The following is a 288,358-nucleotide window of genomic DNA, read 5'->3' as shown; positions in this document are numbered from 1 at the left end:
GGAAGCCCCCGTATAAATTATTACAGCGCGTTCAGTAGACCTCCCTTGGTATATGGTTGGTCTTTTTGATTCATGTATTTAATATGTATTTCTAGACGTATGGTAACCCTAATCTTCATTTACCCATTCCTCCCAGCTTTCCTTTTACATAACCATAGTTTGTTTTCCAAGTCTGTGAGTGTCTTTCTCTGTGGAAATATGTTCATTTGTGTCAGTTGTTAGGTAACACCTAGAAGTGATATCACAGGATATTTGTCGTCTGCTTTCCGACTTACCTCATGTTCTGTGATTATCTCTAGGCTCATCTATGGTGCTGCAAAGAGCAGTGTTTCATTCTTTTCCATGCCGAATATTCCATTGTGTACATGGACCACTTCTTCTTTGTGCATTCATCTGTTGATGGACATTTTGGTTTCTTCCAACTCTTGGCTATGCTAAATATTGATGCAGTGCAGGATTGCCAGCCTGTGTCTTTTGGATTCTGGTCTTCTCAGGGGATAGGCCCAGCAGTGGGCCTACTAGATCATATGGTAGTCAATTTTTACCTTTAAAAGCACCTCCATTCTGTTCTCACTACTGGCTGTTACCAGTTGACATCCCACCAGCAACTAGAGGGTACACAGTTCTCTAAAACCCCTTCAGCATTTATTGTTTATAGACTTTTTACTGATGGCATTTGGAGTGTTGGGTGGCGATACCTTTGTGTAGTTTGGATTTGCATGCGTCTAATACTTCCGGTATTGAGCTTTTAATCCACGTCCGTTTTCTTTTTTCTTTTTCAGTTAAGCAGAAAAACTTACCTCTTCAAATTGTTTCCTTGAAAAATTTGCCGTGTTCTGAATTCCTGTGGCCATTACCTACACCAGGATATTTTTTGAGGGCAGGTGTCATTTACAACTCTGTAGTAATTGTGAATATTACGTGACCATTAGCACTGGGTTTAAAGCTGCTGTTGCAGGAAACGGCCACAAGGCGGCAGCATGTCTATATTCCCAACTCTGGTTACTAGGGCAACAGAGCCTTCCTGGAAGTCCTGTTTGTAGGTTGTAAGTTAGAGTGGAATGTGCCAGGACAAACCCCCCAAAACTTATGGCTACTTATTTGTTGTTGGTATTCTTAGTTTAATTTTCATTTTGATCAGAGCAAATTTGATCGCAATGTTGTGTTTGTTCTAGGTGTACAGAATCTGTTTCATTGATACATATACCTTTTAATGTTTGGATCCTGTCCCATCCAGGTAATTACAGAATGTTGTGTAGACCTCTCTTGGTATTCGATATGTGTTTGGTGATTCTATATTTTATAAGTATTAGCATATGTCTGTTAAAACCCAATATCCTCTGTTATACATTCGTCACTCCTTTCCGCTTGGTTAACCACAGATTTGTGTTCTGAATACGTGAGTGTCCTTCTCTGTGGAAATAAGTTGATTAATATCAACTTTTAGATAACACCTACACGTGATATCATAGGATATGTGTCTCTCGCTTTCTGACTTACTTCAAGATGTGTGATTATCTCTAGCCTCATCTATGGTGCTGCAAACGGCATTGTTTCATTCTTTTCTCTGCCTAACATTGCATTGTGTACATGGACCTCTTTTTCGTCCATTCATCTGATGATGGACATTTTTGTTGCTCCCATGTCTTGGCTATTGTAAATTCTGCTGCAATACACGATTTTCCATCCTGTGTCTTTTTGATTCTGGCCTTCACCGGTTACAGGCCCAATCGTGGGCCTTCCGGATCATATGGGAACTCAATTTTTACCTTCAAACGCACTGCCATTCTGTTCCTTTTATTGGCTGTTACCAGTTTACATCCCACTTAGACCTAGAGGTTATGCTATTCTCCACAACTTCTTCAACATCTACTGTTTGTTTGTAGACTTTTTGCTGATGGTCATTCTGACTGGTGTGAGGTGATACCTTTGCGTAGATTGGATTTGCATGTGTCTAATAATTCCCGAGGTCGAGCTTTTATCAACATCCTTTTTTTTTTTTTTAGGATTGAGTTAAACGTACAACTTCAAATTGCCTTGTTGAAAAATTTGCTGTGTTTGAATTTTTTTGGCCATTCCGTACCCCAGGACATTTTTTGAGGGCGTGTGTCATTTACACCCCTGCAGTCCTTGTCAATATTAGTGACCACTAGCAGTGGATTTAAAGCGGCTGTTTGAGGAAACGGCCTTAGGGTGGCAGCATTTCTGCGTTACCAACTCTGCTTGCTAGGGAAACAGACCCTTCCTGCAAGTTGTGCTTTTAGCTTGCAGATTAGAGTGGAATGTGCCAGGACAAGCCCCCATAAGTTTTAGCCTCCTTAATTCTTGTTTATGTCTTTAATTTTTAGTTTTGATCAGAGCAAATTGGATTTAAAAATGTCGTTTGTTCTAGGTGTGCAGAATCTTGTTCATTTACACCTATACATATATATATATATATGTATATATATATATATTGATCTTTGTGTCCTTTTCCATGTAGGTTATTACAGAGTGTTGAGTAGACCACTCTTGGTATTCCATAGGTCTTGGGTGATGATATATTTTATATGTATTAGTATATGTTTGTTAACCCCAATATCCGAATTTATGCATTCGTCACACCTTTTCATTGGCTTAACCATAAGTTTGTCTTCTCAATCTGAGATTGTCTTTCTCTATGGAAATATGTTCATTTTTATGAATTTTCAGATAACATAAGTGATATCATGGGACATTTGTCTTTCGCATTTTGACTTACTTCACGTTGTGTGATTATCTCTAGGCTCATCTGTGGTGCTGCAAATGGCACTGTTTTATTTTTTTCGTGGCTAATATTCCATTCTGTACATATAACACTTCTCCTTTGTCCATTCATCTGTTTATGGACCTTTTTTATGCTTCCATGTCTTGGCTATTTAAATATTGCTGCAGTGCACATTTGCCTGCCTCTGTCTTTCCGATTCTGGTGCTCTTAGGTTATAGGCCCAGAAGGTGCCCTGCCGGATCATATGGTAGCTCAATTTTTACCTTTTAAAGCACCTCCATTCTGTTTTCATTAGTGCTCTTACCACTTTCCATCCCACCAGTGGCTAGAAGGTACACAGTTCTCTAAAACCCCTTCAGCATTTAGAGTTTGTAGACTTTCTGCTGACGGTCATTTGACTGGTGTGAGGTGAAACCTTTTTGGAGGTTGGATTTGTATGCGTCTAATAATTCCTTATACTGAGCTTTAGGCATATCCTTTTTATTCTTTTTTTTCTGCTTTTTTAAAGAGTGAGTACAACTTCCCTCTTCATATTGACTTCTTGAAAAATTGGTCACGTGTTGAATTTTCTTGGCTATTCCCTAACCCAGGGCATTTTTTGAGGGCAGGTGTCATTTACAGCCCTGCAGTCCTTGTGAATATTAAGTGACCATTAGCACTGTGTTGAAAGCTGCTGCTGTGGGAAACAGCCACAAGGCGGCAGCACTATTATGTTCTCAACTCTTGTTACTAGGGCAACAGAGTCTTCCTGGACGTCGTGTTCCTCGGTGGTAAATTAGAGTGGAATGTGCTCGGACAAACCCCCAGAAGTTTATGTCTCCTTACTTATGCTTGTTTTTTAAATTGAAATTATATTTCTTACCGGGGTAATTTTGATTAGAGTGTTGTGATTGTCTGGCAGTACAGAATCTGGTCAAATATTCATACATATATCTGTTCATCTTCAGATCCTATTACCATGTATGTTATTACAGAGTGTTGAGTAGACCTCCCTTGGTATTCGGTAGGTGTTTGGTCATTATATACTTTATATGTATTGCTGATTATATAATTCATGTAGTTTATATGTTTATAGACATTTAACATACATTAGTATATGTATGTTACCCCCATAATCCTAATTTATTGATCCTCCCACCTTTCATTTTGGTTAACCATTAGTTTGTTTATAAGTCTGTGAGTGTCTTTCTCTGTGGAAATATGTTCAATGGTAGCAATCCTAGGATAACATCTATAAATGATATCATGGGATATTTGTCATTCCCTTTTGACTTACTTAACGTAATATGATTATTTCTAGGCTCATCTGTAGTCATGAAAATGGCATTGTTCATTTTGTTCCGAGGCTAATATTCCATTCGGTACATATACTACTTCTTCTTTGTCCATTTATCTGTTGACGGACATTTTGTTTGCTTGCATGTCTAGGCTATTGTAAATATTGCTGCAGTGCACGTTTGCCTGTCTGTGTCTTTCCGATTCTGGTCTTCTTAAGTTATAGGCCCATTAGGGGATCGGCCGCATCATATGGTAGGCTCCATTTTTACCTTTTAAATGCAGCTCCATTCTGTTCTCATGATTAGCTGTTACCAGTTTACATCCAACCAACAGCATAGTGGGTATGCATTTCTCCACAAACCCGTCAGCATTCATAGTTTGTAGACTTTTTACTGACGGCATTTTGAATATTGGGTGGCGACATCTTTTTGTAGTTTGCATTTGCATCCAACCAATAATGCCTGATATTGAGCTTTTATCCATGCTCCTCTTTTTTTTTTTTGGAAATAAAAGAGTGAGTAAAACTTACCTCTTCCAATTGTTTTCTTGAAAAATTCTCTGTGTTGTGAACTTTTTTGGCCATTACCTACCCAGGACATTTTTTGAGGACACGTGTCATTGACAGCCCTACAATTCCTGTGAATCTTAAGTGACCGTTAGCCCTGTGTTTAGAGCTGCTGTTGTGGGAAACGGCCACCAGGCGGCAGCATTCCTCCATTCCAAAATCTGGTTACTAGGGCAGTAGAGCCTTCCTGAAAGTGGTGTTCCTAGGTTGTAAATTAGAATGGAATGTGCCAGGGATAACCCCAATAAGTTTATGTCTCATTAATTGTTGTTCGTGGTTTTAATTTTTTAAATTGGGGTAATGATTAGAATAGTGTTTGTTCTAGGTGTGCACAATCAGGTTCAATTGAACATTACATATATCTATTCATGTGCAGATCCTCTTCCCATGTAAATTACTATTATTTTTTTAATAAATTTATTTTATTTCATTATTTATTTTTGGCTGAGTTGGATCTTCGTTGCTGCATGTGGGCTTTCTCTAGTTGCGGTGAGCGGGGGCTACTCTCCATGGCGGTGCACGGGCTTCTCACTGCAGTGGCTTCTCTTGTTGCGGAGCACGGTCTCTAGGCATGCGGGCTTCAGTAGTTGTGGTGTGTGGGCTCCGTAGTTGTGGCTCGTGGGCTCTAGAGCGCAGGCTCAGTAGTTGTGGTGCACGGGCTTAGTTGCTCTGCGGCATGTGGGATCTTCCTGGACCAGGGATCGAACCCGTGTCCCCTGCACTGGCAGGCGGATTCTTAACCACGGCGCCACCAGGGAAGCCCCCGTATAAATTATTACAGCGCGTTCAGTAGACCTCCCTTGGTATATGGTTGGTCTTTTTGATTCATGTATTTAATATGTATTTCTAGACGTATGGTAACCCTAATCTTCATTTACCCATTCCTCCCAGCTTTCCTTTTACATAACCATAGTTTGTTTTCCAAGTCTGTGAGTGTCTCTCTCTGTGGAAATATGTTCATTTGTGTCAGTTGTTAGGTAACACCTAGAAGTGATATCACAGGATATTTGTCGTCTGCTTTCCGACTTACCTCATGTTCTGTGATTATCTCTAGGCTCATCTATGGTGCTGCAAAGAGCAGTGTTTCATTCTTTTCCATGCCGAATATTCCATTGTGTACATGGACCACTTCTTCTTTGTGCATTCATCTGTTGATGGACATTTTGGTTTCTTCCAACTCTTGGCTATGCTAAATATTGATGCAGTGCAGGATTGCCAGCCTGTGTCTTTTGGATTCTGGTCTTCTCAGGGGATAGGCCCAGCAGTGGGCCTACTAGATCATATGGTAGTCAATTTTTACCTTTAAAAGCACCTCCATTCTGTTCTCACTACTGGCTGTTACCAGTTGACATCCCACCAGCAACTAGAGGGTACACAGTTCTCTAAAACCCCTTCAGCATTTATTGTTTATAGACTTTTTACTGATGGCATTTGGAGTGTTGGGTGGCGATACCTTTGTGTAGTTTGGATTTGCATGCGTCTAATACTTCCGGTATTGAGCTTTTAATCCACGTCCGTTTTCTTTTTTCTTTTTCAGTTAAGCAGAAAAACTTACCTCTTCAAATTGTTTCCTTGAAAAATTTGCCATGTTCTGAATTCCTGTGGCCATTACCTACACCAGGATATTTTTTGAGGGCAGGTGTCATTTACAACTCTGTAGTAATTGTGAATATTACGTGACCATTAGCACTGGGTTTAAAGCTGCTGTTGCAGGAAACGGCCACAAGGCGGCAGCATGTCTATATTCCCAACTCTGGTTACTAGGGCAACAGAGCCTTCCTGGAAGTCCTGTTTGTAGGTTGTAAGTTAGAGTGGAATGTGCCAGGACAAACCCCCCAAAACTTATGGCTACTTATTTGTTGTTGGTATTCTTAGTTTAATTTTCATTTTGATCAGAGCAAATTTGATCGCAATGTTGTGTTTGTTCTAGGTGTACAGAATCTGTTTCATTGATACATATACCTTTTAATGTTTGGATCCTGTCCCATCCAGGTAATTACAGAATGTTGTGTAGACCTCTCTTGGTATTCGATATGTGTTTGGTGATTCTATGTTTTATAAGTATTAGCATATGTCTGTTAAAACCCAATATCCTCTGTTATACATTCGTCACTCCTTTCCGCTTGGTTAACCACAGATTTGTGTTCTGAATATGTGAGTGTCCTTCTCTGTGGAAATATGTTCATTAATATCAATTTTTAGATAACACCTATACCTGATATCATAGGATATGTGTCTCTCGCTTTCTGACTTACTTCAAGATGTGTGATTATCTCTAGCCTCATCTATGGTGCTGCAAACGGCATTGTTTCATTCTTTTCTCTGCCTAACATTGCATTGTGTACATGGACCTCTTTTTCGTCCATTCATCTGATGATGGACATTTTTGTTGCTCCCATGTCTTGGCTATTGTAAATTCTGCTGCAATACACGATTTTCCATCCTGTGTCTTTTTGATTCTGGCCTTCACCGGTTACAGGCCCAATCGTGGGCCTTCCGGATCATATGGGAACTCAATTTTTACCTTCAAACGCACTGCCATTCTGTTCCTTTTATTGGCTGTTACCAGTTTACATCCCACTTAGACCTAGAGGTTATGCTATTCTCCACAACTTCTTCAACATCTACTGTTTGTTTGTAGACTTTTTGCTGATGGTCATTCTGACTGGTGTGAGGTGATACCTTTGCGTAGATTGGATTTGCATGTGTCTAATAATTCCCGAGGTCGAGCTTTTATCAACATTCTTTTTATTTTTTTTTTAGGATTGAGTTAAACGTACAACTTCAAATTGCCTTGTTGAAAAATTTGCTGTGTTTGAATTTTTTTGGCCATTCCGTACCCCAGGACATTTTTTGAGGGCGTGTGTCATTTACACCCCTGCAGTCCTTGTCAATATTAGTGACCACTAGCAGTGGATTTAAAGCGGCTGTTTGAGGAAACGGCCTTAGGGTGGCAGCATTTCTGCGTTACCAACTCTGCTTGCTAGGGAAACAGACCCTTCCTGCAAGTTGTGCTTTTAGGTTGCAGATTAGAGTGGAATGTGCCAGGACAAGCCCCCATAAGTTTTAGCCTCCTTAATTCTTGTTTATGTCTTTAATTTTTAGTTTTGATCAGAGCAAATTGGATTTAAAAATGTCGTTTGTTCTAGGTGTGCAGAATCTTGTTCATTTACACCTATACATATATATATATATATATATATATATATATATATATTGATCTTTGTGTCCTTTTCCATGTAGGTTATTACAGAGTGTTGAGTAGACCACTCTTGGTATTCCATAGGTCTTGGGTGATGATATATTTTATATGTATTAGTATATGTTTGTTAACCCCAATATCCGAATTTATGCATTCGTCACACCTTTTCATTGGCTTAACCATAAGTTTGTCTTCTCAATCTGAGATTGTCTTTCTCTATGGAAATATGTTCATTTTTATGAATTTTCAGATAACATAAGTGATATCATGGGACATTTGTCTTTCGCATTTGGGCTTACTTCACGTTGTGTGATTATCTCTAGGCTCATCTGTGGTGCTGCAAATGGCACTGTTTTATTTTTTTCGTGGCTAATATTCCATTCTGTACATATACCACTTCTTCTTTGTCCATTCATCTGTTTATGGACCTTTTTTATGCTTCCATGTCTTGGCTATTTAAATATTGCTGCAGTGCACATTTGCCTGCCTCTGTCTTTCCGATTCTGGTGCTCTTAGGTTATAGGCCCAGAAGGTGCCCTGCCGGATCATATGGTAGCTCAATTTTTACCTTTTAAAGCACCTCCATTCTGTTTTCATTAGTGCTCTTACCACTTTCCATCCCACCAGCGGCTAGAAGGTACACAGTTCTCTAAAACCCCTTCAGCATTTAGAGTTTGTAGACTTTTTGCTGACGGTCATTTGACTGGTGTGAGGTGAAAGCTTTTTGGAGGTTGGATTTGTATGCGTCTAATAATTCCTTATACTGAGCTTTAGGCATATCCTTTTTATTCTTTTTTTTTCTGCTTTTTTAAAGAGTGAGTACAACTTCCCTCTTCATATTGACTTCTTGAAAAATTGGTCATGTGTTGAATTTTCTTGGCTATTCCCTAACCCAGGGCATTTTTTGAGGGCAGGTGTCATTTACAGCCCTGCAGTCCTTGTGAATATTAAGTGACCATTAGCACTGTGTTGAAAGCTGCTGCTGTGGGAAACAGCCACAAGGCGGCAGCACTATTACGTTCTCAACTCTTGTTACTAGGGCAACAGAGTCTTCCTGGACGTCGTGTTCCTCGGTTGTAAATTAGAGTGGAATGTGCTCGGACAAACCCCCAGAAGTTTATGTCTCCTTACTTATGTTTGTTTTTTAAATTGAAATTATATTTCTTACCGGGGTAATTTTGATTAGAGTGTTGTGATTGTCTGGCAGTACAGAATCTGGTCAAATATTCATACATATATCTGTTCATCTTCAGATCCTATTACCACGTATGTTATTACAGAGTGTTGAGTAGACCTCCCTTGGTATTCGGTAGGTGTTTGGTCATTATATACTTTATATGTATTGCTGATTATATAATTCATGTAGTTTATATGTTTATAGACATTTAACATACATTAGTATATGTATGTTACCCCCATAATCCTAATTTATTGATCCTCCCACCTTTCATTTTGGTTAACCATTAGTTTGTTTATAAGTCTGTGAGTGTCTTTCTCTGTGGAAATATGTTCAATGGTAGCAATCCTAGGATAACATCTATAAATGATATCATGGGATATTTGTCATTCCCTTTTGACTTACTTAACGTAATATGATTATTTCTAGGCTCATCTGTAGTCATGAAAATGGCATTGTTCATTTTGTTCCGAGGCTAATATTCCATTCGGTACATATACTACTTCTTCTTTGTCCATTTATCTGTTGACGGACATTTTGTTTGCTTGCATGTCTAGGCTATTGTAAATATTGCTGCAGTGCACGTTTGCCTGTCTGTGTCTTTCCGATTCTGGTCTTCTTAAGTTATAGGCCCATTAGGGGATCGGCCGCATCATATGGTAGGCTCCATTTTTACCTTTTAAATGCAGCTCCATTCTGTTCTCATGATTAGCTGTTACCAGTTTACATCCAACCAACAGCATAGTGGGTATGCATTTCTCCACAAACCCGTCAGCATTCATAGTTTGTAGACGTTTTACTGACGGCATTTTGAATATTGGGTGGCGACATCTTTTTGTAGTTTGCATTTGCATCCAACCAATAATGCCTGATATTGAGCTTTTATCCATGCTCCTCTTTTTTTTTTTTTTTGTAAATAAAAGAGTGAGTAAAACTTACCTCTTCCAATTGTTTTCTTGAAAAATTCTCTGTGTTGTGAACATTTTTGGCCATTACCTAACCAGGACATTTTTTGAGGACACGTGTCATTGACAGCCCTACAATTCCTGTGAATCTTAAGTGACCGTTAGCCCTGTGTTTAGAGCTGCTGTTGTGGGAAACGGCCACCAGGCGGCAGCATTCCTCCATTCCCAAATCTGGTTACTAGGGCAGTAGAGCCTTCCTGAAAGTGGTGTTCCTAGGTTGTAAATTAGAATGGAATGTGCCAGGGATAACCCCAATAAGTTTATGTCTCATTAATTGTTGTTCGTGGTTTTAATTTTTTAAATTGGGGTAATGATTAGAATAGTGTTTGTTCTAGGTGTGCACAATCAGGTTCAATTGAACATTACATATATCTATTCATGTGCAGATCCTCTTCCCATGTAAATTACTATTATTTTTTTAATAAATTTATTTTATTTCATTATTTATTTTTGGCTGAGTTGGATCTTCGTTGCTGCATGTGGGCTTTCTCTAGTTGCGGTGAGCGGGGGCTACTCTCCATGGCGGTGCACGGGCTTCTCACTGCAGTGGCTTCTCTTGTTGCGGAGCACGGTCTCTAGGCATGCGGGCTTCAGTAGTTGTGGTGTGTGGGCTCCGTAGTTGTGGCTCGTGGGCTCTAGAGCGCAGGCTCAGTAGTTGTGGTGCACGGGCTTAGTTGCTCTGCGGCATGTGGGATCTTCCTGGACCAGGGATCGAACCCGTGTCCCCTGCACTGGCAGGCGGATTCTTAACCACGGCGCCACCAGGGAAGCCCCCGTATAAATTATTACAGCGCGTTCAGTAGACCTCCCTTGGTATATGGTTGGTCTTTTTGATTCATGTATTTAATATGTATTTCTAGACGTATGGTAACCCTAATCTTCATTTACCCATTCCTCCCAGCTTTCCTTTTACATAACCATAGTTTGTTTTCCAAGTCTGTGAGTGTCTTTCTCTGTGGAAATATGTTCATTTGTGTCAGCTGTTAGGTAACACCTAGAAGTGATATCACAGGATATTTGTCGTCTGCTTTCCGACTTACCTCATGTTCTGTGATTATCTCTAGGCTCATCTATGGTGCTGCAAAGAGCAGTGTTTCATTCTTTTCCATGCCGAATATTCCATTGTGTACATGGACCACTTCTTCTTTGTGCATTCATCTGTTGATGGACATTTTGGTTTCTTCCAACTCTTGGCTATGCTAAATATTGATGCAGTGCAGGATTGCCAGCCTGTGTCTTTTGGATTCTGGTCTTCTCAGGGGATAGGCCCAGCAGTGGGCCTACTAGATCATATGGTAGTCAATTTTTACCTTTAAAAGCACCTCCATTCTGTTCTCACTACTGGCTGTTACCAGTTGACATCCCACCAGCAACTAGAGGGTACACAGTTCTCTAAAACCCCTTCAGCATTTATTGTTTATAGACTTTTTACTGATGGCATTTGGAGTGTTGGGTGGCGATACCTTTGTGTAGTTTGGATTTGCATGCGTCTAATACTTCCGGTATTGAGCTTTTAATCCACGTCCGTTTTCTTTTTTCTTTTTCAGTTAAGCAGAAAAACTTACCTCTTCAAATTGTTTCCTTGAAAAATTTGCCGTGTTCTGAATTCCTGTGGCCATTACCTACACCAGGATATTTTTTGAGGGCAGGTGTCATTTACAACTCTGTAGTAATTGTGAATATTACGTGACCATTAGCACTGGGTTTAAAGCTGCTGTTGCAGGAAACGGCCACAAGGCGGCAGCATGTCTATATTCCCAACTCTGGTTACTAGGGCAACAGAGCCTTCCTGGAAGTCCTGTTTGTAGGTTGTAAGTTAGAGTGGAATGTGCCAGGACAAACCCCCCAAAACTTATGGCTACTTATTTGTTGTTGGTATTCTTAGTTTAATTTTCATTTTGATCAGAGCAAATTTGATCGCAATGTTGTGTTTGTTCTAGGTGTACAGAATCTGTTTCATTGATACATATACCTTTTAATGTTTGGATCCTGTCCCATCCAGGTAATTACAGAATGTTGTGTAGACCTCTCTTGGTATTCGATATGTGTTTGGTGATTCTATATTTTATAAGTATTAGCATATGTCTGTTAAAACCCAATATCCTCTGTTATACATTCGTCACTCCTTTCCGCTTGGTTAACCACAGATTTGTGTTCTGAATACGTGAGTGTCCTTCTCTGTGGAAATAAGTTGATTAATATCAACTTTTAGATAACACCTACACGTGATATCATAGGATATGTGTCTCTCGCTTTCTGACTTACTTCAAGATGTGTGATTATCTCTAGCCTCATCTATGGTGCTGCAAACGGCATTGTTTCATTCTTTTCTCTGCCTAACATTGCATTGTGTACATGGACCTCTTTTTCGTCCATTCATCTGATGATGGACATTTTTGTTGCTCCCATGTCTTGGCTATTGTAAATTCTGCTGCAATACACGATTTTCCATCCTGTGTCTTTTTGATTCTGGCCTTCACCGGTTACAGGCCCAATCGTGGGCCTTCCGGATCATATGGGAACTCAATTTTTACCTTCAAACGCACTGCCATTCTGTTCCTTTTATTGGCTGTTACCAGTTTACATCCCACTTAGACCTAGAGGTTATGCTATTCTCCACAACTTCTTCAACATCTACTGTTTGTTTGTAGACTTTTTGCTGATGGTCATTCTGACTGGTGTGAGGTGATACCTTTGCGTAGATTGGATTTGCATGTGTCTAATAATTCCCGAGGTCGAGCTTTTATCAACATCCTTTTTATTTTTTTTTAGGATTGAGTTAAACGTACAACTTCAAATTGCCTTGTTGAAAAATTTGCTGTGTTTGAATTTTTTTGGCCATTCCGTACCCCAGGACATTTTTTGAGGGCGTGTGTCATTTACACCCCTGCAGTCCTTGTCAATATTAGTGACCACTAGCAGTGGATTTAAAGCGGCTGTTTGAGGAAACGGCCTTAGGGTGGCAGCATTTCTGCGTTACCAACTCTGCTTGCTAGGGAAACAGACCCTTCCTGCAAGTTGTGCTTTTAGCTTGCAGATTAGAGTGGAATGTGCCAGGACAAGCCCCCATAAGTTTTAGCCTCCTTAATTCTTGTTTATGTCTTTAATTTTTAGTTTTGATCAGAGCAAATTGGATTTAAAAATGTCGTTTGTTCTAGGTGTGCAGAATCTTGTTCATTTACACCTATACATATATATATATATATGTATATATATATATATATTGATCTTTGTGTCCTTTTCCATGTAGGTTATTACAGAGTGTTGAGTAGACCACTCTTGGTATTCCATAGGTCTTGGGTGATGATATATTTTATATGTATTAGTATATGTTTGTTAACCCCAATATCCGAATTTATGCATTCGTCACACCTTTTCATTGGCTTAACCATAAGTTTGTCTTCTCAATCTGAGATTGTCTTTCTCTATGGAAATATGTTCATTTTTATGAATTTTCAGATAACATAAGTGATATCATGGGACATTTGTCTTTCGCATTTGGGCTTACTTCACGTTGTGTGATTATCTCTAGGCTCATCTGTGGTGCTGCAAATGGCACTGTTTTATTTTTTTCGTGGCTAATATTCCATTCTGTACATATAACACTTCTCCTTTGTCCATTCATCTGTTTATGGACCTTTTTTATGCTTCCATGTCTTGGCTATTTAAATATTGCTGCAGTGCACATTTGCCTGCCTCTGTCTTTCCGATTCTGGTGCTCTTAGGTTATAGGCCCAGAAGGTGCCCTGCCGGATCATATGGTAGCTCAATTTTTACCTTTTAAAGCACCTCCATTCTGTTTTCATTAGTGCTCTTACCACTTTCCATCCCACCAGTGGCTAGAAGGTACACAGTTCTCTAAAACCCCTTCAGCATTTAGAGTTTGTAGACTTTCTGCTGACGGTCATTTGACTGGTGTGAGGTGAAACCTTTTTGGAGGTTGGATTTGTATGCGTCTAATAATTCCTTATACTGAGCTTTAGGCATATCCTTTTTATTCTTTTTTTTCTGCTTTTTTAAAGAGTGAGTACAACTTCCCGCTTCATATTGACTTCTTGAAAAATTGGTCACGTGTTGAATTTTCTTGGCTATTCCCTAACCCAGGGCATTTTTTGAGGGCAGGTGTCATTTACAGCCCTGCAGTCCTTGTGAATATTAAGTGACCATTAGCACTGTGTTGAAAGCTGCTGCTGTGGGAAACAGCCACAAGGCGGCAGCACTATTATGTTCTCAACTCTTGTTACTAGGGCAACAGAGTCTTCCTGGACGTCGTGTTCCTCGGTGGTAAATTAGAGTGGAATGTGCTCGGACAAACCCCCAGAAGTTTATGTCTCCTTACTTATGCTTGTTTTTTAAATTGAAATTATATTTCTTACCGGGGTAATTTTGATTAGAGTGTTGTGATTGTCTGGCAGTACAGAATCTGGTCAAATATTCATACATATATCTGTTCATCTTCAGATCCTATTACCATGTATGTTATTACAGAGTGTTGAGTAGACCTCCCTTGGTATTCGGTAGGTGTTTGGTCATTATATACTTTATATGTATTGCTGATTATATAATTCATGTAGTTTATATGTTTATAGACATTTAACATACATTAGTATATGTATGTTACCCCCATAATCCTAATTTATTGATCCTCCCACCTTTCATTTTGGTTAACCATTAGTTTGTTTATAAGTCTGTGAGTGTCTTTCTCTGTGGAAATATGTTCAATGGTAGCAATCCTAGGATAACATCTATAAATGATATCATGGGATATTTGTCATTCCCTTTTGACTTACTTAACGTAATATGATTATTTCTAGGCTCATCTGTAGTCATGAAAATGGCATTGTTCATTTTGTTCCGAGGCTAATATTCCATTCGGTACATATACTACTTCTTCTTTGTCCATTTATCTGTTGACGGACATTTTGTTTGCTTGCATGTCTAGGCTATTGTAAATATTGCTGCAGTGCACGTTTGCCTGTCTGTGTCTTTCCGATTCTGGTCTTCTTAAGTTATAGGCCCATTAGGGGATCGGCCGCATCATATGGTAGGCTCCATTTTTACCTTTTAAATGCAGCTCCATTCTGTTCTCATGATTAGCTGTTACCAGTTTACATCCAACCAACAGCATAGTGGGTATGCATTTCTCCACAAACCCGTCAGCATTCATAGTTTGTAGACTTTTTACTGACGGCATTTTGAATATTGGGTGGCGACATCTTTTTGTAGTTTGCATTTGCATCCAACCAATAATGCCTGATATTGAGCTTTTATCCATGCTCCTCTTTTTTTTTTTTTGGAAATAAAAGAGTGAGTAAAACTTACCTCTTCCAATTGTTTTCTTGAAAAATTCTCTGTGTTGTGAACTTTTTTGGCCATTACCTACCCAGGACATTTTTTGAGGACACGTGTCATTGACAGCCCTACAATTCCTGTGAATCTTAAGTGACCGTTAGCCCTGTGTTTAGAGCTGCTGTTGTGGGAAACGGCCACCAGGCGGCAGCATTCCTCCATTCCCAAATCTGGTGACTAGGGCAGTAGAGCCTTCCTGAAAGTGGTGTTCCTAGGTTGTAAATTAGAATGGAATGTGCCAGGGATAACCCCAATAAGTTTATGTCTCATTAATTGTTGTTCGTGGTTTTAATTTTTTAAATTGGGGTAATGATTAGAATAGTGTTTGTTCTAGGTGTGCACAATCAGGTTCAATTGAACATTACATATATCTATTCATGTGCAGATCCTCTTCCCATGTAAATTACTATTATTTTTTTAATAAATTTATTTTATTTCATTATTTATTTTTGGCTGAGTTGGATCTTCGTTGCTGCATGTGTGCTTTCTCTAGTTGCGGTGAGCGGGGGCTACTCTCCATGGCGGTGCACGGGCTTCTCACTGCAGTGGCTTCTCTTGTTGCGGAGCACGGTCTCTAGGCATGCGGGCTTCAGTAGTTGTGGTGTGTGGGCTCCATAGTTGTGGCTCGTGGGCTCTAGAGCGCAGGCTCAGTAGTTGTGGTGCACGGGCTTAGTTGCTCTGCGGCATGTGGGATCTTCCTGGACCAGGGATCGAACCCGTGTCCCCTGCACTGGCAGGCGGATTCTTAACCACGGCGCCACCAGGGAAGCCCCCGTATAAATTATTACAGCGCGTTCAGTAGACCTCCCTTGGTATATGGTTGGTCTTTTTGATTCATGTATTTAATATGTATTTCTAGACGTATGGTAACCCTAATCTTCATTTACCCATTCCTCCCAGCTTTCCTTTTACATAACCATAGTTTGTTTTCCAAGTCTGTGAGTGTCTTTCTCTGTGGAAATATGTTCATTTGTGTCAGTTGTTAGGTAACACCTAGAAGTGATATCACAGGATATTTGTCGTCTGCTTTCCGACTTACCTCATGTTCTGTGATTATCTCTAGGCTCATCTGTGGTGCTGCAAAGAGCAGTGTTTCATTCTTTTCCATGCCGAATATTCCATTGTGTACATGGACCACTTCTTCTTTGTGCATTCATCTGTTGATGGACATTTTGGTTTCTTCCAACTCTTGGCTATGCTAAATATTGATGCAGTGCAGGATTGCCAGCCTGTGTCTTTTGGATTCTGGTCTTCTCAGGGGATAGGCCCAGCAGTGGGCCTACTAGATCATATGGTAGTCAATTTTTACCTTTAAAAGCACCTCCATTCTGTTCTCACTACTGGCTGTTACCAGTTGACATCCCACCAGCAACTAGAGGGTACACAGTTCTCTAAAACCCCTTCAGCATTTATTGTTTATAGACTTTTTACTGATGGCATTTGGAGTGTTGGGTGGCGATACCTTTGTGTAGTTTGGATTTGCATGCGTCTAATACTTCCGGTATTGAGCTTTTAATCCACGTCCGTTTTCTTTTTTCTTTTTCAGTTAAGCAGAAAAACTTACCTCTTCAAATTGTTTCCTTGAAAAATTTGCCGTGTTCTGAATTCCTGTGGCCATTACCTACACCAGGATATTTTTTGAGGGCAGGTGTCATTTACAACTCTGTAGTAATTGTGAATATTACGTGACCATTAGCACTGGGTTTAAAGCTGCTGTTGCAGGAAACGGCCACAAGGGGGCAGCATGTCTACATTCCCAACTCTGGTTACTAGGGCAACAGAGCCTTCCTGGAAGTCCTGTTTGTAGGTTGTAAGTTAGAGTGGAATGTGCCAGGACAAACCCCCCAAAACTTATGGCTACTTATTTGTTGTTGGTATTCTTAGTTTAATTTTCATTTTGATCAGAGCAAATTTGATCGCAATGTTGTGTTTGTTCTAGGTGTACAGAATCTGTTTCATTGATACATATACCTTTTAATGTTTGGATCCTGTCCCATCCAGGTAATTACAGAATGTTGTGTAGACCTCTCTTGGTATTCGATATGTGTTTGGTGATTCTATGTTTTATAAGTATTAGCATATGTCTGTTAAAACCCAATATCCTCTGTTATACATTCGTCACTCCTTTCCGCTTGGTTAACCACAGATTTGTGTTCTGAATACGTGAGTGTCCTTCTCTGTGGAAATAAGTTCATTAATATCAATTTTTAGATAACACCTATACCTGATATCATAGGATATGTGTCTCTCGCTTTCTGACTTACTTCAAGATGTGTGATTATCTCTAGCCTCATCTATGGTGCTGCAAACGGCATTGTTTCATTCTTTTCTCTGCCTAACATTGCATTGTGTACATGGACCTCTTTTTCGTCCATTCATCTGATGATGGACATTTTTGTTGCTCCCATGTCTTGGCTATTGTAAATTCTGCTGCAATACACGATTTTCCATCCTGTGTCTTTTTGATTCTGGCCTTCACCGGTTACAGGCCCAATCGTGGGCATTCCGGATCATATGGGAACTCAATTTTTACCTTCAAACGCACTGCCATTCTGTTCCTTTTATTGGCTGTTACCAGTTTACATCCCACTTAGACCTAGAGGTTATGCTATTCTCCACAACTTCTTCAACATCTACTGTTTGTTTGTAGACTTTTTGCTGATGGTCATTCTGACTGGTGTGAGGTGATACCTTTGCGTAGATTGGATTTGCATGTGTCTAATAATTCCCGAGGTCGAGCTTTTATCAACATCCTTTTTATTTTTTTTTTAGGATTGAGTTAAACGTACAACTTCAAATTGCCTTGTTGAAAAATTTGCTGTGTTTGAATTTTTTTGGCCATTCCGTACCCCAGGACATTTTTTGAGGGCGTGTGTCATTTACACCCCTGCAGTCCTTGTCAATATTAGTGACCACTAGCAGTGGATTTAAAGCGGCTGTTTGAGGAAACGGCCTTAGGGTGGCAGCATTTCTGCGTTACCAACTCTGCTTGCTAGGGAAACAGAACCTTCCTGCAAGTTGTGCTTTTAGCTTGCAGATTAGACTGGAATGTGCCAGGACAAGCCCCCATAAGTTTTAACCTCCTTAATTCTTGTTTATGTCTTTAATTTTTAGTTTTGATCAGAGCAAATTGGATTTAAAAATGTCGTTTGTTCTAGGTGTGCAGAATCTTGTTCATTTACACCTATACATATATATATATATATATATATATATATATTGATCTTTGTGTCCTTTTCCATGTAGGTTATTACAGAGTGTTGAGTAGACCACTCTTGGTATTCCATAGGTCTTGGGTGATGATATATTTTATATGTATTAGTATATGTTTGTTAACCCCAATATCCGAATTTATGCATTCGTCACACCTTTTCATTGGCTTAACCATAAGTTTGTCTTCTCAATCTGAGATTGTCTTTCTCTATGGAAATATGTTCATTTTTATGAATTTTCAGATAACATAAGTGATATCATGGGACATTTGTCTTTCGCATTTGGGCTTACTTCACGTTGTGTGATTATCTCTAGGCTCATCTGTGGTGCTGCAAATGGCACTGTTTTATTTTTTTCGTGGCTAATATTCCATTCTGTACATATACCACTTCTTCTTTGTCCATTCATCTGTTTATGGACCTTTTTTATGCTTCCATGTCTTGGCTATTTAAATATTGCTGCAGTGCACATTTGCCTGCCTCTGTCTTTCCGATTCTGGTGCTCTTAGGTTATAGGCCCAGAAGGTGCCCTGCCGGATCATATGGTAGCTCAATTTTTACCTTTTAAAGCACCTCCATTCTGTTTTCATTAGTGCTCTTACCACTTTCCATCCCACCAGCGGCTAGAAGGTACACAGTTCTCTAAAACCCCTTCAGCATTTAGAGTTTGTAGACTTTTTGCTGACGGTCATTTGACTGGTGTGAGGTGAAACCTTTTTGGAGGTTGGATTTGTATGCGTCTAATAATTCCTTATACTGAGCTTTAGGCATATCCTTTTTATTCTTTTATTTCTGCTTTTTTAAAGAGTGAGTACAACTTCCCTCTTCATATTGACTTCTTGAAAAATTGGTCATGTGTTGAATTTTCTTGGCTATTCCCTAACCCAGGGCATTTCTTGAGGGCAGGTGTCATTTACAGCCCTGCAGTCCTTGTGAATATTAAGTGACCATTAGCACTGTGTTGAAAGCTGCTGCTGTGGGAAACAGCCACAAGGCGGCAGCACTATTACGTTCTCAACTCTTGTTACTAGGGCAACAGAGTCTTCCTGGACGTCGTGTTCCTCGGTTGTAAATTAGAGTGGAATGTGCTCGGACAAACCCCCAGAAGTTTATGTCTCCTTACTTATGTTTGTTTTTTAAATTGAAATTATATTTCTTACCGGGGTAATTTTGATTAGAGTGTTGTGATTGTCTGGCAGTACAGAATCTGGTCAAATATTCATACATATATCTGTTCATCTTCAGATCCTATTACCATGTATGTTATTACAGAGTGTTGAGTAGACCTCCCTTGGTATTTGGTAGGTGTTTGGTCATTATATACTTTATATGTATTGCTGATTATATAATTCATGTAGTTTATATGTTTATAGACATTTAACATACATTAGTATATGTATGTTACCCCCATAATCCTAATTTATTGATCCTCCCACCTTTCATTTTGGTTAACCATTAGTTTGTTTATAAGTCTGTGAGTGTCTTTCTCTGTGGAAATATGTTCAATGGTAGCAATCCTAGGATAACATCTATAAATGATATCATGGGATATTTGTCATTCCCTTTTGACTTACTTAACGTACCATGATTATTTCTAGGCTCATCTGTAGTCATGAAAATGGCATTGTTCATTTTGTTCCGAGGCTAATATTCCATTCGGTACATATACTACTTCTTCTTTGTCCATTTATCTGTTGACGGACATGTTGTTTGCTTGCATGTCTAGGCTATTGTAAATATTGCTGCAGTGCACGTTTGCTTGTCTGTGTCTTTCCGATTCTGGTCTTCTTAAGTTATAGGCCCATTAGGGGATCGGCCGCATCATATGGTAGGCTCCATTTTTACCTTTTAAATGCAGCTCCATTCTGTTCTCATGATTAGCTGTTACCAGTTTACATCCAACCAACAGCATAGTGGGTATGCATTTCTCCACAAACCCGTCAGCATTCATAGTTTGCAGACTTTTTACTGACGGCATTTTGAATATTGGGTGGCGACATCTTTTTGTATTTTGCATTTGCATCCAACCAATAATGCCTGATATTGAGCTTTTATCCATGCTCCTCTTTTTTTTTTTTTTTGTAAATAAAAGAGTGAGTAAAACTTACCTCTTCCAATTGTTTTCTTGAAAAATTCTCTGTGTTGTGAACTTTTTTGGCCATTACCTACCCAGGACATTTTTTGAGGACACGTGTCATTGACAGCCCTACAATTCCTGTGAATCTTAAGTGACCGTTAGCCCTGTGTTTAGAGCTGCTGTTGTGGGAAACGGCCACCAGGCGGCAGCATTCCTCCATTCCCAAATCTGGTTACTAGGGCAGTAGAGCCTTCCTGAAAGTGGTGTTCCTAGGTTGTAAATTAGAATGGAATGTGCCAGGGATAACCCCAATAAGTTTATGTCTCATTAATTGTTGTTCGTGGTTTTAATTTTTTAAATTGGGGTAATGATTAGAATAGTGTTTGTTCTAGGTGTGCACAATCAGGTTCAATTGAACATTACATATATCTATTCATGTGCAGATCCTCTTCCCATGTAAATTACTATTATTTTTTTAATAAATTTATTTTATTTCATTATTTATTTTTGGCTGAGTTGGATCTTCGTTGCTGCATGTGTGCTTTCTCTAGTTGCGGTGAGCGGGGGCTACTCTCCATGGCGGTGCACGGGCTTCTCACTGCAGTGGCTTCTCTTGTTGCGGAGCACGGTCTCTAGGCATGCGGGCTTCAGTAGTTGTGGTGTGTGGGCTCCGTAGTTGTGGCTCGTGGGCTCTAGAGCGCAGGCTCAGTAGTTGTGGTGCACGGGCTTAGTTGCTCTGCAGCATGTGGGATCTTCCTGGACCAGGGATCGAACCCGTGTCCCCTGCACTGGCAGGCGGATTCTTAACCACGGCGCCACCAGGGAAGCCCCCGTATAAATTATTACAGCGCGTTCAGTAGACCTCCCTTGGTATATGGTTGGTCTTTTTGATTCATGTATTTAATATGTATTTCTAGACGTATGGTAACCCTAATCTTCATTTACCCATTCCTCCCAGCTTTCCTTTTACATAACCATAGTTTGTTTTCCAAGTCTGTGAGTGTCTCTCTCTGTGGAAATATGTTCATTTGTGTCAGTTGTTAGGTAACACCTAGAAGTGATATCACAGGATATTTGTCGTCTGCTTTCCGACTTACCTCATGTTCTGTGATTATCTCTAGGCTCATCTATGGTGCTGCAAAGAGCAGTGTTTCATTCTTTTCCATGCCGAATATTCCATTGTGTACATGGACCACTTCTTCTTTGTGCATTCATCTGTTGATGGACATTTTGGTTTCTTCCAACTCTTGGCTATGCGAAATATTGATGCAGTGCAGGATTGCCAGCCTGTGTCTTTTGGATTCTGGTCTTCTCAGGGGATAGGCCCAGCAGTGGGCCTACTAGATCATATGGTAGTCAATTTTTACCTTTAAAAGCACCTCCATTCTGTTCTCACTACTGGCTGTTACCAGTTGACATCCCACCAGCAACTAGAGGGTACACAGTTCTCTAAAACCCCTTCAGCATTTATTGTTTATAGACTTTTTACTGATGGCATTTGGAGTGTTGGGTGGTGATACCTTTGTGTAGTTTGGATTTGCATGCGTCTAATACTTCCGGTATTGAGCTTTTAATCCACGTCCGTTTTCTTTTTTCTTTTTCAGTTAAGCAGAAAAACTTACCTCTTCAAATTGTTTCCTTGAAAAATTTGCCGTGTTCTGAATTCCTGTGGCCATTACCTACACCAGGATATTTTTTGAGGGCAGGTGTCATTTACAACTCTGTAGTAATTGTGAATATTACGTGACCATTAGCACTGGGTTTAAAGCTGCTGTTGCAGGAAACGGCCACAAGGCGGCAGCATGTCTATATTCCCAACTCTGGTTACTAGGGCAACAGAGCCTTCCTGGAAGTCCTGTTTGTAGGTTGTAAGTTAGAGTGGAATGTGCCAGGACAAACCCCCCAAAACTTATGGCTACTTATTTGTTGTTGGTATTCTTAGTTTAATTTTCATTTTGATCAGAGCAAATTTGATCGCAATGTTGTGTTTGTTCTAGGTGTACAGAATCTGTTTCATTGATACATATACCTTTTAATGTTTGGATCCTGTCCCATCCAGGTAATTACAGAATGTTGTGTAGACCTCTCTTGGTATTCGATATGTGTTTGGTGATTCTATATTTTATAAGTATTAGCATATGTCTGTTAAAACCCAATATCCTCTGTTATACATTCGTCACTCCTTTCCGCTTGGTTAACCACAGATTTGTGTTCTGAATACGTGAGTGTCCTTCTCTGTGGAAATAAGTTCATTAATATCAACTTTTAGATAACACCTATACGTGATATCATAGGATATGTGTCTCTCGCTTTCTGACTTACTTCAAGATGTGTGATTATCTCTAGCCTCATCTATGGTGCTGCAAATGGCATTGTTTCATTCTTTTCTCTGCCTAATATTGCATTGTGTACATGGACCTCTTTTTCGTCCATTCATCTGATGATGGACATTTTTGTTGCTCCCATGTCTTGGCTATTGTGAATTCTGCTGCAATACACGATTTTCCATCCTGTGTCTTTTTGATTCTGGCCTTCACCGGTTACAGGCCCAATCGTGGGCCTTCCGGATCATATGGGAACTCAATTTTTACCTTGAAACGCACTGCCATTCTGTTCCTTTTATTGGCTGTTACCAGTTTACATCCCACTTAGACCTAGAGGTTATGCTATTCTCCACAACTTCTTCAACATCTACTGTTTGTTTGTAGACTTTTTGCTGATGGTCATTCTGACTGGTGTGAGGTGATACCTTTGCGTAGATTGGATTTGCGTGTGTCTAATAATTCCTGAGGTCAAGCTTTTATCAACATCCTTTTTATTTTTTTTTAAGATTGAGTTAAACGTACAACTTCAAATTGCCTTGTTGAAAAATTTGCTGTGTTTGAATTTTTTTGGCCATTCCGTACCCCAGGACATTTTTTGAGGGCGTGTGTCATTTACACCCCTGCAGTCCTTGTCAATATTAGTGACCACTAGCAGTGGATTTAAAGCGGCTGTTTGAGGAAACGGCCTTAGGGTGGCAGCATTTCTGCGTTACCAGCTCTGCTTGCTAGGGAAACAGAACCTTCCTGCAAGTTGTGCTTTTAGCTTGCAGATTAGAGTGGAATGTGCCAGGACAAGCCCCCATAAGTTTTAGCCTCCTTAATTCTTGTTTATGTCTTTAATTTTTAGTTTTGATCAGAGCAAATTGGATTTAAAAATGTCGTTTGTTCTAGGTGTGCAGAATCTTGTTCATTTACACCTATACATATATATATATATTGATCTTTGTGTCCTTTTCCATGTAGGTTATTACGGAGTGTTGAGTAGACCACTCTTGGTATTCCATAGGTCTTGGGTGATGATATATTTTATATGTATTAGTATATGTTTGTTAACCCCAATATCCGAATTTATGCATTCGTCACACCTTTTCATTGGCTTAACCATAAGTTTGTCTTCTCAATCTGAGATTGTCTTTCTCTATGGAAATATGTTCATTTTTATGAATTTTCAGATAACATAAGTGATATCATGGGACATTTATCTTTCGCATTTGGGCTTACTTCACGTTGTGTGATTATCTCTAGGCTCATCTGTGGTGCTGCAAATGGCACTGTTTTATTTTTTTCGTGGCTAATATTCCATTCTGTACATATACCACTTCTTCTTTGTCCATTCATCTGTTTATGGACCTTTTTTATGCTTCCATGTCTTGGCTATTTAAATATTGCTGCAGTGCACATTTGCCTGCCTCTGTCTTTCCGATTCTGGTGCTCTTAGGTTATAGGCCCAGAAGGTGCCCTGCCGGATCATATGGTAGCTCAATTTTTACCTTTTAAAGCACCTCCATTCTGTTTTCATTAGTGCTCTTACCACTTTCCATCCCACCAGCGGCTAGAAGGTACACAGTTCTCTAAAACCCCTTCAGCATTTAGAGTTTGTAGACTTTTTGCTGACGGTCATTTGACTGGTGTGAGGTGAAACCTTTTTGGAGGTTGGATTTGTATGCGTCTAATAATTCCTTATACTGAGCTTTAGGCATATCCTTTTTATTCTTTTTTTTCTGCTTTTTTAAAGAGTGAGTACAACTTCCCTCTTCATATTGACTTCTTGAAAAATTGGTCATGTGTTGAATTTTCTTGGCTATTCCCTAACCCAGGGCATTTTTTGAGGGCAGGTGTCATTTACAGCCCTGCAGTCCTTGTGAATATTAAGTGACCATTAGCACTGTGTTGAAAGCTGCTGCTGTGGGAAACAGCCACAAGGCGGCAGCACTATTACGTTCTCAACTCTTGTTACTAGGGCAACAGAGTCTTCCTGGACGTCGTGTTCCTCGGTTGTAAATTAGAGTGGAATGTGCTCGGACAAACCCCCAGAAGTTTATGTCTCCTTACTTATGTTTGTTTTTTAAATTGAAATTATATTTCTTACCGGGGTAATTTTGATTAGAGTGTTGTGATTGTCTGGCAGTACAGAATCTGGTCAAATATTCATACATATATCTGTTCATCTTCAGATCCTATTACCATGTATGTTATTACAGAGTGTTGAGTAGACCTCCCTTGGTATTTGGTAGGTGTTTGGTCATTATATACTTTATATGTATTGCTGATTATATAATTCATGTAGTTTATATGTTTATAGACATTTAACATACATTAGTATATGTATGTTACCCCCATAATCCTAATTTATTGATCCTCCCACCTTTCATTTTGGTTAACCATTAGTTTGTTTATAAGTCTGTGAGTGTCTTTCTCTGTGGAAATATGTTCAATGGTAGCAATCCTAGGATAACATCTATAAATGATATCATGGGATATTTGTCATTCCCTTTTGACTTACTTAACGTAATATGATTATTTCTAGGCTCATCTGTAGTCATGAAAATGGCATTGTTCATTTTGTTCCGAGGCTAATATTCCATTCGGTACATATACTACTTCTTCTTTGTCCATTTATCTGTTGACGGACATTTTGTTTGCTTGCATGTCTAGGCTATTGTAAATATTGCTGCAGTGCACGTTTGCCTGTCTGTGTCTTTCCGATTCTGGTCTTCTTAAGTTATAGGCCCATTAGGGGATCGGCCGCATCATATGGTAGGCTCCATTTTTACCTTTTAAATGCAGCTCCATTCTGTTCTCATGATTAGCTGTTACCAGTTTACATCCAACCAACAGCATAGTGGGTATGCATTTCTCCACAAACCCGTCAGCATTCATAGTTTGTAGACGTTTTACTGACGGCATTTTGAATATTGGGTGGCGACATCTTTTTGTAGTTTGCATTTGCATCCAACCAATAATGCCTGATATTGAGCTTTTATCCATGCTCCTCTTTTTTTTTTTTTTTTGTAAATAAAAGAGTGAGTAAAACTTACCTCTTCCAATTGTTTTCTTGAAAAATTCTCTGTGTTGTGAACTTTTTTGGCCATTACCTACCCAGGACATTTTTTGAGGACACGTGTCATTGACAGCCCTACAATTCCTGTGAATCTTAAGTGACCGTTAGCCCTGTGTTTAGAGCTGCTGTTGTGGGAAACGGCCACCAGGCGGCAGCATTCCTCCATTCCAAAATCTGGTTACTAGGGCAGTAGAGCCTTCCTGAAAGTGGTGTTCCTAGGTTGTAAATTAGAATGGAATGTGCCAGGGATAACCCCAATAAGTTTATGTCTCATTAATTGTTGTTCGTGGTTTTAATTTTTTAAATTGGGGTAATGATTAGAATAGTGTTTGTTCTAGGTGTGCACAATCAGGTTCAATTGAACATTACATATATCTATTCATGTGCAGATCCTCTTCCCATGTAAATTACTATTTTTTTTTAATAAATTAATTTTATTTCATTATTTATTTTTGGCTGAGTTGGATCTTCGTTGCTGCATGTGTGCTTTCTCTAGTTGCGGTGAGCGGGGGCTACTCTCCATGGCGGTGCACGGGCTTCTCACTGCAGTGGCTTCTCTTGTTGCGGAGCACGGTCTCTAGGCATGCGGGCTTCAGTAGTTGTGGTGTGTGGGCTCCGTAGTTGTGGCTCGTGGGCTCTAGAGCGCAGGCTCAGTAGTTGTGGTGCACGGGCTTAGTTGCTCTGCGGCATGTGGGATCTTCCTGGACCAGGGATCGAACCCGTGTCCCCTGCACTGGCAGGCGGATTCTTAACCACGGCGCCACCAGGGAAGCCCCCGTATAAATTATTACAGCGCGTTCAGTAGACCTCCCTTGGTATATGGTTGGTCTTTTTGATTCATGTATTTAATATGTATTTCTAGACGTATGGTAACCCTAATCTTCATTTACCCATTCCTCCCAGCTTTCCTTTTACATAACCATAGTTTGTTTTCCAAGTCTGTGAGTGTCTCTCTCTGTGGAAATATGTTCATTTGTGTCAGTTGTTAGGTAACACCTAGAAGTGATATCACAGGATATTTGTCGTCTGCTTTCCGACTTACCTCATGTTCTGTGATTATCTCTAGGCTCATCTATGGTGCTGCAAAGAGCAGTGTTTCATTCTTTTCCATGCCGAATATTCCATTGTGTACATGGACCACTTCTTCTTTGTGCATTCATCTGTTGATGGACATTTTGGTTTCTTCCAACTCTTGGCTATGCGAAATATTGATGCAGTGCAGGATTGCCAGCCTGTGTCTTTTGGATTCTGGTCTTCTCAGGGGATAGGCCCAGCAGTGGGCCTACTAGATCATATGGTAGTCAATTTTTACCTTTAAAAGCACCTCCATTCTGTTCTCACTACTGGCTGTTACCAGTTGACATCCCACCAGCAACTAGAGGGTACACAGTTCTCTAAAACCCCTTCAGCATTTATTGTTTATAGACTTTTTACTGATGGCATTTGGAGTGTTGGGTGGTGATACCTTTGTGTAGTTTGGATTTGCATGCGTCTAATACTTCCGGTATTGAGCTTTTAATCCACGTCCGTTTTCTTTTTTCTTTTTCAGTTAAGCAGAAAAACTTACCTCTTCAAATTGTTTCCTTGAAAAATTTGCCGTGTTCTGAATTCCTGTGGCCATTACCTACACCAGGATATTTTTTGAGGGCAGGTGTCATTTACAACTCTGTAGTAATTGTGAATATTACGTGACCATCAGCACTGGGTTTAAAGCTGCTGTTGCAGGAAACGGGCACAAGGCGGCAGCATGTCTATATTCCCAACTCTGGTTACTAGGGCAACAGAGCCTTCCTGGAAGTCCTGTTTGTAGGTTGTAAGTTAGAGTGGAATGTGCCAGGACAAACCCCCCAAAACTTATGGCTACTTATTTGTTGTTGGTATTCTTAGTTTAATTTTCATTCTGATCAGAGCAAATTTGATCGCAATGTTGTGTTTGTTCTAGGTGTACAGAATCTGTTTCATTGATACATATACCTTTTAATGTTTGGATCCTGTCCCATCCAGGTAATTACAGAATGTTGTGTAGACCTCTCTTGGTATTCGATATGTGTTTGGTGATTCTATATTTTATAAGTATTAGCATATGTCTGTTACAACCCAATATCCTCTGTTATACATTCGTCACTCCTTTCCGCTTGGTTAACCACAGATTTGTGTTCTGAATACGTGAGTGTCCTTCTCTGTGGAAATAAGTTCATTAATATCAACTTTTAGATAACACCTATACGTGATATCATAGGATATGTGTCTCTCGCTTTCTGACTTACTTCAAGATGTGTGATTATCTCTAGCCTCATCTATGGTGCTGCAAACGGCATTGTTTCATTCTTTTCTCTGCCTAACATTGCATTGTGTACATGGACCTCTTTTTCGTCCATTCATCTGATGATGGACATTTTTGTTGCTCCCATGTCTTGGCTATTGTGAATTCTGCTGCAATACACGATTTTCCTTCCTGTGTCTTTTTGATTCTGGCCTTCACCGGTTACAGGCCCAATCGTGGGCCTTCCGGATCATATGGGAACTCAATTTTTACCTTCAAACGCACTGCCATTCTGTTCCTTTTATTGGCTGTTACCAGTTTACATCCCACTTAGACCTAGAGGTTATGCTATTCTCCACAACTTCTTCAACATCTACTGTTTGTTTGTAGACTTTTTGCTGATGGTCATTCTGACTGGTGTGAGGTGATACCTTTGCGTAGATTGGATTTGCGTGTGTCTAATAATTCCTGAGGTCGAGCTTTTATCAACATGCTTTTTATTCTTTTTTAAGATTGAGTTAAACGTACAACTTCAAATTGCCTTGTTGAAAAATTTGCTGTGTTTGAATTTTTTTGGCCATTCCGTACCCCAGGACATTTTTTGAGGGCGTGTGTCATTTACACCCCTGCAGTCCTTGTCACTATTAGTGACCACTAGCAGTGGATTTAAAGCGGCTGTTTGAGGAAACGGCCTTAGGGTGGCAGCATTTCTGCGTTACCAGCTCTGCTTGCTAGGGAAACAGAACCTTCCTGCAAGTTGTGCTTTTAGGTTGCAGATTAGAGTGGAATGTGCCAGGACAAGCCCCCATAAGTTTTAGCCTCCTTAATTCTTGTTTATGTCTTTAATTTTTAGTTTTGATCAGAGCAAATTGGATTTAAAAATGTCGTTTGTTCTAGGTGTGCAGAATCTTGTTCATTTACACCTATATATATATATATATTGATCTTTGTGTCCTTTTCCATGTAGGTTATTACAGAGTGTTGAGTAGACCACTCTTGGTATTCCATAGGTCTTGGGTGATGATATATTTTATATGTATTAGTATATGTTTGTTAACCCCAATATCCGAATTTATGCATTCGTCACACCTTTTCATTGGCTTAACCATAAGTTTGTCTTCTCAATCTGAGATTGTCTTTCTCTATGGAAATATGTTCATTTTTATGAATTTTCAGATAACATAAGTGATATCATGGGACATTTGTCTTTCGCATTTGGGCTTACTTCACGTTGTGTGATTATCTCTAGGCTCATCTGTGGTGCTGCAAATGGCACTGTTTTATTTTTTTCGTGGCTAATATTCCATTCTGTACATATACCACTTCTTCTTTGTCCATTCATCTGTTTATGGACCTTTTTTATGCTTCCATGTCTTGGCTATTTAAATATTGCTGCAGTGCACATTTGCCTGCCTCTGTCTTTCCGATTCTGGTGCTCTTAGGTTATAGGCCCAGAAGGTGCCCTGCCGGATCATATGGTAGCTCAATTTTTACCTTTTAAAGCACCTCCATTCTGTTTTCATTAGTGCTCTTACCACTTTCCATCCCACCAGCGGCTAGAAGGTACACAGTTCTCTAAAACCCCTTCAGCATTTAGAGTTTGTAGACTTTTTGCTGACGGTCATTTGACTGGTGTGAGGTGAAACCTTTTTGGAGGTTGGATTTGTATGCGTCTAATAATTCCTTATACTGAGCTTTAGGCATATCCTTTTTATTCTTTTTTTTCTGCTTTTTTAAAGAGTGAGTACAACTTCCCTCTTCATATTGACTTCTTGAAAAATTGGTCATGTGTTGAATTTTCTTGGCTATTCCCTAACCCAGGGCAGTTTTGAGGGCAGGTGTCATTTACAGCCCTGCAGTCCTTGTGAATATTAAGTGACCATTAGCACTGTGTTGAAAGCTGCTGCTGTGGGAAACAGCCACAAGGCGGCAGCACTATTACGTTCTCAACTCTTGTTACTAGGGCAACAGAGTCTTCCTGGACGTCGTGTTCCTCGGTTGTAAATTAGAGTGGAATGTGCTCGGACAAACCCCCAGAAGTTTATGTCTCCTTACTTATGTTTGTTTTTTAAATTGAAATTATATTTCTTACCGGGGTAATTTTGATTAGAGTGTTGTGATTGTCTGGCAGTACAGAATCTGGTCAAATATTCATACATATATCTGTTCATCTTCAGATCCTATTACCATGTATGTTATTACAGAGTGTTGAGTAGACCTCCCTTGGTATTTGGTAGGTGTTTGGTCATTATATACTTTATATGTATTGCTGATTATATAATTCATGTAGTTTATATGTTTATAGACATTTAACATACATTAGTATATGTATGTTACCCCCATAATCCTAATTTATTGATCCTCCCACCTTTCATTTTGGTTAACCATTAGTTTGTTTATAAGTCTGTGAGTGTCTTTCTCTGTGGAAATATGTTCAATGGTAGCAATCCTAGGATAACATCTATAAATGATATCATGGGATATTTGTCATTCCCTTTTGACTTACTTAACGTAATATGATTATTTCTAGGCTCATCTGTAGTCATGAAAATGGCATTGTTCATTTTGTTCCGAGGCTAATATTCCATTCGGTACATATACTACTTCTTCTTTGTCCATTTATCTGTTGACGGACATTTTGTTTGCTTGCATGTCTAGGCTATTGTAAATATTGCTGCAGTGCACGTTTGCTTGTCTGTGTCTTTCCGATTCTGGTCTTCTTAAGTTATAGGCCCATTAGGGGATCGGCCGCATCATATGGTAGGCTCCATTTTTACCTTTTAAATGCAGCTCCATTCTGTTCTCATGATTAGCTGTTACCAGTTTACATCCAACCAACAGCATAGTGGGTATGCATTTCTCCACAAACCCGTCAGCATTCATAGTTTGTAGACTTTTTACTGACGGCATTTTGAATATTGGGTGGCGACATCTTTTTGTAGTTTGCATTTGCATCCAACAAATAATGCCTGATATTGAGCTTTTATCCATGCTCCTCTTTTTTTTTTTTTTTTGTAAATAAAAGAGTGAGTAAAACTTACCTCTTCCAATTGTTTTCTTGAAAAATTCTCTGTGTTGTGAACTTTTTTGGCCATTACCTACCCAGGACATTTTTTGAGGACACGTGTCATTGACAGCCCTACAATTCCTGTGAATCTTAAGTGACCGTTAGCCCTGTGTTTAGAGCTGCTGTTGTGGGAAACGGCCACCAGGCGGCAGCATTCCTCCATTCCCAAATCTGGTTACTAGGGCAGTAGAGCCTTCCTGAAAGTGGTGTTCCTAGGTTGTAAATTAGAATGGAATGTGCCAGGGATAACCTCAATAAGTTTATGTCTCATTAATTGTTGTTCGTGGTTTTAATTTTTTAAATTGGGGTAATGATTAGAATAGTGTTTGTTCTAGGTGTGCACAATCAGGTTCAATTGAACATTACATATATCTATTCATGTGCAGATCCTCTTCCCATGTAAATTACTATTATTTTTTTAATAAATTTATTTTATTTCATTATTTATTTTTGGCTGAGTTGGATCTTCGTTGCTGCATGTGTGCTTTCTCTAGTTGCGGTGAGAGGGGGCTACTCTCCATGGCGGTGCACGGGCTTCTCACTGCAGTGGCTTCTCTTGTTGCGGAGCACGGTCTCTAGGCATGCGGGCTTCAGTAGTTGTGGTGTGTGGGCTCCGTAGTTGTGGCTCGTGGGCTCTAGAGTGCAGGCTCAGTAGTTGTGGTGCACGGGCTTAGTTGCTCTGCGGCATGTGGGATCTTCCTGGACCAGGGATCGAACCCGTGTCCCCTGCACTGGCAGGCGGATTCTTAACCACGGCGCCACCAGGGAAGCCCCCGTATAAATTATTACAGCGCGTTCAGTAGACCTCCCTTGGTATATGGTTGGTCTTTTTGATTCATGTATTTAATATGTATTTCTAGACGTATGGTAACCCTAATCTTCATTTACCCATTCCTCCCAGCTTTCCTTTTACATAACCATAGTTTGTTTTCCAAGTCTGTGAGTGTCTCTCTCTGTGGAAATATGTTCATTTGTGTCAGTTGTTAGGTAACACCTAGAAGTGATATCACAGGATATTTGTCGTCTGCTTTCCGACTTACCTCATGTTCTGTGATTATCTCTAGGCTCATCTATGGTGCTGCAAAGAGCAGTGTTTCATTCTTTTCCATGCCGAATATTCCATTGTGTACATGGACCACTTCTTCTTTGTGCATTCATCTGTTGATGGACATTTTGGTTTCTTCCAACTCTTGGCTATGCTAAATATTGATGCAGTGCAGGATTGCCAGCCTGTGTCTTTTGGATTCTGGTCTTCTCAGGGGACAGGCCCAGCAGTGGGCCTACTAGATCATATGGTAGTCAATTTTTACCTTTAAAAGCACCTCCATTCTGTTCTCACTACTGGCTGTTACCAGTTGACATCCCACCAGCAACTAGAGGGTACACAGTTCTCTAAAACCCCTTCAGCATTTATTGTTTATAGACTTTTTACTGATGGCATTTGGAGTGTTGGGTGGTGATACCTTTGTGTAGTTTGGATTTGCATGCGTCTAATACTTCCGGTATTGAGCTTTTCTTTTTTCTTTTTCAGTTAAGCAGAAAAACTTACCTCTTCAAATTGTTTCCTTGAAAAATTTGCCGTGTTCTGAATTCCTGTGGCCATTACCTACACCAGGATATTTTTTGAGGGCAGGTGTCATTTACAACTCTGTAGTAATTGTGAATATTACGTGACCATCAGCACTGGGTTTAAAGCTGCTGTTGCAGGAAACGGGCACAAGGCGGCAGCATGTCTATATTCCCAACTCTGGTTACTAGGGCAACAGAGCCTTCCTGGAAGTCCTGTTTGTAGGTTGTAAGTTAGAGTGGAATGTGCCAGGACAAACCCCCCAAAACTTATGGCTACTTATTTGTTGTTGGTATTCTTAGTTTAATTTTCATTCTGATCAGAGCAAATTTGATCGCAATGTTGTGTTTGTTCTAGGTGTACAGAATCTGTTTCATTGATACATATACCTTTTAATGTTTGGATCCTGTCCCATCCAGGTAATTACAGAATGTTGTGTAGACCTCTCTTGGTATTCGATATGTGTTTGGTGATTCTATATTTTATAAGTATTAGCATATGTCTGTTAAAACCCAATATCCTCTGTTATACATTCGTCACTCCTTTCCGCTTGGTTAACCACAGATTTGTGTTCTGAATACGTGAGTGTCCTTCTCTGTGGAAATAAGTTCATTAATATCAACTTTTAGATAACACCTATACGTGATATCATAGGATATGTGTCTCTCGCTTTCTGACTTACTTCAAGATGTGTGATTATCTCTAGCCTCATCTATGGTGCTGCAAACGGCATTGTTTCATTCTTTTCTCTGCCTAACATTGCATTGTGTACATGGACCTCTTTTTCGTCCATTCATCTGATGATGGACATTTTTGTTGCTCCCATGTCTTGGCTATTGTGAATTCTGCTGCAATACACGATTTTCCTTCCTGTGTCTTTTTGATTCTGGCCTTCACCGGTTACAGGCCCAATCGTGGGCCTTCCGGATCATATGGGAACTCAATTTTTACCTTCAAACGCACTGCCATTCTGTTCCTTTTATTGGCTGTTACCAGTTTACATCCCACTTAGACCTAGAGGTTATGCTATTCTCCACAACTTCTTCAACATCTACTGTTTGTTTGTAGACTTTTTGCTGATGGTCATTCTGACTGGTGTGAGGTGATACCTTTGCGTAGATTGGATTTGCGTGTGTCTAATAATTCCTGAGGTCGAGCTTTTATCAACATGCTTTTTATTCTTTTTTAAGATTGAGTTAAACGTACAACTTCAAATTGCCTTGTTGAAAAATTTGCTGTGTTTGAATTTTTTTGGCCATTCCGTACCCCAGGACATTTTTTGAGGGCGTGTGTCATTTACACCCCTGCAGTCCTTGTCACTATTAGTGACCACTAGCAGTGGATTTAAAGCGGCTGTTTGAGGAAACGGCCTTAGGGTGGCAGCATTTCTGCGTTACCAGCTCTGCTTGCTAGGGAAACAGAACCTTCCTGCAAGTTGTGCTTTTAGGTTGCAGATTAGAGTGGAATGTGCCAGGACAAGCCCCCATAAGTTTTAGCCTCCTTAATTCTTGTTTATGTCTTTAATTTTTAGTTTTGATCAGAGCAAATTGGATTTAAAAATGTCGTTTGTTCTAGGTATGCAGAATCTTGTTCATTTACACCTATATATATATATATATTGATCTTTGTGTCCTTTTCCATGTAGGTTATTACAGAGTGTTGAGTAGACCACTCTTGGTATTCCATAGGTCTTGGGTGATGATATATTTTATATGTATTAGTATATGTTTGTTAACCCCAATATCCGAATTTATGCATTCGTCACACCTTTTCATTGGCTTAACCATAAGTTTGTCTTCTCAATCTGAGATTGTCTTTCTCTATGGAAATATGTTCATTTTTATGAATTTTCAGATAACATAAGTGATATCATGGGACATTTGTCTTTCGCATTTGGGCTTACTTCACGTTGTGTGATTATCTCTAGGCTCATCTGTGGTGCTGCAAATGGCACTGTTTTATTTTTTTCGTGGCTAATATTCCATTCTGTACATATACCACTTCTTCTTTGTCCATTCATCTGTTTATGGACCTTTTTTATGCTTCCATGTCTTGGCTATTTAAATATTGCTGCAGTGCACATTTGCCTGCCTCTGTCTTTCCGATTCTGGTGCTCTTAGGTTATAGGCCCAGAAGGTGCCCTGCCGGATCATATGGTAGCTCAATTTTTACCTTTTAAAGCACCTCCATTCTGTTTTCATTAGTGCTCTTACCACTTTCCATCCCACCAGCGGCTAGAAGGTACACAGTTCTCTAAAACCCCTTCAGCATTTAGAGTTTGTAGACTTTTTGCTGACGGTCATTTGACTGGTGTGAGGTGAAACCTTTTTGGAGGTTGGATTTGTATGCGTCTAATAATTCCTTATACTGAGCTTTAGGCATATCCTTTTTATTCTTTTTTTTCTGCTTTTTTAAAGAGTGAGTACAACTTCCCTCTTCATATTGACTTCTTGAAAAATTGGTCATGTGTTGAATTTTCTTGGCTATTCCCTAACCCAGGGCAGTTTTGAGGGCAGGTGTCATTTACAGCCCTGCAGTCCTTGTGAATATTAAGTGACCATTAGCACTGTGTTGAAAGCTGCTGCTGTGGGAAACAGCCACAAGGCGGCAGCACTATTACGTTCTCAACTCTTGTTACTAGGGCAACAGAGTCTTCCTGGACGTCGTGTTCCTCGGTTGTAAATTAGAGTGGAATGTGCTCGGACAAACCCCCAGAAGTTTATGTCTCCTTACTTATGTTTGTTTTTTAAATTGAAATTATATTTCTTACCGGGGTAATTTTGATTAGAGTGTTGTGATTGTCTGGCAGTACAGAATCTGGTCAAATATTCATACATATATCTGTTCATCTTCAGATCCTATTACCATGTATGTTATTACAGAGTGTTGAGTAGACCTCCCTTGGTATTTGGTAGGTGTTTGGTCATTATATACTTTATATGTATTGCTGATTATATAATTCATGTAGTTTATATGTTTATAGACATTTAACATACATTAGTATATGTATGTTACCCCCATAATCCTAATTTATTGATCCTCCCACCTTTCATTTTGGTTAACCATTAGTTTGTTTATAAGTCTGTGAGTGTCTTTCTCTGTGGAAATATGTTCAATGGTAGCAATCCTAGGATAACATCTATAAATGATATCATGGGATATTTGTCATTCCCTTTTGACTTACTTAACGTAATATGATTATTTCTAGGCTCATCTGTAGTCATGAAAATGGCATTGTTCATTTTGTTCCGAGGCTAATATTCCATTCGGTACATATACTACTTCTTCTTTGTCCATTTATCTGTTGACGGACATTTTGTTTGCTTGCATGTCTAGGCTATTGTAAATATTGCTGCAGTGCACGTTTGCTTGTCTGTGTCTTTCCGATTCTGGTCTTCTTAAGTTATAGGCCCATTAGGGGATCGGCCGCATCATATGGTAGGCTCCATTTTTACCTTTTAAATGCAGCTCCATTCTGTTCTCATGATTAGCTGTTACCAGTTTACATCCAACCAACAGCATAGTGGGTATGCATTTCTCCACAAACCCGTCAGCATTCATAGTTTGTAGACTTTTTACTGACGGCATTTTGAATATTGGGTGGCGACATCTTTTTGTAGTTTGCATTTGCATCCAACCAATAATGCCTGATATTGAGCTTTTATCCATGCTCCTCTTTTTTTTTTTTTTTTGTAAATAAAAGAGTGAGTAAAACTTACCTCTTCCAATTGTTTTCTTGAAAAATTCTCTGTGTTGTGAACTTTTTTGGCCATTACCTACCCAGGACATTTTTTGAGGACACGTGTCATTGACAGCCCTACAATTCCTGTGAATCTTAAGTGACCGTTAGCCCTGTGTTTAGAGCTGCTGTTGTGGGAAACGGCCACCAGGCGGCAGCATTCCTCCATTCCCAAATCTGGTTACTAGGGCAGTAGAGCCTTCCTGAAAGTGGTGTTCCTAGGTTGTAAATTAGAATGGAATGTGCCAGGGATAACCCCAATAAGTTTATGTCTCATTAATTGTTGTTCGTGGTTTTAATTTTTTAAATTGGGGTAATGATTAGAATAGTGTTTGTTCTAGGTGTGCACAATCAGGTTCAATTGAACATTACATATATCTATTCATGTGCAGATCCTCTTCCCATGTAAATTACTATTATTTTTTTAATAAATTTATTTTATTTCATTATTTATTTTTGGCTGAGTTGGATCTTCGTTGCTGCATGTGTGCTTTCTCTAGTTGCGGTGAGCGGGGGCTACTCTCCATGGCGGTGCACGGGCTTCTCACTGCAGTGGCTTCTCTTGTTGCGGAGCACGGTCTCTAGGCATGCGGGCTTCAGTAGTTGTGGTGTGTGGGCTCCGTAGTTGTGGCTCGTGGGCTCTAGAGCGCAGGCTCAGTAGTTGTGGTGCACGGGCTTAGTTGCTCTGCAGCATGTGGGATCTTCCTGGACCAGGGATCGAACCCGTGTCCCCTGCACTGGCAGGCGGATTCTTAACCACGGCGCCACCAGGGAAGCCCCCGTATAAATTATTACAGCGCGTTCAGTAGACCTCCCTTGGTATATGGTTGGTCTTTTTGATTCATGTATTTAATATGTATTTCTAGACGTATGGTAACCCTAATCTTCATTTACCCATTCCTCCCAGCTTTCCTTTTACATAACCATAGTTTGTTTTCCAAGTCTGTGAGTGTCTCTCTCTGTGGAAATATGTTCATTTGTGTCAGTTGTTAGGTAACACCTAGAAGTGATATCACAGGATATTTGTCGTCTGCTTTCCGACTTACCTCATGTTCTGTGATTATCTCTAGGCTCATCTATGGTGCTGCAAAGAGCAGTGTTTCATTCTTTTCCATGCCGAATATTCCATTGTGTACATGGACCACTTCTTCTTTGTGCATTCATCTGTTGATGGACATTTTGGTTTCTTCCAACTCTTGGCTATGCTAAATATTGATGCAGTGCAGGATTGCCAGCCTGTGTCTTTTGGATTCTGGTCTTCTCAGGGGATAGGCCCAGCAGTGGGCCTACTAGATCATATGGTAGTCAATTTTTACCTTTAAAAGCACCTCCATTCTGTTCTCACTACTGGCTGTTACCAGTTGACATCCCACCAGCAACTAGAGGGTACACAGTTCTCTAAAACCCCTTCAGCATTTATTGTTTATAGACTTTTTACTGATGGCATTTGGAGTGTTGGGTGGTGATACCTTTGTGTAGTTTGGATTTGCATGCGTCTAATACTTCCGGTATTGAGCTTTTAATCCACGTCCGTTTTCTTTTTTCTTTTTCAGTTAAGCAGAAAAACTTACCTCTTCAAATTGTTTCCTTGAAAAATTTGCCGTGTTCTGAATTCCTGTGGCCATTACCTACACCAGGATATTTTTTGAGGGCAGGTGTCATTTACAACTCTGTAGTAATTGTGAATATTACGTGACCATCAGCACTGGGTTTAAAGCTGCTGTTGCAGGAAACGGGCACAAGGCGGCAGCATGTCTATATTCCCAACTCTGGTTACTAGGGCAACAGAGCCTTCCTGGAAGTCCTGTTTGTAGGTTGTAAGTTAGAGTGGAATGTGCCAGGACAAACCCCCCAAAACTTATGGCTACTTATTTGTTGTTGGTATTCTTAGTTTAATTTTCATTCTGATCAGAGCAAATTTGATCGCAATGTTGTGTTTGTTCTAGGTGTACAGAATCTGTTTCATTGATACATATACCTTTTAATGTTTGGATCCTGTCCCATCCAGGTAATTACAGAATGTTGTGTAGACCTCTCTTGGTATTCGATATGTGTTTGGTGATTCTATATTTTATAAGTATTAGCATATGTCTGTTACAACCCAATATCCTCTGTTATACATTCGTCACTCCTTTCCGCTTGGTTAACCACAGATTTGTGTTCTGAATACGTGAGTGTCCTTCTCTGTGGAAATAAGTTCATTAATATCAACTTTTAGATAACACCTATACGTGATATCATAGGATATGTGTCTCTCGCTTTCTGACTTACTTCAAGATGTGTGATTATCTCTAGCCTCATCTATGGTGCTGCAAACGGCATTGTTTCATTCTTTTCTCTGCCTAACATTGCATTGTGTACATGGACCTCTTTTTCGTCCATTCATCTGATGATGGACATTTTTGTTGCTCCCATGTCTTGGCTATTGTGAATTCTGCTGCAATACACGATTTTCCTTCCTGTGTCTTTTTGATTCTGGCCTTCACCGGTTACAGGCCCAATCGTGGGCCTTCCGGATCATATGGGAACTCAATTTTTACCTTCAAACGCACTGCCATTCTGTTCCTTTTATTGGCTGTTACCAGTTTACATCCCACTTAGACCTAGAGGTTATGCTATTCTCCACAACTTCTTCAACATCTACTGTTTGTTTGTAGACTTTTTGCTGATGGTCATTCTGACTGGTGTGAGGTGATACCTTTGCGTAGATTGGATTTGCGTGTGTCTAATAATTCCTGAGGTCGAGCTTTTATCAACATGCTTTTTATTCTTTTTTAAGATTGAGTTAAACGTACAACTTCAAATTGCCTTGTTGAAAAATTTGCTGTGTTTGAATTTTTTTGGCCATTCCGTACCCCAGGACATTTTTTGAGGGCGTGTGTCATTTACACCCCTGCAGTCCTTGTCACTATTAGTGACCACTAGCAGTGGATTTAAAGCGGCTGTTTGAGGAAACGGCCTTAGGGTGGCAGCATTTCTGCGTTACCAGCTCTGCTTGCTAGGGAAACAGAACCTTCCTGCAAGTTGTGCTTTTAGGTTGCAGATTAGAGTGGAATGTGCCAGGACAAGCCCCCATAAGTTTTAGCCTCCTTAATTCTTGTTTATGTCTTTAATTTTTAGTTTTGATCAGAGCAAATTGGATTTAAAAATGTCGTTTGTTCTAGGTGTGCAGAATCTTGTTCATTTACACCTATATATATATATATATTGATCTTTGTGTCCTTTTCCATGTAGGTTATTACAGAGTGTTGAGTAGACCACTCTTGGTATTCCATAGGTCTTGGGTGATGATATATTTTATATGTATTAGTATATGTTTGTTAACCCCAATATCCGAATTTATGCATTCGTCACACCTTTTCATTGGCTTAACCATAAGTTTGTCTTCTCAATCTGAGATTGTCTTTCTCTATGGAAATATGTTCATTTTTATGAATTTTCAGATAACATAAGTGATATCATGGGACATTTGTCTTTCGCATTTGGGCTTACTTCACGTTGTGTGATTATCTCTAGGCTCATCTGTGGTGCTGCAAATGGCACTGTTTTATTTTTTTCGTGGCTAATATTCCATTCTGTACATATACCACTTCTTCTTTGTCCATTCATCTGTTTATGGACCTTTTTTATGCTTCCATGTCTTGGCTATTTAAATATTGCTGCAGTGCACATTTGCCTGCCTCTGTCTTTCCGATTCTGGTGCTCTTAGGTTATAGGCCCAGAAGGTGCCCTGCCGGATCATATGGTAGCTCAATTTTTACCTTTTAAAGCACCTCCATTCTGTTTTCATTAGTGCTCTTACCACTTTCCATCCCACCAGCGGCTAGAAGGTACACAGTTCTCTAAAACCCCTTCAGCATTTAGAGTTTGTAGACTTTTTGCTGACGGTCATTTGACTGGTGTGAGGTGAAACCTTTTTGGAGGTTGGATTTGTATGCGTCTAATAATTCCTTATACTGAGCTTTAGGCATATCCTTTTTATTCTTTTTTTTCTGCTTTTTTAAAGAGTGAGTACAACTTCCCTCTTCATATTGACTTCTTGAAAAATTGGTCATGTGTTGAATTTTCTTGGCTATTCCCTAACCCAGGGCAGTTTTGAGGGCAGGTGTCATTTACAGCCCTGCAGTCCTTGTGAATATTAAGTGACCATTAGCACTGTGTTGAAAGCTGCTGCTGTGGGAAACAGCCACAAGGCGGCAGCACTATTACGTTCTCAACTCTTGTTACTAGGGCAACAGAGTCTTCCTGGACGTCGTGTTCCTCGGTTGTAAATTAGAGTGGAATGTGCTCGGACAAACCCCCAGAAGTTTATGTCTCCTTACTTATGTTTGTTTTTTAAATTGAAATTATATTTCTTACCGGGGTAATTTTGATTAGAGTGTTGTGATTGTCTGGCAGTACAGAATCTGGTCAAATATTCATACATATATCTGTTCATCTTCAGATCCTATTACCATGTATGTTATTACAGAGTGTTGAGTAGACCTCCCTTGGTATTTGGTAGGTGTTTGGTCATTATATACTTTATATGTATTGCTGATTATATAATTCATGTAGTTTATATGTTTATAGACATTTAACATACATTAGTATATGTATGTTACCCCCATAATCCTAATTTATTGATCCTCCCACCTTTCATTTTGGTTAACCATTAGTTTGTTTATAAGTCTGTGAGTGTCTTTCTCTGTGGAAATATGTTCAATGGTAGCAATCCTAGGATAACATCTATAAATGATATCATGGGATATTTGTCATTCCCTTTTGACTTACTTAACGTAATATGATTATTTCTAGGCTCATCTGTAGTCATGAAAATGGCATTGTTCATTTTGTTCCGAGGCTAATATTCCATTCGGTACATATACTACTTCTTCTTTGTCCATTTATCTGTTGACGGACATTTTGTTTGCTTGCATGTCTAGGCTATTGTAAATATTGCTGCAGTGCACGTTTGCTTGTCTGTGTCTTTCCGATTCTGGTCTTCTTAAGTTATAGGCCCATTAGGGGATCGGCCGCATCATATGGTAGGCTCCATTTTTACCTTTTAAATGCAGCTCCATTCTGTTCTCATGATTAGCTGTTACCAGTTTACATCCAACCAACAGCATAGTGGGTATGCATTTCTCCACAAACCCGTCAGCATTCATAGTTTGTAGACTTTTTACTGACGGCATTTTGAATATTGGGTGGCGACATCTTTTTGTAGTTTGCATTTGCATCCAACCAATAATGCCTGATATTGAGCTTTTATCCATGCTCCTCTTTTTTTTTTTTTTTTGTAAATAAAAGAGTGAGTAAAACTTACCTCTTCCAATTGTTTTCTTGAAAAATTCTCTGTGTTGTGAACTTTTTTGGCCATTACCTACCCAGGACATTTTTTGAGGACACGTGTCATTGACAGCCCTACAATTCCTGTGAATCTTAAGTGACCGTTAGCCCTGTGTTTAGAGCTGCTGTTGTGGGAAACGGCCACCAGGCGGCAGCATTCCTCCATTCCCAAATCTGGTTACTAGGGCAGTAGAGCCTTCCTGAAAGTGGTGTTCCTAGGTTGTAAATTAGAATGGAATGTGCCAGGGATAACCCCAATAAGTTTATGTCTCATTAATTGTTGTTCGTGGTTTTAATTTTTTAAATTGGGGTAATGATTAGAATAGTGTTTGTTCTAGGTGTGCACAATCAGGTTCAATTGAACATTACATATATCTATTCATGTGCAGATCCTCTTCCCATGTAAATTACTATTATTTTTTTAATAAATTTATTTTATTTCATTATTTATTTTTGGCTGAGTTGGATCTTCGTTGCTGCATGTGTGCTTTCTCTAGTTGCGGTGAGCGGGGGCTACTCTCCATGGCGGTGCACGGGCTTCTCACTGCAGTGGCTTCTCTTGTTGCGGAGCACGGTCTCTAGGCATGCGGGCTTCAGTAGTTGTGGTGTGTGGGCTCCGTAGTTGTGGCTCGTGGGCTCTAGAGCGCAGGCTCAGTAGTTGTGGTGCACGGGCTTAGTTGCTCTGCAGCATGTGGGATCTTCCTGGACCAGGGATCGAACCCGTGTCCCCTGCACTGGCAGGCGGATTCTTAACCACGGCGCCACCAGGGAAGCCCCCGTATAAATTATTACAGCGCGTTCAGTAGACCTCCCTTGGTATATGGTTGGTCTTTTTGATTCATGTATTTAATATGTATTTCTAGACGTATGGTAACCCTAATCTTCATTTACCCATTCCTCCCAGCTTTCCTTTTACATAACCATAGTTTGTTTTCCAAGTCTGTGAGTGTCTCTCTCTGTGGAAATATGTTCATTTGTGTCAGTTGTTAGGTAACACCTAGAAGTGATATCACAGGATATTTGTCGTCTGCTTTCCGACTTACCTCATGTTCTGTGATTATCTCTAGGCTCATCTATGGTGCTGCAAAGAGCAGTGTTTCATTCTTTTCCATGCCGAATATTCCATTGTGTACATGGACCACTTCTTCTTTGTGCATTCATCTGTTGATGGACATTTTGGTTTCTTCCAACTCTTGGCTATGCTAAATATTGATGCAGTGCAGGATTGCCAGCCTGTGTCTTTTGGATTCTGGTCTTCTCAGGGGATAGGCCCAGCAGTGGGCCTACTAGATCATATGGTAGTCAATTTTTACCTTTAAAAGCACCTCCATTCTGTTCTCACTACTGGCTGTTACCAGTTGACATCCCACCAGCAACTAGAGGGTACACAGTTCTCTAAAACCCCTTCAGCATTTATTGTTTATAGACTTTTTACTGATGGCATTTGGAGTGTTGGGTGGTGATACCTTTGTGTAGTTTGGATTTGCATGCGTCTAATACTTCCGGTATTGAGCTTTTAATCCACGTCCGTTTTCTTTTTTCTTTTTCAGTTAAGCAGAAAAACTTACCTCTTCAAATTGTTTCCTTGAAAAATTTGCCGTGTTCTGAATTCCTGTGGCCATTACCTACACCAGGATATTTTTTGAGGGCAGGTGTCATTTACAACTCTGTAGTAATTGTGAATATTACGTGACCATCAGCACTGGGTTTAAAGCTGCTGTTGCAGGAAACGGGCACAAGGCGGCAGCATGTCTATATTCCCAACTCTGGTTACTAGGGCAACAGAGCCTTCCTGGAAGTCCTGTTTGTAGGTTGTAAGTTAGAGTGGAATGTGCCAGGACAAACCCCCCAAAACTTATGGCTACTTATTTGTTGTTGGTATTCTTAGTTTAATTTTCATTCTGATCAGAGCAAATTTGATCGCAATGTTGTGTTTGTTCTAGGTGTACAGAATCTGTTTCATTGATACATATACCTTTTAATGTTTGGATCCTGTCCCATCCAGGTAATTACAGAATGTTGTGTAGACCTCTCTTGGTATTCGATATGTGTTTGGTGATTCTATATTTTATAAGTATTAGCATATGTCTGTTACAACCCAATATCCTCTGTTATACATTCGTCACTCCTTTCCGCTTGGTTAACCACAGATTTGTGTTCTGAATACGTGAGTGTCCTTCTCTGTGGAAATAAGTTCATTAATATCAACTTTTAGATAACACCTATACGTGATATCATAGGATATGTGTCTCTCGCTTTCTGACTTACTTCAAGATGTGTGATTATCTCTAGCCTCATCTATGGTGCTGCAAACGGCATTGTTTCATTCTTTTCTCTGCCTAACATTGCATTGTGTACATGGACCTCTTTTTCGTCCATTCATCTGATGATGGACATTTTTGTTGCTCCCATGTCTTGGCTATTGTGAATTCTGCTGCAATACACGATTTTCCTTCCTGTGTCTTTTTGATTCTGGCCTTCACCGGTTACAGGCCCAATCGTGGGCCTTCCGGATCATATGGGAACTCAATTTTTACCTTCAAACGCACTGCCATTCTGTTCCTTTTATTGGCTGTTACCAGTTTACATCCCACTTAGACCTAGAGGTTATGCTATTCTCCACAACTTCTTCAACATCTACTGTTTGTTTGTAGACTTTTTGCTGATGGTCATTCTGACTGGTGTGAGGTGATACCTTTGCGTAGATTGGATTTGCGTGTGTCTAATAATTCCTGAGGTCGAGCTTTTATCAACATGCTTTTTATTCTTTTTTAAGATTGAGTTAAACGTACAACTTCAAATTGCCTTGTTGAAAAATTTGCTGTGTTTGAATTTTTTTGGCCATTCCGTACCCCAGGACATTTTTTGAGGGCGTGTGTCATTTACACCCCTGCAGTCCTTGTCACTATTAGTGACCACTAGCAGTGGATTTAAAGCGGCTGTTTGAGGAAACGGCCTTAGGGTGGCAGCATTTCTGCGTTACCAGCTCTGCTTGCTAGGGAAACAGAACCTTCCTGCAAGTTGTGCTTTTAGGTTGCAGATTAGAGTGGAATGTGCCAGGACAAGCCCCCATAAGTTTTAGCCTCCTTAATTCTTGTTTATGTCTTTAATTTTTAGTTTTGATCAGAGCAAATTGGATTTAAAAATGTCGTTTGTTCTAGGTGTGCAGAATCTTGTTCATTTACACCTATATATATATATATATTGATCTTTGTGTCCTTTTCCATGTAGGTTATTACAGAGTGTTGAGTAGACCACTCTTGGTATTCCATAGGTCTTGGGTGATGATATATTTTATATGTATTAGTATATGTTTGTTAACCCCAATATCCGAATTTATGCATTCGTCACACCTTTTCATTGGCTTAACCATAAGTTTGTCTTCTCAATCTGAGATTGTCTTTCTCTATGGAAATATGTTCATTTTTATGAATTTTCAGATAACATAAGTGATATCATGGGACATTTGTCTTTCGCATTTGGGCTTACTTCACGTTGTGTGATTATCTCTAGGCTCATCTGTGGTGCTGCAAATGGCACTGTTTTATTTTTTTCGTGGCTAATATTCCATTCTGTACATATACCACTTCTTCTTTGTCCATTCATCTGTTTATGGACCTTTTTTATGCTTCCATGTCTTGGCTATTTAAATATTGCTGCAGTGCACATTTGCCTGCCTCTGTCTTTCCGATTCTGGTGCTCTTAGGTTATAGGCCCAGAAGGTGCCCTGCCGGATCATATGGTAGCTCAATTTTTACCTTTTAAAGCACCTCCATTCTGTTTTCATTAGTGCTCTTACCACTTTCCATCCCACCAGCGGCTAGAAGGTACACAGTTCTCTAAAACCCCTTCAGCATTTAGAGTTTGTAGACTTTTTGCTGACGGTCATTTGACTGGTGTGAGGTGAAACCTTTTTGGAGGTTGGATTTGTATGCGTCTAATAATTCCTTATACTGAGCTTTAGGCATATCCTTTTTATTCTTTTTTTTCTGCTTTTTTAAAGAGTGAGTACAACTTCCCTCTTCATATTGACTTCTTGAAAAATTGGTCATGTGTTGAATTTTCTTGGCTATTCCCTAACCCAGGGCAGTTTTGAGGGCAGGTGTCATTTACAGCCCTGCAGTCCTTGTGAATATTAAGTGACCATTAGCACTGTGTTGAAAGCTGCTGCTGTGGGAAACAGCCACAAGGCGGCAGCACTATTACGTTCTCAACTCTTGTTACTAGGGCAACAGAGTCTTCCTGGACGTCGTGTTCCTCGGTTGTAAATTAGAGTGGAATGTGCTCGGACAAACCCCCAGAAGTTTATGTCTCCTTACTTATGTTTGTTTTTTAAATTGAAATTATATTTCTTACCGGGGTAATTTTGATTAGAGTGTTGTGATTGTCTGGCAGTACAGAATCTGGTCAAATATTCATACATATATCTGTTCATCTTCAGATCCTATTACCATGTATGTTATTACAGAGTGTTGAGTAGACCTCCCTTGGTATTTGGTAGGTGTTTGGTCATTATATACTTTATATGTATTGCTGATTATATAATTCATGTAGTTTATATGTTTATAGACATTTAACATACATTAGTATATGTATGTTACCCCCATAATCCTAATTTATTGATCCTCCCACCTTTCATTTTGGTTAACCATTAGTTTGTTTATAAGTCTGTGAGTGTCTTTCTCTGTGGAAATATGTTCAATGGTAGCAATCCTAGGATAACATCTATAAATGATATCATGGGATATTTGTCATTCCCTTTTGACTTACTTAACGTAATATGATTATTTCTAGGCTCATCTGTAGTCATGAAAATGGCATTGTTCATTTTGTTCCGAGGCTAATATTCCATTCGGTACATATACTACTTCTTCTTTGTCCATTTATCTGTTGACGGACATTTTGTTTGCTTGCATGTCTAGGCTATTGTAAATATTGCTGCAGTGCACGTTTGCTTGTCTGTGTCTTTCCGATTCTGGTCTTCTTAAGTTATAGGCCCATTAGGGGATCGGCCGCATCATATGGTAGGCTCCATTTTTACCTTTTAAATGCAGCTCCATTCTGTTCTCATGATTAGCTGTTACCAGTTTACATCCAACCAACAGCATAGTGGGTATGCATTTCTCCACAAACCCGTCAGCATTCATAGTTTGTAGACTTTTTACTGACGGCATTTTGAATATTGGGTGGCGACATCTTTTTGTAGTTTGCATTTGCATCCAACCAATAATGCCTGATATTGAGCTTTTATCCATGCTCCTCTTTTTTTTTCTGTAAATAAAAGAGTGAGTAAAACTTACCTCTTCCAATTGTTTTCTTGAAAAATTCTCTGTGTTGTGAACATTTTTGGCCATTACCTACCCAGGACATTTTTTGAGGACACGTGTCATTGACAGCCCTACAATTCCTGTGAATCTTAAGTGACCGTTAGCCCTGTGTTTAGAGCTGCTGTTGTGGGAAACGGCCACCAGGCGGCAGCATTCCTCCATTCCCAAATCTGGTTACTAGGGCAGTAGAGCCTTCCTGAAAGTGGTGTTCCTAGGTTGTAAATTAGAATGGAATGTGCCAGGGATAACCCCAATAAGTTTATGTCTCATTAATTGTTGTTCGTGGTTTTAATTTTTTAAATTGGGGTAATGATTAGAATAGTGTTTGTTCTAGGTGTGCACAATCAGGTTCAATTGAACATTACATATATCTATTCATGTGCAGATCCTCTTCCCATGTAAATTACTATTATTTTTTTAATAAATTTATTTTATTTCATTATTTATTTTTGGCTGAGTTGGATCTTCGTTGCTGCATGTGTGCTTTCTCTAGTTGCGGTGAGCGGGGGCTACTCTCCATGGCGGTGCACGGGCTTCTCACTGCAGTGGCTTCTCTTGTTGCGGAGCACGGTCTCTAGGCATGCGGGCTTCAGTAGTTGTGGTGTGTGGGCTCCGTAGTTGTGGCTCGTGGGCTCTAGAGCGCAGGCTCAGTAGTTGTGGTGCACGGGCTTAGTTGCTCTGCAGCATGTGGGATCTTCCTGGACCAGGGATCGAACCCGTGTCCCCTGCACTGGCAGGCGGATTCTTCACCACGGCGCCACCAGGGAAGCCCCCGTATAAATTATTACAGCGCGTTCAGTAGACCTCCCTTGGTATATGGTTGGTCTTTTTGATTCATGTATTTAATATGTATTTCTAGACGTATGGTAACCCTAATCTTCATTTACCCATTCCTCCCAGCTTTCCTTTTACATAACCATAGTTTGTTTTCCAAGTCTGTGAGTGTCTCTCTCTGTGGAAATATGTTCATTTGTGTCAGTTGTTAGGTAACACCTAGAAGTGATATCACAGGATATTTGTCGTCTGCTTTCCGACTTACCTCATGTTCTGTGATTATCTCTAGGCTCATCTATGGTGCTGCAAAGAGCAGTGTTTCATTCTTTTCCATGCCGAATATTCCATTGTGTACATGGACCACTTCTTCTTTGTGCATTCATCTGTTGATGGACATTTTGGTTTCTTCCAACTCTTGGCTATGCGAAATATTGATGCAGTGCAGGATTGCCAGCCTGTGTCTTTTGGATTCTGGTCTTCTCAGGGGATAGGCCCAGCAGTGGGCCTACTAGATCATATGGTAGTCAATTTTTACCTTTAAAAGCACCTCCATTCTGTTCTCACTACTGGCTGTTACCAGTTGACATCCCACCAGCAACTAGAGGGTACACAGTTCTCTAAAACCCCTTCAGCATTTATTGTTTATAGACTTTTTACTGATGGCATTTGGAGTGTTGGGTGGTGATACCTTTGTGTAGTTTGGATTTGCATGCGTCTAATACTTCCGGTATTGAGCTTTTAATCCACGTCCGTTTTCTTTTTTCTTTTTCAGTTAAGCAGAAAAACTTACCTCTTCAAATTGTTTCCTTGAAAAATTTGCCGTGTTCTGAATTCCTGTGGCCATTACCTACACCAGGATATTTTTTGAGGGCAGGTGTCATTTACAACTCTGTAGTAATTGTGAATATTACGTGACCATCAGCACTGGGTTTAAAGCTGCTGTTGCAGGAAACGGGCACAAGGCGGCAGCATGTCTATATTCCCAACTCTGGTTACTAGGGCAACAGAGCCTTCCTGGAAGTCCTGTTTGTAGGTTGTAAGTTAGAGTGGAATGTGCCAGGACAAACCCCCCAAAACTTATGGCTACTTATTTGTTGTTGGTATTCTTAGTTTAATTTTCATTCTGATCAGAGCAAATTTGATCGCAATGTTGTGTTTGTTCTAGGTGTACAGAATCTGTTTCATTGATACATATACCTTTTAATGTTTGGATCCTGTCCCATCCAGGTAATTACAGAATGTTGTGTAGACCTCTCTTGGTATTCGATATGTGTTTGGTGATTCTATATTTTATAAGTATTAGCATATGTCTGTTACAACCCAATATCCTCTGTTATACATTCGTCACTCCTTTCCGCTTGGTTAACCACAGATTTGTGTTCTGAATACGTGAGTGTCCTTCTCTGTGGAAATAAGTTCATTAATATCAACTTTTAGATAACACCTATACGTGATATCATAGGATATGTGTCTCTCGCTTTCTGACTTACTTCAAGATGTGTGATTATCTCTAGCCTCATCTATGGTGCTGCAAACGGCATTGTTTCATTCTTTTCTCTGCCTAACATTGCATTGTGTACATGGACCTCTTTTTCGTCCATTCATCTGATGATGGACATTTTTGTTGCTCCCATGTCTTGGCTATTGTGAATTCTGCTGCAATACACGATTTTCCTTCCTGTGTCTTTTTGATTCTGGCCTTCACCGGTTACAGGCCCAATCGTGGGCCTTCCGGATCATATGGGAACTCAATTTTTACCTTCAAACGCACTGCCATTCTGTTCCTTTTATTGGCTGTTACCAGTTTACATCCCACTTAGACCTAGAGGTTATGCTATTCTCCACAACTTCTTCAACATCTACTGTTTGTTTGTAGACTTTTTGCTGATGGTCATTCTGACTGGTGTGAGGTGATACCTTTGCGTAGATTGGATTTGCGTGTGTCTAATAATTCCTGAGGTCGAGCTTTTATCAACATGCTTTTTATTCTTTTTTAAGATTGAGTTAAACGTACAACTTCAAATTGCCTTGTTGAAAAATTTGCTGTGTTTGAATTTTTTTGGCCATTCCGTACCCCAGGACATATTTTGAGGGCGTGTGTCATTTACACCCCTGCAGTCCTTGTCACTATTAGTGACCACTAGCAGTGGATTTAAAGCGGCTGTTTGAGGAAACGGCCTTAGGGTGGCAGCATTTCTGCGTTACCAGCTCTGCTTGCTAGGGAAACAGAACCTTCCTGCAAGTTGTGCTTTTAGGTTGCAGATTAGAGTGGAATGTGCCAGGACAAGCCCCCATAAGTTTTAGCCTCCTTAATTCTTGTTTATGTCTTTAATGTTTAGTTTTGATCAGAGCAAATTGGATTTAAAAATGTCGTTTGTTCTAGGTGTGCAGAATCTTGTTCATTTACACCTATATATATATATATATTGATCTTTGTGTCCTTTTCCATGTAGGTTATTACGGAGTGTTGAGTAGACCACTCTTGGTATTCCATAGGTCTTGGGTGATGATATATTTTATATGTATTAGTATATGTTTGTTAACCCCAATATCCGAATTTATGCATTCGTCACACCTTTTCATTGGCTTAACCATAAGTTTGTCTTCTCAATCTGAGATTGTCTTTCTCTATGGAAATATGTTCATTTTTATGAATTTTCAGATAACATAAGTGATATCATGGGACATTTGTCTTTCGCATTTGGGCTTACTTCACGTTGTGTGATTATCTCTAGGCTCATCTGTGGTGCTGCAAATGGCACTGTTTTATTTTTTTCGTGGCTAATATTCCATTCTGTACATATACCACTTCTTCTTTGTCCATTCATCTGTTTATGGACCTTTTTTATGCTTCCATGTCTTGGCTATTTAAATATTGCTGCAGTGCACATTTGCCTGCCTCTGTCTTTCCGATTCTGGTGCTCTTAGGTTATAGGCCCAGAAGGTGCCCTGCCGGATCATATGGTAGCTCAATTTTTACCTTTTAAAGCACCTCCATTCTGTTTTCATTAGTGCTCTTACCACTTTCCATCCCACCAGCGGCTAGAAGGTACACAGTTCTCTAAAACCCCTTCAGCATTTAGAGTTTGTAGACTTTTTGCTGACGGTCATTTGACTGGTGTGAGGTGAAAGCTTTTTGGAGGTTGGATTTGTATGCGTCTAATAATTCCTTATACTGAGCTTTAGGCATATCCTTTTTATTCTTTTTTTTCTGCTTTTTTAAAGAGTGAGTACAACTTCCCTCTTCATATTGACTTCTTGAAAAATTGGTCATGTGTTGAATTTTCTTGGCTATTCCCTAACCCAGGGCATTTTTTGAGGGCAGGTGTCATTTACAGCCCTGCAGTCCTTGTGAATATTAAGTGACCATTAGCACTGTGTTGAAAGCTGCTGCTGTGGGAAACAGCCACAAGGCGGCAGCACTATTACGTTCTCAACTCTTGTTACTAGGGCAACAGAGTCTTCCTGGACGTCGTGTTCCTCGGTTGTAAATTAGAGTGGAATGTGCTCGGACAAACCCCCAGAAGTTTATGTCTCCTTACTTATGTTTGTTTTTTAAATTGAAATTATATTTCTTACCGGGGTAATTTTGATTAGAGTGTTGTGATTGTCTGGCAGTACAGAATCTGGTCAAATATTCATACATATATCTGTTCATCTTCAGATCCTATTACCATGTATGTTATTACAGAGTGTTGAGTAGACCTCCCTTGGTATTTGGTAGGTGTTTGGTCATTATATACTTTATATGTATTGCTGATTATATAATTCATGTAGTTTATATGTTTATAGACATTTAACATACATTAGTATATGTATGTTACCCCCATAATCCTAATTTATTGATCCTCCCACCTTTCATTTTGGTTAACCATTAGTTTGTTTATAAGTCTGTGAGTGTCTTTCTCTGTGGAAATATGTTCAATGGTAGCAATCCTAGGATAACATCTATAAATGATATCATGGGATATTTGTCATTCCCTTTTGACTTACTTAACGTAATATGATTATTTCTAGGCTCATCTGTAGTCATGAAAATGGCATTGTTCATTTTGTTCCGAGGCTAATATTCCATTCGGTACATATACTACTTCTTCTTTGTCCATTTATCTGTTGACGGACATTTTGTTTGCTTGCATGTCTAGGCTATTGTAAATATTGCTGCAGTGCACGTTTGCCTGTCTGTGTCTTTCCGATTCTGGTCTTCTTAAGTTATAGGCCCATTAGGGGATCGGCCGCATCATATGGTAGGCTCCATTTTTACCTTTTAAATGCAGCTCCATTCTGTTCTCATGATTAGCTGTTACCAGTTTACATCCAACCAACAGCATAGTGGGTATGCATTTCTCCACAAACCCGTCAGCATTCATAGTTTGTAGACTTTTGACTGACGGCATTTTGAATATTGGGTGGCGACATCTTTTTGTAGTTTGCATTTGCATCCAACCAATAATGCCTGATATTGAGCTTTTATCCATGCTCCTCTTTTTTTTTTTTGGAAATAAAAGAGTGAGTAAAACTTACCTCTTCCAATTGTTTTCTTGAAAAATTCTCTGTGTTGTGAACTTTTTTGGCCATTACCTACCCAGGACATTTTTTGAGGACACGTGTCATTGACAGCCCTACAATTCCTGTGAATCTTAAGTGACCGTTAGCCCTGTGTTTAGAGCTGCTGTTGTGGGAAACGGCCACCAGGCGGCAGCATTCCTCCATTCCCAAATCTGGTGACTAGGGCAGTAGAGCCTTCCTGAAAGTGGTGTTCCTAGGTTGTAAATTAGAATGGAATGTGCCAGGGATAACCCCAATAAGTTTATGTCTCATTAATTGTTGTTCGTGGTTTTAATTTTTTAAATTGGGGTAATGATTAGAATAGTGTTTGTTCTAGGTGTGCACAATCAGGTTCAATTGAACATTACATATATCTATTCATGTGCAGATCCTCTTCCCATGTAAATTACTATTATTTTTTTAATAAATTTATTTTATTTCATTATTTATTTTTGGCTGAGTTGGATCTTCGTTGCTGCATGTGTGCTTTCTCTAGTTGCGGTGAGCGGGGGCTACTCTCCATGGCGGTGCACGGGCTTCTCACTGCAGTGGCTTCTCTTGTTGCGGAGCACGGTCTCTAGGCATGCGGGCTTCAGTAGTTGTGGTGTGTGGGCTCCGTAGTTGTGGCTCGTGGGCTCTAGAGCGCAGGCTCAGTAGTTGTGGTGCACGGGCTTAGTTGCTCTGCAGCATGTGGGATCTTCCTGGACCAGGGATCGAACCCGTGTCCCCTGCACTGGCAGGCGGATTCTTAACCACGGCGCCACCAGGGAAGCCCCCGTATAAATTATTACAGCGCGTTCAGTAGACCTCCCTTGGTATATGGTTGGTCTTTTTGATTCATGTATTTAATATGTATTTCTAGACGTATGGTAACCCTAATCTTCATTTACCCATTCCTCCCAGCTTTCCTTTTACATAACCATAGTTTGTTTTCCAAGTCTGTGAGTGTCTCTCTCTGTGGAAATATGTTCATTTGTGTCAGTTGTTAGGTAACACCTAGAAGTGATATCACAGGATATTTGTCGTCTGCTTTCCGACTTACCTCATGTTCTGTGATTATCTCTAGGCTCATCTATGGTGCTGCAAAGAGCAGTGTTTCGTTCTTTTCCATGCCGAATATTCCATTGTGTACATGGACCACTTCTTCTTTGTGCATTCATCTGTTGATGGACATTTTGGTTTCTTCCAACTCTTGGCTATGCGAAATATTGATGCAGTGCAGGATTGCCAGCCTGTGTCTTTTGGATTCTGGTCTTCTCAGGGGATAGGCCCAGCAGTGGGCCTACTAGATCATATGGTAGTCAATTTTTACCTTTAAAAGCACCTCCATTCTGTTCTCACTACTGGCTGTTACCAGTTGACATCCCACCAGCAACTAGAGGGTACACAGTTCTCTAAAACCCCTTCAGCATTTATTGTTTATAGACTTTTTACTGATGGCATTTGGAGTGTTGGGTGGTGATACCTTTGTGTAGTTTGGATTTGCATGCGTCTAATACTTCCGGTATTGAGCTTTTAATCCACGTCCGTTTTCTTTTTTCTTTTTCAGTTAAGCAGAAAAACTTACCTCTTCAAATTGTTTCCTTGAAAAATTTGCCGTGTTCTGAATTCCTGTGGCCATTACCTACACCAGGATATTTTTTGAGGGCAGGTGTCATTTACAACTCTGTAGTAATTGTGAATATTACGTGACCATCAGCACTGGGTTTAAAGCTGCTGTTGCAGGAAACGGGCACAAGGCGGCAGCATGTCTATATTCCCAACTCTGGTTACTAGGGCAACAGAGCCTTCCTGGAAGTCCTGTTTGTAGGTTGTAAGTTAGAGTGGAATGTGCCAGGACAAACCCCCCAAAACTTATGGCTACTTATTTGTTGTTGGTATTCTTAGTTTAATTTTCATTCTGATCAGAGCAAATTTGATCGCAATGTTGTGTTTGTTCTAGGTGTACAGAATCTGTTTCATTGATACATATACCTTTTAATGTTTGGATCCTGTCCCATCCAGGTAATTACAGAATGTTGTGTAGACCTCTCTTGGTATTCGATATGTGTTTGGTGATTCTATATTTTATAAGTATTAGCATATGTCTGTTAAAACCCAATATCCTCTGTTATACATTCGTCACTCCTTTCCGCTTGGTTAACCACAGATTTGTGTTCTGAATACGTGAGTGTCCTTCTCTGTGGAAATAAGTTCATTAATATCAACTTTTAGATAACACCTATACGTGATATCATAGGATATGTGTCTCTCGCTTTCTGACTTACTTCAAGATGTGTGATTATCTCTAGCCTCATCTATGGTGCTGCAAACGGCATTGTTTCATTCTTTTCTCTGCCTAACATTGCATTGTGTACATGGACCTCTTTTTCGTCCATTCATCTGATGATGGACATTTTTGTTGCTCCCATGTCTTGGCTATTGTGAATTCTGCTGCAATACACGATTTTCCTTCCTGTGTCTTTTTGATTCTGGCCTTCACCGGTTACAGGCCCAATCGTGGGCCTTCCGGATCATATGGGAACTCAATTTTTACCTTCAAACGCACTGCCATTCTGTTCCTTTTATTGGCTGTTACCAGTTTACATCCCACTTAGACCTAGAGGTTATGCTATTCTCCACAACTTCTTCAACATCTACTGTTTGTTTGTAGACTTTTTGCTGATGGTCATTCTGACTGGTGTGAGGTGATACCTTTGCGTAGATTGGATTTGCGTGTGTCTAATAATTCCTGAGGTCGAGCTTTTATCAACATCCTTTTTATTTTTTTTTAAGATTGAGTTAAACGTACAACTTCAAATTGCCTTGTTGAAAAATTTGCTGTGTTTGAATTTTTTTGGCCATTCCGTACCCCAGGACATTTTTTGAGGGCGTGTGTCATTTACACCCCTGCAGTCCTTGTCACTATTAGTGACCACTAGCAGTGGATTTAAAGCGGCTGTTTGAGGAAACGGCCTTAGGGTGGCAGCATTTCTGCGTTACCAGCTCTGCTTGCTAGGGAAACAGAACCTTCCTGCAAGTTGTGCTTTTAGGTTGCAGATTAGAGTGGAATGTGCCAGGACAAGCCCCCATAAGTTTTAGCCTCCTTAATTCTTGTTTATGTCTTTAATTTTTAGTTTTGATCAGAGCAAATTGGATTTAAAAATGTCGTTTGTTCTAGGTGTGCAGAATCTTGTTCATTTACACCTATACATATATATATATATTGATCTTTGTGTCCTTTTCCATGTAGGTTATTACGGAGTGTTGAGTAGACCACTCTTGGTATTCCATAGGTCTTGGGTGATGATATATTTTATATGTATTAGTATATGTTTGTTAACCCCAATATCCGAATTTATGCATTCGTCACACCTTTTCATTGGCTTAACCATAAGTTTGTCTTCTCAATCTGAGATTGTCTTTCTCTATGGAAATATGTTCATTTTTATGAATTTTCAGATAACATAAGTGATATCATGGGATATTTGTCTTTCGCATTTGGGCTTACTTCACGTTGTGTGATTATCTCTAGGCTCATCTGTGGTGCTGCAAATGGCACTGTTTTATTTTTTTCGTGGCTAATATTCCATTCTGTACATATACCACTTCTTCTTTGTCCATTCATCTGTTTATGGACCTTTTTTATGCTTCCATGTCTTGGCTATTTAAATATTGCTGCAGTGCACATTTGCCTGCCTCTGTCTTTCCGATTCTGGTGCTCTTAGGTTATAGGCCCAGAAGGTGCCCTGCCGGATCATATGGTAGCTCAATTTTTACCTTTTAAAGCACCTCCATTCTGTTTTCATTAGTGCTCTTACCACTTTCCATCCCACCAGCGGCTAGAAGGTACACAGTTCTCTAAAACCCCTTCAGCATTTAGAGTTTGTAGACTTTTTGCTGACGGTCATTTGACTGGTGTGAGGTGAAAGCTTTTTGGAGGTTGGATTTGTATGCGTCTAATAATTCCTTATACTGAGCTTTAGGCATATCCTTTTTATTCTTTTTTTTCTGCTTTTTTAAAGAGTGAGTACAACTTCCCTCTTCATATTGACTTCTTGAAAAATTGGTCATGTGTTGAATTTTCTTGGCTATTCCCTAACCCAGGGCATTTTTTGAGGGCAGGTGTCATTTACAGCCCTGCAGTCCTTGTGAATATTAAGTGACCATTAGCACTGTGTTGAAAGCTGCTGCTGTGGGAAACAGCCACAAGGCGGCAGCACTATTACGTTCTCAACTCTTGTTACTAGGGCAACAGAGTCTTCCTGGACGTCGTGTTCCTCGGTTGTAAATTAGAGTGGAATGTGCTCGGACAAACCCCCAGAAGTTTATGTCTCCTTACTTATGTTTGTTTTTTAAATTGAAATTATATTTCTTACCGGGGTAATTTTGATTAGAGTGTTGTGATTGTCTGGCAGTACAGAATCTGGTCAAATATTCATACATATATCTGTTCATCTTCAGATCCTATTACCATGTATGTTATTACAGAGTGTTGAGTAGACCTCCCTTGGTATTTGGTAGGTGTTTGGTCATTATATACTTTATATGTATTGCTGATTATATAATTCATGTAGTTTATATGTTTATAGACATTTAACATACATTAGTATATGTATGTTACCCCCATAATCCTAATTTATTGATCCTCCCACCTTTCATTTTGGTTAACCATTAGTTTGTTTATAAGTCTGTGAGTGTCTTTCTCTGTGGAAATATGTTCAATGGTAGCAATCCTAGGATAACATCTATAAATGATATCATGGGATATTTGTCATTCCCTTTTGACTTACTTAACGTAATATGATTATTTCTAGGCTCATCTGTAGTCATGAAAATGGCATTGTTCATTTTGTTCCGAGGCTAATATTCCATTCGGTACATATACTACTTCTTCTTTGTCCATTTATCTGTTGACGGACATTTTGTTTGCTTGCATGTCTAGGCTATTGTAAATATTGCTGCAGTGCACGTTTGCCTGTCTGTGTCTTTCCGATTCTGGTCTTCTTAAGTTATAGGCCCATTAGGGGATCGGCCGCATCATATGGTAGGCTCCATTTTTACCTTTTAAATGCAGCTCCATTCTGTTCTCATGATTAGCTGTTACCAGTTTACATCCAACCAACAGCATAGTGGGTATGCATTTCTCCACAAACCCGTCAGCATTCATAGTTTGTAGACTTTTGACTGACGGCATTTTGAATATTGGGTGGCGACATCTTTTTGTAGTTTGCATTTGCATCCAACCAATAATGCCTGATATTGAGCTTTTATCCATGCTCCTCTTTTTTTTTTTTGGAAATAAAAGAGTGAGTAAAACTTACCTCTTCCAATTGTTTTCTTGAAAAATTCTCTGTGTTGTGAACTTTTTTGGCCATTACCTACCCAGGACATTTTTTGAGGACACGTGTCATTGACAGCCCTACAATTCCTGTGAATCTTAAGTGACCGTTAGCCCTGTGTTTAGAGCTGCTGTTGTGGGAAACGGCCACCAGGCGGCAGCATTCCTCCATTCCCAAATCTGGTGACTAGGGCAGTAGAGCCTTCCTGAAAGTGGTGTTCCTAGGTTGTAAATTAGAATGGAATGTGCCAGGGATAACCCCAATAAGTTTATGTCTCATTAATTGTTGTTCGTGGTTTTAATTTTTTAAATTGGGGTAATGATTAGAATAGTGTTTGTTCTAGGTGTGCACAATCAGGTTCAATTGAACATTACATATATCTATTCATGTGCAGATCCTCTTCCCATGTAAATTACTATTATTTTTTTAATAAATTTATTTTATTTCATTATTTATTTTTGGCTGAGTTGGATCTTCGTTGCTGCATGTGTGCTTTCTCTAGTTGCGGTGAGCGGGGGCTACTCTCCATGGCGGTGCACGGGCTTCTCACTGCAGTGGCTTCTCTTGTTGCGGAGCACGGTCTCTAGGCATGCGGGCTTCAGTAGTTGTGGTGTGTGGGCTCCGTAGTTGTGGCTCGTGGGCTCTAGAGCGCAGGCTCAGTAGTTGTGGTGCACGGGCTTAGTTGCTCTGCAGCATGTGGGATCTTCCTGGACCAGGGATCGAACCCGTGTCCCCTGCACTGGCAGGCGGATTCTTAACCACGGCGCCACCAGGGAAGCCCCCGTATAAATTATTACAGCGCGTTCAGTAGACCTCCCTTGGTATATGGTTGGTCTTTTTGATTCATGTATTTAATATGTATTTCTAGACGTATGGTAACCCTAATCTTCATTTACCCATTCCTCCCAGCTTTCCTTTTACATAACCATAGTTTGTTTTCCAAGTCTGTGAGTGTCTCTCTCTGTGGAAATATGTTCATTTGTGTCAGTTGTTAGGTAACACCTAGAAGTGATATCACAGGATATTTGTCGTCTGCTTTCCGACTTACCTCATGTTCTGTGATTATCTCTAGGCTCATCTATGGTGCTGCAAAGAGCAGTGTTTCGTTCTTTTCCATGCCGAATATTCCATTGTGTACATGGACCACTTCTTCTTTGTGCATTCATCTGTTGATGGACATTTTGGTTTCTTCCAACTCTTGGCTATGCGAAATATTGATGCAGTGCAGGATTGCCAGCCTGTGTCTTTTGGATTCTGGTCTTCTCAGGGGATAGGCCCAGCAGTGGGCCTACTAGATCATATGGTAGTCAATTTTTACCTTTAAAAGCACCTCCATTCTGTTCTCACTACTGGCTGTTACCAGTTGACATCCCACCAGCAACTAGAGGGTACACAGTTCTCTAAAACCCCTTCAGCATTTATTGTTTATAGACTTTTTACTGATGGCATTTGGAGTGTTGGGTGGTGATACCTTTGTGTAGTTTGGATTTGCATGCGTCTAATACTTCCGGTATTGAGCTTTTAATCCACGTCCGTTTTCTTTTTTCTTTTTCAGTTAAGCAGAAAAACTTACCTCTTCAAATTGTTTCCTTGAAAAATTTGCCGTGTTCTGAATTCCTGTGGCCATTACCTACACCAGGATATTTTTTGAGGGCAGGTGTCATTTACAACTCTGTAGTAATTGTGAATATTACGTGACCATCAGCACTGGGTTTAAAGCTGCTGTTGCAGGAAACGGGCACAAGGCGGCAGCATGTCTATATTCCCAACTCTGGTTACTAGGGCAACAGAGCCTTCCTGGAAGTCCTGTTTGTAGGTTGTAAGTTAGAGTGGAATGTGCCAGGACAAACCCCCCAAAACTTATGGCTACTTATTTGTTGTTGGTATTCTTAGTTTAATTTTCATTCTGATCAGAGCAAATTTGATCGCAATGTTGTGTTTGTTCTAGGTGTACAGAATCTGTTTCATTGATACATATACCTTTTAATGTTTGGATCCTGTCCCATCCAGGTAATTACAGAATGTTGTGTAGACCTCTCTTGGTATTCGATATGTGTTTGGTGATTCTATATTTTATAAGTATTAGCATATGTCTGTTAAAACCCAATATCCTCTGTTATACATTCGTCACTCCTTTCCGCTTGGTTAACCACAGATTTGTGTTCTGAATACGTGAGTGTCCTTCTCTGTGGAAATAAGTTCATTAATATCAACTTTTAGATAACACCTATACGTGATATCATAGGATATGTGTCTCTCGCTTTCTGACTTACTTCAAGATGTGTGATTATCTCTAGCCTCATCTATGGTGCTGCAAACGGCATTGTTTCATTCTTTTCTCTGCCTAACATTGCATTGTGTACATGGACCTCTTTTTCGTCCATTCATCTGATGATGGACATTTTTGTTGCTCCCATGTCTTGGCTATTGTGAATTCTGCTGCAATACACGATTTTCCTTCCTGTGTCTTTTTGATTCTGGCCTTCACCGGTTACAGGCCCAATCGTGGGCCTTCCGGATCATATGGGAACTCAATTTTTACCTTCAAACGCACTGCCATTCTGTTCCTTTTATTGGCTGTTACCAGTTTACATCCCACTTAGACCTAGAGGTTATGCTATTCTCCACAACTTCTTCAACATCTACTGTTTGTTTGTAGACTTTTTGCTGATGGTCATTCTGACTGGTGTGAGGTGATACCTTTGCGTAGATTGGATTTGCGTGTGTCTAATAATTCCTGAGGTCGAGCTTTTATCAACATCCTTTTTATTTTTTTTTAAGATTGAGTTAAACGTACAACTTCAAATTGCCTTGTTGAAAAATTTGCTGTGTTTGAATTTTTTTGGCCATTCCGTACCCCAGGACATTTTTTGAGGGCGTGTGTCATTTACACCCCTGCAGTCCTTGTCACTATTAGTGACCACTAGCAGTGGATTTAAAGCGGCTGTTTGAGGAAACGGCCTTAGGGTGGCAGCATTTCTGCGTTACCAGCTCTGCTTGCTAGGGAAACAGAACCTTCCTGCAAGTTGTGCTTTTAGCTTGCAGATTAGAGTGGAATGTGCCAGGACAAGCCCCCATAAGTTTTAGCCTCCTTAATTCTTGTTTATGTCTTTAATTTTTAGTTTTGATCAGAGCAAATTGGATTTAAAAATGTCGTTTGTTCTAGGTGTGCAGAATCTTGTTCATTTACACCTATACATATATATATATATTGATCTTTGTGTCCTTTTCCATGTAGGTTATTACGGAGTGTTGAGTAGACCACTCTTGGTATTCCATAGGTCTTGGGTGATGATATATTTTATATGTATTAGTATATGTTTGTTAACCCCAATATCCGAATTTATGCATTCGTCACACCTTTTCATTGGCTTAACCATAAGTTTGTCTTCTCAATCTGAGATTGTCTTTCTCTATGGAAATATGTTCATTTTTATGAATTTTCAGATAACATAAGTGATATCATGGGATATTTGTCTTTCGCATTTGGGCTTACTTCACGTTGTGTGATTATCTCTAGGCTCATCTGTGGTGCTGCAAATGGCACTGTTTTATTTTTTTCGTGGCTAATATTCCATTCTGTACATATACCACTTCTTCTTTGTCCATTCATCTGTTTATGGACCTTTTTTATGCTTCCATGTCTTGGCTATTTAAATATTGCTGCAGTGCACATTTGCCTGCCTCTGTCTTTCCGATTCTGGTGCTCTTAGGTTATAGGCCCAGAAGGTGCCCTGCCGGATCATATGGTAGCTCAATTTTTACCTTTTAAAGCACCTCCATTCTGTTTTCATTAGTGCTCTTACCACTTTCCATCCCACCAGCGGCTAGAAGGTACACAGTTCTCTAAAACCCCTTCAGCATTTAGAGTTTGTAGACTTTTTGCTGACGGTCATTTGACTGGTGTGAGGTGAAAGCTTTTTGGAGGTTGGATTTGTATGCGTCTAATAATTCCTTATACTGAGCTTTAGGCATATCCTTTTTATTCTTTTTTTTCTGCTTTTTTAAAGAGTGAGTACAACTTCCCTCTTCATATTGACTTCTTGAAAAATTGGTCATGTGTTGAATTTTCTTGGCTATTCCCTAACCCAGGGCATTTTTTGAGGGCAGGTGTCATTTACAGCCCTGCAGTCCTTGTGAATATTAAGTGACCATTAGCACTGTGTTGAAAGCTGCTGCTGTGGGAAACAGCCACAAGGCGGCAGCACTATTACGTTCTCAACTCTTGTTACTAGGGCAACAGAGTCTTCCTGGACGTCGTGTTCCTCGGTTGTAAATTAGAGTGGAATGTGCTCGGACAAACCCCCAGAAGTTTATGTCTCCTTACTTATGTTTGTTTTTTAAATTGAAATTATATTTCTTACCGGGGTAATTTTGATTAGAGTGTTGTGATTGTCTGGCAGTACAGAATCTGGTCAAATATTCATACATATATCTGTTCATCTTCAGATCCTATTACCATGTATGTTATTACAGAGTGTTGAGTAGACCTCCCTTGGTATTTGGTAGGTGTTTGGTCATTATATACTTTATATGTATTGCTGATTATATAATTCATGTAGTTTATATGTTTATAGACATTTAACATACATTAGTATATGTATGTTACCCCCATAATCCTAATTTATTGATCCTCCCACCTTTCATTTTGGTTAACCATTAGTTTGTTTATAAGTCTGTGAGTGTCTTTCTCTGTGGAAATATGTTCAATGGTAGCAATCCTAGGATAACATCTATAAATGATATCATGGGATATTTGTCATTCCCTTTTGACTTACTTAACGTAATATGATTATTTCTAGGCTCATCTGTAGTCATGAAAATGGCATTGTTCATTTTGTTCCGAGGCTAATATTCCATTCGGTACATATACTACTTCTTCTTTGTCCATTTATCTGTTGACGGACATTTTGTTTGCTTGCATGTCTAGGCTATTGTAAATATTGCTGCAGTGCACGTTTGCCTGTCTGTGTCTTTCCGATTCTGGTCTTCTTAAGTTATAGGCCCATTAGGGGATCGGCCGCATCATATGGTAGGCTCCATTTTTACCTTTTAAATGCAGCTCCATTCTGTTCTCATGATTAGCTGTTACCAGTTTACATCCAACCAACAGCATAGTGGGTATGCATTTCTCCACAAACCCGTCAGCATTCATAGTTTGTAGACTTTTTACTGACGGCATTTTGAATATTGGGTGGCGACATCTTTTTGTAGTTTGCATTTGCATCCAACCAATAATGCCTGATATTGAGCTTTTATCCATGCTCCTCTTTTTTTTTTTTTTTTGTAAATAAAAGAGTGAGTAAAACTTACCTCTTCCAATTGTTTTCTTGAAAAATTCTCTGTGTTGTGAACTTTTTTGGCCATTACCTACCCAGGACATTTTTTGAGGACACGTGTCATTGACAGCCCTACAATTCCTGTGAATCTTAAGTGACCGTTAGCCCTGTGTTTAGAGCTGCTGTTGTGGGAAACGGCCACCAGGCGGCAGCATTCCTCCATTCCCAAATCTGGTGACTAGGGCAGTAGAGCCTTCCTGAAAGTGGTGTTCCTAGGTTGTAAATTAGAATGGAATGTGCCAGGGATAACCCCAATAAGTTTATGTCTCATTAATTGTTGTTCGTGGTTTTAATTTTTTAAATTGGGGTAATGATTAGAATAGTGTTTGTTCTAGGTGTGCACAATCAGGTTCAATTGAACATTACATATATCTATTCATGTGCAGATCCTCTTCCCATGTAAATTACTATTATTTTTTTAATAAATTTATTTTATTTCATTATTTATTTTTGGCTGAGTTGGATCTTCGTTGCTGCATGTGTGCTTTCTCTAGTTGCGGTGAGCGGGGGCTACTCTCCATGGCGGTGCACGGGCTTCTCACTGCAGTGGCTTCTCTTGTTGCGGAGCACGGTCTCTAGGCATGCGGGCTTCAGTAGTTGTGGTGTGTGGGCTCCATAGTTGTGGCTCGTGGGCTCTAGAGCGCAGGCTCAGTAGTTGTGGTGCACGGGCTTAGTTGCTCTGCAGCATGTGGGATCATCCTGGACCAGGGATCGAACCCGTGTCCCTGCACTGGCAGGCGGATTCTTAACCACGGCGCCACCAGGGAAGCCCCCGTATAAATTATTATAGTGCGTTCAGTAGACCTCCCTTGGTATATGGTTGGTCTTTTTGATTCATGTATTTAATATGTATTTCTAGACGTATGGTAACCCTAATCTTCATTTACCCATTCCTCCCAGCTTTCCTTTTACATAACCATAGTTTGTTTTCCAAGTCTGTGAGTGTCTTTCTCTGTGGAAATATGTTCATTTGTGTCAGTTGTTAGGTAACACCTAGAAGTGATATCACAGGATATTTGTCGTCTGCTTTCCGACTTACCTCATGTTCTGTGATTATCTCTAGGCTCATCTATGGTGCTGCAAAGAGCAGTGTTTCGTTCTTTTCCATGCCGAATATTCCATTGTGTACATGGACCACTTCTTCTTTGTGCATTCATCTGTTGATGGACATTTTGGTTTCTTCCAACTCTTGGCTATGCGAAATATTGATGCAGTGCAGGATTGCCAGCCTGTGTCTTTTGGATTCTGGTCTTCTCAGGGGATAGGCCCAGCAGTGGGCCTACTAGATCATATGGTAGTCAATTTTTACCTTTAAAAGCACCTCCATTCTGTTCTCACTACTGGCTGTTACCAGTTGACATCCCACCAGCAACTAGAGGGTACACAGTTCTCTAAAACCCCTTCAGCATTTATTGTTTATAGACTTTTTACTGATGGCATTTGGAGTGTTGGGTGGTGATACCTTTGTGTAGTTTGGATTTGCATGCGTCTAATACTTCCGGTATTGAGCTTTTAATCCACGTCCGTTTTCTTTTTTCTTTTTCAGTTAAGCAGAAAAACTTACCTCTTCAAATTGTTTCCTTGAAAAATTTGCCGTGTTCTGAATTCCTGTGGCCATTACCTACACCAGGATATTTTTTGAGGGCAGGTGTCATTTACAACTCTGTAGTAATTGTGAATATTACGTGACCATCAGCACTGGGTTTAAAGCTGCTGTTGCAGGAAACGGGCACAAGGCGGCAGCATGTCTATATTCCCAACTCTGGTTACTAGGGCAACAGAGCCTTCCTGGAAGTCCTGTTTGTAGGTTGTAAGTTAGAGTGGAATGTGCCAGGACAAACCCCCCAAAACTTATGGCTACTTATTTGTTGTTGGTATTCTTAGTTTAATTTTCATTCTGATCAGAGCAAATTTGATCGCAATGTTGTGTTTGTTCTAGGTGTACAGAATCTGTTTCATTGATACATATACCTTTTAATGTTTGGATCCTGTCCCATCCAGGTAATTACAGAATGTTGTGTAGACCTCTCTTGGTATTCGATATGTGTTTGGTGATTCTATATTTTATAAGTATTAGCATATGTCTGTTAAAACCCAATATCCTCTGTTATACATTCGTCACTCCTTTCCGCTTGGTTAACCACAGATTTGTGTTCTGAATACGTGAGTGTCCTTCTCTGTGGAAATAAGTTCATTAATATCAACTTTTAGATAACACCTATACGTGATATCATAGGATATGTGTCTCTCGCTTTCTGACTTACTTCAAGATGTGTGATTATCTCTAGCCTCATCTATGGTGCTGCAAACGGCATTGTTTCATTCTTTTCTCTGCCTAACATTGCATTGTGTACATGGACCTCTTTTTCGTCCATTCATCTGATGATGGACATTTTTGTTGCTCCCATGTCTTGGCTATTGTGAATTCTGCTGCAATACACGATTTTCCTTCCTGTGTCTTTTTGATTCTGGCCTTCACCGGTTACAGGCCCAATCGTGGGCCTTCCAGATCATATGGGAACTCAATTTTTACCTTCAAACGCACTGCCATTCTGTTCCTTTTATTGGCTGTTACCAGTTTACATCCCACTTAGACCTAGAGGTTATGCTATTCTCCACAACTTCTTCAACATCTACTGTTTGTTTGTAGACTTTTTGCTGATGGTCATTCTGACTGGTGTGAGGTGATACCTTTGCGTAGATTGGATTTGCGTGTGTCTAATAATTCCTGAGGTCGAGCTTTTATCAACATCCTTTTTATTTTTTTTTAAGATTGAGTTAAACGTACAACTTCAAATTGCCTTGTTGAAAAATTTGCTGTGTTTGAATTTTTTTGGCCATTCCGTACCCCAGGACATTTTTTGAGGGCGTGTGTCATTTACACCCCTGCAGTCCTTGTCACTATTAGTGACCACTAGCAGTGGATTTAAAGCGGCTGTTTGAGGAAACGGCCTTAGGGTGGCAGCATTTCTGCGTTACCAGCTCTGCTTGCTAGGGAAACAGAACCTTCCTGCAAGTTGTGCTTTTAGCTTGCAGATTAGAGTGGAATGTGCCAGGACAAGCCCCCATAAGTTTTAGCCTCCTTAATTCTTGTTTATGTCTTTAATTTTTAGTTTTGATCAGAGCAAATTGGATTTAAAAATGTCGTTTGTTCTAGGTGTGCAGAATCTTGTTCATTTACACCTATACATATATATATATATTGATCTTTGTGTCCTTTTCCATGTAGGTTATTACGGAGTGTTGAGTAGACCACTCTTGGTATTCCATAGGTCTTGGGTGATGATATATTTTATATGTATTAGTATATGTTTGTTAACCCCAATATCCGAATTTATGCATTCGTCACACCTTTTCATTGGCTTAACCATAAGTTTGTCTTCTCAATCTGAGATTGTCTTTCTCTATGGAAATATGTTCATTTTTATGAATTTTCAGATAACATAAGTGATATCATGGGATATTTGTCTTTCGCATTTGGGCTTACTTCACGTTGTGTGATTATCTCTAGGCTCATCTGTGGTGCTGCAAATGGCACTGTTTTATTTTTTTCGTGGCTAATATTCCATTCTGTACATATACCACTTCTTCTTTGTCCATTCATCTGTTTATGGACCTTTTTTATGCTTCCATGTCTTGGCTATTTAAATATTGCTGCAGTGCACATTTGCCTGCCTCTGTCTTTCCGATTCTGGTGCTCTTAGGTTATAGGCCCAGAAGGTGCCCTGCCGGATCATATGGTAGCTCAATTTTTACCTTTTAAAGCACCTCCATTCTGTTTTCATTAGTGCTCTTACCACTTTCCATCCCACCAGCGGCTAGAAGGTACACAGTTCTCTAAAACCCCTTCAGCATTTAGAGTTTGTAGACTTTTTGCTGACGGTCATTTGACTGGTGTGAGGTGAAACCTTTTTGGAGGTTGGATTTGTATGCGTCTAATAATTCCTTATACTGAGCTTTAGGCATATCCTTTTTATTCTTTTTTTTCTGCTTTTTTAAAGAGTGAGTACAACTTCCCTCTTCATATTGACTTCTTGAAAAATTGGTCATGTGTTGAATTTTCTTGGCTATTCCCTAACCCAGGGCATTTTTTGAGGGCAGGTGTCATTTACAGCCCTGCAGTCCTTGTGAATATTAAGTGACCATTAGCACTGTGTTGAAAGCTGCTGCTGTGGGAAACAGCCACAAGGCGGCAGCACTATTACGTTCTCAACTCTTGTTACTAGGGCAACAGAGTCTTCCTGGACGTCGTGTTCCTCGGTTGTAAATTAGAGTGGAATGTGCTCGGACAAACCCCCAGAAGTTTATGTCTCCTTACTTATGTTTGTTTTTTAAATTGAAATTATATTTCTTACCGGGGTAATTTTGATTAGAGTGTTGTGATTGTCTGGCAGTACAGAATCTGGTCAAATATTCATACATATATCTGTTCATCTTCAGATCCTATTACCATGTATGTTATTACAGAGTGTTGAGTAGACCTCCCTTGGTATTTGGTAGGTGTTTGGTCATTATATACTTTATATGTATTGCTGATTATATAATTCATGTAGTTTATATGTTTATAGACATTTAACATACATTAGTATATGTATGTTACCCCCATAATCCTAATTTATTGATCCTCCCACCTTTCATTTTGGTTAACCATTAGTTTGTTTATAAGTCTGTGAGTGTCTTTCTCTGTGGAAATATGTTCAATGGTAGCAATCCTAGGATAACATCTATAAATGATATCATGGGATATTTGTCATTCCCTTTTGACTTACTTAACGTAATATGATTATTTCTAGGCTCATCTGTAGTCATGAAAATGGCATTGTTCATTTTGTTCCGAGGCTAATATTCCATTCGGTACATATACTACTTCTTCTTTGTCCATTTATCTGTTGACGGACATTTTGTTTGCTTGCATGTCTAGGCTATTGTAAATATTGCTGCAGTGCACGTTTGCCTGTCTGTGTCTTTCCGATTCTGGTCTTCTTAAGTTATAGGCCCATTAGGGGATCGGCCGCATCATATGGTAGGCTCCATTTTTACCTTTTAAATGCAGCTCCATTCTGTTCTCATGATTAGCTGTTACCAGTTTACATCCAACCAACAGCATAGTGGGTATGCATTTCTCCACAAACCCGTCAGCATTCATAGTTTGTAGACTTTTGACTGACGGCATTTTGAATATTGGGTGGCGACATCTTTTTGTAGTTTGCATTTGCATCCAACCAATAATGCCTGATATTGAGCTTTTATCCATGCTCCTCTTTTTTTTTTTTTGGAAATAAAAGAGTGAGTAAAACTTACCTCTTCCAATTGTTTTCTTGAAAAATTCTCTGTGTTGTGAACTTTTTTGGCCATTACCTACCCAGGACATTTTTTGAGGACACGTGTCATTGACAGCCCTACAATTCCTGTGAATCTTAAGTGACCGTTAGCCCTGTGTTTAGAGCTGCTGTTGTGGGAAACGGCCACCAGGCGGCAGCATTCCTCCATTCCCAAATCTGGTGACTAGGGCAGTAGAGCCTTCCTGAAAGTGGTGTTCCTAGGTTGTAAATTAGAATGGAATGTGCCAGGGATAACCCCAATAAGTTTATGTCTCATTAATTGTTGTTCGTGGTTTTAATTTTTTAAATTGGGGTAATGATTAGAATAGTGTTTGTTCTAGGTGTGCACAATCAGGTTCAATTGAACATTACATATATCTATTCATGTGCAGATCCTCTTCCCATGTAAATTACTATTATTTTTTTAATAAATTTATTTTATTTCATTATTTATTTTTGGCTGAGTTGGATCTTCGTTGCTGCATGTGTGCTTTCTCTAGTTGCGGTGAGCGGGGGCTACTCTCCATGGCGGTGCACGGGCTTCTCACTGCAGTGGCTTCTCTTGTTGCGGAGCACGGTCTCTAGGCATGCGGGCTTCAGTAGTTGTGGTGTGTGGGCTCCATAGTTGTGGCTCGTGGGCTCTAGAGCGCAGGCTCAGTAGTTGTGGTGCACGGGCTTAGTTGCTCTGCAGCATGTGGGATCATCCTGGACCAGGGATCGAACCCGTGTCCCCTGCACTGGCAGGCGGATTCTTAACCACGGCGCCACCAGGGAAGCCCCCGTATAAATTATTACAGTGCGTTCAGTAGACCTCCCTTGGTATATGGTTGGTCTTTTTGATTCATGTATTTAATATGTATTTCTAGACGTATGGTAACCCTAATCTTCATTTACCCATTCCTCCCAGCTTTCCTTTTACATAACCATAGTTTGTTTTCCAAGTCTGTGAGTGTCTTTCTCTGTGGAAATATGTTCATTTGTGTCAGTTGTTAGGTAACACCTAGAAGTGATATCACAGGATATTTGTCGTCTGCTTTCCGACTTACCTCATGTTCTGTGATTATCTCTAGGCTCATCTATGGTGCTGCAAAGAGCAGTGTTTCGTTCTTTTCCATGCCGAATATTCCATTGTGTACATGGACCACTTCTTCTTTGTGCATTCATCTGTTGATGGACATTTTGGTTTCTTCCAACTCTTGGCTATGCTAAATATTGATGCAGTGCAGGATTGCCAGCCTGTGTCTTTTGGATTCTGGTCTTCTCAGGGGATAGGCCCAGCAGTGGGCCTACTAGATCATATGGTAGCCAATTTTTACCTTTAAAAGCACCTCCATTCTGTTCTCACTACTGGCTGTTACCAGTTGACATCCCACCAGCAACTAGAGGGTACACAGTTCTCTAAAACCCCTTCAGCATTTATTGTTTATAGACTTTTTACTGATGGCATTTGGAGTGTTGGGTGGTGATACCTTTGTGTAGTTTGGATTTGCATGCGTCTAATACTTCCGGTATTGAGCTTTTAATCCACGTCCGTTTTCTTTTTTCTTTTTCAGTTAAGCAGAAAAACTTACCTCTTCAAATTGTTTCCTTGAAAAATTTGCCGTGTTCTGAATTCCTGTGGCCATTACCTACACCAGGATATTTTTTGAGGGCAGGTGTCATTTACAACTCTGTAGTAATTGTGAATATTACGTGACCATCAGCACTGGGTTTAAAGCTGCTGTTGCAGGAAACGGCCACAAGGCGGCAGCATGTCTATATTCCCAACTCTGGTTACTAGGGCAACAGAGCCTTCCTGGAAGTCCTGTTTGTAGGTTGTAAGTTAGAGTGGAATGTGCCAGGACAAACCCCCCAAAACTTATGGCTACTTATTTGTTGTTGGTATTCTTAGTTTAATTTTCATTCTGATCAGAGCAAATTTGATCGCAATGTTGTGTTTGTTCTAGGTGTACAGAATCTGTTTCATTGATACATATACCTTTTAATGTTTGGATCCTGTCCCATCCAGGTAATTACAGAATGTTGTGTAGACCTCTCTTGGTATTCGATATGTGTTTGGTGATTCTATATTTTATAAGTATTAGCATATGTCTGTTAAAACCCAATATCCTCTGTTATACATTCGTCACTCCTTTCCGCTTGGTTAACCACAGATTTGTGTTCTGAATACGTGAGTGTCCTTCTCTGTGGAAATAAGTTCATTAATATCAACTTTTAGATAACACCTATACGTGATATCATAGGATATGTGTCTCTCGCTTTCTGACTTACTTCAAGATGTGTGATTATCTCTAGCCTCATCTATGGTGCTGCAAACGGCATTGTTTCATTCTTTTCTCTGCCTAACATTGCATTGTGTACATGGACCTCTTTTTCGTCCATTCATCTGATGATGGACATTTTTGTTGCTCCCATGTCTTGGCTATTGTGAATTCTGCTGCAATACACGATTTTCCTTCCTGTGTCTTTTTGATTCTGGCCTTCACCGGTTACAGGCCCAATCGTGGGCCTTCCGGATCATATGGGAACTCAATTTTTACCTTCAAACGCACTGCCATTCTGTTCCTTTTATTGGCTGTTACCAGTTTACATCCCACTTAGACCTAGAGGTTATGCTATTCTCCACAACTTCTTCAACATCTACTGTTTGTTTGTAGACTTTTTGCTGATGGTCATTCTGACTGGTGTGAGGTGATACCTTTGCGTAGATTGGATTTGCGTGTGTCTAATAATTCCTGAGGTCGAGCTTTTATCAACATCCTTTTTATTTTTTTTTAAGATTGAGTTAAACGTACAACTTCAAATTGCCTTGTTGAAAAATTTGCTGTGTTTGAATTTTTTTGGCCATTCCGTACCCCAGGACATTTTTTGAGGGCGTGTGTCATTTACACCCCTGCAGTCCTTGTCACTATTAGTGACCACTAGCAGTGGATTTAAAGCGGCTGTTTGAGGAAACGGCCTTAGGGTGGCAGCATTTCTGCGTTACCAGCTCTGCTTGCTAGGGAAACAGAACCTTCCTGCAAGTTGTGCTTTTAGGTTGCAGATTAGAGTGGAATGTGCCAGGACAAGCCCCCATAAGTTTTAGCCTCCTTAATTCTTGTTTATGTCATTAAATTTTAGTTTTGATCAGAGCAAATTGGATTTTAAAATGTCGTTTGTTCTAGGTGTGCAGAATCTTGTTCATTTACACCTATATATATATATATATTGATCTTTGTGTCCTTTTCCATGTAGGTTATTACGGAGTGTTGAGTAGACCACTCTTGGTATTCCATAGGTCTTGGGTGATGATATATTTTATATGTATTAGTATATGTTTGTTAACCCCAATATCCGAATTTATGCATTCGTCACACCTTTTCATTGGCTTAACCATAAGTTTGTCTTCTCAATCTGAGATTGTCTTTCTCTATGGAAATATGTTCATTTTTATGAATTTTCAGATAACATAAGTGATATCATGGGACATTTGTCTTTCGCATTTGGGCTTACTTCACGTTGTGTGATTATCTCTAGGCTCATCTGTGGTGCTGCAAATGGCACTGTTTTATTTTTTTCGTGGCTAATATTCCATTCTGTACATATACCACTTCTTCTTTGTCCATTCATCTGTTTATGGACCTTTTTTTGCTTCCATGTCTTGGCTATTTAAATATTGCTGCAGTGCACATTTGCCTGCCTCTGTCTTTCCGATTCTGGTGCTCTTAGGTTATAGGCCCAGAAGGTGCCCTGCCGGATCATATGGTAGCTCAATTTTTACCTTTTAAAGCACCTCCATTCTGTTTTCATTAGTGCTCTTACCACTTTCCATCCCACCAGCAGCTAGAAGGTACACAGTTCTCTAAAACCCCTTCAGCATTTAGAGTTTGTAGACTTTTTGCTGACGGTCATTTGACTGGTGTGAGGTGAAACCTTTTTGGAGGTTGGATTTGTATGCGTCTAATAATTCCTTATACTGAGCTTTAGGCATATCCTTTTTATTCTTTTTTTTCTGCTTTTTTAAAGAGTGAGTACAACTTCCCTCTTCATATTGACTTCTTGAAAAATTGGTCATGTGTTGAATTTTCTTGGCTATTCCCTAACCCAGGGCATTTTTTGAGGGCAGGTGTCATTTACAGCCCTGCAGTCCTTGTGAATATTAAGTGACCATTAGCACTGTGTTGAAAGCTGCTGCTGTGGGAAACAGCCACAAGGCGGCAGCACTATTACGTTCTCAACTCTTGTTACTAGGGCAACAGAGTCTTCCTGGACGTCGTGTTCCTCGGTTGTAAATTAGAGTGGAATGTGCTCGGACAAACCCCCAGAAGTTTATGTCTCCTTACTTATGTTTGTTTTTTAAATTGAAATTATATTTCTTACCGGGGTAATTTTGATTAGAGTGTTGTGATTGTCTGGCAGTACAGAATCTGGTCAAATATTCATACATATATCTGTTCATCTTCAGATCCTATTACCATGTATGTTATTACAGAGTGTTGAGTAGACCTCCCTTGGTATTTGGTAGGTGTTTGGTCATTATATACTTTATATGTATTGCTGATTATATAATTCATGTAGTTTATATGTTTATAGACATTTAACATACATTAGTATATGTATGTTACCCCCATAATCCTAATTTATTGATCCTCCCACCTTTCATTTTGGTTAACCATTAGTTTGTTTATAAGTCTGTGAGTGTCTTTCTCTGTGGAAATATGTTCAATGGTAGCAATCCTAGGATAACATCTATAAATGATATCATGGGATATTTGTCATTCCCTTTTGACTTACTTAACGTCATATGATTATTTCTAGGCTCATCTGTAGTCATGAAAATGGCATTGTTCATTTTGTTCCGAGGCTAATATTCCATTCGGTACATATACTACTTCTTCTTTGTCCATTTATCTGTTGACGGACATTTTGTTTGCTTGCATGTCTAGGCTATTGTAAATATTGCTGCAGTGCACGTTTGCTTGTCTGTGTCTTTCCGATTCTGGTCTTCTTAAGTTATAGGCCCATTAGGGGATCAGCCGCATCATATGGTAGGCTCCATTTTTACCTTTTAAATGCAGCTCCATTCTGTTCTCATGATTAGCTGTTACCAGTTTACATCCAACCAACAGCATAGTGGGTATGCATTTCTCCACAAAACCGTCAGCATTCATAGTTTGTAGACTTTTTACTGACGGCATTTTGAATATTGGGTGGCGACATCTTTTTGTAGTTTGCATTTGCATCCAATCAATAATGCCTGATATTGAGCTTTTATCCATGCTCCTCTTTTTTTTTTTTTTGGAAATAAAAGAGTGAGTAAAACTTACCTCTTCCAATTGTTTTCTTGAAAAATTCTCTGTGTTGTGAACTTTTTTGGCCATTACCTACCCAGGACATTTTTTGAGGACACGTGTCATTGACAGCCCTACAATTCCTGTGAATCTTAAGTGACCGTTAGCCCTGTGTTTAGAGCTGCTGTTGTGGGAAACGGCCACCAGGCGGCAGCATTCCTGCATTCCCTAATCTGGTTACTAGGGCAGTAGAGCCTTCCTGAAAGTGGTGTTCCTAGGTTGTAAATTAGAATGGAATGTGCCAGGGATAACCCCAATAAGTTTATGTCTCATTAATTGTTGTTCGTGGTTTTAATTTTTTAAATTGGGGTAATGATTAGAATAGTGTTTGTTCTAGGTGTGCACAATCAGGTTCAATTGAACATTACATATATCTATTCATGTGCAGATCCTCTTCCCATGTAAATTACTATTATTTTTTTAATAAATTTATTTTATTTCATTATTTATTTTTGGCTGAGTTGGATCTTCGTTGCTGCATGTGGGCTTTCTCTAGTTGCGGTGAGCGGGGGCTACTCTCCATGGCGGTGCACGGGCTTCTCACTGCAGTGGCTTCTCTTGTTGCGGAGCACGGTCTCTAGGCATGCGGGCTTCAGTAGTTGTGGTGTGTGGGCTCCGTAATTGTGGCTCGTGGGCTCTAGAGCGCAGGCTCAGTAGTTGTGGTGCACGGGCTTAGATGCTCTGCAGCATGTGGGATCTTCCTGGACCAGGGATCGAACCCGTGTCCCCTGCACTGGCAGGCGGATTCTTCACCACGGCGCCACCAGGGAAGCCCCCGTATAAATTATTACAGCGCGTTCAGTAGACCTCCCTTGGTATATGGTTGGTCTTTTTGATTCATGTATTTAATATGTATTTCTAGACGTATGGTAACCCTAATCTTCATTTACCCATTCCTCCCAGCTTTCCTTTTACATAACCATAGTTTGTTTTCCAAGTCTGTGAGTGTCTCTCTCTGTGGAAATATGTTCATTTGTGTCAGTTGTTAGGTAACACCTAGAAGTGATATCACAGGATATTTGTCGTCTGCTTTCCGACTTACCTCATGTTCTGTGATTATCTCTAGGCTCATCTATGGTGCTGCAAAGAGCAGTGTTTCATTCTTTTCCATGCCGAATATTCCATTGTGTACATGGACCACTTCTTCTTTGTGCATTCATCTGTTGATGGACATTTTGGTTTCTTCCAACTCTTGGCTATGCTAAATATTGATGCAGTGCAGGATTGCCAGCCTGTGTCTTTTGGATTCTGGTCTTCTCAGGGGATAGGCCCAGCAGTGGGCCTACTAGATCATATGGTAGTCAATTTTTACCTTTAAAAGCACCTCCATTCTGTTCTCACTACTGGCTGTTACCAGTTGACATCCCACCAGCAACTAGAGGGTACACAGTTCTCTAAAACCCCTTCAGCATTTATTGTTTATAGACTTTTTACTGATGGCATTTGGAGTGTTGGGTGGTGATACCTTTGTGTAGTTTGGATTTGCATGCGTCTAATACTTCCGGTATTGAGCTTTTAATCCACGTCCGTTTTCTTTTTTCTTTTTCAGTTAAGCAGAAAAACTTACCTCTTCAAATTGTTTCCTTGAAAAATTTGCCGTGTTCTGAATTCCTGTGGCCATTACCTACACCAGGATATTTTTTGAGGGCAGGTGTCATTTACAACTCTGTAGTAATTGTGAATATTACGTGACCATCAGCACTGGGTTTAAAGCTGCTGTTGCAGGAAACGGCCACAAGGCGGCAGCATGTCTATATTCCCAACTCTGGTTACTAGGGCAACAGAGCCTTCCTGGAAGTCCTGTTTGTAGGTTGTAAGTTAGAGTGGAATGTGCCAGGACAAACCCCCCAAAACTTATGGCTACTTATTTGTTGTTGGTATTCTTAGTTTAATTTTCATTTTGATCAGAGCAAATTTGATCGCAATGTTGTGTTTGTTCTAGGTGTACAGAATCTGTTTCATTGATACATATGCGTTTTAATGTTTGGATCCTGTCCCATACAGGTAATTACAGAATGTTGTGTAGACCTCTCTTGGTATTCGATATGTGTTTGGTGATTCTATATTTTATAAGTATTAGCATATGTCTGTTACAACCCAATATCCTCTGTTATACATTCGTCACTCCTTTCCGCTTGGTTAACCACAGATTTGTGTTCTGAATACGTGAGTGTCCTTCTCTGTGGAAATAAGTTCATTAATATCAACTTTTAGATAACACCTATACGTGATATCATAGGATATGTGTCTCTCGCTTTCTGACTTACTTCAAGATGTGTGATTATCTCTAGCCTCATCTATGGTGCTGCAAACGGCATTGTTTCATTCTTTTCTCTGCCTAACATTGCATTGTGTACATGGACCTCTTTTTCGTCCATTCATCTGATGATGGACATTTTTGTTGCTCCCATGTCTTGGCTATTGTGAATTCTGCTGCAATACACGATTTTCCTTCCTGTGTCTTTTTGATTCTGGCCTTCACCGGTTACAGGCCCAATCGTGGGCCTTCCGGATCATATGGGAACTCAATTTTTACCTTCAAACGCACTGCCATTCTGTTCCTTTTATTGGCTGTTACCAGTTTACATCCCACTTAGACCTAGAGGTTATGCTATTCTCCACAACTTCTTCAACATCTACTGTTTGTTTGTAGACTTTTTGCTGATGGTCATTCTGACTGGTGTGAGGTGATACCTTTGCGTAGATTGGATTTGCGTGTGTCTAATAATTCCTGAGGTCGAGCTTTTATCAACATCCTTTTTATTTTTTTTTAAGATTGAGTTAAACGTACAACTTCAAATTGCCTTGTTGAAAAATTTGCTGTGTTTGAATTTTTTTGGCCATTCCGTACCCCAGGACATTTTTTGAGGGCGTGTGTCATTTACACCCCTGCAGTCCTTGTCACTATTAGTGACCACTAGCAGTGGATTTAAAGCGGCTGTTTGAGGAAACGGCCTTAGGGTGGCAGCATTTCTGCGTTACCAGCTCTGCTTGTTAGGGAAACAGAACCTTCCTGCAAGTTGTGCTTTTAGGTTGCAGATTAGAGTGGAATGTGCCAGGACAAGCCCCCATAAGTTTTAGCCTCCTTAATTCTTGTTTATGTCTTTAATTTTTAGTTTTGATCAGAGCAAATTGGATTTAAAAATGTCGTTTGTTCTAGGTGTGCAGAATCTTGTTCATTTACACCTATATATATATATATATATATATATATATATATACATATATATATATAGATCTTTGTGTCCTTTTCCATGTAGGTTATTACGGAGTGTTGAGTAGACCACTCTTGGTATTCCATAGGTCTTGGGTGATGATATATTTTATATGTATTAGTATATGTTTGTTAACCCCAATATCCGAATTTATGCATTCGTCACACCTTTTCATTGGCTTAACCATAAGTTTGTCTTCTCAATCTGAGATTGTCTTTCTCTATGGAAATATGTTCATTTTTATGAATTTTCAGATAACATAAGTGATATCATGGGATATTTGTCTTTCGCATTTGGGCTTACTTCACGTTGTGTGATTATCTCTAGGCTCATCTGTGGTGCTGCAAATGGCACTGTTTTATTTTTTTCGTGGCTAATATTCCATTCTGTACATATACCACTTCTTCTTTGTCCATTCATCTGTTTATGGACCTTTTTTATGCTTCCATGTCTTGGCTATTTAAATATTGCTGCAGTGCACATTTGCCTGCCTCTGTCTTTCCGATTCTGGTGCTCTTAGGTTATAGGCCCAGAAGGTGCCCTGCCGGATCATATGGTAGCTCAATTTTTACCTTTTAAAGCACCTCCATTCTGTTTTCATTAGTGCTCTTACCACTTTCCATCCCACCAGCGGCTAGAAGGTACACAGTTCTCTAAAACCCCTTCAGCATTTAGAGTTTGTAGACTTTTTGCTGACGGTCATTTGACTGGTGTGAGGTGAAAGCTTTTTGGAGGTTGGATTTGTATGCGTCTAATAATTCCTTATACTGAGCTTTAGGCATATCCTTTTTATTCTTTTTTTTCTGCTTTTTTAAAGAGTGAGTACAACTTCCCTCTTCATATTGACTTCTTGAAAAATTGGTCATGTGTTGAATTTTCTTGGCTATTCCCTAACCCAGGGCATTTTTTGAGGGCAGGTGTCATTTACAGCCCTGCAGTCCTTGTGAATATTAAGTGACCATTAGCACTGTGTTGAAAGCTGCTGCTGTGGGAAACAGCCACAAGGCGGCAGCACTATTACGTTCTCAACTCTTGTTACTAGGGCAACAGAGTCTTCCTGGACGTCGTGTTCCTCGGTTGTAAATTAGAGTGGAATGTGCTCGGACAAACCCCCAGAAGTTTAGGTCTTGCATGCAAATCCAACCTCCAGAAAGGTATCACCTCACACCAGTCAAATGACCGTCAGCAAAAAGTCTACAAACTCTAAATGCTGAAGGGGTTTTAGAGAACTGTGTACCTTCTAGCTGCTGGTGGGATGGAAAGTGGTAACAGCACTAATGAAAACAGAATGGTGGTGCTTTAAAAGGTAAAAACGGAGCTACCATATGATCCGGCAGGGCACCTTCTGGGCCTATAACCTAAGAGCACCAGAATCGGAAAGACAGAGGCAGGCAAATGTGCACTGCAGCAATATTTAAATAGCCAAGACATGGAAGCAAAAAAAGGTCCATGAACAGATGAATGGACAAAGAACAAGTGGTATATGCACAGAATGGAATATTAGCCACGAAAAAAATAAAACAATGCCATTTGCAGCACCACAGATGAGCCTAGAGATAATCACACAACGTGAAGTAAGCCCAAATGCGAAAGACAAATGTCCCATGATATCACTTATGTTATCTGAAAATGCATAAAAATGAACATATTTCCATAGAGAAAGACAATCTCAGATTGAGAAGACAAACTTATGGTTAAGCCAATGAAAAGGTGTGACGAATGCATAAATTCGGATATTGGGGTTAACAAACATATACTAATACATATAAAATATATCATCACCCAAGACCTATGGAATACCAAGAGTGGTCTACTCAACACTCTGTAATAACCTACATGGAAAAGAAAACAAAGATCTATATATATATATATATATATATATATATATATATATATGTATAGGTGTAAATGAACAAGATTGTGTACACCTAGAACAAACGACATTTTAAAATCCAATTTGCTCTGATCAAAACTAAAAATTAAAGACACAAACAAGAATTAAGGAGGCTAAAACTGATGGGCGTTTGTCCTGGCCCATTCCACTCTAAGCTGCAACCTAAAAGCACAACTTGCAGGAAGGTTCTGTTTCCCTAGCAAGCAGAGTTGCTAACGCAGAAATGCTGCCACCCTAAGGCCATTTCCTCAAACAGCAGCTTTAAATCCACTGCTAATGGTCACTAATATTGACAAGGACTGCAGGGGTGTAAATGACACATGCCCTCAAAAAATGTCCTGGGGTACGGAATGGCCAAAATAATTCAAACACGGCAAATTTTTCAACAAGGCAATTTGAAGTTGTAAGTTTAACTCAATCTTAAAAAAAAATAAAAAGGATATTGATAAAAGCTGGACATCAGGAATTATTAGACGCATGCAAATCCAATCTACCCAAAGGTATCACCTCACACCAGTCAGAATGACCATCAGCAAAAAGTCTACAAACAGTAGATGTTGAAGAAGTTGTGGAGAATAGCATAACCTCTATGTCTAAGGGGGATGTAAACTGGTAACAGCCAATAAAAGGAACAGAATGGCAGTGCGTTTGAAGGTAAAAATTGAGTTACCATATGATCCGGAAGGCCCACTATTGGGCCTGTAACCTGTGAAGGCCAGAATCAAAAAGACACAGGATGGAAAATCGTGTATTGCAGCAGAATTTACAATAGCCAAGACATGGGAGCAACAAAAATGTCCATCATCAGATGAATGGACGAAAATAGGTAAATGTACACAATGCAATATTCGACAGAGAAAAGAATGAAACAATGCCGTTTGCAGCACCATAGAAGAGGCTAGAGATAATCACACAACTTGAAGTAAGTCAGAAAGTGAGAGACACATATCCTATGATATCACGTATAGGTGTTACCTAAAAATTGATATTAATGAACTTATTTCCACAGAGAAGGACACTCACGTATTCAGAACACAAACTTGCGGTTAACCAAGAGGAAAGGTGTGACGAATGTGTAACGGAGGATATTGGGTTTTAACAGACATATGCTAATACTTATAAAATATAGAATCACCAAACACATACCGAATACCAAGAGAGGTCTACACAACATTCTGTAATTACCTGTATGGAACAGGATCCAAACATGAAAAGATATATGTATCAATGAAACAGATTCTGTACACCTAGAACAAACACAACATTGCGATCAAATTTGCTCTGATCAAAATGAAAATTAAACTAAGAATACCAACAACAAATAAGTAGCCATAAGTTTTGGGGGGTTTGTCCTGGCACATTCCACTCTAACTTACAACCTACAAACAGGACTTCCAGGAAGGCTCTGTTGCCCTAGTAACCAGAGTTGGGAATATAGACATGCTGCCGCCTTGTGGCCATTTCCTGCAACAGCAGCTTTAAACCCAGTGCTAATGGTCACTTAATATTCACAATTACTACGGAGTTGTAAATGACACCTGCCCTCAAAAAATATCCTGGCGTAGGTAATGGCCACAGGAATTCAGAACACAGCAAATTTTTCAAGGAAACAATTTGAAGAGGTAAGTTTTTCTGTTTTACTTTAAAAAAAAAAAAAGAAAACGGACGTGGATTAAAAGCTCAATATCGGGAAGAATTAGACGCATGCAAATCCAAACTACAAAAAGGTGTCACCACCCAACACTCCAAATGCCATCAGTAAAAAGTCCACAAACAATAAATGCTGATGGGGTTTTAGAGAACAGTGTACCCTCTAGTTGCTGGTGGGATGTCAACTGGTAACAGCCAGTAGTGAGAACAGAATGGAGGTGCGTTTAAAGGTAAAAATTGAACTACCATATGATCTAGTAGGCCCACTGCTGGGCCTATCCCCTGAGAAGACCAGAATCCAAAAGACACAGGCTGGCAATCCTGCACTGCATCAATACTTAGCAGAGCCAAGAGTTGGAAGAAACCAAAATGTCCATCAACAGATGAATGCCCAAAGAAGAAGTGGTCCATGTACACAATGGAATATTCGGCATGGAAAAGAATGAAACACTGCTCTCTGCAGCACCATAGATGAGCCTAGAGATAATCACAGAACATGAGGTAAGTCGGAAAGCAGACGACAAATATCCTGTGATATCACTTCTAGGTGTTACCTAACAGCTGACACAAATGAACATATTTCCACAGAGAGAGACACTCACAGACTTGGAAAACAAACTATGGTTATGTAAAAGGAAAGCTGGGAGGAATGGATAAATGAAGATTAGGGTTACCATACGTATACAAATACATATTAAATTCATATATCAAAAAGACCAACCATATACCAAGGGAGGTCTACTGAACGCGCTGTAATAATTTATACGGGGGCTTCCCTGGTGCCACCGTGCTTAAGAATCCGCCTGCCAGTGCAGGGGACACGGGTTCGATCCCTGGTCCAGGAAGATCCCACATGCTGCAGAGCAACTAAGCCCGTGCACCACAACTACTGAACCTGCATTCTAGAGCCCACGAGCCACAACTACGGAGCCCACACACCACAACTACTGAAGCCCGCATGCCTAGAGACCGTGCTCCGCAACAAGAGAAGCCACTGCAGTGAGGAACCCGTGCACCGCAATGGAGAGTAGCCCCCGCTCACTGCAACTAGAGAAAGCCCACATGCAGCAACGAAGATCCAACTCAGCCAAAAATAAATAATTAAATAAAACAAATTTATTTTAAAAATAATAGTACTTTACATGAAAAGAGTATCTGCACATGAATAGGTATATATAATGTTCATTTGAACCTGGTTGTGCACACCTAGAACAAACAGTATTCTAATCATTACCCCAATTTAAAAAATTAAAACCACGAACAACAATTAATGAGACATAAACTTACTGGGGTTATCCCTGGCACATTCCATTCTAATTTACAACCTAGGAACACGACTTTCAGGAAGGCTCTACTGCCCTAGTCACCAGATTTGGGAATGGAGCAATGCTGCCGCCTGGTGGCCGTTTCCCACAACAGCAGCTGTAAACACAGGGTTAACGGTCACTTAAGATTCACAGGAATTCTAGGGCTGTCAATGACACGTGTCCTCAAAAAATATCCTGGGTAGGTAATGGCCAAAAAAGTTCACAACACAGAGAATTTTTCAAGAAAACAATTGGAAGAGGTAAGTTTTACTCACTCTTTTATTTACCAAAAAAAAGAGGAACATGGATAAAAGCTCGATATCAGGCATTATTGGTTGGATGCAAATGCAAACTACAAAAAGATGTCGCCACCCAATATTCAAAATGCCGTCAGTCAAAAGTCTACAAACTATGAATGCTGACGGGTTTGTGGAGAAATGCATACCCACTATGCTGTTGGTTGGATGTAAACTGGTAACAGCTAATCATGAGAACAGAATGGAGCTGCATTTAAAAGGTAAAAATGGAGCTACCATATGATGCGGCCGATCCCCTAATGGGCCTATAACTTAAGAAGACCAGAATCGGAAAGACACAGACAGGCAAAAGTGCACTGCAGCAATATTTAAAATAGCCTAGACATGCAAGCAAACAAAATGTCCATCAACAGATAAATGGACAAAGAAGAAGTAGTATATGTACCGAATGGAATATTAGCCTCGGAAGAAAATGAACAATGCCATTTTCATGACTACAGATGAGCCTAGAAATAATCATGGTACGTTAAGTAAGTCAAAAGGGAATGACAAATATCCCATGATATCATTTATAGATGTTATCCTAGGATTGCTACCATTGAACATATTTCCACAGAGAAAGACACTCACAGACTTATAAACAAACTAATGGTTAACCAAAATGAAAGGTGGGAGGCTCGATAAATTAGGATTATGGGGGTAACATACATATAATAATGTATGTTAACATACATATACTGATGTATGTTAAATGTCTATAAACATATAAACTATATGAATTATATAAGCACCAAGACATATAAAGTATATAATGACCAAACACCTACCAAATACCAAGGGAGGTCTACTCAACACTCTGTAATAACATACACGGTAACAGGATCCGAAGATGAACAGATATATGTATGAATAATTGACCAGATTCTGTACTGCCAGACAATCACAACACTCTAATCAAAATTACTCCGATAAGAAATATAAATTCAATTTAAAAAACAAACATAAGTAAGGAGACCTAAACTTCTGGGGGTTTGTCCGAGCACATTCCACTCTAATTTACAAACGAGAAACACGATGCCCAGGAAGACTCTGTTGCCCTAGTAACAAGAGTTGAGAACGTAATAATGCTGCCGCCTTGTGGCTGTTTCCCACAGCAGCAGCTTTCAACACAGTGCTAATGGTCACTTAATATTCACAAGGACTGCAGGGCTGTAAATATCACCTGCCCTCAAAAAATGCCCTGGGGTAGGGAATAGCCAAGAAAATTCAACACATGACAAATTTTTCAAGAAGTCAATATGAAGAGGGAAGTTGTACTCACTCTTTAAAAAGAAAAGAAAACAAGAAAGAAAAGGACATGCCTAAAGCGCAGTATAAGGAATTATTAGACGCACGCAAATCCAACCTCCAGAAAGGTTTCACCTCACACCAGTCAAATGACCGTCAGCAAAAAGTCTACAAACTCTAAATGCTGAAGGGGTTTTAGAGAACTGTGTACCTTCTAGCTGCTGGTGGGATGGAAAGTGGTAACAGCACTAATGAAAACAGAATGGTGGTGCTTTAAAAGGTAAAAACGGAGCTACCATATGATCCGGCAGGGCACCTTCTGGGCCTATAACCTAAGAGCACCAGAATCGGAAAGACAGAGGCAGGCAAATGTGCACTGCAGCAATATTTAAATAGCCAAGACATGGAAGCAAAAAAAGGTCCATGAACAGATGAATGGACAAAGAACAAGTGGTATATGCACAGAATGGAATATTAGCCACGAAAAAAATAAAACAATGCCATTTGCAGCACCACAGATGAGCCTAGAGATAATCACACAACGTGAAGTAAGCCCAAATGCGAAAGACAAATGTCCCATGATATCACTTATGTTATCTGAAAATGCATAAAAATGAACATATTTCCATAGAGAAAGACAATCTCAGATTGAGAAGACAAACTTATGGTTAAGCCAATGAAAAGGTGTGACGAATGCATAAATTCGGATATTGGGGTTAACAAACATATACTAATACATATAAAATATATCATCACCCAAGACCTATGGAATACCAAGAGTGGTCTACTCAACACTCTGTAATAACCTACATGGAAAAGGAAACAAAGATCTATATATATATATATATATATATATATATATATATATATATATATATATGTATAGGTGTAAATGAACAAGATTGTGTACACCTAGAACAAACGACATTTTAAAATCCAATTTGCTCTGATCAAAACTAAAAATTAAAGACACAAACAAGAATTAAGGAGGCTAAAACTGATGGGCGTTTGTCCTGGCCCATTCCACTCTAAGCTGCAACCTAAAAGCACAACTTGCAGGAAGGTTCTGTTTCCCTAGCAAGCAGAGTTGCTAACGCAGAAATGCTGCCACCCTAAGGCCATTTCCTCAAACAGCAGCTTTAAATCCACTGCTAATGGTCACTAATATTGACAAGGACTGCAGGGGTGTAAATGACACATGCCCTCAAAAAATGTCCTGGGGTACGGAATGGCCAAAATAATTCAAACACGGCAAATTTTTCAACAAGGCAATTTGAAGTTGTAAGTTTAACTCAATCTTAAAAAAAAATAAAAAGGATATTGATAAAAGCTGGACATCAGGAATTATTAGACGCATGCAAATCCAATCTACCCAAAGGTATCACCTCACACCAGTCAGAATGACCATCAGCAAAAAGTCTACAAACAGTAGATGTTGAAGAAGTTGTGGAGAATAGCATAACCTCTATGTCTAAGGGGGATGTAAACTGGTAACAGCCAATAAAAGGAACAGAATGGCAGTGCGTTTGAAGGTAAAAATTGAGTTACCATATGATCCGGAAGGCCCACTATTGGGCCTGTAACCTGTGAAGGCCAGAATCAAAAAGACACAGGATGGAAAATCGTGTATTGCAGCAGAATTTACAATAGCCAAGACATGGGAGCAACAAAAATGTCCATCATCAGATGAATGGACGAAAATAGGTAAATGTACACAATGCAATATTCGACAGAGAAAAGAATGAAACAATGCCGTTTGCAGCACCATAGAAGAGGCTAGAGATAATCACACAACTTGAAGTAAGTCAGAAAGTGAGAGACACATATCCTATGATATCACGTATAGGTGTTACCTAAAAATTGATATTAATGAACTTATTTCCACAGAGAAGGACACTCACGTATTCAGAACACAAACTTGCGGTTAACCAAGAGGAAAGGTGTGACGAATGTGTAACGGAGGATATTGGGTTTTAACAGACATATGCTAATACTTATAAAATATAGAATCACCAAACACATACCGAATACCAAGAGAGGTCTACACAACATTCTGTAATTACCTGTATGGAACAGGATCCAAACATGAAAAGATATATGTATCAATGAAACAGATTCTGTACACCTAGAACAAACACAACATTGCGATCAAATTTGCTCTGATCAAAATGAAAATTAAACTAAGAATACCAACAACAAATAAGTAGCCATAAGTTTTGGGGGGTTTGTCCTGGCACATTCCACTCTAATTTACAACCTACAAACAGGACTTCCAGGAAGGCTCTGTTGCCCTAGTAACCAGAGTTGGGAATATAGACATGCTGCCGCCTTGTGGCCATTTCCTGCAACAGCAGCTTTAAACCCAGTGCTAATGGTCACTTAATATTCACAATTACTACGGAGTTGTAAATGACACCTGCCCTCAAAAAATATCCTGGCGTAGGTAATGGCCACAGGAATTCAGAACACAGCAAATTTTTCAAGGAAACAATTTGAAGAGGTAAGTTTTTCTGTTTTACTTTAAAAAAAAAAAAAAAGAAAACGGACGTGGATTAAAAGCTCAATATCGGGAAGAATTAGACGCATGCAAATCCAAACTACAAAAAGGTGTCACCACCCAACACTCCAAATGCCATCAGTAAAAAGTCCACAAACAATAAATGCTGATGGGGTTTTAGAGAACAGTGTACCCTCTAGTTGCTGGTGGGATGTCAACTGGTAACAGCCAGTAGTGAGAACAGAATGGAGGTGCGTTTAAAGGTAAAAATTGAACTACCATATGATCTAGTAGGCCCACTGCTGGGCCTATCCCCTGAGAAGACCAGAATCCAAAAGACACAGGCTGGCAATCCTGCACTGCATCAATACTTAGCAGAGCCAAGAGTTGGAAGAAACCAAAATGTCCATCAACAGATGAATGCCCAAAGAAGAAGTGGTCCATGTACACAATGGAATATTCGGCATGGAAAAGAATGAAACACTGCTCTCTGCAGCACCATAGATGAGCCTAGAGATAATCACAGAACATGAGGTAAGTCGGAAAGCAGACGACAAATATCCTGTGATATCACTTCTAGGTGTTACCTAACAGCTGACACAAATGAACATATTTCCACAGAGAGAGACACTCACAGACTTGGAAAACAAACTATGGTTATGTAAAAGGAAAGCTGGGAGGAATGGATAAATGAAGATTAGGGTTACCATACGTATACAAATACATATTAAATTCATATATCAAAAAGACCAACCATATACCAAGGGAGGTCTACTGAACGCGCTGTAATAATTTATACGGGGGCTTCCCTGGTGCCACCGTGCTTAAGAATCCGCCTGCCAGTGCAGGGGACACGGGTTCGATCCCTGGTCCAGGAAGATCCCACATGCTGCAGAGCAACTAAGCCCGTGCACCACAACTACTGAACCTGCATTCTAGAGCCCACGAGCCACAACTACGGAGCCCACACACCACAACTACTGAAGCCCGCATGCCTAGAGACCGTGCTCCGCAACAAGAGAAGCCACTGCAGTGAGGAGCCCGTGCACCGCAATGGAGAGTAGCCCCCGCTCACTGCAACTAGAGAAAGCCCACATGCAGCAACGAAGATCCAACTCAGCCAAAAATAAATAATTAAATAAAACAAATTTATTTTAAAAATAATAGTACTTTACATGAAAAGAGTATCTGCACATGAATAGGTATATATAATGTTCATTTGAACCTGGTTGTGCACACCTAGAACAAACAGTATTCTAATCATTACCCCAATTTAAAAAATTAAAACCACGAACAACAATTAATGAGACATAAACTTACTGGGGTTATCCCTGGCACATTCCATTCTAATTTACAACCTAGGAACACGACTTTCAGGAAGGCTCTACTGCCCTAGTCACCAGATTTGGGAATGGAGCAATGCTGCCGCCTGGTGGCCGTTTCCCACAACAGCAGCTGTAAACACAGGGCTAACGGTCACTTAAGATTCACAGGAATTCTAGGGCTGTCAATGACACGTGTCCTCAAAAAATATCCTGGGTAGGTAATGGCCAAAAAAGTTCACAACACAGAGAATTTTTCAAGAAAACAATTGGAAGAGGTAAGTTTTACTCACTCTTTTATTTACCAAAAAAAAGAGGAACATGGATAAAAGCTCAATATCAGGCATTATTGGTTGGATGCAAATGCAAACTACAAAAAGATGTCGCCACCCAATATTCAAAATGCCGTCAGTCAAAAGTCTACAAACTATGAATGCTGACGGGTTTGTGGAGAAATGCATACCCACTATGCTGTTGGTTGGATGTAAACTGGTAACAGCTAATCATGAGAACAGAATGGAGCTGCATTTAAAAGGTAAAAATGGAGCTACCATATGATGCGGCCGATCCCCTAATGGGCCTATAACTTAAGAAGACCAGAATCGGAAAGACACAGACAGGCAAACGTGCACTGCAGCAATATTTAAAATAGCCTAGACATGCAAGCAAACAAAATGTCCATCAACAGATAAATGGACAAAGAAGAAGTAGTATATGTACCGAATGGAATATTAGCCTCGGAAGAAAATGAACAATGCCATTTTCATGACTACAGATGAGCCTAGAAATAATCATGGTACGTTAAGTAAGTCAAAAGGGAATGACAAATATCCCATGATATCATTTATAGATGTTATCCTAGGATTGCTACCAATGAACATATTTCCACAGAGAAAGACACTCACAGACTTATAAACAAACTAATGGTTAACCAAAATGAAAGGTGGGAGGCTCGATAAATTAGGATTATGGGGGTAACATACATATAATAATGTATGTTAACATACATATACTGATGTATGTTAAATGTCTATAAACATATAAACTATATGAATTATATAAGCACCAAGACATATAAAGTATATAATGACCAAACACCTACCAAATACCAAGGGAGGTCTACTCAACACTCTGTAATAACATACACGGTAACAGGATCCGAAGATGAACAGATATATGTATGAATAATTGACCAGATTCTGTACTGCCAGACAATCACAACACTCTAATCAAAATTACTCCGATAAGAAATATAAATTCAATTTAAAAAACAAACATAAGTAAGGAGACCTAAACTTCTGGGGGTTTGTCCGAGCACATTCCACTCTAATTTACAAACGAGAAACACGATGCCCAGGAAGACTCTGTTGCCCTAGTAACAAGAGTTGAGAACGTAATAATGCTGCCGCCTTGTGGCTGTTTCCCACAGCAGCAGCTTTCAACACAGTGCTAATGGTCACTTAATATTCACAAGGACTGCAGGGCTGTAAATATCACCTGCCCTCAAAAAATGCCCTGGGGTAGGGAATAGCCAAGAAAATTCAACACATGACAAATTTTTCAAGAAGTCAATATGAAGAGGGAAGTTGTACTCACTCTTTAAAAAGAAAAGAAAACAAGAAAGAAAAGGACATGCCTAAAGCGCAGTATAAGGAATTATTAGACGCACGCAAATCCAACCTCCAGAAAGGTTTCACCTCACACCAGTCAAATGACCGTCAGCAAAAAGTCTACAAACTCTAAATGCTGAAGGGGTTTTAGAGAACTGTGTACCTTCTAGCTGCTGGTGGGATGGAAAGTGGTAACAGCACTAATGAAAACAGAATGGTGGTGCTTTAAAAGGTAAAAACGGAGCTACCATATGATCCGGCAGGGCACCTTCTGGGCCTATAACCTAAGAGCACCAGAATCGGAAAGACAGAGGCAGGCAAATGTGCACTGCAGCAATATTTAAATAGCCAAGACATGGAAGCAAAAAAAGGTCCATGAACAGATGAATGGACAAAGAACAAGTGGTATATGCACAGAATGGAATATTAGCCACGAAAAAAATAAAACAATGCCATTTGCAGCACCACAGATGAGCCTAGAGATAATCACACAACGTGAAGTAAGCCCAAATGCGAAAGACAAATGTCCCATGATATCACTTATGTTATCTGAAAATGCATAAAAATGAACATATTTCCATAGAGAAAGACAATCTCAGATTGAGAAGACAAACTTATGGTTAAGCCAATGAAAAGGTGTGACGAATGCATAAATTCGGATATTGGGGTTAACAAACATATACTAATACATATAAAATATATCATCACCCAAGACCTATGGAATACCAAGAGTGGTCTACTCAACACTCTGTAATAACCTACATGGAAAAGGAAACAAAGATCTATATATATATATATATATATATATATATGTATAGGTGTAAATGAACAAGATTGTGTACACCTAGAACAAACGACATTTTAAAATCCAATTTGCTCTGATCAAAACTAAAAATTAAAGACACAAACAAGAATTAAGGAGGCTAAAACTGATGGGCGTTTGTCCTGGCCCATTCCACTCTAAGCTGCAACCTAAAAGCACAACTTGCAGGAAGGTTCTGTTTCCCTAGCAAGCAGAGTTGCTAACGCAGAAATGCTGCCACCCTAAGGCCATTTCCTCAAACAGCAGCTTTAAATCCACTGCTAATGGTCACTAATATTGACAAGGACTGCAGGGGTGTAAATGACACATGCCCTCAAAAAATGTCCTGGGGTACGGAATGGCCAAAATAATTCAAACACGGCAAATTTTTCAACAAGGCAATTTGAAGTTGTAAGTTTAACTCAATCTTAAAAAAAAATAAAAAGGATATTGATAAAAGCTGGACATCAGGAATTATTAGACGCATGCAAATCCAATCTACCCAAAGGTATCACCTCACACCAGTCAGAATGACCATCAGCAAAAAGTCTACAAACAGTAGATGTTGAAGAAGTTGTGGAGAATAGCATAACCTCTATGTCTAAGGGGGATGTAAACTGGTAACAGCCAATAAAAGGAACAGAATGGCAGTGCGTTTGAAGGTAAAAATTGAGTTACCATATGATCCGGAAGGCCCACTATTGGGCCTGTAACCTGTGAAGGCCAGAATCAAAAAGACACAGGATGGAAAATCGTGTATTGCAGCAGAATTTACAATAGCCAAGACATGGGAGCAACAAAAATGTCCATCATCAGATGAATGGACGAAAATAGGTAAATGTACACAATGCAATATTCGACAGAGAAAAGAATGAAACAATGCCGTTTGCAGCACCATAGAAGAGGCTAGAGATAATCACACAACTTGAAGTAAGTCAGAAAGTGAGAGACACATATCCTATGATATCACGTATAGGTGTTACCTAAAAATTGATATTAATGAACTTATTTCCACAGAGAAGGACACTCACGTATTCAGAACACAAACTTGCGGTTAACCAAGAGGAAAGGTGTGACGAATGTGTAATGGAGGATATTGGGTTTTAACAGACATATGCTAATACTTATAAAATATAGAATCACCAAACACATACCGAATACCAAGAGAGGTCTACACAACATTCTGTAATTACCTGTATGGAACAGGATCCAAACATGAAAAGATATATGTATCAATGAAACAGATTCTGTACACCTAGAACAAACACAACATTGCGATCAAATTTGCTCTGATCAAAATGAAAATTAAACTAAGAATACCAACAACAAATAAGTAGCCATAAGTTTTGGGGGGTTTGTCCTGGCACATTCCACTCTAATTTACAACCTACAAACAGGACTTCCAGGAAGGCTCTGTTGCCCTAGTAACCAGAGTTGGGAATATAGACATGCTGCCGCCTTGTGGCCATTTCCTGCAACAGCAGCTTTAAACCCAGTGCTAATGGTCACTTAATATTCACAATTACTACGGAGTTGTAAATGACACCTGCCCTCAAAAAATATCCTGGCGTAGGTAATGGCCACAGGAATTCAGAACACAGCAAATTTTTCAAGGAAACAATTTGAAGAGGTAAGTTTTTCTGTTTTACTTTAAAAAAAAAAAAAAGAAAACGGACGTGGATTAAAAGCTCAATATCGGGAAGAATTAGACGCATGCAAATCCAAACTACAAAAAGGTGTCACCACCCAACACTCCAAATGCCATCAGTAAAAAGTCCACAAACAATAAATGCTGATGGGGTTTTAGAGAACAGTGTACCCTCTAGTTGCTGGTGGGATGTCAACTGGTAACAGCCAGTAGTGAGAACAGAATGGAGGTGCGTTTAAAGGTAAAAATTGAACTACCATATGATCTAGTAGGCCCACTGCTGGGCCTATCCCCTGAGAAGACCAGAATCCAAAAGACACAGGCTGGCAATCCTGCACTGCATCAATACTTAGCAGAGCCAAGAGTTGGAAGAAACCAAAATGTCCATCAACAGATGAATGCCCAAAGAAGAAGTGGTCCATGTACACAATGGAATATTCGGCATGGAAAAGAATGAAACACTGCTCTCTGCAGCACCATAGATGAGCCTAGAGATAATCACAGAACATGAGGTAAGTCGGAAAGCAGACGACAAATATCCTGTGATATCACTTCTAGGTGTTACCTAACAGCTGACACAAATGAACATATTTCCACAGAGAGAGACACTCACAGACTTGGAAAACAAACTATGGTTATGTAAAAGGAAAGCTGGGAGGAATGGATAAATGAAGATTAGGGTTACCATACGTATACAAATACATATTAAATTCATATATCAAAAAGACCAACCATATACCAAGGGAGGTCTACTGAACGCGCTGTAATAATTTATACGGGGGCTTCCCTGGTGCCACCGTGCTTAAGAATCCGCCTGCCAGTGCAGGGGACACGGGTTCGCTCCCTGGTCCAGGAAGATCCCACATGCTGCAGAGCAACTAAGCCCGTGCACCACAACTACTGAACCTGCATTCTAGAGCCCACGAGCCACAACTACGGAGCCCACACACCACAACTACTGAAGCCCGCATGCCTAGAGACCGTGCTCCGCAACAAGAGAAGCCACTGCAGTGAGGAGCCCGTGCACCGCAATGGAGAGTAGCCCCCGCTCACTGCAACTAGAGAAAGCCCACATGCAGCAACGAAGATCCAACTCAGCCAAAAATAAATAATTAAATAAAACAAATTTATTTTAAAAATAATAGTACTTTACATGAAAAGAGTATCTGCACATGAATAGGTATATATAATGTTCATTTGAACCTGGTTGTGCACACCTAGAACAAACAGTATTCTAATCATTACCCCAATTTAAAAAATTAAAACCACGAACAACAATTAATGAGACATAAACTTACTGGGGTTATCCCTGGCACATTCCATTCTAATTTACAACCTAGGAACACGACTTTCAGGAAGGCTCTACTGCCCTAGTCACCAGATTTGGGAATGGAGCAATGCTGCCGCCTGGTGGCCGTTTCCCACAACAGCAGCTGTAAACACAGGGCTAACGGTCACTTAAGATTCACAGGAATTCTAGGGCTGTCAATGACACGTGTCCTCAAAAAATATCCTGGGTAGGTAATGGCCAAAAAAGTTCACAACACAGAGAATTTTTCAAGAAAACAATTGGAAGAGGTAAGTTTTACTCACTCTTTTATTTACCAAAAAAAAGAGGAACATGGATAAAAGCTCGATATCAGGCATTATTGGTTGGATGCAAATGCAAACTACAAAAAGATGTCGCCACCCAATATTCAAAATGCCGTCAGTCAAAAGTCTACAAACTATGAATGCTGACGGGTTTGTGGAGAAATGCATACCCACTATGCTGTTGGTTGGATGTAAACTGGTAACAGCTAATCATGAGAACAGAATGGAGCTGCATTTAAAAGGTAAAAATGGAGCTACCATATGATGCGGCCGATCCCCTAATGGGCCTATAACTTAAGAAGACCAGAATCGGAAAGACACAGACAGGCAAACGTGCACTGCAGCAATATTTAAAATAGCCTAGACATGCAAGCAAACAAAATGTCCATCAACAGATAAATGGACAAAGAAGAAGTAGTATATGTACCGAATGGAATATTAGCCTCGGAAGAAAATGAACAATGCCATTTTCATGACTACAGATGAGCCTAGAAATAATCATGGTACGTTAAGTAAGTCAAAAGGGAATGACAAATATCCCATGATATCATTTATAGATGTTATCCTAGGATTGCTACCAATGAACATATTTCCACAGAGAAAGACACTCACAGACTTATAAACAAACTAATGGTTAACCAAAATGAAAGGTGGGAGGCTCGATAAATTAGGATTATGGGGGTAACATACATATAATAATGTATGTTAACATACATATACTGATGTATGTTAAATGTCTATAAACATATAAACTATATGAATTATATAAGCACCAAGACATATAAAGTATATAATGACCAAACACCTACCAAATACCAAGGGAGGTCTACTCAACACTCTGTAATAACATACACGGTAACAGGATCCGAAGATGAACAGATATATGTATGAATAATTGACCAGATTCTGTACTGCCAGACAATCACAACACTCTAATCAAAATTACTCCGATAAGAAATATAAATTCAATTTAAAAAACAAACATAAGTAAGGAGACCTAAACTTCTGGGGGTTTGTCCGAGCACATTCCACTCTAATTTACAAACGAGAAACACGATGCCCAGGAAGACTCTGTTGCCCTAGTAACAAGAGTTGAGAACGTAATAATGCTGCCGCCTTGTGGCTGTTTCCCACAGCAGCAGCTTTCAACACAGTGCTAATGGTCACTTAATATTCACAAGGACTGCAGGGCTGTAAATATCACCTGCCCTCAAAAAATGCCCTGGGGTAGGGAATAGCCAAGAAAATTCAACACATGACAAATTTTTCAAGAAGTCAATATGAAGAGGGAAGTTGTACTCACTCTTTAAAAAGAAAAGAAAACAAGAAAGAAAAGGACATGCCTAAAGCGCAGTATAAGGAATTATTAGACGCACGCAAATCCAACCTCCAAAAAGGTTTCACCTCACACCAGTCAAATGACCGTCAGCAAAAAGTCTACAAACTCTAAATGCTGAAGGGGTTTTAGAGAACTGTGTACCTTCTAGCTGCTGGTGGGATGGAAAGTGGTAACAGCACTAATGAAAACAGAATGGTGGTGCTTTAAAAGGTAAAAACGGAGCTACCATATGATCCGGCAGGGCACCTTCTGGGCCTATAACCTAAGAGCACCAGAATCGGAAAGACAGAGGCAGGCAAATGTGCACTGCAGCAATATTTAAATAGCCAAGACATGGAAGCAAAAAAAGGTCCATGAACAGATGAATGGACAAAGAACAAGTGGTATATGCACAGAATGGAATATTAGCCACGAAAAAAATAAAACAATGCCATTTGCAGCACCACAGATGAGCCTAGAGATAATCACACAACGTGAAGTAAGCCCAAATGCGAAAGACAAATGTCCCATGATATCACTTATGTTATCTGAAAATGCATAAAAATGAACATATTTCCATAGAGAAAGACAATCTCAGATTGAGAAGACAAACTTATGGTTAAGCCAATGAAAAGGTGTGACGAATGCATAAATTCGGATATTGGGGTTAACAAACATATACTAATACATATAAAATATATCATCACCCAAGACCTATGGAATACCAAGAGTGGTCTACTCAACACTCTGTAATAACCTACATGGAAAAGGAAACAAAGATCTATATATATATATATATATATATATATATATATATATATATATATATGTATAGGTGTAAATGAACAAGATTGTGTACACCTAGAACAAACGACATTTTAAAATCCAATTTGCTCTGATCAAAACTAAAAATTAAAGACACAAACAAGAATTAAGGAGGCTAAAACTGATGGGCGTTTGTCCTGGCCCATTCCACTCTAAGCTGCAACCTAAAAGCACAACTTGCAGGAAGGTTCTGTTTCCCTAGCAAGCAGAGTTGCTAACGCAGAAATGCTGCCACCCTAAGGCCATTTCCTCAAACAGCAGCTTTAAATCCACTGCTAATGGTCACTAATATTGACAAGGACTGCAGGGGTGTAAATGACACATGCCCTCAAAAAATGTCCTGGGGTACGGAATGGCCAAAATAATTCAAACACGGCAAATTTTTCAACAAGGCAATTTGAAGTTGTAAGTTTAACTCAATCTTAAAAAAAAATAAAAAGGATATTGATAAAAGCTGGACATCAGGAATTATTAGACGCATGCAAATCCAATCTACCCAAAGGTATCACCTCACACCAGTCAGAATGACCATCAGCAAAAAGTCTACAAACAGTAGATGTTGAAGAAGTTGTGGAGAATAGCATAACCTCTATGTCTAAGGGGGATGTAAACTGGTAACAGCCAATAAAAGGAACAGAATGGCAGTGCGTTTGAAGGTAAAAATTGAGTTACCATATGATCCGGAAGGCCCACTATTGGGCCTGTAACCTGTGAAGGCCAGAATCAAAAAGACACAGGATGGAAAATCGTGTATTGCAGCAGAATTTACAATAGCCAAGACATGGGAGCAACAAAAATGTCCATCATCAGATGAATGGACGAAAATAGGTAAATGTACACAATGCAATATTCGACAGAGAAAAGAATGAAACAATGCCGTTTGCAGCACCATAGAAGAGGCTAGAGATAATCACACAACTTGAAGTAAGTCAGAAAGTGAGAGACACATATCCTATGATATCACGTATAGGTGTTACCTAAAAATTGATATTAATGAACTTATTTCCACAGAGAAGGACACTCACGTATTCAGAACACAAACTTGCGGTTAACCAAGAGGAAAGGTGTGCCGAATGTGTAACGGAGGATATTGGGTTTTAACAGACATATGCTAATACTTATAAAATATAGAATCACCAAACACATACCGAATACCAAGAGAGGTCTACACAACATTCTGTAATTACCTGTATGGAACAGGATCCAAACATGAAAAGATATATGTATCAATGAAACAGATTCTGTACACCTAGAACAAACACAACATTGCGATCAAATTTGCTCTGATCAAAATGAAAATTAAACTAAGAATACCAACAACAAATAAGTAGCCATAAGTTTTGGGGGGTTTGTCCTGGCGCATTCCACTCTAATTTACAACCTACAAACAGGACTTCCAGGAAGGCTCTGTTGCCCTAGTAACCAGAGTTGGGAATATAGACATGCTGCCGCCTTGTGGACATTTCCTGCAACAGCAGCTTTAAACCCAGTGCTAATGGTCACTTAATATTCACAATTACTACGGAGTTGTAAATGACACCTGCCCTCAAAAAATATCCTGGCGTAGGTAATGGCCACAGGAATTCAGAACACAGCAAATTTTTCAAGGAAACAATTTGAAGAGGTAAGTTTTTCTGTTTTACTTTAAAAAAAAAAAAAAAAGAAAACGGACGTGGATTAAAAGCTCAATATCGGGAAGAATTAGACGCATGCAAATCCAAACTACAAAAAGGTGTCACCACCCAACACTCCAAATGCCATCAGTAAAAAGTCCACAAACAATAAATGCTGATGGGGTTTTAGAGAACAGTGTACCCTCTAGTTGCTGGTGGGATGTCAACTGGTAACAGCCAGTAGTGAGAACAGAATGGAGGTGCGTTTAAAGGTAAAAATTGAACTACCATATGATCTAGTAGGCCCACTGCTGGGCCTATCCCCTGAGAAGACCAGAATCCAAAAGACACAGGCTGGCAATCCTGCACTGCATCAATACTTAGCAGAGCCAAGAGTTGGAAGAAACCAAAATGTCCATCAACAGATGAATGCCCAAAGAAGAAGTGGTCCATGTACACAATGGAATATTCGGCATGGAAAAGAATGAAACACTGCTCTCTGCAGCACCATAGATGAGCCTAGAGATAATCACAGAACATGAGGTAAGTCGGAAAGCAGACGACAAATATCCTGTGATATCACTTCTAGGTGTTACCTAACAGCTGACACAAATGAACATATTTCCACAGAGAGAGACACTCACAGACTTGGAAAACAAACTATGGTTATGTAAAAGGAAAGCTGGGAGGAATGGATAAATGAAGATTAGGGTTACCATACGTATACAAATACATATTAAATTCATATATCAAAAAGACCAACCATATACCAAGGGAGGTCTACTGAACGCGCTGTAATAATTTATACGGGGGCTTCCCTGGTGCCACCGTGCTTAAGAATCCGCCTGCCAGTGCAGGGGACACGGGTTCGATCCCTGGTCCAGGAAGATCCCACATGCTGCAGAGCAACTAAGCCCGTGCACCACAACTACTGAACCTGCATTCTAGAGCCCACGAGCCACAACTACGGAGCCCACACACCACAACTACTGAAGCCCGCATGCCTAGAGACCGTGCTCCGCAACAAGAGAAGCCACTGCAGTGAGGAGCCCGTGCACCGCAATGGAGAGTAGCCCCCGCTCACTGCAACTAGAGAAAGCCCACATGCAGCAACGAAGATCCAACTCAGCCAAAAATAAATAATTAAATAAAACAAATTTATTTTAAAAATAATAGTACTTTACATGAAAAGAGTATCTGCACATGAATAGGTATATATAATGTTCATTTGAACCTGGTTGTGCACACCTAGAACAAACAGTATTCTAATCATTACCCCAATTTAAAAAATTAAAACCACGAACAACAATTAATGAGACATAAACTTACTGGGGTTATCCCTGGCACATTCCATTCTAATTTACAACCTAGGAACACGACTTTCAGGAAGGCTCTACTGCCCTAGTCACCAGATTTGGGAATGGAGCAATGCTGCCGCCTGGTGGCCGTTTCCCACAACAGCAGCTGTAAACACAGGGCTAACGGTCACTTAAGATTCACAGGAATTCTAGGGCTGTCAATGACACGTGTCCTCAAAAAATATCCTGGGTAGGTAATGGCCAAAAAAGTTCACAACACAGAGAATTTTTCAAGAAAACAATTGGAAGAGGTAAGTTTTACTCACTCTTTTATTTACCAAAAAAAAGAGGAACATGGATAAAAGCTCGATATCAGGCATTATTGGTTGGATGCAAATGCAAACTACAAAAAGATGTCGCCACCCAATATTCAAAATGCCGTCAGTCAAAAGTCTACAAACTATGAATGCTGACGGGTTTGTGGAGAAATGCATACCCACTATGCTGTTGGTTGGATGTAAACTGGTAACAGCTAATCATGAGAACAGAATGGAGCTGCATTTAAAAGGTAAAAATGGAGCTACCATATGATGCGGCCGATCCCCTAATGGGCCTATAACTTAAGAAGACCAGAATCGGAAAGACACAGACAGGCAAACGTGCACTGCAGCAATATTTAAAATAGCCTAGACATGCAAGCAAACAAAATGTCCATCAACAGATAAATGGACAAAGAAGAAGTAGTATATGTACCGAATGGAATATTAGCCTCGGAAGAAAATGAACAATGCCATTTTCATGACTACAGATGAGCCTAGAAATAATCATGGTACGTTAAGTAAGTCAAAAGGGAATGACAAATATCCCATGATATCATTTATAGATGTTATCCTAGGATTGCTACCAATGAACATATTTCCACAGAGAAAGACACTCACAGACTTATAAACAAACTAATGGTTAACCAAAATGAAAGGTGGGAGGCTCGATAAATTAGGATTATGGGGGTAACATACATATAATAATGTATGTTAACATACATATACTGATGTATGTTAAATGTCTATAAACATATAAACTATATGAATTATATAAGCACCAAGACATATAAAGTATATAATGACCAAACACCTACCAAATACCAAGGGAGGTCTACTCAACACTCTGTAATAACATACACGGTAACAGGATCCGAAGATGAACAGATATATGTATGAATAATTGACCAGATTCTGTACTGCCAGACAATCACAACACTCTAATCAAAATTACTCCGATAAGAAATATAAATTCAATTTAAAAAACAAACATAAGTAAGGAGACCTAAACTTCTGGGGGTTTGTCCGAGCACATTCCACTCTAATTTACAAACGAGAAACACGATGCCCAGGAAGACTCTGTTGCCCTAGTAACAAGAGTTGAGAACGTAATAATGCTGCCGCCTTGTGGCTGTTTCCCACAGCAGCAGCTTTCAACACAGTGCTAATGGTCACTTAATATTCACAAGGACTGCAGGGCTGTAAATATCACCTGCCCTCAAAAAATGCCCTGGGGTAGGGAATAGCCAAGAAAATTCAACACATGACAAATTTTTCAAGAAGTCAATATGAAGAGGGAAGTTGTACTCACTCTTTAAAAAGAAAAGAAAACAAGAAAGAAAAGGACATGCCTAAAGCGCAGTATAAGGAATTATTAGACGCACGCAAATCCAACCTCCAAAAAGGTTTCACCTCACACCAGTCAAATGACCGTCAGCAAAAAGTCTACAAACTCTAAATGCTGAAGGGGTTTTAGAGAACTGTGTACCTTCTAGCTGCTGGTGGGATGGAAAGTGGTAACAGCACTAATGAAAACAGAATGGTGGTGCTTTAAAAGGTAAAAACGGAGCTACCATATGATCCGGCAGGGCACCTTCTGGGCCTATAACCTAAGAGCACCAGAATCGGAAAGACAGAGGCAGGCAAATGTGCACTGCAGCAATATTTAAATAGCCAAGACATGGAAGCAAAAAAAGGTCCATGAACAGATGAATGGACAAAGAACAAGTGGTATATGCACAGAATGGAATATTAGCCACGAAAAAAATAAAACAATGCCATTTGCAGCACCACAGATGAGCCTAGAGATAATCACACAACGTGAAGTAAGCCCAAATGCGAAAGACAAATGTCCCATGATATCACTTATGTTATCTGAAAATGCATAAAAATGAACATATTTCCATAGAGAAAGACAATCTCAGATTGAGAAGACAAACTTATGGTTAAGCCAATGAAAAGGTGTGACGAATGCATAAATTCGGATATTGGGGTTAACAAACATATACTAATACATATAAAATATATCATCACCCAAGACCTATGGAATACCAAGAGTGGTCTACTCAACACTCTGTAATAACCTACATGGAAAAGGAAACAAAGATCTATATATATATATATATATATATATATATATATATATATATATATATATATGTATAGGTGTAAATGAACAAGATTGTGTACACCTAGAACAAACGACATTTTAAAATCCAATTTGCTCTGATCAAAACTAAAAATTAAAGACACAAACAAGAATTAAGGAGGCTAAAACTGATGGGCGTTTGTCCTGGCCCATTCCACTCTAAGCTGCAACCTAAAAGCACAACTTGCAGGAAGGTTCTGTTTCCCTAGCAAGCAGAGTTGCTAACGCAGAAATGCTGCCACCCTAAGGCCATTTCCTCAAACAGCAGCTTTAAATCCACTGCTAATGGTCACTAATATTGACAAGGACTGCAGGGGTGTAAATGACACATGCCCTCAAAAAATGTCCTGGGGTACGGAATGGCCAAAATAATTCAAACACGGCAAATTTTTCAACAAGGCAATTTGAAGTTGTAAGTTTAACTCAATCTTAAAAAAAAATAAAAAGGATATTGATAAAAGCTGGACATCAGGAATTATTAGACGCATGCAAATCCAATCTACCCAAAGGTATCACCTCACACCAGTCAGAATGACCATCAGCAAAAAGTCTACAAACAGTAGATGTTGAAGAAGTTGTGGAGAATAGCATAACCTCTATGTCTAAGGGGGATGTAAACTGGTAACAGCCAATAAAAGGAACAGAATGGCAGTGCGTTTGAAGGTAAAAATTGAGTTACCATATGATCCGGAAGGCCCACTATTGGGCCTGTAACCTGTGAAGGCCAGAATCAAAAAGACACAGGATGGAAAATCGTGTATTGCAGCAGAATTTACAATAGCCAAGACATGGGAGCAACAAAAATGTCCATCATCAGATGAATGGACGAAAATAGGTAAATGTACACAATGCAATATTCGACAGAGAAAAGAATGAAACAATGCCGTTTGCAGCACCATAGAAGAGGCTAGAGATAATCACACAACTTGAAGTAAGTCAGAAAGTGAGAGACACATATCCTATGATATCACGTATAGGTGTTACCTAAAAATTGATATTAATGAACTTATTTCCACAGAGAAGGACACTCACGTATTCAGAACACAAACTTGCGGTTAACCAAGAGGAAAGGTGTGACGAATGTGTAACGGAGGGTATTGGGTTTTAACAGACATATGCTAATACTTATAAAATATAGAATCACCAAACACATACCGAATACCAAGAGAGGTCTACACAACATTCTGTAATTACCTGTATGGAACAGGATCCAAACATGAAAAGATATATGTATCAATGAAACAGATTCTGTACACCTAGAACAAACACAACATTGCGATCAAATTTGCTCTGATCAAAATGAAAATTAAACTAAGAATACCAACAACAAATAAGTAGCCATAAGTTTTGGGGGGTTTGTCCTGGCACATTCCACTCTAATTTACAACCTACAAACAGGACTTCCAGGAAGGCTCTGTTGCCCTAGTAACCAGAGTTGGGAATATAGACATGCTGCCGCCTTGTGGCCATTTCCTGCAACAGCAGCTTTAAACCCAGTGCTAATGGTCACTTAATATTCACAATTACTACGGAGTTGTAAATGACACCTGCCCTCAAAAAATATCCTGGCGTAGGTAATGGCCACAGGAATTCAGAACACAGCAAATTTTTCAAGGAAACAATTTGAAGAGGTAAGTTTTTCTGTTTTACTTTAAAAAAAAAGAAAAGAAAACGGACGTGGATTAAAAGCTCAATATCGGGAAGAATTAGACGCATGCAAATCCAAACTACAAAAAGGTGTCACCACCCAACACTCCAAATGCCATCAGTAAAAAGTCCACAAACAATAAATGCTGATGGGGTTTTAGAGAACAGTGTACCCTCTAGTTGCTGGTGGGATGTCAACTGGTAACAGCCAGTAGTGAGAACAGAATGGAGGTGCGTTTAAAGGTAAAAATTGAACTACCATATGATCTAGTAGGCCCACTGCTGGGCCTATCCCCTGAGAAGACCAGAATCCAAAAGACACAGGCTGGCAATCCTGCACTGCATCAATACTTAGCAGAGCCAAGAGTTGGAAGAAACCAAAATGTCCATCAACAGATGAATGCCCAAAGAAGAAGTGGTCCATGTACACAATGGAATATTCGGCATGGAAAAGAATGAAACACTGCTCTCTGCAGCACCATAGATGAGCCTAGAGATAATCACAGAACATGAGGTAAGTCGGAAAGCAGACGACAAATATCCTGTGATATCACTTCTAGGTGTTACCTAACAGCTGACACAAATGAACATATTTCCACAGAGAGAGACACTCACAGACTTGGAAAACAAACTATGGTTATGTAAAAGGAAAGCTGGGAGGAATGGATAAATGAAGATTAGGGTTACCATACGTATACAAATACATATTAAATTCATATATCAAAAAGACCAACCATATACCAAGGGAGGTCTACTGAACGCGCTGTAATAATTTATACGGGGGCTTCCCTGGTGCCACCGTGCTTAAGAATCCGCCTGCCAGTGCAGGGGACACGGGTTCGATCCCTGGTCCAGGAAGATCCCACATGCTGCAGAGCAACTAAGCCCGTGCACCACAACTACTGAACCTGCATTCTAGAGCCCACGAGCCACAACTACGGAGCCCACACACCACAACTACTGAAGCCCGCATGCCTAGAGACCGTGCTCCGCAACAAGAGAAGCCACTGCAGTGAGGAGCCCGTGCACCGCAATGGAGAGTAGCCCCCGCTCACTGCAACTAGAGAAAGCCCACATGCAGCAACGAAGATCCAACTCAGCCAAAAATAAATAATTAAATAAAACAAATTTATTTTAAAAATAATAGTACTTTACATGAAAAGAGTATCTGCACATGAATAGGTATATATAATGTTCATTTGAACCTGGTTGTGCACACCTAGAACAAACAGTATTCTAATCATTACCCCAATTTAAAAAATTAAAACCACGAACAACAATTAATGAGACATAAACTTACTGGGGTTATCCCTGGCACATTCCATTCTAATTTACAACCTAGGAACACGACTTTCAGGAAGGCTCTACTGCCCTAGTCACCAGATTTGGGAATGGAGCAATGCTGCCGCCTGGTGGCCGTTTCCCACAACAGCAGCTGTAAACACAGGGCTAACGGTCACTTAAGATTCACAGGAATTCTAGGGCTGTCAATGACACGTGTCCTCAAAAAATATCCTGGGTAGGTAATGGCCAAAAAAGTTCACAACACAGAGAATTTTTCAAGAAAACAATTGGAAGAGGTAAGTTTTACTCACTCTTTTATTTACCAAAAAAAAGAGGAACATGGATAAAAGCTCGATATCAGGCATTATTGGTTGGATGCAAATGCAAACTACAAAAAGATGTCGCCACCCAATATTCAAAATGCCGTCAGTCAAAAGTCTACAAACTATGAATGCTGACGGGTTTGTGGAGAAATGCATACCCACTATGCTGTTGGTTGGATGTAAACTGGTAACAGCTAATCATGAGAACAGAATGGAGCTGCATTTAAAAGGTAAAAATGGAGCTACCATATGATGCGGCCGATCCCCTAATGGGCCTATAACTTAAGAAGACCAGAATCGGAAAGACACAGACAGGCAAACGTGCACTGCAGCAATATTTAAAATAGCCTAGACATGCAAGCAAACAAAATGTCCATCAACAGATAAATGGACAAAGAAGAAGTAGTATATGTACCGAATGGAATATTAGCCTCGGAAGAAAATGAACAATGCCATTTTCATGACTACAGATGAGCCTAGAAATAATCATGGTACGTTAAGTAAGTCAAAAGGGAATGACAAATATCCCATGATATCATTTATAGATGTTATCCTAGGATTGCTACCAATGAACATATTTCCACAGAGAAAGACACTCACAGACTTATAAACAAACTAATGGTTAACCAAAATGAAAGGTGGGAGGCTCGATAAATTAGGATTATGGGGGTAACATACATATAATAATGTATGTTAACATACATATACTGATGTATGTTAAATGTCTATAAACATATAAACTATATGAATTATATAAGCACCAAGACATATAAAGTATATAATGACCAAACACCTACCAAATACCAAGGGAGGTCTACTCAACACTCTGTAATAACATACACGGTAACAGGATCCGAAGATGAACAGATATATGTATGAATAATTGACCAGATTCTGTACTGCCAGACAATCACAACACTCTAATCAAAATTACTCCGATAAGAAATATAAATTCAATTTAAAAAACAAACATAAGTAAGGAGACCTAAACTTCTGGGGGTTTGTCCGAGCACATTCCACTCTAATTTACAAACGAGAAACACGATGCCCAGGAAGACTCTGTTGCCCTAGTAACAAGAGTTGAGAACGTAATAATGCTGCCGCCTTGTGGCTGTTTCCCACAGCAGCAGCTTTCAACACAGTGCTAATGGTCACTTAATATTCACAAGGACTGCAGGGCTGTAAATATCACCTGCCCTCAAAAAATGCCCTGGGGTAGGGAATAGCCAAGAAAATTCAACACATGACAAATTTTTCAAGAAGTCAATATGAAGAGGGAAGTTGTACTCACTCTTTAAAAAGAAAAGAAAACAAGAAAGAAAAGGACATGCCTAAAGCGCAGTATAAGGAATTATTAGACGCACGCAAATCCAACCTCCAAAAAGGTTTCACCTCACACCAGTCAAATGACCGTCAGCAAAAAGTCTACAAACTCTAAATGCTGAAGGGGTTTTAGAGAACTGTGTACCTTCTAGCTGCTGGTGGGATGGAAAGTGGTAACAGCACTAATGAAAACAGAATGGTGGTGCTTTAAAAGGTAAAAACGGAGCTACCATATGATCCGGCAGGGCACCTTCTGGGCCTATAACCTAAGAGCACCAGAATCGGAAAGACAGAGGCAGGCAAATGTGCACTGCAGCAATATTTAAATAGCCAAGACATGGAAGCAAAAAAAGGTCCATGAACAGATGAATGGACAAAGAACAAGTGGTATATGCACAGAATGGAATATTAGCCACGAAAAAAATAAAACAATGCCATTTGCAGCACCACAGATGAGCCTAGAGATAATCACACAACGTGAAGTAAGCCCAAATGCGAAAGACAAATGTCCCATGATATCACTTATGTTATCTGAAAATGCATAAAAATGAACATATTTCCATAGAGAAAGACAATCTCAGATTGAGAAGACAAACTTATGGTTAAGCCAATGAAAAGGTGTGACGAATGCATAAATTCGGATATTGGGGTTAACAAACATATACTAATACATATAAAATATATCATCACCCAAGACCTATGGAATACCAAGAGTGGTCTACTCAACACTCTGTAATAACCTACATGGAAAAGGAAACAAAGATCTATATATATATATATATATATATATATATGTATAGGTGTAAATGAACAAGATTGTGTACACCTAGAACAAACGACATTTTAAAATCCAATTTGCTCTGATCAAAACTAAAAATTAAAGACACAAACAAGAATTAAGGAGGCTAAAACTGATGGGCGTTTGTCCTGGCCCATTCCACTCTAAGCTGCAACCTAAAAGCACAACTTGCAGGAAGGTTCTGTTTCCCTAGCAAGCAGAGTTGCTAACGCAGAAATGCTGCCACCCTAAGGCCATTTCCTCAAACAGCAGCTTTAAATCCACTGCTAATGGTCACTAATATTGACAAGGACTGCAGGGGTGTAAATGACACATGCCCTCAAAAAATGTCCTGGGGTACGGAATGGCCAAAATAATTCAAACACGGCAAATTTTTCAACAAGGCAATTTGAAGTTGTAAGTTTAACTCAATCTTAAAAAAAAATAAAAAGGATATTGATAAAAGCTGGACATCAGGAATTATTAGACGCATGCAAATCCAATCTACCCAAAGGTATCACCTCACACCAGTCAGAATGACCATCAGCAAAAAGTCTACAAACAGTAGATGTTGAAGAAGTTGTGGAGAATAGCATAACCTCTATGTCTAAGGGGGATGTAAACTGGTAACAGCCAATAAAAGGAACAGAATGGCAGTGCGTTTGAAGGTAAAAATTGAGTTACCATATGATCCGGAAGGCCCACTATTGGGCCTGTAACCTGTGAAGGCCAGAATCAAAAAGACACAGGATGGAAAATCGTGTATTGCAGCAGAATTTACAATAGCCAAGACATGGGAGCAACAAAAATGTCCATCATCAGATGAATGGACGAAAATAGGTAAATGTACACAATGCAATATTCGACAGAGAAAAGAATGAAACAATGCCGTTTGCAGCACCATAGAAGAGGCTAGAGATAATCACACAACTTGAAGTAAGTCAGAAAGTGAGAGACACATATCCTATGATATCACGTATAGGTGTTACCTAAAAATTGATATTAATGAACTTATTTCCACAGAGAAGGACACTCACGTATTCAGAACACAAACTTGCGGTTAACCAAGAGGAAAGGTGTGACGAATGTGTAACGGAGGATATTGGGTTTTAACAGACATATGCTAATACTTATAAAATATAGAATCACCAAACACATACCGAATACCAAGAGAGGTCTACACAACATTCTGTAATTACCTGTATGGAACAGGATCCAAACATGAAAAGATATATGTATCAATGAAACAGATTCTGTACACCTAGAACAAACACAACATTGCGATCAAATTTGCTCTGATCAAAATGAAAATTAAACTAAGAATACCAACAACAAATAAGTAGCCATAAGTTTTGGGGGGTTTGTCCTGGCACATTCCACTCTAATTTACAACCTACAAACAGGACTTCCAGGAAGGCTCTGTTGCCCTAGTAACCAGAGTTGGGAATATAGACATGCTGCCGCCTTGTGGCCATTTCCTGCAACAGCAGCTTTAAACCCAGTGCTAATGGTCACTTAATATTCACAATTACTACGGAGTTGTAAATGACACCTGCCCTCAAAAAATATCCTGGCGTAGGTAATGGCCACAGGAATTCAGAACACAGCAAATTTTTCAAGGAAACAATTTGAAGAGGTAAGTTTTTCTGTTTTACTTTAAAAAAAAAAAAAAAGAAAACGGACGTGGATTAAAAGCTCAATATCGGGAAGAATTAGACGCATGCAAATCCAAACTACAAAAAGGTGTCACCACCCAACACTCCAAATGCCATCAGTAAAAAGTCCACAAACAATAAATGCTGATGGGGTTTTAGAGAACAGTGTACCCTCTAGTTGCTGGTGGGATGTCAACTGGTAACAGCCAGTAGTGAGAACAGAATGGAGGTGCGTTTAAAGGTAAAAATTGAACTACCATATGATCTAGTAGGCCCACTGCTGGGCCTATCCCCTGAGAAGACCAGAATCCAAAAGACACAGGCTGGCAATCCTGCACTGCATCAATACTTAGCAGAGCCAAGAGTTGGAAGAAACCAAAATGTCCATCAACAGATGAATGCCCAAAGAAGAAGTGGTCCATGTACACAATGGAATATTCGGCATGGAAAAGAATGAAACACTGCTCTCTGCAGCACCATAGATGAGCCTAGAGATAATCACAGAACATGAGGTAAGTCGGAAAGCAGACGACAAATATCCTGTGATATCACTTCTAGGTGTTACCTAACAGCTGACACAAATGAACATATTTCCACAGAGAGAGACACTCACAGACTTGGAAAACAAACTATGGTTATGTAAAAGGAAAGCTGGGAGGAATGGATAAATGAAGATTAGGGTTACCATACGTATACAAATACATATTAAATTCATATATCAAAAAGACCAACCATATACCAAGGGAGGTCTACTGAACGCGCTGTAATAATTTATACGGGGGCTTCCCTGGTGCCACCGTGCTTAAGAATCCGCCTGCCAGTGCAGGGGACACGGGTTCGCTCCCTGGTCCAGGAAGATCCCACATGCTGCAGAGCAACTAAGCCCGTGCACCACAACTACTGAACCTGCATTCTAGAGCCCACGAGCCACAACTACGGAGCCCACACACCACAACTACTGAAGCCCGCATGCCTAGAGACCGTGCTCCGCAACAAGAGAAGCCACTGCAGTGAGGAGCCCGTGCACCGCAATGGAGAGTAGCCCCCGCTCACTGCAACTAGAGAAAGCCCACATGCAGCAACGAAGATCCAACTCAGCCAAAAATAAATAATTAAATAAAACAAATTTATTTTAAAAATAATAGTACTTTACATGAAAAGAGTATCTGCACATGAATAGGTATATATAATGTTCATTTGAACCTGGTTGTGCACACCTAGAACAAACAGTATTCTAATCATTACCCCAATTTAAAAAATTAAAACCACGAACAACAATTAATGAGACATAAACTTACTGGGGTTATCCCTGGCACATTCCATTCTAATTTACAACCTAGGAACACGACTTTCAGGAAGGCTCTACTGCCCTAGTCACCAGATTTGGGAATGGAGCAATGCTGCCGCCTGGTGGCCGTTTCCCACAACAGCAGCTGTAAACACAGGGCTAACGGTCACTTAAGATTCACAGGAATTCTAGGGCTGTCAATGACACGTGTCCTCAAAAAATATCCTGGGTAGGTAATGGCCAAAAAAGTTCACAACACAGAGAATTTTTCAAGAAAACAATTGGAAGAGGTAAGTTTTACTCACTCTTTTATTTACCAAAAAAAAGAGGAACATGGATAAAAGCTCAATATCAGGCATTATTCGTTGGATGCAAATGCAAACTACAAAAAGATGTCACCACCCAATATTCAAAATGCCGTCAGTCAAAAGTCTACAAACTATGAATGCTGACGGGTTTGTGGAGAAATGCATACCCACTATGCTGTTGGTTGGATGTAAACTGGTAACAGCTAATCATGAGAACAGAATGGAGCTGCATTTAAAAGGTAAAAATGGAGCTACCATATGATGCGGCCGATCCCCTAATGGGCCTATAACTTAAGAAGACCAGAATCGGAAAGACACAGACAGGCAAACGTGCACTGCAGCAATATTTAAAATAGCCTAGACATGCAAGCAAACAAAATGTCCATCAACAGATAAATGGACAAAGAAGAAGTAGTATATGTACCGAATGGAATATTAGCCTCGGAAGAAAATGAACAATGCCATTTTCATGACTACAGATGAGCCTAGAAATAATCATGGTACGTTAAGTAAGTCAAAAGGGAATGACAAATATCCCATGATATCATTTATAGATGTTATCCTAGGATTGCTACCAATGAACATATTTCCACAGAGAAAGACACTCACAGACTTATAAACAAACTAATGGTTAACCAAAATGAAAGGTGGGAGGCTCGATAAATTAGGATTATGGGGGTAACATACATATAATAATGTATGTTAACATACATATACTGATGTATGTTAAATGTCTATAAACATATAAACTATATGAATTATATAAGCACCAAGACATATAAAGTATATAATGACCAAACACCTACCAAATACCAAGGGAGGTCTACTCAACACTCTGTAATAACATACACGGTAACAGGATCCGAAGATGAACAGATATATGTATGAATAATTGACCAGATTCTGTACTGCCAGACAATCACAACACTCTAATCAAAATTACTCCGATAAGAAATATAAATTCAATTTAAAAAACAAACATAAGTAAGGAGACCTAAACTTCTGGGGGTTTGTCCGAGCACATTCCACTCTAATTTACAAACGAGAAACACGATGCCCAGGAAGACTCTGTTGCCCTAGTAACAAGAGTTGAGAACGTAATAATGCTGCCGCCTTGTGGCTGTTTCCCACAGCAGCAGCTTTCAACACAGTGCTAATGGTCACTTAATATTCACAAGGACTGCAGGGCTGTAAATATCACCTGCCCTCAAAAAATGCCCTGGGGTAGGGAATAGCCAAGAAAATTCAACACATGACAAATTTTTCAAGAAGTCAATATGAAGAGGGAAGTTGTACTCACTCTTTAAAAAGAAAAGAAAACAAGAAAGAAAAGGACATGCCTAAAGCGCAGTATAAGGAATTATTAGACGCACGCAAATCCAACCTCCAAAAAGGTTTCACCTCACACCAGTCAAATGACCGTCAGCAAAAAGTCTACAAACTCTAAATGCTGAAGGGGTTTTAGAGAACTGTGTACCTTCTAGCTGCTGGTGGGATGGAAAGTGGTAACAGCACTAATGAAAACAGAATGGTGGTGCTTTAAAAGGTAAAAACGGAGCTACCATATGATCCGGCAGGGCACCTTCTGGGCCTATAACCTAAGAGCACCAGAATCGGAAAGACAGAGGCAGGCAAATGTGCACTGCAGCAATATTTAAATAGCCAAGACATGGAAGCAAAAAAAGGTCCATGAACAGATGAATGGACAAAGAACAAGTGGTATATGCACAGAATGGAATATTAGCCACGAAAAAAATAAAACAATGCCATTTGCAGCACCACAGATGAGCCTAGAGATAATCACACAACGTGAAGTAAGCCCAAATGCGAAAGACAAATGTCCCATGATATCACTTATGTTATCTGAAAATGCATAAAAATGAACATATTTCCATAGAGAAAGACAATCTCAGATTGAGAAGACAAACTTATGGTTAAGCCAATGAAAAGGTGTGACGAATGCATAAATTCGGATATTGGGGTTAACAAACATATACTAATACATATAAAATATATCATCACCCAAGACCTATGGAATACCAAGAGTGGTCTACTCAACACTCTGTAATAACCTACATGGAAAAGGAAACAAAGATCTATGTATATATGTATAGGTGTAAATGAACAAGATTGTGTACACCTAGAACAAACGACATTTTAAAATCCAATTTGCTCTGATCAAAACTAAAAATTAAAGACACAAACAAGAATTAAGGAGGCTAAAACTGATGGGCGTTTGTCCTGGCCCATTCCACTCTAAGCTGCAACCTAAAAGCACAACTTGCAGGAAGGTTCTGTTTCCCTAGCAAGCAGAGTTGCTAACGCAGAAATGCTGCCACCCTAAGGCCATTTCCTCAAACAGCAGCTTTAAATCCACTGCTAATGGTCACTAATATTGACAAGGACTGCAGGGGTGTAAATGACACATGCCCTCAAAAAATGTCCTGGGGTACGGAATGGCCAAAATAATTCAAACACGGCAAATTTTTCAACAAGGCAATTTGAAGTTGTAAGTTTAACTCAATCTTAAAAAAAAATAAAAAGGATATTGATAAAAGCTGGACTTCAGGAATTATTAGACGCATGCAAATCCAATCTACCCAAAGGTATCACCTCACACCAGTCAGAATGACCATCAGCAAAAAGTCTACAAACAGTAGATGTTGAAGAAGTTGTGGAGAATAGCATAACCTCTATGTCTAAGGGGGATGTAAACTGGTAACAGCCAATAAAAGGAACAGAATGGCAGTGCGTTTGAAGGTAAAAATTGAGTTACCATATGATCCGGAAGGCCCACTATTGGGCCCGTAACCTGTGAAGGCCAGAATCAAAAAGACACAGGATGGAAAATCGTGTATTGCAGCAGAATTTACAATAGCCAAGACATGGGAGCAACAAAAATGTCCATCATCAGATGAATGGACGAAAATAGGTAAATGTACACAATGCAATATTCGACAGAGAAAAGAATGAAACAATGCCGTTTGCAGCACCATAGAAGAGGCTAGAGATAATCACACAACTTGAAGTAAGTCAGAAAGTGAGAGACACATATCCTATGATATCACGTATAGGTGTTACCTAAAAATTGATATTAATGAACTTATTTCCACAGAGAAGGACACTCACGTATTCAGAACACAAACTTGCGGTTAACCAAGAGGAAAGGTGTGACGAATGTGTAACGGAGGATATTGGGTTTTAACAGACATATGCTAATACTTATAAAATATAGAATCACCAAACACATACCGAATACCAAGAGAGGTCTACACAACATTCTGTAATTACCTGTATGGAACAGGATCCAAACATGAAAAGATATATGTATCAATGAAACAGATTCTGTACACCTAGAACAAACACAACATTGCGATCAAATTTGCTCTGATCAAAATGAAAATTAAACTAAGAATACCAACAACAAATAAGTAGCCATAAGTTTTGGGGGGTTTGTCCTGGCACATTCCACTCTAATTTACAACCTACAAACAGGACTTCCAGGAAGGCTCTGTTGCCCTAGTAACCAGAGTTGGGAATATAGACATGCTGCCGCCTTGTGGCCATTTCCTGCAACAGCAGCTTTAAACCCAGTGCTAATGGTCACTTAATATTCACAATTACTACGGAGTTGTAAATGACACCTGCCCTCAAAAAATATCCTGGCGTAGGTAATGGCCACAGGAATTCAGAACACAGCAAATTTTTCAAGGAAACAATTTGAAGAGGTAAGTTTTTCTGTTTTACTTTAAAAAAAAAAAAAAAGAAAACGGACGTGGATTAAAAGCTCAATATCGGGAAGAATTAGACGCATGCAAATCCAAACTACAAAAAGGTGTCACCACGAACACTCCAAATGCCATCAGTAAAAAGTCCACAAACAATAAATGCTGATGGGGTTTTAGAGAACAGTGTACCCTCTAGTTGCTGGTGGGATGTCAACTGGTAACAGCCAGCAGTGAGAACAGAATGGAGGTGCGTTTAAAGGTAAAAATTGAACTACCATATGATCTAGTAGGCCCACTGCTGGGCCTATCCCCTGAGAAGACCAGAATCCAAAAGACACAGGCTGGCAATCCTGCAGTGCATCAATACTTAGCATAGCCAAGAGTTGGAAGAAACCAAAATGTCCATCAACAGATGAATGCCCAAAGAAGAAGTGGTCCATGTACACAATGGAATATTCGGCATGGAAAAGAATGAAACACTGCTCTCTGCAGCACCATAGATGAGCCTAGAGATAATCACAGAACATGAGGTAAGTCGGAAAGCAGACGACAAATATCCTGTGATATCACTTCTAGGTGTTACCTAACAGCTGACACAAATGAACATATTTCCACAGAGAGAGACACTCACAGACTTGGAAAACAAACTATGGTTATGTAAAAGGAAAGCTGGGAGGAATGGATAAATGAAGATTAAGGTTACCATACGTATACAAATACATATTAAATTCATATATCAAAAAGACCAACCATATACCAAGGGAGGTCTACTGAACGCGCTGTAATAATTTATACGGGGGCTTCCCTGGTGCCACCGTGCTTAAGAATCCGCCTGCCAGTGCAGGGGACACGGGTTCGATCCCTGGTCCAGGAAGATCCCACATGCTGCAGAGCAACTAAGCCCGTGCACCACAACTACTGAACCTGCATTCTAGAGCCCACGAGCCACAACTACGGAGCCCACACACCACAACTACTGAAGCCCGCATGCCTAGAGACCGTGCTCCGCAACAAGAGAAGCCACTGCAGTGAGGAGCCCGTGCACCGCAATGGAGAGTAGCCCCCACTCACTGCAACTAGAGAAAGCCTACATGCAGCAACGAAGATCCAACTCAGCCAAAAATAAATAATTAAATAAAACAAATTTATTTTAAAAATAATAGTACTTTACATGAAAAGAGTATCTGCACATGAATAGGTATATATAATGTTCATTTGAACCTGGTTGTGCACACCTAGAACAAACAGTATTCTAATCATTACCCCAATTTAAAAAATTAAAACCACGAACAACAATTAATGAGACATAAACTTACTGGGGTTATCCCTGGCACATTCCATTCTAATTTACAACCTAGGAACACGACTTTCAGGAAGGCTCTACTGCCCTAGTCACCAGATTTGGGAATGGAGCAATGCTGCCGCCTGGTGGCCGTTTCCCACAACAGCAGCTGTAAACACAGGGCTAACGGTCACTTAAGATTCACAGGAATTCTAGGGCTGTCAATGACACGTGTCCTCAAAAAATATCCTGGGTAGGTAATGGCCAAAAAAGTTCACAACACAGAGAATTTTTCAAGAAAACAATTGGAAGAGGTAAGTTTTACTCACTCTTTTATTTACCAAAAAAAAGAGGAACATGGATAAAAGCTCGATATCAGGCATTATTGGTTGGATGCAAATGCAAACTACAAAAAGATGTCGCCACCCAATATTCAAAATGCCGTCAGTCAAAAGTCTACAAACTATGAATGCTGACGGGTTTGTGGAGAAATGCATACCCACTGTGCTGTTGGTTGGATGTAAACTGGTAACAGCTAATCATGAGAACAGAATGGAGCTGCATTTAAAAGGTAAAAATGGAGCTACCATATGATGCGGCCGATCCCCTAATGGGCCTATAACTTAAGAAGACCAGAATCGGAAAGACACAGACAGGCAAACGTGCACTGCAGCAATATTTAAAATAGCCTAGACATGCAAGCAAACAAAATGTCCATCAACAGATAAATGGACAAAGAAGAAGTAGTATATGTACCGAATGGAATATTAGCCTCGGAAGAAAATGAACAATGCCATTTTCATGACTACAGATGAGCCTAGAAATAATCATGGTACGTTAAGTAAGTCAAAAGGGAATGACAAATATCCCATGATATCATTTATAGATGTTATCCTAGGATTGCTACCAATGAACATATTTCCACAGAGAAAGACACTCACAGACTTATAAACAAACTAATGGTTAACCAAAATGAAAGGTGGGAGGCTCGATAAATTAGGATTATGGGGGTAACATACATATAATAATGTATGTTAACATACATATACTGATGTATGTTAAATGTCTATAAACATATAAACTATATGAATTATATAAGCACCAAGACATATAAAGTATATAATGACCAAACACCTACCAAATACCAAGGGAGGTCTACTCAACACTCTGTAATAACATACACGGTAACAGGATCCGAAGATGAACAGATATATGTATGAATAATTGACCAGATTCTGTACTGCCAGACAATCACAACACTCTAATCAAAATTACTCCGATAAGAAATATAAATTCAATTTAAAAAACAAACATAAGTAAGGAGACCTAAACTTCTGGGGGTTTGTCCGAGCACATTCCACTCTAATTTACAAACGAGAAACACGATGCCCAGGAAGACTCTGTTGCCCTAGTAACAAGAGTTGAGAACGTAATAATGCTGCCGCCTTGTGGCTGTTTCCCACAGCAGCAGCTTTCAACACAGTGCTAATGGTCACTTAATATTCACAAGGACTGCAGGGCTGTAAATATCACCTGCCCTCAAAAAATGCCCTGGGGTAGGGAATAGCCAAGAAAATTCAACACATGACAAATTTTTCAAGAAGTCAATATGAAGAGGGAAGTTGTACTCACTCTTTAAAAAGAAAAGAAAACAAGAAAGAAAAGGACATGCCTAAAGCGCAGTATAAGGAATTATTAGACGCACGCAAATCCAACCTCCAAAAAGGTTTCACCTCACACCAGTCAAATGACCGTCAGCAAAAAGTCTACAAACTCTAAATGCTGAAGGGGTTTTAGAGAACTGTGTACCTTCTAGCTGCTGGTGGGATGGAAAGTGGTAACAGCACTAATGAAAACAGAATGGTGGTGCTTTAAAAGGTAAAAACGGAGCTACCATATGATCCGGCAGGGCACCTTCTGGGCCTATAACCTAAGAGCACCAGAATCGGAAAGACAGAGGCAGGCAAATGTGCACTGCAGCAATATTTAAATAGCCAAGACATGGAAGCAAAAAAAGGTCCATGAACAGATGAATGGACAAAGAACAAGTGGTATATGCACAGAATGGAATATTAGCCACGAAAAAAATAAAACAATGCCATTTGCAGCACCACAGATGAGCCTAGAGATAATCACACAACGTGAAGTAAGCCCAAATGCGAAAGACAAATGTCCCATGATATCACTTATGTTATCTGAAAATGCATAAAAATGAACATATTTCCATAGAGAAAGACAATCTCAGATTGAGAAGACAAACTTATGGTTAAGCCAATGAAAAGGTGTGACGAATGCATAAATTCGGATATTGGGGTTAACAAACATATACTAATACATATAAAATATATCATCACCCAAGACCTATGGAATACCAAGAGTGGTCTACTCAACACTCTGTAATAACCTACATGGAAAAGGAAACAAAGATCTATGTATATATGTATAGGTGTAAATGAACAAGATTGTGTACACCTAGAACAAACGACATTTTAAAATCCAATTTGCTCTGATCAAAACTAAAAATTAAAGACTCAAACAAGAATTAAGGAGGCTAAAACTGATGGGCGTTTGTCCTGGCCCATTCCACTCTAAGCTGCAACCTAAAAGCACAACTTGCAGGAAGGTTCTGTTTCCCTAGCAAGCAGAGTTGCTAACGCAGAAATGCTGCCACCCTAAGGCCATTTCCTCAAACAGCAGCTTTAAATCCACTGCTAATGGTCACTAATATTGACAAGGACTGCAGGGGTGTAAATGACACATGCCCTCAAAAAATGTCCTGGGGTACGGAATGGCCAAAATAATTCAAACACGGCAAATTTTTCAACAAGGCAATTTGAAGTTGTAAGTTTAACTCAATCTTAAAAAAAAATAAAAAGGATATTGATAAAAGCTGGACATCAGGAATTATTAGACGCATGCAAATCCAATCTACCCAAAGGTATCACCTCACACCAGTCAGAATGACCATCAGCAAAAAGTCTACAAACAGTAGATGTTGAAGAAGTTGTGGAGAATAGCATAACCTCTATGTCTAAGGGGGATGTAAACTGGTAACAGCCAATAAAAGGAACAGAATGGCAGTGCGTTTGAAGGTAAAAATTGAGTTACCATATGATCCGGAAGGCCCACTATTGGGCCTGTAACCTGTGAAGGCCAGAATCAAAAAGACACAGGATGGAAAATCGTGTATTGCAGCAGAATTTACAATAGCCAAGACATGGGAGCAACAAAAATGTCCATCATCAGATGAATGGACGAAAATAGGTAAATGTACACAATGCAATATTCGACAGAGAAAAGAATGAAACAATGCCGTTTGCAGCACCATAGAAGAGGCTAGAGATAATCACACAACTTGAAGTAAGTCAGAAAGTGAGAGACACATATCCTATGATATCACGTATAGGTGTTACCTAAAAATTGATATTAATGAACTTATTTCCACAGAGAAGGACACTCACGTATTCAGAACACAAACTTGCGGTTAACCAAGAGGAAAGGTGTGACGAATGTGTAACGGAGGATATTGGGTTTTAACAGACATATGCTAATACTTATAAAATATAGAATCACCAAACACATACCGAATACCAAGAGAGGTCTACACAACATTCTGTAATTACCTGTATGGAACAGGATCCAAACATGAAAAGATATATGTATCAATGAAACAGATTCTGTACACCTAGAACAAACACAACATTGCGATCAAATTTGCTCTGATCAAAATGAAAATTAAACTAAGAATACCAACAACAAATAAGTAGCCATAAGTTTTGGGGGGTTTGTCCTGGCACATTCCACTCTAATTTACAACCTACAAACAGGACTTCCAGGAAGGCTCTGTTGCCCTAGTAACCAGAGTTGGGAATATAGACATGCTGCCGCCTTGTGGCCATTTCCTGCAACAGCAGCTTTAAACCCAGTGCTAATGGTCACTTAATATTCACAATTACTACGGAGTTGTAAATGACACCTGCCCTCAAAAAATATCCTGGCGTAGGTAATGGCCACAGGAATTCAGAACACAGCAAATTTTTCAAGGAAACAATTTGAAGAGGTAAGTTTTTCTGTTTTACTTTAAAAAAAAAAAAAGAAAACGGACGTGGATTAAAAGCTCAATATCGGGAAGAATTAGACGCATGCAAATCCAAACTACAAAAAGGTGTCACCACCCAACACTCCAAATGCCATCAGTAAAAAGTCCACAAACAATAAATGCTGATGGGGTTTTAGAGAACAGTGTACCCTCTAGTTGCTGGTGGGATGTCAACTGGTAACAGCCAGTAGTGAGAACAGAATGGAGGTGCGTTTAAAGGTAAAAATTGAACTACCATATGATCTAGTAGGCCCACTGCTGGGCCTATCCCCTGAGAAGACCAGAATCCAAAAGACACAGGCTGGCAATCCTGCACTGCATCAATACTTAGCAGAGCCAAGAGTTGGAAGAAACCAAAATGTCCATCAACAGATGAATGCCCAAAGAAGAAGTGGTCCATGTACACAATGGAATATTCGGCATGGAAAAGAATGAAACACTGCTCTCTGCAGCACCATAGATGAGCCTAGAGATAATCACAGAACATGAGGTAAGTCGGAAAGCAGACGACAAATATCCTGTGATATCACTTCTAGGTGTTACCTAACAGCTGACACAAATGAACATATTTCCACAGAGAGAGACACTCACAGACTTGGAAAACAAACTATGGTTATGTAAAAGGAAAGCTGGGAGGAATGGATAAATGAAGATTAGGGTTACCATACGTATACAAATACATATTAAATTCATATATCAAAAAGACCAACCATATACCAAGGGAGGTCTACTGAACGCGCTGTAATAATTTATACGGGGGCTTCCCTGGTGCCACCGTGCTTAAGAATCCGCCTGCCAGTGCAGGGGACACGGGTTCGCTCCCTGGTCCAGGAAGATCCCACATGCTGCAGAGCAACTAAGCCCGTGCACCACAACTACTGAACCTGCATTCTAGAGCCCACGAGCCACAACTACGGAGCCCACACACCACAACTACTGAAGCCCGCATGCCTAGAGACCGTGCTCCGCAACAAGAGAAGCCACTGCAGTGAGGAGCCCGTGCACCGCAATGGAGAGTAGCCCCCGCTCACTGCAACTAGAGAAAGCCCACATGCAGCAACGAAGATCCAACTCAGCCAAAAATAAATAATTAAATAAAACAAATTTATTTTAAAAATAATAGTACTTTACATGAAAAGAGTATCTGCACATGAATAGGTATATATAATGTTCATTTGAACCTGGTTGTGCACACCTAGAACAAACAGTATTCTAATCATTACCCCAATTTAAAAAATTAAAACCACGAACAACAATTAATGAGACATAAACTTACTGGGGTTATCCCTGGCACATTCCATTCTAATTTACAACCTAGGAACACGACTTTCAGGAAGGCTCTACTGCCCTAGTCACCAGATTTGGGAATGGAGCAATGCTGCCGCCTGGTGGCCGTTTCCCACAACAGCAGCTGTAAACACAGGGCTAACGGTCACTTAAGATTCACAGGAATTCTAGGGCTGTCAATGACACGTGTCCTCAAAAAATATCCTGGGTAGGTAATGGCCAAAAAAGTTCACAACACAGAGAATTTTTCAAGAAAACAATTGGAAGAGGTAAGTTTTACTCACTCTTTTATTTACCAAAAAAAAGAGGAACATGGATAAAAGCTCGATATCAGGCATTATTGGTTGGATGCAAATGCAAACTACAAAAAGATGTCGCCACCCAATATTCAAAATGCCGTCAGTCAAAAGTCTACAAACTATGAATGCTGACGGGTTTGTGGAGAAATGCATACCCACTATGCTGTTGGTTGGATGTAAACTGGTAACAGCTAATCATGAGAACAGAATGGAGCTGCATTTAAAAGGTAAAAATGGAGCTACCATATGATGCGGCCGATCCCCTAATGGGCCTATAACTTAAGAAGACCAGAATCGGAAAGACACAGACAGGCAAACGTGCACTGCAGCAATATTTAAAATAGCCTAGACATGCAAGCAAACAAAATGTCCATCAACAGATAAATGGACAAAGAAGAAGTAGTATATGTACCGAATGGAATATTAGCCTCGGAAGAAAATGAACAATGCCATTTTCATGACTACAGATGAGCCTAGAAATAATCATGGTACGTTAAGTAAGTCAAAAGGGAATGACAAATATCCCATGATATCATTTATAGATGTTATCCTAGGATTGCTACCAATGAACATATTTCCACAGAGAAAGACACTCACAGACTTATAAACAAACTAATGGTTAACCAAAATGAAAGGTGGGAGGCTCGATAAATTAGGATTATGGGGGTAACATACATATAATAATGTATGTTAACATACATATACTGATGTATGTTAAATGTCTATAAACATATAAACTATATGAATTATATAAGCACCAAGACATATAAAGTATATAATGACCAAACACCTACCAAATACCAAGGGAGGTCTACTCAACACTCTGTAATAACATACACGGTAACAGGATCCGAAGATGAACAGATATATGTATGAATAATTGACCAGATTCTGTACTGCCAGACAATCACAACACTCTAATCAAAATTACTCCGATAAGAAATATAAATTCAATTTAAAAAACAAACATAAGTAAGGAGACCTAAACTTCTGGGGGTTTGTCCGAGCACATTCCACTCTAATTTACAAACGAGAAACACGATGCCCAGGAAGACTCTGTTGCCCTAGTAACAAGAGTTGAGAACGTAATAATGCTGCCGCCTTGTGGCTGTTTCCCACAGCAGCAGCTTTCAACACAGTGCTAATGGTCACTTAATATTCACAAGGACTGCAGGGCTGTAAATATCACCTGCCCTCAAAAAATGCCCTGGGGTAGGGAATAGCCAAGAAAATTCAACACATGACAAATTTTTCAAGAAGTCAATATGAAGAGGGAAGTTGTACTCACTCTTTAAAAAGAAAAGAAAACAAGAAAGAAAAGGACATGCCTAAAGCGCAGTATAAGGAATTATTAGACGCACGCAAATCCAACCTCCAAAAAGGTTTCACCTCACACCAGTCAAATGACCGTCAGCAAAAAGTCTACAAACTCTAAATGCTGAAGGGGTTTTAGAGAACTGTGTACCTTCTAGCTGCTGGTGGGATGGAAAGTGGTAACAGCACTAATGAAAACAGAATGGTGGTGCTTTAAAAGGTAAAAACGGAGCTACCATATGATCCGGCAGGGCACCTTCTGGGCCTATAACCTAAGAGCACCAGAATCGGAAAGACAGAGGCAGGCAAATGTGCACTGCAGCAATATTTAAATAGCCAAGACATGGAAGCAAAAAAAGGTCCATGAACAGATGAATGGACAAAGAACAAGTGGTATATGCACAGAATGGAATATTAGCCACGAAAAAAATAAAACAATGCCATTTGCAGCACCACAGATGAGCCTAGAGATAATCACACAACGTGAAGTAAGCCCAAATGCGAAAGACAAATGTCCCATGATATCACTTATGTTATCTGAAAATGCATAAAAATGAACATATTTCCATAGAGAAAGACAATCTCAGATTGAGAAGACAAACTTATGGTTAAGCCAATGAAAAGGTGTGACGAATGCATAAATTCGGATATTGGGGTTAACAAACATATACTAATACATATAAAATATATCATCACCCAAGACCTATGGAATACCAAGAGTGGTCTACTCAACACTCTGTAATAACCTACATGGAAAAGGAAACAAAGATATATATATATATATATATATATATATATATATATATATATATATATATATATATGTATAGGTGTAAATGAACAAGATTGTGTACACCTAGAACAAACGACATTTTAAAATCCAATTTGCTCTGATCAAAACTAAAAATTAAAGACACAAACAAGAATTAAGGAGGCTAAAACTGATGGGCGTTTGTCCTGGCCCATTCCACTCTAAGCTGCAACCTAAAAGCACAACTTGCAGGAAGGTTCTGTTTCCCTAGCAAGCAGAGTTGCTAACGCAGAAATGCTGCCACCCTAAGGCCATTTCCTCAAACAGCAGCTTTAAATCCACTGCTAATGGTCACTAATATTGACAAGGACTGCAGGGGTGTAAATGACACATGCCCTCAAAAAATGTCCTGGGGTACGGAATGGCCAAAATAATTCAAACACGGCAAATTTTTCAACAAGGCAATTTGAAGTTGTAAGTTTAACTCAATCTTAAAAAAAAATAAAAAGGATATTGATAAAAGCTGGACATCAGGAATTATTAGACGCATGCAAATCCAATCTACCCAAAGGTATCACCTCACACCAGTCAGAATGACCATCAGCAAAAAGTCTACAAACAGTAGATGTTGAAGAAGTTGTGGAGAATAGCATAACCTCTATGTCTAAGGGGGATGTAAACTGGTAACAGCCAATAAAAGGAACAGAATGGCAGTGCGTTTGAAGGTAAAAATTGAGTTACCATATGATCCGGAAGGCCCACTATTGGGCCTGTAACCTGTGAAGGCCAGAATCAAAAAGACACAGGATGGAAAATCGTGTATTGCAGCAGAATTTACAATAGCCAAGACATGGGAGCAACAAAAATGTCCATCATCAGATGAATGGACGAAAATAGGTAAATGTACACAATGCAATATTCGACAGAGAAAAGAATGAAACAATGCCGTTTGCAGCACCATAGAAGAGGCTAGAGATAATCACACAACTTGAAGTAAGTCAGAAAGTGAGAGACACATATCCTATGATATCACGTATAGGTGTTACCTAAAAATTGATATTAATGAACTTATTTCCACAGAGAAGGACACTCACGTATTCAGAACACAAACTTGCGGTTAACCAAGAGGAAAGGTGTGACGAATGTGTAACGGAGGATATTGGGTTTTAACAGACATATGCTAATACTTATAAAATATAGAATCACCAAACACATACCGAATACCAAGAGAGGTCTACACAACATTCTGTAATTACCTGTATGGAACAGGATCCAAACATGAAAAGATATATGTATCAATGAAACAGATTCTGTACACCTAGAACAAACACAACATTGCGATCAAATTTGCTCTGATCAAAATGAAAATTAAACTAAGAATACCAACAACAAATAAGTAGCCATAAGTTTTGGGGGGTTTGTCCTGGCACATTCCACTCTAATTTACAACCTACAAACAGGACTTCCAGGAAGGCTCTGTTGCCCTAGTAACCAGAGTTGGGAATATAGACATGCTGCCGCCTTGTGGCCATTTCCTGCAACAGCAGCTTTAAACCCAGTGCTAATGGTCACTTAATATTCACAATTACTACGGAGTTGTAAATGACACCTGCCCTCAAAAAATATCCTGGCGTAGGTAATGGCCACAGGAATTCAGAACACAGCAAATTTTTCAAGGAAACAATTTGAAGAGGTAAGTTTTTCTGTTTTACTTTAAAAAAAAAAAAAAAGAAAACGGACGTGGATTAAAAGCTCAATATCGGGAAGAATTAGACGCATGCAAATCCAAACTACAAAAAGGTGTCACCACCCAACACTCCAAATGCCATCAGTAAAAAGTCCACAAACAATAAATGCTGATGGGGTTTTAGAGAACAGTGTACCCTCTAGTTGCTGGTGGGATGTCAACTGGTAACAGCCAGTAGTGAGAACAGAATGGAGGTGCGTTTAAAGGTAAAAATTGAACTACCATATGATCTAGTAGGCCCACTGCTGGGCCTATCCCCTGAGAAGACCAGAATCCAAAAGACACAGGCTGGCAATCCTGCACTGCATCAATACTTAGCAGAGCCAAGAGTTGGAAGAAACCAAAATGTCCATCAACAGATGAATGCCCAAAGAAGAAGTGGTCCATGTACACAATGGAATATTCGGCATGGAAAAGAATGAAACACTGCTCTCTGCAGCACCATAGATGAGCCTAGAGATAATCACAGAACATGAGGTAAGTCGGAAAGCAGATGACAAATATCCTGTGATATCACTTCTAGGTGTTACCTAACAGCTGACACAAATGAACATATTTCCACAGAGAGAGACACTCACAGACTTGGAAAACAAACTATGGTTATGTAAAAGGAAAGCTGGGAGGAATGGATAAATGAAGATTAGGGTTACCATACGTATACAAATACATATTAAATTCATATATCAAAAAGACCAACCATATACCAAGGGAGGTCTACTGAACGCGCTGTAATAATTTATACGGGGGCTTCCCTGGTGCCACCGTGCTTAAGAATCCGCCTGCCAGTGCAGGGGACACGGGTTCGATCCCTGGTCCAGGAAGATCCCACATGCTGCAGAGCAACTAAGCCCGTGCACCACAACTACTGAACCTGCATTCTAGAGCCCACGAGCCACAACTACGGAGCCCACACACCACAACTACTGAAGCCCGCATGCCTAGAGACCGTGCTCCGCAACAAGAGAAGCCACTGCAGTGAGGAGCCCGTGCACCGCAATGGAGAGTAGCCCCCGCTCACTGCAACTAGAGAAAGCCCACATGCAGCAACGAAGATCCAACTCAGCCAAAAATAAATAATTAAATAAAACAAATTTATTTTAAAAATAATAGTACTTTACATGAAAAGAGTATCTGCACATGAATAGGTATATATAATGTTCATTTGAACCTGGTTGTGCACACCTAGAACAAACAGTATTCTAATCATTACCCCAATTTAAAAAATTAAAACCACGAACAACAATTAATGAGACATAAACTTACTGGGGTTATCCCTGGCACATTCCATTCTAATTTACAACCTAGGAACACGACTTTCAGGAAGGCTCTACTGCCCTAGTCACCAGATTTGGGAATGGAGCAATGCTGCCGCCTGGTGGCCGTTTCCCACAACAGCAGCTGTAAACACAGGGCTAACGGTCACTTAAGATTCACAGGAATTCTAGGGCTGTCAATGACACGTGTCCTCAAAAAATATCCTGGGTAGGTAATGGCCAAAAAAGTTCACAACACAGAGAATTTTTCAAGAAAACAATTGGAAGAGGTAAGTTTTACTCACTCTTTTATTTACCAAAAAAAAGAGGAACATGGATAAAAGCTCAATATCAGGCATTATTGGTTGGATGCAAATGCAAACTACAAAAAGATGTCGCCACCCAATATTCAAAATGCCGTCAGTCAAAAGTCTACAAACTATGAATGCTGACGGGTTTGTGGAGAAATGCATACCCACTATGCTGTTGGTTGGATGTAAACTGGTAACAGCTAATCATGAGAACAGAATGGAGCTGCATTTAAAAGGTAAAAATGGAGCTACCATATGATGCGGCCGATCCCCTAATGGGCCTATAACTTAAGAAGACCAGAATCGGAAAGACACAGACAGGCAAACGTGCACTGCAGCAATATTTAAAATAGCCTAGACATGCAAGCAAACAAAATGTCCATCAACAGATAAATGGACAAAGAAGAAGTAGTATATGTACCGAATGGAATATTAGCCTCGGAAGAAAATGAACAATGCCATTTTCATGACTACAGATGAGCCTAGAAATAATCATGGTACGTTAAGTAAGTCAAAAGGGAATGACAAATATCCCATGATATCATTTATAGATGTTATCCTAGGATTGCTACCAATGAACATATTTCCACAGAGAAAGACACTCACAGACTTATAAACAAACTAATGGTTAACCAAAATGAAAGGTGGGAGGCTCGATAAATTAGGATTATGGGGGTAACATACATATAATAATGTATGTTAACATACATATACTGATGTATGTTAAATGTCTATAAACATATAAACTATATGAATTATATAAGCACCAAGACATATAAAGTATATAATGACCAAACACCTACCAAATACCAAGGGAGGTCTACTCAACACTCTGTAATAACATACACGGTAACAGGATCCGAAGATGAACAGATATATGTATGAATAATTGACCAGATTCTGTACTGCCAGACAATCACAACACTCTAATCAAAATTACTCCGATAAGAAATATAAATTCAATTTAAAAAACAAACATAAGTAAGGAGACCTAAACTTCTGGGGGTTTGTCCGAGCACATTCCACTCTAATTTACAAACGAGAAACACGATGCCCAGGAAGACTCTGTTGCCCTAGTAACAAGAGTTGAGAACGTAATAATGCTGCCGCCTTGTGGCTGTTTCCCACAGCAGCAGCTTTCAACACAGTGCTAATGGTCACTTAATATTCACAAGGACTGCAGGGCTGTAAATATCACCTGCCCTCAAAAAATGCCCTGGGGTAGGGAATAGCCAAGAAAATTCAACACATGACAAATTTTTCAAGAAGTCAATATGAAGAGGGAAGTTGTACTCACTCTTTAAAAAGAAAAGAAAACAAGAAAGAAAAGGACATGCCTAAAGCGCAGTATAAGGAATTATTAGACGCACGCAAATCCAACCTCCAGAAAGGTTTCACCTCACACCAGTCAAATGACCGTCAGCAAAAAGTCTACAAACTCTAAATGCTGAAGGGGTTTTAGAGAACTGTGTACCTTCTAGCTGCTGGTGGGATGGAAAGTGGTAACAGCACTAATGAAAACAGAATGGTGGTGCTTTAAAAGGTAAAAACGGAGCTACCATATGATCCGGCAGGGCACCTTCTGGGCCTATAACCTAAGAGCACCAGAATCGGAAAGACAGAGGCAGGCAAATGTGCACTGCAGCAATATTTAAATAGCCAAGACATGGAAGCAAAAAAAGGTCCATGAACAGATGAATGGACAAAGAACAAGTGGTATATGCACAGAATGGAATATTAGCCACGAAAAAAATAAAACAATGCCATTTGCAGCACCACAGATGAGCCTAGAGATAATCACACAACGTGAAGTAAGCCCAAATGCGAAAGACAAATGTCCCATGATATCACTTATGTTATCTGAAAATGCATAAAAATGAACATATTTCCATAGAGAAAGACAATCTCAGATTGAGAAGACAAACTTATGGTTAAGCCAATGAAAAGGTGTGACGAATGCATAAATTCGGATATTGGGGTTAACAAACATATACTAATACATATAAAATATATCATCACCCAAGACCTATGGAATACCAAGAGTGGTCTACTCAACACTCTGTAATAACCTACATGGAAAAGGAAACAAAGATCTATATATATATATATATATATATATATATATATATATATGTATAGGTGTAAATGAACAAGATTGTGTACACCTAGAACAAACGACATTTTAAAATCCAATTTGCTCTGATCAAAACTAAAAATTAAAGACACAAACAAGAATTAAGGAGGCTAAAACTGATGGGCGTTTGTCCTGGCCCATTCCACTCTAAGCTGCAACCTAAAAGCACAACTTGCAGGAAGGTTCTGTTTCCCTAGCAAGCAGAGTTGCTAACGCAGAAATGCTGCCACCCTAAGGCCATTTCCTCAAACAGCAGCTTTAAATCCACTGCTAATGGTCACTAATATTGACAAGGACTGCAGGGGTGTAAATGACACATGCCCTCAAAAAATGTCCTGGGGTACGGAATGGCCAAAATAATTCAAACACGGCAAATTTTTCAACAAGGCAATTTGAAGTTGTAAGTTTAACTCAATCTTAAAAAAAAATAAAAAGGATATTGATAAAAGCTGGACATCAGGAATTATTAGACGCATGCAAATCCAATCTACCCAAAGGTATCACCTCACACCAGTCAGAATGACCATCAGCAAAAAGTCTACAAACAGTAGATGTTGAAGAAGTTGTGGAGAATAGCATAACCTCTATGTCTAAGGGGGATGTAAACTGGTAACAGCCAATAAAAGGAACAGAATGGCAGTGCGTTTGAAGGTAAAAATTGAGTTACCATATGATCCGGAAGGCCCACTATTGGGCCTGTAACCTGTGAAGGCCAGAATCAAAAAGACACAGGATGGAAAATCGTGTATTGCAGCAGAATTTACAATAGCCAAGACATGGGAGCAACAAAAATGTCCATCATCAGATGAATGGACGAAAATAGGTAAATGTACACAATGCAATATTCGACAGAGAAAAGAATGAAACAATGCCGTTTGCAGCACCATAGAAGAGGCTAGAGATAATCACACAACTTGAAGTAAGTCAGAAAGTGAGAGACACATATCCTATGATATCACGTATAGGTGTTACCTAAAAATTGATATTAATGAACTTATTTCCACAGAGAAGGACACTCACGTATTCAGAACACAAACTTGCGGTTAACCAAGAGGAAAGGTGTGACGAATGTGTAACGGAGGGTATTGGGTTTTAACAGACATATGCTAATACTTATAAAATATAGAATCACCAAACACATACCGAATACCAAGAGAGGTCTACACAACATTCTGTAATTACCTGTATGGAACAGGATCCAAACATGAAAAGATATATGTATCAATGAAACAGATTCTGTACACCTAGAACAAACACAACATTGCGATCAAATTTGCTCTGATCAAAATGAAAATTAAACTAAGAATACCAACAACAAATAAGTAGCCATAAGTTTTGGGGGGTTTGTCCTGGCACATTCCACTCTAATTTACAACCTACAAACAGGACTTCCAGGAAGGCTCTGTTGCCCTAGTAACCAGAGTTGGGAATATAGACATGCTGCCGCCTTGTGGCCATTTCCTGCAACAGCAGCTTTAAACCCAGTGCTAATGGTCACTTAATATTCACAATTACTACGGAGTTGTAAATGACACCTGCCCTCAAAAAATATCCTGGCGTAGGTAATGGCCACAGGAATTCAGAACACAGCAAATTTTTCAAGGAAACAATTTGAAGAGGTAAGTTTTTCTGTTTTACTTTAAAAAAAAAAAAAAAAGAAAACGGACGTGGATTAAAAGCTCAATATCGGGAAGAATTAGACGCATGCAAATCCAAACTACAAAAAGGTGTCACCACCCAACACTCCAAATGCCATCAGTAAAAAGTCCACAAACAATAAATGCTGATGGGGTTTTAGAGAACAGTGTACCCTCTAGTTGCTGGTGGGATGTCAACTGGTAACAGCCAGTAGTGAGAACAGAATGGAGGTGCGTTTAAAGGTAAAAATTGAACTACCATATGATCTAGTAGGCCCACTGCTGGGCCTATCCCCTGAGAAGACCAGAATCCAAAAGACACAGGCTGGCAATCCTGCACTGCATCAATACTTAGCAGAGCCAAGAGTTGGAAGAAACCAAAATGTCCATCAACAGATGAATGCCCAAAGAAGAAGTGGTCCATGTACACAATGGAATATTCGGCATGGAAAAGAATGAAACACTGCTCTCTGCAGCACCATAGATGAGCCTAGAGATAATCACAGAACATGAGGTAAGTCGGAAAGCAGACGACAAATATCCTGTGATATCACTTCTAGGTGTTACCTAACAGCTGACACAAATGAACATATTTCCACAGAGAGAGACACTCACAGACTTGGAAAACAAACTATGGTTATGTAAAAGGAAAGCTGGGAGGAATGGATAAATGAAGATTAGGGTTACCATACGTATACAAATACATATTAAATTCATATATCAAAAAGACCAACCATATACCAAGGGAGGTCTACTGAACGCGCTGTAATAATTTATACGGGGGCTTCCCTGGTGCCACCGTGCTTAAGAATCCGCCTGCCAGTGCAGGGGACACGGGTTCGATCCCTGGTCCAGGAAGATCCCACATGCTGCAGAGCAACTAAGCCCGTGCACCACAACTACTGAACCTGCATTCTAGAGCCCACGAGCCACAACTACGGAGCCCACACACCACAACTACTGAAGCCCGCATGCCTAGAGACCGTGCTCCGCAACAAGAGAAGCCACTGCAGTGAGGAGCCCGTGCACCGCAATGGAGAGTAGCCCCCGCTCACTGCAACTAGAGAAAGCCCACATGCAGCAACGAAGATCCAACTCAGCCAAAAATAAATAATTAAATAAAACAAATTTATTTTAAAAATAATAGTACTTTACATGAAAAGAGTATCTGCACATGAATAGGTATATATAATGTTCATTTGAACCTGGTTGTGCACACCTAAAACAAACAGTATTCTAATCATTACCCCAATTTAAAAAATTAAAACCACGAACAACAATTAATGAGACATAAACTTACTGGGGTTATCCCTGGCACATTCCATTCTAATTTACAACCTAGGAACACGACTTTCAGGAAGGCTCTACTGCCCTAGTCACCAGATTTGGGAATGGAGCAATGCTGCCGCCTGGTGGCCGTTTCCCACAACAGCAGCTGTAAACACAGGGCTAACGGTCACTTAAGATTCACAGGAATTCTAGGGCTGTCAATGACACGTGTCCTCAAAAAATATCCTGGGTAGGTAATGGCCAAAAAAGTTCACAACACAGAGAATTTTTCAAGAAAACAATTGGAAGAGGTAAGTTTTACTCACTCTTTTATTTACCAAAAAAAAGAGGAACATGGATAAAAGCTCAATATCAGGCATTATTGGTTGGATGCAAATGCAAACTACAAAAAGATGTCGCCACCCAATATTCAAAATGCCGTCAGTCAAAAGTCTACAAACTATGAATGCTGACGGGTTTGTGGAGAAATGCATACCCACTATGCTGTTGGTTGGATGTAAACTGGTAACAGCTAATCATGAGAACAGAATGGAGCTGCATTTAAAAGGTAAAAATGGAGCTACCATATGATGCGGCCGATCCCCTAATGGGCCTATAACTTAAGAAGACCAGAATCGGAAAGACACAGACAGGCAAACGTGCACTGCAGCAATATTTAAAATAGCCTAGACATGCAAGCAAACAAAATGTCCATCAACAGATAAATGGACAAAGAAGAAGTAGTATATGTACCGAATGGAATATTAGCCTCGGAAGAAAATGAACAATGCCATTTTCATGACTACAGATGAGCCTAGAAATAATCATGGTACGTTAAGTAAGTCAAAAGGGAATGACAAATATCCCATGATATCATTTATAGATGTTATCCTAGGATTGCTACCAATGAACATATTTCCACAGAGAAAGACACTCACAGACTTATAAACAAACTAATGGTTAACCAAAATGAAAGGTGGGAGGCTCGATAAATTAGGATTATGGGGGTAACATACATATAATAATGTATGTTAACATACATATACTGATGTATGTTAAATGTCTATGAACATATAAACTATATGAATTATATAAGCACCAAGACATATAAAGTATATAATGACCAAACACCTACCAAATACCAAGGGAGGTCTACTCAACACTCTGTAATAACATACACGGTAACAGGATCCGAAGATGAACAGATATATGTATGAATAATTGACCAGATTCTGTACTGCCAGACAATCACAACACTCTAATCAAAATTACTCCGATAAGAAATATAAATTCAATTTAAAAAACAAACATAAGTAAGGAGACCTAAACTTCTGGGGGTTTGTCCGAGCACATTCCACTCTAATTTACAAACGAGAAACACGATGCCCAGGAAGACTCTGTTGCCCTAGTAACAAGAGTTGAGAATGTAATAATGCTGCCGCCTTGTGGCTGTTTCCCACAGCAGCAGCTTTCAACACAGTGCTAATGGTCACTTAATATTCACAAGGACTGCAGGGCTGTAAATATCACCTGCCCTCAAAAAATGCCCTGGGGTAGGGAATAGCCAAGAAAATTCAACACATGACAAATTTTTCAAGAAGTCAATATGAAGAGGGAAGTTGTACTCACTCTTTAAAAAGAAAAGAAAACAAGAAAGAAAAGGACATGCCTAAAGCGCAGTATAAGGAATTATTAGACGCACGCAAATCCAACCTCCAGAAAGGTTTCACCTCACACCAGTCAAATGACCGTCAGCAAAAAGTCTACAAACTCTAAATGCTGAAGGGGTTTTAGAGAACTGTGTACCTTCTAGCTGCTGGTGGGATGGAAAGTGGTAACAGCACTAATGAAAACAGAATGGTGGTGCTTTAAAAGGTAAAAACGGAGCTACCATATGATCCGGCAGGGCACCTTCTGGGCCTATAACCTAAGAGCACCAGAATCGGAAAGACAGAGGCAGGCAAATGTGCACTGCAGCAATATTTAAATAGCCAAGACATGGAAGCAAAAAAAGGTCCATGAACAGATGAATGGACAAAGAACAAGTGGTATATGCACAGAATGGAATATTAGCCACGAAAAAAATAAAACAATGCCATTTGCAGCACCACAGATGAGCCTAGAGATAATCACACAACGTGAAGTAAGCCCAAATGCGAAAGACAAATGTCCCATGATATCACTTATGTTATCTGAAAATGCATAAAAATGAACATATTTCCATAGAGAAAGACAATCTCAGATTGAGAAGACAAACTTATGGTTAAGCCAATGAAAAGGTGTGACGAATGCATAAATTCGGATATTGGGGTTAACAAACATATACTAATACATATAAAATATATCATCACCCAAGACCTATGGAATACCAAGAGTGGTCTACTCAACACTCTGTAATAACCTACATGGAAAAGGAAACAAAGATCTATATATATATATATATATATATATATATATGTATAGGTGTAAATGAACAAGATTGTGTACACCTAGAACAAACGACATTTTAAAATCCAATTTGCTCTGATCAAAACTAAAAATTAAAGACACAAACAAGAATTAAGGAGGCTAAAACTGATGGGCGTTTGTCCTGGCCCATTCCACTCTAAGCTGCAACCTAAAAGCACAACTTGCAGGAAGGTTCTGTTTCCCTAGCAAGCAGAGTTGCTAACGCAGAAATGCTGCCACCCTAAGGCCATTTCCTCAAACAGCAGCTTTAAATCCACTGCTAATGGTCACTAATATTGACAAGGACTGCAGGGGTGTAAATGACACATGCCCTCAAAAAATGTCCTGGGGTACGGAATGGCCAAAATAATTCAAACACGGCAAATTTTTCAACAAGGCAATTTGAAGTTGTAAGTTTAACTCAATCTTAAAAAAAAATAAAAAGGATATTGATAAAAGCTGGACATCAGGAATTATTAGACGCATGCAAATCCAATCTACCCAAAGGTATCACCTCACACCAGTCAGAATGACCATCAGCAAAAAGTCTACAAACAGTAGATGTTGAAGAAGTTGTGGAGAATAGCATAACCTCTATGTCTAAGGGGGATGTAAACTGGTAACAGCCAATAAAAGGAACAGAATGGCAGTGCGTTTGAAGGTAAAAATTGAGTTACCATATGATCCGGAAGGCCCACTATTGGGCCTGTAACCTGTGAAGGCCAGAATCAAAAAGACACAGGATGGAAAATCGTGTATTGCAGCAGAATTTACAATAGCCAAGACATGGGAGCAACAAAAATGTCCATCATCAGATGAATGGACGAAAATAGGTAAATGTACACAATGCAATATTCGACAGAGAAAAGAATGAAACAATGCCGTTTGCAGCACCATAGAAGAGGCTAGAGATAATCACACAACTTGAAGTAAGTCAGAAAGTGAGAGACACATATCCTATGATATCACGTATAGGTGTTACCTAAAAATTGATATTAATGAACTTATTTCCACAGAGAAGGACACTCACGTATTCAGAACACAAACTTGCGGTTAACCAAGAGGAAAGGTGTGACGAATGTGTAACGGAGGGTATTGGGTTTTAACAGACATATGCTAATACTTATAAAATATAGAATCACCAAACACATACCGAATACCAAGAGAGGTCTACACAACATTCTGTAATTACCTGTATGGAACAGGATCCAAACATGAAAAGATATATGTATCAATGAAACAGATTCTGTACACCTAGAACAAACACAACATTGCGATCAAATTTGCTCTGATCAAAATGAAAATTAAACTAAGAATACCAACAACAAATAAGTAGCCATAAGTTTTGGGGGGTTTGTCCTGGCACATTCCACTCTAATTTACAACCTACAAACAGGACTTCCAGGAAGGCTCTGTTGCCCTAGTAACCAGAGTTGGGAATATAGACATGCTGCCGCCTTGTGGCCATTTCCTGCAACAGCAGCTTTAAACCCAGTGCTAATGGTCACTTAATATTCACAATTACTACGGAGTTGTAAATGACACCTGCCCTCAAAAAATATCCTGGCGTAGGTAATGGCCACAGGAATTCAGAACACAGCAAATTTTTCAAGGAAACAATTTGAAGAGGTAAGTTTTTCTGTTTTACTTTAAAAAAAAAAAAAAGAAAACGGACGTGGATTAAAAGCTCAATATCGGGAAGAATTAGACGCATGCAAATCCAAACTACAAAAAGGTGTCACCACCCAACACTCCAAATGCCATCAGTAAAAAGTCCACAAACAATAAATGCTGATGGGGTTTTAGAGAACAGTGTACCCTCTAGTTGCTGGTGGGATGTCAACTGGTAACAGCCAGTAGTGAGAACAGAATGGAGGTGCGTTTAAAGGTAAAAATTGAACTACCATATGATCTAGTAGGCCCACTGCTGGGCCTATCCCCTGAGAAGACCAGAATCCAAAAGACACAGGCTGGCAATCCTGCACTGCATCAATACTTAGCAGAGCCAAGAGTTGGAAGAAACCAAAATGTCCATCAACAGATGAATGCCCAAAGAAGAAGTGGTCCATGTACACAATGGAATATTCGGCATGGAAAAGAATGAAACACTGCTCTCTGCAGCACCATAGATGAGCCTAGAGATAATCACAGAACATGAGGTAAGTCGGAAAGCAGACGACAAATATCCTGTGATATCACTTCTAGGTGTTACCTAACAGCTGACACAAATGAACATATTTCCACAGAGAGAGACACTCACAGACTTGGAAAACAAACTATGGTTATGTAAAAGGAAAGCTGGGAGGAATGGATAAATGAAGATTAGGGTTACCATACGTATACAAATACATATTAAATTCATATATCAAAAAGACCAACCATATACCAAGGGAGGTCTACTGAACGCGCTGTAATAATTTATACGGGGGCTTCCCTGGTGCCACCGTGCTTAAGAATCCGCCTGCCAGTGCAGGGGACACGGGTTCGATCCCTGGTCCAGGAAGATCCCACATGCTGCAGAGCAACTAAGCCCGTGCACCACAACTACTGAACCTGCATTCTAGAGCCCACGAGCCACAACTACGGAGCCCACACACCACAACTACTGAAGCCCGCATGCCTAGAGACCGTGCTCCGCAACAAGAGAAGCCACTGCAGTGAGGAGCCCGTGCACCGCAATGGAGAGTAGCCCCCGCTCACTGCAACTAGAGAAAGCCCACATGCAGCAACGAAGATCCAACTCAGCCAAAAATAAATAATTAAATAAAACAAATTTATTTTAAAAATAATAGTACTTTACATGAAAAGAGTATCTGCACATGAATAGGTATATATAATGTTCATTTGAACCTGGTTGTGCACACCTAGAACAAACAGTATTCTAATCATTACCCCAATTTAAAAAATTAAAACCACGAACAACAATTAATGAGACATAAACTTACTGGGGTTATCCCTGGCACATTCCATTCTAATTTACAACCTAGGAACACGACTTTCAGGAAGGCTCTACTGCCCTAGTCACCAGATTTGGGAATGGAGCAATGCTGCCGCCTGGTGGCCGTTTCCCACAACAGCAGCTGTAAACACAGGGCTAACGGTCACTTAAGATTCACAGGAATTCTAGGGCTGTCAATGACACGTGTCCTCAAAAAATATCCTGGGTAGGTAATGGCCAAAAAAGTTCACAACACAGAGAATTTTTCAAGAAAACAATTGGAAGAGGTAAGTTTTACTCACTCTTTTATTTACCAAAAAAAAGAGGAACATGGATAAAAGCTCGATATCAGGCATTATTGGTTGGATGCAAATGCAAACTACAAAAAGATGTCGCCACCCAATATTCAAAATGCCGTCAGTCAAAAGTCTACAAACTATGAATGCTGACGGGTTTGTGGAGAAATGCATACCCACTGTGCTGTTGGTTGGATGTAAACTGGTAACAGCTAATCATGAGAACAGAATGGAGCTGCATTTAAAAGGTAAAAATGGAGCTACCATATGATGCGGCCGATCCCCTAATGGGCCTATAACTTAAGAAGACCAGAATCGGAAAGACACAGACAGGCAAACGTGCACTGCAGCAATATTTAAAATAGCCTAGACATGCAAGCAAACAAAATGTCCATCAACAGATAAATGGACAAAGAAGAAGTAGTATATGTACCGAATGGAATATTAGCCTCGGAAGAAAATGAACAATGCCATTTTCATGACTACAGATGAGCCTAGAAATAATCATGGTACGTTAAGTAAGTCAAAAGGGAATGACAAATATCCCATGATATCATTTATAGATGTTATCCTAGGATTGCTACCAATGAACATATTTCCACAGAGAAAGACACTCACAGACTTATAAACAAACTAATGGTTAACCAAAATGAAAGGTGGGAGGCTCGATAAATTAGGATTATGGGGGTAACATACATATAATAATGTATGTTAACATACATATACTGATGTATGTTAAATGTCTATAAACATATAAACTATATGAATTATATAAGCACCAAGACATATAAAGTATATAATGACCAAACACCTACCAAATACCAAGGGAGGTCTACTCAACACTCTGTAATAACATACACGGTAACAGGATCCGAAGATGAACAGATATATGTATGAATAATTGACCAGATTCTGTACTGCCAGACAATCACAACACTCTAATCAAAATTACTCCGATAAGAAATATAAATTCAATTTAAAAAACAAACATAAGTAAGGAGACCTAAACTTCTGGGGGTTTGTCCGAGCACATTCCACTCTAATTTACAAACGAGAAACACGATGCCCAGGAAGACTCTGTTGCCCTAGTAACAAGAGTTGAGAACGTAATAATGCTGCCGCCTTGTGGCTGTTTCCCACAGCAGCAGCTTTCAACACAGTGCTAATGGTCACTTAATATTCACAAGGACTGCAGGGCTGTAAATATCACCTGCCCTCAAAAAATGCCCTGGGGTAGGGAATAGCCAAGAAAATTCAACACATGACAAATTTTTCAAGAAGTCAATATGAAGAGGGAAGTTGTACTCACTCTTTAAAAAGAAAAGAAAACAAGAAAGAAAAGGACATGCCTAAAGCGCAGTATAAGGAATTATTAGACGCACGCAAATCCAACCTCCAGAAAGGTTTCACCTCACACCAGTCAAATGACCGTCAGCAAAAAGTCTACAAACTCTAAATGCTGAAGGGGTTTTAGAGAACTGTGTACCTTCTAGCTGCTGGTGGGATGGAAAGTGGTAACAGCACTAATGAAAACAGAATGGTGGTGCTTTAAAAGGTAAAAACGGAGCTACCATATGATCCGGCAGGGCACCTTCTGGGCCTATAACCTAAGAGCACCAGAATCGGAAAGACAGAGGCAGGCAAATGTGCACTGCAGCAATATTTAAATAGCCAAGACATGGAAGCAAAAAAAGGTCCATGAACAGATGAATGGACAAAGAACAAGTGGTATATGCACAGAATGGAATATTAGCCACGAAAAAAATAAAACAATGCCATTTGCAGCACCACAGATGAGCCTAGAGATAATCACACAACGTGAAGTAAGCCCAAATGCGAAAGACAAATGTCCCATGATATCACTTATGTTATCTGAAAATGCATAAAAATGAACATATTTCCATAGAGAAAGACAATCTCAGATTGAGAAGACAAACTTATGGTTAAGCCAATGAAAAGGTGTGACGAATGCATAAATTCGGATATTGGGGTTAACAAACATATACTAATACATATAAAATATATCATCACCCAAGACCTATGGAATACCAAGAGTGGTCTACTCAACACTCTGTAATAACCTACATGGAAAAGGAAACAAAGATCTATATATATATATATATATATATATATATATATATATATATGTATAGGTGTAAATGAACAAGATTGTGTACACCTAGAACAAACGACATTTTAAAATCCAATTTGCTCTGATCAAAACTAAAAATTAAAGACACAAACAAGAATTAAGGAGGCTAAAACTGATGGGCGTTTGTCCTGGCCCATTCCACTCTAAGCTGCAACCTAAAAGCACAACTTGCAGGAAGGTTCTGTTTCCCTAGCAAGCAGAGTTGCTAACGCAGAAATGCTGCCACCCTAAGGCCATTTCCTCAAACAGCAGCTTTAAATCCACTGCTAATGGTCACTAATATTGACAAGGACTGCAGGGGTGTAAATGACACATGCCCTCAAAAAATGTCCTGGGGTACGGAATGGCCAAAATAATTCAAACACGGCAAATTTTTCAACAAGGCAATTTGAAGTTGTAAGTTTAACTCAATCTTAAAAAAAAATAAAAAGGATATTGATAAAAGCTGGACATCAGGAATTATTAGACGCATGCAAATCCAATCTACCCAAAGGTATCACCTCACACCAGTCAGAATGACCATCAGCAAAAAGTCTACAAACAGTAGATGTTGAAGAAGTTGTGGAGAATAGCATAACCTCTATGTCTAAGGGGGATGTAAACTGGTAACAGCCAATAAAAGGAACAGAATGGCAGTGCGTTTGAAGGTAAAAATTGAGTTACCATATGATCCGGAAGGCCCACTATTGGGCCTGTAACCTGTGAAGGCCAGAATCAAAAAGACACAGGATGGAAAATCGTGTATTGCAGCAGAATTTACAATAGCCAAGACATGGGAGCAACAAAAATGTCCATCATCAGATGAATGGACGAAAATAGGTAAATGTACACAATGCAATATTCGACAGAGAAAAGAATGAAACAATGCCGTTTGCAGCACCATAGAAGAGGCTAGAGATAATCACACAACTTGAAGTAAGTCAGAAAGTGAGAGACACATATCCTATGATATCACGTATAGGTGTTACCTAAAAATTGATATTAATGAACTTATTTCCACAGAGAAGGACACTCACGTATTCAGAACACAAACTTGCGGTTAACCAAGAGGAAAGGTGTGACGAATGTGTAACGGAGGATATTGGGTTTTAACAGACATATGCTAATACTTATAAAATATAGAATCACCAAACACATACCGAATACCAAGAGAGGTCTACACAACATTCTGTAATTACCTGTATGGAACAGGATCCAAACATGAAAAGATATATGTATCAATGAAACAGATTCTGTACACCTAGAACAAACACAACATTGCGATCAAATTTGCTCTGATCAAAATGAAAATTAAACTAAGAATACCAACAACAAATAAGTAGCCATAAGTTTTGGGGGGTTTGTCCTGGCACATTCCACTCTAATTTACAACCTACAAACAGGACTTCCAGGAAGGCTCTGTTGCCCTAGTAACCAGAGTTGGGAATATAGACATGCTGCCGCCTTGTGGCCATTTCCTGCAACAGCAGCTTTAAACCCAGTGCTAATGGTCACTTAATATTCACAATTACTACGGAGTTGTAAATGACACCTGCCCTCAAAAAATATCCTGGCGTAGGTAATGGCCACAGGAATTCAGAACACAGCAAATTTTTCAAGGAAACAATTTGAAGAGGTAAGTTTTTCTGTTTTACTTTAAAAAAAAAAAAAAAAGAAAACGGACGTGGATTAAAAGCTCAATATCGGGAAGAATTAGACGCATGCAAATCCAAACTACAAAAAGGTGTCACCACCCAACACTCCAAATGCCATCAGTAAAAAGTCCACAAACAATAAATGCTGATGGGGTTTTAGAGAACAGTGTACCCTCTAGTTGCTGGTGGGATGTCAACTGGTAACAGCCAGTAGTGAGAACAGAATGGAGGTGCGTTTAAAGGTAAAAATTGAACTACCATATGATCTAGTAGGCCCACTGCTGGGCCTATCCCCTGAGAAGACCAGAATCCAAAAGACACAGGCTGGCAATCCTGCACTGCATCAATACTTAGCAGAGCCAAGAGTTGGAAGAAACCAAAATGTCCATCAACAGATGAATGCCCAAAGAAGAAGTGGTCCATGTACACAATGGAATATTCGGCATGGAAAAGAATGAAACACTGCTCTCTGCAGCACCATAGATGAGCCTAGAGATAATCACAGAACATGAGGTAAGTCGGAAAGCAGACGACAAATATCCTGTGATATCACTTCTAGGTGTTACCTAACAGCTGACACAAATGAACATATTTCCACAGAGAGAGACACTCACAGACTTGGAAAACAAACTATGGTTATGTAAAAGGAAAGCTGGGAGGAATGGATAAATGAAGATTAGGGTTACCATACGTATACAAATACATATTAAATTCATATATCAAAAAGACCAACCATATACCAAGGGAGGTCTACTGAACGCGCTGTAATAATTTATACGGGGGCTTCCCTGGTGCCACCGTGCTTAAGAATCCGCCTGCCAGTGCAGGGGACACGGGTTCGATCCCTGGTCCAGGAAGATCCCACATGCTGCAGAGCAACTAAGCCCGTGCACCACAACTACTGAACCTGCATTCTAGAGCCCACGAGCCACAACTACGGAGCCCACACACCACAACTACTGAAGCCCGCATGCCTAGAGACCGTGCTCCGCAACAAGAGAAGCCACTGCAGTGAGGAGCCCGTGCACCGCAATGGAGAGTAGCCCCCGCTCACTGCAACTAGAGAAAGCCCACATGCAGCAACGAAGATCCAACTCAGCCAAAAATAAATAATTAAATAAAACAAATTTATTTTAAAAATAATAGTACTTTACATGAAAAGAGTATCTGCACATGAATAGGTATATATAATGTTCATTTGAACCTGGTTGTGCACACCTAGAACAAACAGTATTCTAATCATTACCCCAATTTAAAAAATTAAAACCACGAACAACAATTAATGAGACATAAACTTACTGGGGTTATCCCTGGCACATTCCATTCTAATTTACAACCTAGGAACACGACTTTCAGGAAGGCTCTACTGCCCTAGTCACCAGATTTGGGAATGGAGCAATGCTGCCGCCTGGTGGCCGTTTCCCACAACAGCAGCTGTAAACACAGGGCTAACGGTCACTTAAGATTCACAGGAATTCTAGGGCTGTCAATGACACGTGTCCTCAAAAAATATCCTGGGTAGGTAATGGCCAAAAAAGTTCACAACACAGAGAATTTTTCAAGAAAACAATTGGAAGAGGTAAGTTTTACTCACTCTTTTATTTACCAAAAAAAAGAGGAACATGGATAAAAGCTCGATATCAGGCATTATTGGTTGGATGCAAATGCAAACTACAAAAAGATGTCGCCACCCAATATTCAAAATGCCGTCAGTCAAAAGTCTACAAACTATGAATGCTGACGGGTTTGTGGAGAAATGCATACCCACTATGCTGTTGGTTGGATGTAAACTGGTAACAGCTAATCATGAGAACAGAATGGAGCTGCATTTAAAAGGTAAAAATGGAGCTACCATATGATGCGGCCGATCCCCTAATGGGCCTATAACTTAAGAAGACCAGAATCGGAAAGACACAGACAGGCAAACGTGCACTGCAGCAATATTTAAAATAGCCTAGACATGCAAGCAAACAAAATGTCCATCAACAGATAAATGGACAAAGAAGAAGTAGTATATGTACCGAATGGAATATTAGCCTCGGAAGAAAATGAACAATGCCATTTTCATGACTACAGATGAGCCTAGAAATAATCATGGTACGTTAAGTAAGTCAAAAGGGAATGACAAATATCCCATGATATCATTTATAGATGTTATCCTAGGATTGCTACCAATGAACATATTTCCACAGAGAAAGACACTCACAGACTTATAAACAAACTAATGGTTAACCAAAATGAAAGGTGGGAGGCTCGATAAATTAGGATTATGGGGGTAACATACATATAATAATGTATGTTAACATACATATACTGATGTATGTTAAATGTCTATAAACATATAAACTATATGAATTATATAAGCACCAAGACATATAAAGTATATAATGACCAAACACCTACCAAATACCAAGGGAGGTCTACTCAACACTCTGTAATAACATACACGGTAACAGGATCCGAAGATGAACAGATATATGTATGAATAATTGACCAGATTCTGTACTGCCAGACAATCACAACACTCTAATCAAAATTACTCCGATAAGAAATATAAATTCAATTTAAAAAACAAACATAAGTAAGGAGACCTAAACTTCTGGGGGTTTGTCCGAGCACATTCCACTCTAATTTACAAACGAGAAACACGATGCCCAGGAAGACTCTGTTGCCCTAGTAACAAGAGTTGAGAACGTAATAATGCTGCCGCCTTGTGGCTGTTTCCCACAGCAGCAGCTTTCAACACAGTGCTAATGGTCACTTAATATTCACAAGGACTGCAGGGCTGTAAATATCACCTGCCCTCAAAAAATGCCCTGGGGTAGGGAATAGCCAAGAAAATTCAACACATGACAAATTTTTCAAGAAGTCAATATGAAGAGGGAAGTTGTACTCACTCTTTAAAAAGAAAAGAAAACAAGAAAGAAAAGGACATGCCTAAAGCGCAGTATAAGGAATTATTAGACGCACGCAAATCCAACCTCCAAAAAGGTTTCACCTCACACCAGTCAAATGACCGTCAGCAAAAAGTCTACAAACTCTAAATGCTGAAGGGGTTTTAGAGAACTGTGTACCTTCTAGCTGCTGGTGGGATGGAAAGTGGTAACAGCACTAATGAAAACAGAATGGTGGTGCTTTAAAAGGTAAAAACGGAGCTACCATATGATCCGGCAGGGCACCTTCTGGGCCTATAACCTAAGAGCACCAGAATCGGAAAGACAGAGGCAGGCAAATGTGCACTGCAGCAATATTTAAATAGCCAAGACATGGAAGCAAAAAAAGGTCCATGAACAGATGAATGGACAAAGAACAAGTGGTATATGCACAGAATGGAATATTAGCCACGAAAAAAATAAAACAATGCCATTTGCAGCACCACAGATGAGCCTAGAGATAATCACACAACGTGAAGTAAGCCCAAATGCGAAAGACAAATGTCCCATGATATCACTTATGTTATCTGAAAATGCATAAAAATGAACATATTTCCATAGAGAAAGACAATCTCAGATTGAGAAGACAAACTTATGGTTAAGCCAATGAAAAGGTGTGACGAATGCATAAATTCGGATATTGGGGTTAACAAACATATACTAATACATATAAAATATATCATCACCCAAGACCTATGGAATACCAAGAGTGGTCTACTCAACACTCTGTAATAACCTACATGGAAAAGGAAACAAAGATCTATATATATATATATATATATATATATATATATATATATATATATATATATGTATAGGTGTAAATGAACAAGATTGTGTACACCTAGAACAAACGACATTTTAAAATCCAATTTGCTCTGATCAAAACTAAAAATTAAAGACACAAACAAGAATTAAGGAGGCTAAAACTGATGGGCGTTTGTCCTGGCCCATTCCACTCTAAGCTGCAACCTAAAAGCACAACTTGCAGGAAGGTTCTGTTTCCCTAGCAAGCAGAGTTGCTAACGCAGAAATGCTGCCACCCTAAGGCCATTTCCTCAAACAGCAGCTTTAAATCCACTGCTAATGGTCACTAATATTGACAAGGACTGCAGGGGTGTAAATGACACATGCCCTCAAAAAATGTCCTGGGGTACGGAATGGCCAAAATAATTCAAACACGGCAAATTTTTCAACAAGGCAATTTGAAGTTGTAAGTTTAACTCAATCTTAAAAAAAAATAAAAAGGATATTGATAAAAGCTGGACTTCAGGAATTATTAGACGCATGCAAATCCAATCTACCCAAAGGTATCACCTCACACCAGTCAGAATGACCATCAGCAAAAAGTCTACAAACAGTAGATGTTGAAGAAGTTGTGGAGAATAGCATAACCTCTATGTCTAAGGGGGATGTAAACTGGTAACAGCCAATAAAAGGAACAGAATGGCAGTGCGTTTGAAGGTAAAAATTGAGTTACCATATGATCCGGAAGGCCCACTATTGGGCCCGTAACCTGTGAAGGCCAGAATCAAAAAGACACAGGATGGAAAATCGTGTATTGCAGCAGAATTTACAATAGCCAAGACATGGGAGCAACAAAAATGTCCATCATCAGATGAATGGACGAAAATAGGTAAATGTACACAATGCAATATTCGACAGAGAAAAGAATGAAACAATGCCGTTTGCAGCACCATAGAAGAGGCTAGAGATAATCACACAACTTGAAGTAAGTCAGAAAGTGAGAGACACATATCCTATGATATCACGTATAGGTGTTACCTAAAAATTGATATTAATGAACTTATTTCCACAGAGAAGGACACTCACGTATTCAGAACACAAACTTGCGGTTAACCAAGAGGAAAGGTGTGACGAATGTGTAACGGAGGATATTGGGTTTTAACAGACATATGCTAATACTTATAAAATATAGAATCACCAAACACATACCGAATACCAAGAGAGGTCTACACAACATTCTGTAATTACCTGTATGGAACAGGATCCAAACATGAAAAGATATATGTATCAATGAAACAGATTCTGTACACCTAGAACAAACACAACATTGCGATCAAATTTGCTCTGATCAAAATGAAAATTAAACTAAGAATACCAACAACAAATAAGTAGCCATAAGTTTTGGGGGGTTTGTCCTGGCACATTCCACTCTAATTTACAACCTACAAACAGGACTTCCAGGAAGGCTCTGTTGCCCTAGTAACCAGAGTTGGGAATATAGACATGCTGCCGCCTTGTGGCCATTTCCTGCAACAGCAGCTTTAAACCCAGTGCTAATGGTCACTTAATATTCACAATTACTACGGAGTTGTAAATGACACCTGCCCTCAAAAAATATCCTGGCGTAGGTAATGGCCACAGGAATTCAGAACACAGCAAATTTTTCAAGGAAACAATTTGAAGAGGTAAGTTTTTCTGTTTTACTTTAAAAAAAAAAAAAAAAGAAAACGGACGTGGATTAAAAGCTCAATATCGGGAAGAATTAGACGCATGCAAATCCAAACTACAAAAAGGTGTCACCACCCAACACTCCAAATGCCATCAGTAAAAAGTCCACAAACAATAAATGCTGATGGGGTTTTAGAGAACAGTGTACCCTCTAGTTGCTGGTGGGATGTCAACTGGTAACAGCCAGTAGTGAGAACAGAATGGAGGTGCGTTTAAAGGTAAAAATTGAACTACCATATGATCTAGTAGGCCCACTGCTGGGCCTATCCCCTGAGAAGACCAGAATCCAAAAGACACAGGCTGGCAATCCTGCACTGCATCAATACTTAGCAGAGCCAAGAGTTGGAAGAAACCAAAATGTCCATCAACAGATGAATGCCCAAAGAAGAAGTGGTCCATGTACACAATGGAATATTCGGCATGGAAAAGAATGAAACACTGCTCTCTGCAGCACCATAGATGAGCCTAGAGATAATCACAGAACATGAGGTAAGTCGGAAAGCAGACGACAAATATCCTGTGATATCACTTCTAGGTGTTACCTAACAGCTGACACAAATGAACATATTTCCACAGAGAGAGACACTCACAGACTTGGAAAACAAACTATGGTTATGTAAAAGGAAAGCTGGGAGGAATGGATAAATGAAGATTAGGGTTACCATACGTATACAAATACATATTAAATTCATATATCAAAAAGACCAACCATATACCAAGGGAGGTCTACTGAACGCGCTGTAATAATTTATACGGGGGCTTCCCTGGTGCCACCGTGCTTAAGAATCCGCCTGCCAGTGCAGGGGACACGGGTTCGATCCCTGGTCCAGGAAGATCCCACATGCTGCAGAGCAACTAAGCCCGTGCACCACAACTACTGAACCTGCATTCTAGAGCCCACGAGCCACAACTACGGAGCCCACACACCACAACTACTGAAGCCCGCATGCCTAGAGACCGTGCTCCGCAACAAGAGAAGCCACTGCAGTGAGGAGCCCGTGCACCGCAATGGAGAGTAGCCCCCGCTCACTGCAACTAGAGAAAGCCCACATGCAGCAACGAAGATCCAACTCAGCCAAAAATAAATAATTAAATAAAACAAATTTATTTTAAAAATAATAGTACTTTACATGAAAAGAGTATCTGCACATGAATAGGTATATATAATGTTCATTTGAACCTGGTTGTGCACACCTAGAACAAACAGTATTCTAATCATTACCCCAATTTAAAAAATTAAAACCACGAACAACAATTAATGAGACATAAACTTACTGGGGTTATCCCTGGCACATTCCATTCTAATTTACAACCTAGGAACACGACTTTCAGGAAGGCTCTACTGCCCTAGTCACCAGATTTGGGAATGGAGCAATGCTGCCGCCTGGTGGCCGTTTCCCACAACAGCAGCTGTAAACACAGGGCTAACGGTCACTTAAGATTCACAGGAATTCTAGGGCTGTCAATGACACGTGTCCTCAAAAAATATCCTGGGTAGGTAATGGCCAAAAAAGTTCACAACACAGAGAATTTTTCAAGAAAACAATTGGAAGAGGTAAGTTTTACTCACTCTTTTATTTACCAAAAAAAAGAGGAACATGGATAAAAGCTCGATATCAGGCATTATTGGTTGGATGCAAATGCAAACTACAAAAAGATGTCGCCACCCAATATTCAAAATGCCGTCAGTCAAAAGTCTACAAACTATGAATGCTGACGGGTTTGTGGAGAAATGCATACCCACTATGCTGTTGGTTGGATGTAAACTGGTAACAGCTAATCATGAGAACAGAATGGAGCTGCATTTAAAAGGTAAAAATGGAGCTACCATATGATGCGGCCGATCCCCTAATGGGCCTATAACTTAAGAAGACCAGAATCGGAAAGACACAGACAGGCAAACGTGCACTGCAGCAATATTTAAAATAGCCTAGACATGCAAGCAAACAAAATGTCCATCAACAGATAAATGGACAAAGAAGAAGTAGTATATGTACCGAATGGAATATTAGCCTCGGAAGAAAATGAACAATGCCATTTTCATGACTACAGATGAGCCTAGAAATAATCATGGTACGTTAAGTAAGTCAAAAGGGAATGACAAATATCCCATGATATCATTTATAGATGTTATCCTAGGATTGCTACCAATGAACATATTTCCACAGAGAAAGACACTCACAGACTTATAAACAAACTAATGGTTAACCAAAATGAAAGGTGGGAGGCTCGATAAATTAGGATTATGGGGGTAACATACATATAATAATGTATGTTAACATACATATACTGATGTATGTTAAATGTCTATAAACATATAAACTATATGAATTATATAAGCACCAAGACATATAAAGTATATAATGACCAAACACCTACCAAATACCAAGGGAGGTCTACTCAACACTCTGTAATAACATACACGGTAACAGGATCCGAAGATGAACAGATATATGTATGAATAATTGACCAGATTCTGTACTGCCAGACAATCACAACACTCTAATCAAAATTACTCCGATAAGAAATATAAATTCAATTTAAAAAACAAACATAAGTAAGGAGACCTAAACTTCTGGGGGTTTGTCCGAGCACATTCCACTCTAATTTACAAACGAGAAACACGATGCCCAGGAAGACTCTGTTGCCCTAGTAACAAGAGTTGAGAACGTAATAATGCTGCCGCCTTGTGGCTGTTTCCCACAGCAGCAGCTTTCAACACAGTGCTAATGGTCACTTAATATTCACAAGGACTGCAGGGCTGTAAATATCACCTGCCCTCAAAAAATGCCCTGGGGTAGGGAATAGCCAAGAAAATTCAACACATGACAAATTTTTCAAGAAGTCAATATGAAGAGGGAAGTTGTACTCACTCTTTAAAAAGAAAAGAAAACAAGAAAGAAAAGGACATGCCTAAAGCGCAGTATAAGGAATTATTAGACGCACGCAAATCCAACCTCCAAAAAGGTTTCACCTCACACCAGTCAAATGACCGTCAGCAAAAAGTCTACAAACTCTAAATGCTGAAGGGGTTTTAGAGAACTGTGTACCTTCTAGCTGCTGGTGGGATGGAAAGTGGTAACAGCACTAATGAAAACAGAATGGTGGTGCTTTAAAAGGTAAAAACGGAGCTACCATATGATCCGGCAGGGCACCTTCTGGGCCTATAACCTAAGAGCACCAGAATCGGAAAGACAGAGGCAGGCAAATGTGCACTGCAGCAATATTTAAATAGCCAAGACATGGAAGCAAAAAAAGGTCCATGAACAGATGAATGGACAAAGAACAAGTGGTATATGCACAGAATGGAATATTAGCCACGAAAAAAATAAAACAATGCCATTTGCAGCACCACAGATGAGCCTAGAGATAATCACACAACGTGAAGTAAGCCCAAATGCGAAAGACAAATGTCCCATGATATCACTTATGTTATCTGAAAATGCATAAAAATGAACATATTTCCATAGAGAAAGACAATCTCAGATTGAGAAGACAAACTTATGGTTAAGCCAATGAAAAGGTGTGACGAATGCATAAATTCGGATATTGGGGTTAACAAACATATACTAATACATATAAAATATATCATCACCCAAGACCTATGGAATACCAAGAGTGGTCTACTCAACACTCTGTAATAACCTACATGGAAAAGGAAACAAAGATCTATATATATATATATATATATATATATATATATATATATATATATATATATATATATATATGTATAGGTGTAAATGAACAAGATTGTGTACACCTAGAACAAACGACATTTTAAAATCCAATTTGCTCTGATCAAAACTAAAAATTAAAGACACAAACAAGAATTAAGGAGGCTAAAACTGATGGGCGTTTGTCCTGGCCCATTCCACTCTAAGCTGCAACCTAAAAGCACAACTTGCAGGAAGGTTCTGTTTCCCTAGCAAGCAGAGTTGCTAACGCAGAAATGCTGCCACCCTAAGGCCATTTCCTCAAACAGCAGCTTTAAATCCACTGCTAATGGTCACTAATATTGACAAGGACTGCAGGGGTGTAAATGACACATGCCCTCAAAAAATGTCCTGGGGTACGGAATGGCCAAAATAATTCAAACACGGCAAATTTTTCAACAAGGCAATTTGAAGTTGTAAGTTTAACTCAATCTTAAAAAAAAATAAAAAGGATATTGATAAAAGCTGGACTTCAGGAATTATTAGACGCATGCAAATCCAATCTACCCAAAGGTATCACCTCACACCAGTCAGAATGACCATCAGCAAAAAGTCTACAAACAGTAGATGTTGAAGAAGTTGTGGAGAATAGCATAACCTCTATGTCTAAGGGGGATGTAAACTGGTAACAGCCAATAAAAGGAACAGAATGGCAGTGCGTTTGAAGGTAAAAATTGAGTTACCATATGATCCGGAAGGCCCACTATTGGGCCCGTAACCTGTGAAGGCCAGAATCAAAAAGACACAGGATGGAAAATCGTGTATTGCAGCAGAATTTACAATAGCCAAGACATGGGAGCAACAAAAATGTCCATCATCAGATGAATGGACGAAAATAGGTAAATGTACACAATGCAATATTCGACAGAGAAAAGAATGAAACAATGCCGTTTGCAGCACCATAGAAGAGGCTAGAGATAATCACACAACTTGAAGTAAGTCAGAAAGTGAGAGACACATATCCTATGATATCACGTATAGGTGTTACCTAAAAATTGATATTAATGAACTTATTTCCACAGAGAAGGACACTCACGTATTCAGAACACAAACTTGCGGTTAACCAAGAGGAAAGGTGTGACGAATGTGTAACGGAGGATATTGGGTTTTAACAGACATATGCTAATACTTATAAAATATAGAATCACCAAACACATACCGAATACCAAGAGAGGTCTACACAACATTCTGTAATTACCTGTATGGAACAGGATCCAAACATGAAAAGATATATGTATCAATGAAACAGATTCTGTACACCTAGAACAAACACAACATTGCGATCAAATTTGCTCTGATCAAAATGAAAATTAAACTAAGAATACCAACAACAAATAAGTAGCCATAAGTTTTGGGGGGTTTGTCCTGGCACATTCCACTCTAATTTACAACCTACAAACAGGACTTCCAGGAAGGCTCTGTTGCCCTAGTAACCAGAGTTGGGAATATAGACATGCTGCCGCCTTGTGGCCATTTCCTGCAACAGCAGCTTTAAACCCAGTGCTAATGGTCACTTAATATTCACAATTACTACGGAGTTGTAAATGACACCTGCCCTCAAAAAATATCCTGGCGTAGGTAATGGCCACAGGAATTCAGAACACAGCAAATTTTTCAAGGAAACAATTTGAAGAGGTAAGTTTTTCTGTTTTACTTTAAAAAAAAAAAAAAAAGAAAACGGACGTGGATTAAAAGCTCAATATCGGGAAGAATTAGACGCATGCAAATCCAAACTACAAAAAGGTGTCACCACCCAACACTCCAAATGCCATCAGTAAAAAGTCCACAAACAATAAATGCTGATGGGGTTTTAGAGAACAGTGTACCCTCTAGTTGCTGGTGGGATGTCAACTGGTAACAGCCAGCAGTGAGAACAGAATGGAGGTGCGTTTAAAGGTAAAAATTGAACTACCATATGATCTAGTAGGCCCACTGCTGGGCCTATCCCCTGAGAAGACCAGAATCCAAAAGACACAGGCTGGCAATCCTGCACTGCATCAATACTTAGCAGAGCCAAGAGTTGGAAGAAACCAAAATGTCCATCAACAGATGAATGCCCAAAGAAGAAGTGGTCCATGTACACAATGGAATATTCGGCATGGAAAAGAATGAAACACTGCTCTCTGCAGCACCATAGATGAGCCTAGAGATAATCACAGAACATGAGGTAAGTCGGAAAGCAGACGACAAATATCCTGTGATATCACTTCTAGGTGTTACCTAACAGCTGACACAAATGAACATATTTCCACAGAGAGAGACACTCACAGACTTGGAAAACAAACTATGGTTATGTAAAAGGAAAGCTGGGAGGAATGGATAAATGAAGATTAGGGTTACCATACGTATACAAATACATATTAAATTCATATATCAAAAAGACCAACCATATACCAAGGGAGGTCTACTGAACGCGCTGTAATAATTTATACGGGGGCTTCCCTGGTGCCACCGTGCTTAAGAATCCGCCTGCCAGTGCAGGGGACACGGGTTCGATCCCTGGTCCAGGAAGATCCCACATGCTGCAGAGCAACTAAGCCCGTGCACCACAACTACTGAACCTGCATTCTAGAGCCCACGAGCCACAACTACGGAGCCCACACACCACAACTACTGAAGCCCGCATGCCTAGAGACCGTGCTCCGCAACAAGAGAAGCCACTGCAGTGAGGAGCCCGTGCACCGCAATGGAGAGTAGCCCCCGCTCACTGCAACTAGAGAAAGCCCACATGCAGCAACGAAGATCCAACTCAGCCAAAAATAAATAATTAAATAAAACAAATTTATTTTAAAAATAATAGTACTTTACATGAAAAGAGTATCTGCACATGAATAGGTATATATAATGTTCATTTGAACCTGGTTGTGCACACCTAGAACAAACAGTATTCTAATCATTACCCCAATTTAAAAAATTAAAACCACGAACAACAATTAATGAGACATAAACTTACTGGGGTTATCCCTGGCACATTCCATTCTAATTTACAACCTAGGAACACGACTTTCAGGAAGGCTCTACTGCCCTAGTCACCAGATTTGGGAATGGAGCAATGCTGCCGCCTGGTGGCCGTTTCCCACAACAGCAGCTGTAAACACAGGGCTAACGGTCACTTAAGATTCACAGGAATTCTAGGGCTGTCAATGACACGTGTCCTCAAAAAATATCCTGGGTAGGTAATGGCCAAAAAAGTTCACAACACAGAGAATTTTTCAAGAAAACAATTGGAAGAGGTAAGTTTTACTCACTCTTTTATTTACCAAAAAAAAGAGGAACATGGATAAAAGCTCGATATCAGGCATTATTGGTTGGATGCAAATGCAAACTACAAAAAGATGTCGCCACCCAATATTCAAAATGCCGTCAGTCAAAAGTCTACAAACTATGAATGCTGACGGGTTTGTGGAGAAATGCATACCCACTGTGCTGTTGGTTGGATGTAAACTGGTAACAGCTAATCATGAGAACAGAATGGAGCTGCATTTAAAAGGTAAAAATGGAGCTACCATATGATGCGGCCGATCCCCTAATGGGCCTATAACTTAAGAAGACCAGAATCGGAAAGACACAGACAGGCAAACGTGCACTGCAGCAATATTTAAAATAGCCTAGACATGCAAGCAAACAAAATGTCCATCAACAGATAAATGGACAAAGAAGAAGTAGTATATGTACCGAATGGAATATTAGCCTCGGAAGAAAATGAACAATGCCATTTTCATGACTACAGATGAGCCTAGAAATAATCATGGTACGTTAAGTAAGTCAAAAGGGAATGACAAATATCCCATGATATCATTTATAGATGTTATCCTAGGATTGCTACCAATGAACATATTTCCACAGAGAAAGACACTCACAGACTTATAAACAAACTAATGGTTAACCAAAATGAAAGGTGGGAGGCTCGATAAATTAGGATTATGGGGGTAACATACATATAATAATGTATGTTAACATACATATACTGATGTATGTTAAATGTCTATAAACATATAAACTATATGAATTATATAAGCACCAAGACATATAAAGTATATAATGACCAAACACCTACCAAATACCAAGGGAGGTCTACTCAACACTCTGTAATAACATACACGGTAACAGGATCCGAAGATGAACAGATATATGTATGAATAATTGACCAGATTCTGTACTGCCAGACAATCACAACACTCTAATCAAAATTACTCCGATAAGAAATATAAATTCAATTTAAAAAACAAACATAAGTAAGGAGACCTAAACTTCTGGGGGTTTGTCCGAGCACATTCCACTCTAATTTACAAACGAGAAACACGATGCCCAGGAAGACTCTGTTGCCCTAGTAACAAGAGTTGAGAACGTAATAATGCTGCCGCCTTGTGGCTGTTTCCCACAGCAGCAGCTTTCAACACAGTGCTAATGGTCACTTAATATTCACAAGGACTGCAGGGCTGTAAATATCACCTGCCCTCAAAAAATGCCCTGGGGTAGGGAATAGCCAAGAAAATTCAACACATGACAAATTTTTCAAGAAGTCAATATGAAGAGGGAAGTTGTACTCACTCTTTAAAAAGAAAAGAAAACAAGAAAGAAAAGGACATGCCTAAAGCGCAGTATAAGGAATTATTAGACGCACGCAAATCCAACCTCCAAAAAGGTTTCACCTCACACCAGTCAAATGACCGTCAGCAAAAAGTCTACAAACTCTAAATGCTGAAGGGGTTTTAGAGAACTGTGTACCTTCTAGCTGCTGGTGGGATGGAAAGTGGTAACAGCACTAATGAAAACAGAATGGTGGTGCTTTAAAAGGTAAAAACGGAGCTACCATATGATCCGGCAGGGCACCTTCTGGGCCTATAACCTAAGAGCACCAGAATCGGAAAGACAGAGGCAGGCAAATGTGCACTGCAGCAATATTTAAATAGCCAAGACATGGAAGCAAAAAAAGGTCCATGAACAGATGAATGGACAAAGAACAAGTGGTATATGCACAGAATGGAATATTAGCCACGAAAAAAATAAAACAATGCCATTTGCAGCACCACAGATGAGCCTAGAGATAATCACACAACGTGAAGTAAGCCCAAATGCGAAAGACAAATGTCCCATGATATCACTTATGTTATCTGAAAATGCATAAAAATGAACATATTTCCATAGAGAAAGACAATCTCAGATTGAGAAGACAAACTTATGGTTAAGCCAATGAAAAGGTGTGACGAATGCATAAATTCGGATATTGGGGTTAACAAACATATACTAATACATATAAAATATATCATCACCCAAGACCTATGGAATACCAAGAGTGGTCTACTCAACACTCTGTAATAACCTACATGGAAAAGGAAACAAAGATCTATATATATATATATATATATATATATATATATGTATAGGTGTAAATGAACAAGATTGTGTACACCTAGAACAAACGACATTTTAAAATCCAATTTGCTCTGATCAAAACTAAAAATTAAAGACACAAACAAGAATTAAGGAGGCTAAAACTGATGGGCGTTTGTCCTGGCCCATTCCACTCTAAGCTGCAACCTAAAAGCACAACTTGCAGGAAGGTTCTGTTTCCCTAGCAAGCAGAGTTGCTAACGCAGAAATGCTGCCACCCTAAGGCCATTTCCTCAAACAGCAGCTTTAAATCCACTGCTAATGGTCACTAATATTGACAAGGACTGCAGGGGTGTAAATGACACATGCCCTCAAAAAATGTCCTGGGGTACGGAATGGCCAAAATAATTCAAACACGGCAAATTTTTCAACAAGGCAATTTGAAGTTGTAAGTTTAACTCAATCTTAAAAAAAAATAAAAAGGATATTGATAAAAGCTGGACATCAGGAATTATTAGACGCATGCAAATCCAATCTACCCAAAGGTATCACCTCACACCAGTCAGAATGACCATCAGCAAAAAGTCTACAAACAGTAGATGTTGAAGAAGTTGTGGAGAATAGCATAACCTCTATGTCTAAGGGGGATGTAAACTGGTAACAGCCAATAAAAGGAACAGAATGGCAGTGCGTTTGAAGGTAAAAATTGAGTTACCATATGATCCGGAAGGCCCACTATTGGGCCTGTAACCTGTGAAGGCCAGAATCAAAAAGACACAGGATGGAAAATCGTGTATTGCAGCAGAATTTACAATAGCCAAGACATGGGAGCAACAAAAATGTCCATCATCAGATGAATGGACGAAAATAGGTAAATGTACACAATGCAATATTCGACAGAGAAAAGAATGAAACAATGCCGTTTGCAGCACCATAGAAGAGGCTAGAGATAATCACACAACTTGAAGTAAGTCAGAAAGTGAGAGACACATATCCTATGATATCACGTATAGGTGTTACCTAAAAATTGATATTAATGAACTTATTTCCACAGAGAAGGACACTCACGTATTCAGAACACAAACTTGCGGTTAACCAAGAGGAAAGGTGTGACGAATGTGTAACGGAGGATATTGGGTTTTAACAGACATATGCTAATACTTATAAAATATAGAATCACCAAACACATACCGAATACCAAGAGAGGTCTACACAACATTCTGTAATTACCTGTATGGAACAGGATCCAAACATGAAAAGATATATGTATCAATGAAACAGATTCTGTACACCTAGAACAAACACAACATTGCGATCAAATTTGCTCTGATCAAAATGAAAATTAAACTAAGAATACCAACAACAAATAAGTAGCCATAAGTTTTGGGGGGTTTGTCCTGGCACATTCCACTCTAATTTACAACCTACAAACAGGACTTCCAGGAAGGCTCTGTTGCCCTAGTAACCAGAGTTGGGAATATAGACATGCTGCCGCCTTGTGGCCATTTCCTGCAACAGCAGCTTTAAACCCAGTGCTAATGGTCACTTAATATTCACAATTACTACGGAGTTGTAAATGACACCTGCCCTCAAAAAATATCCTGGCGTAGGTAATGGCCACAGGAATTCAGAACACAGCAAATTTTTCAAGGAAACAATTTGAAGAGGTAAGTTTTTCTGTTTTACTTTAAAAAAAAAAAAAAAGAAAACGGACGTGGATTAAAAGCTCAATATCGGGAAGAATTAGACGCATGCAAATCCAAACTACAAAAAGGTGTCACCACCCAACACTCCAAATGCCATCAGTAAAAAGTCCACAAACAATAAATGCTGATGGGGTTTTAGAGAACAGTGTACCCTCTAGTTGCTGGTGGGATGTCAACTGGTAACAGCCAGTAGTGAGAACAGAATGGAGGTGCGTTTAAAGGTAAAAATTGAACTACCATATGATCTAGTAGGCCCACTGCTGGGCCTATCCCCTGAGAAGACCAGAATCCAAAAGACACAGGCTGGCAATCCTGCACTGCATCAATACTTAGCAGAGCCAAGAGTTGGAAGAAACCAAAATGTCCATCAACAGATGAATGCCCAAAGAAGAAGTGGTCCATGTACACAATGGAATATTCGGCATGGAAAAGAATGAAACACTGCTCTCTGCAGCACCATAGATGAGCCTAGAGATAATCACAGAACATGAGGTAAGTCGGAAAGCAGACGACAAATATCCTGTGATATCACTTCTAGGTGTTACCTAACAGCTGACACAAATGAACATATTTCCACAGAGAGAGACACTCACAGACTTGGAAAACAAACTATGGTTATGTAAAAGGAAAGCTGGGAGGAATGGATAAATGAAGATTAGGGTTACCATACGTATACAAATACATATTAAATTCATATATCAAAAAGACCAACCATATACCAAGGGAGGTCTACTGAACGCGCTGTAATAATTTATACGGGGGCTTCCCTGGTGCCACCGTGCTTAAGAATCCGCCTGCCAGTGCAGGGGACACGGGTTCGATCCCTGGTCCAGGAAGATCCCACATGCTGCAGAGCAACTAAGCCCGTGCACCACAACTACTGAACCTGCATTCTAGAGCCCACGAGCCACAACTACGGAGCCCACACACCACAACTACTGAAGCCCGCATGCCTAGAGACCGTGCTCCGCAACAAGAGAAGCCACTGCAGTGAGGAGCCCGTGCACCGCAATGGAGAGTAGCCCCCGCTCACTGCAACTAGAGAAAGCCCACATGCAGCAACGAAGATCCAACTCAGCCAAAAATAAATAATTAAATAAAACAAATTTATTTTAAAAATAATAGTACTTTACATGAAAAGAGTATCTGCACATGAATAGGTATATATAATGTTCATTTGAACCTGGTTGTGCACACCTAAAACAAACAGTATTCTAATCATTACCCCAATTTAAAAAATTAAAACCACGAACAACAATTAATGAGACATAAACTTACTGGGGTTATCCCTGGCACATTCCATTCTAATTTACAACCTAGGAACACGACTTTCAGGAAGGCTCTACTGCCCTAGTCACCAGATTTGGGAATGGAGCAATGCTGCCGCCTGGTGGCCGTTTCCCACAACAGCAGCTGTAAACACAGGGCTAACGGTCACTTAAGATTCACAGGAATTCTAGGGCTGTCAATGACACGTGTCCTCAAAAAATATCCTGGGTAGGTAATGGCCAAAAAAGTTCACAACACAGAGAATTTTTCAAGAAAACAATTGGAAGAGGTAAGTTTTACTCACTCTTTTATTTACCAAAAAAAAGAGGAACATGGATAAAAGCTCAATATCAGGCATTATTGGTTGGATGCAAATGCAAACTACAAAAAGATGTCGCCACCCAATATTCAAAATGCCGTCAGTCAAAAGTCTACAAACTATGAATGCTGACGGGTTTGTGGAGAAATGCATACCCACTATGCTGTTGGTTGGATGTAAACTGGTAACAGCTAATCATGAGAACAGAATGGAGCTGCATTTAAAAGGTAAAAATGGAGCTACCATATGATGCGGCCGATCCCCTAATGGGCCTATAACTTAAGAAGACCAGAATCGGAAAGACACAGACAGGCAAACGTGCACTGCAGCAATATTTAAAATAGCCTAGACATGCAAGCAAACAAAATGTCCATCAACAGATAAATGGACAAAGAAGAAGTAGTATATGTACCGAATGGAATATTAGCCTCGGAAGAAAATGAACAATGCCATTTTCATGACTACAGATGAGCCTAGAAATAATCATGGTACGTTAAGTAAGTCAAAAGGGAATGACAAATATCCCATGATATCATTTATAGATGTTATCCTAGGATTGCTACCAATGAACATATTTCCACAGAGAAAGACACTCACAGACTTATAAACAAACTAATGGTTAACCAAAATGAAAGGTGGGAGGCTCGATAAATTAGGATTATGGGGGTAACATACATATAATAATGTATGTTAACATACATATACTGATGTATGTTAAATGTCTATGAACATATAAACTATATGAATTATATAAGCACCAAGACATATAAAGTATATAATGACCAAACACCTACCAAATACCAAGGGAGGTCTACTCAACACTCTGTAATAACATACACGGTAACAGGATCCGAAGATGAACAGATATATGTATGAATAATTGACCAGATTCTGTACTGCCAGACAATCACAACACTCTAATCAAAATTACTCCGATAAGAAATATAAATTCAATTTAAAAAACAAACATAAGTAAGGAGACCTAAACTTCTGGGGGTTTGTCCGAGCACATTCCACTCTAATTTACAAACGAGAAACACGATGCCCAGGAAGACTCTGTTGCCCTAGTAACAAGAGTTGAGAATGTAATAATGCTGCCGCCTTGTGGCTGTTTCCCACAGCAGCAGCTTTCAACACAGTGCTAATGGTCACTTAATATTCACAAGGACTGCAGGGCTGTAAATATCACCTGCCCTCAAAAAATGCCCTGGGGTAGGGAATAGCCAAGAAAATTCAACACATGACAAATTTTTCAAGAAGTCAATATGAAGAGGGAAGTTGTACTCACTCTTTAAAAAGAAAAGAAAACAAGAAAGAAAAGGACATGCCTAAAGCGCAGTATAAGGAATTATTAGACGCACGCAAATCCAACCTCCAGAAAGGTTTCACCTCACACCAGTCAAATGACCGTCAGCAAAAAGTCTACAAACTCTAAATGCTGAAGGGGTTTTAGAGAACTGTGTACCTTCTAGCTGCTGGTGGGATGGAAAGTGGTAACAGCACTAATGAAAACAGAATGGTGGTGCTTTAAAAGGTAAAAACGGAGCTACCATATGATCCGGCAGGGCACCTTCTGGGCCTATAACCTAAGAGCACCAGAATCGGAAAGACAGAGGCAGGCAAATGTGCACTGCAGCAATATTTAAATAGCCAAGACATGGAAGCAAAAAAAGGTCCATGAACAGATGAATGGACAAAGAACAAGTGGTATATGCACAGAATGGAATATTAGCCACGAAAAAAATAAAACAATGCCATTTGCAGCACCACAGATGAGCCTAGAGATAATCACACAACGTGAAGTAAGCCCAAATGCGAAAGACAAATGTCCCATGATATCACTTATGTTATCTGAAAATGCATAAAAATGAACATATTTCCATAGAGAAAGACAATCTCAGATTGAGAAGACAAACTTATGGTTAAGCCAATGAAAAGGTGTGACGAATGCATAAATTCGGATATTGGGGTTAACAAACATATACTAATACATATAAAATATATCATCACCCAAGACCTATGGAATACCAAGAGTGGTCTACTCAACACTCTGTAATAACCTACATGGAAAAGGAAACAAAGATCTATATATATATATATATATATATATATATATATGTATAGGTGTAAATGAACAAGATTGTGTACACCTAGAACAAACGACATTTTAAAATCCAATTTGCTCTGATCAAAACTAAAAATTAAAGACACAAACAAGAATTAAGGAGGCTAAAACTGATGGGCGTTTGTCCTGGCCCATTCCACTCTAAGCTGCAACCTAAAAGCACAACTTGCAGGAAGGTTCTGTTTCCCTAGCAAGCAGAGTTGCTAACGCAGAAATGCTGCCACCCTAAGGCCATTTCCTCAAACAGCAGCTTTAAATCCACTGCTAATGGTCACTAATATTGACAAGGACTGCAGGGGTGTAAATGACACATGCCCTCAAAAAATGTCCTGGGGTACGGAATGGCCAAAATAATTCAAACACGGCAAATTTTTCAACAAGGCAATTTGAAGTTGTAAGTTTAACTCAATCTTAAAAAAAAATAAAAAGGATATTGATAAAAGCTGGACATCAGGAATTATTAGACGCATGCAAATCCAATCTACCCAAAGGTATCACCTCACACCAGTCAGAATGACCATCAGCAAAAAGTCTACAAACAGTAGATGTTGAAGAAGTTGTGGAGAATAGCATAACCTCTATGTCTAAGGGGGATGTAAACTGGTAACAGCCAATAAAAGGAACAGAATGGCAGTGCGTTTGAAGGTAAAAATTGAGTTACCATATGATCCGGAAGGCCCACTATTGGGCCTGTAACCTGTGAAGGCCAGAATCAAAAAGACACAGGATGGAAAATCGTGTATTGCAGCAGAATTTACAATAGCCAAGACATGGGAGCAACAAAAATGTCCATCATCAGATGAATGGACGAAAATAGGTAAATGTACACAATGCAATATTCGACAGAGAAAAGAATGAAACAATGCCGTTTGCAGCACCATAGAAGAGGCTAGAGATAATCACACAACTTGAAGTAAGTCAGAAAGTGAGAGACACATATCCTATGATATCACGTATAGGTGTTACCTAAAAATTGATATTAATGAACTTATTTCCACAGAGAAGGACACTCACGTATTCAGAACACAAACTTGCGGTTAACCAAGAGGAAAGGTGTGACGAATGTGTAACGGAGGGTATTGGGTTTTAACAGACATATGCTAATACTTATAAAATATAGAATCACCAAACACATACCGAATACCAAGAGAGGTCTACACAACATTCTGTAATTACCTGTATGGAACAGGATCCAAACATGAAAAGATATATGTATCAATGAAACAGATTCTGTACACCTAGAACAAACACAACATTGCGATCAAATTTGCTCTGATCAAAATGAAAATTAAACTAAGAATACCAACAACAAATAAGTAGCCATAAGTTTTGGGGGGTTTGTCCTGGCACATTCCACTCTAATTTACAACCTACAAACAGGACTTCCAGGAAGGCTCTGTTGCCCTAGTAACCAGAGTTGGGAATATAGACATGCTGCCGCCTTGTGGCCATTTCCTGCAACAGCAGCTTTAAACCCAGTGCTAATGGTCACTTAATATTCACAATTACTACGGAGTTGTAAATGACACCTGCCCTCAAAAAATATCCTGGCGTAGGTAATGGCCACAGGAATTCAGAACACAGCAAATTTTTCAAGGAAACAATTTGAAGAGGTAAGTTTTTCTGTTTTACTTTAAAAAAAAAAAAAAGAAAACGGACGTGGATTAAAAGCTCAATATCGGGAAGAATTAGACGCATGCAAATCCAAACTACAAAAAGGTGTCACCACCCAACACTCCAAATGCCATCAGTAAAAAGTCCACAAACAATAAATGCTGATGGGGTTTTAGAGAACAGTGTACCCTCTAGTTGCTGGTGGGATGTCAACTGGTAACAGCCAGTAGTGAGAACAGAATGGAGGTGCGTTTAAAGGTAAAAATTGAACTACCATATGATCTAGTAGGCCCACTGCTGGGCCTATCCCCTGAGAAGACCAGAATCCAAAAGACACAGGCTGGCAATCCTGCACTGCATCAATACTTAGCAGAGCCAAGAGTTGGAAGAAACCAAAATGTCCATCAACAGATGAATGCCCAAAGAAGAAGTGGTCCATGTACACAATGGAATATTCGGCATGGAAAAGAATGAAACACTGCTCTCTGCAGCACCATAGATGAGCCTAGAGATAATCACAGAACATGAGGTAAGTCGGAAAGCAGACGACAAATATCCTGTGATATCACTTCTAGGTGTTACCTAACAGCTGACACAAATGAACATATTTCCACAGAGAGAGACACTCACAGACTTGGAAAACAAACTATGGTTATGTAAAAGGAAAGCTGGGAGGAATGGATAAATGAAGATTAGGGTTACCATACGTATACAAATACATATTAAATTCATATATCAAAAAGACCAACCATATACCAAGGGAGGTCTACTGAACGCGCTGTAATAATTTATACGGGGGCTTCCCTGGTGCCACCGTGCTTAAGAATCCGCCTGCCAGTGCAGGGGACACGGGTTCGATCCCTGGTCCAGGAAGATCCCACATGCTGCAGAGCAACTAAGCCCGTGCACCACAACTACTGAACCTGCATTCTAGAGCCCACGAGCCACAACTACGGAGCCCACACACCACAACTACTGAAGCCCGCATGCCTAGAGACCGTGCTCCGCAACAAGAGAAGCCACTGCAGTGAGGAGCCCGTGCACCGCAATGGAGAGTAGCCCCCGCTCACTGCAACTAGAGAAAGCCCACATGCAGCAACGAAGATCCAACTCAGCCAAAAATAAATAATTAAATAAAACAAATTTATTTTAAAAATAATAGTACTTTACATGAAAAGAGTATCTGCACATGAATAGGTATATATAATGTTCATTTGAACCTGGTTGTGCACACCTAGAACAAACAGTATTCTAATCATTACCCCAATTTAAAAAATTAAAACCACGAACAACAATTAATGAGACATAAACTTACTGGGGTTATCCCTGGCACATTCCATTCTAATTTACAACCTAGGAACACGACTTTCAGGAAGGCTCTACTGCCCTAGTCACCAGATTTGGGAATGGAGCAATGCTGCCGCCTGGTGGCCGTTTCCCACAACAGCAGCTGTAAACACAGGGCTAACGGTCACTTAAGATTCACAGGAATTCTAGGGCTGTCAATGACACGTGTCCTCAAAAAATATCCTGGGTAGGTAATGGCCAAAAAAGTTCACAACACAGAGAATTTTTCAAGAAAACAATTGGAAGAGGTAAGTTTTACTCACTCTTTTATTTACCAAAAAAAAGAGGAACATGGATAAAAGCTCGATATCAGGCATTATTGGTTGGATGCAAATGCAAACTACAAAAAGATGTCGCCACCCAATATTCAAAATGCCGTCAGTCAAAAGTCTACAAACTATGAATGCTGACGGGTTTGTGGAGAAATGCATACCCACTGTGCTGTTGGTTGGATGTAAACTGGTAACAGCTAATCATGAGAACAGAATGGAGCTGCATTTAAAAGGTAAAAATGGAGCTACCATATGATGCGGCCGATCCCCTAATGGGCCTATAACTTAAGAAGACCAGAATCGGAAAGACACAGACAGGCAAACGTGCACTGCAGCAATATTTAAAATAGCCTAGACATGCAAGCAAACAAAATGTCCATCAACAGATAAATGGACAAAGAAGAAGTAGTATATGTACCGAATGGAATATTAGCCTCGGAAGAAAATGAACAATGCCATTTTCATGACTACAGATGAGCCTAGAAATAATCATGGTACGTTAAGTAAGTCAAAAGGGAATGACAAATATCCCATGATATCATTTATAGATGTTATCCTAGGATTGCTACCAATGAACATATTTCCACAGAGAAAGACACTCACAGACTTATAAACAAACTAATGGTTAACCAAAATGAAAGGTGGGAGGCTCGATAAATTAGGATTATGGGGGTAACATACATATAATAATGTATGTTAACATACATATACTGATGTATGTTAAATGTCTATAAACATATAAACTATATGAATTATATAAGCACCAAGACATATAAAGTATATAATGACCAAACACCTACCAAATACCAAGGGAGGTCTACTCAACACTCTGTAATAACATACACGGTAACAGGATCCGAAGATGAACAGATATATGTATGAATAATTGACCAGATTCTGTACTGCCAGACAATCACAACACTCTAATCAAAATTACTCCGATAAGAAATATAAATTCAATTTAAAAAACAAACATAAGTAAGGAGACCTAAACTTCTGGGGGTTTGTCCGAGCACATTCCACTCTAATTTACAAACGAGAAACACGATGCCCAGGAAGACTCTGTTGCCCTAGTAACAAGAGTTGAGAACGTAATAATGCTGCCGCCTTGTGGCTGTTTCCCACAGCAGCAGCTTTCAACACAGTGCTAATGGTCACTTAATATTCACAAGGACTGCAGGGCTGTAAATATCACCTGCCCTCAAAAAATGCCCTGGGGTAGGGAATAGCCAAGAAAATTCAACACATGACAAATTTTTCAAGAAGTCAATATGAAGAGGGAAGTTGTACTCACTCTTTAAAAAGAAAAGAAAACAAGAAAGAAAAGGACATGCCTAAAGCGCAGTATAAGGAATTATTAGACGCACGCAAATCCAACCTCCAAAAAGGTTTCACCTCACACCAGTCAAATGACCGTCAGCAAAAAGTCTACAAACTCTAAATGCTGAAGGGGTTTTAGAGAACTGTGTACCTTCTAGCTGCTGGTGGGATGGAAAGTGGTAACAGCACTAATGAAAACAGAATGGTGGTGCTTTAAAAGGTAAAAACGGAGCTACCATATGATCCGGCAGGGCACCTTCTGGGCCTATAACCTAAGAGCACCAGAATCGGAAAGACAGAGGCAGGCAAATGTGCACTGCAGCAATATTTAAATAGCCAAGACATGGAAGCAAAAAAAGGTCCATGAACAGATGAATGGACAAAGAACAAGTGGTATATGCACAGAATGGAATATTAGCCACGAAAAAAATAAAACAATGCCATTTGCAGCACCACAGATGAGCCTAGAGATAATCACACAACGTGAAGTAAGCCCAAATGCGAAAGACAAATGTCCCATGATATCACTTATGTTATCTGAAAATGCATAAAAATGAACATATTTCCATAGAGAAAGACAATCTCAGATTGAGAAGACAAACTTATGGTTAAGCCAATGAAAAGGTGTGACGAATGCATAAATTCGGATATTGGGGTTAACAAACATATACTAATACATATAAAATATATCATCACCCAAGACCTATGGAATACCAAGAGTGGTCTACTCAACACTCTGTAATAACCTACATGGAAAAGGAAACAAAGATCTATATATATATATATATATATATATATATATATATATATATGTATAGGTGTAAATGAACAAGATTGTGTACACCTAGAACAAACGACATTTTAAAATCCAATTTGCTCTGATCAAAACTAAAAATTAAAGACACAAACAAGAATTAAGGAGGCTAAAACTGATGGGCGTTTGTCCTGGCCCATTCCACTCTAAGCTGCAACCTAAAAGCACAACTTGCAGGAAGGTTCTGTTTCCCTAGCAAGCAGAGTTGCTAACGCAGAAATGCTGCCACCCTAAGGCCATTTCCTCAAACAGCAGCTTTAAATCCACTGCTAATGGTCACTAATATTGACAAGGACTGCAGGGGTGTAAATGACACATGCCCTCAAAAAATGTCCTGGGGTACGGAATGGCCAAAATAATTCAAACACGGCAAATTTTTCAACAAGGCAATTTGAAGTTGTAAGTTTAACTCAATCTTAAAAAAAAATAAAAAGGATATTGATAAAAGCTGGACATCAGGAATTATTAGACGCATGCAAATCCAATCTACCCAAAGGTATCACCTCACACCAGTCAGAATGACCATCAGCAAAAAGTCTACAAACAGTAGATGTTGAAGAAGTTGTGGAGAATAGCATAACCTCTATGTCTAAGGGGGATGTAAACTGGTAACAGCCAATAAAAGGAACAGAATGGCAGTGCGTTTGAAGGTAAAAATTGAGTTACCATATGATCCGGAAGGCCCACTATTGGGCCTGTAACCTGTGAAGGCCAGAATCAAAAAGACACAGGATGGAAAATCGTGTATTGCAGCAGAATTTACAATAGCCAAGACATGGGAGCAACAAAAATGTCCATCATCAGATGAATGGACGAAAATAGGTAAATGTACACAATGCAATATTCGACAGAGAAAAGAATGAAACAATGCCGTTTGCAGCACCATAGAAGAGGCTAGAGATAATCACACAACTTGAAGTAAGTCAGAAAGTGAGAGACACATATCCTATGATATCACGTATAGGTGTTACCTAAAAATTGATATTAATGAACTTATTTCCACAGAGAAGGACACTCACGTATTCAGAACACAAACTTGCGGTTAACCAAGAGGAAAGGTGTGACGAATGTGTAACGGAGGATATTGGGTTTTAACAGACATATGCTAATACTTATAAAATATAGAATCACCAAACACATACCGAATACCAAGAGAGGTCTACACAACATTCTGTAATTACCTGTATGGAACAGGATCCAAACATGAAAAGATATATGTATCAATGAAACAGATTCTGTACACCTAGAACAAACACAACATTGCGATCAAATTTGCTCTGATCAAAATGAAAATTAAACTAAGAATACCAACAACAAATAAGTAGCCATAAGTTTTGGGGGGTTTGTCCTGGCACATTCCACTCTAATTTACAACCTACAAACAGGACTTCCAGGAAGGCTCTGTTGCCCTAGTAACCAGAGTTGGGAATATAGACATGCTGCCGCCTTGTGGCCATTTCCTGCAACAGCAGCTTTAAACCCAGTGCTAATGGTCACTTAATATTCACAATTACTACGGAGTTGTAAATGACACCTGCCCTCAAAAAATATCCTGGCGTAGGTAATGGCCACAGGAATTCAGAACACAGCAAATTTTTCAAGGAAACAATTTGAAGAGGTAAGTTTTTCTGTTTTACTTTAAAAAAAAAAAAAAAAGAAAACGGACGTGGATTAAAAGCTCAATATCGGGAAGAATTAGACGCATGCAAATCCAAACTACAAAAAGGTGTCACCACCCAACACTCCAAATGCCATCAGTAAAAAGTCCACAAACAATAAATGCTGATGGGGTTTTAGAGAACAGTGTACCCTCTAGTTGCTGGTGGGATGTCAACTGGTAACAGCCAGTAGTGAGAACAGAATGGAGGTGCGTTTAAAGGTAAAAATTGAACTACCATATGATCTAGTAGGCCCACTGCTGGGCCTATCCCCTGAGAAGACCAGAATCCAAAAGACACAGGCTGGCAATCCTGCACTGCATCAATACTTAGCAGAGCCAAGAGTTGGAAGAAACCAAAATGTCCATCAACAGATGAATGCCCAAAGAAGAAGTGGTCCATGTACACAATGGAATATTCGGCATGGAAAAGAATGAAACACTGCTCTCTGCAGCACCATAGATGAGCCTAGAGATAATCACAGAACATGAGGTAAGTCGGAAAGCAGACGACAAATATCCTGTGATATCACTTCTAGGTGTTACCTAACAGCTGACACAAATGAACATATTTCCACAGAGAGAGACACTCACAGACTTGGAAAACAAACTATGGTTATGTAAAAGGAAAGCTGGGAGGAATGGATAAATGAAGATTAGGGTTACCATACGTATACAAATACATATTAAATTCATATATCAAAAAGACCAACCATATACCAAGGGAGGTCTACTGAACGCGCTGTAATAATTTATACGGGGGCTTCCCTGGTGCCACCGTGCTTAAGAATCCGCCTGCCAGTGCAGGGGACACGGGTTCGATCCCTGGTCCAGGAAGATCCCACATGCTGCAGAGCAACTAAGCCCGTGCACCACAACTACTGAACCTGCATTCTAGAGCCCACGAGCCACAACTACGGAGCCCACACACCACAACTACTGAAGCCCGCATGCCTAGAGACCGTGCTCCGCAACAAGAGAAGCCACTGCAGTGAGGAGCCCGTGCACCGCAATGGAGAGTAGCCCCCGCTCACTGCAACTAGAGAAAGCCCACATGCAGCAACGAAGATCCAACTCAGCCAAAAATAAATAATTAAATAAAACAAATTTATTTTAAAAATAATAGTACTTTACATGAAAAGAGTATCTGCACATGAATAGGTATATATAATGTTCATTTGAACCTGGTTGTGCACACCTAGAACAAACAGTATTCTAATCATTACCCCAATTTAAAAAATTAAAACCACGAACAACAATTAATGAGACATAAACTTACTGGGGTTATCCCTGGCACATTCCATTCTAATTTACAACCTAGGAACACGACTTTCAGGAAGGCTCTACTGCCCTAGTCACCAGATTTGGGAATGGAGCAATGCTGCCGCCTGGTGGCCGTTTCCCACAACAGCAGCTGTAAACACAGGGCTAACGGTCACTTAAGATTCACAGGAATTCTAGGGCTGTCAATGACACGTGTCCTCAAAAAATATCCTGGGTAGGTAATGGCCAAAAAAGTTCACAACACAGAGAATTTTTCAAGAAAACAATTGGAAGAGGTAAGTTTTACTCACTCTTTTATTTACCAAAAAAAAGAGGAACATGGATAAAAGCTCGATATCAGGCATTATTGGTTGGATGCAAATGCAAACTACAAAAAGATGTCGCCACCCAATATTCAAAATGCCGTCAGTCAAAAGTCTACAAACTATGAATGCTGACGGGTTTGTGGAGAAATGCATACCCACTATGCTGTTGGTTGGATGTAAACTGGTAACAGCTAATCATGAGAACAGAATGGAGCTGCATTTAAAAGGTAAAAATGGAGCTACCATATGATGCGGCCGATCCCCTAATGGGCCTATAACTTAAGAAGACCAGAATCGGAAAGACACAGACAGGCAAACGTGCACTGCAGCAATATTTAAAATAGCCTAGACATGCAAGCAAACAAAATGTCCATCAACAGATAAATGGACAAAGAAGAAGTAGTATATGTACCGAATGGAATATTAGCCTCGGAAGAAAATGAACAATGCCATTTTCATGACTACAGATGAGCCTAGAAATAATCATGGTACGTTAAGTAAGTCAAAAGGGAATGACAAATATCCCATGATATCATTTATAGATGTTATCCTAGGATTGCTACCAATGAACATATTTCCACAGAGAAAGACACTCACAGACTTATAAACAAACTAATGGTTAACCAAAATGAAAGGTGGGAGGCTCGATAAATTAGGATTATGGGGGTAACATACATATAATAATGTATGTTAACATACATATACTGATGTATGTTAAATGTCTATAAACATATAAACTATATGAATTATATAAGCACCAAGACATATAAAGTATATAATGACCAAACACCTACCAAATACCAAGGGAGGTCTACTCAACACTCTGTAATAACATACACGGTAACAGGATCCGAAGATGAACAGATATATGTATGAATAATTGACCAGATTCTGTACTGCCAGACAATCACAACACTCTAATCAAAATTACTCCGATAAGAAATATAAATTCAATTTAAAAAACAAACATAAGTAAGGAGACCTAAACTTCTGGGGGTTTGTCCGAGCACATTCCACTCTAATTTACAAACGAGAAACACGATGCCCAGGAAGACTCTGTTGCCCTAGTAACAAGAGTTGAGAACGTAATAATGCTGCCGCCTTGTGGCTGTTTCCCACAGCAGCAGCTTTCAACACAGTGCTAATGGTCACTTAATATTCACAAGGACTGCAGGGCTGTAAATATCACCTGCCCTCAAAAAATGCCCTGGGGTAGGGAATAGCCAAGAAAATTCAACACATGACAAATTTTTCAAGAAGTCAATATGAAGAGGGAAGTTGTACTCACTCTTTAAAAAGAAAAGAAAACAAGAAAGAAAAGGACATGCCTAAAGCGCAGTATAAGGAATTATTAGACGCACGCAAATCCAACCTCCAAAAAGGTTTCACCTCACACCAGTCAAATGACCGTCAGCAAAAAGTCTACAAACTCTAAATGCTGAAGGGGTTTTAGAGAACTGTGTACCTTCTAGCTGCTGGTGGGATGGAAAGTGGTAACAGCACTAATGAAAACAGAATGGTGGTGCTTTAAAAGGTAAAAACGGAGCTACCATATGATCCGGCAGGGCACCTTCTGGGCCTATAACCTAAGAGCACCAGAATCGGAAAGACAGAGGCAGGCAAATGTGCACTGCAGCAATATTTAAATAGCCAAGACATGGAAGCAAAAAAAGGTCCATGAACAGATGAATGGACAAAGAACAAGTGGTATATGCACAGAATGGAATATTAGCCACGAAAAAAATAAAACAATGCCATTTGCAGCACCACAGATGAGCCTAGAGATAATCACACAACGTGAAGTAAGCCCAAATGCGAAAGACAAATGTCCCATGATATCACTTATGTTATCTGAAAATGCATAAAAATGAACATATTTCCATAGAGAAAGACAATCTCAGATTGAGAAGACAAACTTATGGTTAAGCCAATGAAAAGGTGTGACGAATGCATAAATTCGGATATTGGGGTTAACAAACATATACTAATACATATAAAATATATCATCACCCAAGACCTATGGAATACCAAGAGTGGTCTACTCAACACTCTGTAATAACCTACATGGAAAAGGAAACAAAGATCTATATATATATATATATATATATATATATATGTATAGGTGTAAATGAACAAGATTGTGTACACCTAGAACAAACGACATTTTAAAATCCAATTTGCTCTGATCAAAACTAAAAATTAAAGACACAAACAAGAATTAAGGAGGCTAAAACTGATGGGCGTTTGTCCTGGCCCATTCCACTCTAAGCTGCAACCTAAAAGCACAACTTGCAGGAAGGTTCTGTTTCCCTAGCAAGCAGAGTTGCTAACGCAGAAATGCTGCCACCCTAAGGCCATTTCCTCAAACAGCAGCTTTAAATCCACTGCTAATGGTCACTAATATTGACAAGGACTGCAGGGGTGTAAATGACACATGCCCTCAAAAAATGTCCTGGGGTACGGAATGGCCAAAATAATTCAAACACGGCAAATTTTTCAACAAGGCAATTTGAAGTTGTAAGTTTAACTCAATCTTAAAAAAAAATAAAAAGGATATTGATAAAAGCTGGACATCAGGAATTATTAGACGCATGCAAATCCAATCTACCCAAAGGTATCACCTCACACCAGTCAGAATGACCATCAGCAAAAAGTCTACAAACAGTAGATGTTGAAGAAGTTGTGGAGAATAGCATAACCTCTATGTCTAAGGGGGATGTAAACTGGTAACAGCCAATAAAAGGAACAGAATGGCAGTGCGTTTGAAGGTAAAAATTGAGTTACCATATGATCCGGAAGGCCCACTATTGGGCCTGTAACCTGTGAAGGCCAGAATCAAAAAGACACAGGATGGAAAATCGTGTATTGCAGCAGAATTTACAATAGCCAAGACATGGGAGCAACAAAAATGTCCATCATCAGATGAATGGACGAAAATAGGTAAATGTACACAATGCAATATTCGACAGAGAAAAGAATGAAACAATGCCGTTTGCAGCACCATAGAAGAGGCTAGAGATAATCACACAACTTGAAGTAAGTCAGAAAGTGAGAGACACATATCCTATGATATCACGTATAGGTGTTACCTAAAAATTGATATTAATGAACTTATTTCCACAGAGAAGGACACTCACGTATTCAGAACACAAACTTGCGGTTAACCAAGAGGAAAGGTGTGACGAATGTGTAACGGAGGATATTGGGTTTTAACAGACATATGCTAATACTTATAAAATATAGAATCACCAAACACATACCGAATACCAAGAGAGGTCTACACAACATTCTGTAATTACCTGTATGGAACAGGATCCAAACATGAAAAGATATATGTATCAATGAAACAGATTCTGTACACCTAGAACAAACACAACATTGCGATCAAATTTGCTCTGATCAAAATGAAAATTAAACTAAGAATACCAACAACAAATAAGTAGCCATAAGTTTTGGGGGGTTTGTCCTGGCACATTCCACTCTAATTTACAACCTACAAACAGGACTTCCAGGAAGGCTCTGTTGCCCTAGTAACCAGAGTTGGGAATATAGACATGCTGCCGCCTTGTGGCCATTTCCTGCAACAGCAGCTTTAAACCCAGTGCTAATGGTCACTTAATATTCACAATTACTACGGAGTTGTAAATGACACCTGCCCTCAAAAAATATCCTGGCGTAGGTAATGGCCACAGGAATTCAGAACACAGCAAATTTTTCAAGGAAACAATTTGAAGAGGTAAGTTTTTCTGTTTTACTTTAAAAAAAAAAAAAAGAAAACGGACGTGGATTAAAAGCTCAATATCGGGAAGAATTAGACGCATGCAAATCCAAACTACAAAAAGGTGTCACCACCCAACACTCCAAATGCCATCAGTAAAAAGTCCACAAACAATAAATGCTGATGGGGTTTTAGAGAACAGTGTACCCTCTAGTTGCTGGTGGGATGTCAACTGGTAACAGCCAGTAGTGAGAACAGAATGGAGGTGCGTTTAAAGGTAAAAATTGAACTACCATATGATCTAGTAGGCCCACTGCTGGGCCTATCCCCTGAGAAGACCAGAATCCAAAAGACACAGGCTGGCAATCCTGCACTGCATCAATACTTAGCAGAGCCAAGAGTTGGAAGAAACCAAAATGTCCATCAACAGATGAATGCCCAAAGAAGAAGTGGTCCATGTACACAATGGAATATTCGGCATGGAAAAGAATGAAACACTGCTCTCTGCAGCACCATAGATGAGCCTAGAGATAATCACAGAACATGAGGTAAGTCGGAAAGCAGACGACAAATATCCTGTGATATCACTTCTAGGTGTTACCTAACAGCTGACACAAATGAACATATTTCCACAGAGACAGACACTCACAGACTTGGAAAACAAACTATGGTTATGTAAAAGGAAAGCTGGGAGGAATGGATAAATGAAGATTAGGGTTACCATACGTATACAAATACATATTAAATTCATATATCAAAAAGACCAACCATATACCAAGGGAGGTCTACTGAACGCGCTGTAATAATTTATACGGGGGCTTCCCTGGTGCCACCGTGCTTAAGAATCCGCCTGCCAGTGCAGGGGACACGGGTTCGATCCCTGGTCCAGGAAGATCCCACATGCTGCAGAGCAACTAAGCCCGTGCACCACAACTACTGAACCTGCATTCTAGAGCCCACGAGCCACAACTACGGAGCCCACACACCACAACTACTGAAGCCCGCATGCCTAGAGACCGTGCTCCGCAACAAGAGAAGCCACTGCAGTGAGGAGCCCGTGCACCGCAATGGAGAGTAGCCCCCGCTCACTGCAACTAGAGAAAGCCCACATGCAGCAACGAAGATCCAACTCAGCCAAAAATAAATAATTAAATAAAACAAATTTATTTTAAAAATAATAGTACTTTACATGAAAAGAGTATCTGCACATGAATAGGTATATATAATGTTCATTTGAACCTGGTTGTGCACACCTAGAACAAACAGTATTCTAATCATTACCCCAATTTAAAAAATTAAAACCACGAACAACAATTAATGAGACATAAACTTACTGGGGTTATCCCTGGCACATTCCATTCTAATTTACAACCTAGGAACACGACTTTCAGGAAGGCTCTACTGCCCTAGTCACCAGATTTGGGAATGGAGCAATGCTGCCGCCTGGTGGCCGTTTCCCACAACAGCAGCTGTAAACACAGGGCTAACGGTCACTTAAGATTCACAGGAATTCTAGGGCTGTCAATGACACGTGTCCTCAAAAAATATCCTGGGTAGGTAATGGCCAAAAAAGTTCACAACACAGAGAATTTTTCAAGAAAACAATTGGAAGAGGTAAGTTTTACTCACTCTTTTATTTACCAAAAAAAAGAGGAACATGGATAAAAGCTCGATATCAGGCATTATTGGTTGGATGCAAATGCAAACTACAAAAAGATGTCGCCACCCAATATTCAAAATGCCGTCAGTCAAAAGTCTACAAACTATGAATGCTGACGGGTTTGTGGAGAAATGCATACCCACTGTGCTGTTGGTTGGATGTAAACTGGTAACAGCTAATCATGAGAACAGAATGGAGCTGCATTTAAAAGGTAAAAATGGAGCTACCATATGATGCGGCCGATCCCCTAATGGGCCTATAACTTAAGAAGACCAGAATCGGAAAGACACAGACAGGCAAACGTGCACTGCAGCAATATTTAAAATAGCCTAGACATGCAAGCAAACAAAATGTCCATCAACAGATAAATGGACAAAGAAGAAGTAGTATATGTACCGAATGGAATATTAGCCTCGGAAGAAAATGAACAATGCCATTTTCATGACTACAGATGAGCCTAGAAATAATCATGGTACGTTAAGTAAGTCAAAAGGGAATGACAAATATCCCATGATATCATTTATAGATGTTATCCTAGGATTGCTACCAATGAACATATTTCCACAGAGAAAGACACTCACAGACTTATAAACAAACTAATGGTTAACCAAAATGAAAGGTGGGAGGCTCGATAAATTAGGATTATGGGGGTAACATACATATAATAATGTATGTTAACATACATATACTGATGTATGTTAAATGTCTATAAACATATAAACTATATGAATTATATAAGCACCAAGACATATAAAGTATATAATGACCAAACACCTACCAAATACCAAGGGAGGTCTACTCAACACTCTGTAATAACATACACGGTAACAGGATCCGAAGATGAACAGATATATGTATGAATAATTGACCAGATTCTGTACTGCCAGACAATCACAACACTCTAATCAAAATTACTCCGATAAGAAATATAAATTCAATTTAAAAAACAAACATAAGTAAGGAGACCTAAACTTCTGGGGGTTTGTCCGAGCACATTCCACTCTAATTTACAAACGAGAAACACGATGCCCAGGAAGACTCTGTTGCCCTAGTAACAAGAGTTGAGAACGTAATAATGCTGCCGCCTTGTGGCTGTTTCCCACAGCAGCAGCTTTCAACACAGTGCTAATGGTCACTTAATATTCACAAGGACTGCAGGGCTGTAAATATCACCTGCCCTCAAAAAATGCCCTGGGGTAGGGAATAGCCAAGAAAATTCAACACATGACAAATTTTTCAAGAAGTCAATATGAAGAGGGAAGTTGTACTCACTCTTTAAAAAGAAAAGAAAACAAGAAAGAAAAGGACATGCCTAAAGCGCAGTATAAGGAATTATTAGACGCACGCAAATCCAACCTCCAGAAAGGTTTCACCTCACACCAGTCAAATGACCGTCAGCAAAAAGTCTACAAACTCTAAATGCTGAAGGGGTTTTAGAGAACTGTGTACCTTCTAGCTGCTGGTGGGATGGAAAGTGGTAACAGCACTAATGAAAACAGAATGGTGGTGCTTTAAAAGGTAAAAACGGAGCTACCATATGATCCGGCAGGGCACCTTCTGGGCCTATAACCTAAGAGCACCAGAATCGGAAAGACAGAGGCAGGCAAATGTGCACTGCAGCAATATTTAAATAGCCAAGACATGGAAGCAAAAAAAGGTCCATGAACAGATGAATGGACAAAGAACAAGTGGTATATGCACAGAATGGAATATTAGCCACGAAAAAAATAAAACAATGCCATTTGCAGCACCACAGATGAGCCTAGAGATAATCACACAACGTGAAGTAAGCCCAAATGCGAAAGACAAATGTCCCATGATATCACTTATGTTATCTGAAAATGCATAAAAATGAACATATTTCCATAGAGAAAGACAATCTCAGATTGAGAAGACAAACTTATGGTTAAGCCAATGAAAAGGTGTGACGAATGCATAAATTCGGATATTGGGGTTAACAAACATATACTAATACATATAAAATATATCATCACCCAAGACCTATGGAATACCAAGAGTGGTCTACTCAACACTCTGTAATAACCTACATGGAAAAGGAAACAAAGATCTATATATATATATATATATATATATATATATATATATGTATAGGTGTAAATGAACAAGATTGTGTACACCTAGAACAAACGACATTTTAAAATCCAATTTGCTCTGATCAAAACTAAAAATTAAAGACACAAACAAGAATTAAGGAGGCTAAAACTGATGGGCGTTTGTCCTGGCCCATTCCACTCTAAGCTGCAACCTAAAAGCACAACTTGCAGGAAGGTTCTGTTTCCCTAGCAAGCAGAGTTGCTAACGCAGAAATGCTGCCACCCTAAGGCCATTTCCTCAAACAGCAGCTTTAAATCCACTGCTAATGGTCACTAATATTGACAAGGACTGCAGGGGTGTAAATGACACATGCCCTCAAAAAATGTCCTGGGGTACGGAATGGCCAAAATAATTCAAACACGGCAAATTTTTCAACAAGGCAATTTGAAGTTGTAAGTTTAACTCAATCTTAAAAAAAAATAAAAAGGATATTGATAAAAGCTGGACATCAGGAATTATTAGACGCATGCAAATCCAATCTACCCAAAGGTATCACCTCACACCAGTCAGAATGACCATCAGCAAAAAGTCTACAAACAGTAGATGTTGAAGAAGTTGTGGAGAATAGCATAACCTCTATGTCTAAGGGGGATGTAAACTGGTAACAGCCAATAAAAGGAACAGAATGGCAGTGCGTTTGAAGGTAAAAATTGAGTTACCATATGATCCGGAAGGCCCACTATTGGGCCTGTAACCTGTGAAGGCCAGAATCAAAAAGACACAGGATGGAAAATCGTGTATTGCAGCAGAATTTACAATAGCCAAGACATGGGAGCAACAAAAATGTCCATCATCAGATGAATGGACGAAAATAGGTAAATGTACACAATGCAATATTCGACAGAGAAAAGAATGAAACAATGCCGTTTGCAGCACCATAGAAGAGGCTAGAGATAATCACACAACTTGAAGTAAGTCAGAAAGTGAGAGACACATATCCTATGATATCACGTATAGGTGTTACCTAAAAATTGATATTAATGAACTTATTTCCACAGAGAAGGACACTCACGTATTCAGAACACAAACTTGCGGTTAACCAAGAGGAAAGGTGTGCCGAATGTGTAACGGAGGATATTGGGTTTTAACAGACATATGCTAATACTTATAAAATATAGAATCACCAAACACATACCGAATACCAAGAGAGGTCTACACAACATTCTGTAATTACCTGTATGGAACAGGATCCAAACATGAAAAGATATATGTATCAATGAAACAGATTCTGTACACCTAGAACAAACACAACATTGCGATCAAATTTGCTCTGATCAAAATGAAAATTAAACTAAGAATACCAACAACAAATAAGTAGCCATAAGTTTTGGGGGGTTTGTCCTGGCACATTCCACTCTAATTTACAACCTACAAACAGGACTTCCAGGAAGGCTCTGTTGCCCTAGTAACCAGAGTTGGGAATATAGACATGCTGCCGCCTTGTGGCCATTTCCTGCAACAGCAGCTTTAAACCCAGTGCTAATGGTCACTTAATATTCACAATTACTACGGAGTTGTAAATGACACCTGCCCTCAAAAAATATCCTGGCGTAGGTAATGGCCACAGGAATTCAGAACACAGCAAATTTTTCAAGGAAACAATTTGAAGAGGTAAGTTTTTCTGTTTTACTTTAAAAAAAAAAAAAAAGAAAACGGACGTGGATTAAAAGCTCAATATCGGGAAGAATTAGACGCATGCAAATCCAAACTACAAAAAGGTGTCACCACCCAACACTCCAAATGCCATCAGTAAAAAGTCCACAAACAATAAATGCTGATGGGGTTTTAGAGAACAGTGTACCCTCTAGTTGCTGGTGGGATGTCAACTGGTAACAGCCAGTAGTGAGAACAGAATGGAGGTGCGTTTAAAGGTAAAAATTGAACTACCATATGATCTAGTAGGCCCACTGCTGGGCCTATCCCCTGAGAAGACCAGAATCCAAAAGACACAGGCTGGCAATCCTGCACTGCATCAATACTTAGCAGAGCCAAGAGTTGGAAGAAACCAAAATGTCCATCAACAGATGAATGCCCAAAGAAGAAGTGGTCCATGTACACAATGGAATATTCGGCATGGAAAAGAATGAAACACTGCTCTCTGCAGCACCATAGATGAGCCTAGAGATAATCACAGAACATGAGGTAAGTCGGAAAGCAGACGACAAATATCCTGTGATATCACTTCTAGGTGTTACCTAACAGCTGACACAAATGAACATATTTCCACAGAGAGAGACACTCACAGACTTGGAAAACAAACTATGGTTATGTAAAAGGAAAGCTGGGAGGAATGGATAAATGAAGATTAGGGTTACCATACGTATACAAATACATATTAAATTCATATATCAAAAAGACCAACCATATACCAAGGGAGGTCTACTGAACGCGCTGTAATAATTTATACGGGGGCTTCCCTGGTGCCACCGTGCTTAAGAATCCGCCTGCCAGTGCAGGGGACACGGGTTCGATCCCTGGTCCAGGAAGATCCCACATGCTGCAGAGCAACTAAGCCCGTGCACCACAACTACTGAACCTGCATTCTAGAGCCCACGAGCCACAACTACGGAGCCCACACACCACAACTACTGAAGCCCGCATGCCTAGAGACCGTGCTCCGCAACAAGAGAAGCCACTGCAGTGAGGAGCCCGTGCACCGCAATGGAGAGTAGCCCCCGCTCACTGCAACTAGAGAAAGCCCACATGCAGCAACGAAGATCCAACTCAGCCAAAAATAAATAATTAAATAAAACAAATTTATTTTAAAAATAATAGTACTTTACATGAAAAGAGTATCTGCACATGAATAGGTATATATAATGTTCATTTGAACCTGGTTGTGCACACCTAGAACAAACAGTATTCTAATCATTACCCCAATTTAAAAAATTAAAACCACGAACAACAATTAATGAGACATAAACTTACTGGGGTTATCCCTGGCACATTCCATTCTAATTTACAACCTAGGAACACGACTTTCAGGAAGGCTCTACTGCCCTAGTCACCAGATTTGGGAATGGAGCAATGCTGCCGCCTGGTGGCCGTTTCCCACAACAGCAGCTGTAAACACAGGGCTAACGGTCACTTAAGATTCACAGGAATTCTAGGGCTGTCAATGACACGTGTCCTCAAAAAATATCCTGGGTAGGTAATGGCCAAAAAAGTTCACAACACAGAGAATTTTTCAAGAAAACAATTGGAAGAGGTAAGTTTTACTCACTCTTTTATTTACCAAAAAAAAGAGGAACATGGATAAAAGCTCGATATCAGGCATTATTGGTTGGATGCAAATGCAAACTACAAAAAGATGTCGCCACCCAATATTCAAAATGCCGTCAGTCAAAAGTCTACAAACTATGAATGCTGACGGGTTTGTGGAGAAATGCATACCCACTATGCTGTTGGTTGGATGTAAACTGGTAACAGCTAATCATGAGAACAGAATGGAGCTGCATTTAAAAGGTAAAAATGGAGCTACCATATGATGCGGCCGATCCCCTAATGGGCCTATAACTTAAGAAGACCAGAATCGGAAAGACACAGACAGGCAAACGTGCACTGCAGCAATATTTAAAATAGCCTAGACATGCAAGCAAACAAAATGTCCATCAACAGATAAATGGACAAAGAAGAAGTAGTATATGTACCGAATGGAATATTAGCCTCGGAAGAAAATGAACAATGCCATTTTCATGACTACAGATGAGCCTAGAAATAATCATGGTACGTTAAGTAAGTCAAAAGGGAATGACAAATATCCCATGATATCATTTATAGATGTTATCCTAGGATTGCTACCAATGAACATATTTCCACAGAGAAAGACACTCACAGACTTATAAACAAACTAATGGTTAACCAAAATGAAAGGTGGGAGGCTCGATAAATTAGGATTATGGGGGTAACATACATATAATAATGTATGTTAACATACATATACTGATGTATGTTAAATGTCTATAAACATATAAACTATATGAATTATATAAGCACCAAGACATATAAAGTATATAATGACCAAACACCTACCAAATACCAAGGGAGGTCTACTCAACACTCTGTAATAACATACACGGTAACAGGATCCGAAGATGAACAGATATATGTATGAATAATTGACCAGATTCTGTACTGCCAGACAATCACAACACTCTAATCAAAATTACTCCGATAAGAAATATAAATTCAATTTAAAAAACAAACATAAGTAAGGAGACCTAAACTTCTGGGGGTTTGTCCGAGCACATTCCACTCTAATTTACAAACGAGAAACACGATGCCCAGGAAGACTCTGTTGCCCTAGTAACAAGAGTTGAGAACGTAATAATGCTGCCGCCTTGTGGCTGTTTCCCACAGCAGCAGCTTTCAACACAGTGCTAATGGTCACTTAATATTCACAAGGACTGCAGGGCTGTAAATATCACCTGCCCTCAAAAAATGCCCTGGGGTAGGGAATAGCCAAGAAAATTCAACACATGACAAATTTTTCAAGAAGTCAATATGAAGAGGGAAGTTGTACTCACTCTTTAAAAAGAAAAGAAAACAAGAAAGAAAAGGACATGCCTAAAGCGCAGTATAAGGAATTATTAGACGCACGCAAATCCAACCTCCAAAAAGGTTTCACCTCACACCAGTCAAATGACCGTCAGCAAAAAGTCTACAAACTCTAAATGCTGAAGGGGTTTTAGAGAACTGTGTACCTTCTAGCTGCTGGTGGGATGGAAAGTGGTAACAGCACTAATGAAAACAGAATGGTGGTGCTTTAAAAGGTAAAAACGGAGCTACCATATGATCCGGCAGGGCACCTTCTGGGCCTATAACCTAAGAGCACCAGAATCGGAAAGACAGAGGCAGGCAAATGTGCACTGCAGCAATATTTAAATAGCCAAGACATGGAAGCAAAAAAAGGTCCATGAACAGATGAATGGACAAAGAACAAGTGGTATATGCACAGAATGGAATATTAGCCACGAAAAAAATAAAACAATGCCATTTGCAGCACCACAGATGAGCCTAGAGATAATCACACAACGTGAAGTAAGCCCAAATGCGAAAGACAAATGTCCCATGATATCACTTATGTTATCTGAAAATGCATAAAAATGAACATATTTCCATAGAGAAAGACAATCTCAGATTGAGAAGACAAACTTATGGTTAAGCCAATGAAAAGGTGTGACGAATGCATAAATTCGGATATTGGGGTTAACAAACATATACTAATACATATAAAATATATCATCACCCAAGACCTATGGAATACCAAGAGTGGTCTACTCAACACTCTGTAATAACCTACATGGAAAAGGAAACAAAGATCTATATATATATATATATATATGTATAGGTGTAAATGAACAAGATTGTGTACACCTAGAACAAACGACATTTTAAAATCCAATTTGCTCTGATCAAAACTAAAAATTAAAGACACAAACAAGAATTAAGGAGGCTAAAACTGATGGGCGTTTGTCCTGGCCCATTCCACTCTAAGCTGCAACCTAAAAGCACAACTTGCAGGAAGGTTCTGTTTCCCTAGCAAGCAGAGTTGCTAACGCAGAAATGCTGCCACCCTAAGGCCATTTCCTCAAACAGCAGCTTTAAATCCACTGCTAATGGTCACTAATATTGACAAGGACTGCAGGGGTGTAAATGACACATGCCCTCAAAAAATGTCCTGGGGTACGGAATGGCCAAAATAATTCAAACACGGCAAATTTTTCAACAAGGCAATTTGAAGTTGTAAGTTTAACTCAATCTTAAAAAAAAATAAAAAGGATATTGATAAAAGCTGGACTTCAGGAATTATTAGACGCATGCAAATCCAATCTACCCAAAGGTATCACCTCACACCAGTCAGAATGACCATCAGCAAAAAGTCTACAAACAGTAGATGTTGAAGAAGTTGTGGAGAATAGCATAACCTCTATGTCTAAGGGGGATGTAAACTGGTAACAGCCAATAAAAGGAACAGAATGGCAGTGCGTTTGAAGGTAAAAATTGAGTTACCATATGATCCGGAAGGCCCACTATTGGGCCTGTAACCTGTGAAGGCCAGAATCAAAAAGACACAGGATGGAAAATCGTGTATTGCAGCAGAATTTACAATAGCCAAGACATGGGAGCAACAAAAATGTCCATCGTCAGATGAATGGACGAAAATAGGTAAATGTACACAATGCAATATTCGACAGAGAAAAGAATGAAACAATGCCGTTTGCAGCACCATAGAAGAGGCTAGAGATAATCACACAACTTGAAGTAAGTCAGAAAGTGAGAGACACATATCCTATGATATCACGTATAGGTGTTACCTAAAAATTGATATTAATGAACTTATTTCCACAGAGAAGGACACTCACGTATTCAGAACACAAACTTGCGGTTAACCAAGAGGAAAGGTGTGACGAATGTGTAACGGAGGATATTGGGTTTTAACAGACATATGCTAATACTTATAAAATATAGAATCACCAAACACATACCGAATACCAAGAGAGGTCTACACAACATTCTGTAATTACCTGTATGGAACAGGATCCAAACATGAAAAGATATATGTATCAATGAAACAGATTCTGTACACCTAGAACAAACACAACATTGCGATCAAATTTGCTCTGATCAAAATGAAAATTAAACTAAGAATACCAACAACAAATAAGTAGCCATAAGTTTTGGGGGGTTTGTCCTGGCACATTCCACTCTAATTTACAACCTACAAACAGGACTTCCAGGAAGGCTCTGTTGCCCTAGTAACCAGAGTTGGGAATATAGACATGCTGCCGCCTTGTGGCCATTTCCTGCAACAGCAGCTTTAAACCCAGTGCTAATGGTCACTTAATATTCACAATTACTACGGAGTTGTAAATGACACCTGCCCTCAAAAAATATCCTGGCGTAGGTAATGGCCACAGGAATTCAGAACACAGCAAATTTTTCAAGGAAACAATTTGAAGAGGTAAGTTTTTCTGTTTTACTTTAAAAAAAAAAAAAAAGAAAACGGACGTGGATTAAAAGCTCAATATCGGGAAGAATTAGACGCATGCAAATCCAAACTACAAAAAGGTGTCACCACCCAACACTCCAAATGCCATCAGTAAAAAGTCCACAAACAATAAATGCTGATGGGGTTTTAGAGAACAGTGTACCCTCTAGTTGCTGGTGGGATGTCAACTGGTAACAGCCAGTAGTGAGAACAGAATGGAGGTGCGTTTAAAGGTAAAAATTGAACTACCATATGATCTAGTAGGCCCACTGCTGGGCCTATCCCCTGAGAAGACCAGAATCCAAAAGACACAGGCTGGCAATCCTGCACTGCATCAATACTTAGCAGAGCCAAGAGTTGGAAGAAACCAAAATGTCCATCAACAGATGAATGCCCAAAGAAGAAGTGGTCCATGTACACAATGGAATATTCGGCATGGAAAAGAATGAAACACTGCTCTCTGCAGCACCATAGATGAGCCTAGAGATAATCACAGAACATGAGGTAAGTCGGAAAGCAGACGACAAATATCCTGTGATATCACTTCTAGGTGTTACCTAACAGCTGACACAAATGAACATATTTCCACAGAGAGAGACACTCACAGACTTGGAAAACAAACTATGGTTATGTAAAAGGAAAGCTGGGAGGAATGGATAAATGAAGATTAGGGTTACCATACGTATACAAATACATATTAAATTCATATATCAAAAAGACCAACCATATACCAAGGGAGGTCTACTGAACGCGCTGTAATAATTTATACGGGGGCTTCCCTGGTGCCACCGTGCTTAAGAATCCGCCTGCCAGTGCAGGGGACACGGGTTCGATCCCTGGTCCAGGAAGATCCCACATGCTGCAGAGCAACTAAGCCCGTGCACCACAACTACTGAACCTGCATTCTAGAGCCCACGAGCCACAACTACGGAGCCCACACACCACAACTACTGAAGCCCGCATGCCTAGAGACCGTGCTCCGCAACAAGAGAAGCCACTGCAGTGAGGAGCCCGTGCACCGCAATGGAGAGTAGCCCCCGCTCACTGCAACTAGAGAAAGCCCACATGCAGCAACGAAGATCCAACTCAGCCAAAAATAAATAATTAAATAAAACAAATTTATTTTAAAAATAATAGTACTTTACATGAAAAGAGTATCTGCACATGAATAGGTATATATAATGTTCATTTGAACCTGGTTGTGCACACCTAGAACAAACAGTATTCTAATCATTACCCCAATTTAAAAAATTAAAACCACGAACAACAATTAATGAGACATAAACTTACTGGGGTTATCCCTGGCACATTCCATTCTAATTTACAACCTAGGAACACGACTTTCAGGAAGGCTCTACTGCCCTAGTCACCAGATTTGGGAATGGAGCAATGCTGCCGCCTGGTGGCCGTTTCCCACAACAGCAGCTGTAAACACAGGGCTAACGGTCACTTAAGATTCACAGGAATTCTAGGGCTGTCAATGACACGTGTCCTCAAAAAATATCCTGGGTAGGTAATGGCCAAAAAAGTTCACAACACAGAGAATTTTTCAAGAAAACAATTGGAAGAGGTAAGTTTTACTCACTCTTTTATTTACCAAAAAAAAGAGGAACATGGATAAAAGCTCGATATCAGGCATTATTGGTTGGATGCAAATGCAAACTACAAAAAGATGTCGCCACCCAATATTCAAAATGCCGTCAGTCAAAAGTCTACAAACTATGAATGCTGACGGGTTTGTGGAGAAATGCATACCCACTATGCTGTTGGTTGGATGTAAACTGGTAACAGCTAATCATGAGAACAGAATGGAGCTGCATTTAAAAGGTAAAAATGGAGCTACCATATGATGCGGCCGATCCCCTAATGGGCCTATAACTTAAGAAGACCAGAATCGGAAAGACACAGACAGGCAAACGTGCACTGCAGCAATATTTAAAATAGCCTAGACATGCAAGCAAACAAAATGTCCATCAACAGATAAATGGACAAAGAAGAAGTAGTATATGTACCGAATGGAATATTAGCCTCGGAAGAAAATGAACAATGCCATTTTCATGACTACAGATGAGCCTAGAAATAATCATGGTACGTTAAGTAAGTCAAAAGGGAATGACAAATATCCCATGATATCATTTATAGATGTTATCCTAGGATTGCTACCAATGAACATATTTCCACAGAGAAAGACACTCACAGACTTATAAACAAACTAATGGTTAACCAAAATGAAAGGTGGGAGGCTCGATAAATTAGGATTATGGGGGTAACATACATATAATAATGTATGTTAACATACATATACTGATGTATGTTAAATGTCTATAAACATATAAACTATATGAATTATATAAGCACCAAGACATATAAAGTATATAATGACCAAACACCTACCAAATACCAAGGGAGGTCTACTCAACACTCTGTAATAACATACACGGTAACAGGATCCGAAGATGAACAGATATATGTATGAATAATTGACCAGATTCTGTACTGCCAGACAATCACAACACTCTAATCAAAATTACTCCGATAAGAAATATAAATTCAATTTAAAAAACAAACATAAGTAAGGAGACCTAAACTTCTGGGGGTTTGTCCGAGCACATTCCACTCTAATTTACAAACGAGAAACACGATGCCCAGGAAGACTCTGTTGCCCTAGTAACAAGAGTTGAGAACGTAATAATGCTGCCGCCTTGTGGCTGTTTCCCACAGCAGCAGCTTTCAACACAGTGCTAATGGTCACTTAATATTCACAAGGACTGCAGGGCTGTAAATATCACCTGCCCTCAAAAAATGCCCTGGGGTAGGGAATAGCCAAGAAAATTCAACACATGACAAATTTTTCAAGAAGTCAATATGAAGAGGGAAGTTGTACTCACTCTTTAAAAAGAAAAGAAAACAAGAAAGAAAAGGACATGCCTAAAGCGCAGTATAAGGAATTATTAGACGCACGCAAATCCAACCTCCAAAAAGGTTTCACCTCACACCAGTCAAATGACCGTCAGCAAAAAGTCTACAAACTCTAAATGCTGAAGGGGTTTTAGAGAACTGTGTACCTTCTAGCTGCTGGTGGGATGGAAAGTGGTAACAGCACTAATGAAAACAGAATGGTGGTGCTTTAAAAGGTAAAAACGGAGCTACCATATGATCCGGCAGGGCACCTTCTGGGCCTATAACCTAAGAGCACCAGAATCGGAAAGACAGAGGCAGGCAAATGTGCACTGCAGCAATATTTAAATAGCCAAGACATGGAAGCAAAAAAAGGTCCATGAACAGATGAATGGACAAAGAACAAGTGGTATATGCACAGAATGGAATATTAGCCACGAAAAAAATAAAACAATGCCATTTGCAGCACCACAGATGAGCCTAGAGATAATCACACAACGTGAAGTAAGCCCAAATGCGAAAGACAAATGTCCCATGATATCACTTATGTTATCTGAAAATGCATAAAAATGAACATATTTCCATAGAGAAAGACAATCTCAGATTGAGAAGACAAACTTATGGTTAAGCCAATGAAAAGGTGTGACGAATGCATAAATTCGGATATTGGGGTTAACAAACATATACTAATACATATAAAATATATCATCACCCAAGACCTATGGAATACCAAGAGTGGTCTACTCAACACTCTGTAATAACCTACATGGAAAAGGAAACAAAGATCTATATATATATATATATATATGTATAGGTGTAAATGAACAAGATTGTGTACACCTAGAACAAACGACATTTTAAAATCCAATTTGCTCTGATCAAAACTAAAAATTAAAGACACAAACAAGAATTAAGGAGGCTAAAACTGATGGGCGTTTGTCCTGGCCCATTCCACTCTAAGCTGCAACCTAAAAGCACAACTTGCAGGAAGGTTCTGTTTCCCTAGCAAGCAGAGTTGCTAACGCAGAAATGCTGCCACCCTAAGGCCATTTCCTCAAACAGCAGCTTTAAATCCACTGCTAATGGTCACTAATATTGACAAGGACTGCAGGGGTGTAAATGACACATGCCCTCAAAAAATGTCCTGGGGTACGGAATGGCCAAAATAATTCAAACACGGCAAATTTTTCAACAAGGCAATTTGAAGTTGTAAGTTTAACTCAATCTTAAAAAAAAATAAAAAGGATATTGATAAAAGCTGGACTTCAGGAATTATTAGACGCATGCAAATCCAATCTACCCAAAGGTATCACCTCACACCAGTCAGAATGACCATCAGCAAAAAGTCTACAAACAGTAGATGTTGAAGAAGTTGTGGAGAATAGCATAACCTCTATGTCTAAGGGGGATGTAAACTGGTAACAGCCAATAAAAGGAACAGAATGGCAGTGCGTTTGAAGGTAAAAATTGAGTTACCATATGATCCGGAAGGCCCACTATTGGGCCTGTAACCTGTGAAGGCCAGAATCAAAAAGACACAGGATGGAAAATCGTGTATTGCAGCAGAATTTACAATAGCCAAGACATGGGAGCAACAAAAATGTCCATCGTCAGATGAATGGACGAAAATAGGTAAATGTACACAATGCAATATTCGACAGAGAAAAGAATGAAACAATGCCGTTTGCAGCACCATAGAAGAGGCTAGAGATAATCACACAACTTGAAGTAAGTCAGAAAGTGAGAGACACATATCCTATGATATCACGTATAGGTGTTACCTAAAAATTGATATTAATGAACTTATTTCCACAGAGAAGGACACTCACGTATTCAGAACACAAACTTGCGGTTAACCAAGAGGAAAGGTGTGACGAATGTGTAACGGAGGATATTGGGTTTTAACAGACATATGCTAATACTTATAAAATATAGAATCACCAAACACATACCGAATACCAAGAGAGGTCTACACAACATTCTGTAATTACCTGTATGGAACAGGATCCAAACATGAAAAGATATATGTATCAATGAAACAGATTCTGTACACCTAGAACAAACACAACATTGCGATCAAATTTGCTCTGATCAAAATGAAAATTAAACTAAGAATACCAACAACAAATAAGTAGCCATAAGTTTTGGGGGGTTTGTCCTGGCACATTCCACTCTAATTTACAACCTACAAACAGGACTTCCAGGAAGGCTCTGTTGCCCTAGTAACCAGAGTTGGGAATATAGACATGCTGCCGCCTTGTGGCCATTTCCTGCAACAGCAGCTTTAAACCCAGTGCTAATGGTCACTTAATATTCACAATTACTACGGAGTTGTAAATGACACCTGCCCTCAAAAAATATCCTGGCGTAGGTAATGGCCACAGGAATTCAGAACACAGCAAATTTTTCAAGGAAACAATTTGAAGAGGTAAGTTTTTCTGTTTTACTTTAAAAAAAAAAAAAAAGAAAACGGACGTGGATTAAAAGCTCAATATCGGGAAGAATTAGACGCATGCAAATCCAAACTACAAAAAGGTGTCACCACCCAACACTCCAAATGCCATCAGTAAAAAGTCCACAAACAATAAATGCTGATGGGGTTTTAGAGAACAGTGTACCCTCTAGTTGCTGGTGGGATGTCAACTGGTAACAGCCAGTAGTGAGAACAGAATGGAGGTGCGTTTAAAGGTAAAAATTGAACTACCATATGATCTAGTAGGCCCACTGCTGGGCCTATCCCCTGAGAAGACCAGAATCCAAAAGACACAGGCTGGCAATCCTGCACTGCATCAATACTTAGCAGAGCCAAGAGTTGGAAGAAACCAAAATGTCCATCAACAGATGAATGCCCAAAGAAGAAGTGGTCCATGTACACAATGGAATATTCGGCATGGAAAAGAATGAAACACTGCTCTCTGCAGCACCATAGATGAGCCTAGAGATAATCACAGAACATGAGGTAAGTCGGAAAGCAGACGACAAATATCCTGTGATATCACTTCTAGGTGTTACCTAACAGCTGACACAAATGAACATATTTCCACAGAGAGAGACACTCACAGACTTGGAAAACAAACTATGGTTATGTAAAAGGAAAGCTGGGAGGAATGGATAAATGAAGATTAGGGTTACCATACGTATACAAATACATATTAAATTCATATATCAAAAAGACCAACCATATACCAAGGGAGGTCTACTGAACGCGCTGTAATAATTTATACGGGGGCTTCCCTGGTGCCACCGTGCTTAAGAATCCGCCTGCCAGTGCAGGGGACACGGGTTCGATCCCTGGTCCAGGAAGATCCCACATGCTGCAGAGCAACTAAGCCCGTGCACCACAACTACTGAACCTGCATTCTAGAGCCCACGAGCCACAACTACGGAGCCCACACACCACAACTACTGAAGCCCGCATGCCTAGAGACCGTGCTCCGCAACAAGAGAAGCCACTGCAGTGAGGAGCCCGTGCACCGCAATGGAGAGTAGCCCCCGCTCACTGCAACTAGAGAAAGCCCACATGCAGCAACGAAGATCCAACTCAGCCAAAAATAAATAATTAAATAAAACAAATTTATTTTAAAAATAATAGTACTTTACATGAAAAGAGTATCTGCACATGAATAGGTATATATAATGTTCATTTGAACCTGGTTGTGCACACCTAGAACAAACAGTATTCTAATCATTACCCCAATTTAAAAAATTAAAACCACGAACAACAATTAATGAGACATAAACTTACTGGGGTTATCCCTGGCACATTCCATTCTAATTTACAACCTAGGAACACGACTTTCAGGAAGGCTCTACTGCCCTAGTCACCAGATTTGGGAATGGAGCAATGCTGCCGCCTGGTGGCCGTTTCCCACAACAGCAGCTGTAAACACAGGGCTAACGGTCACTTAAGATTCACAGGAATTCTAGGGCTGTCAATGACACGTGTCCTCAAAAAATATCCTGGGTAGGTAATGGCCAAAAAAGTTCACAACACAGAGAATTTTTCAAGAAAACAATTGGAAGAGGTAAGTTTTACTCACTCTTTTATTTACCAAAAAAAAGAGGAACATGGATAAAAGCTCGATATCAGGCATTATTGGTTGGATGCAAATGCAAACTACAAAAAGATGTCGCCACCCAATATTCAAAATGCCATCAGTCAAAAGTCTACAAACTATGAATGCTGACGGGTTTGTGGAGAAATGCATACCCACTATGCTGTTGGTTGGATGTAAACTGGTAACAGCTAATCATGAGAACAGAATGGAGCTGCATTTAAAAGGTAAAAATGGAGCTACCATATGATGCGGCCGATCCCCTAATGGGCCTATAACTTAAGAAGACCAGAATCGGAAAGACACAGACAGGCAAACGTGCACTGCAGCAATATTTAAAATAGCCTAGACATGCAAGCAAACAAAATGTCCATCAACAGATAAATGGACAAAGAAGAAGTAGTATATGTACCGAATGGAATATTAGCCTCGGAAGAAAATGAACAATGCCATTTTCATGACTACAGATGAGCCTAGAAATAATCATGGTACGTTAAGTAAGTCAAAAGGGAATGACAAATATCCCATGATATCATTTATAGATGTTATCCTAGGATTGCTACCAATGAACATATTTCCACAGAGAAAGACACTCACAGACTTATAAACAAACTAATGGTTAACCAAAATGAAAGGTGGGAGGCTCGATAAATTAGGATTATGGGGGTAACATACATATAATAATGTATGTTAACATACATATACTGATGTATGTTAAATGTCTATAAACATATAAACTATATGAATTATATAAGCACCAAGACATATAAAGTATATAATGACCAAACACCTACCAAATACCAAGGGAGGTCTACTCAACACTCTGTAATAACATACACGGTAACAGGATCCGAAGATGAACAGATATATGTATGAATAATTGACCAGATTCTGTACTGCCAGACAATCACAACACTCTAATCAAAATTACTCCGATAAGAAATATAAATTCAATTTAAAAAACAAACATAAGTAAGGAGACCTAAACTTCTGGGGGTTTGTCCGAGCACATTCCACTCTAATTTACAAACGAGAAACACGATGCCCAGGAAGACTCTGTTGCCCTAGTAACAAGAGTTGAGAACGTAATAATGCTGCCGCCTTGTGGCTGTTTCCCACAGCAGCAGCTTTCAACACAGTGCTAATGGTCACTTAATATTCACAAGGACTGCAGGGCTGTAAATATCACCTGCCCTCAAAAAATGCCCTGGGGTAGGGAATAGCCAAGAAAATTCAACACATGACAAATTTTTCAAGAAGTCAATATGAAGAGGGAAGTTGTACTCACTCTTTAAAAAGAAAAGAAAACAAGAAAGAAAAGGACATGCCTAAAGCGCAGTATAAGGAATTATTAGACGCACGCAAATCCAACCTCCAAAAAGGTTTCACCTCACACCAGTCAAATGACCGTCAGCAAAAAGTCTACAAACTCTAAATGCTGAAGGGGTTTTAGAGAACTGTGTACCTTCTAGCTGCTGGTGGGATGGAAAGTGGTAACAGCACTAATGAAAACAGAATGGTGGTGCTTTAAAAGGTAAAAACGGAGCTACCATATGATCCGGCAGGGCACCTTCTGGGCCTATAACCTAAGAGCACCAGAATCGGAAAGACAGAGGCAGGCAAATGTGCACTGCAGCAATATTTAAATAGCCAAGACATGGAAGCAAAAAAAGGTCCATGAACAGATGAATGGACAAAGAACAAGTGGTATATGCACAGAATGGAATATTAGCCACGAAAAAAATAAAACAATGCCATTTGCAGCACCACAGATGAGCCTAGAGATAATCACACAACGTGAAGTAAGCCCAAATGCGAAAGACAAATGTCCCATGATATCACTTATGTTATCTGAAAATGCATAAAAATGAACATATTTCCATAGAGAAAGACAATCTCAGATTGAGAAGACAAACTTATGGTTAAGCCAATGAAAAGGTGTGACGAATGCATAAATTCGGATATTGGGGTTAACAAACATATACTAATACATATAAAATATATCATCACCCAAGACCTATGGAATACCAAGAGTGGTCTACTCAACACTCTGTAATAACCTACATGGAAAAGGAAACAAAGATCTATATATATATATATATATATATATATATATATATGTATAGGTGTAAATGAACAAGATTGTGTACACCTAGAACAAACGACATTTTAAAATCCAATTTGCTCTGATCAAAACTAAAAATTAAAGACACAAACAAGAATTAAGGAGGCTAAAACTGATGGGCGTTTGTCCTGGCCCATTCCACTCTAAGCTGCAACCTAAAAGCACAACTTGCAGGAAGGTTCTGTTTCCCTAGCAAGCAGAGTTGCTAACGCAGAAATGCTGCCACCCTAAGGCCATTTCCTCAAACAGCAGCTTTAAATCCACTGCTAATGGTCACTAATATTGACAAGGACTGCAGGGGTGTAAATGACACATGCCCTCAAAAAATGTCCTGGGGTACGGAATGGCCAAAATAATTCAAACACGGCAAATTTTTCAACAAGGCAATTTGAAGTTGTAAGTTTAACTCAATCTTAAAAAAAAATAAAAAGGATATTGATAAAAGCTGGACATCAGGAATTATTAGACGCATGCAAATCCAATCTACCCAAAGGTATCACCTCACACCAGTCAGAATGACCATCAGCAAAAAGTCTACAAACAGTAGATGTTGAAGAAGTTGTGGAGAATAGCATAACCTCTATGTCTAAGGGGGATGTAAACTGGTAACAGCCAATAAAAGGAACAGAATGGCAGTGCGTTTGAAGGTAAAAATTGAGTTACCATATGATCCGGAAGGCCCACTATTGGGCCTGTAACCTGTGAAGGCCAGAATCAAAAAGACACAGGATGGAAAATCGTGTATTGCAGCAGAATTTACAATAGCCAAGACATGGGAGCAACAAAAATGTCCATCATCAGATGAATGGACGAAAATAGGTAAATGTACACAATGCAATATTCGACAGAGAAAAGAATGAAACAATGCCGTTTGCAGCACCATAGAAGAGGCTAGAGATAATCACACAACTTGAAGTAAGTCAGAAAGTGAGAGACACATATCCTATGATATCACGTATAGGTGTTACCTAAAAATTGATATTAATGAACTTATTTCCACAGAGAAGGACACTCACGTATTCAGAACACAAACTTGCGGTTAACCAAGAGGAAAGGTGTGACGAATGTGTAACGGAGGATATTGGGTTTTAACAGACATATGCTAATACTTATAAAATATAGAATCACCAAACACATACCAAATACCAAGAGAGGTCTACACAACATTCTGTAATTACCTGTATGGAACAGGATCCAAACATGAAAAGATATATGTATCAATGAAACAGATTCTGTACACCTAGAACAAACACAACATTGCGATCAAATTTGCTCTGATCAAAATGAAAATTAAACTAAGAATACCAACAACAAATAAGTAGCCATAAGTTTTGGGGGGTTTGTCCTGGCACATTCCACTCTAATTTACAACCTACAAACAGGACTTCCAGGAAGGCTCTGTTGCCCTAGTAACCAGAGTTGGGAATATAGACATGCTGCCGCCTTGTGGCCATTTCCTGCAACAGCAGCTTTAAACCCAGTGCTAATGGTCACTTAATATTCACAATTACTACGGAGTTGTAAATGACACCTGCCCTCAAAAAATATCCTGGCGTAGGTAATGGCCACAGGAATTCAGAACACAGCAAATTTTTCAAGGAAACAATTTGAAGAGGTAAGTTTTTCTGTTTTACTTTAAAAAAAAAAAAAAAAGAAAACGGACGTGGATTAAAAGCTCAATATCGGGAAGAATTAGACGCATGCAAATCCAAACTACAAAAAGGTGTCACCACCCAACACTCCAAATGCCATCAGTAAAAAGTCCACAAACAATAAATGCTGATGGGGTTTTAGAGAACAGTGTACCCTCTAGTTGCTGGTGGGATGTCAACTGGTAACAGCCAGTAGTGAGAACAGAATGGAGGTGCGTTTAAAGGTAAAAATTGAACTACCATATGATCTAGTAGGCCCACTGCTGGGCCTATCCCCTGAGAAGACCAGAATCCAAAAGACACAGGCTGGCAATCCTGCACTGCATCAATACTTAGCAGAGCCAAGAGTTGGAAGAAACCAAAATGTCCATCAACAGATGAATGCCCAAAGAAGAAGTGGTCCATGTACACAATGGAATATTCGGCATGGAAAAGAATGAAACACTGCTCTCTGCAGCACCATAGATGAGCCTAGAGATAATCACAGAACATGAGGTAAGTCGGAAAGCAGACGACAAATATCCTGTGATATCACTTCTAGGTGTTACCTAACAGCTGACACAAATGAACATATTTCCACAGAGAGAGACACTCACAGACTTGGAAAACAAACTATGGTTATGTAAAAGGAAAGCTGGGAGGAATGGATAAATGAAGATTAGGGTTACCATACGTATACAAATACATATTAAATTCATATATCAAAAAGACCAACCATATACCAAGGGAGGTCTACTGAACGCGCTGTAATAATTTATACGGGGGCTTCCCTGGTGCCACCGTGCTTAAGAATCCGCCTGCCAGTGCAGGGGACACGGGTTCGATCCCTGGTCCAGGAAGATCCCACATGCTGCAGAGCAACTAAGCCCGTGCACCACAACTACTGAACCTGCATTCTAGAGCCCACGAGCCACAACTACGGAGCCCACACACCACAACTACTGAAGCCCACATGCCTAGAGACCGTGCTCCGCAACAAGAGAAGCCACTGCAGTGAGGAGCCCGTGCACCGCAATGGAGAGTAGCCCCCGCTCACTGCAACTAGAGAAAGCCCACATGCAGCAACGAAGATCCAACTCAGCCAAAAATAAATAATTAAATAAAACAAATTTATTTTAAAAATAATAGTACTTTACATGAAAAGAGTATCTGCACATGAATAGGTATATATAATGTTCATTTGAACCTGGTTGTGCACACCTAGAACAAACAGTATTCTAATCATTACCCCAATTTAAAAAATTAAAACCACGAACAACAATTAATGAGACATAAACTTACTGGGGTTATCCCTGGCACATTCCATTCTAATTTACAACCTAGGAACACGACTTTCAGGAAGGCTCTACTGCCCTAGTCACCAGATTTGGGAATGGAGCAATGCTGCCGCCTGGTGGCCGTTTCCCACAACAGCAGCTGTAAACACAGGGCTAACGGTCACTTAAGATTCACAGGAATTCTAGGGCTGTCAATGACACGTGTCCTCAAAAAATATCCTGGGTAGGTAATGGCCAAAAAAGTTCACAACACAGAGAATTTTTCAAGAAAACAATTGGAAGAGGTAAGTTTTACTCACTCTTTTATTTACCAAAAAAAAGAGGAACATGGATAAAAGCTCGATATCAGGCATTATTGGTTGGATGCAAATGCAAACTACAAAAAGATGTCGCCACCCAATATTCAAAATGCCGTCAGTCAAAAGTCTACAAACTATGAATGCTGACGGGTTTGTGGAGAAATGCATACCCACTATGCTGTTGGTTGGATGTAAACTGGTAACAGCTAATCATGAGAACAGAATGGAGCTGCATTTAAAAGGTAAAAATGGAGCTACCATATGATGCGGCCGATCCCCTAATGGGCCTATAACTTAAGAAGACCAGAATCGGAAAGACACAGACAGGCAAACGTGCACTGCAGCAATATTTAAAATAGCCTAGACATGCAAGCAAACAAAATGTCCATCAACAGATAAATGGACAAAGAAGAAGTAGTATATGTACCGAATGGAATATTAGCCTCGGAAGAAAATGAACAATGCCATTTTCATGACTACAGATGAGCCTAGAAATAATCATGGTACGTTAAGTAAGTCAAAAGGGAATGACAAATATCCCATGATATCATTTATAGATGTTATCCTAGGATTGCTACCAATGAACATATTTCCACAGAGAAAGACACTCACAGACTTATAAACAAACTAATGGTTAACCAAAATGAAAGGTGGGAGGCTCGATAAATTAGGATTATGGGGGTAACATACATATAATAATGTATGTTAACATACATATACTGATGTATGTTAAATGTCTATAAACATATAAACTATATGAATTATATAAGCACCAAGACATATAAAGTATATAATGACCAAACACCTACCAAATACCAAGGGAGGTCTACTCAACACTCTGTAATAACATACACGGTAACAGGATCCGAAGATGAACAGATATATGTATGAATAATTGACCAGATTCTGTACTGCCAGACAATCACAACACTCTAATCAAAATTACTCCGATAAGAAATATAAATTCAATTTAAAAAACAAACATAAGTAAGGAGACCTAAACTTCTGGGGGTTTGTCCGAGCACATTCCACTCTAATTTACAAACGAGAAACACGATGCCCAGGAAGACTCTGTTGCCCTAGTAACAAGAGTTGAGAACGTAATAATGCTGCCGCCTTGTGGCTGTTTCCCACAGCAGCAGCTTTCAACACAGTGCTAATGGTCACTTAATATTCACAAGGACTGCAGGGCTGTAAATATCACCTGCCCTCAAAAAATGCCCTGGGGTAGGGAATAGCCAAGAAAATTCAACACATGACAAATTTTTCAAGAAGTCAATATGAAGAGGGAAGTTGTACTCACTCTTTAAAAAGAAAAGAAAACAAGAAAGAAAAGGACATGCCTAAAGCGCAGTATAAGGAATTATTAGACGCACGCAAATCCAACCTCCAAAAAGGTTTCACCTCACACCAGTCAAATGACCGTCAGCAAAAAGTCTACAAACTCTAAATGCTGAAGGGGTTTTAGAGAACTGTGTACCTTCTAGCTGCTGGTGGGATGGAAAGTGGTAACAGCACTAATGAAAACAGAATGGTGGTGCTTTAAAAGGTAAAAACGGAGCTACCATATGATCCGGCAGGGCACCTTCTGGGCCTATAACCTAAGAGCACCAGAATCGGAAAGACAGAGGCAGGCAAATGTGCACTGCAGCAATATTTAAATAGCCAAGACATGGAAGCAAAAAAAGGTCCATGAACAGATGAATGGACAAAGAACAAGTGGTATATGCACAGAATGGAATATTAGCCACGAAAAAAATAAAACAATGCCATTTGCAGCACCACAGATGAGCCTAGAGATAATCACACAACGTGAAGTAAGCCCAAATGCGAAAGACAAATGTCCCATGATATCACTTATGTTATCTGAAAATGCATAAAAATGAACATATTTCCATAGAGAAAGACAATCTCAGATTGAGAAGACAAATTTATGGTTAAGCCAATGAAAAGGTGTGACGAATGCATAAATTCGGATATTGGGGTTAACAAACATATACTAATACATATAAAATATATCATCACCCAAGACCTATGGAATACCAAGAGTGGTCTACTCAACACTCTGTAATAACCTACATGGAAAAGGAAACAAAGATCTATATATATATATATATATATATATATATATATATATGTATAGGTGTAAATGAACAAGATTGTGTACACCTAGAACAAACGACATTTTAAAATCCAATTTGCTCTGATCAAAACTAAAAATTAAAGACACAAACAAGAATTAAGGAGGCTAAAACTGATGGGCGTTTGTCCTGGCCCATTCCACTCTAAGCTGCAACCTAAAAGCACAACTTGCAGGAAGGTTCTGTTTCCCTAGCAAGCAGAGTTGCTAACGCAGAAATGCTGCCACCCTAAGGCCATTTCCTCAAACAGCAGCTTTAAATCCACTGCTAATGGTCACTAATATTGACAAGGACTGCAGGGGTGTAAATGACACATGCCCTCAAAAAATGTCCTGGGGTACGGAATGGCCAAAATAATTCAAACACGGCAAATTTTTCAACAAGGCAATTTGAAGTTGTAAGTTTAACTCAATCTTAAAAAAAAATAAAAAGGATATTGATAAAAGCTGGACATCAGGAATTATTAGACGCATGCAAATCCAATCTACCCAAAGGTATCACCTCACACCAGTCAGAATGACCATCAGCAAAAAGTCTACAAACAGTAGATGTTGAAGAAGTTGTGGAGAATAGCATAACCTCTATGTCTAAGGGGGATGTAAACTGGTAACAGCCAATAAAAGGAACAGAATGGCAGTGCGTTTGAAGGTAAAAATTGAGTTACCATATGATCCGGAAGGCCCACTATTGGGCCTGTAACCTGTGAAGGCCAGAATCAAAAAGACACAGGATGGAAAATCGTGTATTGCAGCAGAATTTACAATAGCCAAGACATGGGAGCAACAAAAATGTCCATCATCAGATGAATGGACGAAAATAGGTAAATGTACACAATGCAATATTCGACAGAGAAAAGAATGAAACAATGCCGTTTGCAGCACCATAGAAGAGGCTAGAGATAATCACACAACTTGAAGTAAGTCAGAAAGTGAGAGACACATATCCTATGATATCACGTATAGGTGTTACCTAAAAATTGATATTAATGAACTTATTTCCACAGAGAAGGACACTCACGTATTCAGAACACAAACTTGCGGTTAACCAAGAGGAAAGGTGTGACGAATGTGTAACGGAGGATATTGGGTTTTAGCAGACATATGCTAATACTTATAAAATATAGAATCACCAAACACATACCGAATACCAAGAGAGGTCTACACAACATTCTGTAATTACCTGTATGGAACAGGATCCAAACATGAAAAGATATATGTATCAATGAAACAGATTCTGTACACCTAGAACAAACACAACATTGCGATCAAATTTGCTCTGATCAAAATGAAAATTAAACTAAGAATACCAACAACAAATAAGTAGCCATAAGTTTTGGGGGGTTTGTCCTGGCACATTCCACTCTAATTTACAACCTACAAACAGGACTTCCAGGAAGGCTCTGTTGCCCTAGTAACCAGAGTTGGGAATATAGACATGCTGCCGCCTTGTGGCCATTTCCTGCAACAGCAGCTTTAAACCCAGTGCTAATGGTCACTTAATATTCACAATTACTACGGAGTTGTAAATGACACCTGCCCTCAAAAAATATCCTGGCGTAGGTAATGGCCACAGGAATTCAGAACACAGCAAATTTTTCAAGGAAACAATTTGAAGAGGTAAGTTTTTCTGTTTTACTTTAAAAAAAAAAAAAAAGAAAACGGACGTGGATTAAAAGCTCAATATCGGGAAGAATTAGACGCATGCAAATCCAAACTACAAAAAGGTGTCACCACCCAACACTCCAAATGCCATCAGTAAAAAGTCCACAAACAATAAATGCTGATGGGGTTTTAGAGAACAGTGTACCCTCTAGTTGCTGGTGGGATGTCAACTGGTAACAGCCAGTAGTGAGAACAGAATGGAGGTGCGTTTAAAGGTAAAAATTGAACTACCATATGATCTAGTAGGCCCACTGCTGGGCCTATCCCCTGAGAAGACCAGAATCCAAAAGACACAGGCTGGCAATCCTGCACTGCATCAATACTTAGCAGAGCCAAGAGTTGGAAGAAACCAAAATGTCCATCAACAGATGAATGCCCAAAGAAGAAGTGGTCCATGTACACAATGGAATATTCGGCATGGAAAAGAATGAAACACTGCTCTCTGCAGCACCATAGATGAGCCTAGAGATAATCACAGAACATGAGGTAAGTCGGAAAGCAGACGACAAATATCCTGTGATATCACTTCTAGGTGTTACCTAACAGCTGACACAAATGAACATATTTCCACAGAGAGAGACACTCACAGACTTGGAAAACAAACTATGGTTATGTAAAAGGAAAGCTGGGAGGAATGGATAAATGAAGATTAGGGTTACCATACGTATACAAATACATATTAAATTCATATATCAAAAAGACCAACCATATACCAAGGGAGGTCTACTGAACGCGCTGTAATAATTTATACGGGGGCTTCCCTGGTGCCACCGTGCTTAAGAATCCGCCTGCCAGTGCAGGGGACACGGGTTCGATCCCTGGTCCAGGAAGATCCCACATGCTGCAGAGCAACTAAGCCCGTGCACCACAACTACTGAACCTGCATTCTAGAGCCCACGAGCCACAACTACGGAGCCCACACACCACAACTACTGAAGCCCGCATGCCTAGAGACCGTGCTCCGCAACAAGAGAAGCCACTGCAGTGAGGAGCCCGTGCACCGCAATGGAGAGTAGCCCCCGCTCACTGCAACTAGAGAAAGCCCACATGCAGCAACGAAGATCCAACTCAGCCAAAAATAAATAATTAAATAAAACAAATTTATTTTAAAAATAATAGTACTTTACATGAAAAGAGTATCTGCACATGAATAGGTATATATAATGTTCATTTGAACCTGGTTGTGCACACCTAGAACAAACAGTATTCTAATCATTACCCCAATTTAAAAAATTAAAACCACGAACAACAATTAATGAGACATAAACTTACTGGGGTTATCCCTGGCACATTCCATTCTAATTTACAACCTAGGAACACGACTTTCAGGAAGGCTCTACTGCCCTAGTCACCAGATTTGGGAATGGAGCAATGCTGCCGCCTGGTGGCCGTTTCCCACAACAGCAGCTGTAAACACAGGGCTAACGGTCACTTAAGATTCACAGGAATTCTAGGGCTGTCAATGACACGTGTCCTCAAAAAATATCCTGGGTAGGTAATGGCCAAAAAAGTTCACAACACAGAGAATTTTTCAAGAAAACAATTGGAAGAGGTAAGTTTTACTCACTCTTTTATTTACCAAAAAAAAGAGGAACATGGATAAAAGCTCAATATCAGGCATTATTGGTTGGATGCAAATGCAAACTACAAAAAGATGTCGCCACCCAATATTCAAAATGCCGTCAGTCAAAAGTCTACAAACTATGAATGCTGACGGGTTTGTGGAGAAATGCATACCCACTATGCTGTTGGTTGGATGTAAACTGGTAACAGCTAATCATGAGAACAGAATGGAGCTGCATTTAAAAGGTAAAAATGGAGCTACCATATGATGCGGCCGATCCCCTAATGGGCCTATAACTTAAGAAGACCAGAATCGGAAAGACACAGACAGGCAAACGTGCACTGCAGCAATATTTAAAATAGCCTAGACATGCAAGCAAACAAAATGTCCATCAACAGATAAATGGACAAAGAAGAAGTAGTATATGTACCGAATGGAATATTAGCCTCGGAAGAAAATGAACAATGCCATTTTCATGACTACAGATGAGCCTAGAAATAATCATGGTACGTTAAGTAAGTCAAAAGGGAATGACAAATATCCCATGATATCATTTATAGATGTTATCCTAGGATTGCTACCAATGAACATATTTCCACAGAGAAAGACACTCACAGACTTATAAACAAACTAATGGTTAACCAAAATGAAAGGTGGGAGGCTCGATAAATTAGGATTATGGGGGTAACATACATATAATAATGTATGTTAACATACATATACTGATGTATGTTAAATGTCTATAAACATATAAACTATATGAATTATATAAGCACCAAGACATATAAAGTATATAATGACCAAACACCTACCAAATACCAAGGGAGGTCTACTCAACACTCTGTAATAACATACACGGTAACAGGATCCGAAGATGAACAGATATATGTATGAATAATTGACCAGATTCTGTACTGCCAGACAATCACAACACTCTAATCAAAATTACTCCGATAAGAAATATAAATTCAATTTAAAAAACAAACATAAGTAAGGAGACCTAAACTTCTGGGGGTTTGTCCGAGCACATTCCACTCTAATTTACAAACGAGAAACACGATGCCCAGGAAGACTCTGTTGCCCTAGTAACAAGAGTTGAGAACGTAATAATGCTGCCGCCTTGTGGCTGTTTCCCACAGCAGCAGCTTTCAACACAGTGCTAATGGTCACTTAATATTCACAAGGACTGCAGGGCTGTAAATATCACCTGCCCTCAAAAAATGCCCTGGGGTAGGGAATAGCCAAGAAAATTCAACACATGACAAATTTTTCAAGAAGTCAATATGAAGAGGGAAGTTGTACTCACTCTTTAAAAAGAAAAGAAAACAAGAAAGAAAAGGACATGCCTAAAGCGCAGTATAAGGAATTATTAGACGCACGCAAATCCAACCTCCAAAAAGGTTTCACCTCACACCAGTCAAATGACCGTCAGCAAAAAGTCTACAAACTCTAAATGCTGAAGGGGTTTTAGAGAACTGTGTACCTTCTAGCTGCTGGTGGGATGGAAAGTGGTAACAGCACTAATGAAAACAGAATGGTGGTGCTTTAAAAGGTAAAAACGGAGCTACCATATGATCCGGCAGGGCACCTTCTGGGCCTATAACCTAAGAGCACCAGAATCGGAAAGACAGAGGCAGGCAAATGTGCACTGCAGCAATATTTAAATAGCCAAGACATGGAAGCAAAAAAAGGTCCATGAACAGATGAATGGACAAAGAACAAGTGGTATATGCACAGAATGGAATATTAGCCACGAAAAAAATAAAACAATGCCATTTGCAGCACCACAGATGAGCCTAGAGATAATCACACAACGTGAAGTAAGCCCAAATGCGAAAGACAAATGTCCCATGATATCACTTATGTTATCTGAAAATGCATAAAAATGAACATATTTCCATAGAGAAAGACAATCTCAGATTGAGAAGACAAACTTATGGTTAAGCCAATGAAAAGGTGTGACGAATGCATAAATTCGGATATTGGGGTTAACAAACATATACTAATACATATAAAATATATCATCACCCAAGACCTATGGAATACCAAGAGTGGTCTACTCAACACTCTGTAATAACCTACATGGAAAAGGAAACAAAGATCTATATATATATATATATATATATATATACATATATATATATATATATATATATATATATATATATATATATATGTATAGGTGTAAATGAACAAGATTGTGTACACCTAGAACAAACGACATTTTAAAATCCAATTTGCTCTGATCAAAACTAAAAATTAAAGACACAAACAAGAATTAAGGAGGCTAAAACTGATGGGCGTTTGTCCTGGCCCATTCCACTCTAAGCTGCAACCTAAAAGCACAACTTGCAGGAAGGTTCTGTTTCCCTAGCAAGCAGAGTTGCTAACGCAGAAATGCTGCCACCCTAAGGCCATTTCCTCAAACAGCAGCTTTAAATCCACTGCTAATGGTCACTAATATTGACAAGGACTGCAGGGGTGTAAATGACACATGCCCTCAAAAAATGTCCTGGGGTACGGAATGGCCAAAATAATTCAAACACGGCAAATTTTTCAACAAGGCAATTTGAAGTTGTAAGTTTAACTCAATCTTAAAAAAAAATAAAAAGGATATTGATAAAAGCTGGACATCAGGAATTATTAGACGCATGCAAATCCAATCTACCCAAAGGTATCACCTCACACCAGTCAGAATGACCATCAGCAAAAAGTCTACAAACAGTAGATGTTGAAGAAGTTGTGGAGAATAGCATAACCTCTATGTCTAAGGGGGATGTAAACTGGTAACAGCCAATAAAAGGAACAGAATGGCAGTGCGTTTGAAGGTAAAAATTGAGTTACCATATGATCCGGAAGGCCCACTATTGGGCCTGTAACCTGTGAAGGCCAGAATCAAAAAGACACAGGATGGAAAATCGTGTATTGCAGCAGAATTTACAATAGCCAAGACATGGGAGCAACAAAAATGTCCATCATCAGATGAATGGACGAAAATAGGTAAATGTACACAATGCAATATTCGACAGAGAAAAGAATGAAACAATGCCGTTTGCAGCACCATAGAAGAGGCTAGAGATAATCACACAACTTGAAGTAAGTCAGAAAGTGAGAGACACATATCCTATGATATCACGTATAGGTGTTACCTAAAAATTGATATTAATGAACTTATTTCCACAGAGAAGGACACTCACGTATTCAGAACACAAACTTGCGGTTAACCAAGAGGAAAGGTGTGACGAATGTGTAACGGAGGGTATTGGGTTTTAACAGACATATGCTAATACTTATAAAATATAGAATCACCAAACACATACCGAATACCAAGAGAGGTCTACACAACATTCTGTAATTACCTGTATGGAACAGGATCCAAACATGAAAAGATATATGTATCAATGAAACAGATTCTGTACACCTAGAACAAACACAACATTGCGATCAAATTTGCTCTGATCAAAATGAAAATTAAACTAAGAATACCAACAACAAATAAGTAGCCATAAGTTTTGGGGGGTTTGTCCTGGCACATTCCACTCTAATTTACAACCTACAAACAGGACTTCCAGGAAGGCTCTGTTGCCCTAGTAACCAGAGTTGGGAATATAGACATGCTGCCGCCTTGTGGCCATTTCCTGCAACAGCAGCTTTAAACCCAGTGCTAATGGTCACTTAATATTCACAATTACTACGGAGTTGTAAATGACACCTGCCCTCAAAAAATATCCTGGCGTAGGTAATGGCCACAGGAATTCAGAACACAGCAAATTTTTCAAGGAAACAATTTGAAGAGGTAAGTTTTTCTGTTTTACTTTAAAAAAAAAAAAAAAAGAAAACGGACGTGGATTAAAAGCTCAATATCGGGAAGAATTAGACGCATGCAAATCCAAACTACAAAAAGGTGTCACCACCCAACACTCCAAATGCCATCAGTAAAAAGTCCACAAACAATAAATGCTGATGGGGTTTTAGAGAACAGTGTACCCTCTAGTTGCTGGTGGGATGTCAACTGGTAACAGCCAGTAGTGAGAACAGAATGGAGGTGCGTTTAAAGGTAAAAATTGAACTACCATATGATCTAGTAGGCCCACTGCTGGGCCTATCCCCTGAGAAGACCAGAATCCAAAAGACACAGGCTGGCAATCCTGCACTGCATCAATACTTAGCAGAGCCAAGAGTTGGAAGAAACCAAAATGTCCATCAACAGATGAATGCCCAAAGAAGAAGTGGTCCATGTACACAATGGAATATTCGGCATGGAAAAGAATGAAACACTGCTCTCTGCAGCACCATAGATGAGCCTAGAGATAATCACAGAACATGAGGTAAGTCGGAAAGCAGACGACAAATATCCTGTGATATCACTTCTAGGTGTTACCTAACAGCTGACACAAATGAACATATTTCCACAGAGAGAGACACTCACAGACTTGGAAAACAAACTATGGTTATGTAAAAGGAAAGCTGGGAGGAATGGATAAATGAAGATTAGGGTTACCATACGTATACAAATACATATTAAATTCATATATCAAAAAGACCAACCATATACCAAGGGAGGTCTACTGAACGCGCTGTAATAATTTATACGGGGGCTTCCCTGGTGCCACCGTGCTTAAGAATCCGCCTGCCAGTGCAGGGGACACGGGTTCGATCCCTGGTCCAGGAAGATCCCACATGCTGCAGAGCAACTAAGCCCGTGCACCACAACTACTGAACCTGCATTCTAGAGCCCACGAGCCACAACTACGGAGCCCACACACCACAACTACTGAAGCCCGCATGCCTAGAGACCGTGCTCCGCAACAAGAGAAGCCACTGCAGTGAGGAGCCCGTGCACCGCAATGGAGAGTAGCCCCCGCTCACTGCAACTAGAGAAAGCCCACATGCAGCAACGAAGATCCAACTCAGCCAAAAATAAATAATTAAATAAAACAAATTTATTTTAAAAATAATAGTACTTTACATGAAAAGAGTATCTGCACATGAATAGGTATATATAATGTTCATTTGAACCTGGTTGTGCACACCTAGAACAAACAGTATTCTAATCATTACCCCAATTTAAAAAATTAAAACCACGAACAACAATTAATGAGACATAAACTTACTGGGGTTATCCCTGGCACATTCCATTCTAATTTACAACCTAGGAACACGACTTTCAGGAAGGCTCTACTGCCCTAGTCACCAGATTTGGGAATGGAGCAATGCTGCCGCCTGGTGGCCGTTTCCCACAACAGCAGCTGTAAACACAGGGCTAACGGTCACTTAAGATTCACAGGAATTCTAGGGCTGTCAATGACACGTGTCCTCAAAAAATATCCTGGGTAGGTAATGGCCAAAAAAGTTCACAACACAGAGAATTTTTCAAGAAAACAATTGGAAGAGGTAAGTTTTACTCACTCTTTTATTTACCAAAAAAAAGAGGAACATGGATAAAAGCTCAATATCAGGCATTATTGGTTGGATGCAAATGCAAACTACAAAAAGATGTCGCCACCCAATATTCAAAATGCCGTCAGTCAAAAGTCTACAAACTATGAATGCTGACGGGTTTGTGGAGAAATGCATACCCACTATGCTGTTGGTTGGATGTAAACTGGTAACAGCTAATCATGAGAACAGAATGGAGCTGCATTTAAAAGGTAAAAATGGAGCTACCATATGATGCGGCCGATCCCCTAATGGGCCTATAACTTAAGAAGACCAGAATCGGAAAGACACAGACAGGCAAACGTGCACTGCAGCAATATTTAAAATAGCCTAGACATGCAAGCAAACAAAATGTCCATCAACAGATAAATGGACAAAGAAGAAGTAGTATATGTACCGAATGGAATATTAGCCTCGGAAGAAAATGAACAATGCCATTTTCATGACTACAGATGAGCCTAGAAATAATCATGGTACGTTAAGTAAGTCAAAAGGGAATGACAAATATCCCATGATATCATTTATAGATGTTATCCTAGGATTGCTACCAATGAACATATTTCCACAGAGAAAGACACTCACAGACTTATAAACAAACTAATGGTTAACCAAAATGAAAGGTGGGAGGCTCGATAAATTAGGATTATGGGGGTAACATACATATAATAATGTATGTTAACATACATATACTGATGTATGTTAAATGTCTATAAACATATAAACTATATGAATTATATAAGCACCAAGACATATAAAGTATATAATGACCAAACACCTACCAAATACCAAGGGAGGTCTACTCAACACTCTGTAATAACATACACGGTAACAGGATCCGAAGATGAACAGATATATGTATGAATAATTGACCAGATTCTGTACTGCCAGACAATCACAACACTCTAATCAAAATTACTCCGATAAGAAATATAAATTCAATTTAAAAAACAAACATAAGTAAGGAGACCTAAACTTCTGGGGGTTTGTCCGAGCACATTCCACTCTAATTTACAAACGAGAAACACGATGCCCAGGAAGACTCTGTTGCCCTAGTAACAAGAGTTGAGAACGTAATAATGCTGCCGCCTTGTGGCTGTTTCCCACAGCAGCAGCTTTCAACACAGTGCTAATGGTCACTTAATATTCACAAGGACTGCAGGGCTGTAAATATCACCTGCCCTCAAAAAATGCCCTGGGGTAGGGAATAGCCAAGAAAATTCAACACATGACAAATTTTTCAAGAAGTCAATATGAAGAGGGAAGTTGTACTCACTCTTTAAAAAGAAAAGAAAACAAGAAAGAAAAGGACATGCCTAAAGCGCAGTATAAGGAATTATTAGACGCACGCAAATCCAACCTCCAAAAAGGTTTCACCTCACACCAGTCAAATGACCGTCAGCAAAAAGTCTACAAACTCTAAATGCTGAAGGGGTTTTAGAGAACTGTGTACCTTCTAGCTGCTGGTGGGATGGAAAGTGGTAACAGCACTAATGAAAACAGAATGGTGGTGCTTTAAAAGGTAAAAACGGAGCTACCATATGATCCGGCAGGGCACCTTCTGGGCCTATAACCTAAGAGCACCAGAATCGGAAAGACAGAGGCAGGCAAATGTGCACTGCAGCAATATTTAAATAGCCAAGACATGGAAGCAAAAAAAGGTCCATGAACAGATGAATGGACAAAGAACAAGTGGTATATGCACAGAATGGAATATTAGCCACGAAAAAAATAAAACAATGCCATTTGCAGCACCACAGATGAGCCTAGAGATAATCACACAACGTGAAGTAAGCCCAAATGCGAAAGACAAATGTCCCATGATATCACTTATGTTATCTGAAAATGCATAAAAATGAACATATTTCCATAGAGAAAGACAATCTCAGATTGAGAAGACAAACTTATGGTTAAGCCAATGAAAAGGTGTGACGAATGCATAAATTCGGATATTGGGGTTAACAAACATATACTAATACATATAAAATATATCATCACCCAAGACCTATGGAATACCAAGAGTGGTCTACTCAACACTCTGTAATAACCTACATGGAAAAGGAAACAAAGATCTATATATATATATATATATATATATATATATGTATAGGTGTAAATGAACAAGATTGTGTACACCTAGAACAAACGACATTTTAAAATCCAATTTGCTCTGATCAAAACTAAAAATTAAAGACACAAACAAGAATTAAGGAGGCTAAAACTGATGGGCGTTTGTCCTGGCCCATTCCACTCTAAGCTGCAACCTAAAAGCACAACTTGCAGGAAGGTTCTGTTTCCCTAGCAAGCAGAGTTGCTAACGCAGAAATGCTGCCACCCTAAGGCCATTTCCTCAAACAGCAGCTTTAAATCCACTGCTAATGGTCACTAATATTGACAAGGACTGCAGGGGTGTAAATGACACATGCCCTCAAAAAATGTCCTGGGGTACGGAATGGCCAAAATAATTCAAACACGGCAAATTTTTCAACAAGGCAATTTGAAGTTGTAAGTTTAACTCAATCTTAAAAAAAAATAAAAAGGATATTGATAAAAGCTGGACATCAGGAATTATTAGACGCATGCAAATCCAATCTACCCAAAGGTATCACCTCACACCAGTCAGAATGACCATCAGCAAAAAGTCTACAAACAGTAGATGTTGAAGAAGTTGTGGAGAATAGCATAACCTCTATGTCTAAGGGGGATGTAAACTGGTAACAGCCAATAAAAGGAACAGAATGGCAGTGTGTTTGAAGGTAAAAATTGAGTTACCATATGATCCGGAAGGCCCACTATTGGGCCTGTAACCTGTGAAGGCCAGAATCAAAAAGACACAGGATGGAAAATCGTGTATTGCAGCAGAATTTACAATAGCCAAGACATGGGAGCAACAAAAATGTCCATCATCAGATGAATGGACGAAAATAGGTAAATGTACACAATGCAATATTCGACAGAGAAAAGAATGAAACAATGCCGTTTGCAGCACCATAGAAGAGGCTAGAGATAATCACACAACTTGAAGTAAGTCAGAAAGTGAGAGACACATATCCTATGATATCACGTATAGGTGTTACCTAAAAATTGATATTAATGAACTTATTTCCACAGAGAAGGACACTCACGTATTCAGAACACAAACTTGCGGTTAACCAAGAGGAAAGGTGTGACGAATGTGTAACGGAGGATATTGGGTTTTAACAGACATATGCTAATACTTATAAAATATAGAATCACCAAACACATACCGAATACCAAGAGAGGTCTACACAACATTCTGTAATTACCTGTATGGAACAGGATCCAAACATGAAAAGATATATGTATCAATGAAACAGATTCTGTACACCTAGAACAAACACAACATTGCGATCAAATTTGCTCTGATCAAAATGAAAATTAAACTAAGAATACCAACAACAAATAAGTAGCCATAAGTTTTGGGGGGTTTGTCCTGGCACATTCCACTCTAATTTACAACCTACAAACAGGACTTCCAGGAAGGCTCTGTTGCCCTAGTAACCAGAGTTGGGAATATAGACATGCTGCCGCCTTGTGGCCATTTCCTGCAACAGCAGCTTTAAACCCAGTGCTAATGGTCACTTAATATTCACAATTACTACGGAGTTGTAAATGACACCTGCCCTCAAAAAATATCCTGGCGTAGGTAATGGCCACAGGAATTCAGAACACAGCAAATTTTTCAAGGAAACAATTTGAAGAGGTAAGTTTTTCTGTTTTACTTTAAAAAAAAAAAAAAAAAGAAAATGGACGTGGATTAAAAGCTCAATATCGGGAAGAATTAGACGCATGCAAATCCAAACTACAAAAAGGTGTCACCACCCAACACTCCAAATGCCATCAGTAAAAAGTCCACAAACAATAAATGCTGATGGGGTTTTAGAGAACAGTGTACCCTCTAGTTGCTGGTGGGATGTCAACTGGTAACAGCCAGTAGTGAGAACAGAATGGAGGTGCGTTTAAAGGTAAAAATTGAACTACCATATGATCTAGTAGGCCCACTGCTGGGCCTATCCCCTGAGAAGACCAGAATCCAAAAGACACAGGCTGGCAATCCTGCACTGCATCAATACTTAGCAGAGCCAAGAGTTGGAAGAAACCAAAATGTCCATCAACAGATGAATGCCCAAAGAAGAAGTGGTCCATGTACACAATGGAATATTCGGCATGGAAAAGAATGAAACACTGCTCTCTGCAGCACCATAGATGAGCCTAGAGATAATCACAGAACATGAGGTAAGTCGGAAAGCAGACGACAAATATCCTGTGATATCACTTCTAGGTGTTACCTAACAGCTGACACAAATGAACATATTTCCACAGAGAGAGACACTCACAGACTTGGAAAACAAACTATGGTTATGTAAAAGGAAAGCTGGGAGGAATGGATAAATGAAGATTAGGGTTACCATACGTATACAAATACATATTAAATTCATATATCAAAAAGACCAACCATATACCAAGGGAGGTCTACTGAACGCGCTGTAATAATTTATACGGGGGCTTCCCTGGTGCCACCGTGCTTAAGAATCCGCCTGCCAGTGCAGGGGACACGGGTTCGATCCCTGGTCCAGGAAGATCCCACATGCTGCAGAGCAACTAAGCCCGTGCACCACAACTACTGAACCTGCATTCTAGAGCCCACGAGCCACAACTACGGAGCCCACACACCACAACTACTGAAGCCCGCATGCCTAGAGACCGTGCTCCGCAACAAGAGAAGCCACTGCAGTGAGGAGCCCGTGCACCGCAATGGAGAGTAGCCCCCGCTCACTGCAACTAGAGAAAGCCCACATGCAGCAACGAAGATCCAACTCAGCCAAAAATAAATAATTAAATAAAACAAATTTATTTTAAAAATAATAGTACTTTACATGAAAAGAGTATCTGCACATGAATAGGTATATATAATGTTCATTTGAACCTGGTTGTGCACACCTAGAACAAACAGTATTCTAATCATTACCCCAATTTAAAAAATTAAAACCACGAACAACAATTAATGAGACATAAACTTACTGGGGTTATCCCTGGCACATTCCATTCTAATTTACAACCTAGGAACACGACTTTCAGGAAGGCTCTACTGCCCTAGTCACCAGATTTGGGAATGGAGCAATGCTGCCGCCTGGTGGCCGTTTCCCACAACAGCAGCTGTAAACACAGGGCTAACGGTCACTTAAGATTCACAGGAATTCTAGGGCTGTCAATGACACGTGTCCTCAAAAAATATCCTGGGTAGGTAATGGCCAAAAAAGTTCACAACACAGAGAATTTTTCAAGAAAACAATTGGAAGAGGTAAGTTTTACTCACTCTTTTATTTACCAAAAAAAAGAGGAACATGGATAAAAGCTCAATATCAGGCATTATTGGTTGGATGCAAATGCAAACTACAAAAAGATGTCGCCACCCAATATTCAAAATGCCGTCAGTCAAAAGTCTACAAACTATGAATGCTGACGGGTTTGTGGAGAAATGCATACCCACTATGCTGTTGGTTGGATGTAAACTGGTAACAGCTAATCATGAGAACAGAATGGAGCTGCATTTAAAAGGTAAAAATGGAGCTACCATATGATGCGGCCGATCCCCTAATGGGCCTATAACTTAAGAAGACCAGAATCGGAAAGACACAGACAGGCAAACGTGCACTGCAGCAATATTTAAAATAGCCTAGACATGCAAGCAAACAAAATGTCCATCAACAGATAAATGGACAAAGAAGAAGTAGTATATGTACCGAATGGAATATTAGCCTCGGAAGAAAATGAACAATGCCATTTTCATGACTACAGATGAGCCTAGAAATAATCATGGTACGTTAAGTAAGTCAAAAGGGAATGACAAATATCCCATGATATCATTTATAGATGTTATCCTAGGATTGCTACCAATGAACATATTTCCACAGAGAAAGACACTCACAGACTTATAAACAAACTAATGGTTAACCAAAATGAAAGGTGGGAGGCTCGATAAATTAGGATTATGGGGGTAACATACATATAATAATGTATGTTAACATACATATACTGATGTATGTTAAATGTCTATAAACATATAAACTATATGAATTATATAAGCACCAAGACATATAAAGTATATAATGACCAAACACCTACCAAATACCAAGGGAGGTCTACTCAACACTCTGTAATAACATACACGGTAACAGGATCCGAAGATGAACAGATATATGTATGAATAATTGACCAGATTCTGTACTGCCAGACAATCACAACACTCTAATCAAAATTACTCCGATAAGAAATATAAATTCAATTTAAAAAACAAACATAAGTAAGGAGACCTAAACTTCTGGGGGTTTGTCCGAGCACATTCCACTCTAATTTACAAACGAGAAACACGATGCCCAGGAAGACTCTGTTGCCCTAGTAACAAGAGTTGAGAACGTAATAATGCTGCCGCCTTGTGGCTGTTTCCCACAGCAGCAGCTTTCAACACAGTGCTAATGGTCACTTAATATTCACAAGGACTGCAGGGCTGTAAATATCACCTGCCCTCAAAAAATGCCCTGGGGTAGGGAATAGCCAAGAAAATTCAACACATGACAAATTTTTCAAGAAGTCAATATGAAGAGGGAAGTTGTACTCACTCTTTAAAAAGAAAAGAAAACAAGAAAGAAAAGGACATGCCTAAAGCGCAGTATAAGGAATTATTAGACGCACGCAAATCCAACCTCCAAAAAGGTTTCACCTCACACCAGTCAAATGACCGTCAGCAAAAAGTCTACAAACTCTAAATGCTGAAGGGGTTTTAGAGAACTGTGTACCTTCTAGCTGCTGGTGGGATGGAAAGTGGTAACAGCACTAATGAAAACAGAATGGTGGTGCTTTAAAAGGTAAAAACGGAGCTACCATATGATCCGGCAGGGCACCTTCTGGGCCTATAACCTAAGAGCACCAGAATCGGAAAGACAGAGGCAGGCAAATGTGCACTGCAGCAATATTTAAATAGCCAAGACATGGAAGCAAAAAAAGGTCCATGAACAGATGAATGGACAAAGAACAAGTGGTATATGCACAGAATGGAATATTAGCCACGAAAAAAATAAAACAATGCCATTTGCAGCACCACAGATGAGCCTAGAGATAATCACACAACGTGAAGTAAGCCCAAATGCGAAAGACAAATGTCCCATGATATCACTTATGTTATCTGAAAATGCATAAAAATGAACATATTTCCATAGAGAAAGACAATCTCAGATTGAGAAGACAAACTTATGGTTAAGCCAATGAAAAGGTGTGACGAATGCATAAATTCGGATATTGGGGTTAACAAACATATACTAATACATATAAAATATATCATCACCCAAGACCTATGGAATACCAAGAGTGGTCTACTCAACACTCTGTAATAACCTACATGGAAAAGGAAACAAAGATCTATATATATATATATATATATATATATATATATGTATAGGTGTAAATGAACAAGATTGTGTACACCTAGAACAAACGACATTTTAAAATCCAATTTGCTCTGATCAAAACTAAAAATTAAAGACACAAACAAGAATTAAGGAGGCTAAAACTGATGGGCGTTTGTCCTGGCCCATTCCACTCTAAGCTGCAACCTAAAAGCACAACTTGCAGGAAGGTTCTGTTTCCCTAGCAAGCAGAGTTGCTAACGCAGAAATGCTGCCACCCTAAGGCCATTTCCTCAAACAGCAGCTTTAAATCCACTGCTAATGGTCACTAATATTGACAAGGACTGCAGGGGTGTAAATGACACATGCCCTCAAAAAATGTCCTGGGGTACGGAATGGCCAAAATAATTCAAACACGGCAAATTTTTCAACAAGGCAATTTGAAGTTGTAAGTTTAACTCAATCTTAAAAAAAAATAAAAAGGATATTGATAAAAGCTGGACATCAGGAATTATTAGACGCATGCAAATCCAATCTACCCAAAGGTATCACCTCACACCAGTCAGAATGACCATCAGCAAAAAGTCTACAAACAGTAGATGTTGAAGAAGTTGTGGAGAATAGCATAACCTCTATGTCTAAGGGGGATGTAAACTGGTAACAGCCAATAAAAGGAACAGAATGGCAGTGCGTTTGAAGGTAAAAATTGAGTTACCATATGATCCGGAAGGCCCACTATTGGGCCTGTAACCTGTGAAGGCCAGAATCAAAAAGACACAGGATGGAAAATCGTGTATTGCAGCAGAATTTACAATAGCCAAGACATGGGAGCAACAAAAATGTCCATCATCAGATGAATGGACGAAAATAGGTAAATGTACACAATGCAATATTCGACAGAGAAAAGAATGAAACAATGCCGTTTGCAGCACCATAGAAGAGGCTAGAGATAATCACACAACTTGAAGTAAGTCAGAAAGTGAGAGACACATATCCTATGATATCACGTATAGGTGTTACCTAAAAATTGATATTAATGAACTTATTTCCACAGAGAAGGACACTCACGTATTCAGAACACAAACTTGCGGTTAACCAAGAGGAAAGGTGTGACGAATGTGTAACGGAGGATATTGGGTTTTAACAGACATATGCTAATACTTATAAAATATAGAATCACCAAACACATACCGAATACCAAGAGAGGTCTACACAACATTCTGTAATTACCTGTATGGAACAGGATCCAAACATGAAAAGATATATGTATCAATGAAACAGATTCTGTACACCTAGAACAAACACAACATTGCGATCAAATTTGCTCTGATCAAAATGAAAATTAAACTAAGAATACCAACAACAAATAAGTAGCCATAAGTTTTGGGGGGTTTGTCCTGGCACATTCCACTCTAATTTACAACCTACAAACAGGACTTCCAGGAAGGCTCTGTTGCCCTAGTAACCAGAGTTGGGAATATAGACATGCTGCCGCCTTGTGGCCATTTCCTGCAACAGCAGCTTTAAACCCAGTGCTAATGGTCACTTAATATTCACAATTACTACGGAGTTGTAAATGACACCTGCCCTCAAAAAATATCCTGGCGTAGGTAATGGCCACAGGAATTCAGAACACAGCAAATTTTTCAAGGAAACAATTTGAAGAGGTAAGTTTTTCTGTTTTACTTTAAAAAAAAAAAAAAAAGAAAACGGACGTGGATTAAAAGCTCAATATCGGGAAGAATTAGACGCATGCAAATCCAAACTACAAAAAGGTGTCACCACCCAACACTCCAAATGCCATCAGTAAAAAGTCCACAAACAATAAATGCTGATGGGGTTTTAGAGAACAGTGTACCCTCTAGTTGCTGGTGGGATGTCAACTGGTAACAGCCAGTAGTGAGAACAGAATGGAGGTGCGTTTAAAGGTAAAAATTGAACTACCATATGATCTAGTAGGCCCACTGCTGGGCCTATCCCCTGAGAAGACCAGAATCCAAAAGACACAGGCTGGCAATCCTGCACTGCATCAATACTTAGCAGAGCCAAGAGTTGGAAGAAACCAAAATGTCCATCAACAGATGAATGCCCAAAGAAGAAGTGGTCCATGTACACAATGGAATATTCGGCATGGAAAAGAATGAAACACTGCTCTCTGCAGCACCATAGATGAGCCTAGAGATAATCACAGAACATGAGGTAAGTCGGAAAGCAGACGACAAATATCCTGTGATATCACTTCTAGGTGTTACCTAACAGCTGACACAAATGAACATATTTCCACAGAGACAGACACTCACAGACTTGGAAAACAAACTATGGTTATGTAAAAGGAAAGCTGGGAGGAATGGATAAATGAAGATTAGGGTTACCATACGTATACAAATACATATTAAATTCATATATCAAAAAGACCAACCATATACCAAGGGAGGTCTACTGAACGCGCTGTAATAATTTATACGGGGGCTTCCCTGGTGCCACCGTGCTTAAGAATCCGCCTGCCAGTGCAGGGGACACGGGTTCGATCCCTGGTCCAGGAAGATCCCACATGCTGCAGAGCAACTAAGCCCGTGCACCACAACTACTGAACCTGCATTCTAGAGCCCACGAGCCACAACTACGGAGCCCACACACCACAACTACTGAAGCCCGCATGCCTAGAGACCGTGCTCCGCAACAAGAGAAGCCACTGCAGTGAGGAGCCCGTGCACCGCAATGGAGAGTAGCCCCCGCTCACTGCAACTAGAGAAAGCCCACATGCAGCAACGAAGATCCAACTCAGCCAAAAATAAATAATTAAATAAAACAAATTTATTTTAAAAATAATAGTACTTTACATGAAAAGAGTATCTGCACATGAATAGGTATATATAATGTTCATTTGAACCTGGTTGTGCACACCTAGAACAAACAGTATTCTAATCATTACCCCAATTTAAAAAATTAAAACCACGAACAACAATTAATGAGACATAAACTTACTGGGGTTATCCCTGGCACATTCCATTCTAATTTACAACCTAGGAACACGACTTTCAGGAAGGCTCTACTGCCCTAGTCACCAGATTTGGGAATGGAGCAATGCTGCCGCCTGGTGGCCGTTTCCCACAACAGCAGCTGTAAACACAGGGCTAACGGTCACTTAAGATTCACAGGAATTCTAGGGCTGTCAATGACACGTGTCCTCAAAAAATATCCTGGGTAGGTAATGGCCAAAAAAGTTCACAACACAGAGAATTTTTCAAGAAAACAATTGGAAGAGGTAAGTTTTACTCACTCTTTTATTTACCAAAAAAAAGAGGAACATGGATAAAAGCTCGATATCAGGCATTATTGGTTGGATGCAAATGCAAACTACAAAAAGATGTCGCCACCCAATATTCAAAATGCCGTCAGTCAAAAGTCTACAAACTATGAATGCTGACGGGTTTGTGGAGAAATGCATACCCACTATGCTGTTGGTTGGATGTAAACTGGTAACAGCTAATCATGAGAACAGAATGGAGCTGCATTTAAAAGGTAAAAATGGAGCTACCATATGATGCGGCCGATCCCCTAATGGGCCTATAACTTAAGAAGACCAGAATCGGAAAGACACAGACAGGCAAACGTGCACTGCAGCAATATTTAAAATAGCCTAGACATGCAAGCAAACAAAATGTCCATCAACAGATAAATGGACAAAGAAGAAGTAGTATATGTACCGAATGGAATATTAGCCTCGGAAGAAAATGAACAATGCCATTTTCATGACTACAGATGAGCCTAGAAATAATCATGGTACGTTAAGTAAGTCAAAAGGGAATGACAAATATCCCATGATATCATTTATAGATGTTATCCTAGGATTGCTACCAATGAACATATTTCCACAGAGAAAGACACTCACAGACTTATAAACAAACTAATGGTTAACCAAAATGAAAGGTGGGAGGCTCGATAAATTAGGATTATGGGGGTAACATACATATAATAATGTATGTTAACATACATATACTGATGTATGTTAAATGTCTATAAACATATAAACTATATGAATTATATAAGCACCAAGACATATAAAGTATATAATGACCAAACACCTACCAAATACCAAGGGAGGTCTACTCAACACTCTGTAATAACATACACGGTAACAGGATCCGAAGATGAACAGATATATGTATGAATAATTGACCAGATTCTGTACTGCCAGACAATCACAACACTCTAATCAAAATTACTCCGATAAGAAATATAAATTCAATTTAAAAAACAAACATAAGTAAGGAGACCTAAACTTCTGGGGGTTTGTCCGAGCACATTCCACTCTAATTTACAAACGAGAAACACGATGCCCAGGAAGACTCTGTTGCCCTAGTAACAAGAGTTGAGAACGTAATAATGCTGCCGCCTTGTGGCTGTTTCCCACAGCAGCAGCTTTCAACACAGTGCTAATGGTCACTTAATATTCACAAGGACTGCAGGGCTGTAAATATCACCTGCCCTCAAAAAATGCCCTGGGGTAGGGAATAGCCAAGAAAATTCAACACATGACAAATTTTTCAAGAAGTCAATATGAAGAGGGAAGTTGTACTCACTCTTTAAAAAGAAAAGAAAACAAGAAAGAAAAGGACATGCCTAAAGCGCAGTATAAGGAATTATTAGACGCACGCAAATCCAACCTCCAAAAAGGTTTCACCTCACACCAGTCAAATGACCGTCAGCAAAAAGTCTACAAACTCTAAATGCTGAAGGGGTTTTAGAGAACTGTGTACCTTCTAGCTGCTGGTGGGATGGAAAGTGGTAACAGCACTAATGAAAACAGAATGGTGGTGCTTTAAAAGGTAAAAACGGAGCTACCATATGATCCGGCAGGGCACCTTCTGGGCCTATAACCTAAGAGCACCAGAATCGGAAAGACAGAGGCAGGCAAATGTGCACTGCAGCAATATTTAAATAGCCAAGACATGGAAGCAAAAAAAGGTCCATGAACAGATGAATGGACAAAGAACAAGTGGTATATGCACAGAATGGAATATTAGCCACGAAAAAAATAAAACAATGCCATTTGCAGCACCACAGATGAGCCTAGAGATAATCACACAACGTGAAGTAAGCCCAAATGCGAAAGACAAATGTCCCATGATATCACTTATGTTATCTGAAAATGCATAAAAATGAACATATTTCCATAGAGAAAGACAATCTCAGATTGAGAAGACAAACTTATGGTTAAGCCAATGAAAAGGTGTGACGAATGCATAAATTCGGATATTGGGGTTAACAAACATATACTAATACATATAAAATATATCATCACCCAAGACCTATGGAATACCAAGAGTGGTCTACTCAACACTCTGTAATAACCTACATGGAAAAGGAAACAAAGATCTATATATATATATATATATATATATATATATATATATATGTATAGGTGTAAATGAACAAGATTGTGTACACCTAGAACAAACGACATTTTAAAATCCAATTTGCTCTGATCAAAACTAAAAATTAAAGACACAAACAAGAATTAAGGAGGCTAAAACTGATGGGCGTTTGTCCTGGCCCATTCCACTCTAAGCTGCAACCTAAAAGCACAACTTGCAGGAAGGTTCTGTTTCCCTAGCAAGCAGAGTTGCTAACGCAGAAATGCTGCCACCCTAAGGCCATTTCCTCAAACAGCAGCTTTAAATCCACTGCTAATGGTCACTAATATTGACAAGGACTGCAGGGGTGTAAATGACACATGCCCTCAAAAAATGTCCTGGGGTACGGAATGGCCAAAATAATTCAAACACGGCAAATTTTTCAACAAGGCAATTTGAAGTTGTAAGTTTAACTCAATCTTAAAAAAAAATAAAAAGGATATTGATAAAAGCTGGACATCAGGAATTATTAGACGCATGCAAATCCAATCTACCCAAAGGTATCACCTCACACCAGTCAGAATGACCATCAGCAAAAAGTCTACAAACAGTAGATGTTGAAGAAGTTGTGGAGAATAGCATAACCTCTATGTCTAAGGGGGATGTAAACTGGTAACAGCCAATAAAAGGAACAGAATGGCAGTGCGTTTGAAGGTAAAAATTGAGTTACCATATGATCCGGAAGGCCCACTATTGGGCCTGTAACCTGTGAAGGCCAGAATCAAAAAGACACAGGATGGAAAATCGTGTATTGCAGCAGAATTTACAATAGCCAAGACATGGGAGCAACAAAAATGTCCATCATCAGATGAATGGACGAAAATAGGTAAATGTACACAATGCAATATTCGACAGAGAAAAGAATGAAACAATGCCGTTTGCAGCACCATAGAAGAGGCTAGAGATAATCACACAACTTGAAGTAAGTCAGAAAGTGAGAGACACATATCCTATGATATCACGTATAGGTGTTACCTAAAAATTGATATTAATGAACTTATTTCCACAGAGAAGGACACTCACGTATTCAGAACACAAACTTGCGGTTAACCAAGAGGAAAGGTGTGACGAATGTGTAACGGAGGATATTGGGTTTTAGCAGACATATGCTAATACTTATAAAATATAGAATCACCAAACACATACCGAATACCAAGAGAGGTCTACACAACATTCTGTAATTACCTGTATGGAACAGGATCCAAACATGAAAAGATATATGTATCAATGAAACAGATTCTGTACACCTAGAACAAACACAACATTGCGATCAAATTTGCTCTGATCAAAATGAAAATTAAACTAAGAATACCAACAACAAATAAGTAGCCATAAGTTTTGGGGGGTTTGTCCTGGCACATTCCACTCTAATTTACAACCTACAAACAGGACTTCCAGGAAGGCTCTGTTGCCCTAGTAACCAGAGTTGGGAATATAGACATGCTGCCGCCTTGTGGCCATTTCCTGCAACAGCAGCTTTAAACCCAGTGCTAATGGTCACTTAATATTCACAATTACTACGGAGTTGTAAATGACACCTGCCCTCAAAAAATATCCTGGCGTAGGTAATGGCCACAGGAATTCAGAACACAGCAAATTTTTCAAGGAAACAATTTGAAGAGGTAAGTTTTTCTGTTTTACTTTAAAAAAAAAAAAAAAGAAAACGGACGTGGATTAAAAGCTCAATATCGGGAAGAATTAGACGCATGCAAATCCAAACTACAAAAAGGTGTCACCACCCAACACTCCAAATGCCATCAGTAAAAAGTCCACAAACAATAAATGCTGATGGGGTTTTAGAGAACAGTGTACCCTCTAGTTGCTGGTGGGATGTCAACTGGTAACAGCCAGTAGTGAGAACAGAATGGAGGTGCGTTTAAAGGTAAAAATTGAACTACCATATGATCTAGTAGGCCCACTGCTGGGCCTATCCCCTGAGAAGACCAGAATCCAAAAGACACAGGCTGGCAATCCTGCACTGCATCAATACTTAGCAGAGCCAAGAGTTGGAAGAAACCAAAATGTCCATCAACAGATGAATGCCCAAAGAAGAAGTGGTCCATGTACACAATGGAATATTCGGCATGGAAAAGAATGAAACACTGCTCTCTGCAGCACCATAGATGAGCCTAGAGATAATCACAGAACATGAGGTAAGTCGGAAAGCAGACGACAAATATCCTGTGATATCACTTCTAGGTGTTACCTAACAGCTGACACAAATGAACATATTTCCACAGAGAGAGACACTCACAGACTTGGAAAACAAACTATGGTTATGTAAAAGGAAAGCTGGGAGGAATGGATAAATGAAGATTAGGGTTACCATACGTATACAAATACATATTAAATTCATATATCAAAAAGACCAACCATATACCAAGGGAGGTCTACTGAACGCGCTGTAATAATTTATACGGGGGCTTCCCTGGTGCCACCGTGCTTAAGAATCCGCCTGCCAGTGCAGGGGACACGGGTTCGATCCCTGGTCCAGGAAGATCCCACATGCTGCAGAGCAACTAAGCCCGTGCACCACAACTACTGAACCTGCATTCTAGAGCCCACGAGCCACAACTACGGAGCCCACACACCACAACTACTGAAGCCCGCATGCCTAGAGACCGTGCTCCGCAACAAGAGAAGCCACTGCAGTGAGGAGCCCGTGCACCGCAATGGAGAGTAGCCCCCGCTCACTGCAACTAGAGAAAGCCCACATGCAGCAACGAAGATCCAACTCAGCCAAAAATAAATAATTAAATAAAACAAATTTATTTTAAAAATAATAGTACTTTACATGAAAAGAGTATCTGCACATGAATAGGTATATATAATGTTCATTTGAACCTGGTTGTGCACACCTAGAACAAACAGTATTCTAATCATTACCCCAATTTAAAAAATTAAAACCACGAACAACAATTAATGAGACATAAACTTACTGGGGTTATCCCTGGCACATTCCATTCTAATTTACAACCTAGGAACACGACTTTCAGGAAGGCTCTACTGCCCTAGTCACCAGATTTGGGAATGGAGCAATGCTGCCGCCTGGTGGCCGTTTCCCACAACAGCAGCTGTAAACACAGGGCTAACGGTCACTTAAGATTCACAGGAATTCTAGGGCTGTCAATGACACGTGTCCTCAAAAAATATCCTGGGTAGGTAATGGCCAAAAAAGTTCACAACACAGAGAATTTTTCAAGAAAACAATTGGAAGAGGTAAGTTTTACTCACTCTTTTATTTACCAAAAAAAAGAGGAACATGGATAAAAGCTCGATATCAGGCATTATTGGTTGGATGCAAATGCAAACTACAAAAAGATGTCGCCACCCAATATTCAAAATGCCGTCAGTCAAAAGTCTACAAACTATGAATGCTGACGGGTTTGTGGAGAAATGCATACCTACTATGCTGTTGGTTGGATGTAAACTGGTAACAGCTAATCATGAGAACAGAATGGAGCTGCATTTAAAAGGTAAAAATGGAGCTACCATATGATGCGGCCGATCCCCTAATGGGCCTATAACTTAAGAAGACCAGAATCGGAAAGACACAGACAGGCAAACGTGCACTGCAGCAATATTTAAAATAGCCTAGACATGCAAGCAAACAAAATGTCCATCAACAGATAAATGGACAAAGAAGAAGTAGTATATGTACCGAATGGAATATTAGCCTCGGAAGAAAATGAACAATGCCATTTTCATGACTACAGATGAGCCTAGAAATAATCATGGTACGTTAAGTAAGTCAAAAGGGAATGACAAATATCCCATGATATCATTTATAGATGTTATCCTAGGATTGCTACCAATGAACATATTTCCACAGAGAAAGACACTCACAGACTTATAAACAAACTAATGGTTAACCAAAATGAAAGGTGGGAGGCTCGATAAATTAGGATTATGGGGGTAACATACATATAATAATGTATGTTAACATACATATACTGATGTATGTTAAATGTCTATAAACATATAAACTATATGAATTATATAAGCACCAAGACATATAAAGTATATAATGACCAAACACCTACCAAATACCAAGGGAGGTCTACTCAACACTCTGTAATAACATACACGGTAACAGGATCCGAAGATGAACAGATATATGTATGAATAATTGACCAGATTCTGTACTGCCAGACAATCACAACACTCTAATCAAAATTACTCCGATAAGAAATATAAATTCAATTTAAAAAACAAACATAAGTAAGGAGACCTAAACTTCTGGGGGTTTGTCCGAGCACATTCCACTCTAATTTACAAACGAGAAACACGATGCCCAGGAAGACTCTGTTGCCCTAGTAACAAGAGTTGAGAACGTAATAATGCTGCCACCTTGTGGCTGTTTCCCACAGCAGCAGCTTTCAACACAGTGCTAATGGTCACTTAATATTCACAAGGACTGCAGGGCTGTAAATATCACCTGCCCTCAAAAAATGCCCTGGGGTAGGGAATAGCCAAGAAAATTCAACACATGACAAATTTTTCAAGAAGTCAATATGAAGAGGGAAGTTGTACTCACTCTTTAAAAAGAAAAGAAAACAAGAAAGAAAAGGACATGCCTAAAGCGCAGTATAAGGAATTATTAGACGCACGCAAATCCAACCTCCAAAAAGGTTTCACCTCACACCAGTCAAATGACCGTCAGCAAAAAGTCTACAAACTCTAAATGCTGAAGGGGTTTTAGAGAACTGTGTACCTTCTAGCTGCTGGTGGGATGGAAAGTGGTAACAGCACTAATGAAAACAGAATGGTGGTGCTTTAAAAGGTAAAAACGGAGCTACCATATGATCCGGCAGGGCACCTTCTGGGCCTATAACCTAAGAGCACCAGAATCGGAAAGACAGAGGCAGGCAAATGTGCACTGCAGCAATATTTAAATAGCCAAGACATGGAAGCAAAAAAAGGTCCATGAACAGATGAATGGACAAAGAACAAGTGGTATATGCACAGAATGGAATATTAGCCACGAAAAAAATAAAACAATGCCATTTGCAGCACCACAGATGAGCCTAGAGATAATCACACAACGTGAAGTAAGCCCAAATGCGAAAGACAAATGTCCCATGATATCACTTATGTTATCTGAAAATGCATAAAAATGAACATATTTCCATAGAGAAAGACAATCTCAGATTGAGAAGACAAACTTATGGTTAAGCCAATGAAAAGGTGTGACGAATGCATAAATTCGGATATTGGGGTTAACAAACATATACTAATACATATAAAATATATCATCACCCAAGACCTATGGAATACCAAGAGTGGTCTACTCAACACTCTGTAATAACCTACATGGAAAAGGAAACAAAGATCTATATATATATATATATATATATATATATATATATGTATAGGTGTAAATGAACAAGATTGTGTACACCTAGAACAAACGACATTTTAAAATCCAATTTGCTCTGATCAAAACTAAAAATTAAAGACACAAACAAGAATTAAGGAGGCTAAAACTGATGGGCGTTTGTCCTGGCCCATTCCACTCTAAGCTGCAACCTAAAAGCACAACTTGCAGGAAGGTTCTGTTTCCCTAGCAAGCAGAGTTGCTAACGCAGAAATGCTGCCACCCTAAGGCCATTTCCTCAAACAGCAGCTTTAAATCCACTGCTAATGGTCACTAATATTGACAAGGACTGCAGGGGTGTAAATGACACATGCCCTCAAAAAATGTCCTGGGGTACGGAATGGCCAAAATAATTCAAACACGGCAAATTTTTCAACAAGGCAATTTGAAGTTGTAAGTTTAACTCAATCTTAAAAAAAAATAAAAAGGATATTGATAAAAGCTGGACATCAGGAATTATTAGACGCATGCAAATCCAATCTACCCAAAGGTATCACCTCACACCAGTCAGAATGACCATCAGCAAAAAGTCTACAAACAGTAGATGTTGAAGAAGTTGTGGAGAATAGCATAACCTCTATGTCTAAGGGGGATGTAAACTGGTAACAGCCAATAAAAGGAACAGAATGGCAGTGCGTTTGAAGGTAAAAATTGAGTTACCATATGATCCGGAAGGCCCACTATTGGGCCTGTAACCTGTGAAGGCCAGAATCAAAAAGACACAGGATGGAAAATCGTGTATTGCAGCAGAATTTACAATAGCCAAGACATGGGAGCAACAAAAATGTCCATCATCAGATGAATGGACGAAAATAGGTAAATGTACACAATGCAATATTCGACAGAGAAAAGAATGAAACAATGCCGTTTGCAGCACCATAGAAGAGGCTAGAGATAATCACACAACTTGAAGTAAGTCAGAAAGTGAGAGACACATATCCTATGATATCACGTATAGGTGTTACCTAAAAATTGATATTAATGAACTTATTTCCACAGAGAAGGACACTCACGTATTCAGAACACAAACTTGCGGTTAACCAAGAGGAAAGGTGTGACGAATGTGTAACGGAGGATATTGGGTTTTAACAGACATATGCTAATACTTATAAAATATAGAATCACCAAACACATACCGAATACCAAGAGAGGTCTACACAACATTCTGTAATTACCTGTATGGAACAGGATCCAAACATGAAAAGATATATGTATCAATGAAACAGATTCTGTACACCTAGAACAAACACAACATTGCGATCAAATTTGCTCTGATCAAAATGAAAATTAAACTAAGAATACCAACAACAAATAAGTAGCCATAAGTTTTGGGGGGTTTGTCCTGGCACATTCCACTCTAATTTACAACCTACAAACAGGACTTCCAGGAAGGCTCTGTTGCCCTAGTAACCAGAGTTGGGAATATAGACATGCTGCCGCCTTGTGGCCATTTCCTGCAACAGCAGCTTTAAACCCAGTGCTAATGGTCACTTAATATTCACAATTACTACGGAGTTGTAAATGACACCTGCCCTCAAAAAATATCCTGGCGTAGGTAATGGCCACAGGAATTCAGAACACAGCAAATTTTTCAAGGAAACAATTTGAAGAGGTAAGTTTTTCTGTTTTACTTTTAAAAAAAAAAAAAGAAAACGGACGTGGATTAAAAGCTCAATATCGGGAAGAATTAGACGCATGCAAATCCAAACTACAAAAAGGTGTCACCACCCAACACTCCAAATGCCATCAGTAAAAAGTCCACAAACAATAAATGCTGATGGGGTTTTAGAGAACAGTGTACCCTCTAGTTGCTGGTGGGATGTCAACTGGTAACAGCCAGTAGTGAGAACAGAATGGAGGTGCGTTTAAAGGTAAAAATTGAACTACCATATGATCTAGTAGGCCCACTGCTGGGCCTATCCCCTGAGAAGACCAGAATCCAAAAGACACAGGCTGGCAATCCTGCACTGCATCAATACTTAGCATAGCCAAGAGTTGGAAGAAACCAAAATGTCCATCAACAGATGAATGCCCAAAGAAGAAGTGGTCCATGTACACAATGGAATATTCGGCATGGAAAAGAATGAAACACTGCTCTCTGCAGCACCATAGATGAGCCTAGAGATAATCACAGAACATGAGGTAAGTCGGAAAGCAGACGACAAATATCCTGTGATATCACTTCTAGGTGTTACCTAACAGCTGACACAAATGAACATATTTCCACAGAGAGAGACACTCACAGACTTGGAAAACAAACTATGGTTATGTAAAAGGAAAGCTGGGAGGAATGGATAAATGAAGATTAGGGTTACCATACGTATACAAATACATATTAAATTCATATATCAAAAAGACCAACCATATACCAAGGGAGGTCTACTGAACGCGCTGTAATAATTTATACGGGGGCTTCCCTGGTGCCACCGTGCTTAAGAATCCGCCTGCCAGTGCAGGGGACACGGGTTCGATCCCTGGTCCAGGAAGATCCCACATGCTGCAGAGCAACTAAGCCCGTGCACCACAACTACTGAACCTGCATTCTAGAGCCCACGAGCCACAACTACGGAGCCCACACACCACAACTACTGAAGCCCGCATGCCTAGAGACCGTGCTCCGCAACAAGAGAAGCCACTGCAGTGAGGAGCCCGTGCACCGCAATGGAGAGTAGCCCCCGCTCACTGCAACTAGAGAAAGCCCACATGCAGCAACGAAGATCCAACTCAGCCAAAAATAAATAATTAAATAAAACAAATTTATTTTAAAAATAATAGTACTTTACATGAAAAGAGTATCTGCACATGAATAGGTATATATAATGTTCATTTGAACCTGGTTGTGCACACCTAGAACAAACAGTATTCTAATCATTACCCCAATTTAAAAAATTAAAACCACGAACAACAATTAATGAGACATAAACTTACTGGGGTTATCCCTGGCACATTCCATTCTAATTTACAACCTAGGAACACGACTTTCAGGAAGGCTCTACTGCCCTAGTCACCAGATTTGGGAATGGAGCAATGCTGCCGCCTGGTGGCCGTTTCCCACAACAGCAGCTGTAAACACAGGGCTAACGGTCACTTAAGATTCACAGGAATTCTAGGGCTGTCAATGACACGTGTCCTCAAAAAATATCCTGGGTAGGTAATGGCCAAAAAAGTTCACAACACAGAGAATTTTTCAAGAAAACAATTGGAAGAGGTAAGTTTTACTCACTCTTTTATTTACCAAAAAAAAGAGGAACATGGATAAAAGCTCAATATCAGGCATTATTGGTTGGATGCAAATGCAAACTACAAAAAGATGTCGCCACCCAATATTCAAAATGCCGTCAGTCAAAAGTCTACAAACTATGAATGCTGACGGGTTTGTGGAGAAATGCATACCCACTATGCTGTTGGTTGGATGTAAACTGGTAACAGCTAATCATGAGAACAGAATGGAGCTGCATTTAAAAGGTAAAAATGGAGCTACCATATGATGCGGCCGATCCCCTAATGGGCCTATAACTTAAGAAGACCAGAATCGGAAAGACACAGACAGGCAAACGTGCACTGCAGCAATATTTAAAATAGCCTAGACATGCAAGCAAACAAAATGTCCATCAACAGATAAATGGACAAAGAAGAAGTAGTATATGTACCGAATGGAATATTAGCCTCGGAAGAAAATGAACAATGCCATTTTCATGACTACAGATGAGCCTAGAAATAATCATGGTACGTTAAGTAAGTCAAAAGGGAATGACAAATATCCCATGATATCATTTATAGATGTTATCCTAGGATTGCTACCAATGAACATATTTCCACAGAGAAAGACACTCACAGACTTATAAACAAACTAATGGTTAACCAAAATGAAAGGTGGGAGGCTCGATAAATTAGGATTATGGGGGTAACATACATATAATAATGTATGTTAACATACATATACTGATGTATGTTAAATGTCTATAAACATATAAACTATATGAATTATATAAGCACCAAGACATATAAAGTATATAATGACCAAACACCTACCAAATACCAAGGGAGGTCTACTCAACACTCTGTAATAACATACACGGTAACAGGATCCGAAGATGAACAGATATATGTATGAATAATTGACCAGATTCTGTACTGCCAGACAATCACAACACTCTAATCAAAATTACTCCGATAAGAAATATAAATTCAATTTAAAAAACAAACATAAGTAAGGAGACCTAAACTTCTGGGGGTTTGTCCGAGCACATTCCACTCTAATTTACAAACGAGAAACACGATGCCCAGGAAGACTCTGTTGCCCTAGTAACAAGAGTTGAGAACGTAATAATGCTGCCGCCTTGTGGCTGTTTCCCACAGCAGCAGCTTTCAACACAGTGCTAATGGTCACTTAATATTCACAAGGACTGCAGGGCTGTAAATATCACCTGCCCTCAAAAAATGCCCTGGGGTAGGGAATAGCCAAGAAAATTCAACACATGACAAATTTTTCAAGAAGTCAATATGAAGAGGGAAGTTGTACTCACTCTTTAAAAAGAAAAGAAAACAAGAAAGAAAAGGACATGCCTAAAGCGCAGTATAAGGAATTATTAGACGCACGCAAATCCAACCTCCAAAAAGGTTTCACCTCACACCAGTCAAATGACCGTCAGCAAAAAGTCTACAAACTCTAAATGCTGAAGGGGTTTTAGAGAACTGTGTACCTTCTAGCTGCTGGTGGGATGGAAAGTGGTAACAGCACTAATGAAAACAGAATGGTGGTGCTTTAAAAGGTAAAAACGGAGCTACCATATGATCCGGCAGGGCACCTTCTGGGCCTATAACCTAAGAGCACCAGAATCGGAAAGACAGAGGCAGGCAAATGTGCACTGCAGCAATATTTAAATAGCCAAGACATGGAAGCAAAAAAAGGTCCATGAACAGATGAATGGACAAAGAACAAGTGGTATATGCACAGAATGGAATATTAGCCACGAAAAAAATAAAACAATGCCATTTGCAGCACCACAGATGAGCCTAGAGATAATCACACAACGTGAAGTAAGCCCAAATGCGAAAGACAAATGTCCCATGATATCACTTATGTTATCTGAAAATGCATAAAAATGAACATATTTCCATAGAGAAAGACAATCTCAGATTGAGAAGACAAACTTATGGTTAAGCCAATGAAAAGGTGTGACGAATGCATAAATTCGGATATTGGGGTTAACAAACATATACTAATACATATAAAATATATCATCACCCAAGACCTATGGAATACCAAGAGTGGTCTACTCAACACTCTGTAATAACCTACATGGAAAAGGAAACAAAGATCTATATATATATATATATATATATATATATATATATATGTATAGGTGTAAATGAACAAGATTGTGTACACCTAGAACAAACGACATTTTAAAATCCAATTTGCTCTGATCAAAACTAAAAATTAAAGACACAAACAAGAATTAAGGAGGCTAAAACTGATGGGCGTTTGTCCTGGCCCATTCCACTCTAAGCTGCAACCTAAAAGCACAACTTGCAGGAAGGTTCTGTTTCCCTAGCAAGCAGAGTTGCTAACGCAGAAATGCTGCCACCCTAAGGCCATTTCCTCAAACAGCAGCTTTAAATCCACTGCTAATGGTCACTAATATTGACAAGGACTGCAGGGGTGTAAATGACACATGCCCTCAAAAAATGTCCTGGGGTACGGAATGGCCAAAATAATTCAAACACGGCAAATTTTTCAACAAGGCAATTTGAAGTTGTAAGTTTAACTCAATCTTAAAAAAAAATAAAAAGGATATTGATAAAAGCTGGACATCAGGAATTATTAGACGCATGCAAATCCAATCTACCCAAAGGTATCACCTCACACCAGTCAGAATGACCATCAGCAAAAAGTCTACAAACAGTAGATGTTGAAGAAGTTGTGGAGAATAGCATAACCTCTATGTCTACGGGGGATGTAAACTGGTAACAGCCAATAAAAGGAACAGAATGGCAGTGCGTTTGAAGGTAAAAATTGAGTTACCATATGATCCGGAAGGCCCACTATTGGGCCTGTAACCTGTGAAGGCCAGAATCAAAAAGACACAGGATGGAAAATCGTGTATTGCAGCAGAATTTACAATAGCCAAGACATGGGAGCAACAAAAATGTCCATCATCAGATGAATGGACGAAAATAGGTAAATGTACACAATGCAATATTCGACAGAGAAAAGAATGAAACAATGCCGTTTGCAGCACCATAGAAGAGGCTAGAGATAATCACACAACTTGAAGTAAGTCAGAAAGTGAGAGACACATATCCTATGATATCACGTATAGGTGTTACCTAAAAATTGATATTAATGAACTTATTTCCACAGAGAAGGACACTCACGTATTCAGAACACAAACTTGCGGTTAACCAAGAGGAAAGGTGTGACGAATGTGTAACGGAGGATATTGGGTTTTAACAGACATATGCTAATACTTATAAAATATAGAATCACCAAACACATACCGAATACCAAGAGAGGTCTACACAACATTCTGTAATTACCTGTATGGAACAGGATCCAAACATGAAAAGATATATGTATCAATGAAACAGATTCTGTACACCTAGAACAAACACAACATTGCGATCAAATTTGCTCTGATCAAAATGAAAATTAAACTAAGAATACCAACAACAAATAAGTAGCCATAAGTTTTGGGGGGTTTGTCCTGGCACATTCCACTCTAATTTACAACCTACAAACAGGACTTCCAGGAAGGCTCTGTTGCCCTAGTAACCAGAGTTGGGAATATAGACATGCTGCCGCCTTGTGGCCATTTCCTGCAACAGCAGCTTTAAACCCAGTGCTAATGGTCACTTAATATTCACAATTACTACGGAGTTGTAAATGACACCTGCCCTCAAAAAATATCCTGGCGTAGGTAATGGCCACAGGAATTCAGAACACAGCAAATTTTTCAAGGAAACAATTTGAAGAGGTAAGTTTTTCTGTTTTACTTTTAAAAAAAAAAAAAGAAAACGGACGTGGATTAAAAGCTCAATATCGGGAAGAATTAGACGCATGCAAATCCAAACTACAAAAAGGTGTCACCACCCAACACTCCAAATGCCATCAGTAAAAAGTCCACAAACAATAAATGCTGATGGGGTTTTAGAGAACAGTGTACCCTCTAGTTGCTGGTGGGATGTCAACTGGTAACAGCCAGTAGTGAGAACAGAATGGAGGTGCGTTTAAAGGTAAAAATTGAACTACCATATGATCTAGTAGGCCCACTGCTGGGCCTATCCCCTGAGAAGACCAGAATCCAAAAGACACAGGCTGGCAATCCTGCACTGCATCAATACTTAGCATAGCCAAGAGTTGGAAGAAACCAAAATGTCCATCAACAGATGAATGCCCAAAGAAGAAGTGGTCCATGTACACAATGGAATATTCGGCATGGAAAAGAATGAAACACTGCTCTCTGCAGCACCATAGATGAGCCTAGAGATAATCACAGAACATGAGGTAAGTCGGAAAGCAGACGACAAATATCCTGTGATATCACTTCTAGGTGTTACCTAACAGCTGACACAAATGAACATATTTCCACAGAGAGAGACACTCACAGACTTGGAAAACAAACTATGGTTATGTAAAAGGAAAGCTGGGAGGAATGGATAAATGAAGATTAGGGTTACCATACGTATACAAATACATATTAAATTCATATATCAAAAAGACCAACCATATACCAAGGGAGGTCTACTGAACGCGCTGTAATAATTTATACGGGGGCTTCCCTGGTGCCACCGTGCTTAAGAATCCGCCTGCCAGTGCAGGGGACACGGGTTCGATCCCTGGTCCAGGAAGATCCCACATGCTGCAGAGCAACTAAGCCCGTGCACCACAACTACTGAACCTGCATTCTAGAGCCCACGAGCCACAACTACGGAGCCCACACACCACAACTACTGAAGCCCGCATGCCTAGAGACCGTGCTCCGCAACAAGAGAAGCCACTGCAGTGAGGAGCCCGTGCACCGCAATGGAGAGTAGCCCCCGCTCACTGCAACTAGAGAAAGCCCACATGCAGCAACGAAGATCCAACTCAGCCAAAAATAAATAATTAAATAAAACAAATTTATTTTAAAAATAATAGTACTTTACATGAAAAGAGTATCTGCACATGAATAGGTATATATAATGTTCATTTGAACCTGGTTGTGCACACCTAGAACAAACAGTATTCTAATCATTACCCCAATTTAAAAAATTAAAACCACGAACAACAATTAATGAGACATAAACTTACTGGGGTTATCCCTGGCACATTCCATTCTAATTTACAACCTAGGAACACGACTTTCAGGAAGGCTCTACTGCCCTAGTCACCAGATTTGGGAATGGAGCAATGCTGCCGCCTGGTGGCCGTTTCCCACAACAGCAGCTGTAAACACAGGGCTAACGGTCACTTAAGATTCACAGGAATTCTAGGGCTGTCAATGACACGTGTCCTCAAAAAATATCCTGGGTAGGTAATGGCCAAAAAAGTTCACAACACAGAGAATTTTTCAAGAAAACAATTGGAAGAGGTAAGTTTTACTCACTCTTTTATTTACCAAAAAAAAGAGGAACATGGATAAAAGCTCAATATCAGGCATTATTGGTTGGATGCAAATGCAAACTACAAAAAGATGTCGCCACCCAATATTCAAAATGCCGTCAGTCAAAAGTCTACAAACTATGAATGCTGACGGGTTTGTGGAGAAATGCATACCCACTATGCTGTTGGTTGGATGTAAACTGGTAACAGCTAATCATGAGAACAGAATGGAGCTGCATTTAAAAGGTAAAAATGGAGCTACCATATGATGCGGCCGATCCCCTAATGGGCCTATAACTTAAGAAGACCAGAATCGGAAAGACACAGACAGGCAAACGTGCACTGCAGCAATATTTAAAATAGCCTAGACATGCAAGCAAACAAAATGTCCATCAACAGATAAATGGACAAAGAAGAAGTAGTATATGTACCGAATGGAATATTAGCCTCGGAAGAAAATGAACAATGCCATTTTCATGACTACAGATGAGCCTAGAAATAATCATGGTACGTTAAGTAAGTCAAAAGGGAATGACAAATATCCCATGATATCATTTATAGATGTTATCCTAGGATTGCTACCAATGAACATATTTCCACAGAGAAAGACACTCACAGACTTATAAACAAACTAATGGTTAACCAAAATGAAAGGTGGGAGGCTCGATAAATTAGGATTATGGGGGTAACATACATATAATAATGTATGTTAACATACATATACTGATGTATGTTAAATGTCTATAAACATATAAACTATATGAATTATATAAGCACCAAGACATATAAAGTATATAATGACCAAACACCTACCAAATACCAAGGGAGGTCTACTCAACACTCTGTAATAACATACACGGTAACAGGATCCGAAGATGAACAGATATATGTATGAATAATTGACCAGATTCTGTACTGCCAGACAATCACAACACTCTAATCAAAATTACTCCGATAAGAAATATAAATTCAATTTAAAAAACAAACATAAGTAAGGAGACCTAAACTTCTGGGGGTTTGTCCGAGCACATTCCACTCTAATTTACAAACGAGAAACACGATGCCCAGGAAGACTCTGTTGCCCTAGTAACAAGAGTTGAGAACGTAATAATGCTGCCGCCTTGTGGCTGTTTCCCACAGCAGCAGCTTTCAACACAGTGCTAATGGTCACTTAATATTCACAAGGACTGCAGGGCTGTAAATATCACCTGCCCTCAAAAAATGCCCTGGGGTAGGGAATAGCCAAGAAAATTCAACACATGACAAATTTTTCAAGAAGTCAATATGAAGAGGGAAGTTGTACTCACTCTTTAAAAAGAAAAGAAAACAAGAAAGAAAAGGACATGCCTAAAGCGCAGTATAAGGAATTATTAGACGCACGCAAATCCAACCTCCAAAAAGGTTTCACCTCACACCAGTCAAATGACCGTCAGCAAAAAGTCTACAAACTCTAAATGCTGAAGGGGTTTTAGAGAACTGTGTACCTTCTAGCTGCTGGTGGGATGGAAAGTGGTAACAGCACTAATGAAAACAGAATGGTGGTGCTTTAAAAGGTAAAAACGGAGCTACCATATGATCCGGCAGGGCACCTTCTGGGCCTATAACCTAAGAGCACCAGAATCGGAAAGACAGAGGCAGGCAAATGTGCACTGCAGCAATATTTAAATAGCCAAGACATGGAAGCAAAAAAAGGTCCATGAACAGATGAATGGACAAAGAACAAGTGGTATATGCACAGAATGGAATATTAGCCACGAAAAAAATAAAACAATGCCATTTGCAGCACCACAGATGAGCCTAGAGATAATCACACAACGTGAAGTAAGCCCAAATGCGAAAGACAAATGTCCCATGATATCACTTATGTTATCTGAAAATGCATAAAAATGAACATATTTCCATAGAGAAAGACAATCTCAGATTGAGAAGACAAACTTATGGTTAAGCCAATGAAAAGGTGTGACGAATGCATAAATTCGGATATTGGGGTTAACAAACATATACTAATACATATAAAATATATCATCACCCAAGACCTATGGAATACCAAGAGTGGTCTACTCAACACTCTGTAATAACCTACATGGAAAAGGAAACAAAGATCTATATATATATATATATATATATATATATATATATATATGTATAGGTGTAAATGAACAAGATTGTGTACACCTAGAACAAACGACATTTTAAAATCCAATTTGCTCTGATCAAAACTAAAAATTAAAGACACAAACAAGAATTAAGGAGGCTAAAACTGATGGGCGTTTGTCCTGGCCCATTCCACTCTAAGCTGCAACCTAAAAGCACAACTTGCAGGAAGGTTCTGTTTCCCTAGCAAGCAGAGTTGCTAACGCAGAAATGCTGCCACCCTAAGGCCATTTCCTCAAACAGCAGCTTTAAATCCACTGCTAATGGTCACTAATATTGACAAGGACTGCAGGGGTGTAAATGACACATGCCCTCAAAAAATGTCCTGGGGTACGGAATGGCCAAAATAATTCAAACACGGCAAATTTTTCAACAAGGCAATTTGAAGTTGTAAGTTTAACTCAATCTTAAAAAAAAATAAAAAGGATATTGATAAAAGCTGGACATCAGGAATTATTAGACGCATGCAAATCCAATCTACCCAAAGGTATCACCTCACACCAGTCAGAATGACCATCAGCAAAAAGTCTACAAACAGTAGATGTTGAAGAAGTTGTGGAGAATAGCATAACCTCTATGTCTACGGGGGATGTAAACTGGTAACAGCCAATAAAAGGAACAGAATGGCAGTGCGTTTGAAGGTAAAAATTGAGTTACCATATGATCCGGAAGGCCCACTATTGGGCCTGTAACCTGTGAAGGCCAGAATCAAAAAGACACAGGATGGAAAATCGTGTATTGCAGCAGAATTTACAATAGCCAAGACATGGGAGCAACAAAAATGTCCATCATCAGATGAATGGACGAAAATAGGTAAATGTACACAATGCAATATTCGACAGAGAAAAGAATGAAACAATGCCGTTTGCAGCACCATAGAAGAGGCTAGAGATAATCACACAACTTGAAGTAAGTCAGAAAGTGAGAGACACATATCCTATGATATCACGTATAGGTGTTACCTAAAAATTGATATTAATGAACTTATTTCCACAGAGAAGGACACTCACGTATTCAGAACACAAACTTGCGGTTAACCAAGAGGAAAGGTGTGACGAATGTGTAACGGAGGATATTGGGTTTTAACAGACATATGCTAATACTTATAAAATATAGAATCACCAAACACATACCGAATACCAAGAGAGGTCTACACAACATTCTGTAATTACCTGTATGGAACAGGATCCAAACATGAAAAGATATATGTATCAATGAAACAGATTCTGTACACCTAGAACAAACACAACATTGCGATCAAATTTGCTCTGATCAAAATGAAAATTAAACTAAGAATACCAACAACAAATAAGTAGCCATAAGTTTTGGGGGGTTTGTCCTGGCACATTCCACTCTAACTTACAACCTACAAACAGGACTTCCAGGAAGGCTCTGTTGCCCTAGTAACCAGAGTTGGGAATATAGACGTGCTGCCGCCTTGTGGCCATTTCCTGCAACAGCAGCTTTAAACCCAGTGCTAATGGTCACTTAATATTCACAATTACTACGGAGTTGTAAATGACACCTGCCCTCAAAAAATATCCTGGCGTAGGTAATGGCCACAGGAATTCAGAACACAGCAAATTTTTCAAGGAAACAATTTGAAGAGGTAAGTTTTTCTGTTTTACTTTAAAAAAAAAAAAAAGAAAACGGACGTGGATTAAAAGCTCAATATCGGGAAGAATTAGACGCATGCAAATCCAAACTACAAAAAGGTGTCACCACCCAACACTCCAAATGCCATCAGTAAAAAGTCCACAAACAATAAATGCTGATGGGGTTTTAGAGAACAGTGTACCCTCTAGTTGCTGGTGGGATGTCAACTGGTAACAGCCAGTAGTGAGAACAGAATGGAGGTGCGTTTAAAGGTAAAAATTGAACTACCATATGATCTAGTAGGCCCACTGCTGGGCCTATCCCCTGAGAAGACCAGAATCCAAAAGACACAGGCTGGCAATCCTGCACTGCATCAATACTTAGCAGAGCCAAGAGTTGGAAGAAACCAAAATGTCCATCAACAGATGAATGCCCAAAGAAGAAGTGGTCCATGTACACAATGGAATATTCGGCATGGAAAAGAATGAAACACTGCTCTCTGCAGCACCATAGATGAGCCTAGAGATAATCACAGAACATGAGGTAAGTCGGAAAGCAGACGACAAATATCCTGTGATATCACTTCTAGGTGTTACCTAACAGCTGACACAAATGAACATATTTCCACAGAGAGAGACACTCACAGACTTGGAAAACAAACTATGGTTATGTAAAAGGAAAGCTGGGAGGAATGGATAAATGAAGATTAGGGTTACCATACGTATACAAATACATATTAAATTCATATATCAAAAAGACCAACCATATACCAAGGGAGGTCTACTGAACGCGCTGTAATAATTTATACGGGGGCTTCCCTGGTGCCACCGTGCTTAAGAATCCGCCTGCCAGTGCAGGGGACACGGGTTCGATCCCTGGTCCAGGAAGATCCCACATGCTGCAGAGCAACTAAGCCCGTGCACCACAACTACTGAACCTGCATTCTAGAGCCCACGAGCCACAACTACGGAGCCCACACACCACAACTACTGAAGCCCGCATGCCTAGAGACCGTGCTCCGCAACAAGAGAAGCCACTGCAGTGAGGAGCCCGTGCACCGCAATGGAGAGTAGCCCCCGCTCACTGCAACTAGAGAAAGCCCACATGCAGCAACGAAGATCCAACTCAGCCAAAAATAAATAATTAAATAAAACAAATTTATTTTAAAAATAATAGTACTTTACATGAAAAGAGTATCTGCACATGAATAGGTATATATAATGTTCATTTGAACCTGGTTGTGCACACCTAGAACAAACAGTATTCTAATCATTACCCCAATTTAAAAAATTAAAACCACGAACAACAATTAATGAGACATAAACTTACTGGGGTTATCCCTGGCACATTCCATTCTAATTTACAACCTAGGAACACGACTTTCAGGAAGGCTCTACTGCCCTAGTCACCAGATTTGGGAATGGAGCAATGCTGCCGCCTGGTGGCCGTTTCCCACAACAGCAGCTGTAAACACAGGGCTAACGGTCACTTAAGATTCACAGGAATTCTAGGGCTGTCAATGACACGTGTCCTCAAAAAATATCCTGGGTAGGTAATGGCCAAAAAAGTTCACAACACAGAGAATTTTTCAAGAAAACAATTGGAAGAGGTAAGTTTTACTCACTCTTTTATTTACCAAAAAAAAGAGGAACATGGATAAAAGCTCAATATCAGGCATTATTGGTTGGATGCAAATGCAAACTACAAAAAGATGTCGCCACCCAATATTCAAAATGCCGTCAGTCAAAAGTCTACAAACTATGAATGCTGACGGGTTTGTGGAGAAATGCATACCCACTATGCTGTTGGTTGGATGTAAACTGGTAACAGCTAATCATGAGAACAGAATGGAGCTGCATTTAAAAGGTAAAAATGGAGCTACCATATGATGCGGCCGATCCCCTAATGGGCCTATAACTTAAGAAGACCAGAATCGGAAAGACACAGACAGGCAAACGTGCACTGCAGCAATATTTAAAATAGCCTAGACATGCAAGCAAACAAAATGTCCATCAACAGATAAATGGACAAAGAAGAAGTAGTATATGTACCGAATGGAATATTAGCCTCGGAAGAAAATGAACAATGCCATTTTCATGACTACAGATGAGCCTAGAAATAATCATGGTACGTTAAGTAAGTCAAAAGGGAATGACAAATATCCCATGATATCATTTATAGATGTTATCCTAGGATTGCTACCAATGAACATATTTCCACAGAGAAAGACACTCACAGACTTATAAACAAACTAATGGTTAACCAAAATGAAAGGTGGGAGGCTCGATAAATTAGGATTATGGGGGTAACATACATATAATAATGTATGTTAACATACATATACTGATGTATGTTAAATGTCTATAAACATATAAACTATATGAATTATATAAGCACCAAGACATATAAAGTATATAATGACCAAACACCTACCAAATACCAAGGGAGGTCTACTCAACACTCTGTAATAACATACACGGTAACAGGATCCGAAGATGAACAGATATATGTATGAATAATTGACCAGATTCTGTACTGCCAGACAATCACAACACTCTAATCAAAATTACTCCGATAAGAAATATAAATTCAATTTAAAAAACAAACATAAGTAAGGAGACCTAAACTTCTGGGGGTTTGTCCGAGCACATTCCACTCTAATTTACAAACGAGAAACACGATGCCCAGGAAGACTCTGTTGCCCTAGTAACAAGAGTTGAGAACGTAATAATGCTGCCGCCTTGTGGCTGTTTCCCACAGCAGCAGCTTTCAACACAGTGCTAATGGTCACTTAATATTCACAAGGACTGCAGGGCTGTAAATATCACCTGCCCTCAAAAAATGCCCTGGGGTAGGGAATAGCCAAGAAAATTCAACACATGACAAATTTTTCAAGAAGTCAATATGAAGAGGGAAGTTGTACTCACTCTTTAAAAAGAAAAGAAAACAAGAAAGAAAAGGACATGCCTAAAGCGCAGTATAAGGAATTATTAGACGCACGCAAATCCAACCTCCAAAAAGGTTTCACCTCACACCAGTCAAATGACCGTCAGCAAAAAGTCTACAAACTCTAAATGCTGAAGGGGTTTTAGAGAACTGTGTACCTTCTAGCTGCTGGTGGGATGGAAAGTGGTAACAGCACTAATGAAAACAGAATGGTGGTGCTTTAAAAGGTAAAAACGGAGCTACCATATGATCCGGCAGGGCACCTTCTGGGCCTATAACCTAAGAGCACCAGAATCGGAAAGACAGAGGCAGGCAAATGTGCACTGCAGCAATATTTAAATAGCCAAGACATGGAAGCAAAAAAAGGTCCATGAACAGATGAATGGACAAAGAACAAGTGGTATATGCACAGAATGGAATATTAGCCACGAAAAAAATAAAACAATGCCATTTGCAGCACCACAGATGAGCCTAGAGATAATCACACAACGTGAAGTAAGCCCAAATGCGAAAGACAAATGTCCCATGATATCACTTATGTTATCTGAAAATGCATAAAAATGAACATATTTCCATAGAGAAAGACAATCTCAGATTGAGAAGACAAACTTATGGTTAAGCCAATGAAAAGGTGTGACGAATGCATAAATTCGGATATTGGGGTTAACAAACATATACTAATACATATAAAATATATCATCACCCAAGACCTATGGAATACCAAGAGTGGTCTACTCAACACTCTGTAATAACCTACATGGAAAAGGAAACAAAGATCTATATATATATATATATATATATATGTATATATATATGTATAGGTGTAAATGAACAAGATTGTGTACACCTAGAACAAACGACATTTTAAAATCCAATTTGCTCTGATCAAAACTAAAAATTAAAGACACAAACAAGAATTAAGGAGGCTAAAACTGATGGGCGTTTGTCCTGGCCCATTCCACTCTAAGCTGCAACCTAAAAGCACAACTTGCAGGAAGGTTCTGTTTCCCTAGCAAGCAGAGTTGCTAACGCAGAAATGCTGCCACCCTAAGGCCATTTCCTCAAACAGCAGCTTTAAATCCACTGCTAATGGTCACTAATATTGACAAGGACTGCAGGGGTGTAAATGACACATGCCCTCAAAAAATGTCCTGGGGTACGGAATGGCCAAAATAATTCAAACACGGCAAATTTTTCAACAAGGCAATTTGAAGTTGTAAGTTTAACTCAATCTTAAAAAAAAATAAAAAGGATATTGATAAAAGCTGGACATCAGGAATTATTAGACGCATGCAAATCCAATCTACCCAAAGGTATCACCTCACACCAGTCAGAATGACCATCAGCAAAAAGTCTACAAACAGTAGATGTTGAAGAAGTTGTGGAGAATAGCATAACCTCTATGTCTACGGGGGATGTAAACTGGTAACAGCCAATAAAAGGAACAGAATGGCAGTGCGTTTGAAGGTAAAAATTGAGTTACCATATGATCCGGAAGGCCCACTATTGGGCCTGTAACCTGTGAAGGCCAGAATCAAAAAGACACAGGATGGAAAATCGTGTATTGCAGCAGAATTTACAATAGCCAAGACATGGGAGCAACAAAAATGTCCATCATCAGATGAATGGACGAAAATAGGTAAATGTACACAATGCAATATTCGACAGAGAAAAGAATGAAACAATGCCGTTTGCAGCACCATAGAAGAGGCTAGAGATAATCACACAACTTGAAGTAAGTCAGAAAGTGAGAGACACATATCCTATGATATCACGTATAGGTGTTACCTAAAAATTGATATTAATGAACTTATTTCCACAGAGAAGGACACTCACGTATTCAGAACACAAACTTGCGGTTAACCAAGAGGAAAGGTGTGACGAATGTGTAACGGAGGATATTGGGTTTTAACAGACATATGCTAATACTTATAAAATATAGAATCACCAAACACATACCGAATACCAAGAGAGGTCTACACAACATTCTGTAATTACCTGTATGGAACAGGATCCAAACATGAAAAGATATATGTATCAATGAAACAGATTCTGTACACCTAGAACAAACACAACATTGCGATCAAATTTGCTCTGATCAAAATGAAAATTAAACTAAGAATACCAACAACAAATAAGTAGCCATAAGTTTTGGGGGGTTTGTCCTGGCACATTCCACTCTAATTTACAACCTACAAACAGGACTTCCAGGAAGGCTCTGTTGCCCTAGTAACCAGAGTTGGGAATATAGACGTGCTGCCGCCTTGTGGCCATTTCCTGCAACAGCAGCTTTAAACCCAGTGCTAATGGTCACTTAATATTCACAATTACTACGGAGTTGTAAATGACACCTGCCCTCAAAAAATATCCTGGCGTAGGTAATGGCCACAGGAATTCAGAACACAGCAAATTTTTCAAGGAAACAATTTGAAGAGGTAAGTTTTTCTGTTTTACTTTAAAAAAAAAAAAAAAGAAAACGGACGTGGATTAAAAGCTCAATATCGGGAAGAATTAGACGCATGCAAATCCAAACTACAAAAAGGTGTCACCACCCAACACTCCAAATGCCATCAGTAAAAAGTCCACAAACAATAAATGCTGATGGGATTTTAGAGAACAGTGTACCCTCTAGTTGCTGGTGGGATGTCAACTGGTAACAGCCAGTAGTGAGAACAGAATGGAGGTGCGTTTAAAGGTAAAAATTGAACTACCATATGATCTAGTAGGCCCACTGCTGGGCCTATCCCCTGAGAAGACCAGAATCCAAAAGACACAGGCTGGCAATCCTGCACTGCATCAATACTTAGCAGAGCCAAGAGTTGGAAGAAACCAAAATGTCCATCAACAGATGAATGCCCAAAGAAGAAGTGGTCCATGTACACAATGGAATATTCGGCATGGAAAAGAATGAAACACTGCTCTCTGCAGCACCATAGATGAGCCTAGAGATAATCACAGAACATGAGGTAAGTCGGAAAGCAGACGACAAATATCCTGTGATATCACTTCTAGGTGTTACCTAACAGCTGACACAAATGAACATATTTCCACAGAGAGAGACACTCACAGACTTGGAAAACAAACTATGGTTATGTAAAAGGAAAGCTGGGAGGAACGGATAAATGAAGATTAGGGTTACCATACGTATACAAATACATATTAAATTCATATATCAAAAAGACCAACCATATACCAAGGGAGGTCTACTGAACGCGCTGTAATAATTTATACGGGGGCTTCCCTGGTGCCACCGTGCTTAAGAATCCGCCTGCCAGTGCAGGGGACACGGGTTCGATCCCTGGTCCAGGAAGATCCCACATGCTGCAGAGCAACTAAGCCCGTGCACCACAACTACTGAACCTGCATTCTAGAGCCCACGAGCCACAACTACGGAGCCCACACACCACAACTACTGAAGCCCGCATGCCTAGAGACCGTGCTCCGCAACAAGAGAAGCCACTGCAGTGAGGAGCCCGTGCACCGCAATGGAGAGTAGCCCCCGCTCACTGCAACTAGAGAAAGCCCACATGCAGCAACGAAGATCCAACTCAGCCAAAAATAAATAATTAAATAAAACAAATTTATTTTAAAAATAATAGTACTTTACATGAAAAGAGTATCTGCACATGAATAGGTATATATAATGTTCATTTGAACCTGGTTGTGCACACCTAGAACAAACAGTATTCTAATCATTACCCCAATTTAAAAAATTAAAACCACGAACAACAATTAATGAGACATAAACTTACTGGGGTTATCCCTGGCACATTCCATTCTAATTTACAACCTAGGAACACGACTTTCAGGAAGGCTCTACTGCCCTAGTCACCAGATTTGGGAATGGAGCAATGCTGCCGCCTGGTGGCCGTTTCCCACAACAGCAGCTGTAAACACAGGGCTAACGGTCACTTAAGATTCACAGGAATTCTAGGGCTGTCAATGACACGTGTCCTCAAAAAATATCCTGGGTAGGTAATGGCCAAAAAAGTTCACAACACAGAGAATTTTTCAAGAAAACAATTGGAAGAGGTAAGTTTTACTCACTCTTTTATTTACCAAAAAAAAGAGGAACATGGATAAAAGCTCAATATCAGGCATTATTGGTTGGATGCAAATGCAAACTACAAAAAGATGTCGCCACCCAATATTCAAAATGCCGTCAGTCAAAAGTCTACAAACTATGAATGCTGACGGGTTTGTGGAGAAATGCATACCCACTATGCTGTTGGTTGGATGTAAACTGGTAACAGCTAATCATGAGAACAGAATGGAGCTGCATTTAAAAGGTAAAAATGGAGCTACCATATGATGCGGCCGATCCCCTAATGGGCCTATAACTTAAGAAGACCAGAATCGGAAAGACACAGACAGGCAAACGTGCACTGCAGCAATATTTAAAATAGCCTAGACATGCAAGCAAACAAAATGTCCATCAACAGATAAATGGACAAAGAAGAAGTAGTATATGTACCGAATGGAATATTAGCCTCGGAAGAAAATGAACAATGCCATTTTCATGACTACAGATGAGCCTAGAAATAATCATGGTACGTTAAGTAAGTCAAAAGGGAATGACAAATATCCCATGATATCATTTATAGATGTTATCCTAGGATTGCTACCAATGAACATATTTCCACAGAGAAAGACACTCACAGACTTATAAACAAACTAATGGTTAACCAAAATGAAAGGTGGGAGGCTCGATAAATTAGGATTATGGGGGTAACATACATATAATAATGTATGTTAACATACATATACTGATGTATGTTAAATGTCTATAAACATATAAACTATATGAATTATATAAGCACCAAGACATATAAAGTATATAATGACCAAACACCTACCAAATACCAAGGGAGGTCTACTCAACACTCTGTAATAACATACACGGTAACAGGATCCGAAGATGAACAGATATATGTATGAATAATTGACCAGATTCTGTACTGCCAGACAATCACAACACTCTAATCAAAATTACTCCGATAAGAAATATAAATTCAATTTAAAAAACAAACATAAGTAAGGAGACCTAAACTTCTGGGGGTTTGTCCGAGCACATTCCACTCTAATTTACAAACGAGAAACACGATGCCCAGGAAGACTCTGTTGCCCTAGTAACAAGAGTTGAGAACGTAATAATGCTGCCGCCTTGTGGCTGTTTCCCACAGCAGCAGCTTTCAACACAGTGCTAATGGTCACTTAATATTCACAAGGACTGCAGGGCTGTAAATATCACCTGCCCTCAAAAAATGCCCTGGGGTAGGGAATAGCCAAGAAAATTCAACACATGACAAATTTTTCAAGAAGTCAATATGAAGAGGGAAGTTGTACTCACTCTTTAAAAAGAAAAGAAAACAAGAAAGAAAAGGACATGCCTAAAGCGCAGTATAAGGAATTATTAGACGCACGCAAATCCAACCTCCAAAAAGGTTTCACCTCACACCAGTCAAATGACCGTCAGCAAAAAGTCTACAAACTCTAAATGCTGAAGGGGTTTTAGAGAACTGTGTACCTTCTAGCTGCTGGTGGGATGGAAAGTGGTAACAGCACTAATGAAAACAGAATGGTGGTGCTTTAAAAGGTAAAAACGGAGCTACCATATGATCCGGCAGGGCACCTTCTGGGCCTATAACCTAAGAGCACCAGAATCGGAAAGACAGAGGCAGGCAAATGTGCACTGCAGCAATATTTAAATAGCCAAGACATGGAAGCAAAAAAAGGTCCATGAACAGATGAATGGACAAAGAACAAGTGGTATATGCACAGAATGGAATATTAGCCACGAAAAAAAATAAAACAATGCCATTTGCAGCACCACAGATGAGCCTAGAGATAATCACACAACGTGAAGTAAGTCAAAATGCGAAAGACAAATGTCCCATGATATCACTTATGTTATCTGAAAATTCATAAAAATGAACATATTTCCATAGAGAAAGACAATCTCAGATTGAGAAGACAAACTTATGGTTAAGCCAATGAAAAGGTGTGACGAATGCATAAATTCGGATATTGGGGTTAACAAACATATACTAATACATATAAAATATATCATCACCCAAGACCTATGGAATACCAAGAGTGGTCTACTCAACACTCTGTAATAACCTACATGGAAAAGGAAACAAAGATCTATATATATATATATATATATATATATGTATAGGTGTAAATGAACAAGATTCTGTACACCTAGAACAAACGACATTTTAAATTCCAATTTGCTCTGATCAAAACTAAAAATTAAAGACACAAACAAGAATTAAGGAGGCTAAAACTGATGGGCGTTTGTCCTGGCCCATTCCACTCTAAGCTGCAACCTAAAAGCACAACTTGCAGGAAGGTTCTGTTTCCCTAGCAAGCAGAGTTGCTAACGCAGAAATGCTGCCACCCTAAGGCCATTTCCTCAAACAGCAGCTTTAAATCCACTGCTAATGGTCACTAATATTGACAAGGACTGCAGGGGTGTAAATGACACATGCCCTCAAAAAATGTCCTGGGGTACGGAATGGCCAAAATAATTCAAACACGGCAAATTTTTCAACAAGGCAATTTGAAGTTGTAAGTTTAACTCAATCTTAAAAAAAAATAAAAAGGATATTGATAAAAGCTGGACATCAGGAATTATTAGATGCATGCAAATCCAATCTACCCAAAGGTATCACCTCACACCAGTCAGAATGACCATCAGCAAAATGTCTACAAACAGTAGATATTGAAGAAGTTGTGGAGAATAGCATAACCTCTATGTCTACGGGGGATGTAAACTGGTAACAGCCAATAAAAGGAACAGAATGGCAGTGTGTTTGAAGGTAAAAATTGAGTTACCATATGATCCGGAAGGCCCACTATTGGGCCTGTAACCTGTGAAGGCCAGAATCAAAAAGACACAGGATGGAAAATCGTGTATTGCAGCAGAATTTACAATAGCCAAGACATGGGAGCAACAAAAATGTTCATCATCAGATGAATGGACGAAAATAGGTAAATGTACACAATGCAATATTCGACAGAGAAAAGAATGAAACAATGCCGTTTGCAGCACCATAGAAGAGGCTAGAGATAATCACACAACTTGAAGTAAGTCAGAAAGTGAGAGACACATATCCTATGATATCACGTATAGGTGTTACCTAAAAATTGATATTAATGAACTTATTTCCACAGAGAAGGACACTCACATATTCAGAACACAAACTTGCGGTTAACCAAGAGGAAAGGTGTGACGAATGTGTAACGGAGGGTATTGGGTTTTAACAGACATATGCTAATACTTATAAAATATAGAATCACCAAACACATACCGAATACCAAGAGAGGTCTACACAACATTCTGTAATTACCTGTATGGAACAGGATCCAAACATGAAAAGATATATGTATCAATGAAACAGATTCTGTACACCTAGAACAAACACAACATTGCGATCAAATTTGCTCTGATCAAAATGAAAATTAAACTAAGAATACCAACAACAAATAAGTAGCCATAAGTTTTGGGGGGTTTGTCCTGGCACATTCCACTCTAATTTACAACCTACAAACAGGACTTCCAGGAAGGCTCTGTTGCCCTAGTAACCAGAGTTGGGAATATAGACATGCTGCCGCCTTGTGGCCATTTCCTGCAACAGCAGCTTTAAACCCAGTGCTAATGGTCACTTAATATTCACAATTACTACGGAGTTGTAAATGACACCTGCCCTCAAAAAATATCCTGGCGTAGGTAATGGCCACAGGAATTCAGAACACAGCAAATTTTTCAAGGAAACAATTTGAAGAGGTAAGTTTTTCTGTTTTACTTTAAAAAAAAAAAAAAAAGAAAACGGACGTGGATTAAAAGCTCAATATCGGGAAGAATTAGACGCATGCAAATCCAAACTACAAAAAGGTATCACCACCCAACACTCCAAATGCCATCAGTAAAAAGTCCACAAACAATAAATGCTGATGGGGTTTTAGAGAACAGTGTACCCTCTAGTTGCTGGTGGGATGTCAACTGGTAACAGCCAGTAGTGAGAACAGAATGGAGGTGCGTTTAAAGGTAAAAATTGAACTACCATATGATCTAGTAGGCCCACTGCTGGGCCTATCCCCTGAGAAGACCAGAATCCAAAAGACACAGGCTGGCAATCCTGCACTGCATCAATACTTAGCAGAGCCAAGAGTTGGAAGAAACCAAAATGTCCATCAACAGATGAATGCCCAAAGAAGAAGTGGTCCATGTACACAATGGAATATTCGGCATGGAAAAGAATGAAACACTGCTCTCTGCAGCACCATAGATGAGCCTAGAGATAATCACAGAACATGAGGTAAGTCGGAAAGCAGACGACAAATATCCTGTGATATCACTTCTAGGTGTTACCTAACAGCTGACACAAATGAACATATTTCCACAGAGAGAGACACTCACAGACTTGGAAAACAAACTATGGTTATGTAAAAGGAAAGCTGGGAGGAATGGATAAATGAAGATTAGGGTTACCATACGTATACAAATACATATTAAATTCATATATCAAAAAGACCAACCATATACCAAGGGAGGTCTACTGAACGCGCTGTAATAATTTATACGGGGGCTTCCCTGGTGCCACCGTGCTTAAGAATCCGCCTGCCAGTGCAGGGGACACGGGTTCGATCCCTGGTCCAGGAAGATCCCACATGCTGCAGAGCAACTAAGCCCGTGCACCACAACTACTGAACCTGCATTCTAGAGCCCACGAGCCACAACTACGGAGCCCACACACCACAACTACTGAAGCCCGCATGCCTAGAGACCGTGCTCCGCAACAAGAGAAGCCACTGCAGTGAGGAGCCCGTGCACCGCAATGGAGAGTAGCCCCCGCTCACTGCAACTAGAGAAAGCCCACATGCAGCAACGAAGATCCAACTCAGCCAAAAATAAATAATTAAATAAAACAAATTTATTTTAAAAATAATAGTAATTTACATGAAAAGAGTATCTGCACATGAATAGGTATATATAATGTTCATTTGAACCTGGTTGTGCACACCTAGAACAAACAGTATTCTAATCATTACCCCAATTTAAAAAATTAAAACCACGAACAACAATTAATGAGACATAAACTTACTGGGGTTATCCCTGGCACATTCCATTCTAATTTACAACCTAGGAACACGACTTTCAGGAAGGCTCTACTGCCCTAGTCACCAGATTTGGGAATGGAGCAATGCTGCCGCCTGGTGGCCGTTTCCCACAACAGCAGCTCTAAACACAGGGCTAACGGTCACTTAAGAGTCACAGCAATGGTAGAGCTGTCAATGACACGTGTCCTCAAAAATGTCCTGGGCAGGCAATGGCCAAAAAAGTTTACAACACGGAAAATTCTTCAAGAAAACAATTTGAAGAGGTAAGTTTTACTCACTCTTTTATTTAAAAAAAGAGAGGAACGTGGATAAAAGCTCAATATCAGGCATTATTCGTTGGATGCAAATGCAAACTACAAAAAGATGTCACCACCCAATATTCAAAATGCCGTCAGTCAAAAGTCTACAAACTATGAATGCTGACGGGTTTGTGGAGAAATGCATACCCACTATGCTGTTGGTTGGATGTAAACTGGTAACAGCTAATCATGAGAACAGAATGGAGCTGCATTTAAAAGGTAAAAATGGAGCTACCATATGATGCGGCCGATCCCCTAATGGGCCTATAACTTAAGAAGACCAGAATCGGAAAGACACAGACAGGCAAACGTGCACTGCAGCAATATTTAAAATAGCCTAGACATGCAAGCAAACAAAATGTCCATCAACAGATAAATGGACAAAGAAGAAGTAGTATATGTACCGAATGGAATATTAGCCTCGGAAGAAAATGAACAATGCCATTTTCATGACTACAGATGAGCCTAGAAATAATCATGGTACGTTAAGTAAGTCAAAAGGGAATGACAAATATCCCATGATATCATTTATAGATGTTATCCTAGGATTGCTACCAATGAACATATTTCCACAGAGAAAGACACTCACAGACTTATAAACAAACTAATGGTTAACCAAAATGAAAGGTGGGAGGCTCGATAAATTAGGATTATGGGGGTAACATACATATAATAATGTATGTTAACATACATATACTGATGTATGTTAAATGTCTATAAACATATAAACTATATGAATTATATAAGCACCAAGACATATAAAGTATATAATGACCAAACACCTACCAAATACCAAGGGAGGTCTACTCAACACTCTGTAATAACATACACGGTAACAGGATCCGAAGATGAACAGATATATGTATGAATAATTGACCAGATTCTGTACTGCCAGACAATCACAACACTCTAATCAAAATTACTCCGATAAGAAATATAAATTCAATTTAAAAAACAAACATAAGTAAGGAGACCTAAACTTCTGGGGGTTTGTCCGAGCACATTCCACTCTAATTTACAAACGAGAAACACGATGCCCAGGAAGACTCTGTTGCCCTAGTAACAAGAGTTGAGAACGTAATAATGCTGCCGCCTTGTGGCTGTTTCCCACAGCAGCAGCTTTCAACACAGTGCTAATGGTCACTTAATATTCACAAGGACTGCAGGGCTGTAAATATCACCTGCCCTCAAAAAATGCCCTGGGGTAGGGAATAGCCAAGAAAATTCAACACATGACAAATTTTTCAAGAAGTCAATATGAAGAGGGAAGTTGTACTCACTCTTTAAAAAGAAAAGAAAACAAGAAAGAAAAGGACATGCCTAAAGCGCAGTATAAGGAATTATTAGACGCACGCAAATCCAACCTCCAAAAAGGTTTCACCTCACACCAGTCAAATGACCGTCAGCAAAAAGTCTACAAACTCTAAATGCTGAAGGGGTTTTAGAGAACTGTGTACCTTCTAGCTGCTGGTGGGATGGAAAGTGGTAACAGCACTAATGAAAACAGAATGGTGGTGCTTTAAAAGGTAAAAACGGAGCTACCATATGATCCGGCAGGGCACCTTCTGGGCCTATAACCTAAGAGCACCAGAATCGGAAAGACAGAGGCAGGCAAATGTGCACTGCAGCAATATTTAAATAGCCAAGACATGGAAGCAAAAAAAGGTCCATGAACAGATGAATGGACAAAGAACAAGTGGTATATGCACAGAATGGAATATTAGCCACGAAAAAAATAAAACAATGCCATTTGCAGCACCACAGATGAGCCTAGAGATAATCACACAACGTGAAGTAAGTCAAAATGCGAAAGACAAATGTCCCATGATATCACTTATGTTATCTGAAAATTCATAAAAATGAACATATTTCCATAGAGAAAGACAATCTCAGATTGAGAAGACAAACTTATGGTTAAGCCAATGAAAAGGTGTGACAAATGCATAAATTCGGATATTGGGGTTAACAAACATATACTAATACATATAAAATATATCATCACCCAAGACCTATGGAATACCAAGAGTGGTCTACTCAACACTCTGTAATAACCTACATGGAAAAGGAAACAAAGATCTATATATATATATATATATATATATATATATATATATATATATATATATATATATATATATATATATATGTATAGGTGTAAATGAACAAGATTCTGTACACCTAGAACAAACGACATTTTAAATTCCAATTTGCTCTGATCAAAACTAAAAATTAAAGACACAAACAAGAATTAAGGAGGCTAAAACTGATGGGCGTTTGTCCTGGCCCATTCCACTCTAAGCTGCAACCTAAAAGCACAACTTGCAGGAAGGTTCTGTTTCCCTAGCAAGCAGAGTTGCTAACGCAGAAATGCTGCCACCCTAAGGCCATTTCCTCAAACAGCAGCTTTAAATCCACTGCTAATGGTCACTAATATTGACAAGGACTGCAGGGGTGTAAATGACACATGCCCTCAAAAAATGTCCTGGGGTACGGAATGGCCAAAATAATTCAAACACGGCAAATTTTTCAACAAGGCAATTTGAAGTTGTAAGTTTAACTCAATCTTAAAAAAAAATAAAAAGGATATTGATAAAAGCTGGACATCAGGAATTATTAGATGCATGCAAATCCAATCTACCCAAAGGTATCACCTCACACCAGTCAGAATGACCATCAGCAAAATGTCTACAAACAGTAGATATTGAAGAAGTTGTGGAGAATAGCATAACCTCTATGTCTAAGGGGGATGTAAACTGGTAACAGCCAATAAAAGGAACAGAATGGCAGTGCGTTTGAAGGTAAAAATTGAGTCACCATATGATCCGGAAGGCCCACTATTGGGCCTGTAACCTGTGAAGGCCAGAATCAAAAAGACACAGGATGGAAAATCGTGTATTGCAGCAGAATTTACAATAGCCAAGACATGGGAGCAACAAAAATGTTCATCATCAGATGAATGGACGAAAAAGAGGTAAATGTACACAATGCAATATTCGACAGAGAAAAGAATGAAACAATGCCGTTTGCAGCACCATAGAAGAGGCTAGAGATAATCACACAACTTGAAGTAAGTCAGAAAGTGAGAGACACATATCCTATGATATCACGTATAGGTGTTACCTAAAAATTGATATTAATGAACTTATTTCCACAGAGAAGGACACTCACATATTCAGAACACAAACTTGCGGTTAACCAAGAGGAAAGGTGTGACGAATGTGTAACGGAGGGTATTGGGTTTTAACAGACATATGCTAATACTTATAAAATATAGAATCACCAAACACATACCGAATACCAAGAGAGGTCTACACAACATTCTGTAATTACCTGTATGGAACAGGATCCAAACATGAAAAGATATATGTATCAATGAAACAGATTCTGTACACCTAGAACAAACACAACATTGCGATCAAATTTGCTCTGATCAAAATGAAAATTAAACTAAGAATACCAACAACAAATAAGTAGCCATAAGTTTTGCGGGGTTTGTCCTGGCACATTCCACTCTAATTTACAACCTACAAACAGGACTTCCAGGAAGGCTCTGTTGCCCTAGTAACCAGAGTTGGGAATATAGACATGCTGCCGCCTTGTGGCCATTTCCTGCAACAGCAGCTTTAAACCCAGTGCTAATGGTCACTTAATATTCACAATTACTACGGAGTTGTAAATGACACCTGCCCTCAAAAAATATCCTGGCGTAGGTAATGGCCACAGGAATTCAGAACACAGCAAATTTTTCAAGGAAACAATTTGAAGAGGTAAGTTTTTCTGTTTTACTTTAAAAAAAAAAAAAAAGAAAACGGACGTGGATTAAAAGCTCAATATCGGGAAGAATTAGACGCATGCAAATCCAAACTACAAAAAGGTATCACCACCCAACACTCCAAATGCCATCAGTAAAAAGTCCACAAACAATAAATGCTGATGGGGTTTTAGAGAACAGTGTACCCTCTAGTTGCTGGTGGGATGTCAACTGGTAACAGCCAGTAGTGAGAACAGAATGGAGGTGCGTTTAAAGGTAAAAATTGAACTACCATATGATCTAGTAGGCCCACTGCTGGGCCTATCCCCTGAGAAGACCAGAATCCAAAAGACACAGGCTGGCAATCCTGCACTGCATCAATACTTAGCAGAGCCAAGAGTTGGAAGAAACCAAAATGTCCATCAACAGATGAATGCCCAAAGAAGAAGTGGTCCATGTACACAATGGAATATTCGGCATGGAAAAGAATGAAACACTGCTCTCTGCAGCACCATAGATGAGCCTAGAGATAATCACAGAACATGAGGTAAGTCGGAAAGCAGACGACAAATATCCTGTGATATCACTTCTAGGTGTTACCTAACAGCTGACACAAATGAACATATTTCCACAGAGACAGACACTCACAGACTTGGAAAACAAACTATGGTTATGTAAAAGGAAAGCTGGGAGGAATGGATAAATGAAGATTAGGGTTACCATACGTATACAAATACATATTAAATTCATATATCAAAAAGACCAACCATATACCAAGGGAGGTCTACTGAACGCGCTGTAATAATTTATACGGGGGCTTCCCTGGTGCCACCGTGCTTAAGAATCCGCCTGCCAGTGCAGGGGACACGGGTTCGATCCCTGGTCCAGGAAGATCCCACATGCTGCAGAGCAACTAAGCCCGTGCACCACAACTACTGAACCTGCACTCTAGAGCCCACGAGCCACAACTACGGAGCCCACACACCACAACTACTGAAGCCCGCATGCCTAGAGACCGTGCTCCGCAACAAGAGAAGCCACTGCAGTGAGGAGCCCGTGCACCGCAATGGAGAGTAGCCCCCGCTCACTGCAACTAGAGAAAGCCCACATGCAGCAACGAAGATCCAACTCAGCCAAAAATAAATAATTAAATAAAACAAATTTATTTTAAAAATAATAGTAATTTACATGAAAAGAGTATCTGCACATGAATAGGTATATATAATGTTCATTTGAACCTGGTTGTGCACACCTAGAACAAACAGTATTCTAATCATTACCCCAATTTAAAAAATTAAAACCACGAACAACAATTAATGAGACATAAACTTACTGGGGTTATCCCTGGCACATTCCATTCTAATTTACAACCTAGGAACACGACTTTCAGGAAGGCTCTACTGCCCTAGTCACCAGATTTGGGAATGGAGCAATGCTGCCGCCTGGTGGCCGTTTCCCACAACAGCAGCTCTAAACACAGGGCTAACGGTCACTTAAGAGTCACAGCAATGGTAGAGCTGTCAATGACACGTGTCCTCAAAAATGTCCTGGGCAGGCAATGGCCAAAAAAGTTTACAACACGGAAAATTCTTCAAGAAAACAATTTGAAGAGGTAAGTTTTACTCACTCTTTTATTTAAAAAAAGAGAGGAACGTGGATAAAAGCTCAATATCAGGCATTATTCGTTGGATGCAAATGCAAACTACAAAAAGATGTCACCACCCAATATTCAAAATGCCGTCAGTCAAAAGTCTACAAACTATGAATGCTGACGGGTTTGTGGAGAAATGCATACCCACTATGCTGTTGGTTGGATGTAAACTGGTAACAGCTAATCATGAGAACAGAATGGAGCTGCATTTAAAAGGTAAAAATGGAGCTACCATATGATGCGGCCGATCCCCTAATGGGCCTATAACTTAAGAAGACCAGAATCGGAAAGACACAGACAGGCAAACGTGCACTGCAGCAATATTTAAAATAGCCTAGACATGCAAGCAAACAAAATGTCCATCAACAGATAAATGGACAAAGAAGAAGTAGTATATGTACCGAATGGAATATTAGCCTCGGAAGAAAATGAACAATGCCATTTTCATGACTACAGATGAGCCTAGAAATAATCATGGTACGTTAAGTAAGTCAAAAGGGAATGACAAATATCCCATGATATCATTTATAGATGTTATCCTAGGATTGCTACCAATGAACATATTTCCACAGAGAAAGACACTCACAGACTTATAAACAAACTAATGGTTAACCAAAATGAAAGGTGGGAGGCTCGATAAATTAGGATTATGGGGGTAACATACATATAATAATGTATGTTAACATACATATACTGATGTATGTTAAATGTCTATAAACATATAAACTATATGAATTATATAAGCACCAAGACATATAAAGTATATAATGACCAAACACCTACCAAATACCAAGGGAGGTCTACTCAACACTCTGTAATAACATACACGGTAACAGGATCCGAAGATGAACAGATATATGTATGAATAATTGACCAGATTCTGTACTGCCAGACAATCACAACACTCTAATCAAAATTACTCCGATAAGAAATATAAATTCAATTTAAAAAACAAACATAAGTAAGGAGACCTAAACTTCTGGGGGTTTGTCCGAGCACATTCCACTCTAATTTACAAACGAGAAACACGATGCCCAGGAAGACTCTGTTGCCCTAGTAACAAGAGTTGAGAACGTAATAATGCTGCCGCCTTGTGGCTGTTTCCCACAGCAGCAGCTTTCAACACAGTGCTAATGGTCACTTAATATTCACAAGGACTGCAGGGCTGTAAATATCACCTGCCCTCAAAAAATGCCCTGGGGTAGGGAATAGCCAAGAAAATTCAACACATGACAAATTTTTCAAGAAGTCAATATGAAGAGGGAAGTTGTACTCACTCTTTAAAAAGAAAAGAAAACAAGAAAGAAAAGGACATGCCTAAAGCGCAGTATAAGGAATTATTAGACGCACGCAAATCCAACCTCCAAAAAGGTTTCACCTCACACCAGTCAAATGACCGTCAGCAAAAAGTCTACAAACTCTAAATGCTGAAGGGGTTTTAGAGAACTGTGTACCTTCTAGCCGCTGGTGGGATGGAAAGTGGTAAGAGCACTAATGAAAACAGAATGGAGGTGCTTTAAAAGGTAAAAACGGAGCTACCATATGATCCGGCAGGGCACCTTCTGGGCCTATAACCTAAGAGCACCAGAATCGGAAAGACAGAGGCAGGCAAATGTGCACTGCAGCAATATTTAAATAGCCAAGACATGGAAGCAAAAAAAGGTCCATGAACAGATGAATGGACAAAGAACAAGTGGTATATGCACAGAATGGAATATTAGCCACGAAAAAAATAAAACAATGCCATTTGCAGCACCACAGATGAGCCTAGAGATAATCACACAACGTGAAGTAAGTCAAAATGCGAAAGACAAATGTCCCATGATATCACTTATGTTATCTGAAAATTCATAAAAATGAACATATTTCCATAGAGAAAGACAATCTCAGATTGAGAAGACAAACTTATGGTTAAGCCAATGAAAAGGTGTGACAAATGCATAAATTCGGATATTGGGGTTAACAAACATATACTAATACATATAAAATATATCATCACCCAAGACCTATGGAATACCAAGAGTGGTCTACTCAACACTCTGTAATAACCTACATGGAAAAGGAAACAAAGATCTATATATATATATATATGTATAGGTGTAAATGAACAAGATTCTGTACACCTAGAACAAACGACATTTTAAATTCCAATTTGCTCTGATCAAAACTAAAAATTAAAGACACAAACAAGAATTAAGGAGGCTAAAACTGATGGGCGTTTGTCCTGGCCCATTCCACTCTAAGCTGCAACCTAAAAGCACAACTTGCAGGAAGGTTCTGTTTCCCTAGCAAGCAGAGTTGCTAACGCAGAAATGCTGCCACCCTAAGGCCATTTCCTCAAACAGCAGCTTTAAATCCACTGCTAATGGTCACTAATATTGACAAGGACTGCAGGGGTGTAAATGACACATGCCCTCAAAAAATGTCCTGGGGTACGGAATGGCCAAAATAATTCAAACACGGCAAATTTTTCAACAAGGCAATTTGAAGTTGTAAGTTTAACTCAATCTTAAAAAAAAATAAAAAGGATATTGATAAAAGCTGGACATCAGGAATTATTAGATGCATGCAAATCCAATCTACCCAAAGGTATCACCTCACACCAGTCAGAATGACCATCAGCAAAATGTCTACAAACAGTAGATATTGAAGAAGTTGTGGAGAATAGCATAACCTCTATGTCTAAGGGGGATGTAAACTGGTAACAGCCAATAAAAGGAACAGAATGGCAGTGCGTTTGAAGGTAAAAATTGAGTCACCATATGATCCGGAAGGCCCACTATTGGGCCTGTAACCTGTGAAGGCCAGAATCAAAAAGACACAGGATGGAAAATCGTGTATTGCAGCAGAATTTACAATAGCCAAGACATGGGAGCAACAAAAATGTTCATCATCAGATGAATGGACGAAAAAGAGGTAAATGTACACAATGCAATATTCGACAGAGAAAAGAATGAAACAATGCCGTTTGCAGCACCATAGAAGAGGCTAGAGATAATCACACAACTTGAAGTAAGTCAGAAAGTGAGAGACACATATCCTATGATATCACGTATAGGTGTTACCTAAAAATTGATATTAATGAACTTATTTCCACAGAGAAGGACACTCACATATTCAGAACACAAACTTGCGGTTAACCAAGAGGAAAGGTGTGACGAATGTGTAACGGAGGGTATTGGGTTTTAACAGACATATGCTAATACTTATAAAATATAGAATCACCAAACACATACCGAATACCAAGAGAGGTCTACACAACATTCTGTAATTACCTGTATGGAACAGGATCCAAACATGAAAAGATATATGTATCAATGAAACAGATTCTGTACACCTAGAACAAACACAACATTGCGATCAAATTTGCTCTGATCAAAATGAAAATTAAACTAAGAATACCAACAACAAATAAGTAGCCATAAGTTTTGGGGGGTTTGTCCTGGCACATTCCACTCTAATTTACAACCTACAAACAGGACTTCCAGGAAGGCTCTGTTGCCCTAGTAACCAGAGTTGGGAATATAGACATGCTGCCGCCTTGTGGCCATTTCCTGCAACAGCAGCTTTAAACCCAGTGCTAATGGTCACTTAATATTCACAATTACTACGGAGTTGTAAATGACACCTGCCCTCAAAAAATATCCTGGCGTAGGTAATGGCCACAGGAATTCAGAACACAGCAAATTTTTCAAGGAAACAATTTGAAGAGGTAAGTTTTTCTGTTTTACTTTAAAAAAAAAAAAAAAGAAAACGGACGTGGATTAAAAGCTCAATATCGGGAAGAATTAGACGCATGCAAATCCAAACTACAAAAAGGTATCACCACCCAACACTCCAAATGCCATCAGTAAAAAGTCCACAAACAATAAATGCTGATGGGGTTTTAGAGAACAGTGTACCCTCTAGTTGCTGGTGGGATGTCAACTGGTAACAGCCAGTAGTGAGAACAGAATGGAGGTGCGTTTAAAGGTAAAAATTGAACTACCATATGATCTAGTAGGCCCACTGCTGGGCCTATCCCCTGAGAAGACCAGAATCCAAAAGACACAGGCTGGCAATCCTGCACTGCATCAATACTTAGCAGAGCCAAGAGTTGGAAGAAACCAAAATGTCCATCAACAGATGAATGCCCAAAGAAGAAGTGGTCCATGTACACAATGGAATATTCGGCATGGAAAAGAATGAAACACTGCTCTCTGCAGCACCACAGATGAGCCTAGAGATAATCACAGAACATGAGGTAAGTCGGAAAGCAGACGACAAATATCCTGTGATATCACTTCTAGGTGTTACCTAACAGCTGACACAAATGAACATATTTCCACAGAGACAGACACTCACAGACTTGGAAAACAAACTATGGTTATGTAAAAGGAAAGCTGGGAGGAATGGATAAATGAAGATTAGGGTTACCATACGTATACAAATACATATTAAATTCATATATCAAAAAGACCAACCATATACCAAGGGAGGTCTACTGAACGCGCTGTAATAATTTATACGGGGGCTTCCCTGGTGCCACCGTGCTTAAGAATCCGCCTGCCAGTGCAGGGGACACGGGTTCGATCCCTGGTCCAGGAAGATCCCACATGCTGCAGAGCAACTAAGCCCGTGCACCACAACTACTGAACCTGCACTCTAGAGCCCACGAGCCACAACTACGGAGCCCACACACCACAACTACTGAAGCCCGCATGCCTAGAGACCGTGCTCCGCAACAAGAGAAGCCACTGCAGTGAGGAGCCCGTGCACCGCAATGGAGAGTAGCCCCCGCTCACTGCAACTAGAGAAAGCCCACATGCAGCAACGAAGATCCAACTCAGCCAAAAATAAATAATTAAATAAAACAAATTTATTTTAAAAATAATAGTAATTTACATGAAAAGAGTATCTGCACATGAATAGGTATATATAATGTTCATTTGAACCTGGTTGTGCACACCTAGAACAAACAGTATTCTAATCATTACCCCAATTTAAAAAATTAAAACCACGAACAACAATTAATGAGACATAAACTTACTGGGGTTATCCCTGGCACATTCCATTCTAATTTACAACCTAGGAACACGACTTTCAGGAAGGCTCTACTGCCCTAGTCACCAGATTTGGGAATGGAGCAATGCTGCCGCCTGGTGGCCGTTTCCCACAACAGCAGCTCTAAACACAGGGCTAACGGTCACTTAAGAGTCACAGCAATGGTAGAGCTGTCAATGACACGTGTCCTCAAAAATGTCCTGGGCAGGCAATGGCCAAAAAAGTTTACAACACGGAAAATTCTTCAAGAAAACAATTTGAAGAGGTAAGTTTTACTCACTCTTTTATTTAAAAAAAGAGAGGAACGTGGATAAAAGCTCAATATCAGGCATTATTCGTTGGATGCAAATGCAAACTACAAAAAGATGTCACCACCCAATATTCAAAATGCCGTCAGTCAAAAGTCTACAAACTATGAATGCTGACGGGTTTGTGGAGAAATGCATACCCACTATGCTGTTGGTTGGATGTAAACTGGTAACAGCTAATCATGAGAACAGAATGGAGCTGCATTTAAAAGGTAAAAATGGAGCTACCATATGATGCGGCCGATCCCCTAATGGGCCTATAACTTAAGAAGACCAGAATCGGAAAGACACAGACAGGCAAACGTGCACTGCAGCAATATTTAAAATAGCCTAGACATGCAAGCAAACAAAATGTCCATCAACAGATAAATGGACAAAGAAGAAGTAGTATATGTACCGAATGGAATATTAGCCTCGGAAGAAAATGAACAATGCCATTTTCATGACTACAGATGAGCCTAGAAATAATCATGGTACGTTAAGTAAGTCAAAAGGGAATGACAAATATCCCATGATATCATTTATAGATGTTATCCTAGGATTGCTACCAATGAACATATTTCCACAGAGAAAGACACTCACAGACTTATAAACAAACTAATGGTTAACCAAAATGAAAGGTGGGAGGCTCGATAAATTAGGATTATGGGGGTAACATACATATAATAATGTATGTTAACATACATATACTGATGTATGTTAAATGTCTATAAACATATAAACTATATGAATTATATAAGCACCAAGACATATAAAGTATATAATGACCAAACACCTACCAAATACCAAGGGAGGTCTACTCAACACTCTGTAATAACATACACGGTAACAGGATCCGAAGATGAACAGATATATGTATGAATAATTGACCAGATTCTGTACTGCCAGACAATCACAACACTCTAATCAAAATTACTCCGATAAGAAATATAAATTCAATTTAAAAAACAAACATAAGTAAGGAGACCTAAACTTCTGGGGGTTTGTCCGAGCACATTCCACTCTAATTTACAAACGAGAAACACGATGCCCAGGAAGACTCTGTTGCCCTAGTAACAAGAGTTGAGAACGTAATAATGCTGCCGCCTTGTGGCTGTTTCCCACAGCAGCAGCTTTCAACACAGTGCTAATGGTCACTTAATATTCACAAGGACTGCAGGGCTGTAAATATCACCTGCCCTCAAAAAATGCCCTGGGGTAGGGAATAGCCAAGAAAATTCAACACATGACAAATTTTTCAAGAAGTCAATATGAAGAGGGAAGTTGTACTCACTCTTTAAAAAGAAAAGAAAACAAGAAAGAAAAGGACATGCCTAAAGCGCAGTATAAGGAATTATTAGACGCACGCAAATCCAACCTCCAAAAAGGTTTCACCTCACACCAGTCAAATGACCGTCAGCAAAAAGTCTACAAACTCTAAATGCTGAAGGGGTTTTAGAGAACTGTGTACCTTCTAGCCGCTGGTGGGATGGAAAGTGGTAAGAGCACTAATGAAAACAGAATGGAGGTGCTTTAAAAGGTAAAAACGGAGCTACCATATGATCCGGCAGGGCACCTTCTGGGCCTATAACCTAAGAGCACCAGAATCGGAAAGACAGAGGCAGGCAAATGTGCACTGCAGCAATATTTAAATAGCCAAGACATGGAAGCAAAAAAAGGTCCATGAACAGATGAATGGACAAAGAACAAGTGGTATATGCACAGAATGGAATATTAGCCACGAAAAAAATAAAACAATGCCATTTGCAGCACCACAGATGAGCCTAGAGATAATCACACAACGTGAAGTAAGTCAAAATGCGAAAGACAAATGTCCCATGATATCACTTATGTTATCTGAAAATTCATAAAAATGAACATATTTCCATAGAGAAAGACAATCTCAGATTGAGAAGACAAACTTATGGTTAAGCCAATGAAAAGGTGTGACAAATGCATAAATTCGGATATTGGGGTTAACAAACATATACTAATACATATAAAATATATCATCACCCAAGACCTATGGAATACCAAGAGTGGTCTACTCAACACTCTGTAATAACCTACATGGAAAAGGAAACAAAGATCTATATATATATATATATGTATAGGTGTAAATGAACAAGATTCTGTACACCTAGAACAAACGACATTTTAAATTCCAATTTGCTCTGATCAAAACTAAAAATTAAAGACACAAACAAGAATTAAGGAGGCTAAAACTGATGGGCGTTTGTCCTGGCCCATTCCACTCTAAGCTGCAACCTAAAAGCACAACTTGCAGGAAGGTTCTGTTTCCCTAGCAAGCAGAGTTGCTAACGCAGAAATGCTGCCACCCTAAGGCCATTTCCTCAAACAGCAGCTTTAAATCCACTGCTAATGGTCACTAATATTGACAAGGACTGCAGGGGTGTAAATGACACATGCCCTCAAAAAATGTCCTGGGGTACGGAATGGCCAAAATAATTCAAACACGGCAAATTTTTCAACAAGGCAATTTGAAGTTGTAAGTTTAACTCAATCTTAAAAAAAAATAAAAAGGATATTGATAAAAGCTGGACATCAGGAATTATTAGATGCATGCAAATCCAATCTACCCAAAGGAATCACCTCACACCAGTCAGAATGACCATCAGCAAAATGTCTACAAACAGTAGATATTGAAGAAGTTGTGGAGAATAGCATAACCTCTATGTCTAAGGGGGATGTAAACTGGTAACAGCCAATAAAAGGAACAGAATGGCAGTGCGTTTGAAGGTAAAAATTGAGTCACCATATGATCCGGAAGGCCCACGATTGGGCCTGTAACCTGTGAAGGCCAGAATCAAAAAGACACAGGATGGAAAATCGTGTATTGCAGCAGAATTTACAATAGCCAAGACATGGGAGCAACAAAAATGTTCATCATCAGATGAATGGACGAAAAAGAGGTAAATGTACACAATGCAATATTCGACAGAGAAAAGAATGAAACAATGCCGTTTGCAGCACCATAGAAGAGGCTAGAGATAATCACACAACTTGAAGTAAGTCAGAAAGTGAGAGACACATATCCTATGATATCACGTATAGGTGTTACCTAAAAATTGATATTAATGAACTTATTTCCACAGAGAAGGACACTCACATATTCAGAACACAAACTTGCGGTTAACCAAGAGGAAAGGTGTGACGAATGTGTAACGGAGGGTATTGGGTTTTAACAGACATATGCTAATACTTATAAAATATAGAATCACCAAACACATACCGAATACCAAGAGAGGTCTACACAACATTCTGTAATTACCTGTATGGAACAGGATCCAAACATGAAAAGATATATGTATCAATGAAACAGATTCTGTACACCTAGAACAAACACAACATTGCGATCAAATTTGCTCTGATCAAAATGAAAATTAAACTAAGAATACCAACAACAAATAAGTAGCCATAAGTTTTGGGGGGTTTGTCCTGGCACATTCCACTCTAATTTACAACCTACAAACAGGACTTCCAGGAAGGCTCTGTTGCCCTAGTAACCAGAGTTGGGAATATAGACATGCTGCCGCCTTGTGGCCATTTCCTGCAACAGCAGCTTTAAACCCAGTGCTAATGGTCACTTAATATTCACAATTACTACGGAGTTGTAAATGACACCTGCCCTCAAAAAATATCCTGGCGTAGGTAATGGCCACAGGAATTCAGAACACAGCAAATTTTTCAAGGAAACAATTTGAAGAGGTAAGTTTTTCTGTTTTACTTTAAAAAAAAAAAAAAAGAAAACGGACGTGGATTAAAAGCTCAATATCGGGAAGAATTAGACGCATGCAAATCCAAACTACAAAAAGGTATCACCACCCAACACTCCAAATGCCATCAGTAAAAAGTCCACAAACAATAAATGCTGATGGGGTTTTAGAGAACAGTGTACCCTCTAGTTGCTGGTGGGATGTCAACTGGTAACAGCCAGTAGTGAGAACAGAATGGAGGTGCGTTTAAAGGTAAAAATTGAACTACCATATGATCTAGTAGGCCCACTGCTGGGCCTATCCCCTGAGAAGACCAGAATCCAAAAGACACAGGCTGGCAATCCTGCACTGCATCAATACTTAGCAGAGCCAAGAGTTGGAAGAAACCAAAATGTCCATCAACAGATGAATGCCCAAAGAAGAAGTGGTCCATGTACACAATGGAATATTCGGCATGGAAAAGAATGAAACACTGCTCTCTGCAGCACCACAGATGAGCCTAGAGATAATCACAGAACATGAGGTAAGTCGGAAAGCAGACGACAAATATCCTGTGATATCACTTCTAGGTGTTACCTAACAGCTGACACAAATGAACATATTTCCACAGAGAGAGACACTCACAGACTTGGAAAACAAACTATGGTTATGTAAAAGGAAAGCTGGGAGGAATGGATAAATGAAGATTAGGGTTACCATACGTATACAAATACATATTAAATTCATATATCAAAAAGACCAACCATATACCAAGGGAGGTCTACTGAACGCGCTGTAATAATTTATACGGGGGCTTCCCTGGTGCCACCGTGCTTAAGAATCCGCCTGCCAGTGCAGGGGACACGGGTTCGATCCCTGGTCCAGGAAGATCCCACATGCTGCAGAGCAACTAAGCCCGTGCACCACAACTACTGAACCTGCACTCTAGAGCCCACGAGCCACAACTACGGAGCCCACACACCACAACTACTGAAGCCCGCATGCCTAGAGACCGTGCTCCGCAACAAGAGAAGCCACTGCAGTGAGGAGCCCGTGCACCGCAATGGAGAGTAGCCCCCGCTCACTGCAACTAGAGAAAGCCCACATGCAGCAACGAAGATCCAACTCAGCCAAAAATAAATAATTAAATAAAACAAATTTATTTTAAAAATAATAGTAATTTACATGAAAAGAGTATCTGCACATGAATAGGTATATATAATGTTCATTTGAACCTGGTTGTGCACACCTAGAACAAACAGTATTCTAATCATTACCCCAATTTAAAAAATTAAAACCACGAACAACAATTAATGAGACATAAACTTACTGGGGTTATCCCTGGCACATTCCATTCTAATTTACAACCTAGGAACACGACTTTCAGGAAGGCTCTACTGCCCTAGTCACCAGATTTGGGAATGGAGCAATGCTGCCGCCTGGTGGCCGTTTCCCACAACAGCAGCTCTAAACACAGGGCTAACGGTCACTTAAGAGTCACAGCAATGGTAGAGCTGTCAATGACACGTGTCCTCAAAAATGTCCTGGGCAGGCAATGGCCAAAAAAGTTTACAACACGGAAAATTCTTCAAGAAAACAATTTGAAGAGGTAAGTTTTACTCACTCTTTTATTTAAAAAAAGAGAGGAACGTGGATAAAAGCTCAATATCAGGCATTATTCGTTGGATGCAAATGCAAACTACAAAAAGATGTCACCACCCAATATTCAAAATGCCGTCAGTCAAAAGTCTACAAACTATGAATGCTGACGGGTTTGTGGAGAAATGCATACCCACTATGCTGTTGGTTGGATGTAAACTGGTAACAGCTAATCATGAGAACAGAATGGAGCTGCATTTAAAAGGTAAAAATGGAGCTACCATATGATGCGGCCGATCCCCTAATGGGCCTATAACTTAAGAAGACCAGAATCGGAAAGACACAGACAGGCAAACGTGCACTGCAGCAATATTTAAAATAGCCTAGACATGCAAGCAAACAAAATGTCCATCAACAGATAAATGGACAAAGAAGAAGTAGTATATGTACCGAATGGAATATTAGCCTCGGAAGAAAATGAACAATGCCATTTTCATGACTACAGATGAGCCTAGAAATAATCATGGTACGTTAAGTAAGTCAAAAGGGAATGACAAATATCCCATGATATCATTTATAGATGTTATCCTAGGATTGCTACCAATGAACATATTTCCACAGAGAAAGACACTCACAGACTTATAAACAAACTAATGGTTAACCAAAATGAAAGGTGGGAGGCTCGATAAATTAGGATTATGGGGGTAACATACATATAATAATGTATGTTAACATACATATACTGATGTATGTTAAATGTCTATAAACATATAAACTATATGAATTATATAAGCACCAAGACATATAAAGTATATAATGACCAAACACCTACCAAATACCAAGGGAGGTCTACTCAACACTCTGTAATAACATACACGGTAACAGGATCCGAAGATGAACAGATATATGTATGAATAATTGACCAGATTCTGTACTGCCAGACAATCACAACACTCTAATCAAAATTACTCCGATAAGAAATATAAATTCAATTTAAAAAACAAACATAAGTAAGGAGACCTAAACTTCTGGGGGTTTGTCCGAGCACATTCCACTCTAATTTACAAACGAGAAACACGATGCCCAGGAAGACTCTGTTGCCCTAGTAACAAGAGTTGAGAACGTAATAATGCTGCCGCCTTGTGGCTGTTTCCCACAGCAGCAGCTTTCAACACAGTGCTAATGGTCACTTAATATTCACAAGGACTGCAGGGCTGTAAATATCACCTGCCCTCAAAAAATGCCCTGGGGTAGGGAATAGCCAAGAAAATTCAACACATGACAAATTTTTCAAGAAGTCAATATGAAGAGGGAAGTTGTACTCACTCTTTAAAAAGAAAAGAAAACAAGAAAGAAAAGGACATGCCTAAAGCGCAGTATAAGGAATTATTAGACGCACGCAAATCCAACCTCCAAAAAGGTTTCACCTCACACCAGTCAAATGACCGTCAGCAAAAAGTCTACAAACTCTAAATGCTGAAGGGGTTTTAGAGAACTGTGTACCTTCTAGCCGCTGGTGGGATGGAAAGTGGTAAGAGCACTAATGAAAACAGAATGGAGGTGCTTTAAAAGGTAAAAACGGAGCTACCATATGATCCGGCAGGGCACCTTCTGGGCCTATAACCTAAGAGCACCAGAATCGGAAAGACAGAGGCAGGCAAATGTGCACTGCAGCAATATTTAAATAGCCAAGACATGGAAGCAAAAAAAGGTCCATGAACAGATGAATGGACAAAGAACAAGTGGTATATGCACAGAATGGAATATTAGCCACGAAAAAAATAAAACAATGCCATTTGCAGCACCACAGATGAGCCTAGAGATAATCACACAACGTGAAGTAAGTCAAAATGCGAAAGACAAATGTCCCATGATATCACTTATGTTATCTGAAAATTCATAAAAATGAACATATTTCCATAGAGAAAGACAATCTCAGATTGAGAAGACAAACTTATGGTTAAGCCAATGAAAAGGTGTGACAAATGCATAAATTCGGATATTGGGGTTAACAAACATATACTAATACATATAAAATATATCATCACCCAAGACCTATGGAATACCAAGAGTGGTCTACTCAACACTCTGTAATAACCTACATGGAAAAGGAAACAAAGATCTATATATATATATATATGTATAGGTGTAAATGAACAAGATTCTGTACACCTAGAACAAACGACATTTTAAATTCCAATTTGCTCTGATCAAAACTAAAAATTAAAGACACAAACAAGAATTAAGGAGGCTAAAACTGATGGGCGTTTGTCCTGGCCCATTCCACTCTAAGCTGCAACCTAAAAGCACAACTTGCAGGAAGGTTCTGTTTCCCTAGCAAGCAGAGTTGCTAACGCAGAAATGCTGCCACCCTAAGGCCATTTCCTCAAACAGCAGCTTTAAATCCACTGCTAATGGTCACTAATATTGACAAGGACTGCAGGGGTGTAAATGACACATGCCCTCAAAAAATGTCCTGGGGTATGGAATGGCCAAAATAATTCAAACACGGCAAATTTTTCAACAAGGCAATTTGAAGTTGTAAGTTTAACTCAATCTTAAAAAAAAATAAAAAGGATATTGATAAAAGCTGGACATCAGGAATTATTAGATGCATGCAAATCCAATCTACCCAAAGGAATCACCTCACACCAGTCAGAATGACCATCAGCAAAATGTCTACAAACAGTAGATATTGAAGAAGTTGTGGAGAATAGCATAACCTCTATGTCTAAGGGGGATGTAAACTGGTAACAGCCAATAAAAGGAACAGAATGGCAGTGCGTTTGAAGGTAAAAATTGAGTTACCATATGATCCGGAAGGCCCACGATTGGGCCTGTAACCTGTGAAGGCCAGAATCAAAAAGACACAGGATGGAAAATCGTGTATTGCAGCAGAATTTACAATAGCCAAGACATGGGAGCAACAAAAATGTTCATCATCAGATGAATGGACGAAAAAGAGGTAAATGTACACAATGCAATATTCGACAGAGAAAAGAATGAAACAATGCCGTTTGCAGCACCATAGAAGAGGCTAGAGATAATCACACAACTTGAAGTAAGTCAGAAAGTGAGAGACACATATCCTATGATATCACGTATAGGTGTTACCTAAAAATTGATATTAATGAACTTATTTCCACAGAGAAGGACACTCACATATTCAGAACACAAACTTGCGGTTAACCAAGAGGAAAGGTGTGACGAATGTGTAACGGAGGGTATTGGGTTTTAACAGACATATGCTAATACTTATAAAATATAGAATCACCAAACACATACCGAATACCAAGAGAGGTCTACACAACATTCTGTAATTACCTGTATGGAACAGGATCCAAACATGAAAAGATATATGTATCAATGAAACAGATTCTGTACACCTAGAACAAACACAACATTGCGATCAAATTTGCTCTGATCAAAATGAAAATTAAACTAAGAATACCAACAACAAATAAGTAGCCATAAGTTTTGGGGGGTTTGTCCTGGCACATTCCACTCTAATTTACAACCTACAAACAGGACTTCCAGGAAGGCTCTGTTGCCCTAGTAACCAGAGTTGGGAATATAGACATGCTGCCGCCTTGTGGCCATTTCCTGCAACAGCAGCTTTAAACCCAGTGCTAATGGTCACTTAATATTCACAATTACTACGGAGTTGTAAATGACACCTGCCCTCAAAAAATATCCTGGCGTAGGTAATGGCCACAGGAATTCAGAACACAGCAAATTTTTCAAGGAAACAATTTGAAGAGGTAAGTTTTTCTGTTTTACTTTAAAAAAAAAAAAAAAGAAAACGGACGTGGATTAAAAGCTCAATATCGGGAAGAATTAGACGCATGCAAATCCAAACTACAAAAAGGTATCACCACCCAACACTCCAAATGCCATCAGTAAAAAGTCCACAAACAATAAATGCTGATGGGGTTTTAGAGAACAGTGTACCCTCTAGTTGCTGGTGGGATGTCAACTGGTAACAGCCAGTAGTGAGAACAGAATGGAGGTGCGTTTAAAGGTAAAAATTGAACTACCATATGATCTAGTAGGCCCACTGCTGGGCCTATCCCCTGAGAAGACCAGAATCCAAAAGACACAGGCTGGCAATCCTGCACTGCATCAATACTTAGCAGAGCCAAGAGTTGGAAGAAACCAAAATGTCCATCAACAGATGAATGCCCAAAGAAGAAGTGGTCCATGTACACAATGGAATATTCGGCATGGAAAAGAATGAAACACTGCTCTCTGCAGCACCACAGATGAGCCTAGAGATAATCACAGAACATGAGGTAAGTCGGAAAGCAGACGACAAATATCCTGTGATATCACTTCTAGGTGTTACCTAACAGCTGACACAAATGAACATATTTCCACAGAGAGAGACACTCACAGACTTGGAAAACAAACTATGGTTATGTAAAAGGAAAGCTGGGAGGAATGGATAAATGAAGATTAGGGTTACCATACGTATACAAATACATATTAAATTCATATATCAAAAAGACCAACCATATACCAAGGGAGGTCTACTGAACGCGCTGTAATAATTTATACGGGGGCTTCCCTGGTGCCACCGTGCTTAAGAATCCGCCTGCCAGTGCAGGGGACACGGGTTCGATCCCTGGTCCAGGAAGATCCCACATGCTGCAGAGCAACTAAGCCCGTGCACCACAACTACTGAACCTGCACTCTAGAGCCCACGAGCCACAACTACGGAGCCCACACACCACAACTACTGAAGCCCGCATGCCTAGAGACCGTGCTCCGCAACAAGAGAAGCCACTGCAGTGAGGAGCCCGTGCACCGCAATGGAGAGTAGCCCCCGCTCACTGCAACTAGAGAAAGCCCACATGCAGCAACGAAGATCCAACTCAGCCAAAAATAAATAATTAAATAAAACAAATTTATTTTAAAAATAATAGTAATTTACATGAAAAGAGTATCTGCACATGAATAGGTATATATAATGTTCATTTGAACCTGGTTGTGCACACCTAGAACAAACAGTATTCTAATCATTACCCCAATTTAAAAAATTAAAACCACGAACAACAATTAATGAGACATAAACTTACTGGGGTTATCCCTGGCACATTCCATTCTAATTTACAACCTAGGAACACGACTTTCAGGAAGGCTCTACTGCCCTAGTCACCAGATTTGGGAATGGAGCAATGCTGCCGCCTGGTGGCCGTTTCCCACAACAGCAGCTCTAAACACAGGGCTAACGGTCACTTAAGAGTCACAGCAATGGTAGAGCTGTCAATGACACGTGTCCTCAAAAATGTCCTGGGCAGGCAATGGCCAAAAAAGTTTACAACACGGAAAATTCTTCAAGAAAACAATTTGAAGAGGTAAGTTTTACTCACTCTTTTATTTAAAAAAAGAGAGGAACGTGGATAAAAGCTCAATATCAGGCATTATTCGTTGGATGCAAATGCAAACTACAAAAAGATGTCACCACCCAATATTCAAAATGCCGTCAGTCAAAAGTCTACAAACTATGAATGCTGACGGGTTTGTGGAGAAATGCATACCCACTATGCTGTTGGTTGGATGTAAACTGGTAACAGCTAATCATGAGAACAGAATGGAGCTGCATTTAAAAGGTAAAAATGGAGCTACCATATGATGCGGCCGATCCCCTAATGGGCCTATAACTTAAGAAGACCAGAATCGGAAAGACACAGACAGGCAAACGTGCACTGCAGCAATATTTAAAATAGCCTAGACATGCAAGCAAACAAAATGTCCATCAACAGATAAATGGACAAAGAAGAAGTAGTATATGTACCGAATGGAATATTAGCCTCGGAAGAAAATGAACAATGCCATTTTCATGACTACAGATGAGCCTAGAAATAATCATGGTACGTTAAGTAAGTCAAAAGGGAATGACAAATATCCCATGATATCATTTATAGATGTTATCCTAGGATTGCTACCAATGAACATATTTCCACAGAGAAAGACACTCACAGACTTATAAACAAACTAATGGTTAACCAAAATGAAAGGTGGGAGGCTCGATAAATTAGGATTATGGGGGTAACATACATATAATAATGTATGTTAACATACATATACTGATGTATGTTAAATGTCTATAAACATATAAACTATATGAATTATATAAGCACCAAGACATATAAAGTATATAATGACCAAACACCTACCAAATACCAAGGGAGGTCTACTCAACACTCTGTAATAACATACACGGTAACAGGATCCGAAGATGAACAGATATATGTATGAATAATTGACCAGATTCTGTACTGCCAGACAATCACAACACTCTAATCAAAATTACTCCGATAAGAAATATAAATTCAATTTAAAAAACAAACATAAGTAAGGAGACCTAAACTTCTGGGGGTTTGTCCGAGCACATTCCACTCTAATTTACAAACGAGAAACACGATGCCCAGGAAGACTCTGTTGCCCTAGTAACAAGAGTTGAGAACGTAATAATGCTGCCGCCTTGTGGCTGTTTCCCACAGCAGCAGCTTTCAACACAGTGCTAATGGTCACTTAATATTCACAAGGACTGCAGGGCTGTAAATATCACCTGCCCTCAAAAAATGCCCTGGGGTAGGGAATAGCCAAGAAAATTCAACACATGACAAATTTTTCAAGAAGTCAATATGAAGAGGGAAGTTGTACTCACTCTTTAAAAAGAAAAGAAAACAAGAAAGAAAAGGACATGCCTAAAGCGCAGTATAAGGAATTATTAGACGCACGCAAATCCAACCTCCAAAAAGGTTTCACCTCACACCAGTCAAATGACCGTCAGCAAAAAGTCTACAAACTCTAAATGCTGAAGGGGTTTTAGAGAACTGTGTACCTTCTAGCCGCTGGTGGGATGGAAAGTGGTAAGAGCACTAATGAAAACAGAATGGAGGTGCTTTAAAAGGTAAAAACGGAGCTACCATATGATCCGGCAGGGCACCTTCTGGGCCTATAACCTAAGAGCACCAGAATCGGAAAGACAGAGGCAGGCAAATGTGCACTGCAGCAATATTTAAATAGCCAAGACATGGAAGCAAAAAAAGGTCCATGAACAGATGAATGGACAAAGAACAAGTGGTATATGCACAGAATGGAATATTAGCCACGAAAAAAATAAAACAATGCCATTTGCAGCACCACAGATGAGCCTAGAGATAATCACACAACGTGAAGTAAGTCAAAATGCGAAAGACAAATGTCCCATGATATCACTTATGTTATCTGAAAATTCATAAAAATGAACATATTTCCATAGAGAAAGACAATCTCAGATTGAGAAGACAAACTTATGGTTAAGCCAATGAAAAGGTGTGACAAATGCATAAATTCGGATATTGGGGTTAACAAACATATACTAATACATATAAAATATATCATCACCCAAGACCTATGGAATACCAAGAGTGGTCTACTCAACACTCTGTAATAACCTACATGGAAAAGGAAACAAAGATCTATATATATATATATATGTATAGGTGTAAATGAACAAGATTCTGTACACCTAGAACAAACGACATTTTAAATTCCAATTTGCTCTGATCAAAACTAAAAATTAAAGACACAAACAAGAATTAAGGAGGCTAAAACTGATGGGCGTTTGTCCTGGCCCATTCCACTCTAAGCTGCAACCTAAAAGCACAACTTGCAGGAAGGTTCTGTTTCCCTAGCAAGCAGAGTTGCTAACGCAGAAATGCTGCCACCCTAAGGCCATTTCCTCAAACAGCAGCTTTAAATCCACTGCTAATGGTCACTAATATTGACAAGGACTGCAGGGGTGTAAATGACACATGCCCTCAAAAAATGTCCTGGGGTATGGAATGGCCAAAATAATTCAAACACGGCAAATTTTTCAACAAGGCAATTTGAAGTTGTAAGTTTAACTCAATCTTAAAAAAAAATAAAAAGGATATTGATAAAAGCTGGACATCAGGAATTATTAGATGCATGCAAATCCAATCTACCCAAAGGTATCACCTCACACCAGTCAGAATGACCATCAGCAAAATGTCTACAAACAGTAGATATTGAAGAAGTTGTGGAGAATAGCATAACCTCTATGTCTAAGGGGGATGTAAACTGGTAACAGCCAATAAAAGGAACAGAATGGCAGTGCGTTTGAAGGTAAAAATTGAGTTACCATATGATCCGGAAGGCCCACGATTGGGCCTGTAACCTGTGAAGGCCAGAATCAAAAAGACACAGGATGGAAAATCGTGTATTGCAGCAGAATTTACAATAGCCAAGACATGGGAGCAACAAAAATGTTCATCATCAGATGAATGGACGAAAAAGAGGTAAATGTACACAATGCAATATTCGACAGAGAAAAGAATGAAACAATGCCGTTTGCAGCACCATAGAAGAGGCTAGAGATAATCACACAACTTGAAGTAAGTCAGAAAGTGAGAGACACATATCCTATGATATCACGTATAGGTGTTACCTAAAAATTGATATTAATGAACTTATTTCCACAGAGAAGGACACTCACATATTCAGAACACAAACTTGCGGTTAACCAGGAGGAAAGGTGTGACGAATGTGTAACGGAGGGTATTGGGTTTTAACAGACATATGCTAATACTTATAAAATATAGAATCACCAAACACATACCGAATACCAAGAGAGGTCTACACAACATTCTGTAATTACCTGTATGGAACAGGATCCAAACATGAAAAGATATATGTATCAATGAAACAGATTCTGTACACCTAGAACAAACACAACATTGCGATCAAATTTGCTCTGATCAAAATGAAAATTAAACTAAGAATACCAACAACAAATAAGTAGCCATAAGTTTTGGGGGGTTTGTCCTGGCACATTCCACTCTAATTTACAACCTACAAACAGGACTTCCAGGAAGGCTCTGTTGCCCTAGTAACCAGAGTTGGGAATATAGACATGCTGCCGCCTTGTGGCCATTTCCTGCAACAGCAGCTTTAAACCCAGTGCTAATGGTCACTTAATATTCACAATTACTACGGAGTTGTAAATGACACCTGCCCTCAAAAAATATCCTGGCGTAGGTAATGGCCACAGGAATTCAGAACACAGCAAATTTTTCAAGGAAACAATTTGAAGAGGTAAGTTTTTCTGTTTTACTTTAAAAAAAAAAAAAAAGAAAACGGACGTGGATTAAAAGCTCAATATCGGGAAGAATTAGACGCATGCAAATCCAAACTACAAAAAGGTATCACCACCCAACACTCCAAATGCCATCAGTAAAAAGTCCACAAACAATAAATGCTGATGGGGTTTAGAGAACAGTGTACCCTCTAGTTGCTGGTGGGATGTCAACTGGTAACAGCCAGTAGTGAGAACAGAATGGAGGTGCGTTTAAAGGTAAAAATTGAACTACCATATGATCTAGTAGGCCCACTGCTGGGCCTATCCCCTGAGAAGACCAGAATCCAAAAGACACAGGCTGGCAATCCTGCACTGCATCAATACTTAGCAGAGCCAAGAGTTGGAAGAAACCAAAATGTCCATCAACAGATGAATGCCCAAAGAAGAAGTGGTCCATGTACACAATGGAATATTCGGCATGGAAAAGAATGAAACACTGCTCTCTGCAGCACCATAGATGAGCCTAGAGATAATCACAGAACATGAGGTAAGTCGGAAAGCAGACGACAAATATCCTGTGATATCACTTCTAGGTGTTACCTAACAGCTGACACAAATGAACATATTTCCACAGAGAGAGACACTCACAGACTTGGAAAACAAACTATGGTTATGTAAAAGGAAAGCTGGGAGGAATGGATAAATGAAGATTAGGGTTACCATACGTATACAAATACATATTAAATTCATATATCAAAAAGACCAACCATATACCAAGGGAGGTCTACTGAACGCGCTGTAATAATTTATACGGGGGCTTCCCTGGTGCCACCGTGCTTAAGAATCCGCCTGCCAGTGCAGGGGACACGGGTTCGATCCCTGGTCCAGGAAGATCCCACATGCTGCAGAGCAACTAAGCCCGTGCACCACAACTACTGAACCTGCATTCTAGAGCCCACGAGCCACAACTACGGAGCCCACACACCACAACTACTGAAGCCCGCATGCCTAGAGACCGTGCTCCGCAACAAGAGAAGCCACTGCAGTGAGGAGCCCGTGCACCGCAATGGAGAGTAGCCCCCGCTCACTGCAACTAGAGAAAGCCCACATGCAGCAACGAAGATCCAACTCAGCCAAAAATAAATAATTAAATAAAACAAATTTATTTTAAAAATAATAGTAATTTACATGAAAAGAGTATCTGCACATGAATAGGTATATATAATGTTCATTTGAACCTGGTTGTGCACACCTAGAACAAACAGTATTCTAATCATTACCCCAATTTAAAAAATTAAAACCACGAACAACAATTAATGAGACATAAACTTACTGGGGTTATCCCTGGCACATTCCATTCTAATTTACAACCTAGGAACACGACTTTCAGGAAGGCTCTACTGCCCTAGTCACCAGATTTGGGAATGGAGCAATGCTGCCGCCTGGTGGCCGTTTCCCACAACAGCAGCTCTAAACACAGGGCTAACGGTCACTTAAGAGTCACAGCAATGGTAGAGCTGTCAATGACACGTGTCCTCAAAAATGTCCTGGGCAGGCAATGGCCAAAAAAGTTTACAACACGGAAAATTCTTCAAGAAAACAATTTGAAGAGGTAAGTTTTACTCACTCTTTTATTTAAAAAAAGAGAGGAACGTGGATAAAAGCTCAATATCAGGCATTATTCGTTGGATGCAAATGCAAACTACAAAAAGATGTCACCACCCAATATTCAAAATGCCGTCAGTCAAAAGTCTACAAACTATGAATGCTGACGGGTTTGTGGAGAAATGCATACCCACTATGCTGTTGGTTGGATGTAAACTGGTAACAGCTAATCATGAGAACAGAATGGAGCTGCATTTAAAAGGTAAAAATGGAGCTACCATATGATGCGGCCGATCCCCTAATGGGCCTATAACTTAAGAAGACCAGAATCGGAAAGACACAGACAGGCAAACGTGCACTGCAGCAATATTTAAAATAGCCTAGACATGCAAGCAAACAAAATGTCCATCAACAGATAAATGGACAAAGAAGAAGTAGTATATGTACCGAATGGAATATTAGCCTCGGAAGAAAATGAACAATGCCATTTTCATGACTACAGATGAGCCTAGAAATAATCATGGTACGTTAAGTAAGTCAAAAGGGAATGACAAATATCCCATGATATCATTTATAGATGTTATCCTAGGATTGCTACCAATGAACATATTTCCACAGAGAAAGACACTCACAGACTTATAAACAAACTAATGGTTAACCAAAATGAAAGGTGGGAGGCTCGATAAATTAGGATTATGGGGGTAACATACATATAATAATGTATGTTAACATACATATACTGATGTATGTTAAATGTCTATAAACATATAAACTATATGAATTATATAAGCACCAAGACATATAAAGTATATAATGACCAAACACCTACCAAATACCAAGGGAGGTCTACTCAACACTCTGTAATAACATACACGGTAACAGGATCCGAAGATGAACAGATATATGTATGAATAATTGACCAGATTCTGTACTGCCAGACAATCACAACACTCTAATCAAAATTACTCCGATAAGAAATATAAATTCAATTTAAAAAACAAACATAAGTAAGGAGACCTAAACTTCTGGGGGTTTGTCCGAGCACATTCCACTCTAATTTACAAACGAGAAACACGATGCCCAGGAAGACTCTGTTGCCCTAGTAACAAGAGTTGAGAACGTAATAATGCTGCCGCCTTGTGGCTGTTTCCCACAGCAGCAGCTTTCAACACAGTGCTAATGGTCACTTAATATTCACAAGGACTGCAGGGCTGTAAATATCACCTGCCCTCAAAAAATGCCCTGGGGTAGGGAATAGCCAAGAAAATTCAACACATGACAAATTTTTCAAGAAGTCAATATGAAGAGGGAAGTTGTACTCACTCTTTAAAAAGAAAAGAAAACAAGAAAGAAAAGGACATGCCTAAAGCGCAGTATAAGGAATTATTAGACGCACGCAAATCCAACCTCCAAAAAGGTTTCACCTCACACCAGTCAAATGACCGTCAGCAAAAAGTCTACAAACTCTAAATGCTGAAGGGGTTTTAGAGAACTGTGTACCTTCTAGCCGCTGGTGGGATGGAAAGTGGTAAGAGCACTAATGAAAACAGAATGGAGGTGCTTTAAAAGGTAAAAACGGAGCTACCATATGATCCGGCAGGGCACCTTCTGGGCCTATAACCTAAGAGCACCAGAATCGGAAAGACAGAGGCAGGCAAATGTGCACTGCAGCAATATTTAAATAGCCAAGACATGGAAGCAAAAAAAGGTCCATGAACAGATGAATGGACAAAGAACAAGTGGTATATGCACAGAATGGAATATTAGCCACGAAAAAAATAAAACAATGCCATTTGCAGCACCACAGATGAGCCTAGAGATAATCACACAACGTGAAGTAAGTCAAAATGCGAAAGACAAATGTCCCATGATATCACTTATGTTATCTGAAAATTCATAAAAATGAACATATTTCCATAGAGAAAGACAATCTCAGATTGAGAAGACAAACTTATGGTTAAGCCAATGAAAAGGTGTGACAAATGCATAAATTCGGATATTGGGGTTAACAAACATATACTAATACATATAAAATATATCATCACCCAAGACCTATGGAATACCAAGAGTGGTCTACTCAACACTCTGTAATAACCTACATGGAAAAGGAAACAAAGATCTATATATATATATATATGTATAGGTGTAAATGAACAAGATTCTGTACACCTAGAACAAACGACATTTTAAATTCCAATTTGCTCTGATCAAAACTAAAAATTAAAGACACAAACAAGAATTAAGGAGGCTAAAACTGATGGGCGTTTGTCCTGGCCCATTCCACTCTAAGCTGCAACCTAAAAGCACAACTTGCAGGAAGGTTCTGTTTCCCTAGCAAGCAGAGTTGCTAACGCAGAAATGCTGCCACCCTAAGGCCATTTCCTCAAACAGCAGCTTTAAATCCACTGCTAATGGTCACTAATATTGACAAGGACTGCAGGGGTGTAAATGACACATGCCCTCAAAAAATGTCCTGGGGTATGGAATGGCCAAAATAATTCAAACACGGCAAATTTTTCAACAAGGCAATTTGAAGTTGTAAGTTTAACTCAATCTTAAAAAAAAATAAAAAGGATATTGATAAAAGCTGGACATCAGGAATTATTAGATGCATGCAAATCCAATCTACCCAAAGGTATCACCTCACACCAGTCAGAATGACCATCAGCAAAATGTCTACAAACAGTAGATATTGAAGAAGTTGTGGAGAATAGCATAACCTCTATGTCTAAGGGGGATGTAAACTGGTAACAGCCAATAAAAGGAACAGAATGGCAGTGCATTTGAAGGTAAAAATTGAGTTACCATATGATCCGGAAGGCCCACGATTGGGCCTGTAACCTGTGAAGGCCAGAATCAAAAAGACACAGGATGGAAAATCGTGTATTGCAGCAGAATTTACAATAGCCAAGACATGGGAGCAACAAAAATGTTCATCATCAGATGAATGGACGAAAAAGAGGTAAATGTACACAATGCAATATTCGACAGAGAAAAGAATGAAACAATGCCGTTTGCAGCACCATAGAAGAGGCTAGAGATAATCACACAACTTGAAGTAAGTCAGAAAGTGAGAGACACATATCCTATGATATCACGTATAGGTGTTACCTAAAAATTGATATTAATGAACTTATTTCCACAGAGAAGGACACTCACATATTCAGAACACAAACTTGCGGTTAACCAAGAGGAAAGGTGTGACGAATGTGTAACGGAGGGTATTGGGTTTTAACAGACATATGCTAATACTTATAAAATATAGAATCACCAAACACATACCGAATACCAAGAGAGGTCTACACAACATTCTGTAATTACCTGTATGGAACAGGATCCAAACATGAAAAGATATATGTATCAATGAAACAGATTCTGTACACCTAGAACAAACACAACATTGCGATCAAATTTGCTCTGATCAAAATGAAAATTAAACTAAGAATACCAACAACAAATAAGTAGCCATAAGTTTTGCGGGGTTTGTCCTGGCACATTCCACTCTAATTTACAACCTACAAACAGGACTTCCAGGAAGGCTCTGTTGCCCTAGTAACCAGAGTTGGGAATATAGACATGCTGCCGCCTTGTGGCCATTTCCTGCAACAGCAGCTTTAAACCCAGTGCTAATGGTCACTTAATATTCACAATTACTACGGAGTTGTAAATGACACCTGCCCTCAAAAAATATCCTGGCGTAGGTAATGGCCACAGGAATTCAGAACACAGCAAATTTTTCAAGGAAACAATTTGAAGAGGTAAGTTTTTCTGTTTTACTTTAAAAAAAAAAAAAAAGAAAACGGACGTGGATTAAAAGCTCAATATCGGGAAGAATTAGACGCATGCAAATCCAAACTACAAAAAGGTATCACCACCCAACACTCCAAATGCCATCAGTAAAAAGTCCACAAACAATAAATGCTGATGGGGTTTAGAGAACAGTGTACCCTCTAGTTGCTGGTGGGATGTCAACTGGTAACAGCCAGTAGTGAGAACAGAATGGAGGTGCGTTTAAAGGTAAAAATTGAACTACCATATGATCTAGTAGGCCCACTGCTGGGCCTATCCCCTGAGAAGACCAGAATCCAAAAGACACAGGCTGGCAATCCTGCACTGCATCAATACTTAGCAGAGCCAAGAGTTGGAAGAAACCAAAATGTCCATCAACAGATGAATGCCCAAAGAAGAAGTGGTCCATGTACACAATGGAATATTCGGCATGGAAAAGAATGAAACACTGCTCTCTGCAGCACCATAGATGAGCCTAGAGATAATCACAGAACATGAGGTAAGTCGGAAAGCAGACGACAAATATCCTGTGATATCACTTCTAGGTGTTACCTAACAGCTGACACAAATGAACATATTTCCACAGAGAGAGACACTCACAGACTTGGAAAACAAACTATGGTTATGTAAAAGGAAAGCTGGGAGGAATGGATAAATGAAGATTAGGGTTACCATACGTATACAAATACATATTAAATTCATATATCAAAAAGACCAACCATATACCAAGGGAGGTCTACTGAACGCGCTGTAATAATTTATACGGGGGCTTCCCTGGTGCCACCGTGCTTAAGAATCCGCCTGCCAGTGCAGGGGACACGGGTTCGATCCCTGGTCCAGGAAGATCCCACATGCTGCAGAGCAACTAAGCCCGTGCACCACAACTACTGAACCTGCATTCTAGAGCCCACGAGCCACAACTACGGAGCCCACACACCACAACTACTGAAGCCCGCATGCCTAGAGACCGTGCTCCGCAACAAGAGAAGCCACTGCAGTGAGGAGCCCGTGCACCGCAATGGAGAGTAGCCCCCGCTCACTGCAACTAGAGAAAGCCCACATGCAGCAACGAAGATCCAACTCAGCCAAAAATAAATAATTAAATAAAACAAATTTATTTTAAAAATAATAGTAATTTACATGAAAAGAGTATCTGCACATGAATAGGTATATATAATGTTCATTTGAACCTGGTTGTGCACACCTAGAACAAACAGTATTCTAATCATTACCCCAATTTAAAAAATTAAAACCACGAACAACAATTAATGAGACATAAACTTACTGGGGTTATCCCTGGCACATTCCATTCTAATTTACAACCTAGGAACACGACTTTCAGGAAGGCTCTACTGCCCTAGTCACCAGATTTGGGAATGGAGCAATGCTGCCGCCTGGTGGCCGTTTCCCACAACAGCAGCTCTAAACACAGGGCTAACGGTCACTTAAGAGTCACAGCAATGGTAGAGCTGTCAATGACACGTGTCCTCAAAAATGTCCTGGGCAGGCAATGGCCAAAAAAGTTTACAACACGGAAAATTCTTCAAGAAAACAATTTGAAGAGGTAAGTTTTACTCACTCTTTTATTTAAAAAAAGAGAGGAACGTGGATAAAAGCTCAATATCAGGCATTATTCGTTGGATGCAAATGCAAACTACAAAAAGATGTCACCACCCAATATTCAAAATGCCGTCAGTCAAAAGTCTACAAACTATGAATGCTGACGGGTTTGTGGAGAAATGCATACCCACTATGCTGTTGGTTGGATGTAAACTGGTAACAGCTAATCATGAGAACAGAATGGAGCTGCATTTAAAAGGTAAAAATGGAGCTACCATATGATGCGGCCGATCCCCTAATGGGCCTATAACTTAAGAAGACCAGAATCGGAAAGACACAGACAGGCAAACGTGCACTGCAGCAATATTTAAAATAGCCTAGACATGCAAGCAAACAAAATGTCCATCAACAGATAAATGGACAAAGAAGAAGTAGTATATGTACCGAATGGAATATTAGCCTCGGAAGAAAATGAACAATGCCATTTTCATGACTACAGATGAGCCTAGAAATAATCATGGTACGTTAAGTAAGTCAAAAGGGAATGACAAATATCCCATGATATCATTTATAGATGTTATCCTAGGATTGCTACCAATGAACATATTTCCACAGAGAAAGACACTCACAGACTTATAAACAAACTAATGGTTAACCAAAATGAAAGGTGGGAGGCTCGATAAATTAGGATTATGGGGGTAACATACATATAATAATGTATGTTAACATACATATACTGATGTATGTTAAATGTCTATAAACATATAAACTATATGAATTATATAAGCACCAAGACATATAAAGTATATAATGACCAAACACCTACCAAATACCAAGGGAGGTCTACTCAACACTCTGTAATAACATACACGGTAACAGGATCCGAAGATGAACAGATATATGTATGAATAATTGACCAGATTCTGTACTGCCAGACAATCACAACACTCTAATCAAAATTACTCCGATAAGAAATATAAATTCAATTTAAAAAACAAACATAAGTAAGGAGACCTAAACTTCTGGGGGTTTGTCCGAGCACATTCCACTCTAATTTACAAACGAGAAACACGATGCCCAGGAAGACTCTGTTGCCCTAGTAACAAGAGTTGAGAACGTAATAATGCTGCCGCCTTGTGGCTGTTTCCCACAGCAGCAGCTTTCAACACAGTGCTAATGGTCACTTAATATTCACAAGGACTGCAGGGCTGTAAATATCACCTGCCCTCAAAAAATGCCCTGGGGTAGGGAATAGCCAAGAAAATTCAACACATGACAAATTTTTCAAGAAGTCAATATGAAGAGGGAAGTTGTACTCACTCTTTAAAAAGAAAAGAAAACAAGAAAGAAAAGGACATGCCTAAAGCGCAGTATAAGGAATTATTAGACGCACGCAAATCCAACCTCCAAAAAGGTTTCACCTCACACCAGTCAAATGACCGTCAGCAAAAAGTCTACAAACTCTAAATGCTGAAGGGGTTTTAGAGAACTGTGTACCTTCTAGCTGCTGGTGGGATGGAAAGTGGTAACAGCACTAATGAAAACAGAATGGTGGTGCTTTAAAAGGTAAAAACGGAGCTACCATATGATCCGGCAGGGCACCTTCTGGGCCTATAACCTAAGAGCACCAGAATCGGAAAGACAGAGGCAGGCAAATGTGCACTGCAGCAATATTTAAATAGCCAAGACATGGAAGCAAAAAAAGGTCCATGAACAGATGAATGGACAAAGAACAAGTGGTATATGCACAGAATGGAATATTAGCCACGAAAAAAAATAAAACAATGCCATTTGCAGCACCACAGATGAGCCTAGAGATAATCACACAACGTGAAGTAAGTCAAAATGCGAAAGACAAATGTCCCATGATATCACTTATGTTATCTGAAAATTCATAAAAATGAACATATTTCCATAGAGAAAGACAATCTCAGATTGAGAAGACAAACTTATGGTTAAGCCAATGAAAAGGTGTGACGAATGCATAAATTCGGATATTGGGGTTAACAAACATATACTAATACATATAAAATATATCATCACCCAAGACCTATGGAATACCAAGAGTGGTCTACTCAACACTCTGTAATAACCTACATGGAAAAGGAAACAAAGATCTATATATATATATATATATATATATATATATATATATATATATATATGTATAGGTGTAAATGAACAAGATTCTGTACACCTAGAACAAACGACATTTTAAATTCCAATTTGCTCTGATCAAAATAAAAATTAAAGACACAAACAAGAATTAAGGAGGCTAAAACTGATGGGCGTTTGTCCTGGCCCATTCCACTCTAAGCTGCAACCTAAAAGCACAACTTGCAGGAAGGTTCTGTTTCCCTAGCAAGCAGAGTTGCTAACGCAGAAATGCTGCCACCCTAAGGCCATTTCCTCAAACAGCAGCTTTAAATCCACTGCTAATGGTCACTAATATTGACAAGGACTGCAGGGGTGTAAATGACACATGCCCTCAAAAAATGTCCTGGGGTACGGAATGGCCAAAATAATTCAAACACGGCAAATTTTTCAACAAGGCAATTTGAAGTTGTAAGTTTAACTCAATCTTAAAAAAAAATAAAAAGGATATTGATAAAAGCTGGACATCAGGAATTATTAGACGCATGCAAATCCAATCTACCCAAAGGTATCACCTCACACCAGTCAGAATGACCATCAGCAAAAAGTCTACAAACAGTAGATGTTGAAGAAGTTGTGGAGAATAGCATAACCTCTATGTCTACGGGGGATGTAAACTGGTAACAGCCAATAAAAGGAACAGAATGGCAGTGCATTTGAAGGTAAAAATTGAGTTACCATATGATCCGGAAGGCCCACTATTGGGCCTGTAACCTGTGAAGGCCAGAATCAAAAAGACACAGGATGGAAAATTGTGTATTGCAGCAGAATTTACAATAGCCAAGACATGGGAGCAACAAAAATGTCCATCATCAGATGAATGGACGAAAATAGGTAAATGTACACAATGCAATATTCGACAGAGAAAAGAATGAAACAATGCCGTTTGCAGCACCATAGAAGAGGCTAGAGATAATCACACAACTTGAAGTAAGTCAGAAAGTGAGAGACACATATCCTATGATATCACGTATAGGTGTTACCTAAAAATTGATATTAATGAACTTATTTCCACAGAGAAGGACACTCACGTATTCAGAACACAAACTTGCGGTTAACCAAGAGGAAAGGTGTGACGAATGTGTAACGGAGGATATTGGGTTTTAACAGACATATGCTAATACTTATAAAATATAGAATCACCAAACACATACCGAATACCAAGAGAGGTCTACACAACATTCTGTAATTACCTGTATGGAACAGGATCCAAACATGAAAAGATATATGTATCAATGAAACAGATTCTGTACACCTAGAACAAACACAACATTGCGATCAAATTTGCTCTGATCAAAATGAAAATTAAACTAAGAATACCAACAACAAATAAGTAGCCATAAGTTTTGCGGGGTTTGTCCTGGCACATTCCACTCTAATTTACAACCTACAAACAGGACTTCCAGGAAGGCTCTGTTGCCCTAGTAACCAGAGTTGGGAATATAGACATGCTGCCGCCTTGTGGCCATTTCCTGCAACAGCAGCTTTAAACCCAGTGCTAATGGTCACTTAATATTCACAATTACTACGGAGTTGTAAATGACACCTGCCCTCAAAAAATATCCTGGCGTAGGTAATGGCCACAGGAATTCAGAACACAGCAAATTTTTCAAGGAAACAATTTGAAGAGGTAAGTTTTTCTGTTTTACTTTAAAAAAAAAAAAAAAAAGAAAACGGACGTGGATTAAAAGCTCAATATCGGGAAGAATTAGACACATGCAAATCCAAACTACAAAAAGGTATCACCACCCAACACTCCAAATGCCATCAGTTAAAAGTCCACAAACAATAAATGCTGATGGGGTTTTAGAGAACAGTGTACCCTCTAGTTGCTGGTGGGATGTCAACTGGTAACAGCCAGTAGTGAGAACAGAATGGAGGTGCGTTTAAAGGTAAAAATTGAACTACCATATGATCTAGTAGGCCCACTGCTGGGCCTATCCCCTGAGAAGACCAGAATCCAAAAGACACAGGCTGGCAATCCTGCACTGCATCAATACTTAGCAGAGCCAAGAGTTGGAAGAAACCAAAATGTCCATCAACAGATGAATGCACAAAGAAGAAGTGGTCCATGTACACAATGGAATATTCGGCATGGAAAAGAATGAAACACTGCTCTCTGCAGCACCATAGATGAGCCTAGAGATAATCACAGAACATGAGGTAAGTCAGAAAGCAGACGACAAATATCCTGTGATATCACTTCTAGGTGTTACCTAACAGCTGACACAAATGAACATATTTCCACAGAGAGAGACACTCACAGACTTGGAAAACAAACTTTGGTTATGTAAAAGGAAAGCTGAGAGGAATGGATAAATGAAGATTAGGGTTACCATACGTATACAAATACATATTAAATACACATATCAAAAAGACCAACCATCTACCAAGCGAGGTCTACTGAGCACGCTGTAATAATTTATACGGGGGCTTCCCTGGTGGCGCTGTGGTTAAGAATCCGCCTGCCAGTGCAGGGGACACAGGTTCGGTCCCTGGTCCAGGAAGTTCCCACATGCTGCAGAGCTACTAATCCCGTTAGCCATAACTACTTAGCCTGCGCACCACAACTACTGAAGCCCCCGAGCCTAGAGCGCATGCTCCGCAACACGTGAATCCACCACAATGAGAAGCCCACGCACCACAACGAAGAGTAGCCCCCTGTCACCGCAACTAGAGAATGCCTGTGTACAGCAACGAAGACCCATCGCAACCCCTCCCCCAAAAAAGAAAGAAACGTGTGGGAAAGCTCACAGTAGAGGTAGGGGATAGGGCAAAAGGCGCTGACCTAAGTAACCTTTGGAAATGAACAGAATCTGTAGACTAAAGGTAAAGTTGATCATACATAAACAGTGGGCTTTATTTTATGAAGTTCTTTCCAGGTTGTAGTAGCTAACAATTCTGAAACCTCTGCACATGTAACCTGGAAAGGAGCAATGCATAGATAAATGGCAGATTTTGGGAGCCAGGCTCGGTGGTGTGGGAGTGGGGAGTTATAAGTAAGCAAGGGGAGAGCCTCTGCCCTCATAATCCTGGATCTGGGCTTCCTGGGAGGATGCTGACTGGCCGGGGGAAACGCACAGATCTTCACGCTGGGAAGACCCTGCAGACATAGGAACTTCACACCCCATCTTTCCACCCATACCTGCTGGAAACACTCAGTCCTTCATAATCAGTCAATTGTAGCTTTTAAGACATCCTCACCCCTAGGCAGATAATGGAGCATAAGGGTCTTGCTTACCCCTAAGCAGTCCCAGAATCCAGGCCCTGGGGGTGGAGCCAGATTGGGGGTTCCTGGGCCTCTGACCAGCAGGTGAGAGGAAGGAGGAAGACCAGTCCTGAGGACAGAGGTTCTCTGAAGTCTGTGAGGCCTGGTGCCCTGATGGGATTCATTCCCTGTGGGGACATGGGCAGGGCCTGCAGTGGTTCTGTGTTCCACCTGGACCCGTTGATGAAGCCATGGCAGCACTGGGCTCAGAAGTCTCCTGGCAGTGACTCAAACTCTGACACAGTGGTTTTACAAAGAAACAAGAGAATGAAGCTGAGTCCCTGACGGCCACTGCTTTCTGGCTCTGAGGTTTTTCCATCAGGACCGCCGTCACCTGCACGTAGTCTGCTGTGACCTACCTGCCCCCATTGGCCTTTCCTCTCCCTCCCTGCAATGATTCCAGTGACATTTCCAGGCTGGACCCCTCTCCCAGGCCAGACGCCTCTGTCCAGCCACTGCATCCCCATCTCACCTTGGGGGTTAACAGGCCCCCTCAGAGGACAGTGATCCTGCAGCTCCCCACAGCCAGGAACAGCCCCACCTTCCCAGGTTGCCGAGCCCAGCCACCAGGTGTAACTGAACAGGACCCTATGGAGCCTTCCCAGGACAGACCCCTCCCCCATATCCTCTGCTGTAGCTCCTCTCTGAAGTACCTGGATAACAGTATCTGATGTACGCTTCCTGAGTTGTTTTACAGATGTTAAAACTACCACCAAGTGGAAGAAATTAACTACTTAATGATCATGAACAGGTAGCCCCGGAGCTTCTGGTGCCTAAGAATTTACAATGTTAACTGCCCTGTTACCTCACCATCAGCCAGAGGGTTGTACACCAGCTGATCACATACCCTGTGACCTCCCTCCTTAAAGTGGCCTTTAAAATGCTTTGCTGAAATCCCTCAGGGAGTTCTGGGTTTTAAAGCACAAGCCACCTGTCCTCCATGTATCGGCACTTTTACAATTAAAGCTCTACTTTCCGTCACCACAACCGGTGTCAGTAGATTGGCTCTACTGCACTTGGGCAAGCGGACCCAAGTTTGGTTCGGTAACACTGGGGCCTCCCAGCCTCTCACTCTCCGTGTGCCCCAGTGACTGTCAGCTCCTCCTCCAGAGTCTGTGGCCAGTCCCCACACTAATTCACCTCTACACCCACAGCCCTGGCCCAAGCCCGATCCCTCCATTAGGCCCTGACAAAGCCCGCTGCCCCCAAAGTGCATCTCACATCCCACCCCAAAGAGTGGCCTTTCTGAAGCATAAATGAGACTTCGACTCTCTCCCACCTGTACACCCCCGCAAAGTTTCCCCACTTTTGCTGGGGTGTCTGGTGGGAGAGGCGTCCATCATGGCCCTGAGAGTCCCTGGCATCCCCACTAGGCTGCTGGCTCCTGGGTCCCCTGACAATGAGCATCTCAGCAGGCCAGGCGACACGGCACAAAACCCCAGAACTGCTCACCTCAGGATGGGGCTAGCAATGCACTGCCACTGCCTGATCAAAGAGAGCAGAGAAGGGTGCCCCAGCCGGGACACAAACTCTGCCCAGACTCTCCCTGAGCCATCGCATGATCCCCGTGGGACTTGAGGGAAGCAGGGACTGAGGCACATATTGGTTCCTAAGCAGGATGGTGTGGGCTCAGCCATGTCCCCCACAAATTCACATGTTGAATCCCTAACCCCCAGGACCCCAGGATGTGGCTGTATTTGGAGACGGGGTTTTTAAAGAGGCGATCAAGGTGAAAATGAGATCACTAGGGTGGATCCTAATCCAATAGAACTGATGTCCTACCAGAAGAGATTAGGACACAGATAGGCACGGGGGAGACCATGTGAGGACATGGGGAGAAGATGGCTGTCTACATGCCAAGGAGAGAAGCCTGAGAAGAAACACCTTGATCTCAGACAGCATCCAGGACTGGGAGATGTCTGTTGTTTAAGCTGTCCTGTCTGTGGTATTAGTTACAGCAGCCCCGGATAGACTCACACACAGGATAACTCAGGGTTCAGACTGGACAGAGCTCACTCTCCATTCCCCTGTACATGAGTTACAGGAGCCTCAGGAACTGAGGAGGGGGTCCCGGAGAGGAGACACAAGATAGAAGATGTTAGGCATTAACACGACTGCATTCATGTTAAACGTGCCTGAACTACATTCACACGAGATGGTTTT

Source organism: Eubalaena glacialis, chromosome 8, assembly GCF_028564815.1.
Source record: "Eubalaena glacialis isolate mEubGla1 chromosome 8, mEubGla1.1.hap2.+ XY, whole genome shotgun sequence".
In the NCBI taxonomy this organism is placed as follows: Eukaryota; Metazoa; Chordata; class Mammalia; order Artiodactyla; family Balaenidae; genus Eubalaena; species Eubalaena glacialis.
This window is presented reverse-complemented; position numbering follows the sequence as displayed.